We start from the raw sequence: 288,358 nt of genomic DNA, 5'->3' as shown, positions 1-288,358 counted from the left end.
TATCTGAATCTCCAAATTAAAAAAATAATAACTATGAGCTCCTGTTATTATTTAATTGACTTTTTATCCCAACACAGAAATACAATGTCCTCAAATATAATTTCCTTTTGCCTTGCTCTCAAGATATAGGGAAAAAATAGAGCCAATAAATGTCTTACCGAAATGAGAAATTAAAAACAAAATATTCCCGTCTCTAAATCTAAATCCCTTTTTTCTGGTATAATTTGAAAGCAACTAACGATGTTGAACTTTATGTAAGCCCTGAATTCTGGGGAAGTAGCAAAGGTTGTTAAGAAATCTACCCCTCCCTCCGCACACATAGAAGACACAGCTAGCAAAACAGACCACTCTGCTCTTGCATATCCCCAAATAAGCCCCCCACCTTTCTAAGTGGAGATTCTTTGTCCACTCTTCCTAATGACTCACTTGTTTACCTGCCTCTATAAAACCCCAGGTTTTCTCTCTCTTCTCTGGCATATTCCTCATGAATGAATGCTATCCTATTGCAATAGCCCGAATAAAAGCATCTCCTTAATTATTGAGGGACATTTGTCTTTCATAGAATCAATCAAGAACATACATTGAGTTTAGATCCTACTAACAGTGGATGTAGCCTGAGTCAGCTCCATTAGATGTGCTATTGCTGGTTCAACACTTTGAAAGTTGGATCCATCACTGGGAGGTTAATAAGTCCTCTCATGGGTTCCTTTTTCCCCTTCTAACTTTCCAGTGATCACTAGGCTCATAAGAATATCATAGAATCAGTTTCATAGACAAAAAAATGCAAAACATAGGCACATCCCCAGGCACTAGAATAGCTTATATCCCTAGTACCAACCACCTTAACAAAATCACTAAAAGGTATGTTTTCTGAATTTAATATGGATCATAATCTATACCCATAGGGTTTCAAAGTAGCTCTGGAGATCCAGGATTCCAGTCTAGAAAGAAACTAGAAAAGTTAATGATGCCAATAGTTTTTGATTGAGGTAGAGAAAAGAGAGACTGCTGTGGATCAACTGGGATTCAAGTTTGCACAACCTTCCTTAGTCATCCCTCCAGTGACTCTTTCCTGGAATCTTTTCTCATTCTGTATTTAATGATCAGTAACAGTTTTCCCATAAGACTTTTATTTTAGCTAAGTCTTTTTCAAGGCAATAAAAGTTATAATTACCTTTGTATTTTATTTGATTTTGAGAAACCACTTCCAAATTTCATATAGAATAGCTATAACCTCAGTGAAGTTTTATTATTTATCTATTAATTGATTTGGCTACCTGATCATACTTATTAAATTTAACATTAGGAATAGGAGACTACATTTCTTTTCACATTTTAGAGTTAAAGCTGGCTTTAAGTTAACCAAAACTGGCAGGTATGGAAGGGAGGGAAAACTTTGAGGCACTTCTCCAACAATGAGAAACAGATAAATACTGAAAATAAATAAATTCATCTTATTTTCTTTGCCCTTTGACTTTGCTATATAAATAATGCACGTGAAAAGTCTCTGGGGGAAGTTAAGACCTGGTTAAAACAAGAGGGAAATGATATGGTCTAAATGATTTCAAGAAAGATGACAGGGGCCGGCCCCATGGCCGAGTGGTTAAGTTCGTGTGCTCTGCTTCAGTGGCCCAGGGTTTTGCTGTTTGGATCCTGGGTGCGGACATGGCACCACTCATTAGGCAATGCTGAGGCAGAGTCCCACACGCCACAACTAGAAGGACCCACAAGTAAAATATACAACTCTATACTGGGGAGATTTGGGGAGAAAAGGCAGGAAAAAAAAGAAAGAAGGTTGGCAATACTTGTTAGCTCAGGTGCCAACGTTTTACAAAAAGAATACACATGGGCAAAAGAAATTCCTTTTAAACACTACAAGATAATAATTTTGGAATTTTTACTTTTTTCTTGAGTTTTGTTCAAGTCTGCATGAAGACAAGGATGGGAGAAGAAAGCATAAGCCAGAATGAGAAGTCTAATAAAGTCAAATAATATTACTGAAAAAAGATATAAAGAAAGATTAAGAATCAGGGTTCAGTGAATACAGAGAGGAGAAAATAGAGTTCAGGTGGAAAGCAGAGACCTCAATCTAGCTGACCAAGTAGGTCTGGAAGGTGCATGTTACTACTAGAAATACAGTAGCAAAAAATATGAGAATGCTTTTTTTTCAATTACGGAAAGACTCTTTATGTTTTGCTGTCTTTTATGGCACCTGCTGGTGAAGGGGAGGTCTTTTAGACATATAAGTGTCGAGTGTAGCAGAAAGACTTAAGAAGCCAAGGTGGAAATCCTAGTGGCAACATTATCATTGTCATCATCATCACAATATTGTCACTATTATCATTTATAAATTTATACTGTGGACACTGTTCTAAGTACTTCAACTCTTTCAAGTATTCATTTATGAAATTATTACATACTACTATCTTCATTTGATAGCTAAGGAAATAGATCCAGCAACTCATCACGGTTCATATACCTAATAAATGGCAGAACAGGATGAGTTAAGGTCTGAATTCAAAAGCTCAGCTCTTCAACTTTGCTGTACTACCCTCTCTTACTTGACATTTTTAGAAGTATGGTCAAGCAACACCTGTAGGCATGCATGTAAAACCTATCCCTCCATTGGGTCAAAATATCAAGGTAATGGTACTGTCTTCATGACCATGGCCCTTAAAACAGAGGTCCAGGGGGCTGGCCTGGTGGGACAGTGGTTAAGTTCACACATTCCACTTCAGCAGCCTGGGGTTTGCAGGTTCAGATCCCAGGTGTGGACCTATGCACCACTTGTCCAACCGTGCTGTGGCAAGCATCCCACATATAAAGTAGAGGAAGATGGGTGCAGATGCTAGCTCAGGGCCAGTCTTCCTCAGCAAAAAGAGGAAGATTGGGGGCAGATGTTAGCTCAGGGCTAATCTTCCTCAAAAAAAAGAAAAAAAAAAAGGTCCAACCTAAGGGCTCCCACCTGTAAAAGTCCACTAAAGAGCACTGGGCTTTGGAAGAAATTTCCTAATTCTGCCTCACACAAAGTATACTTTGATCTAAATTAATGCACAGACTAAAATGCCAAATTTTGTTTTCTGTTGCAGTTTGATCAAATGCAGATAATGATACTGTTGGGCTCTTGGTGATCAAAAATAATAATAGGACTTTCTAAGACTTTATGGTGTCTTCATTTTTGCATTTCTTTGATTAATAAAAATTGGAAGCAATCATGCCTTAATCCTTTCATTTTTATAGATGTGAAGCATCTATCCTCTGACCTAACCAAGCTTATAGAAGAAAATTTCATAAAATTTAATCTCTAGAGAAATAATCAAAAGACATCTTGTTTTTAACTGACTCATTCATCCATTTATTCTCTCCAAAAAAAATGTATTTAGTGCCATAATATTTAGATCGTGTTATGCACTGATCTAGTCTCTAACAATAAAGCAGTGAATAAGACAAAGTCTGTGCTTTCAAGGAGATGGTAATAAACACAAAACGCTATATAATATCAGGTAGGAATAAGCGTTACAAGAAAAAAATAAATCAGGACAAGTGATAAGAGAGGAACTGAGCTTGTGATTCAGATAGGATGGCGAGGGAAGGATTGTTTGAAGAGAGGGCCTTCCAACAGAGATCCAGGAAGATGACAATCAAGCCCTATAGATATGTTGAATGAGAATGTCTCAGACAGAGGGAGTATCACCTACAAAGTCAAAGTCACTGAGGCAGGAATATTCCTGGCTTTCCAGAATAAAAGTAAGAGGCAATTGAAAGAGGTGACTAATAAAAGAGACAAAGGGAGGGAGAGCACAGACATTCATATCCGGCCTGGTGTCATGATGAAAACCCACTAGAGGATCTCAGGCAGAGGAATGACATGACCAACTTTTCATTTGAAGGCAACACTATGTCTTCCGTGTTGAGCACCAAGTATGGAAGCAGGAAGGTCACTGTCAAGCTATTGCAGTAGCTCAACAGAGATCGTGATGGGTGGATAAACTGTGAAGATGAGAACTGTCATAGTGGTCAGAAGAGTGAAAATTTGCCCTGTATTTTAAAGCCATAACCTGTAGGACTTGCTGATGGATGGGATATGATGAATGAGAGAAGCAGTGAAGGGTAATGCCAGGAATTTTGACAGGAGCAACTGGAGGAATGGAGGTAAGTTTTACCAAGTTGCAAGAAACAGTGGAGGAGCTGATATTGAGAAGTTTGGAGACCACAAACTTACAACTGTTCTTTTGACATGTCTCAAGAGTAAAAAACTCCTCAGAGAGATGATGCATTAGTAATATTATCAAGCCATAAAACAAGGGGAGGGTAGAAATAGACGTAATAATAATATTAATTTGTTGTTAGTGCTATCTAGTCAATCCTGGCTCCTAGCAACACTGTGTACAGCAGAGCGGAACCCTGTCTTGTCTTTTTGCACCATCCTCTCACCTTCTGGAGCTATATCAGACAATGCTCTGCTGCTATTCACAGGGTTTTCATGGCCAATTTCATTTCAAAATTAATGGCCAGGTCCTTCTTCCTAGTCTGTAAGCTCCACTGAAATCTGTCCACCATGGGTGACCCTGTTGGCATTTGAAATACCAGTGGCATAGCTTTCAGCATCACAGCAACACACAGCTGCCACAGTATTACAAAAAACAGATGAGTGGTTTGGTTCCCTAACCAGCAAATGAACCTGGGCTGCAGCAGTGAGAGTGGCAAATCTTAATCCTGAGACCACCAAGGCTGGCTGTTAATAATAGTAATAGTAAGAAAATAGTGTTTGTTGACTACTTAAAATGAGTAAATTCCTACATTAACTTATTTATATGCATTACATCATGATAAATTAATGATCGACATCTACACAGGCCTTCCCTATTCGTTCAGAGGTTGCACATATATTATTACACTATTTGGCTTTCAACATAATTTGCTGAAATAGACACATATTATTATTATCCCTATTTTCCAAATAATCCAATGAGACTCAAGAGTTAAAGGGATTAATTCACTCCATGAAGATAACAAATAATGGCTCCTCCAATTTCTAAGTAGGCTTTTCTTCGCTCTACCATACCTCCCCACATACATGGGCTGTTGAATCTCCTTGTACTAAGGACATTTCTTATTTTATACCATGGCATAGATCCCCTGCTCCTAGAAGTTTTCACTGTTGTAATGACCACAAAAGACTCTTCACTATGGGCTCATTAGGTTGTTAGCCGTTCAAAGTTAAGGAGGTAATTTTCCACATTTCAAATGTTCCTCAGAGTATCTCACATTATGCTGGGAACATGAATGGTGCTGAAGAAATATTCATTACAAAGGAAAAACAGAAGGAGGAAAAACAGGATATTGGGGAATGTTACAATAAACAATCACATAAAAGAATAAGGGGATGATGTACTAAATGAGCACATTTGTATCTTTCACAGTTTTATATCTATACATGAATCAATAAAAAAATTCACATTGTTGGCAGCTCTTCTACAGCCTCAGCTACGCTGAATACAGTGTCCCCAGTTGTTTTGGTCACAAATTTTTAATTAGTTTTTATCTTTTGCTCTGCCATAGGATACTCTTTTAGAGACAAGCTATGGTATGTGGAACTGTTGTTACTTTCCTAGGCAATATAAGAATGAATTCATAGCGATGAGGGTGACAATGGAGCGCCAAAGAGGAGTAAATAGTGGCATAGAAGAAATGTCATCCAGTGTGAAAATGTGAAAAATGTCTCCCAGGAAAACATTAAAGACCAGTGAGTGTGCTTCATTTGAAACAAAAGAAAAAATAAATTTTGATTAACTAAGAAGAAAGACTATTTTTGTCAGAATACTGGAGAGTTCAGTAAATCAAAAGTTGAGAGGCCAGCCTGGTGGCGCAGCAGTTAAGTGCACTCATTCCACTTCGGTGGCCCAGGGATCGCCAGTTCAGATCCTGGGTGTGGGCAAGGCACCACTTGGCACGCGATGCTGTGGTAAGCGTCCCACATATAAAGTAGAGGAAGATGGGCATGGATGTTAGCTTAGGCCAGTCTTCCTCAGCTAAAAGAGGAGGATTGGCAACAGTTAGCTCAGGGCTAATCTTCCTCAAAAAAAAAAAAGTTGAGCTGGTAAACTGGGCTGATAATTCAGACAGGAACCAAGATAGTATAAGAAGCCATGAACATAGTCATGGGGAGACTTTGGTTATGGGAAAGATGTTTTGGGTGCTGCCACCATGAGACATCATTGTCTAATGGGTCTGCTGGAATCTCAACTCCAACACTACTTTCACCAATCCCAGTGGGCACTGCACTCTGGATAGTAAGACCAGGGTAAATTCTAAAGTTCCCAAGAGTAGCATCCAATTGAGCAAGCCTCAATCACCTGCCTTCTTCTGACCAAGACAGCCTTAACATTCCCCTCATCTGGGCTAAGCTTTAGACAGGTTTCTTCCTGACTACATGCCTCTGACATCCCTTTTCTTATTTCATTTGCTTTAGAAAACTTGCAACTGTAAAATCTTTCTCTGCCCTTTTGAGATGTAACTCTCAGCCTCTTGCCAGTGTTACAACTCAGGAATGTCTTTTTCAAGGACTTGAGAGCCATCCTTTTGAAATGTAATCATCAAAGAAGATAGCATCTCTATCTCCCAGTCTCTGAGGCAAGGTGGAAGTCTAATTTGGATGAAATGAGCACCAATTAGCAAACACAAATGTTCTAATTATGTTTGCTAATTGGCCCACCTCCCCTGTAAATATTCTCTAGTATTTTTCCACCAGCTCACCCCAGCATTTACAAACATTCCCACCTTTCATATCAAGGGACTTGAGTTCAATCTCTCTCTGCTATTTCAGTAGTCTTTAATAAAATCCTCCTTGTCTGTTTAAGTGGTCCATTGCAATTGTTCTTTCACGCACCCCAGCATCTGTGGGTCTGAGAGAGAACAAATATCTGATCTTTTACAATTTTCATGGATGCAGACAGAATCTCACCTCTCATCAAGACTCAGACTGCAAAACATTTCCCCAGACACAGAAGGAAGTATTCATATTGGATGGCCAAAAGCAGACAAGTGTTCAATATTCTCTACAACATAATGTCTACAGGAGGATTGTCCGTTCTTGTACACACTGAATACTAATACACTCATTAAAATGATCTTTAAGCCTGTTTCCCTGTTACATTGAATTCCTTGAGCCCTCGACTGGGTTCTGTGACAGTAAGCAGCTTCCAAACCTATCTTGGCTAGTCTGAGTTCATCTGTGTGGTTGGAAGAGGTAAGTGGTTCCCAACAGAATGACTAGCATTTGAGTGCTTATCAGCACTTCGAACTTTATTTTAATGAGCTGTTTTACAGCTTAGAACTTTTTAAAATGTTACTTCATCGAGCTTCAACATCAACCATGAAAGGAGGAAATCTGTCAATTACCACCACGTCACAGGTTGTAAATTGACTCCATGTCTACACTTGTAAGCAGCACTCTACAGAAGTAATTCAAAAGCCTACACTAAAATTAGATCATGGATCAAAATAGTGTGTAGATTTGAACCTGGGTCTGCCTAATTCCTCTCGAAGTTGACTCTATATAGTGGAAGCCATTTTAAAATGGAGTTGGAGCTGCCCTTCCAGAGAAACTGCCCTACTGTCTTGAACCTTGGACTGGGCCAAACCTTTGGACTGGGCTAAAACAGCAGTTGTTTTACAAGCAATGGTTTGAGAAATCAGCAGGAGAATGGACATCTTGATCACAAAGACTGATGACTGTGGATTTTCTGAAGATAGAATCAATAGTCAATCAACGTTTAGTGAAGACTAGCTCTGTGCCTCCAACTCTAGTTCAAATTATTTGTAATACAACCTCTCTTCTTTACCTTTAAAAGCCCCTGCCTTTTACTCCCTAGTGGGATACCATTTGGGTTTCTACCTCAATCTTGGTCTCCTGAATTACAATTCTAATTGCCCAAATAAAATCTGCTGTTTAAATTGTGGTGATTTTTCCTCAGTTGACACTCCAAAATCCTTACTTTTGCTGCAATAATAAAAATTCTATTGAAAACATTAACAATTAAATAGCAACCTATAAGGATTGCAGTGTGTTCCTTTCCTAGAGAGGTCTATTGGTCATCTTTCCTACTTTAAAGAAAATAGCACACATAATACTTCTGGCTGAACATTTTTGTTAGTTCTAATTCAGTTTAGAATATAACTCATGAAGAAAAGGCATTGAATGACAAAGATACTGCAAGCAATCTTTTCTCCAAGAAATACAGCTTTCCCTTGACCCCACTTCTCTGCTCTTTTTTGTTTGTTTTTCTTGAGGAAGATTAGCCCTGAGCTAACATCTGTGGCAATCTTCTTCTACTTTGTATGTGGGTCGCAACCAGAGCATGGCCAACAAGTCGTGTAGGTACACACCAGGGATCCAAACCCGCAAATACTGGCTGCCAAAGTGGAGCATGCCAAATTAACTACTATGCCACAGGGACGGCCCTGCTCTATTTTAGAGCTCAACTCTTCAAAATAGTTGTCTATACTCCATGTCTCCTCCTCTCTTGATCATACTTTTTTGAAACCACCCCAGTTAGGATTTGTTATTACTACTGTAATCAAAATTGTTCTTCACAATGCCATTTCTTGGTCATTTATTTGATCTATTGATGGAATTTATTAAACTTTCCTCTTTCTTGGTTCTTGTCTTACCTCCCCAGCTCCCTCTTCTTGAGTTCTTTTACTGGTTACTCCTGAATTTCCTGCATTCTGAATTAATTGGCGGTCTCATGGTTTAGCCTTTTAATATCTTCTAACATCTATTTACAGTACTGTAACACCATCGGAGAGCCATCCCTCCCAAGGTGTTTAAACATTGTCTAAATTCTGATAACCCTCACAAGTGTACTTGTCTTCCATGCCTCTGCTCTCAACTCTAGATTTATATATCCAATTTTCTACTCAACATCTCCATGTCAGGAGGCAGTTGCAGTTGGATATAATTAAAAGTAGGCATTATTTTTAAAAAGACGTAAAAATGTGTATCATGTGATGTCAAAATTTATGCATGAATTAACTCTTGCCTGCTCTGCCAATGATCATGCCTTCTCTCAATTAGAGTTGATCTCAGTCTGTCCTGTCTTACTGCTAAAGACCGTTAGGTCCACTATGCTTCCAAGAGGTTGTAAGTCAAAGCAGGATGTCTTTACATTAATCCACTTGTTATGAGCTTCCAAGTGATAAATTTATGGGGTTTTTTTCATGGTTTTGTTTAGGAGGACATCTGAAAAGTATTTCATAGTGTTAAAATAATGACCTGTGAAACACACCAGTGGGATGTAATTGTAATAAAAATTTTTCAGTATAGAAATGAACTCATCAGTTTAGGGAGTTGATGTTAAAACAGTTTTTGACTATATCTGAAGTAAATTTGATTTATCTACTTCACGTACTTTTCTTTCAGATTGCATAGCCAGGAAGCATTTGAAATAATCCCTAATATAATGATTGTCTTCCTTTTCTGGTCCCTCAAGAAATATCAATTGTCAATTCACATATTGGTTTAATTAGTGTTTTAACCTTTATTGAAAAGTATGTATGAAGAAACATGACTTTTAATATGCTGTATATGAATTTCAGTGTGCCTATTTCTACTTTTGTTATAATTTTAAAAATGTGCTTCATATGTGGAAATCTAACCCTGCCTTTAAAAGAAAGGGGCAGCACAGCTGAGGTGTGGGAAATTGTCTAGAAAACTATTAGGAAAATAGAAATAGTCAAAGATAACTATTTTCCATTATTAATTATTCAGTTCTGGTATAAGTTTATAGAATTTATTAGCTATCAAAACACCATGGAAAAGGATTATATAGCTTTGAGTTTATGAGTTAAAGGGATCTTACCCAATGGGTCATTTGACTCTCGTGGCTCTCAACTTGTCTAGAGTTAGGATTCTGGACTCTGATCTTTGACCAAGCTCTACCCCAAAATGCAGAACCTACTTGTTAATCAGGAAGGATTCCAGGACCTTCCATCCAAAGGACAGGAGATCTGGAATCAACATCATTTCCTGACAATCCTTCAGGGATCAGGTCTTTCAGATGTGAAGGCAGAACATTTTTCTTCCACGTTCCTATGACTAAGGCTCCACCTTTTACTTCATTTCTGATAAACGGACTTCTACTTTGTTCCCTTGTGTTTGAGCCCAGTCTCAACAAACTGTTTGCCAGCTCCGGCTGTCTCTTACTGGAGCTCCTCAATGCCCTTTCCAGTTCCTCTCTCTTTACCAAGAAATTGAGCGTTAAGCCTCAATTCGGGCAAAACTTAATAGATTTCCCAGATCCTAACTGCCTTTCTGCCTACCTAACTGGGTCCTGATCAATTTATCTAATTAAGAATACTGACCATTTTGACAATAACTGTGCCAAGGTTTTGTATAATTGAGCCAAACTGATCCTGTGCTCCAAGAATCTTTATGAAAGTGATTCAATATTGGATCAGAGTTCTTTAAAGAGGTTAACCGTGCTCACCTTGTGTGATAATAAGTGATTAGCAGAAAGTGCCATAGAGTAATTAATAGACTGTGAACATAGCATAGGAACCCAAACCTCGTTGTTGTGTTGGGTATTTCATAGCCCTCATGAGAGGTGTTATTTGGAGAATTTTTTTTCTATGCTTGTTTATTATTTATGTATTTTTTATGAGGAAGATTTGCCCTGAGCTAACATCCATTGCCAATCTTCCTCTTTCTTTTTTTTTTTTTCTGCTTGAGGAAGATTAGCCCTGAGTTAACATCTGTACCAATCTTCCTCTGTTTTGTATGTGGGAAGCCTCCACAGCATGGTTGATGAGTGAAGTAGGTCAGTGCCTGGGATCTGAACCCACAAACCCAGGCCACCAAAGTAGAACATGTGGAACTTTAACCACTCAGGCACAGGGGCCAGCCCTACTCTACATTTGTTTATTGAAGAGTGCCAGGCCATGATACAGCCGAATAATTTAAAATACCTTCACAGAAATTCTCAAATGTAATTTTCAGGTAACAACCCTCCTAGAACCCATAACATTTTTGCTTCACACAAACACACACACACACACAGTCATTTAAAAGCATTTGTGTTCAGTCTACAATAAAGAGCTAACTGAACTCCTATGGAGGTCATTTGTCCTAATATCTTGTCTTAAGAATCCACGGTGGAAATTCACTGTAAAAACCAAACTTTGCATAGGGGTGTGGCAATAATGGCTATACTGTCCCAAAAAGAAATGGGGCGTATTTTTTCTTTTGAGCAATTTTATCATTAAGAGTTTTATTTATAAATGAAAGAGATTGGAAGTCCTTTATTGGGGCTTTTTGCTATAAGACTGCCTTCATGGCATGATTATATTACCTAAGAGATGCCAAGGAGCTGTAATTGGTACTCACTGACCCAAAGATTTTTTAATAAGTATGTGTACAAACCTAATTTCCTGCACACAAGAAATCTCTGTCTCTTTCATTTTGAAACCTCTCCATGATCCACAAGTCACCCTATCCACTGTCATCTTTCGCTCCTCCCTTTCCCTCATTTGCCTCTTCTGATCAGGTTTTCTCCATGATGCCACTCAATGGATTGCATAGAGAATTCATTTCTGACACAAGGTGAAATCCTCTCCAAATAATTCTGGAAATTTATCAATATCTGACCTCCCAAGGTGGAAGGGAGGTACTGGGTTCTAGAAACACCTGGCCAGCTCTAATGGATATAATTCATGAGAAACAATCTGAGAGTAAAATAAGAAGAACTGAATTAATAGGTCGTTGTTACAGAGCTGAACACACGTAAGAGTAAATCAATAACCTGGAGATCAACTGGATTATAGAATATGAGGTGCCGGGAGCCGTCGGCCTACAAGTTAAGGCTCTGCCTTGTGACACGGTCCGGGAGAGAGATGAGGGGACACACGGCGACCCTCAAGGGAATCTACCAGGCTGCCCCTGCAACGAGTCTCCCTGGTACTTTTGACTTTCCTGCTTCTGCTCACTCTGCTTTGCACCTGGGGTTATTTCAGGGGAAGTCAGCTCGGCCCTGGGAATGAAAATAAAACAATACAACATTCTAGGGAAAGTTCTGGGGAAAAACATCTTCTAGGGAAAGAACATTCTGACCCGTCCTTTGGTCGGGTAAAGCGGTGGGAGTGGAGAGGGAACAAAGAAATCTGTAGCCCTCACAGATCTCTCTGGAAGGACGGTGGTTGCCACGGCCCATTGAGTCAGGAGGCCGCTGGGGGTAGCCTCCGTGAAGTAAAGAATTACAGAAGCTTGACTCCCCCCAGGCCTACACACAATCAATTGCTCTTAGGCAGAAGCTTGACTCCCCCTGGGCCTACACACAATCAATTGCTCTTAGGACTGTTGTCTACCTTGCAAAAACCCACTTACGCGAGCCAAAAATATGTACTGGGATTGTTTCATGAAATCACCCTTGCATACCCTGAGCCCTGTATAAATCATACATACACAAAATAAAGTTGGACTTGGACATCAAACTCCTTGTCTCACTGCCTCCTCCCTCGCCGACGCCGTCCATCCCTCAGGAGACCCTGTTCGCCTGGGGCTGGACCCCAGCAATGAGGAAACTGGAAAGTGAAGTCACCTTGGAGAATAAGTAAATGGGGAGCCAGTAAGATACACTAGAGTTGAGATCAAACTCAAAGAAGAGATGGAAAAAGCCACAAGTGAGAAGCAGGATTTTGACCATCTCTCCTCTTTACACACCATCTTGTAATGTTTCTATCATGCATGGAGCAAAGTCATGAGTAAAAACTCAAAACTCAGAATTTGCTAAGACCAAAAGCCATAACTTTCCAATCAAGTCATTTATCTTGTTAATCCAGAAGAATAATACCAAGATTTCTTCCCCACAATTTTAGGGAATATATCCAAATGTCTATAATTATGTAACTTCCCCCTTTAACACTCCTCCAAACTCTCAGAGTTCCAAGTTTAAGTAGTTAAAATAGGTATGAAGAGGTTAAACTGTGTATTAGCTGAGACTGCTAGGCAGCAGTAGAAGAAAAATGATTATTAAACTTTCAGAGAAATTCTCCTCCAAGGTAATGATTGACTAATTTCTAATCAGTGAATGTGACCTCAGTATCTCTTTTGTCTGCTCATCCTTGTTCTTGACCTCCAAATGTCAGCATGAGATTTCTCTCTTCCTGATTCAAACTAAGAGGTTTTAGTCTTCTTGACCTCCATTCAGGTTTCATACTGGTCTAATAATTGAACTCAGAGTTCTTTCATTTTACATATTAATCTTGAATTTTCCTCAAACTGTAATTAATCCTATGATAGTTCTTCAGTATAAAACTATAGATATGCCCAGTCAGAACAAACAGCATGAATGTCTTTAGTGACTTCAGACCAAAGCAATAGTTGTAAATATTTTAATAGCATAAAGTGCTTCACTTCTGACCAACGTGCCAGAGCTAATACAGAAAGCCTAGGGCATGGATGCCACGTCAATAGATATAAGTATAGATTACATAAAACTGCGTGCCTTTTCTATACTTCAATTTCCTACTATAACCAGTTACTTTATCATCTATGTGAGATGAGACAGAAAACACTGTAACCCAAATTTTATTTTTCATGTAGGAGATTTCTGCTGAAGAAATATTTGATAAGACAGTCGTGATTTAGGCAAAAAACTGTATTTTGCTCAAAAGTTTCATTCCCTCATTCAAAAATATTTTCATGGAAAGGAGCTTTGATGTTCAGACTTGGCCATTTTAATTATTTCTTAGTCTTTATCATAGGGCATTTGTATTAGAAGTTGGCGTTTACTGATTTTGAGATATTTCACTTTCCTACCATTTTACATCACTTTTAGAAATATGAGGGCCACTAGCAAACTCCTCTAACTTATCTGGGATATTTGGGACCATAAAGGCAATGGTGTGTTCGTTTAGGAGTCGTTCCATTGTAAAGTCTATTGCTAAGTTTCTGTCCTGCTTCTTTATTTGACCAGACTATCGTACCTTTTCCTTTTAGCCCCCTGAAAGAATTTCCCGTTGTAGGATTTTTCTATCAGTACCCATTGAAAGTGCCACATCTGCCTGGATTTAGATTTTCTGTTCCATAGGAGTGTTGAAAGCAATCTGAGGGCCAGCAAGTGCTGAAGTCCACTGTGTGTACTTATGAGTTCTTCATTTTCTATCCTGCCAAGTCTCTGTGTAGTTGTTTTGCATTCCCTTATTGTTCTCCTGGTATTTCTGGCTTTATTTCAGTTTGTTCCTCTGTGGATGTTTTTAAAAGAGTTAGACATTTAATTAAATGTTTTATATTTCATTGCACATGGGGTTTATCTCATTCTTTTAGCTATTCTCTCATACTTTAAGTTTTCTTTTAATGATGTATATTCCCAGAACTAGAACTAGATCAGCAACTTGAAAGGTTGTCTATTTTAGGAGAAGATTTTTTGTTTATTATTATGGTTTGTATTTTTACTTATTTCTAAGAATAAAGTACTATTTTAAACACTCTTTTTCTAAAATGCAAAGATTGAGCTGGTAGTTTGTGAGTCTTTTGCATTAGGTAACCCCACCTCTACCGAGATAAAATTAAAATAAGATTTTTGTTCATTTCATTCCATTCCTACTTGCTATTGAAAATCATCAACTCTCTAATACATTTTCCATAATGTTCTAGTCCTCTCAAGTGAATCACCTCAGGTTGATTTGTGAAGAGGTCCTTTTGGCTCCCATGTACCATCCAACACAAAGAGTCCAGAACGCTGCTGGACCTATCCTCTGATATTCCATAAATAACCTAATACTAGTTTAGATTCAGTTTAAATTTTCAAGTTGAGGTCATTTGGAAATAAAAAACAAGTGAAATAATCTGTGTACTTTTCCAAAGAGAGTGAGGTAATTTCAGATATATTTCCAGCATTATGTTTAACACTGCCTCTATTAGACTGGCTAGAAAATATCTTCATGGAGAGGCAATAAATTTCTGAAGGTCCTGTCTCCAAAAGATAAATATTTTATAAAATCACTTCCACTAAATTGACTGGGCAGATTCTCATTAGTATACCATCAATCTGTGTTGTGAGTGGTAGTTCGTGCTTTCATTTAATAGAGTTAAATATACATTCTACCCCCATTGACTTCTGAGCCAAAGTACAGGCCAGTCAAAATCACCAGGCCATTCAAAATAAGATCGTACTAGCAGATCCATCCTAAATTGGGCATAAAATTATTAAATTTTAGGAATATTAGATGCTGCTACAGCATCCTTTGGGAATGAGTGGACACCAAAACCAAAACATATATGTTGGTGGTTATTTTGTTTTTAGGATCTTGATTTTAAGCTCAATTTATTTCTCCACAGTATGTAAGACTTGATTTCCTACAGGAACAGATAATCATTAGGGTACCAAATAATATTCTTTAATAAGCACTTGGTCTTTGTGTTTCTAAATATAATATGTATAAATAAATGTTCACCCTTTCAAGAAAAATCCAAGATCCTTTTAAAAAGTTCAGTCTCATTTTTGAGTGTAAAAATTTCTTTGTTTCTTATGGAGAGTAAAATGAGGGGATCTTATTCTAATTGTGTGGTGGGCTTCACTTCCTTAAAATAGTCTGATATTGCACTGACAATGCAGAAATTTTGGTCATCTCTCTCCTTCAAACCTCTGTAAGTAAAAAAAAATAATAATTTCAAATTTATCCTGTAGGTTGGGCCTATAGTTGAAACTAAATATCCCATAAATACTGCTGTCCTCGTTTTATGGAAGTTTAAGCTGTACAGGAACAATGGTTATCTAGCCATCAATTTACAGACTCTTGAATTGAAAGGGATGGCCTACCTTCTTTTGATGTTTGATGAACCTGAGGTCCTGAAACAAGAAGGTCCTTTTGCTAGGACCTTGGCAGGGCAATATGGAGAAGTGAGTTTAAGTCCTGTCTCCATTAAATTCTGTTAGGTTTTGGTAGGCTATATTATATCCACTATCTTCAGTTTTTCTTCACTTACGAAACAATGACATATGAAGGAAAATTGAGCTAACATACATTAAATAGCCTCTCCTTTAGTGTTTTTGAATATAATTTAAACCTTAAAGAAGCAGCTCACTCTACAAAAAATCTTAAAACCTTATTGTTAATTTCCGTGTTTCAGGTGTGGACATTATGAAAATTGAGTGATGAATTATTTTCTCTCTAGATTTTCAGAACTAAACATCCAACTATATACTCAGCATCTCCACCACAATGTGAACCAAATCACAATGAAAGAAACTCAATCAGGATGTGAACCAAAAAGGACAGACAGATTTCCTTTTAGGGGACAATACAGCTCCCATCCATGTACCCAAATTTCAATAAAATATATTACTAGCTCTCAATTTCTCAAGCCAGAAACTATGACAACGTGCTATTGGCTTGACTTCTCAAACCTCTCGAAAGTTGATAGAATTTTCCTCTTCACAGCCGTTATCCTAGTCTACATCAATTGCATTTCTTACTTGAATTCTTCTCCTAACCACCAAGAGGTCTTCCTATTCCCAGTTTTGCCCATTTTAACCCATGCTATAAAATATAGCCTGTATGAGCTTTTAAAAATGTAAATCTGATTATTTCACTGGCCTGCTTGAAATGGTAAAATAGATCCACATTTCCCTTAGATAATATCCAAACTCCTTAATAGTCGCATATTGTTATGGACTTGAAGTTTGTGTCCCCCCTCCCCCAGATTCATATGTTGAAGCCCTAACCCACAATGTGATGGTATCAGGAGGTAGGGCCTTTGGGAGGGGATTAAGTTTAGATGAGGTGAAGAGGATGTAGCCTCCATGATTGTATTAGTGCCCTTAGAAAAGGAGGAAGAGACACCAAACCTTCCAATCACTGCCTTGTAGAACACAGAGAGAAGGCGGCAGTCTGCCAGCCAGAAAAGGACTCTCACCAGGAACCAAATGTGCCAGCACCATGATATCGGACTTGCTGGCCTCCAGAATTGTGAGAAATAAATGTCTGTTGTTTAAGCCACCTGGTGTCTGGTATATTGTTGTAACAGCCTGAGATGATTAAGACGATAAATGATGCTAAGAAGTGGAGATGCTGCTGTAACAAATATCTAAAAATGTGGGTGTGGCTTTAGAACCTGGTAATTGTAGATTGTGGAAGAGTGCTGTGTAAACATTCCCCCACCATAAGCCATGAATTTAGGCATGTCGAGGAGCACTACAACATCAAGCGGGAATGGTAGGTGAGAGTCAGACTCAAGCTAGTCCTGAAGGCACAAGTAAATTACACAATCAATGAATCACATTTCAGAGCACCTACCTCTGCTATACTGACTCTTCTCCTCAGCTTTCATCTGTGTCCTCATGGGGAGGTCCTTATGTCTAGCTGACTGAGGAAAGAATATTTTGGGCTCAGTTTTATAGATAAAACTGTGTGATATGCTGGAAGTCTGTACAACTGCAGCACAACAGCCTCAGTCTTGAGTGACCCAGGAGGACAACGGAGAGAGAAAATGTTCCCAAAGGACAGAACTTCACACAGAGTATCTGGTTGTTCATTTCTACCTGAAAAGAGAGATGACCAAAGGCACAGATGTACACTGATTTGTAGCTGGTAACTAAAGTTAGGCTGGATGCTCAGGAATTTGGAATGGACATCATTGAAAATTGATGACCAAAAGGTCTTTCATTGTCCACAGATTACTAACTAAACCTTGTGGATGGTCTTCCTATTTTCAGTTTTGCCCTATTCTTACCCATTCTCTAAAATACAGCAAGAAGGAGCTTTTAAAATGTGTATCTGATTATTTCACTGTTCTGCTTGAAATCCTAAAAGGGCTTCTTATTTTTCTTAAACTCCAAATTCTTTAACATAGCTTATATATTCTAACTACTTACCATCTGACTCCAGTTTATCTTTCCAGTCTTATATCTCATTATTCTCCATGGGAAAAAACTGTATCTTAGTCTCCATTTATGCATGATTATTCTTCCTGAAATCCCCTTTACATACAACATCTTTAAATCCTTTAAATACCAATTTAGCTATTATTTCTTCTGGGAAGATTTTTGACTCATATTCCTATCTTCAGATGGATATCCCTTTTATATATACTTATAGTAGACCATGTTTCTATATAAATCTTCCAGGGGTAGCTCAACTCTACACTCAGAACCATTCAAGTCTTATTCATGCTTCAGATTCTAGGTTCAATTCACCAGGCAATTAAGAAGGATGCAGATATTTGTTTCTACAGTCACTTCCTGTTTCTTCCTGCCTGGAATTAATTTCTTTCCAGGACAATTCAGAATAGCAATGATAATTTCTTTCAGTTGAGGCTACTACAAAGTAAGCCCATCATTTGGTTCTAACAAAGTAATCGCTAAATAGTTCAACATTGGCACATTTCACAAAATTAGGTGAATCATGGCTATCTACAGCCGCCTTGTTGCATATGTACAATCCCTTCATAAGTGCACGTGTGCATGTGAGTATACATTATGGATAGCATAAAATTTCAAGGCTGAATGAGATCTCAAAATACTTTCAGATCTATTCTTAAGTTTCAACAAAATGTCTTCCAAGTGGTTGGGCATTTATGCTTTACCGTCTCCAATCACTGAAAGCTCAACACCCCACTAAGACAATTCGTTCCAATGTTAGATATTTCTGACATAGAAGTATCAATTGTATATCAAGTCAAAATTTCTCTCCTTACGGTTTTAACCTAGTTCTACTCATTAGAGGCTATATTGCACAAGTTTAATTTCTCTTATAATAGTCCTTTCAGTATATAAAGGAAACATCATCGTTTTACTCTTTTAAATGCATGTCCTCATATTGCATATAAAAAGCAATATCTAGTTGCTTTGGAGAAAAAGGAAAAGGGAGAGGGAGAGAGAAAGAGAGATGAAACAAGAGAGTTGGATATTCATTTGAAAGAGAGTGTTAGAATATCTATGTGTGAAAAAAACAGTCTGGTGTAGTATTTGTTTTAGTCATCACAATTAAAAGACATTATGGCCTATACAATCAAGGTTACAAAAGTTTCTCTTGAGAAGATAGTTAAATAAATAGCTACATATAAACCTGGTACAAGAAACGGCCTTTCTTAGGAATAGGTAAAAGCAAGCTATTTTCATATGAACAAATCTCTTTACGTAAGTAATTTTTTGTCATTGTTTCTGGTTTTCTTCTATAATTTCCTTCACAAGCAATTGCTGTTAAACCTCCTTGACATGCAACACTAGTAAATTTTAGAAAAGTAAAATTCAACAGCTTTTGGAGAGTTCCACCTTTCGTTTTTGGAATTTGTTTGGGTGACTAAGGCAAGCAGATGCTTCTTTGTATCATATAAAGATGGAAGCAGATTCAGAGCTCAGTGCAAATGGCCCTGCATATTCATCATACTCCCCTGTTATAAATGGCAAAGGCAACAGCGATCATGTTGATTAGCTCTAGGCATCTGGTATTGAGGATCACTGTGAGGTTAAGAGAATGTTCTAGGTGTCCTTGCATCTAGAAAAATGAGAGATGGTGAAAACAGACGCAAACTGTCTTATGAACAAAAAAATCAGTAAATGTTCCTACCAGCATTCATATTCATCTTAATTTCCTTTCATATACATTCATCAGAGGCGACATAAATTAATACATTTACTATGAGGGAATTGATGGTTGTTAACATATTTTGGCAATATTATTATGAAACAATATTCCCCTGTTATAGGATCAGCCAACAGAACCTTGGCACAATTCATAAAGGATTGCTATGCTGTTGACTGCAATGTCAAATGGTGATGTAGAAAAAGCAAGCCATGGAATTAGTAATTAATCGTTATCAAAACATATATTTTTTGCATCAGAATCAGAGAGTGGGATTGTATAGATACCTCTCTATAACTTTCATATACTGTAACTGGCAAAGGAAGAAGGAACTGATGTCATTACGGCTGATTCTAAAAGACCTGGTGCAACATCAAGGAATCTGTCCAAAATTACTTAAATGAAGGAAGATTTCAGGGAAACCTGAACTTTTCTTTTATTTGAAAAAAAAAAACAGGAATTGTATATAAAAGGGACCAAAGCCACCATGGAATATGGACATACAAATGCGAGAGTTGAGTGAAGCAATATCTATATATCGTAGGTAAACGGGACCTTGCTCTCATTTATCCATTTTTTTAAATGAATACTGAGACGACAGCTAAATCAGTTTTGTGTGTTTTTACACTTGTTGTAAATAGAGCAAGCATAATCAGGTTGATTATGTACCCTAAGAAGAGAGTGAATACTCCTCATATCCCCACTACTTCAGACATTGTTTGTGATGCAGTCTTTTAAAGAGAAGAATATATATGTCTCCATTTTACCAAGAAATTATAAATTTATCTGTTTCTAATTTGATAATGAAAAACAGAGAAGATCCTTCTCCATTTATTAATCCAAATAAAGATAGCATAGACACATAGCATGGGTGAGACAGATCTGCAGGCCAAGGTCAGCCCTTTTCATAGATGCTGAGGCTAGACCATATCAGTGGTCCAGTAACTCTGTTTTCTTTCCAGCCATACTAAGTTTTGGTGACTCAACTAAACAAGCACCTAAGTCTGACCTCAACTCCAAACTCTGTTTTCATCCTCACGTTCTCAATATCCTAAAGATATTCATTCCCTTTAAATTACATAATAATGTGAAAAATTATGTTTTTGAGTATGTCAAGCACTGTACTTACATGATTTTATATAATTCTCACATCATCACTGTGAAATAGATATCATTAGTTCATTTTCCACAGGAAGAAACAGAAGTTCAGAGATAGTAAGTAACTTAATAAATATCCTACGAATTGTAAACAGCAGGGCCTGAATCCAAACATGGCACTGTATGACTCCAGGGTCCCCTGCTTTATCTACTAGAGATCAAAGACAGTAATGCAATTTACCTGTTTTGCTGAGCCCAAGGTATATATTTTATGTCATGAGTAAGCAAACGTTTTCTATAAAGAGATATGTTGTAAATATTCAGCTTTGTAGGACAGATGGTCTTTGTCACAACTACCAAAATTGCTGTTACAGCATGAAAGCAGCAATAAACAAATGACCTTGGCTATGTTCCCATAAAACTTTATTTACAGAAATAAGCAGTGGGCCATATTTGGCCCATGGGATATAGTTTCATGAAATTTGTCTCATACCATTTAGTGAAGTGTTCGGCTTGATAAATAATCAATCAAAAATTATTTCATTCAATAGAGTTTTCATCCAGAACATTATATAAGTTTTCATTCAGAACTTCATATAAGCATAACCAATGTCAGGGGTCAGCATGAAGGTCTCAGTGCCCTTTGTAGAATCAGTCATCAGACTTATGTCAGAAACTCACACTCTTGGCATGGATGGGGTCATAGGGCAGAGGCCATCCTCAGCACATCTGAGGGCATTCTGGGAATCTTTATCAACTTTTCTCTTTATTAGTATAGCTATGTTTTCTTATATATTATACTATGATCTCTTGAAATCAAACTTCTATATTTTAAAATCTCAAGATAGAATCATAAGTACTATGATAGTTTTGGGTCTGTGCTAAGAGAGCAACATGCGTAATACATATATGGCTTGATATTTACAAAATACAAGATGTGTGGCTACTAAACTAACATTTAACTAGATAAAAAATTCATTTGAGAATTTTTAGTGATGATTATTTTTGTCATATAAGAAAGGCATCTTCACTTGATGACACTGATTCAGGAGCTTTGCCTTCAGAGCTGAAACATTTTGTAGAAAAAAAGAGTTAGCAGCCAAAGCAAGTGTTCAACAAAGGGAGCTGACCTCAAGAAGACCAGAAGGCTCCTATTTCTCTTGAATGGCCTGGCTTTAGGTGCACCTCTGTCTTATCTTACCTAAGGTTGATACATGCCTTCATACTTATTATACTTTCAGATCTGCAGATATTACTAAGTTATGATTAATGTTAATAAAATAATTAAAGATATAATGATATAACATAACATAGAGATTATTTTATTGTATTGTAGTAGTTTTGTGAATTTATTCAGTATTGTTTTTCCAGAGTCATTAAGGTTCTGAATTGATTAAATTTTTTATGCATACTTTTCTGAATCTGGGGGTAAAATTACATGTGTTAAAGGTGAATTGATGGATTTATAAATGTAAGAATTCTTAGGGCACATTCCTTGTGATTGTGAACAGTGTGTGTGTGGTCATTCCACATAGAAAGTTTCCATCATGCTTCTCTTTCTTCTATCTCCTTATATTATTTTGTACTGATTTGTGACAAACTGAGTTATCTAATGAAACACGACATGTTTAATTAACTGTTTAATATTATTCTTCCATGATAGATTAGAAAATCCATGAAGGTAGGAACCATATTTTTCTTGCTTCCTGCTGTGTTCCCAGACACAATGTCTGAGACATAGTAGCCACTTAATAAATAAAGAATTGTTGACGTAATAAATCGAATGATGTTTTCTTTTATTTAGGGGAAATATAAAGAAAAAAATGTGCCCCCAACACTGTTTACACAAATAATCTTCAACGAGTAAGGTCTGTGAAGAGTTAATATCCCATTTCATTTTTCAGATTGATTTTTACATTTATTTTCTGGAGGATGCTGATAACCCACACTCACAGGCATGAACCAGCGAGAGAATGCTTTCGTCTAGACCCTGCACTACGTTAAAGTGGCGAATCAGTCTTCAGCTGCTGTCAGCATAGACGGTTGCGCTGAAACTGCTCAATTAAGCCTCTGATAGAGTATCAAGTAGATTGCCACTTTGGGCTACTGGATCGATAATAATAATTCCTTGTATTTGTATAGCAAGCACTTACACTTCCAAAAAGTACTCTCACATCAATTGTCTAATTTTATCCTTACAAGAACAGAGTCAGATATACGGGTCGGATCACCTTTTCTGTTTCACAAACGAGGACAGCTCAGGACCAGAGAAGTTAACTGGCATTGTTTGCAGAGATGGGGCAAAGTTTAAGACCTTAAGTCTCCTACATCTGAGTTAATTGCTCTGTTCATTGGAAACCCTGCCCAACGACACAACTACCTTTTGTGATGTACATGTGGCTATATTTAAGTTTAGCAGCAGAATCACAGTAAACCACTTATCTACCATTTCTAAGAAGACAGAAATGATGAGGACTAAGCCCAGTAATTTAATGATCTGCCACCAGATCAGAGACAGCATTGCAACGGAAACAATGTGCTACACTGCAAAGATCACAGACTTTGGAGCCAGGCAAATATGGATTCTACTCCCAGCACTGGAAGTATTAAACTTCATGGCCACATCTGAAAATAGGGCTATAATTTACGGTTTCTAAAGGTTTTGTTTTGAAGATTAAACATGATAATGCGTATGGAAGTGGGCAGTGTAGCATCAAATCCATTTTTATATACCTTATCTGACATTACCAGATACCTTCCCAATGTCCATTTGCCTCTTCTCTATCATCCATATCCACAACAAAAATCTGATTTGATAGTGGTGGCACTGTATTCACTAAAACTCTGTTTCCCACACTCCTGATAAATAGGGGGTGACTGACACGGTTTTGACCAATGAGAGGTGAAAGCAATTTGTTTTGTAGGATTTAAATGGATGTCAGTCATAGCAAGTGCCTTTTTTTTCTTTGCCCTTCCACCTCTTGCCTGACACCTGATCTGGAAGGTAGGACAGCTGTCTTGTGACCATAAGGAGGCACAACTCTGTGCTAAGGACAGTTGAACAGATGATAGAAGGATCCTGAGCTCCTGACTGCATCATGGAGCCACCATGTCACCCCTCAACGCCCTACACTCAAAGTGTCATTTCATGATAAAAAGTAAAGATCCTAATTGTTTAACTCACTGTTTGGGGGGATTTTTGCAACAGCCAAACAAAATTCCCATCTGATATATCTGATAGAACTAATTTCCTTTTATTCAGTTTCTTTAAAGGTTTTCATAATCCATCCAGAACAGCAACGCTAGATTAACATTTTTTAAATAAAAATAAATAAATAATATATTGAAGTGCTCTGGCTCAGCTACTATGCTAAGCAAGAACATGCCTTGCTAACAAAATTAGTCACTGGTGGAGCCTGAGTCCAAATTCAGGCAGGTGTATGAGACCCAGACTACAAGATCTTCCCCACGATTTAGGGTCCAGTATAACATGAGTTTGGGTTTTGTGATTTGCCAGCTGTGTAACATTCCCAGACAGATCTAAGTGCTCGATTGGGCATTACATAGTAATCGAGTCCTTACATCACTTCTATGAGATAGGGGCTACTGTTATTACGCATTACAGATGAGGAAAGCAAGGTGTAAAGAGATGAAGAAACGTCCCGGGAGCACACACCTGGTGAGGAGCAGAGCCACGCAGATTCAAATGCAGCTGGATTTGATTCCAAATCCATGTTCCCAATGACTGCACAATGCTGCCTGATTCCACAGCTAGAATGTCAATGTCCAATTTCTGCTAAGAGAAATTTGAGCACCAGAAACAGAAAACCTCTTCAAGACAGTCTAGAAGAGTTTCTGTGCAGAGAAGCCCCTTCTGATTGGGGATGAGCTCACCCACATCAGCTTTTCACTCGACTTAGCTGTGTTTTAGAGGGCCCCCCACTGACTAAATCCATGAAATATGATATGTTCGGCTGTTAAGTCACTGATAATATGACAGATTTCATGCAGCTTAAAGACTCAAACATATTCCTCAGCATATTCTGAGTACTCTTGGTGGCAGCCATCTACGTTTGTAGAAAAGTCCCAGTGTTAACCCTTCAAGCCCTAGGGATAGAGCAAAATCAGTCTCTACTATCTAGTATGACATTATCAAATTTATTTCGTTTTTAAAAAAATTCTCTCATGTGAAGCCAGACACTAGCATTTCTGTTTTCTTCCCCTTAGCATCTGGAATATCCATGATCTAGAATATATTTCTGTGGATTTAGAGCCTAAAATGTCACCACATGCTGTGGCTAATAATAACACATAATAATAACTGCTGTGAAAGTTCTTTAGCTGTCAGCTCTATTTTTATTTCATTTAAAAAATAATAATTTCAGTGCCCATTGCTGTGCCTCTGAGTGCATTTACAAATCGAAAACATAGTTTACATTTTTTTAAAAAAACCCAAAGAGCAACATCCGGCTCATTCAGATCTCAAGCCTCAGGCAAAAGAATTGCCTAGGCTGCTGGCAGCCTGGTGATTTTGAAGTGGTCAAGAAGTAAACTAGGGCAGAAATAGAGGTTAGATTCATAGTATCAAAGAAGTGGGCAACCTTCGGGTTTATCTGGTTCAACTTTCATCCGTTGTATTAATAGTTCCTCCTTCATGACCACACACAAAAATACATGAAATATACCCCCATGAAATGCTTGTCTACCCTGGTATTTCCCTCTACTGATGAGAAATTTATTCTGAGTCAGTCAATTCCATTTTAAGCGGCTGTAAGTCAATGGCAAGGTGTTGTTTGTTGTTTTGCTATTGTTGTTTGTTTTTATGTTAGGACTACATCGTACTCCCTGAAGCTTCTACTCTCTAGCTCTGTTTCTGAGCTCTGCAGCCAACAGACTCTTCCGCACAATCTTTCAGTTACTTAAAGATGGCAATCATTCCTTTGAGTCTCAAGACTTTTCTTTACTATGCCAAACATCCTATATATAAATTTTAAACAACTCTATAACATCTAGGATAGAACATACTTAGTTGACTTTACGAAAAAGGATCCATATTCAAAATTAGCCAGAATTCTAGATGTGATTTAAGGACATACAGCACCGAAATGAAAGGGACAGTCGTAGTCTGTGAAAAACCCTTCCATACAGAAGGATGTGAGGATTGGTCTGGACCTTCAACACCAGTCAGCAAGTAAACGCTCCCTCTTATCTGACAGTATGGTAAGTGTCCCTCTTTCAACCCTGTCCCTTCTCCTCACTTCTCATCACCTCCTTCTTTCTCACCTCCTCCTCGGAACTGCAATCAGTAGAGCTCTGCTATAGGACGGTGGCATCTGCCTTTTCCTATTTGGACTATACTCTTAACTCCTGATCTTCCTTCAAATAATAACTCACTCACTGCTTCCCCAACCTCCTAAGTCAAACTTCATGATAGAGTCTCAAAACACCATTGATCTCTGCATCTACAACTTGTAAAACACATCAGCCATTGTGACTTTGCATTTATTCAATAAGCATCTGGCTCTCCATTTAGATTCTAAACTCCACGGGGAAGACAGATTGGTGGTTGTTGCTTACGTATCCTCAGCACTGAGCTCAAATCTCAGCTCAGAGTGGACGATCAGTAAATGTTTGTTGAATAAAAGACTGAATGGATGACTGCAAGGAAAATGAGATAAGTAAAACTTTTAGAGAGAGAGAGAAAGTGAGTGGATTGGTAGCAACAGATTTAGTAGAATGAATAAGCTGAAACCTAACTGACTCTGTGTATTTGTGTGTTTGCAAGTGTCTACATAAATATGTACATAAATATATAAGCAATTCTGCCTGTTTATGAGTTAAGGGGAGTTCACAGAACGGGGATGAAGATGAGCAACAACAAGCAAGCTGAATCTCAGTACATAAGCCAGTATACGGGGTAGAGAAATTGATAAAATGTCTGAATTAGATAGTCTTGGATTCCTGGTCCCCTCCCTGGCTCACACAGTGAGGCCACCGTTCTTTTCCAAACCCTACAGAAAACTGGAGCTTTAACTCTCTGGAGAGTTAAGATTTAGACACATGAAGCAGTACTGAGAGTGATAGTAAGGGTGGAGGCAAGATGAAATGAGAAGGGGATAAAATGAATGTCTATGAAATTGTCAGCACCTTTCCTAGAGTATGGGCTGTCAGGCTTATGCCATGCAGTTTGGGAATTGCAATATTCCTGTGCTCAGGTCCTCAGAGAAGTAGAGGTTAAGATAGGATTGGATGTGTGGGAAATTTAATGAGAAAAGGACTACAGAGACTAGAGGGGCAGAAGGAGGAGGAAGCAGGGGAAACTGTACACCATATATTTACAAAAAAAGGGTAAAGAAGAGGTTTGGGGAGGAAGTCTTAGATCCCAGCATAGTTCTATGGAAGTTTTGTTCAGGCCAATGGGGAGTCCTTGAACCAAAGTGATCCCTTAAAAGAATGCTATATTGTACAGGAAGCAGCCGCATTAGTACACAAATGGGGACCAGCAGTGCTCAGTCACTGGCTAGGACAGCCTTGGAAAAAGTGGCCTCGACTCAGAGGTAATCCAGAGGGCAACAGCTGTGGCCATCCGTCAGTTATGTTCCCTGCAGCAGGAGATATGAGCAGTAAATTTTTGTAGACGCCATGATTCCTTTTTGTGAAAACTGAACAGCATCCTTAAAAGATATATTGATATGTGAGGCTCTTCACAGAGGACAGTAATGTTATTCATGGATACTTAAATATGTAAATAAAATCCAAAACACATGAATGGAATTGTTACATACAACTTGTAGCTCAATTTGTAATGTTTTACATCTGTAACAAAAAATAGATCTGGAAACAAATATGGCAAAATATTATCAACTGTTTAATCTCATTGCTGGGTATAATATAAGTATGTGGGAAGACATAGATGGAAATCCAAGACTAAAAATAAAATATAATGTGGTGATAGAAGTGAGAGGAAGAAGTTTCTAGATATAGGAAGAGTTAATATTATCTAAAAATTAAAGATTAAATACAGCAAATTCACATTTATTGTTGGTGGAAGTTGCTGTTACGATAGACTCTATGGGGAACAATCTGGAAAATTTGATGTATTGAAATTAAAAATATAGATATTCTTTGGCTCAGAAGTCCTTCTTCTAAGAATTTATTTTGTGGATATACTTGCAGAAGTACATAATCAAGTTTGCAGAAAGATATTTAATGGGGCACTTTTGTAGCAAAAAAAAAAAAAGGAAACAAACTAAATATGTAACCACAGGACATGTATTAAATAAATTATACTGTGAGATCATTACAGAGGATGAGATACTTCTATTGAAAATGGTACACAATAACACCCATAATATATATGTTAAATGAAAAAATCAAGGAACAGAATACATGGAATATGTTACTATTAGCAGAAAACATATATAGAAATCCTTTCAAATTATAGAGCCTGTCTGCAATAAATTGCAAAATAACATCTGTTAATAGGGGTTGCTCTATGAAGACAAATTAGGTTATGAAAGGACAAGGAATGAAGGGAGAATTATTTCACCCATTTATTCTTTTGACCTTTAAATTTTATGGTGTATGCAAGTATTATCTATTCCCAAAATAAACAATTTATTTTTAAAATGAGTAAAGCAGAGGCAGAGACAGAGGACTCCATACGGGAGATTGAAAAGGAACAGGCCCCAAGGACGGGGTAGAAACCATATGAAATGCAGCTGCAGAATCCAAAAGAATTTTGAGGAAGAAGATGTGAGACACAGTTTCAAAGAGGACAAGTAAGGTAAGACTTGAAGTGTTTCTTTTTATGTTTACAATCGCAGACAATGTCTAATAATGCAAAGAGATTTTAAAACAAATTATAGTATAAGAACAAAGTGGCAGAGCAGAAGCAGTAGCACCAGGATTAGTGTGGATTCATGTTCGTAAGGCAGGAACGTAACACGTTACCCGTTTCTCAGGGGTATGATGGGAAGGGAAGACTCCAGGATTTTTGCACTGAGTGTGTTCAGCTCAATTCCAAGCCGGAAAGGAATTAAATTTGATCTATACAAAAGAAGAAAAAGAAGAGGAGGAGGAGGAAAATTTGGGGTCCAGAATCGAATTAACTACTTGCTTAATTTACTGATACAAATAGTTCCTTCAAAAACCGTATGTTGAAGTCAAAACATATCTTTTGTTCCATCTCTTCATAGTGAACTTTGGGAACATCCATATATTTTCAATTTAAATATTATTTTTTATTTCCCTACTTTGAAATCAAGTTCTGAGTATCCTATGTCTTGTTCCCCCATTAGTGAGTTTTCCATACATGCATTTATCAAATCCCTGACATCTGGATAATTCAGTAATGGCTTGTGAAAAAAAATGTTGGTTTGGAGAAGAGTTATTTTAGATCATGGCTGAAAGAGCTATGCTTCAAATGCGTGAGTGCCTATGGAGCACGGAGAGGCGAGTAAGCTCTGAGTCTGCTCCTAAGCAAAGGAGAGAAATCGGTCGGTGATGCAGAGGATGTGAATATATGTTTTTTAATCTAAATTTATTCCTAAAGCATCCTCTCAGGGTAACACTAGTTATTAAATCTCTGGTTACATTTTGCAATTGAGCAAGACTTGAAGTGAATGAGCACAAGGATCAGGAATTATAATTCCTTTCATTCTGAAAATGCAATTGCCTCCAGTGTGCTACGCTCTTCACATTTGAACTGTAGCGGGAGAAACTACTGGGTGTGTGGCAAACTTTCAGCTTAATATTGTTTTATTAGTTTCTACTATTAATACATGTTTCTGTTCATAGCCATTTGCCAAAGTTTAAGTTATAGCTATAATAAATCTTTCATATCAAATATTTCATAAAATGCTTTTATCTTAAAGTCATCAAGAAGATGCCCAGTATGCCAAGGTCGGGGGTGAGGGGGGACATCAGACTGCATATGTGTGAGAAAACTGTATCTTCTACATTTTCTGTTCAGAAGCTTCTATCACAGCTATATTAAAGGTATCAAAATATTTAAAACATTTGTTGTAAATTCTTCACTATTCCCTCTCTGTTTGACTAACTCTAGAATACAAGCCACTGGAATCAAAATCCATGTCCTACATGTAAAGCAATGCTGTTTGAGGAAATGCAAGAAATATTTCAAAAAGAGAATATCTCTTAAAAATATCGTTTCTCATCATGGGGGCTCTTGCTCCCTATAAATTTTAGACAGTGGTTTTTACAGAAATTTAGGGCTTATTATATTAGAAGGTCTGACAACAAAACTTTTACTTCACCATATTCTGTCCTCTTGCTTGTTCCTCTACGGTCGCGTCCAGAGCTGGGTTACATTTTTTTATTTCTTCATCATTTTTCCACATGCCATTTTCCATTATCCTTTCAACCACTGACTAGAAAGAGAAAGCTGTTACTACCTTACTCTTTTTCTGAGCCACCTGGAAATACTAAAATCCTGTCATACACACCTTTCCTTTTTTGATGAAAGTATTCAACAGACTCTGTTATGATGACAGGATCCCTCAAAAGATTTGAGAGAAAAAAAGTTTGTGTGTCATTGGCTAAGTAGAGTGACCCCATAGTGTGCTTGCTACTGGAGAGAAAATAAATTGGGTGGCTCACTTCAAGTAGGTAATATCGAAGTTTCCCAGTTCCTTTCTCCATGCCCTAAAAGACGATTTGAAGGAAAAATGTTTCAATAAGCATCCCAAATTAAATCCATGATATCTTATATGTGTAGAAAGAGAGTAAATATGTGAATCTTTTCAAGGTGGTACTAGGAAGAAATTTGTTAAGAGCAATGAAGATAGAAATCTTGATTATTGTTTCCAATATTCGTCTTGGATAGGACACGTCAATAAAGCAGATGAGAAAATTTTTTGACTTTTTACAATTCACATATAATAAGTATTTTGAATGGTTACATAAATATTTATTAAATAAGTCCATAATATTTAACTATTGTTTACTTTTCTCACTGTTAAATTTGCTTTTCTCACAGCTCAGAAGTTTTCGTGAAATTCAATAGGATCTTAAGGGTATTATATTCCAATACGATGGCAGCTAACAGAAGAGGGGAGGAAAAATGACAAAAGCAAATAAAATTCTAGACAATCATCTGACATAATATTTAAATATAACTTCTGTACAAGCCAATAATTCAAACAATTTTCATTGAAAATAAGGAATGGTATTCTCAAATAATTCTTTGGCTTTTATCAGTATTAAAATTCAGTAAATATTTTTGAGATCCTATTGTGTTTTACCAAGAAACAGGAGTCAAATATTTCTACTCAGAGAAATGTGCATGCAAGTCATGGATAGCCAGTTTGAATTAAATAAAAAATGGTCTTTTCGGGGCTAGCCCAGTGGCATAACAGTTAAGTCTGCACATTCTGCTTCGGCAGCCATGGGTTTGGCTGGTTCAGATCCCTGGTGTGGACCTACGCATCACTTGTCAAGCCAAGCTGTGGCAGGCGTCCCACATATAAAGTAGAGGAAGATGGGCATGGATGTTAGCTCAGGGCCAGTCTTGCTCAGCAAAAAGAGGATTGGCAGCAGATGTTAGCTCAGGGCTAATCTTCCTCAAAAAAGAAATTTTTTCAAGAAAAAAATGGTCTTTTCTTTGGTTCACCATACATTCTAATCAAAAGAATTTTTCATTTATCTCCAGCATCTCAGTTTGCCATCCGTTATTCTGAATACATTTCTGCAAATGGTTTGCTGTTGAGGGTCATTAGGAGTTCATTTTTCCCCAAAGTTGGCTCCTTTTAGTTCCTGAGAACCTATCTCAAAAAAAGTTTTCTAAAATAAAGGACTCAAAATTCAGTTCACCTATTTCGCATCTTAGTCATTTGCTTGCAAAGTTTGGTCAGAGAAAGGTCCTCTGCCCCTCCGAATAGTGGGGAAATGTTATCTAAGTTAACTCTTAGTTTACATTTTATACAAGAGCACCATTGTAGACCACAGGCCGGTGAGCACAAAATGGTGAAACAACAGCAACGAGACACTGACCTGTATGAAACAAGAGATGCTTCCTAGATTTATAAAAGATTTGTCATGTCATCCATGTTTTCACACTAGAGAGGATCCACTTTCAGCCATATTTAACTCTGGCAAATAAACTCGTCATGAAAATTTATCCAAAATTTGGAAAAAGACAAAGAGATGATTGGGGATATTTTCAATACAGTGTTGGAAGCAGTCCACCTTTCCTGAGGAATATTTGATTTTCTAGGGTGTATACCTTTGTTTGACTGCAAATGTACCATTTACTAGGGTATTTTACAATTCTATAACATTAGAGATTAATTCTGAGAAAACTGATAACCGCACATATGATTCTTATCTAAGATCATTGCAAATAACCCTTGTCTAGGAGCATTGCAAATGATTCTTCAACAATAACAATTTAAATGATTTCTGGTCAGGAGGAAAAGTAAGGAAGAGATTACCATTTCTTGCCTAGTAAACATTAACCGTTAACCAGTAATGTATCTATTAGCAAATTTATTTCTGCATTTCTTTAACAAACTATAAAAATCCCAGTTCCTCACATTCTTCTTCCAACCAGGTTTAATATCTTACTGATTCCTTCATTATAGTTAAATAAAAACTTTGAAGTGTTCATTTTATATTGTTATGAGAGTCATGTTTTTAACTTTTAGAAATTATACTTTAGCACACTTTCTAACAAAAGTTTTCAACTAATAAAAAAGCCCTCCAGTGATGAAAGCAGGAACTAAGGGCTGATCACAGGAACATAGAATAAGCTGGCAGGTAAGTAGAAAATACTCGAATTAGAAAGCAAATCAAAAAGCTGCAGAATTAAACAGGCAAGAAGGGAATCCAGTGTCTTAGGGCAATAAGAGTCTTGGAGCTCCATGGCACCAAAATGGTGAGCAAGGCAGGCTTCTCATGGAGGACACTGATAATGAGCAGCAAGGTGGCTTACTGTCTACCTTCAAGTGATGTTCTGAAAATAGACATACAAAAGAAGAGGACGGAAGAGGAATGTGAAACGATTATTTGTAAGTAAATGTGCCGTATTTCCAGGAAATAGCATATTAAGTGTTTAAGAGCATAGGTTCCTGGTTTATAGAGAACTGGGTTCAAATCCTATTGTCTCATTTGCCAGATGTTTTACAAAATTTAAGCAAGTTACTTAAATCTCTGTGCCCGTGCTTTCTTGTTTCCAAACAGCGGATAATAACGGTACATCTCTCTTAGATTTGATACAAATACTAAATTTGAAAATCTACATAAAGTGCTTAGCACAGTGTCAGGCACATACTAAAGTAACTTGACAAATGTTAGCCCTTGTTTTTACTGACTTGAAAAGATATTGAAAGGTCATAGATAATCTACAGTGTATTGAAGACAAGAAGCCATCAAACTTCAAATATTAATATTGTGATCTTATTGTATGAAGAAGCCGGCAGATCCTGGGGATAGCTGGGCTATGCTGATGCTAAGATAGACATAGATGCTAGGTGCTAAATCTGCCCTGAACAACAGTATTTGACAAAGAGTAATTATGATCCAGACACAAGATGGCAATCCTACAATGCAATCCAGATTGGACAAGAGTAGTGTAAAACATATTAGAACAGATCCAGAAAAATCTAGCCAAGTCAAAAGGAAGTAAAATGTAAGAAAATCTGAAGTGAAGCATTCAGGTAGACTAAGGATATTTTTTTCTACCCATAAGAAATTGTAAGCTTATATCTAAATCTTTCTAAATATCAAAGTTTTAACCTATAATTGTTCTTATGGTCACTGCACAGAAAGAACATATATCATGCTATCATACCACTGTAAGTTCAATCATTTATTTCTAAATCTTGATATTCAAAAAATCATTCTGAATATAACCTGCTATCACAGTAGGCAGACGAGTGAAAAGAACCCATTACAGAAAGGTATAAGTACAATTGGAGGATTACAGAACAGGAGAAGTAGTAAAGATTGTAGAATATAAATTTCTGTGCTCACCATGCATTCCATCTTTCTATAAATCATAAAATGGCAATGTTGGAAACAACCCATTTATCCCTTTAGTCTCAGGCAAAATCTCAAGAACAGCAGAAGGAGATCAACTGTTCATTTCTGACAGAATGAGATTTAGGATAAAAGAAAAAGTAAAATCCTCTGAAGATTCTCCCTATTGGCCTGACAGCATTAGAATTTTCTCAGTCTATATTGTGCCAAAAATTCAGGTCCACAAAATATACGTGTTTGAGCACAATGCTCCAAAGAAGCAAAGCACATGACTCATTGACACTCGTAAATACTCTTTTCATAACTAATGGAAACACCAAGAATCTTAGCCTGGATCTTCTTTCCAATCTCTTGCTTATTTTGCTTCAGGTAGAGTAGAAGAAAACATGTTAATCTTGGAGCTACTTGGGCCTTAAACTGAGAAAAGGATTGCTATCCATTGTGCTCAATGCATGGAAGCTATAACAACCAAGGTTCTTGGGGGCCAAGTGGCAAGAGGGGATCTCCATGGAACAAAAGGTGAATTTCCATGGAATGATCTAAGGGATTTCTTTCCAAGGTCTTTCAGTATAGAAAAGAGGAATAGAAAACGTTGCCCTGTCCAACTTTCTCTTTCTCATCTTGAATTATTGCTAGGTTTCTTTGATATTTTAGATACATCATATTATATAGTGTTCTCTTCTTAAGTTATTTTAAATATTTTTATGTTAAAATGAGAATAAAATGATTACCAAGGTAGAGTGAAAAAAAAAGATATGTAAGATAGTAAAAAACTTATTTCACTCTTAACAGTAGAAACCCTCAAAACAAATAAGAAAAGTCATATTTTGTAATCCAAACTGAATAATTCATTTAGAAAACCAACAACTCTGATCTCAGGAAAATCCAAAGGAAGTATAGAAGAAAACAAAACCTTTAGAAAGAAAATTAATAACAATAAAATGAAACTGGAATGAGAAATTGCATTAAATTTGAAGACTTTTTTTAAAACAATTACCCACTTTATTTAGATGTGAGCCTTCCCTCCCACAACAGCAATTCTTGGAGAGGAAGGACTATAAGATTTTAATTAAAAATGTTCTTATTCTCAGAGTTGACTTTGAAGTAACTTTGAGGATAAATTTTTTAAAAGATAAATAAAGCCCTCATCCACAATTAGCCAGAAAAAGAGACACGATGTGCTTTCTTGCCACTTAACTACGTCATATTTTTGACTATCAGATCTGAAAGCAATACAGTTGAGTAAAAATATTTGAACATATTGTTCAGACACAGCCACTTTTGCCCACTATTTAAGCAGCAACATCCTCTGATGTTAGCGAGTAGATGAGGTTTTCTTTTGCTCTCTTAATGTATCTATTGAGTTTTCTTTACAGGGTAGGGAGAAAAAAAATCAAGGATTTAAGAGGCAGAGAGGGGACTAATATCCAGACAGCAGCTGCAGAAGATAATGGATGGACTAACTTTTTTCATTTTTAATCACATAGACTAGATAAATAATTTAAAAACTTTAAATATATAATGCTTTCAAAGAAGGGAAATGGACCAGGTTTCCAAAGATATTGACTTCCAAAGTGCTATATGGAGTGGCAAAGTATTAAATTTTTAAATATTCTGATCCTAATCTTTACATTACAGACTATCTGTGTATCGATTGGAGCAGTGTGTTTTCTTTCTTCTACCAAAGGCCATTTACAGTTATCACTAGCTGTCATTCTGGGAAATGCATTATTGCACCATCAGTATCTCCCCACATAATCAGAATCTCTCAGAGTTTGTTTTACGTTTTTTTTAAAATACATAAAGCTTGATATGTGGTCCCAATTTTCATAAAGTTTCCTGTGTATTTATTTTTCACTGGAGGTAATTAAGTATTATGATGGCTATTCAAGTCTGAATTTGAATATTAAAATTGGAAATCAGCTATTGCTAAAACTTCTTCAAGAGCACAATGCAAAATCTGTTAACTTTTCTAAGGACAGAGCAGTGGCTTTAAATCATTAGGTCAGCCCCAAAATGAAGAAAAGAGATGAGGAAATTCATAACAAGCTCTCGCTCTGTGGTGCTAATAGAAAGGGAAGATTTGCTATGAAAGCATTTATTGATTCGTATGATAAACACTACTTACATATATGCCTTCAAATACTCAGAAACTTCATTCTTTAAGAAGGGTTCCAATTAATGTATCTCCAACTATACGTAGTGTTGACGCCCACAGCAGTGTAAGCCCGCTCTGTCAGTAAGTACACCTACAAACAGGGAGGTCAGTGGATGAACTTCTCTTTTTTCCTTTTCATGAAACACAAGCACCACGGAAAATATCACAATAAGGCTGATTTATTGCATAATCATCTATTTAAAATAGCATTAATTCATCCTTGGCTAGTGCTAAAATAAGTAGCGTTTCAGTGAGAATCAACCCTTCAACATGCTACAAAGAAAACTGAATGAAAGGAAACAAAAGTGAGAAGAGCAACTTTTTAACTTACAGGCACATTGAAACACTTCCATAAACTACATTTGGGGCCAGTAAATCACAAAGATTCCATTGTTGAAACAATAAATTTGTTAATTTTTTCTTGTATTAAATCATACCATTATCAGTCAAGATTTTGCTCTTCCCTATTCCAGTCCTGACCAGCCTCCTCCTGCCATTAACTCTGTCTCTTATCTCAGCTCTCAGCTCTATCTTGAGAACTTCCAGGGGAGCCTTCTTTGTTCTTCTTGACTAGACAGTATGCAGTTCCTAGCTCCCTGTAACCCTTAATCATGATATTCACCACAATCTCAAGGCGGGGTTGACGTCTGTCATTCTTTATTATCGTCTGCCTCACTGGCTACACTGTAAGCTAAACAAAGGCCAGAAGATGTCTCCCCTACCTCTCCGGCCCCACCCTGCCTTGTCATTCAGTCTCCAGAGCTAAGGACAGTGTTTGATGGCAGTCACGCAAAACTTGTTGGATAAATGAAGAAATGAATGAATGAGTAAAGCAATGAAATTGTGAATCTCAAAAATAGATAATGAATAATTAAGTCTTTCCACAGGTCTTATAAAGATAGATTAACATAATAGCTCAAATGAAAGTGATCCTTCTTGGCCAAACTGTAGTTTTACAGATTGGGACACTGAGACCTAGAAAGATTACACATATGTCTAGTGACAAAGATTCTTTGCATGTTGCCCTATGCACTGATACCAGTTTATTACTTAAGAATTTAATATTTTACTATAAAAGGATGATTAATTCTTGTCATAAACACTACGTGCATAATGCCCTCAATTACTCAAAAGGGCTTCATTCTGTAAGAAGTGGTCCAATTAACACATCTCCCAAAGGCTTACAGCGTTGATGATAAAATGGGGTGTAAGCACATTCTGTCTTAAAGTGCACATACAGAATAGCAGTAAAGATACTTTTAATACTAATTTTTATCCAACGCAAATGAAGATATTCATTCCTTAAAGGCCTAAATGTCTGAAAGTTGTATGCTCTTTGAAATCTTCCTCCTATATGCTACTATGACACTGGAAGAGCAGAGAACCCTGCTGACAGATCTAAAAATTCCATATATTTTAATATGTGCTGCTACCTGACGTTGTGCCATCTTATACATTTTAAATAAATGTTTCATCTTCTCTTTCTGCTAGGAGGTGATTTCACCCTGCAGGGCACCGTTTTTAGAATTCAATAGCAAATACTACAGTAGGCCTAGAAGGGGCCTTGGGGGCTTGTCTTGATCTATTCTTGAATCTTCAAACAGGAGAATATCTTAACCATTACATAAACAAGTACTGGCCCATGTGCTGATGCCTTAATGAATTCAAGATAGGACGAATAAGAATTAAGCAGTAGACAAAAATTAAAGTTTAATCATCTCTAACTCTTTAGTTCTCTTCTTTCTGATTTTTCCGTGGATTCTGAGTGTGGCAGAACGCTACAGTGATAGGTTGAGCTGATTTAGAGGTGGAGAGAGCAATGTAAACAAACGCAAAATGTTGTGATAAGAGCTTGGCAGTTCAGCAAAGGCCCTTTGCCCAGGGAAGAGCAAAATGTTTGTAGCCTGCTATAGAAGCCACTGCCTACAAGAGTTCCAGTTTCCAAATTCAAAAAAAAGGAGAGAGAAATATATTCTCTCCCAAATACCAGCGATGTACAGACATTAGCTGCATGCTTAATCAGAATATCATCTCGCATTTTAAGGTCATTTCCCCATCTGGTCTTTATCTGAATTTTCTGAATATTTTAACTTCTATATTGATTTCTCTAATTTACATGATTTTATATCAAACTGTGACAACACATTTTAGGCTATATACTCGTTTTATTTAGCTTTTTCTTTTTTATGTGTTGCAATTCCCATTTATAAGAAAAATTACACAAATCTTATCTTTGTTATATCTTAACAGTATAGTTGAGCATTCTATAATTTTTCCATTGTTAAAGAAATAGTTTCTTAAAAATTTCTTTTGCGACTGATTCTTCAAGCAAATATGAATTCAGCTTCCTGCCTAGATATTTGAGTACAAACATGAGGAGTACAAAAGAATGCCCGTTATCATCCACATTAAAAACAAACAACAAAACAAAACCCGGGCCTGTCCTGGTTGCCAAGTGGTTAAAGTTCCACGTGCTCCACTTCTGCAGCTCAGGTTTGTGGGTTCAGATCCCAGGAGCAGACCGACTCCACTCATCAGCCATTCTGTGGAGGCATTCCACATACAAAGAAATAGAGGAAGACTGGCACAGATATTAGTTCAGGGCTAATCTTCCTCAAGCAAAAAAAAAAAAAAAAAGGAGGATTAGCAATGGATGTTAACTCAGGGTAATCTTCCTCAGCAAAAACAAACAAACAAAAAAAACCCAACTTCATATCCTTGTATCCAGGGTAAGTACGTGAGCTGGTGCATGATAGCTCCTTGGAAGACGAATTAAAATGAAACTAAAATAATAAATACATCATAAAATATGACCAGGGCTGGCCACATAATTTGTGAGTCACAGCACAAAATGAAAGCATGGAGCCTCTTATTCAGAGATTACAAATTTCAAGATGATAACAGCCAAATATTAAAACATGCATAGGACCCTTCTAAGTGTGGGGCATTGTGTGTGACTGCACAGGTTGCATCTCCTTGTAGCTGGCCCTAAATATAACTATCATTTTATATTAATTACCAGGGAAGATTTCCTTAATACATGTTCTTTTTGAAGTAGTGGGGTATTCAATGATTCTAAAGGAAGTTCTTCTCTTTGGTTAAAGTTGGCGTTTACCCGTGTGATATTTAAACTGTTCATATAATACTGGCTGCTTTAAGACAATATTTGATTACTAGAATGACCAATTGAAATAGGCATAAGTGGGCACACACACCCCCACAAAAATGCTTCGTAAATAATAAGTTTAAGATCCATCTCAGAGAAAGTAATAAAAATGCTAGAAAATTTGAGGCTTCATAGTGATGCAGGCTGAGTCGTTGAAAAGAAAAATTTCTTGGACTCAAGATCTGGTAGTACCACTCTTTGATTCAGAGAATAGCATGGGGACAGGAACCCTGGGCAGTGAAGAGCTGCGATGCGTTGAGGGTAGGGCTAAATGTATAAGGCATGGGCATGTGACTTATTTTTACTAGATAAAGGAAAGATGATGTAAAAAGTCATTAAAATGGTAGCAGTGCAGGTGGGGCCTGGTTATTGTGCTGTCATATAACTTTAGGTATGAATCAGGTCATATAGATCGGCATACAGGCTAGGACGCCTTGGGCTTCTCTCCCAGGGGCAGCCTTGATCCACATGACATAGTACTTAGAAATGTTTCACACAGATAGACTAAGAACATTCAAAGAATTAGTGGACAATATAATAGCCTAGATTAAATTTTTATCTGAGCCTAAATAATGAATTTCGTGAGAGCTGAGATGTTGATTTGAAAATGATTCGTAGTTAATTGTCAGTGGAAGTAAGGGGGAAAAATGTTTTTTTAAGTACAAATAAAAGTTAAGTTAGAAGCAACATGCCAATGTATACTTAGAAGTGACTTCTATTCTCTGTTCTTGCTGGAATACTTTGTGCTTTACACTTAAATGTGAAGTGTGATCACTAATAGGTTTGTTGCTTAAATAAACATAATAGCGGTGTGAAGATATTGAATGCTATAGCTCAGCTTTGTCTCCTATTTAATGGTGACATTAATGCACCTGAGGTTACTATGCCTCTTCAGTGAGGCACCACAAATCACAGCGTGGCAGAAGGGAACGAATTATTTCCAGAGTTAAAACTGTGTCCCAGACCTTTCCTGAAAACAGGATGTCAAGTACAGTCATAGAATCATCACAATGATAAAGCTCATCACGGGACTTAGAATAACAATGCATTTAAGGGTGAAGCGTCTTAGAGCCCCAGAAAGCCTGATTTTAAAGCTTGTTGCCATTCATCTAGGATTTTTAAAATCATTTTACATCACATTTTGGCTTTTGATCAGCAGCATTTCAGAATTAAACACAAGAGAAGGTGCGTATTTGCTTTAAGAGACTCCTCGTGTGTAGAACAGGCATAGAACGTGCTCAGGAGAAGGAGTGAATCGATATATTTAATCCATTTCTGGGAAAACTATGCTTGGAGGGGTGAGAAGAGGAAAGAATCTTACGAATTGTAACTGACTCCTCGAAATCGTTGAAACTGATCAGTAATAATTGTATCTAACGGAAGTAAAAAAATAGACCAGGGCTCCATCTTCAAAGCTGTAAACTTCTGTTAGTCAGAAGATCCATTTCTTAATTACCATCCTCTCTCAACTTACTTATCTGACCAAGAGACTGAAGTTAAATTTATCAATAAGTTTCACCCACTAAATTGGTTGCGTTGCCCAAGGTTACTGTACTTGGGAAGGAGCATTTTCATTTAGCAAACTAGTCCATGTAATAAAATAATATGACACGTTGTGTAAAAACCAGACTTTTGAGATGGAAATTGTTGGTGATCTTTCATTTAAGAACCATGAGAACCTTCAGTGAAGCTTCTTTTTGAACATAACTTCCTGAGATATTATTTTTTCTTTACAAGAGCAACCCTGTGTTGAGAGAGAATTTTCCATCAGACTCACATTTTTGCACATCTTGCAAATAAAGATCTTGATTGTCTTTGTTCCAGACTATCTTTTGAAGGATATTTGTATAACAGTGAATGGCCCTGGAAGACAGAAATAGTGTCTCCCTCCAGAAGAGAGGGCGGTTTTAATGACAGCCTTCAGAGCAAAGGGAAGGCACACTCACTTCCATTGTAAGAGTCTGTTTCCCTTCACACAAGGTCCCTGGCTATAACACAATCCATGCGTGTGCAAATATCACTCGGATCCCTTTGTCTCATCCTTTGGGAAATGAGGCTTAGAGACCCAGCACAAGACAATGTGCTGATACTTTCTCTACTGTTGTTATTGTGAGTCATAATGGCTTTTGTTTCTAACCCAAGAATCTTGTTGTTCCTGCCAGCTTCCATGAAATAGTGTGTGGTAGGCTAACTTGTTAGCATGCAAGTAGGGTGTATTTGTCTCTTGGGCTACCATAAAAAAAGAGTTGGTAGCTTAAATAACATAAATTTATTTTCTCACTGTTTTGGAGGCTAGAAGTCCAAGATGAAGGTGCCAGCAAGGTTAGTTTCTGGTGAAGCCTCTCTCCTCGGCTTGTAGATGGCCACCTTCTTGCTATGTCTTTACATGCCCTTTTCTCTGTCCGTGCATGCTTATGGTGTCTTCCTCTTCCTGTAAGGACACCAGCCCCCTGGATTGGGGGCCTTTCCCTTATGACTTCATTTAACCTTAATTACCTCCTTAAAGGCCCTATCTCCACACACAGTCACATTAGGGGATAGGTCTTCAACATATGAATCTGTGGGGGAGGAAGGAAACACAATTCAGTTCCTAACATAGGGTAAAACCTAGGATCCTTCACAATGCTTGACACCATCGGAGTGTTTCAAAACGTCCCAGTATTGTCTGATACTTCTTCTCCATTTTCATTAGGAGTTTTTTGTGTTTTATAGATAATTTGTATATTGACAGATTCTACCACACTAGGGATTGTTGCATCAAAACTACTAAGGAAAGTGGCAATTATAAATTACAAATCAAACAAATAATTAAAGGAAAATGATAAATTATTCCTAATTTTAAGAACAATTCAAGTTAATTTCATACTAACAAATGTTTATATTGGTGGTCAAACCAACAATATGTCATTATAATTACAGTCTATGATATGCCTTACATCTACTATAAAGAACTTAATAGTTACAATATTTCCAGTTTGAATTCTTAGGGTGGCCTTATAAGAATCATACAGGTGAAATGAGGGAATCATTGATATTGAGGCTGAGATTGTATGTTTCACAAGTTCATACAGGAAGTCAGTAGTAAGTTTATGAATTAAGACTCTATATACTGCCTGCTAGTTTAACAATTTATTCATTAAACCCCTCACTACTAGATATAATAATATCCTGCCAACATTAGATCAATTCTCCAATACAATTGTAATAGGAATACTTAAGACTTCAATGAGTAGTACAACATTTCAACAGCTACTGTCGTTGTTTGCTGACTAAAAGCTGCATCTCAGACCACGTTCTGCCTCCCTCAATATGCTCCGGCCACTTTATTCCTCTTCATCCAGCGTATTTGCATTCTAGGACCTTTGCATATGCTCTTCAATCTGCCTCAGATGCTTTTCTCCAGGCTGTTCAGCGGCTGGCTTCTGCTAGAGACTTTTCAAGCAAAATGTCATCTCCTCAGAAAAGGCTCATTTGACAATCAGCCCATCTAAAAGACACTTCTCTAAAGCAATGGAGCTTTACCATTTCACCTTAGATCTATCACTCATCATATCTTCATCGTTTCAATCTGTAATTGTCCTATTTGTGTATTTGCTGACTTATTTATTAACTCTCTTCTTAAGGCCAGGGAACTTCTGGTTTGTGCACTGCTAGGTAACCAGGACATAGAACAATTTTAGGCACATATTTGTTGAATTAATGAATGAAGGTTTTCATTAAATCCTAACAACAAGCTTCAAATAGATATTAATATTCTTTATTTTTAGATGAGGAAAATAAGGATCAAAGGAAGTTAAGTTCCTCAAGGTCCCGCTGACAGTAAATGCAGGGGCATTAGTTAAAAGCCATATCTGATTAAACTTTAGAGGCTGTAGAGTTAGCCCCACGCTTTCAAAATCTTCCCTCCTTCTATAAATCAGAACTCGGTTCCTTTTCTTGTTCTCCAGAAAGAATCCACTTTCATCTCACACCAGTATTGACAAATGTACTCAATCAAAGGAGAATGAGAGGAGAGACTTTTTCCTCATACATCCTGTAGCAAACTGACTAAAAATCCTCATTGGCATTTATCTCCAATCTTCTTCACTTAATGCAATTTCTTCCTCCTCCCCCTCCCCTGCCCTTTCCTCGTCCTCCTCCTCCTTCTTGTTACTATTTACAGTAATTCAGGCCTTTCCAACTTCTCTCTCCAAACTGATATAAACATCCCCTGTGGCAATCAGCAAAGAGCCCTCCTAGAATCAGGATGTCTGCTCCCAGTTCAAGTCCTTGTGAGGATTATAAAGGAAAGATGTGCTGTCATTACATCAGGTATGTCTTACTTTGGCACCTTAAAAATGAACCAAACCTTTTCACTGCAGCATTCCCATTCCAGAGAGTGTTATGACTAAAAGAACAAAAGAAGAAAGGAGCCCTACCTATAAATAGGCTTCCAATACAGAAGCCAAGACCAATACAAATTTGGTCAGGTAATGTCTTCTCAATCCAGGATAGCAATTCTAGATATATTGGAAGGTTTTATGCTGAATATGTCCTAGGATATGTATCTTTTTGGCTTTTAAATGGCACAATTAGGCTTGTAATGAAATATTTCAATATGGGTCCTGGGAGAAGTCACAGTAGCTGATGATCACACTGTAGATGATTCCAATAGGACTTTCTCTTGAATAGTGTAATATTTCACATATTTTGCCCTTTTTTTTTTACTATCCAAAGCAGAAAATGCCCATTGTGTGGCTGAAGGTATTTTGAATTAATAGTCATCTTGCCTCCACATATAAACACTACAAAATAAGATTCATTTTCGAGAAAATGAAACTTAATAAGAAAAAAAAGAAAACAGACCAACAAAATGGTACATATATTTATAACTGCACAACCAGGCTTATGGTATAATGCATTACAGTTTCACAAACAATCGATACAAATTATTGGATATAAAATTACTTTTTGATGACCACTGTGAAAATACAAGCTGTTCAAGTCATTCCTCACACTACTATTGATTTTACTCTACTTTTTCTATTGCATTTTTAAAGCACTTGATGTCAATTTTTAAGTCTCTAGTCTATAGTAAAATACTAAACAAATTCATATAGACTGAAATTTTCTAAGGGATATCGAGGAAAAAGTGATTCTGAGAAAACTTTTGCTTTGAATTTCTCATTCCAACAAGCATGTATTTTTTAAAAAATACAAAAATGTCTTCAAAGTCACACTTCTAAAATATGTTTGAAATTATCCCAGCATTTGAATACTTCCAGTAATTTTACTTTATCATTTTTTCTATAAATTTCTTACCATAGTGTAGCACCTACTGACCGATTGGTTCCCATGAAGATGACAACGTTATTGGCCAAACATGAAATCTTCACACAATCGTAGGGATAAATATAAATGAAGGATTTTATATATTTTAAACTCTTGTTTATCAATTAGTATTTGATATTAATTTAGGATATTCAGAATAAGATGTAGTTGCCTCTGTGACCAAGTATTGATAATGCTAATAACTTTCAAACAAGATGTTGTAGCTGGGATTCCCAGGGAACAGATTCTGAAACTGAGATCTGCATGTACCAATTTTATCAGGGAGTGCCCTTGACTCAAATGTCTGCGAAGTCTTGAGAGAAGTAGGATTGGACAAAGGGAAAATTTGGATTGCCATGTAGTTGCAACAGAAGCCTCAACTGATCCCAGTGGGAGTTCTGAACCTGGGAAGGCCCTTCAGACATGGTTCTGTGGGGACTGGAATGGCCACCCCAAGATATGTCTCTTTGGCATGAGGACTATTTGAGGCTGGTTTCTTTGCAGACAGGAAAGCAACTAAAAAGTAGAACTAAATCTCTATCTGTAAAGGTGCCTCCCTCTCAGTACCAGGAAGAAGAAAGGAGATGACCTTCTCTCTAGAAACTCTTAATCAATGCCAAAGGCAAGGACTTAAATCTGCATTTTATTGTGCTTGTCTGGTAACCTCCTGTAACTGACTTCCCTCCCCCTCCCAACGTTGGCATTCCTTTAAGGATTAAGCATCTTTCCTCAGGCAAGGAACTGATTGCTGTGCTCAGCTGTGACCACCCAGTTCAAGACAATAGACTTGCCTCCTGCTATGCCCACTGAGATAGCAGACCACTATCTGCTGTGTCCATCAAGCACTGTGCTGACAGGGTAATCTTGTGACTATTGTGGGAGGGACATTTCAATCATATGTGAAATATCCTGTTTGAGGGTATATAATCACTCTGTGCACCCCACTTCTTCGGTGCCCTTTCTTCCTTTGGGAAGAAAGGCCCCGGGCCATGGTCCTCATAAAGCTTTGTTTAATTTTCTCTTGCTATTCTGTCTCGTGTGAATTTAATTTCTTCTCCGGCCAGAACTCACATTTAGGTAGAGGAAAAGTCTTCCTTCCTACAGTTCAAACTAAAGAAAGCGGGATGGGGACTGCCTTTGTATCATAGCATCAGTCAGTCCTCAGCTGCAGGCCAACCTAGGGAAGAGAGACGGTATGAACTCAGGTAAGATGGCTTCTTTTGGCCAAACTCAATTTCCTAGAATGACAGGTGAAGGAATGAATGCCTCCATTCTGAAAGGGTGGCCTGGAGGCTGTACCACAGGAAACACTAGAAGGAGAACAGGGGTATATTTCTATCATAAGACCAGGCAGCCTAGAATTACATGCATATGAAATCGTGCCAACTTCCCAACCATTTACCTCTTGCCTCTCTCTTGATGCCCACTGCTCTAAAAATAACTTCTACTTAGCTCTCTCATTCTGCCCATTATTTATCCCTTCCCGAGTTCTGTTTCTATATGAACTTCTGTTTGTTTTTCCACTTGTTTCAGCCTTACAATTTGATTTCCACATATCCAGTAAAACTAAACCAAATGTCAGGCAGAACAGTGTTTTTTGAACTTTTTCCTTAGGTAAATGCTAAAAGAATTTTCAAAATCGCCATGGGCCCCTCACACATTTTTAAGTTGAGTTTTGTAATTTTTATCATCGATTTAAATATGTATAAAGAATATAATGTGCAGTGAATTTTAAATATTGAAAATTGTAAAAATATGTTCCATCATGATTTTAAAGATATTGCATGGCATCTAAATACCGTAGACCTTGATGCCTACTTCTTAAGAACTTAAAATTATACACTGTTCCTTTTACTCTTTGAACTCATTTGCCTATTCCACTTGCCCATGGGATCTTATCTTAGTATAAGAAAGTGTTATACTGTAAATTTTATTATTCACACTATAATACTTACCTGCCCCACAAATATATATAGAAACTGAAAATAAATGTTTTTAAGTTCCTGCCCTAAAAATTCCCTAGATGTTAAATTTCTTCTGATTTGAATGATTATCTTTATTAGTAGTGCACAGTTGATCAAAATGACATATTTTATTTATTTTGATTAATGCCTATGAAACAAAAAGTAAATTTTTATTGAAAATGCATTTTTAATGAGAGAGTGCTGGATTATTTTTCAATTTGTTCAATTACACGTGGATGAAAATTACTGATTGCTACAAGGAAGCATGGTTCAGGAACAACTGTATCCCTAATAGAGATGTAAGCCCTAAAAAATACTTCTCACGAAAATATGTTTCAAATGGAATGGTTTTTATTATACTACTATCAATGGAAATATTCAGAATAACTGGCCACATAATTTCGAACCAGTTCAAAGAGAATCACGATGTGAAAAAATATGGCTATCACTAGCCAGCCCTGATGGTCTAGTGGTTAAGATTCGGGGCTCTCGCTGCTGTGGCCCTGGTTTGTTTCACAGTCAGAGAAGCACACCACCTGTCTGTCTGTTGTCATACTGTAGCAGCTGTGATGCTGAAAGCTATGCCAGTATTTCAAATACCGGCAGGGTCACTCATGGTGGACAGGTTTCAGTAGAGTTTCCAGACTAAGACAGACTAGGAAGAAGGAGCTAGTCACCCACTTCCAAATAAATTGGCCACAAAAACTCTATGAATAGCAGTGGAGCACTGTCTTAAATAGCCAGAAGTGAGAGGATAGAGCAAAAGACCCGGCAGGTTCTACTCTGCTGTACACAGGGTAGCTAGGAGTCGGAATCGACCAGAGGGCTCTAAAACAAACGGCATCATAGACATAAAATATACGATGAATTATTTGCTTATTTAATATTTCTTCTTCTAAATTAGACAATTTATCTAGACTCATCTGGACATGAACACATTAAACTTACACATTTTTTTATGTTTCAGCTCATATAGTCCCCTCATGCCCCATCCCCTCTGGTTGACTACCTGAGTGGAGACCGAAGAATGGAAAATCTGAGGCTGTCCCCAGAAGGCGAGATCTATAAAGTATATCCTGTATCATTTCCCTTGCAGGCATGGTTCATGGCGAAATACAGGAAAATTCGGCCCACCCGTACAAGATATGGAAGCATCATGTCCATGAGGAATCAAGTATGGACTTGATTCTAAGCAGATGGAGTCCTGAATATTTCAGAATTTCTTCAACCACATTGATAATGTCTCCCTGGGGTAATGGCCTAATAAGAGGAGTAGGTAGCACATGATTGGAAGTAACGGGCAAAGAGCTGGAAACAGACAACAGCACTGACTAGTAACAGTTACTTACCTACAGTAAATTATTATAAGCCACAGGAGAACTATTATTTTACATTTACATCTTCTGCGTCAGTTGGTGAACCCCTTGAGGCCAGGGACTAATTCCTGGTATGGTCCCAGCATGAAGTAAACACTCTAAAATGTTTTCCGAAGTTATCTCTTTTTACATATGCTTTTCATACCTCTTGATGCATTTTAATGAGTTCCAATATCAGTGGATAGCATAGTTTTCCAGCCAGAGGTCCTTTTGCAGTTAAAAGCAAAGAAGAAAAAATTTCCAGGAAAAAGAACTTTCTTTTGTTTTTTCATACGTTTGTCCCAAAGTCTTTTGATAATAAAAGTCTACATCTTTATATTTCCTTTGCTACCCAGGAAATAATTACTTCCTCAGATGTCATTTTCACTTTGGCCCTTTTCTAAATTAAAAGCTAAATTTTCGATACTTTGCCTCAAGAAGTCTTTTCAAGTTTCTACATTTATTGGCCATTATTGGAAAATGCTCTCTTTCACAAGGATGTGAAGTGACATATCAGTCATGTAGTGAATGTCTATTCAAAGTAGTTTGGGAGTAAGAAGAAATATTAGGCATGGTTCTTGGCCTAGGGAATCCTGAAACGTTCTTGGATAATTAAGATACATATTTGAAAAATAATTAATAACGAAAAGAAGAGTAAGATACTGGGGAGATGAATTAGTGGAACATCTAGTCTATTGTGAGATGAGATGGCCATTCTGTTGTCCACAATCTTTCAGCTGCTTTCCAGTGTCCTTAGAATAAAGGTGCACATTTTCAGCCACACCTACTACACTCACTTTCCAACTTTGGTTTATTTCCCCAATATGATTCCTTACTGTTCTAATCCTAATATCATCAATTCCATTTGGCTCCTCAACATTGCCCTTAGGCTTTCAAAAATGTTTTCAGCTTCCATCTGCTTTCTTTCCTTCTTTCCTTCTTCCTCCCCTCCCTTCCTCATTCCCTCCTTTCCTTCTTTCTTTCTTATCCTTCTCTTTTGACATGACTATATTCAAGACACTCAAAGCTGTCTTAGATGCCTCTCCTCTCCTTCCTCAGTGCCCTGTATGTTTTTCTCTCATGGTTCTTAACATACACCGTGTAATGATCTCCCTGTATCCCATGTCAAATGCCAAGATCTCTGAAGCTACAGGCCGTCTAACCTGTTCACTATTATAAATCCAACAAGTACTGTACCTATTGGTAGATAATTCAAGCATAATAAATATTTACTGAAGACATTAAATAATGAAATTAAGAAAGGCTGCCTTCTAGAGGAGGCAAGCTGTACCTTTAAAGGGTATGTGGAAACTGAACTGAAAGAGAAAAAGGAGGAAAGAATTTCTGGGCTTCATTTCTTGAAAGATGACTCTAGGGTTATTGCTCTAGAAATACATCTTAATCCAACCACAATATTAGTAGAACAATAACAAGTTATGCTTCTCTGACAAATATAAATAATTGATCTTTGCTTACCAAATATAAAGATTACATATATATATCCCATTCGCCCTCCTCCATCCCAGTGGAAAACTTCCAAATGAGGGAAAGAAACTTGGCCTCTGAGAGTTAAAATTTAAAATAACACAATAAGAGATCAGAATAGTAATAAGCAAACCCAATATTAACTGAGTATTCTCTATGTTAAAACTCAACTTGTTTCAGACATTTACAGCACTTAATCTTGTGGTTAAAAAATAAAAATTCTAAATTTGCTACATCACTTGGGCTCTGTCTATAAAATGTAAATACGTCTGGTTGATTGAAGCGTCCAGATGTTTTAGTGTGATATACAAACATCCTTAGACTACCAAGTACTTCACAGTAATAATTGTACTTTAAATAGCTGATAGAATTATTTTATTGTTGACAGCTCTTGAACCTAATTTGGGTGGAATATTGTTCTTTTGAAATAAAACTATCTGCAGATCCATTTTTCTTGCAGAATACAATAAAATGCACTCACGCCTCCAGCTGCTTCTTATTGAAACTCTGTTTATAAGGTCTGCAGAGATAAAACTTTCATATCTACACTGGCTATGAGACTACCAGAATTCTTTTTTATCTCTGCCACTGACCAGTTGAGTGACCCTGAACAAATCACACTACAACTTTGGCCTCCGTTCTTTCATCTATAAAATTCCGACACTAACAAGCTGATCACCACAACCCATTTTCAGCTTTAATATTCCATGACATTATAATTTTAAATCTCACCTAAAAAAAGATATTGCAGCTATCTTGACTGAGCAAAATACTGACTTGTGCCATGGATTTTGACTTTCCCACAGACAAAGGAAGAGGCCACTGGCCTGTTTTGTCTTTTCTGGGCCTCTGTAACACAACATAACCTGTTCGAGTGCACTCGGACTTCGCCTGTCATCTTCAGTAGCTTCTTAAATTTGAGTAAGTTAAAGGTAAAGACGGAGTGGATCATTCATATCCTTTACTTCTTTCCTGCGTACCTTTTCTTACCATTTTAATTCCAGCATACATTATTTTCTTATAAGCCCAATTGATAAGCAAGAATGTGGTCATTCAGAGACACGTTGCTGAGCTCCCATGTTGGTAACAATAATGCAATAGGAATTGCCAGCATGTAGGAAGCAAAGATTATGTGTCAGATACTTTGTAATATAACAACCCTATGAAATATGAATTATCATCTCAATTTTTACTAAAGAACAATTCGTGTCCCAGAGGGACTTGTAAAAACTGTTAAGTAACAAGGTGAGTGTTAGAAATTATTTGGAGACCTTTAGTGTCGTGGCAACACTGTTTCTAAAGAAAACATAGAATCTAGGGTTAATGAACGAAGGCTTTTCAGTGTGAACTTCCTTAAACCTCATCTGGCTCGGTAGAGGAAGTCAGAAGAGTAGAATCTAGCAAGAGACAAAATCCTCCTATGAGCCAACCTCTTCTTTGTTACTATCCACCTACCTTTTGCTAGAGCTCTGCCTCTGTTATTGACACGGCATCTAGTATTTATGATTTAATACTTTTTCCCAGTTGGAACTGCAAGAAGAGGAGGAGGAGCAGGATCGGGGAGTCTGGGCATTGCAGCATTACTATCATTACAGTAGATATAAAATCCCACCTCGAATCACTAGCAGTCATTTCAATAATGTATTTTAATTTTGTAAAGCAAAATTTATTGATATATCCAAAAGTGTACCATCAGTTGCACTTCCTCATCACAGTTTTATTTTAGAACGAAGCCCATGTATAGTAAAGGTATGTGTGGGAGTCTGCACTTGGTAGGAATGTCAAAGAAGAGGAAACAAGGAACGGCTGGTTCTAGATTAGAACACTATCACCGAAACAAATGATAGCGGAGCACTAAGCAGTCCTCAGTTAAGCTCAGCAACCATTTTTTACCAGAACAGTATTTGTCAGACTTCCTAAGAAGGTGAAACATATCTATGTGATGGAAGTAAAACTTTATTTTCAGGAGATCACTCAATTGAAAGAAAACCAGGGGCGGGACACAGGCTGATATATTGAGCGCTCTCTATTTGAGTAGAAAGAAAAGAAAAAGGAAAAGTTTTATCACCCATTAGAGAGAGACTTGAGAGATATCCTTTATTTTTATAAGATTCCTTAATCAGAATTTACTTTTGTTTGAAGCGCCCTTTTCCCTTGGCATATTTCTCAAGATTTCCTATATTTTTTTGTCTGGTTTGAGGACAGGTACTGAATAGAGTCTGTGATATCTTCATAGATTGCTTTTTGACTAAACAAACACAGCTTAGAGTAGGCAGTCAAAAAAGTCAAACAAATCATTTGGCCACAGACCGAGTTTCTGTGGTAAGAACAACCGGTCCTTAACATGGAAGATTCCGGTGGTTCAGTCCATGAAACACAATTGACTAAGGCCATCTTGAGGTGATGGCTAAAGCAATCAGGGAAAGCCCGGATTTGCATAGCAGTTAAGATGAGCATTTCATTTTGACATGGCTGCCTTTATGCAACATTTTAAGAACAACATTTGGGCTCCACTATTTTGTTACCACATATACACTGGTGTGTCAAAAACAAATAATTGAACTTTCATCTTGTTTTCTTACCTAGTAATGTTCAAAACAGAGAAAAAGTGAGGGATGATGGAGGTATCAGGAATTTCTGATATTAAGGGATGCTGGAAAGTTAATAATTGAGTAAGAGTAAAAGTTGAGGTGAGGGTTAGATGAGACAGACATGAATGGACAAAGGTTGTCTGTTACGCATGTTACTATGTCATGAAAAATGATAATACAGGTGATTAAACACTTAATAATCTATAACTAACCTTATGGACTGTGTCAAACAAGTCCCAATAAAATACACCAATTAAGGTAAAGTAAGGAATGATCTTTGGAATCAAAAAGTATGTTTAGATATTATCACTACTAGTTTGAATGTGTGTGACTTTTCACAAGCTACTTAATCTCTCTGAGCTTCAGGATCCTTATCTGTAAAATATTATCTATCCTGGAAAGGGAGCTAATTCTGGGGACTAAACATGGTATTTGTAAAGTATATAGTATAATGACTGAAATCTAGTAAATTCCAAGCTAACTGTGTATATTTAATGAGGGATGTATAATAGCTTCCATAACATGATTATCTTGCATTACTAAGAAAAGGAAGGTGAAGCTAAGACAGGATCCCTTTTAAGATTACCCTACAACTTATGGGAATCAGGAAGGGAGAAATCTTTGGTTAGTTTGTTATAAAATGGCGTCATATTAATCAATTTGTTTGCTTAGCTTATATTGGAAATTCTAAAATGGAAAATTCACTTGGGGTCAGTCAAAGTTGTCAATTTAAGCCATGGAAGAATATATATGATGATGACGGTGGTGGTGGTAGTGGTAGCAATTATGATATTGATGATAATAGCACCTACCATTTATTAACTGCTTATCATCTCCCAGAGCCTTTCCTAAATGTGTTATGTGAATTATCTCATTAATCTTCACAAGAACCCTAAGAGTTAGATACTAAAATTATTCCTTATCTACATATGAGAAAAGCAAAGCACTGAGAAGTTTAGAACTTTTTCAAGGTCTTGTGGCCAAGAAGTGCTAGTGGGAATTTAAACCCATTAGTTTGGTAACAGAACTTGCATTCTTAAAAATGATACGCTGCCTCCAGGAATTATCCTAAAGTCACCTGCTCCATGTCTGTTTCTCTCATGTACATATTTACCCGTAAGCAAGTCCTGCTACTTTGAACTTCAATTTTCAATCTAAATCTAAGGTTACTGTCCTCTGCAAGGACTCCTGAAATTGCCTCTACTGATACCCTTATCTCTTCTCTTGTCATCTAAAAGATAAATGTAAGAAGGAGGATAATTAAATATGAAGGTCAGGCAGAGGAAGGGAAAGCTCCTTCCAAGAAAACTAGGGAGGGAAATTTCCCTGTAAACTTAGACATGAAATCAATTACAGTTATATTAGGGAATGATGGGGTTGAGAAAGCAGAATCAAATATAGCAAAGTATCCCTTTGAAAGCACTGCTTTCTTCAAATCTCTTCTCCATCTTTCTCACTCTACTACCTTACTCTACATGCTCTTCACTGATTCTTCCAACATAGGACCCAAGGGAAGAAGGCATTAGAGATTAAGAAGTATAGTGCTGCATGTCGGTACGGTTCTAGTCTGTTATTGAATCCTTCTGGATGTCAATAGACAATTGCTGTCTCTTCCTCTAGTGGAACATTTTTCTTCTTGAGCACTACTGAAGTTCCTTCAATGCAGAGCCCAATATCCTCCAAATGGCCAGTTATGACTCTTCCTTAGGCTCAAGATTTTAACAGTCCACTAGTCTTTGGAAAATCCTTTGCCCTTTAAGACAGTCATCTTCAGCAAAATTCATTTTAGGATGACGTCAGGTCAGATTCCTGTTGTGTGGTCCAAGTTTGGTGTAAGTGGAGCTTTCCCTTGATAAAGTCTCCGTAATGTGTGTTTAGTCCACCGAACAGGTGCCCTTTTTATTTTAACAGTTACCTGTTAAATACCAATGACTATGTCTTTCAAACTTGGAAGCAATTGAGAAGTTCTATAAATTATCTCCTTGAAGCCTTTCTAGCATAGTTTGGAGTGAGGTGGAAGCAATCTCTTCCACCCAAATCATTGTGAGAACACAAAATAACATAGCACAAAAACAAATTTCCTAAAGACTCTTCTCAACTGGCTTCTTCAGCCTCCTTTCTGTAAGGCTTTTAGTTATCCCTTTGTGTAACAGATTAACGCTAAGTTGCCAAAGGGCAGAAGCTGTGTATTTTGTACATTGTGGACAAAGTTTACAAGAACCAAACTATAAATAGGGAAGATGCAAAGGATGCAACCCAGATCACTTGCTATTTTATTTTACATGGATTTAGCTCTATCTATAAATGCTTATCTTAAGGCCTATTCCTAAAGCATTTTTTTTCTTTTCAGCCCTTATCATTTGGTCCATGTTTTTGACTTCTTCTAATCTTCACTGAATTTTCACATAAATCCTGTTTTGCCCTTGATTTCTTGACTTGGAAAAAAATACACTGGAAAGAAAATTGATTCAGAGTTCAAAAATTTGCTGATAGCATACTTTCTTTGGAACCATCACTTTACTTCTCTTAGTCTCAGGAACTCCATCTATTAAAGCCTACAATGCTGATATTCTCTCTACAGATTCCAGTTTTCTTTTTCTCTAACTCCATTTCAGTCATTTTTCCAAGTCAAAAGCAAATGAATATCACAGGCTACCAACACAATTATTCTTACATGTCCAAATTACAGTATTAAGAAGCTGAAAAGTGGGCAGAAAATGATAGCACTTTTAGATGATAGAAGATTTGTCTGTTTTCTCCAAAATGATGAAAAATTGACTCATTGCTATATAAACAATATAAGAGAGTAGATTTGGGAAAAAACAAAAAACAAAACAAAACATAAAACAGTCCATTTTAGCTACCTACATCATTACTATTTAACCTCTTGACTGAAACTTTTCCAAAGTATCAAAACACAATTTCTGTAAATGTCTGTTTCATTAACATTATATTGAAATGCAGCATTCATCATTTTATTCCAAGCTGAAACTTATTTACCATTGTGTAGATAAATGGTTTGCACAGAAAAATTGGGGATGTTAAATTTTACTTTAAATACATACCCTAAATAATTTGTTGGGGTTTTTTGGTGAATAAAGCAATATCCAATTGGGGTTGAGACTTCATTTTACATTTATCGACAACCATATATCTTTCTGAGACTTAATTAGCATTATTACTTATAGTCACAGATTACTGAGCCAAGGAAATAACTGAAAGTCATACCTTTGCATTTAGCTAGCTAGGGCATTTACTTTAATATAAGCCCACCTCCCTTTACTCCACTGTGTAAAGTACAAAGATCTATTTTTCTTGTTTTTGTTACGTGTTTCATTTCATACAGAGGTTTCATGTTTGCATCCTAATTTTCTAACCTTGAGTGCTGGGGTCTTCCATATATTTAATGAAGTCAGCTAATAAATCTCAGTTCTTCTCGAGTAAGCAATCCTACTGCAGACTCAGCTCTCTCTCCCTTGACTTTCCTGGAGCCCAAATAAGATTTGTGCTCTGACAGGGTGAGCATTTACTTTATCAGAAAGCATATTAGGGTGGGCATGTCTCAGCATAATGTGCACCAGAATCAGAGAGGATGACTAATTTGTTCTGCTATTAAGCGGATAATAAAATGATTTAGGCATGTAGATATGAAACAGCTAGCACTTTAGGAATTATATGTAGCATATTTCATCCTAAATCTGGCCAAGTCCAAAAACCTTTTACGTATTAAGTGACATTTACAGGAAAGGCAAGGCTTTGCCCAGAACTTAGAAATGTTTACCTAAGATGAGTTAAGAAGATAATAACTAAGAATTATTTAAAAGTGGTGTCAGTTATGTGCATTTGCAAATTCGTTTTATTCCAACCTAGCTTTAGTCAATTTCTTCCATGCTTAACTATTTTTAAAAATAGCACAATGACAGGCAAAACATGTAAACCAAAAAAATATAAGAATATTAGAATTTTATTCTAAGCTGTAACTTGCTGGTCAGCGAGGTAATTGTTAATGTGTATGCATGCATGTGAGTTTATATGTATACAGAAAACACCAATTATCCTTAAAAACCTGGCTTATGGTTATGAGACAGACGGTCTCTGCTAGGACTGTAAATTGGTATACTCTTTCTTGAAATAATTTGAAAATATATCAAAGTGTTAAAAATGTAAATGTTCTTGCTGGGGCTGGCCCCGTGGCCGAGTGGTTAAGTTCGCACGCTCCGCTGCAGGCGGCCCAGTGTTTTGTTGGTTCGAATCCTGGGCGCGGACATGGCACTGCTCATCAGACCACGCTGAGGCAGCGTCTCACATGCCGCAACTAGAAGGACCCACAACGAAGAATATACAACTATGTACCGGGGGGCTTTGGGGAGAAAAAGGAAAATATAAAATCTTTAAAAAAAAAAATGTAAATGTTCTTGGAAGCACCAATTCTTCTTTGAAAGTGCAAGTAAATGTCCTGAAAAGTCACCAGCAACCTTTAGGTTAAGATCTTTATCACAGAATAATTTATAAGTAGAGTAATTCTCGAAATATCCAAAATATTTAACAAAAGAGGAATGATTGCATTTTAATACATTCGTACAACATAATATCATGCTATAATTAAGAATTATATTTTCAAAAAGTTTTAATTGCATGGAGAGGAATACTTACTCTGTAATTTTAAATGAAAAAGTCAGATACAAATTTATATATAGATCAGTATGTATAAGATATATATGTCTTATAGGAGCAGTATGGAAACTTTTAAAAAATTGTTTATCTCCAGTTGAGAAATTTTTATTCTCTTTTTTTAAAGATTTTAGTATTGTATGTGTTATCATGAAAATGTGTCTTTTTTCTAATTATAAAAATAACATTAAAATAACCATTATATGAATTTTTTAGAGTGTACAATAAAACTTTACTGACATTTCATTAAATTAAAATATTTATTAAAGTTTTCAAGGACCTCTTTGAAAACTGTTCAATTACGCAGTTTTCTGTGAGAGCCACAACTCTAGAAAAATGATTTGAAAAATGTAGACAATTTTGCAGACCTACTGAAAATCTCCCTAACTTTAGATGCGTCTCATCCACCTGTGCTGTTTATAAGAAGTTTTATAAAGAGTTAACATTTAAGGTTTCAAGGACAAAATATTCAGACTTTTAAATTAAATTTTCCAGTGATTGATATTTTTTCTTTAGTTTTCATGTGGTTGTTCATCACTGTGAAGGTTGTTGTACTCTTTTTCTAGGAAATACAGTGCTTTCAAAGGAGGCTAAAGGGCCAAAATATATAAGAATCAAACTTCATTCCCAGACCTTGTGAATTATGATTTTTGAAAAAGTAAAATCATGCCTCTGGTTCAAATATAAAATGAACCACGTCAAAGATTTTCTTCAATCTACTAACTAATAAGAGAACGAATACGCTGCTAAGACTGGTTCAAATGAGAATTTGACTTACAAGGATTAACATGCTGTACTGGAAAAAATTCATTTTTCTTGCTATGGTCAGGAATCATTTGCATTGCCCTCAGTTTTCCACAATTTCCCCTGTACTTCTAAATGATTTAAAATAAATCAGACGATAAAAAGTTGTTCAAAGAATTAGATAATGTCCCTTAGTCTCCTTTGCTCGTATCCTAGTCCCTGACAATTTTTCCTGACAGCCTCAAGTATTATTTCTCATGAATTTAGGTGGAACATGAAAAATTTTCAGATAAGTAAAAATGTACTTCATACCAGAACCAAAATTTCTCTCTCCCACAGAAGTATTTGATCTTCGCCGTCCACAGATCATACACCTATGCTTCACCAGCCTGTGTCTCTAGCTTACCGTCTCCAACTTTCTTCCCTTTTTCTCTGTAATTAAAATGGTACACAGGAAAAATGTCTATTCAGATCCTTTGCCCATTTCTTAATCCGGTTGTTTGTTTTTCGCTCTTGAGTCACACCCGAGTTCTTTATATATTTTGGGTATTAACCCCTTATCGGATATATGGCTTGCAAATATCTTCTCCCAATTGTTAGGTTGTCTTTTTATTTTGTTGACAGTTTCCTTTGCTGTGCAGAAGCTTTTTAGTTTGATGTAGTCCCATTTGTTTATTTTTTTCTTTTGTTTCCCTTGCCTGGTGAGACATGGTATTCGAAAAGATACTGCTAAGACCTACGTGTGCCCATGTTTTCTTCTAGAAGTTTTATGGTTTCAGGTCTTATATTCAAGTCTTTAATCCACTTTGAGTTAATTTTTGTGTACGGTGTAAGATAATGGAGATGTAGTATATATATATATATACACACACACACAATGGACTAATACCCAGCCATAAAAAAGACGAAACCTTGCTTTTTGCAAAAACATGGATGAAACTTGAGGGTATTATGCTAGGTGAGATAAGTCAGACAGAGAAAGTCAAATACTGTATGACTTCATGCATGTGTGGAAGACAATAACAACAACAACAACAACAAACACATAGTTATAGACATTAGATTGGCGATTACTGGGGGGAGGTGGGGAGGGAAGGAGGGTGAAAGGAGTAAAAGGGCACATGTGTATGGAAAACAAAAAAGCAAACAAACAAAAACATTCGTTTCTTCTGGGGACCCTGGTTAATACAATATGAGTTGTAAAAACAAAAAAGAGTACATAGCACCTGATTTAAATAATTGTCTTAAGAGTATGGAGAAGTCTTCCATAATGAACTAGAATAAAAACATAGATTGTGGTTTTGAGCATGCCTGCTACAGTAGCTGGCATATAGCACATGCCAAATAAATATTTGGGGAATGACAAATGAAAGACTGAGAAATCCTCTTTGTACTAGGACACCTTCATCCCGTAGGGAATATAGTGTAGAGGATACTAAATTTCCTGGAAATTGAGAATAAAGCTCTTAATCTAAGTAGTGAGCAAATGGAGCAAAATGTTATTCCAAAATATTATTCAATTGTAGGGAAAGGTGCCACTAAGAAAACAGAAAACCTATTCTGAGGTGAAGAAGAACCAAAGACGAGTAATCCTATTTCAAGTTTGGGATTTTTAGCCAAGAATAATCCCTGTTATAGGACACATTCTCACTAAATTCCCCTACATCTTAGGCTCTGAAAAATTAGGAGTGATTTTCTCAAAAGAGAGATCATTGAAAAGAACATAATTTGGGAATCTGATGAAAGAATGGATTAAAAGTGTGTAATCAGAAGTAAGAATGTCTAGAATGGCAGAAAGTGTGGAAGAAATAATTCCTTTTCTTTGGAAGCAGAAAGACCTGTAGCCTTCAGTAAAGGAGATGGTGCCTTGCTTATGATCTTGTGGCTGTTGTGGAACAGAAGCAGGGTTAATTTGTGTGGCATCAAACAGGTAGCATTAATATAAAGGTAGTAGTAATATGAGTAACAGTAGAGTACCAGGAGTGAGAGAGAACAGCAGCAAAGCAAGGGATATTGATAACCAGAAACCATGGAAAAGTGGTGTCTTTCTCACTCCAAACATTCCAAACAGAAATGCGAACACAAAACTGGACACATGGAAGATGATGGTCCATAGGCTAGTCCATTTCTTCTTAAATGGTATGGGTCATAGTCAAATGTTGCTATGAGTAGGCCAAAATTTTGATTTTCCCAATACTTGGTAGTGTCTAGAGATGTAAGCTATATGCATCGTTTTAGATGCTCTCCCTGGTCTACTTGGTTGAAATGGCTGGGCCTGTGGATTTATGGTGACAAGACCAAAAATGCAAAGCAGACCAGTACAACTGGGCCACAAATGGTGTATGGGCAGTTACCTGAGGCCCATAAGTGCTTGGTGGTTGTTTCTATTGCCAAACCTACAACTAGCCATGATCCCAGGGTGGTGGAAGGAAATCAGAGACTGGAAATCTGAGAAACTGCTAATCAAAGTCTAGTCATGTTGGCAGTGCCTGAAAAACCATGTGTTGATTGTTGAGTGCTTTAAAGGCCAATGTATGGTCTCTGTATCCTTTTATGTTCATGGAGATATTTTGAATTTCCAGTGAATATAGGTTATACATTCTACCTACATCAATCCCCTAATATTGGTTTCTTTCGTCTTACTTTTAAAAAACATATTGTGGTAAAGAACTGTGAACCAGGATCATTTTTATTATCCACCAGATGTTGAGGCAAACCAATATGGGGCTAAAACACTTACTAATATGGCCAGCTTTATTCTCCCTCCAGCACACATATGTTGCTTCTTCATAGACTAAAATTGCTGCTAAATACTAAGACTTCTTAACATGATGGGAATTTCACAAATCCCCAATAAATTGAAAATCACCATGCTATCTTTTACTAGGAGCATGCATCAATTTCCCAAACATACACATACAAAGCATATCAAATCAATCCTTATACTTTTGATATTTTTAAATCAAATATTCAAAGAATCTCTTTAAACAGCCTTTTAAAATCCTTTGAATTTGTCACTAGGTAATCCCCAGTTCAGCAATTCTGTTCTAATCATTCTGCTTTCCTTAGAATCCCTCAGAAAATTCTTGGCAAAATTCCATTTATCATGACTTGTCTCATGCTTCCAGCCCTATATATTATGTCTCTCATTGTTAGTCTATGTCACTTCTTTCATGCTTTTAAAAATTTGAATTAATATATCTTAGAGGAAGCATGCCGTGGTCAATCCCATGCCACTCTGATCTATCTTCTGTTTTCTCAGTACTGCTCTATAAACATAAAGAATTTCCCATCATTCCTCTGTTTATAGATTATCTTATAACTGTTCCCTAAGTCACTTCACTTTAATAATAATTACAATAATTCTTCAATAATTATATATTTGGAGTTCTTAGAGAATTCTGAGGAAGAAAGAGAGGGAGCAGGAGACGAAGAAAGGGAAAAGAGGAAATAAAGAAAAACTCATTTGCTCTTTTTATATCTATACAAGCCAAAGCATCAGTGATAATATTTTTCTAAAACTCCCAAAACAGCACAGATGCCCTGAGAAGGCATGTTTGGCTACCATGAGTAATGCTGCAATGAACATTCACGTACCAGTTTTTGTGTGCATATATGTTTTCATTTCTTTTGGGTATATGCCTAGGAATGGAATTTCTGTGTCAGATGGTAACTCCAATGTTTAACTTTTTGAGGAACAGCTGGACTGTTTTCCAAAGTGGCTGCATCATTTTGCACACCCATCAGAAATGTATGAGGGCTCCAACGTGCACTCTTGCCAACACTTGGGGTTAATTATCTTTTTAATTGTAACTGCTTTGGTGTGTGAAGTTATATCCATTGTAGTTTTGATTTGCATTTTCCTGATAGCTATTGATTTGAGCCTCTTTTCATGGGCTTAGTGGACATTTGTATATCTTCTTTGGAGAATGTCTATTCAGAACATTTGTTCATTATACACTTGGGTTGTCTTTTTTTTATTGAACTTGAAGGGGAACAAAATTTGCCACCACAAAATGTGTTTCTTTAACACGAGGATTATTTTAGGCTGATTATTTTTAAGAAACAAAAGACTCAGAAATTTTTTCTTGTTAAGTCCCCCTTAACTGCCCAAAAGAATTCAGATTTTAAAAACCCATCCCAGGAAAGAACTATTGCTATAGATAACCCTACTATAATGTGAACTAAGTGGAGTAGACAGGGAGGAGCCTCATAAGGCCTATTTGATCAAAGTGCTCTCTGGGTCCCATTGTCTCTGGTTGACCCAACAGACATTTGTTTACCAAACATTAGCTCTTTTCATCTTCTTGTAAACTGCCTTCTTTCCCTGACCTCCACCACCGTATATGCAGAAAGCCATATATACCTCATTTTACCTGTTTGTGGAATTTTTCATGCTTATGTAAATTCCCCAAGCACACAAATTTTATTTTCTCCTTTAACCTGCCTTATGTCATTTCAATTATTCAACCAACCATGAGAACCAAGAGGGGAAGGGGGGAATTTCCTGCTCTCCCACAAACTAGAAGTGCTCTGGATGCATTCTGGATACAAGTCCGCTATCAGATATATGATTTGCAAATATTTTCTCCCATTCTGTGGGTTGTCTTTTCACTCTCTTTATGGTACTCTTTGAAGCACAAAGGTTTTTAAGTTTGATGAAGTACAATTTATCAATTTTTTCTTTGATTGCTTATGCTTTTGAGGTATCTAACAAGTCTTTGCCTAATTCAAGGTCAGTAATATTTACTGCTATATTTTCCTCTGAGAATTTTATATTTTTAGTTTATATAGGTTTATATGATTTGATAGTTTACATTAAGGTTTATGGTCCATTTTGAATTAATTTTAGCATATCATGTGAGGAAGGGATCTGACTTCATTGTTCGGCATGTGGATATGCAATTGCCCCTGTATCACTTGTCGAAAAACACTATTCTTTACCCATTGGATTGCCTTGACAACTTTGCCAAAAATCAATTGACTGAAAGACTCTGACAGGAAAATGGTTGAATAGGAAGCTTCAAAACTCCATACAGTGAACAAGCTAGCAAAAACTGTCAGACTTGAGTCAGCCCTGATAGCCTAGTGGTTAAAGTTTGACACACTCCACTTTGGTGACCTGGGTCTGGTTCCCGGGCATGGAGCCACACCACTCGTCTGTCAGTAGCCATGCTGTGGTGGTGGCTCACATAGAAGAACTAGAAGAACTTGTAGCTAGAGTATACAACTATGCACTGGAGCTTTGGGGAGGGGCAAAAAAAAAGAGGAAGATTGGCAACAGATGTTAATTCAGAGCAAATATTTTTTAAAAATTCTGTCAGACTCAATTTTTTTGGAACTCCAGAATCACATCCAATGCCTTGGACATGTGCACTGTCACCATACGATGACAATGGTTTCAGTAAATGTCTCTTTCACTATCTCTGTCCCTGATTTCTCTATCAAGCTATGCACCTCTGTTGGTATCACAGAGAGGTCTTAGCCTCCACTAACTGTTGGCTGATTGCTCTATTGTTTTTGACAATTCCCTGAGGCATAAATCGCTCCAACAATCTGATAGTATTAAATCGATGGTCCTATTAAAATTGTTTGAGGCCAGTCTTAGAGATTTGTTCTCATGCCAGGAGGGTTCCTCTTAGTCTTCTTTTTCCCTGGTTCTCTCTGGTAAACTTCTAGCTCAACTAAGGTTTCGCTTATTGCTCTCGTGGAGAAACTTTCCTCTTAATGGCTTACTACCAAAATCTCCATTGTTTTCAAGGAAGCCCTTAAGCTTGAATTTCCTCACACTCTGTTTCAAATAACGTCAGTTCCATTAGGAAAGCTTCACAGCTCTATGTTCTTAAGGCCATCTCTCCCCCTCTGTCAAAGCCTCTGCCACTGTTTCTGAGCCAGGCGCAGGAAGAGTGATCTGCTTCTCTTGGAGTGACACCCCTGCTTCATGAGCATGGCACTGGGTGGGAGTGTAGCCTTTAGTTCCCTTAGCTTAACTCTCTAAATGCGGAAACTCCTCCCTATAAACGAGCTTGGGAGTGGGTTATTGGGGCCCTAGTGTTTTTGACCAGTGGCACCTAGGGTACAGCTTTCACCCTACAAGTGGAAGCTGAGTGGAGGAAGAGAGCCCCAGACCTCTCAGCAGCTTTTGTCTGAAATAGACCTTCTGCAACTTGGAACTTGGGGGAGATAAGAAATGTTAACAGCCTACTTTTCATGGGGCTATAGCATAATCCTCAGCTTGAAATTGGGAAGTGAAGGAGCACCGTGTTCATCCACCCAGGGTGAGCTTCCATCATGCAAAGTTGGGCAGGAGAGGAATGGGGAGTGACTAGATAGAGAGTGGGTCTTGGATCAAAAGCCACATACTCTCATTGTTCTTATCAATATTTATTAAATTTTCTTAAATAAATCTTTCTTATTTACTGTACGACCTTTACACAATTTCCAGAGACTTTTAAATTGTTGCTGTTTTAATCATTTTCACCAGCATGGTTGTTTTGGGGAGAGGCTCCATGAAGCTGTTCAGGTTGCTGTTCAGGAGTTTGCATCTATACAAATATTTTGACCTAATTGGTTTGTAAGAAGTTAGATAGTGACTAATCAATCATGCCAATAAAGTCAGAATGTGGGAAATCAGGGTTGATGTGAAAAACTACACTTTCCCCACAGAATAGCAGCACCCTTGGAGTTCTCAGCTCTTCAACCCCTGCCTTTAACCCATTCATTCATTTGACTATTTGCTTTAAAATGTCATCTATGCAAAATAGCAGTGAGATTTGCATGCTAGATGTACATAGGAGGAATAGAAATGATCATTACTTTGGGAGAATTTACACTTTAATACAAGCGATAAGAATAAAAAAGAACAAAAGAGGAAGTAGCTCCAGATAAACAAACAAAACAGTAAGTGTGCAAGGAGAAGGAACATAGGATTGGTTGGAATCATTCTAGAAAACTTCCTGGACATGGAAGAATTGAAGGAATTTGAAAAGAGACTGAGCACTATGGTAATTATACAGTAAGGAGGATTTCAAAGGAGAATGATTGTACATTGTCAACAAAAAATGAAGGTTTGGGGCTGGCCTGGTGATGTAGTGGTCAAGTTTGTGCGCTCCTCTTCGGTAGCCTGGGATTCACAGGTTTGGATCCTGGGCACCGACCTAGCACTGCTTGTCAAGCCGTGCTGTGGCAGCATCCCATATAAAATAGAGGAAGATTGGCACAGATGTTAGCTCACTGACAATCTTCCTCAAGCAAAAAGAGGAAGATTGGCAATAGATGTTAGCTCAGGGCCAATCTTCCTCACAATGAAAAAAGAAAAGAAGGTTTTTTTTTTAGCAGCTCAATTGAGAAAAGATTTTATCAAGTTCAGTTATCTGACTCTAACATGCCTGAGAGCTTTAGACCAGGACTGAGGAAACCTGGCAGTTGAGTTTATGTATCCTAGTGGTTGCTGAGGAAGAAATGATGGCATGTCAAAAAGTAAATTAAGTAGTGCTGGTGGAAAATGTTGGATAAGTAAGCCATGAAATCTAGGCAGGTTAGGGAGTCAACTGAAGCCAAAACCAGAATCCCAAATTAGGAGAATGGGATGTGATTGTTAAGCAACAAGAAACCACAATAGAAATGCTACTTAGAATTAGAAGGAATGGAATAAGAAAGATTTTAGAGATGGAAATAGGAAAAACAACTTGAGTGCCTCCCAATAATTATTTTCATGTCCTATAAAGCAGGCATTATTCTACCTATTATAAAACAGTAATATAAAAGACAGACTATAATTTTTACATTCAAAGACTTTATTGTGTGTTTTGGGGATGGGAAAAACAATGAACACTGAATTTTAAATAATGACAAAGCCTAAGTTTTAACCATGGCTACAAGTTAAGTGATGATTAAAGTCATTCCAATGAATTTCTGCAAATTCTTTGGCTGAGAAATGAATGGTTGGGAAAACAGAGTCTTTGAGATCTTTCGAAGCTCTATTCTTTAACTTCTCAGAAGTCACGGGCTACCGGAGGCAACAAAATGGATGACGATATTATTACAGATAGAAAGTTATAAGAATGAAAGGAAGACACTGGGGTGCTGACAAGATGAATGGTTTGCACCAAGAACAGTAAAGGTAGGTTATAGGGAAGAAATAGAGATGCTAAAAGATGGTGACCGGAGAGAAGCCAGGGAGAATCACCTGATAGGATAAAGCACAGGATTCAGATTTAAAGAGATACAAATTCAGATCTTGCTTCCCTTACTACAATCTAGTTCTATAATTTTGTATGTGATAGTTATTTCTCTGAACTTAATTGGTGTTTGGACCTACCTTATAGAGGCTTTGTGAAAATTAAATAAAATAATGTAAATACATGTTAGTTACATTTCTGAGAGTTCTAACCTTAAGCAGAATTTTTTTTGTAATAATGAAAAGATTTGTAATAGTTTCTTCATAAAAAAATAATCAACTTCTTTAAGGAGAAGATTCAATGTATTCAATTTTACCCAGTTCATTCTATTGTCATTTTATTTGCCCAAATTAAAAAAAAAAAAAAAAAACACATATGATCTTATAACTAAAAATATCTGCTTGTTAAAAGTGCAGATTTCACATCCCCATCGACAAACATTCTGATTCAAGACATTCGGGGTTCAGTTCAGGAATTTATTTATTAATATCTGGGGTGATTCTGATGTAGGAAGCCTGAGGACCACATCTTGAGAAATACTGCTGTAGTGCTTTGATTTGCATACATAATTGCACATTGGATTCATGTAGAGAACTTTAAAAAGTACTGACATTTGGGTCCACATGTAGGGTTCTTAATTAAATAGACTGGAGCGTGCCTTAGGCATTGGAGTTCCAAAGTCTGCCCAGGTGATTCTAATGGGCAGCTATGGTTAAGACCCACTGATTACTTTAAAGGACGTTCCTCGAGTCTGTTAATTTTTTTCTTCAAAACTTGATAGGACAGCTTTTCAATGATATTTACCAGCATAGAGAACCTGGAATTAAAAAGTCCTCAAGTTTTTAGTATGTCATAGACTGTAAAGAATAGAATTCATCCTCACCCTTTAAATAAAAAGCTTGCTGAGGAAAGCAGCTTTGAATAGTTTTGATTCTTTTTCCTTCCTGTAATCTTGTCTCCTACGCGTGCAATTTACTATTTTCTCTCATCTATTCATTTTCTATAGTCTTATGTTGTATCCATGGCCTTCTTTACTGTCCCACATGTATTATTCGGCATTAATATTCATTAAGTTTAATCCCAAAAGACTCCACTGAACTTCCTCCTTTCTCCAAACCTTCCTATTCCATATAGTTTTTACAAGCCTATCGTGGTGGCGGTGGTAAGCTGCATGTTTTTAGATTATTTATTATTTAAGAAAACAAAACAAAATAAAAATAACTTTGTTTTTCCAAAATACACTTTCTCTTCAGAAATAACCCTCATTCCTCACTCCATTATAGTCAAATGAAATTCCTAAGAGACTGGCTTTGGAAAGCCACTATGAAAAATAGCTTCTGCGATAGTAATACCCAACCTCACACATAGTCAACCAACTGCATTATTCCCAGAGCTTTCCTCCCAGTGAGTTGAAGTCCCTTTGAAGTTAATAGTTCTACATTGGCAAACAAATATAATTACATAAAATGAGCTATCATTCTCTCCCTAGTCCTTAGTACCACTAGTCAACCAAGTGATTTCTTTTTGGATCCACCTTGTTATCTTCCAAGATTGTTGGCAATTCACAGAAGCTGACCAGCTGAGATGCAAGGCGTCGAGGCTGTCTCACAAAGGAAATGGTCCAGCCATGTGAATTTTCATGTTTGTGAGTTTAGTCATTATTACCATTGAACAATTAATTAAAATTAATCAAATCTCATATCCCCCAAACAAATAAATTATACAAACATACATGTACACATAAAATATGTCTTCTTAAAAAGAATGAGTGATCATTCTACTAACTAGCAAGTTTTAAAAGAAATGGCTCCAGCTTTCTCTAAGTTTTCACTAATATCGTTTCAACCGCTCTGAGGAAAGTAAATCAAATAGTTTTGAATCGATCTTCTAAATAACTGATGAATCCACTTTTTTGGCAAGTGGTTATATTTTTATGCATGAAGGCATATTATCAATTAAGAAGTTAATTTGCTTCTAAAAAACTCTAAGAATATCAGCTGAAATTTGAACTGTTTTCTGTAGGTAATTGAATGAATAAACAATTTTTAATTTTTTCTTTATCGTGCTTTTCTTTGTTTTCCAAATTGTCCACAACAGTCTGTATTTTTGTCAGAAAAATGTAAATGCTATTTTTTAAAGAAAACAAAACAATTTTACTCTCTAAAATATAAATTACCATTGGTAAAAATACTGGCAATAACAAAGAATCTTAAACCTAATCACTTGAACCTAATCACTAATTATATATATATATACACATAAAATTTTCATTTGGAATTTATTTTTATTGAATTGTCTTTCTAGAAATACAAGCATGCACCTCTATTTAAAGTTCTGAACATTTATAGATATAATGTATTTAAATTAACTCTAAGTTAAATTTCATTAATATCTACAAGGCCATTTCATTTATTTGAAATATAAATTTTAATTCACAATGAGTAAAGAGAATCAGTTATGAAGATAAATCTAACGAATAGATTAATGAAGTCATTTCTAGTCATTTTTAAAGCTATGAAATTTTGTTTTCTAAAATTTCATTTTGTATTTTATTTACAGATGCGAGACAAAATCTTTGTTTAACCAAACAGAGAGATGGATCAAAACAAAAATATACTAAAATTTTTTCTAACTCTAAAATGTCTGATTTTATCATTTATAAGTGTTCGAGATTGCAATGTTACGCCAACCCTTTCTTGGTGAATCTGCTACTTTTTTCCTGCGTGGTATTTGACTTTTGGGTGGTCATGGTCTATCGTGTGAAAACACTGACGTAGGCTTGTAGCTTATGATGCCAAACAGATCCAGATGGCTTCTTATTAAAATCTAGCTACTGGGAGAAATTCATATACATAAATTCAGTTTCATACATATTAAGGTAATCTGATCACAGAGTTTAATCTTGATTTCAAAGAAATTCATGGTTCTAACCCTTATAGTCTCTTGACTTCAGCATCCCGATACTTTTCTGAACAGTGACTTTTGGTGATCATACTGTTGGTCAGAATGCTTTAGCGAGTAAAGACACTCAGTTTAATCATTTACATTTGCTTTCTATTTTCTGTCTGCTCTATATTGTATTGCTCTAATTTATTTTAAACATACATATAACTAAAATTACTATTGACGTTTTAAAAGTGTTGTTTATCTGCCCACTAATGAATATAGTGATCTAACTTGCAACAGATTTATGAACTTATTTTAAGCAATTATTTGGTTATAAATTATACAAGATTGTCTTCTCATATGTGATTTTTAAATTACTGAATGGTTTATTGCCCATTCTTATAAATATGTATATAGATTCTTAGCCATGGAATCATAAAGTAAGGAAAAAGTTAAAATGAGGAAAACTTTTAGACATTAAATAAATCTTTTGAAGGATTCACATTAGACCTTCCGTATGGTGAAATAATATCAAAAGATTTAGTGGTTCATTTTCTTATGACATACAATATACATAGTCAATAAATCACTTGGAAATTGAATTCATATATATGTAAGACCAACATTTGCATGAATATTTTCAGCCAAGGTTCCCCCATTCATTTTCAAAATATCATGAAGGAATAAAAAATGGTCTGAGGTAGGTTTAGAGCATATATTTGCTACATAGAGTAAAGAAGTGGAAACGATTATGATGTATTAATGTTGAATATAAACAAATAATATTAACTTTAGTTACAGAATATAGAACCACGTTTACTTGAACAAATATAATCTTAATTAGGATACTGAAAATTATTAAAGAAAAAAATGAAAGTTGTTTTGTTATTGAATTCTTCTTAATTGTAAGGAACAAAGGAAATACAAATAAAATATGAAAATTAAAATGTTTGATCCTTCAAGATGCATTTTATTCCACATAAGAGAAAATCCAGCCTGGACTGTCTTAAACACAAGAAGAAATTCATTGACTTATGGAGCCAAAGAGTCAAAAAGCAGTCTCGCCTCAGAGGTGCCTTATTTTTGTGTTCCACATTGTCAGTAGCATCCACTGCATGACTTCGATCTGTGTCACCGTCAGCCTTAAGCTGATTAACTCCATGATGACGAGGTGGCAGCAGAAATTTCAAGGCTCACATCAGCACAGTACTAAGCACATTCAAAGCAAAAGTCCCAAGTTCATTCTGCTTTGAATTTAACAAGCCTGGATCAGTCTTTGCTCACAGGGATTGCACTCTGAATGACTTTTGTCTAGGTTAGGTCCTCCTTCCAGAACCAGTCACAGGGACAAGAATGATGGGCTATACTTTTACACAATACATTTAGACATTAGGACCAACCAAAATAATGGGAATTTCTGTTGTCATATAACAAAACCACAGGTGAAAGGTAATAACATGGATTTGTGTTTTTCTTATAGGTTGGCCACTCATTCTTCCAACACCGAATAGCTTAAGATTTGTTCATTATTCTTGAAATTCAAAAGTGTCACAGGTATAAGTTTAGATATGCATCTCTTTTCATCATTTTTTTTCTCGTCATTTTGATCTGACAAGTCTAAACCTTCTCAGTTTAGGAAATTGTACTTTATTATTTCACCCCCATCTGCTCTTTTGTCAGTTTACATATAGCTCTCTCCATCTCTTAATCTTTTTATTTATTGCAGTCATCTCTTTATCATCTCTTTTGAGTTCTGAGAGAATTTCTTGAGCAAATTTTTTCTTTTCAATCAATTATTCGGTATTCTGTGGTATCATAACAACTGTGTGGTAACTACTTCATTTAAAAAATTTAACAATCCTGTGTCAACTGAAAGTAATCTTTACAGGGTTCGTTATGTGTCCTTTATTTGCACTCAACGTCCTTTTAAATCTTATATAAACCATAAAATAATTATGCATGTGCACAAGGGTATGTGTGTAATTTTTTGATTCAATGAAATTGACTCTTGCTTTCTGTTGTACAGTTATATAAATTTTAAATCATAAAGATATCCATGTTGCCACCACTGAAGTCAACATCCGATACTGTTCCATCACCTCTAAAACCTTCCTCCTGCTATCCCCTTCTAGTCACGTCCTCCCCCAGTCCCTACTCCCAGTACTGCTCATCTGTTCACCATCACTACCATTTTGTCTTTTCTAGAATGGAATCATTATAGTATGTAAACTTTGGAGACGAGTTTTTATCACTCTGGAGAAAGATCTTGAGATCCACCCAAATTGTTGTTTATCAAAAGTTTGTCCTTTTTTATTGTATGGATGTACCACAGTTTATCCATTCATCTGCTGAAGGTAAATTCTTATTGGGAAATTTTGCATAGAGCTGCTACTGACATCCATGTATAAGTTTTAGTGTGATAAGCTTTCATCTCTTTTGGTTACATACGCAGGAGTGGGATAGCTGGGTCATTCGGTAGTTGTGAGAAACTCTGTAGCTGAAACACGTTGCTTTCCCACCAACAGAGAAGAGTTACATTTGCTCTATATTCTCATCAGCCCTTAGTACTGTATTTTTTATTTTAGCCATTCTAGAAGGTGTGTAGTGGTATCTCATTGTGGTTTTAATTTGCATTTGTTTAATGACTAATGATGTTACGTTTCCATGTACTTAACTTGCCATCCTTCTAGACTCTTTTGTGAAGTGTCTGTTCAAGTTTTTACCCCCTTTTTCTTTTGAGGAAGATTAGCCTTGAGCTAACATCTGCTGCTGATCCTCCACTTTTTTTCTTTTTTTTTTTTTTTTTGTGCTGAGGAAGACTGGCCCTGAGCTAACATCTGTGCCTCTCTTCCTCTACTTTATATGTGGGATGTCTGCCACAGCATGGCTTGCCAAGTGGTGCCAATTCCACACTGAAGATCCGAGCTGGAGAACCCGGGCCTCCGAAGAGGAATAAGCGAACTTAACCGCTGCATCACCCAGCCAGCCCCACCCAGTTTTAATTATGTATTTTCTTACTGTTGAGATTTGAGACTTGTTTATACATTCTGACATTCTAGCCCTTTGTTGAATTTTTGATTTGCAAATATGTTCTCCAAGTCTGTAGTTTGTCGTTTCACTCTCTTAATAGTGCCTCTCAGAGAGTGAAAGCTTTTAATTCTGATGATGTCCAATTACTTTTTTCAATTTATGGATTGTGCTTTTGGTGTCATGCCTAAAAGCTCTGCCTAGTACCAGATTTTCTCACATATTTCCTTCTAAATGTTTCATAGTTTTATGTTTTACATTTATATCTGTGATCCATTTTGAGTAAATTTTTGTATAAAGTAAGATGTTTCAGTTCAGATTCTTTTTTATCTTTTCCTTTCATTTTTATTTTACATATGGATGACCAATTGTTTCAACATCATCTCCTCCTTTATTAATTGCATTTCTTTCTCAACTTTGTCAAAGAGCAAATGGCCATACTTTGTGTGAATATACTTCTAGACTCTCTATTCTGTTCTATTGATCTGTGTGTCTATCTCTTTACTGAAACCACATCTTATTGCTTTATAGTAATTCTTAAAATTGAGCAGTGTGACTCCTCTAATTTTATTATTTTTTAAAATTGTTTTACCTATTCTCATTTCTTTGCCCTTCCATATGCTTTTTGAATCAGTTTTTGAATCTCTATTTGTAAAAGTCCTTTTGGGTTTTTTATTGATATTGCATTAAATCTATAGATCTATTTGGGGAGAATTAAAAATCTTTTTATGTTGAATCTTCCAGTCTGGGAAAACATCTTTCCACTTATGTAGGTCTTCTTTTATCTCTTTTATCAGCATGTTGCAGTCTTCCGCAAAGAGATTCTGAAATTTTATTAAATTTACACGTTATATTTGTTGGAGCTATTGTAAATGGTATCGTACTTTTAATTGGTTTTTCAGTTGCATGTTGCTATTATATAGAAATATAATTGTGTGCTGTCCCATATCTTGTAACTTTGCTAAACTCTTCATTGTTCTTAGAATTTTGTTTGGTTTTTGTTCTTAGATTCCTTGGGATTTTCTACACAGACTTTGTGTTGTCTGTGAATAGATACAGTTTTATTTCTTCCTTTCCAATATGTATGCCTTTAAAAGAAATCTTTGTCTTTCCTCATTGCTCTGGCTAAAATTTCCAGTAGGAGTGATGAGAATGGATATTCTTTTTTTTTTTTTTTTTTTGAGGAAGATTAGCCTTGAGCTAACTACTGACAGTCCTCCTCTTTGTTGCTGAGGAAGCCTGGCCCTGAGCTAACATACATGCCCATCTTCCTCTACTTTGTATGTGGGACGCCTACCACAGCATGGTGTGCCAAGCGGTGCCATGTCCGCACCCAGGATCTGAACCGGCGAACCCTGGGCTGCCGAGAAGCCAAACGTGCAAACTTAACCTCTGCGCCACCAGACCAGCCCCAAGAATGGATATTCTTGACCTATTTCCAACCTTAGGGGAAAACTTCATAGACATGTTATTAATAGTTCCCCTCTCCCCCAGTTTTCTGTAGTTTTATTTCTCTTGAAGGTGTTTAAAGGGTGATGATTGCTTTGACTTTTCGCATGAACCTCCTTTCCTTAGAAAATTGAATGAATTTACTTGCTTGTCATAATTAGAGAACAAGAGATCATGTGGGCCCAAGTTAAAAGCTTTTAGTACCAGACAAATGCTAGAAGGGAAAAGATATGGTTTCCTGGGGCAATTGTCTGCTGTTTACTGCTGTGGCAGACCAAAATTAGCAAAGATCAGTCCCAATTATCCAAGTCAATTAACATACATGAACATCAACTGTTTGATCCCAGTTATCAAAACAAGACAGCCACTGGAAAGATACCAGGAAGAACTATGCCAAATTTTATTGATACCTATTGATTATTAGGGTATATTGGAATGGATATAAAAAGCTACATCTGAGAGATATTTCTTTTGATGTCTGATCAGACACAGGAATTGAAAGAGAGTGAGGACTACGTCATTTTGTATGAATATTTAGATTGGATGTACACTGTTAATGATCCAGTGGATGTAAAATAGATTTTCTCCAATTAAGAATTTATATTTAGAAAGAAAAAACAAGTATAACTTCTACACACAGATGGAGAGACTTATTTTTCCTTTTCATTTAGTTACACACGAATTTTTTTTCTTTACAAGCTCAAGGAAGTAAGTGGGTTGAAAATTAGACACTAACTCAAGACTCCTACAAATCATATGCTCAGTGGTTTTAGAAAATCACTATATAATTCATAGTTGGACAAGACCATAGGGCAATTATTAGTTTGTGTTATTTTTCTTCAATGGTTAGCTCATCACTGATCAATTAAATTTTACAGAGCTCTCATTTTACAGAAATGAGAAAGATACACTCATGAGAAAATCATTATATTTCTCCTGAGCCATAGGTACATCATTTATATTTATGTTTTATATATTTGTTTATGTATTTATATCATACATATATATTTTAAAATATATATTTCTTGAAAGAAAAACAAACAATTACAATTGACTGCTATAACTGTGTTATATAAAGTTGATTATTATATTCGCTTTACTTTTGCATATATTTGATAATTTCCAAAATAAAAATATACTTATTTTCATGAAATCCCATGATTCTTACAAAATCTTTCCATAAATATCATGAGTAGACTTTTAAAAATTCTAATATGCTTGTGTAAGTGAAATAATAAAATGTTACCTATGAAATATTTAAGACCTCATAGAAACCAAACTTGAAATTAAGAAACTCACATGCAGCCTGAAAGATTTGGCTCAGAAATGGGACAGATGGAAAATCATCCACCAGAAGAATAAGATAAAATAAAGATTTGTATAAAAGAAAAAAAAAGTATTAAAATGGTGAACCAAAAAAAATTTTAAGTAATAGGAGCAATATTAAAGTCAGATGTTTTATTGTTCTCTGGTATTCACTTATCTTATAAAATTGCTTTGTATATGGGTAGTAGGGACTAAATTAATTGACCTAAAATGGCTAGATTCTATCTTTCATTCATAAAAAGAGGTAATTACTGAACAATCTATGGATGGCACTATTTGTTAAATTTCACTTTCAACCAACTGCTTTTTGGCATAATTCAGTGTAATGACCAATTTGTTTATAAGGGGATCTGACATACCAATTGGTGATCAACCTCCAAATACCCAATCTCATAGACAATATATATCACTGTCTATGCTTAGAGTCACTGTCTAATAATAATAACTAAAATGTATTGAATACTTCCTCTGAGCCAGGAACTCTCCTACATGATAGGGGCTGGAATTCCATTTAATCCTCACCACAAAACTATAATGTAAGTACTGTCATTACCCTTTATTACATAAATGAGGAAATCACGGTTTAGATATCTTGCCTTCCAAGTAGTTTCAGAAGCTTTCTTCTGTTTAAATATGGAAAACAAAGTATGGAAGACTGACAAAGGAATGTAATGATAGTTTAACACTTACTGGTAAAAACTATAACATTTTCTCACTCCTAAATTATAATGCAATCTTTGAAAGCATCACATAAAAACCAAAACCCTAAGGAACTTATTAAAAATTTAGCACTCTCTGCTCATGTGGGAGTATAGATTTCACTTTCTGAAGAGATTATTATAGATATGCCTTGAATAACATGCAAATATCACACAGAGTGGGTTGGATAACTCAGTTGGGTTTTCCTAAAACTTATTACCTCAAAATCTTAACTACATGAGTAAATGTATATCCACGCAAATGTACAACTCTAAAGGAACATCTCAGTGTGAGTTAGCAGAATAACGAAACTAAACAATTAACTGGATACAGAAAAACAAGCAGAGTGAGATGAGTATGTGATGGGGGAAACGTTAAGTATAAGAGAAGGGAGCATGGACAGCCCACAAGGCAGGAAGAGAACAGTGATCTGGGAGTACAAGATTTATCCGGAAAATGCTGAGGTCTGTTCATTCTACAGGAAGTAAATTCTTTCCATTTAAATTTATATTTTAAATGCAAGAATAGAAAATTTCTAATTCCTGTCTACTCCAAAACCTACCTGCATTCATGACCTACTTTGATCTAGGACATTCTATGTGCTAAGCTCCATCAAGCAGCCAAGAGCATACCATACCTGGTACACTTTTAACCACATTTTTTCCTGAAATTCTAATTCACGGACTAAATTCAAAGATAAAAATTAATGACCCAAATCAAAGGCCTAAGAACAGCAAAAATAACAATTTGCATTTATATAACTATCATCTTTTTTTATTAAAATGTTTTCATTTTCATGATTTCATTTCCAATGGTTACTCATTAGTTCAGAAATGATTACATAGGAATCACATAAACATTCCAAACAGAACCACACTAATGTGTAAGTTCCTTTGACATCTGGAAATGTGTATTTTAGCTCTGTATCTCCTTTTCTAGTACAGCGCCTGGCACCAGAACCACCTTGAGACCTCAGCAAGAGGGGACCTGACCCTGAGCCTGGAGCTTCTGAGGACTGACTCTGATTGTCCTCACCTCCCCACAGCTGCACTTCTCTCTCTCCATGAGGCAGAGTCCTCAAGGTCAAGAGGACTTGCTCACTCTCAGCCCACAGCCTCCGGCTGTTGATTGGGGTTTCCTGAACTCCAGATTTCCCTCACAAAAACGGCCCAGAAACCCCATCCGGGCCCGAGTGAGCCCTTCCCTGGGTCTTTCCAGAAAGACCTGCACAGCTGATGTAGGCATCCCTGGGTCCCAAGGGCATCCCAGGTGCCTCTCGACACGCATGAGAGAACCAGGGCGCAGCGAAAAGCAGCAAGGTGAGCTGCAGACCAGGGCTGGCTGCTGCCAAGTCCTAGTGGGGAATTAAAGGCGTCCAAAACTTGGAAGTTTGAAGTAGGCATTTCAGGACGTTCTGAGGGTATATATTGCGTGCCTCTTAGGCACACTCATGCTCATTTCATAAAGATATTAATATAATTAATTAAAATAAAGAACTAACTATTGGTCACTGTTTTAATCAGAATGGACAGTAAAAACAGCCCTCAAATCTCAGAAGCTTAACACAACGAAAGTTTCTTGTTCACATACTTTATCTGTGAATATTAAGAAATATAAATCAAGATAATTAACCAACTGTGTTTGCTTCCAATTTTGAAAAATAAATATAAACATAAGTATAATAAACTCATATATTTATTTCATAAACATTTTTGCATTTTAGCAAAATCACTAATATTCACATATAATCAAGATTTTCACATAATTTGATACATTTTTACCTAATTAGATAAAATTTTTGAGTAATTTCAATATTAATTTATTTCTTAGTTAATTTCAATTTAAAGAAAATTGAAGATAGCATGATAAATCATTTCCATAAAATATTAAAAATACTTTAATGTCATCAATGTAAAATCACTATTATATTACAGTTTTTACTGACCCTTGAAGAAATATCCAGTATGTGCAAAGAATATTTCTTAATTTTTCTCTCCCATTTTAATGCTGAAATATTATAAGGAAAATTGAAAATAGCAGTATATCGCTCAGTTTCTTTAAAAGGTCTTCTCAATTAAACTATGCCTGAAATCTACAATGGACAGAAATAGAATTATATTACAGAATTATTTTTAATATTTTTACCTGGATGTTCCTCTTAATTACAGAAACATATTTCTTCCTTGTTATAATTTCCTTAAATAAATTGAATGTCATATTTTATATTTCATATAAAATTTGTTTTAACAAGTTTCTCTAAAATTTATGTGTGTGAGCATTTAATCCTTTTAAAAGGTGAAATAAAACTTGATTTTTTTTACTGTAGTTGTAAGGTTTTACTAACAGCATTAATTATAAGCAACAATTCATACCAAATAAGTATGGATAGTGCAAACTAAAAATTAATTCCAGTTTTCTGTCAAAGAACATGATTTCCTTCTTTTTTGAGAATTTTCTGTATTTTTCTAGTGTATTTCATAAAGTCTAGTACAAATCTAATTGCTTTGACAGTATTCACTTGGAATTCCAGTAGTGCGCCCAAGAGTAGCTGAAAGGTCAAATCTGATATAAGTTTCATCAAGATATTTCATCTTCAGGAAGATCTGGGAATTACTGAATGTTATCTTTCACTTGTCCAAATTGCTAACAGCATAATTGAAACCATCATATCTCTCAGTAAAAGTTCAATTAATACTCTATATTAGGCATAAAACTCTTATGATTTTTTGGGCTAACTTCTGTCTTGCACACTTTTTTCTTCACCAAGCTTGTTACCTCCATTTTCATAGACTTGTCCTCAATAATGCTTCAAATCAATACTTAAAACTGAAAGTCTTTTCAGTGTCCACATTAGTCTAAACTTTTACTTTAAAAACAAGTGTAAAACCAGTGAAATACTCATTAATTTTGACTTCTTTGTTTCCTGTTTATTCAATTAAAAGGGTAATAAATATTTTAACATAATTTTTATCCCTGACATACTATATTTGAAAGACTTTTGTCTTTGATACTATTTAGTTGAAGTAGGAATTATTTACTCTTTATTTTATGAATAAATTCTTTTCACACCTTATTACCTATTAAGTTTATTTTGAATTTTTCCCTCCTGAAAAATGTTTCCCTTTTGATAGTGATTATTTCATTATTTCTATTTGCCTTACATGTCAAATTACTAAATCATATCTATTGCAGCCATATGTTTGAAATGCCTTGTTATTAGTACCATGAATGTAAAAAACATGTTTGGTGAAATATTGAGCACACAATATTGCTCTTTTAAGAAAGTCATGCCAAAGGCCTATATCATAATTTACTTCTTTAATTTATTGGATATTGTTTGATATTTTTTGTCTTTTTCTTTTCAGATCCTGTAATTAATGGCATGAGTCTTTTTTTTTTCTGTGCAAGTAAGGAATTAGTATTACACTTTACACGTTACCTCTATCCCTATAAACATGCAAACTGATAATATGAAGTTTTTAATATTGCAAAATGTTCCTTAACCCTCAAGAACAACTACTGCATATACTGTGCTAATTCATAAGTAGCTACAGAATCACAAAGAAATAAAAAATACAGAAAGAAGCAGGCAAATGGATACAGAGAAGTACTGGGACGCTTCATAATGAAGTCTTAAGGAAGGTGCACTTTGAAGTATTTTTCACCCAAGTAAACTTCAGCAGCGTAAACTGCAAACCAACGGGGTATTCGAGTGCAGCTGTCTCTTGTTTTGAGGACATGGAACAAACGAGGTGGAGCAGCATTTTCTTTCTTTTTTTTTTTTCTTAAAGATTTTATTTTTCACTTGTTCTCCCCAAAGTCCCCCGGTACATAGTTGTATATTCTTCGTTGTGGGTTCTTCTAGCTGTGGCATGTTGGACGCCGCCTCAGCGTGGCTTGATGAGCGGTGCCATGCCCGCGCCCAGGACTCGAACCAACGAAACACTGAGCCGCCTGCAGCGGAGCGCGCAAACTTAACCACTCGGCCACGGGGCCAGCCCCTGGAGCAGCATTTTCTTGGTGCCTGAGTTTCGCTATCTGCAATAGTAGAAAATTCAGGGTCATGGGTGGAGTTCTGTCATGCTGAGTGCAGGATGCTCAGGGACAAAGGTGCCCAGGCACTCTTTAATAAATTTGTTTTGCATTTCTAATACCTAGAAATGATTGACCCACGTATCATTTAGAATTGTGTTTTCAAATATTTGGAAGATATTCCAAAAATTTTCCCGTGATCTTTCTCCTACTGACTTCTACTTGAATGCCACTGTGGTCAAAGAGCAAACTTCATATGACTTGAATCCTTTGCAACTCATTTGTTCTTGTTTTACAGTCCAGAGTATATTCTATTTGGCAAATGTTCCAGGTACTCCTGACAAAATGTGTATTCTGTTACATTTGGCTGGAAGTGTTCTATGATTGTCAATTAGGCCAAGTTCATTGGTAGCGTTCTTCAAATGTTCTCTATTCTTACTGATTTTCTTTCTAATTGTTTTCTCAATTATCGAGAGCAAGTGTTAAATTTTTCAACAGAAATTGTGGATTTATCTACTTCTGCTTGAAATTTTATCTGTTTTTGATTCATGCACTGGAAGCTCTGTTATTAGGTTCATAAATGTTTATGATTATGTCCTATTGATGAATTAATAAACTTTTTGTCACTAATGAACAGCCTCCTTAATCCTTGGTAATATTCTTTGTTTTATAATGTACTTAGTACTCCACATTTCCTTAATGAGTATTAGCATTGTATATCCTTTTCCATCATTTTACTTTTAATCCATTCAAGTCTTTATTTAAAGAGTATTTCTTGTACACGGCATAGAGTTGTCATGCTTTTTATCCACTCTCACAAAATCTGAGAGTGTATTTACTTTTCAATGTACTTTATTTTCACATTTAATGTGATTATTAATATATTTTGGTTTATTTCTATTATCTCACTACATGTTTTATATTTGTTCCATTTATTTTTCCCCCTTTTCCTTATCTCTTCTTTTTGATTATTTTTATGATTCCATCGTATCTCCTTTGTTAGCTAATTAGCTATAACTCTTTGCTTTTTACAGCTTGCTGTTTGTTTTGTTAGTGGTTGTTGTTGCTGTACACTTTTTATTTATTGCTATCTTTACCTGGTATTGTGTCACTTCATGTATAATATAAGAAACTTAATGCACTTCCTTTTCTCCTCTCCTAACCTTTATGCTGTAATTGTCATTCATTATAGAGCAAATATATGTAATAAATCCACAATACGTTGTTATTATTTTATGTGTAGTTATCTCTTAAAGAGATTTAAATAAGAAAAAAATTGGCTTTTTCATGGCTTTACAATACAAAATAACACAAGGGAAAATAAATCTGGCCACCTACAGCTATAGCCTGTTTGATTGACCATGCTGTAAGGATATTAAGGAGACTCAGATAACTTCTCATTGTTAAAATATAGCTCTTAGCCTTTTGCTTCCTGAAATCAGAATTTCCTGCATAATACTTTAATAAAAATTCATATTTCCATTTGTTTCCAATTTTCAATAGCTTGATCCCAAATTTTAAGCTTTTATTTTCGAGTTGTCAAAAGGTTCACACCTCCAGATTTAATATTCAATTTTATCCAGTTGCTTTTCTAAAGTTGACAAGCGTGCAAACTGAAAAACAGAAGAATTCATTCATATGCTCTAGTTATAATTGTCTTAATGGGTTGGTTAATACAGTTTCTTCATTCATTTATGCTGCTGTTTCCTGCCAGATTCTCAATAACTCAAATAAATCATTAACACATCCAGATCAAGAATATAATATGGGTTAAATCACTTATTTTCCAAAAACTGTGGCAAAGATTTGTTGTCAGCCTTCCAGATATCCACTTCACCTTTTAAAAGGCTATAATACAATACGAATTTAAGCTCAAGAAAAGCGAAGTCTCAATTGAAGCTATAGTTACAGCTTTGAGGAGATCAAGAAAGCTTCAGATTTCATAAGAAAATACCTCTTAGACAATACAAAGATTTATTTAATGATCTAAATAAATTAAGATAGGCAAATTATCCCTGTAGTTAGAAGTCTAGCTTCTACTAGAAAATGTTGAAACTTTGAACCACATAAATTGCATATTATTAATTAATATAACATATTTCCTAAAGTAAGAAAAAAGACATAACAACAAAACCCAAAGACAAAGTGCTACAGCAAATGTGGCAAGTGAGAATTTAGTATCCTTAGGGGCAAGATAGATGGGCAGCCAACAGGGTACTGCTTATCTATACAATCAAAAGAAATCAAGGACAGACAGTCAAGAGAGGAAAGCAGCAATCCGAATACAAACACAATCTCTGACCAGTTTCTGGACCTGAGCCAGAAGCCACTGACTGAAGAAGAGGACAGTGCACAGAAGGAACGATGCTGCAACACCTCAGCAGCTGTATATGATAGAGACTCCCCGTTCCTTTCCCCAAAGGACACATGGCCGCTTACTTGGTAAAACATACTCTCAGTAAAAGGGAATATACAGGCATTTTGGGTGAGTGAGTGCATACCTTAATTCAAGAAAACTCAGGAGCAGGCCCCGTGGCCGAGTGGTTAAGTTTGTGCACTCTGCTTCCGTGACCCATGGTTTGCCGGTTCTGATCTTGGGTGTAGACTTAGCACCGCTCATCAAGCCATGCTGAGGCGGCGTCCCACATAGCAGAGCCAGAAGGACCTACAGCTAGAATATACAGCTATATACTGGGGGGCTTTGGGGAGAAGAAGAAGAAAAGAAAAAAGAAGATTGGCAACAGATGTTAGCTCAGGTGCCAATCTAAAAAAAAAAAAGAAAGAAAACTCAGGAAGACCATCCCAGTTCCTAATCACCCTGGGGAATCATCTGATAACTGCACCTTTCAACTGCTTTGCCGTTCAGCTCCCTCTGTCCAGATCTTCCCAATCTCTTACGGTTGCTTCTGTCGGCATTCTCCAAGAAACCTCCTATAGGCAAGTCTGCATCTCAGTCTGTTTCCCAAGGAACCCCACTTAAGACGGATGTTAAACTTGGGGATTATTTCAAAAAATTCACTAAAATACAAAATACCATTTGTGTTTATCAGATTGGCAAGGTTAAAAGATTAATGTGATCTAGTTAAGGACGTGAAAACAGCCATTCAGTAACTCATCAGGTGAGTTTAAATTGAAACTAAATTTCTAGGCAGCCATTTAGAAAAGTATATTTACTGCAAGTGTGTATGCATTGATTCCAGCAATACTTCTTTTAGGACTATGTATAGAAAATGATGAATAAGAGTGCCAATATCATATTTGCAAGTTTTTCATTTCAACTTTGTTCATAATAACAATAGATTAAAATGCTACAGGAAAAGAATTAACATCTTGTTACCTCCATACGCTTACATTACATAGCGAGAATTACACAGTAAATGATATGTGTACATATATTTAAATATTTATTCAAATAGCATAAACATCTGACATAATTGGTTATGTATATTTAGGTATATGATAAATCCAAATGTAACACAGAAAACCATCATATTTTATGCATATTATATTATCACTTATAGTATGATTTCAGGTTTATATATTCCTTACATTGTATGTGTTCCCTAATTTTTTAATGAAAATTAAGAATAAAGTTATTTTATTAAAAAAATGACAAATTTTGGGTATTTGGTTCTAGGTTTCTTGATATGCTTTTCTAGCCTTGATAGAGCAGATGAGAAAATCAAGGCATGTATAAATGCAGTATCCTTAGAGAGAACAATAAATTAAAATGTTGTTTCTACTCTGTCTTCATCCAGAATTTTATTTCCCGATTAAGTTTTATAAATTACAGGTAACATAAGAAACACAGAAAGAGGGGCTGGCCCAGTGGCATAGCAGTTAAGTTCGCACATTCTGCTTAGGCGGCCTGGGGTTTGCCAGTTTGGATCCCGGGTGTGGACTATGCATTGCTTGTCAAGCCATGCTGTGGCAGGCACCCCACATATAAAATAGAGGAAGGTGGGCACAGACGTTAGCTCAGGGCCAGTCTTCCTCAGCAAAAAAGAGGAGGATTGGCCGCAATGTTAGCTCAGGGCTAATCTTCCACACACACAAAAAAAATACAGAAAGAGACTCGTTTCTCTCTTTTCAGACTTTTTCTCTTGGTCTTCTCTTTTCTTCTCCTTTTAATTTTCTTTTTTTCTCCCTACAACTTCAATTTGGACTTTTGCTTATCATTATCAGATCAAAGCTTTTACACTGACAAACAGATAATTAGCACAGCACAGTGGCTGCCACATAAAAAATTCTAACACATATGAAATATGTGCATTAGTAGCAATCACTGGCATTGTTTAACCTGGTTGGTGGGAAATAGGGTGTTTTTTTTTTTTTGTCAGTGTTTGCATGTTACTGTCCCATAACTCTCTCTGAAATAGTGCAATACAGGGTTTGGTGTTCTCAGAATAATGCTCTCTGAAATCTTCCTGGCACTAACAGCATAAGTGCTTACTATAAAAGTTCCAGTCGCTGCCCACAGCAGTCCAGCAAGAAAACTGCTTATTGCGTATATCCTTTGTGTATGTTGCTTGCCATGAGAGACAGGAAGAAGAAAGAAAGGGAGTTTCAACTACATTAAATTATGGCAGATATTGATAGAGTGGAATACACATGCATAGTTGGGGTGATGAAGAAAACAAATGCCTCAGCAGTTTTAGAAGGAAATCCACCCTCAGTTAGACAAGAGAGAGAACAGGAGCTCCCAGAGGTTATGAAGCCCGAGAAGAGATGGATAGCTTGAAGAGAAAAGTGAAGTGACATAAAAAAATCAAAGAATATTTTACCCACAGAAAGGAAATCAATGAAAATGACGAACTGCCATTCAAAGGAAATAAACTGATTATTTCAGCTTCCCCAAGAAGGGAAATGCTGCCGGTAATCCATCAGGATGAGCAGGATGTTGGAAAGTGAGGGAGGAAGCCTAGATGTGGTCATCTAACTATCTTTCTTATTCTAGTCCAAAAAGAAAGTATTAGCTAGATGTTGGAAACATAATTTAAAGTGAATTTCTTTAGTACAATAAAGCTCATTGGCATGCATATATTTTCTAATTCTTTTCTATGTTTTTCTTTTATACTTTATAAATGAGATTTTCCAAAAATATTAAAGACACAATGTGTATGCAACGTTTAAAGAGTAATAATAAAATGAACTGCCCATGTACAAACCAAACAACTTAAGAAATAGGACTTTATCCAAATCTTAGGAGCTCACTGGGTTTCCCTCCCTGAGGATGATCCCCCTTTACCCCAGCAGAAGGACCACTCCCCGATCGCTGATGAAATCATGCATTTGATTTTCTTTATATCTGTCAGCTATAAATATATGCACAACATGTCATTCAATTTGTTCTCTTTTTAATGTGTTTATAAGCAGAATCAAACTGTATGTATTTTTTAACTTGCTATTTTCATTCCGCTTTCTTGTTCTGAGATTCATACATGTTTATTGTGTATAGTCTATTGTATGATGTATTACAATTTACCCATTCAGTTGATCGTTGAAAGGCGGTTGGGTTGTTTGCAATGTTGCTATTACAAATAAGGACACCTTCTAATACAGGGACCTACAGAATGTATATTTTCAAATTTATTACCTTGAAAAGTTTTTTAAAGAGATTTTTTATTAATTTTGTACCTCACAGCACTGTATAAGAGTTTCCTTTTCCTCCATCCTTGACAAAACTTAGTACTGTTCTATAGTCTAACTTTTGCCAATTACCTATTGTTTGCCATGCTTTCCGTTTACACTTGCCTGATGATCAATAAGGTTGAACACTTCATCATAAACTTATTCAATATTTCTATTTTCTTCTGTGGAATTCCTGTTCATGACTTTTGCTACTATTTTGCTGTGATGTTTCCCTTTTACTAACAGTTTTGAACAAGCCCTCCATATATTCAGGATACTGAAATTCGATAAGCCATAAGTTGCTATAACGTTTTTGAGACTGTAACTTACGTTTTTACTCTTTTTCTGATTTCCTTGTATGCACAGACATCATCAAACTTATCAAATGTTTTGTATATGGTTTGTATTTAGTGATCTTGTTTTAAAAGAAATTTTTAAAAGCACTTATACTATGAAATCAAAAGAATTTATTCTCCAGGGGGCCAGGCTGGTGGCACAGTGATTAAGTTTGCATGTTCCACTTTCGTGGCCCTGGGGTTCGCTGGTTTGGATCCTGGGTGTGGACATGGCACTACTTGTCCAGCCATGCTGTGGCAGGCGTCCCAGATATAAAATAGAGGAAGATGGGCATGGACATTAGCTCAGGGCCAATCTTCCTCAGCAAAAAAAGAGGAGGATTGGCAGCAGATGTTAGCTCAGGGCTAATCTTTCTCAAAAAATATATATATATATTTTCCAATATTAACTTCTAACTAGATTCTTTCTTGTCACATAAAATTTAAGTGGTGATGTTTACATAGCATTGCAAATGTAATTAATCCCATTGATTATACACTTAAAAATGGTTAAAGTGGTGAATTTTATGTTACTTATATTTTACCACAATAATACAAAAAAAGAAAATCCTATAAAGAGACTCAGTCATTGCTTGAGGAGATCCAGAATTCTTCATTCTGTTTCTAAGAGCCCAAATCTAATTTTCCAAACAAACAACAAAGAAAATTAACACCAATTTCTGAAGTGAGTAGGATTTTATGTATTTCCTATTTTTGGAGGCAGACTTTAATTTCAGGAAACTTCACTAATATGGGAATTAGAGAGAAAAATGTGGGTTTAAGTGAAGATGAATTTTCCCCTAAACTTCTCATAAAACGCCTCCAGATTGGGGAAGATCTCCCAATATCAAATTGTTCTGTAGGTATCACAGCTGCAAGCCCAGAGTACGTTTGCATTCTATGCCAGGGATACACACTTTTGACAAATTCATTGTCTGTCACTGTGAGGGTTGGAGAAGGGCACAGTGATGTTGGAGCGCCTAGCTTGGGCAGGATCCATCGCTGAATTCTTTTCCAAACCTGTTTAATTTAATCCTCATCACACCACTTTACAGATGAGGGACCTAAGGCTTGGAGGTTAAATAATTTATTCACTATCAATTTGCCAGTCTGTAATAGAGCAGAAATTTGAACTCAAGCTTGTCTTATTCCAAAACCTGTGCTGTTTCCGTTTTCCACCCTGATATCTCAGAAAGATCTGTAACAGCAAGAAGGGTGACTGGCAGTTGTTAAATGTGCCAAGTACTTCACTAACGTTACTGAATACTCACAACCACTCTACTAGGAAGCTGGTATTAGTCAAGTTAAAGAGATGCACAAACCAAGATTCTGTAAGTTAATTGTCCAAGTGTACATCAGTGCTAGGATTTTAATCATTCTTTGTCTGGCTTTAAATCCTATGCATACATTCCCCATATTCCTGCAAAGAAATTTGGTAAGATAATATGTTGAGATACAGTGGTCTCCCCTTAACTGTGGTTTTGGTTTCTGTGGTTTCAGTTACCTGTGGTCAACCCTGGTCTGAAAATATTAAATGGAAAATTCCAGAAATAATTCAAACGTTTAAATTGCACGTCATTTTGAGTAGCATGATGAAATCTCACACCGTCCTGTTCCATCCTGCCTGGGACACGGATAATCCATTCATCCAGAGGGTCCTCACTGTGTATGCTACCCGCTACCTGCTACTTCCCTGTCAGTCACTTTGGAGCGGTCTCAGTTATCAGATCCACTGTCCCGGTATTGCAGTCCCTGTATTCAAGTAACCCTCATCTTACTTAATCATGGCCCCAAAATATGAGAGTAGTCATGCTGGCTATTCGGATATGCCAAAGAGAAACCATAGAATGCTCCCTTTATGTGAAAAGGTGAAAGTTCTCAACTTAATAAGAAAGAAATCATATGCTAAGGTTGCTAAGATCTACGGTCACTGTTATTACAGTATGTTGTTATAGTTGTTCTATTCTATTATTAGTTATTGTTAATCTCTTACTGTCCAATTATGAATTAAACTTTATCACAGGTATGCATGTGTAGGAAAAAACATAGTATACATGGGGTTCAGTACTATCCACAGTTTGCAGCTTCAGGCATCGACTGGGGGTTTGAAATGTATCCCCTGACGATAAGGGGCGACTATTGTATTCATTTTTTCCTTCTTGTATGGCATTTGTCTCACCACAAGGTCTTTTTATAGTCAAACCCTTTTTCTTTCTCTTGCCTTAGGATGCCATTTCTTAAAGTGAGGACACTGGACATTAGCTCCACCTGGGACCTTGTTAGCAATGCAAATTCTCAATCCCTACCTAGGATCTACTGAATCAGAAACTCTCGAGGTAGAGCCGAGCCATCAGTGTTTCATCAGACTCTCAGGTGAGTCTGATACACCAATACATGCTAACAGCTTGTGACTCATTGACGTGGGGAAGGCTCATCGTGTGCTGGATCAAAGACAAGTTGCCTCTAAACAAACTGTTTTCCTGGCTTTTCATTTCCAGAAGTCTGGGCTCTTTCCTAGAATAGGAATATTCTCAACACTAAAAATTGCACGAAACTCTGAGGGTCCGCTTGCCATGGAAACCTCTGACTCTTCGCCTCAGAGAGCAGTGGAGAATCCTTTTGTGCTGCATGTTGACTATAACAATTCAGCTTTGCTTCCCAGGCTCCACAAAGATTACCAAACGTATCAGAGAAGGAAGTAGAGAAGCGACTAGACTTTAGACCCATCCAGGCTTGGCCAGTGATAACTAGCGTCCTGAGGGATCGCTCCAATGTAAAGATCATGATGTGGTAGGCAGAGGGTGGGAGAGACTCCTAAAGAGTGAGGTTCAATGAAATTGGAAGTTGTGGTAGGATTCAACTGGAATTAAATAAAGTAATATAGTGTGAAAAAAGTTTATATTTACTGTAAAATGAATTCTAAAATGTATGCTTTTAGGTATTTTTACTTTTTAGTGTCCTTAAAAGAAGAGAAAGAGACTGGAGCTCATTCTTTCCACCATATGAGGATACAGGAAGATATCTAGGCGCAAAGCAGGAAGAGCGCCCTCACCAGACACTGGACCTGCCAGTACCTTGATCTGGGACTTGCCAGCCTCCCAAACTCTGACAAAGAAGTGTTGTTTAAGCCACCCAGTCTACGGCATTCTTCTATTGCAGATCAAACTGAATAGGACAATTTTTAAATGTCCTCCGCATTTTTCCACTTACACTCAAATGCACTTTTGCGGTAATAAGAAGGAACCTAAAGCTTCCTCCTTTCTTTACTAAAAAAATTAGCTGGTACTCCTTCTTGAGTTATGAATATAGACAATAACGTCTACCGAAAATAAAGTGGAAGTTTAATCTTTTAGCCACATACGTAATAATTTATTTTAGGAGGCATAAAAAAGAAAAAAGTTCTTTCAGATTTGAAAAGCTTATAGATTGGTCGCTGCATTTTGAAAGAAGGCCCAACTACTCAGTATTATGCGAAGAAAATGTTTTAGATTTGAAAGTGTCTTGCATATGCAGAATTAAAGTACCTAGGCAGTCCACGGGGGTACTCTCTGTAGTGGGTTTGGGGTGCGTGGTTTACAGAATGGGTACCAAGTATGTGGAGTACCTCTGAGGTTCGCCCAATACAATAACTTTGGTAAATATCGGACTTGCTGTCCATTCAATTTAATTCCCCTAATAATAATAATAATAAGACCAATAATGATAATAATTGCTAAAAAGTTTTGAGCACTTTCTATGTGCCAGGCATCGTTTTAAATGCTGTAAATTTATTAGCATGCTTAATCTTCAAAACTAAATTATAGACTATTAGATAAAGCATATTCTTTCTCATCTAAATCAAACAGAAGTATTCCTGAAGAGTTTAAAAATGCACACAAATAATACTTAAGAATTATTGTTTCCACATTCCTGAATTAAATATTTCGTTATTTTCTCAGCCTATATGCATATATATTGAAAGCTAGGAAATAGCTTTCAGAATTTGAAAGTAGATATGAAAATAAATGTAGATATATATTTAGAAGGTTAGAAAATAGTACCAAACTACTTTGAGTATAGCTTAAATGGAAGTAAAAATATTCACATTTTTAGCCAAGACTAAAGTCAGGACAGAGCTGGCTAAAAACAAAAGATTCAGTGCCCTGAAGTTTCCAGTTCAAATATGGCCTTGTCCTTAGCAAGGACCCTAACCCACTGATCCTATGTACTCAGTGACTACAACTTATAGACATGGTCACCACATTTTCTAAAACCAAAGGTTGAAGCAATTGGTAGGATAGATAACTTTGTTTTCTGATTTGCCAGTTTCCTTATATTTAATGAATAATAGTAACTATAGAAAAATCCTTCACCAAGGAATCAACTTTACTTAAAAAGAGTAAAATCTCTTAAAATAGAAATTGTTCTGGAAGATAGAGGTGTATAGTCACTAAGATTATAAATCGTGTGAATGAAACACAATAATTTGGAATAAATTCTTGATTCTCACTAAATTTGCTGTAATTGTTAAAACTAACACCACAAAAGGAAATCTGGGAGGGAGACAGAGGTGGTGTTGTTTAACGGGTATAGAATTTCAGTTTTGCAACATGAAAAAGGTTCTGGAGATTGGTTGCACAACAAAGTGAATGTACTTTAACACTGCTGAATTACACCTAAAAATGGCTAAGACGGTAAGTTATATGTTATGTGTATTTCACCACAATTTTTTCGAAAGAAGCAAAAAAGAGGAAAAGAAAAGTTTACTTTTTTCCTGCACTGCTAGTAGGAGCCACCTTTTCCCAACTTGCTATAAAGGGAAAGTAAAAGAGGAGAGCAGAAGTGGAGAAACTAAATCAGTGTTTGTTGACTGACTATTCACAACTAGCCATGGAAGATCTATTCTCCTCTCATTTTTAGACAGAAATTTAAAGTCAATAACATTTGTCCAATCTAATGTAACTAGTAAGTGTTCGAATTTATACACAACCACAATTTGGGGAGGATCCAAGCTCTTTTTCTTATGCTAGAGTCCTTTTCAAAATACTACAAGCAATGCAATTCTATCAGACTAACCAAGGCTTATATTGAGTGGGTCCTCAAAAAGAAAATGATGAGTATCACCTAGCTGAGAATTCAAACAACATTGATCTTACTGACACTAATTATAAATCTCATACAGTTAAAATCTATCAAGAGCTTAGTTACATAAGCTTATATATAGATATAGAATATAATCCCATTATTCTCTAGGTTAGTGATTTAATTCAGTTTATCCTAATAAAAGTATATCCCACACCAAAGATATAGGAAATACATCATTGCAAATTCAAAGCCTCACTTTAGCGTTTGACAATAACTGAGATGATGGGGTTGAAAACAAAGCTGAGTCTTCTCAGGGAAGAGTGGTTTCATCTCAACTTAAGTATGTATAACATTGTGGATAGGAGCATAGATAGTTGTGATAACACTTGCAATGGAATAAAATGGGGATAAAAATATCAGGGAGGGATATATACATGTATTTGCTGTTACATGTTCCCTGAATAGCTGAGTCAAAGCCTGGCCAGAGAGAAGAATGACTGGAGTGATTGCTACTTTTCACGTTTTCCAAGGGGAGAACGGTGAACAATGGGGCAACTTTGCATTGAGGGAAAATTTCAGTGGAGAAGCCAGTCTTCATCCTGCCTCGGAATGGAGCAAAGGAGGTAGTCACGTGACTGATGAAATAAAGAGTTAACTTACTCATGGAACTCAAGACAGCTCTGATGCTCTGACAAAAATCCCTGAAAGTGTGACTCCCACTTGTACTTCGCCTGAATCATGGGCTGAGCTTTAAGAGCAGTAGTGTTCAGCGGGGTGACATCACTGTTTCTATAATATGCAACTCTAGTCACTAGTCACTGGTTACTAATAATGATGTCTGCAAATTATCTCATTATTACAAAATGATTAGACTCAAAGTTACTTGAATAATGCAAGTTCATAAACATCTTACTTGACCAGCAAGGGTGGATTTGCAGCTGGTGAGCCGAGGGGTATATGAGCATGATGCACCCATTAGAGAGAGTAACGCACATCAAACTTAAGGACAAATGTCCTCACACTTGATGTCTCTCTCAGGAAGAATGACCTAGAAGCTGTGATATCCCACATTTTCTCACATTCTTGTGGGAAAAAACTTGATAACAATGAAGTTTTACTTACAAGGAACTTTTTGGATTATAAATATATCTGCTCCCGCCAGGGGGTTACAGGTGGTTTATATTTGAAGTGCAATACACATATATATCTCAAAAGGAATCCTTAAAGCTGTAGATCAAAAACACTGTTCATGCACATACTTACATATGAATCTGATAAGACTGAAGTTAATCTAACAGTAGTTAAAATTACAAATCAAGACTAGTAGAAATAAGGTCACAATTTTAAATAAAATTGAGTATAAATTCACAAAATGGCCTTGAAATTTAACCTAGCCCTCAAATCCACAGTGGAAACATGTTCTGGAAAAGGAGAAAATCATATATTCAGGAATATGTGTATGGATGTGTGTGTGTGTGTATGTATTTATTTAGAAAACTTAGGAAAAACATAAATTTCTATATGTGGATTTATGTTGGCATATAGAATATCTCATTATTAATAAATTAGCAGCAAAAATGCAGTTATTTGTCTTAGATAAGGTTCCAGGGAGAAATATGACACACTCAAAATAGATGATGGAAGAAAGCGTGCTGATGGAGACTATTTAGCAAGATGTGGGGGGATAAAGAAAGTAAAGTATTATAAAGTGCCTTGGGGCTAGCAACAGCAGGATGCCACTGCCACTCCTGGACCTGAGAGGGCCAGGGAGGAGCAGATACCAGGATCCATCCTGACCTATAGATATAGGAGAAGGAACACCCAAGAGCAGTTGTAGATATTGGTGGGGAAAAAGAACAGAAACAATCAGTGGTGAACTGCAGCCTGGCAAGGAGGGAGCCAGGGGGAAACACATGTTACCTTCTCCAACCTCCCCTCTCTCCTACCTTTGACTGGCGCTTCCCACTGGTCAGCTGAAAGCCAGCGGGCAGTGGAGCCTTCTTGAAGCCGTCCATGGGGCACAGCTCCTCAGGCACAAAGCATGTTGGAGAGAGGCAGATTATGAATCTGGAGGGGCAAGAGGAGAATGCTCAGCCCAAATTTATATAGTGCTTTTAGAGTTTCAACACCATTCACGCAAACCCATTTAACTCAAACAGCCTTGAAAGGTAAAGAGAGAGAAACAAATTTGAAGTTTAAGGCGAAAAGAGATTTTCACAGTGAAGTATTGGGCTAACTATTTGTGTTCAAAACTGAATCTCAGCTTGAACTAAAAAGCCTGATTTATGGCCTATCAAACATACATTGTACATCTGCTTATCCATTAAAGAATGCACCTCTTAAGAATGCATACTTCTCCTCCTAAACCTAGTGCTAATGCCCTATTGGTAAAGCCTGGATTAGTCCCTTTCCTGACATCAAGGTCATGTTGACCTGCTAGTTTGCAACTGAATATCTCTTTGAAATTTTGATGAAAATGTATCCTGGGTGTGTTCAGTGTATGTTCTTTGTTCTAAAAAGATTTAAGACTGTACTGAAACTCATGCTTCTCCGGAACTTCTTCTAAGGTCTTCCTGGGTTATAATCCTCACTCTGGCTCACAATAAACTCACCCCGATTTGATTTATAGGTTGGTTATGGATTATTTGCATCGACAAAGGTTTTTAGAGTTTCTCAACACTGCCCATTTATATGTGTAATAGAGCCAGTAATAAAACTGTCTTCTAATTTCATACCTAGTACTTTTCAGGCTCTTGGAGAAATCTGAATGTAAAAAAATCTAAATAACTTAGAGAGATGCTTTGGAACTCTTTCTCTTCTTCCATGCTGAGTTTTGAAAATATTAATGTAGAACTGGAGTATGTAATGGAGATAGGAAGTTTAAACAAACCTTCACTAGTCATGTCCATTTTTTCAATAGCCTAGAAGAATTGCACAGATGTTGGAAGTTATGTGTCAACCTTTTAAGAAACCCATTAGCCAAGTACATGTTGGAGCACATGGTAAAGAATACAGCAAGATATAAGACCCAAGGATCCTTCCACAAGAAAATAATTGAAGCTGAACTGGAATGGTAAAACCCACATTTTGTTGTGTTAATGAGAAGTAATTGAAGAAATTTACAGAAGATCTCAAAACCAGAAAGCAAGCCCTTTGTGTACGCATATTGAAAATTCTGGCTATCCTCTTGTACAACCTTGTGCCCTTACAAGGTTTAGAAAGCTCTTTGGTTCGAAAGAAGTTACACTGTCTAAAGAAAGAGGCAAAATTAACAGATCAATCTGAATTAAAATAGGAGGCACTGTTAAATTAGGCTGTGCTGTATATGTTTGCAGAATAGCATTAGGAGGAAGAAATGGTAATCCCAGAAAGAGAGAATTCAAATAAAGCAAGCCCTCCCAAAAAGTTCTGTTTATTTTGATAGAGCATGGTGTGTGTGATGTATAATGTTTTGAGGTGTGCATTTGAGGCTCAAAGTGTGAGGAGTTTGAGGCACACTGACAAAGTTAGAGAGCTTGAATGATAAGCCAAGGCTAGTTCATAAATAATAGGGAATGAGAGTTACCCCCCTCTTCATATATTCTAGAACCGAATCCTAGGAGTAAATCTCTCTGGGGACAGTTCTGCAAGCATTTTGCAACCTTAGAAACACTGAGGAGCATATACATTGCATTAACTGAGGTAGAGAATTGCTTTTTTTTTTTAACTGTACAAGCTGCATGCCATAAAGGTGCTGTATCATTCATATGATTTGTAATAAATCTTTTGTATTCTTTCCTCACAATAATTTATCTGAAATAGAAGCCAATACCTTCCAGGTTACTAAGCCTAGCTATTGAATTAATTCATGAGCTGGACTGAAAAAATGGGCCATTCTTCACCACCAAGATCATGAATATTTTAATGTCTGAATAAAGTTAAAGCAACTCAACTTTGTGAAGATGCCACCAGGAGGAAAACATCTGCACTTATAAACCCAGAATTCCATTAATTCAATAACAAAAATATCTTTAGAACTAGTCCCCAAAATGGAGTTAGCCTTCCTTAGAGTGCAAGACCACAGGTATGTGAATAATCCCAGAGAAAACAATGACTTTTTGAAACTTTTGGCTCCTGCTAACCATAATGATCTAACACCACAAAAAGGAAATTGGAGAATAGTTGACATCGTTTTTCTCTGTTCTCCAACAACTGTCAGTTTATGTTTACCAAAATCAGAAAACATAAAGGAAAAGAAACATCTACAGAAGACTGATGATGAAGATGTATGCATAAAGGATGTGCGGTATTTTAATAAGTTATTGCTTTGCTCCATCAATGGAATAAATGGACAATCGTATCTAACCTAATCTGAGCCACCAGTACACCCTCCTCATTTCCCACAAATGGTATTTACAAATCCATAGCATCACCACCACCAGAAGCTCAGTGATCAAGGTAATCCTCCAACTCAGTGGTTCTCAACATGTGTTGCACATTAGAATTACCTGCGGGAGCTTGAATGAGAATTTCTGGGGATGGGAACTGACCATCAGCATTTTTTAAAGTTCCCTGCATGATTCTAATGGATTGAGGACTACTGCTATCCTATGCAAAGATGTCAAAATGTGAACATGAGTTTATTTGCAATACTTTTATGACTTGAAAATCATTGCCGATAACTAAGTTTCTTACCTTCTTTCATCACTAGTACAAAGAAGGCCCTTCTTACACTTACATCATAAGTACTTGGTGAGAATTCCTTAGTTAAAATAAACATTAAATGAAAATTTTACCGTGTTGACATATGTTAAAGTAAATCTCTTTTCCTGTGTGGTCATAAGTATACTAATTCTTATTGCTTGTTTACACATTTGTAGTATGGGGATGATTGTATCTACTTTCCAGGGTTATCATGAAATGAAATGAGTTAATATATCAGAAAGCACCTAGTAAAATGTTTGCATAAAATAGATGTTCATTACATAGTCAATATCAAGAAATAATTGTAAATTGTAATTATGAATGTTATTGTAATCATAATTACAATAAGTTAAGAGGCTTAATGTAGGCACTGTCCTGTATGCTGACATACAGCAAAACAAACTAAAATCCCTGCTCTTCATTAAATTTAGCTTTCAAGGAGATATTGATAATATAGTATGCAATACAGTCATTATCAATGGGGGTATGTTCTGAGAAATGTGTCAATTTCGCCCTTGTGAGAACATCATAGAATACGTACACAAACCTAAATGGTATAGCCAACTGCACACCTAGGCTACAGGGTACTAATCTTGTGGGACCACCATCATATATCCGTCCATCATTGACCAAAATGTTGTTGTGCGGCACATGCCTGTATAATGATAAAGGCCAAGGAGAAAAAGAAGCAAAGTGGTGTAGTGGAGAAGCATTCATGTTAAACAGGATAAGAAGAAGTCTTCACTGAGGCAATTGTATTTGAGTAGACTTGAGGGAGCTACCCACAGAGATATTGGGGAAGGCATTTTAGGGCAGGGCAACAGGAAGAACATGTCTGGGGTGTTTAGGTAGCAGCAAGGAGGCTATTGTGGCCGAATTAAGATCTAGTACAGGGGAAAGTAGCAGAAGATAAGATCAGAAAGGCAATGCGGATATAAGAGTGAGATAACCATATAAGGCCATATGGATGGTGATTCTGCCCCCTTTCTGGTACTCTATCAGGTAAATTTCTATTTTCTACTCCCCATGTTTCAGTGCAACCATTAAGAGAGTTCTGGACAAAGAATTGTGATCAAAATGTGTGATTCTTGTAGACCAGAGCATACAATTGCTTCAGCGTGCTGACAAGCATATTAGAGGTGATGCCTGCTCCATCAGTCTTTGTCCCTGGATGCTCATGACAGACAAAACTCACATCCTTCACAATGAAACCATAGCAGAAGGCAGCTATTGCAGAAATTAACTTTGGTTGTTCAAATCATTAAGACTCTGAGTTGTGGGGCCAGCCCCGGGTCCGAGTGGTTAAGTTCACGTGCTGTGCTTCGGCAGCCCAGGGTTTCACCGGTTCAGATCCTGGGCGCTGACATGGCACCACTCCTCAAGCTACGCTGAGGCAGTGTCCCACATGCCACAACTAGAAGGACCTACAACTAAAATATACAACTAGGTACTGGGGGGCTTTGGAGAGAAGAAAGAAAAATAAAATCTGAAAAATAATTAAAAAATAAAAAAAAGATTCTGAGTTGTTTGCAACTGCTAATAAAATATCCTGACTCATACATCGCTCATACTAAGGACTTTTGCTTTCATTCTAAGTAAAATGGGAAACTAATGGAGATTTTTAAGACAGGAGTGAAGTGATTTGACATATTTGAGATAAGATCACTCCATCTACGTTTTTGATAATAGGCTGCAAGCCTTGGGCAATGGTAAAACCTCTTGGTAAAAAGCCATACTATTGAGAATGTGCATGCTTGGGTGAGGTGGGGCGTCACAGACGTCTCTGTAATCCAAACAGAGGTGAAGTGAGTGAACCAAATAGCCTTAGTTCCCACAGTGTTTCCCTCAGTTTACTTTCTGTTCTCTCTTTGATCCCTAATCTTTAATTGGGACGCTTGCTTTTCAGTTTTTTTCCTATTGTTCAACTGCCTATGGTTTAATTCTTACACAAACATTAATCATAATTAAAAGTAAGTGATGGATTTTAAAATGCAATAACATATATTCAGGATCTACTATGTGATAGGTAATAAAGGTTTAACTAGATACAAATATTTTTTCTTGCCCTTGACGTTTCTCAATCTAGTTGCAGCCTCAAGACAAATACAATAAGACTGCATATAATAGTAAATGTACCAATGGTCTTTAAGAATATATGTGTTAGAATAGTTTTGAAAAGAGAGAAATCAGATAATGCGCGTTGACTCCATTTAGCAGGTACGATGTGGGCTTTGGGGAAAGAATGAGACAGACTTTCATGAGTGAAGAGTTGGGAAGGCATTTCAATCTTCAGTAAATGCATAAACATCACTAAAGAAGTGGTATCTTATGGCAATCATTTTCAGACAAAATATGTAGACCAATTCTGAAGGAATATAAGATTTACTGAAAAGACAACAAAAAAAGAAAGTAATTTGGAGACATAAGGAAGCAGCAAATTATAAAGGGCCTTGAATAACAGAAACAGAAAATACAAGACAGCCAAAGAGATTTTTTTTTAGACTTGTTATAGCTTCAACACGACCAAAGGGTATTTACAATACGCAACGACAAAAAGAGTGATTTAAAACATGATTGTGACAACATACCTGATTCAATGATAAATACAATTTTGTCCCTACTTAAAAAACAACACTAGTTTGACTATTTCATTATACACTATTTTATCTCAAATCTAAATCCAGGAATTATGGTTAATGCCCAAGGTAATAAAGGAAGATTAAATAAGTTATAATATATTTGCTAGCCAGGGAGAAAAAGTAAAGAAGAAATAATTGTATGGAGGGTTAACAAAAATAATTTACTTTTTAAAAAAAATCTCACAAATGATGTTTAAAGAACAATACATTATTCATTTTGCTAAAAATATTTCTGTGTGGAAAAGAACTTTTGAATATTTACTAATACACCACTGTCTTCAAACAAATGTCTAAAGTCTTAGAAGAAATCTTATCATTTCCATTGGCATAATGTTCGGTTATGAGTCCAGTCTTCCGTAAAGGTCAAAAGGATTTCTAGGGGAAAAAAGATAGATTTGATCTAGCAAACAATTATTCAAAGGAAAATTAAATTAGAGGATATTCTAGAAAGGAACAGCCATGACCTAGCAGTGCCCAAATGATGTGGATAAAAAGGGTTCATGTGTCCTTTGGGATCAGTTATATTGCCATTCTGAAATATAAAATACTATAATTGTGTTAGCATAGTCATCAATGACAGAAAATAAAGAACATTGTGTTTCTCAAGCAAGCATTCATATTTCAGCCTAATCAAAAATATTGTCTAAATTTTTAAATTATTTATGTTTGAGGGTGTCTCATTCTGATAAAAAAATGAAATGGATTTAATTTCTTTTAAGCATAAAAAACTAGTTACTAATAATAAAATTTCAAGACTCAAGACAAAGGGTTTAGCACCAAATAAAGCCTTTAAAGATGGGTGGTGATTTCAGTTTCACATGTAAGTTCTTTGATATATGACTGTTTTATAATAGAAAGCAGATAATGCTTCTCTGAGAATGCAAAATTTCTATTTTTGGATGTGAGCTCCAATTGGCAAACGTTATTTAGAAAAAAATTGGCATTGAATAACTGGGGAGAGAAATGAAAAGATACTATATGTACAAGCCTAGGTGTTTATTTATCATTGAGGGCATGACAGTAAAACTATCTAGTAGTAAGTAAGTTACTAGTAGTAGGTTGATTCTTTAAGGAAGGGTAAAGGAGATAGACAGGAATGGGAGATAAGGCAGAGAATACCAAACATGGTCCAGTGCCAATCACTGGAGGAAGAAGTCTGCTATTACACCAAGACCCCCAAGATAATCAGCTCAGATCTCTGGATGGCATAGAGGACACGTAAAAAGGCTCAAACAAAAACTGAGTACTTTTATTTATGAATGTTACTTGTCAATCCTGAGAGTTGGCACTTGGTCTATAATGTCAGAGTGGGTATAATCTTTGTACAGTTCATCCAACTCTACTATTTTCTACTTAAATAATGTATCCCCTCAGATTGGTGATTTTGCTTACTAAGGTAAATTCTTACCTAGCCAGCCTGTCTTCCTACATCGCTTACCATCTAGTGATCTTTCCTCATCTTTCTGGGCGAGCGCACCCAGTCTACAGCAACGAAGCCTCTTTAGGTACCATGGAGGAGTGAAGGCATACACTAATCCCCAGAGTATTTTCTATGGTGCACATTCTATTTAGGCCTTGTACAACTATAGTCAGTTTTCTCTTACCTCATGTATGTTCAAGGGATCATGTTCACATGTCCCTCCACCTTCTATGTCAGGTCATAGGATTTATATGAAGCACAAAATATTCAACACAATTTATCTTTTTAATGCATATCAGGATGTGTGTTTGCTTTGTTTTCTCCTGCTCTTCACTGGGTCAGATAAACTGGAGGCTGTATATGTCTATAAGTATATTGTCAGTTTTAAAACTCACGTTCCAGAATCAGTGAAGCAGCTTTTGAACCAGGCGTATGTCCTTATAAGTCAGAGGTGAGCAAACATTTTCTGTAAAGGGCCATACACTAAATATTTTAAGCTTTCCAGGTCACATAGGTCTTTGTCTCATAATATTCTTGGTTTCCCTTAAAAATACTTTAAAATATAACAAATATTCTTAGCGCACAGCCATTATGAAAGTAGATAGTGGGATGGATTTGGTCTATAAGCAGCAGCAGATGTGAGTTCCAATTGGTAAACATTATTTAGAAAAAAAATTGGCATTGAATAATGGAGAAAGAAGCTCACTTAACATAATTTTCTTTATCTATGAGACTATGTGAGAATTGAATAAGATATATAAAAAGCCTAGATCCCAGTAAGTGTTTGATAAGTGTTCACTATTATTGACGGCAATTTTATTATTAGGATGCCTAGAAATAACAGAGGCAGTTAGGAGAGAATAATCTATTTATTGCCATTTGAAGGGTTTGAATGCTGATAGGCACACTCATAACAGATATTCTGAGAAGGAATTAGAGACAGTATAAGAGCGTAGATTTTGCATTAAGTGAAATGCAAATCAAAACCACATAAGATACCAACCACTTCACAGCCACTAGGGTTGTTATAGCCAAAAACTTAATAACAAATGTTGACAATGAAAATGTGAGGAAATTAAATCCGAAGTAACCAGAAGAAAGAAAATGATAAAGATCAGAACAAAAAGTCAATGAAATAGATAAGAGAAAAATAATAAAGAAAAGAAGTTAAATAAAAAACTGGTTGTACGAGAATATTAAAAAAATCAATAAATCTCTAGCTAGAATAATTAGCAAATAAACAAGACATAAATTATAAACACTTCTGCTGAAAGAATAAACACCACTGGAGATTCTATAAATATTGAAAGGATAAAAAGAGATTATTATAAACAACTTCATGCCAATAATTTCAGCACCATAGATGAAATGAACAAAGGCACTAAAGTACTAAAACTACAAAGCTCACTCAAGAAGAAATAGATTAACTAAATAACCCTATTTCTACTTTAAAAATTTGAATTTGTACTTAAAAAACGTACAAAGAATGTTCCAGGTCTACATGGCTTCACTGGTGAATTCTAGCAAACATTTAAGAGAAAAAGAATACCAATTCTATACAAACTCTGTCTGAAAACTGAAGAGAATGGAATAATTCCCACCTCATTCTATAAGGCAAAACTTATCCTGATACCAAAAGCAGACAAAGGTATTACAAGTAAAGAAAATTATAGACCACTACCCATAAACAAAGTTACAAATATTCTAAATAAAATTTAGCAAACAGAAACCAGCAATATATAACTTGGAATTCATCACATTAAACTAAAGAAGAAAAATCATATAATTTTCTCAATAGATGAATTAAAAAACCTGTGGCATTATCTAACATCCATTATTGATGGAAAAAAAATTCAGGAAACAGGGAGTAGAAAGGAACTAAATTAACCTGATAAAGGACAACTGGGAAAAATACAGATCTAACATTGTGATTAGTGGAGAAAACTGAATTACTTTCTGTTTGAGATCAGTAACAAAACAAAGATGTCCCCTTTCCCCATTCCTATGCAATTCACACTAAACATCTTAGTCAGTGAAATAAGGTAAAAAAAGAAGGAATAAAAAGTTTTCAAACTGTAATGGAAAAATTAAAACTGTCTTTATTCACAGACAACATGGCTGTCTATGTAGAAAATCCAATGGAATTGTAAAAAATCCCCTAGAACTAATCAATAAATGTTACAAAGTCAAATGTATTTGTGATACTAGCAATGAACAATTAGAAGTGATATTTTTAAAAGTATCATTTATGATAGTATATAAATATAAATGTTTAGTAATAAATCTGTCAGATCTGAAAATTATAAAATATTGCTTAGAAAAATTTTAAAAGATCTAAATAAATGTAGTAATATCATGCCTTCATGGATTGGAAGACTTAGTACTATTTAGATGTCAATTCTCCCCTAACTGGTCTATAGCTTTAATACAAACGATAAAAATACCAGTAATTTTTTGTAGAAATTGACAAGCTTATTATAAAATTCATATGAAAATGCAAAAGATCTAAAACCAAAACAACTCTGAAAACAGAACTAAGTTAGAAGACAAAGAGATTGATTTCAAGATTTATTTTAAAGCTACAAAGCTCAAGATAATGCGGTTGGCGTCAAGACAGACAAATAAATCAATGGAACGTAATAGAGTCTAGAATAGACTCACATGTATATATGGTCAACTGATTTTTGCCCAAGTGTAAAGTACAGTGTTGAAGTGTCTCTCTTTTCAACAAATGCCATTGGAACAATTGGATATCTATCTTGTAAAATAACAGCTTTGACCTATAACTCAAAAAATACAGAAAAACTACCTCAAAATGATCACAGTTTTTAAAAAATTATAGAAGAAAACACAGGAGAAAATCTTTACGACCTTGAGTAGTTGAACATTTCTTAAATATGACTCCTAAACCATGCTCCTTTAAAAAATGATAAACTAGACCTCATAAAATTTAACAATTTCTGCTCTTTCAAGGACAATATCAAAAGAATGAAAAGATGAGACAGAGAGGGTGAAAATATTTGTAAGCCATATATCTGATAAAAGATTTATATCTAGAGTATCTAAAGACTTTTGAAACCTCAATAACAAGAAAACAAATAACTCAATCTTAAAAATTAGCCACACATTGATATTTTAGCCTAGGAACCTCAGATTAATTTTGGAGCTTTAGATTTGAAACTCATGTGAGTGCTGCAGCTACTTTTCATACTTGCCTTACAGCCTGTTATTAATTTTTCAAATATTTTTTCCCTACCACTCCCTTCTAAACCCTGTGCTAGGATAGATAAAAATTAGAGCCAAACAATAAAATTCTATGACATATTCATTTACTTTATTATATCTGTATATGTACTCAGATATATATGTTTTCCTAAGTTACTTATGTTTTCTCTTCCTAATATATTACATTTGGGCTCAACACACTGAAAGAAAAGACATTTATGTACTGTTATTTGAAATATTAAAATTAGAGGTTTATAATTCCTAAAGAATTTTTTAAGAGATAAATTTCAAGTGGAAAATTGATAGGTGGATTTTCTGGAGAACATCAAAGGAGTGATACCTAATAGAAGATGAATACTTTGTATAAAGTTATATATATTTTTTCTACATCTTACTGGGTATGTCCTTAGATATACAGGGGAAAATGATGAAAATAACTCAATTATACATTCTCCTGAAGAGTATAGATTATCTATTGAAGAAAACTGTGTATGTGTGTGTATACACACAATCCACTGCTTCTTTCGGGCTTCCTTTTTTCTTTTTCTTTAACAAAGAAAGTAATGGAAAGCAATTTTTGGAGCAAGGTATATCTAGGTTCATAGTCAAGACTTAATCATCCTTTCTAATAATGGGTAAGTTTCTTCATCTGTGAGTCTTCTTCAAATGTAGCATGGGAATATTAATCCCTAAGGTGTTCCTGAAAATTAAATTAGTGTATGCAAAGCATCTAACACATGCCTGATGCTCAATAAATGTTAATTATACCCCTACTTCCACTCCTAGATTTAATTCTATTGACACCTACATTAGATGTGTTGAATGCACAGTAATATTTATAAAAATAGAATCATTTCTAAAAATGTTCTTCTTATGCCTTGTTAATCAATTAACAACTATTAGTTGAGATACTAAGGACACTTAATACTCTGTGCATAGTGTTTGACTACTTGAGTACATATGTTAAAAACAGGCATTTGATCCACTTTCAAAGATTTTTACGCTAGAAGTGAAAAGAAAAGAGTGATTCCTATTCATTCAATTATTTGGAAAAATAGAAAATCAAATTGTTCAAAGTCATTAATAAAGATCTAAATTATTAACATATAATAAATAGGAACACTGCTAATTAAAATAATTTGTTTCTAGTCTACCCACAGACTCTTATGGATGTCTTCCCAACGAATATTTTAACTCTATCCTGGTTCAAGCAAGTTAATATAGATAGATATAGATATATAGATATAGTACAGCATGAAATAAAGTAATCAAGTTTTGAGTAGAAAGAAGTTTTGAAAGAAAGGAAGAGAAATCAGTGTTTCTGTGGTCTCAGGGCCATATCTGAGATGTAACAAGCCCTAAATAAATATAAAATATAAATAAAAAATTTTAACTATTAAGTAGATGTATGTAAAGATACACAGGAGACAAAGAAAGAAAGAGAGGGAGAGAGGGGTGGAGGATGGGCGGGGAGAAAGAAGGAAAGAAAGAAAAAATTCCTTGATATTACTCTTCATATGACATCACCCTATACCTCACATTGTATTTGCACTTCTTTTGTGTCATTATAAAAATTACTTAAAACTGGATAAAACTAGGTAACATTGTCATCCGTGTATCCGGAGTAAAGGACTCTGGAAGATGGTTATTTCTCCTTTTCCCTTCTGTTTACTACGAAGCATGGATTCGCACGCTACCCACTACAACCTACTTCCAGCTCACTCAGAAGCATTGTAAGCTAGTAACAGTTACTGACAGAATAGCAATTACAGCCCACACGATTCATTACCCCTTTTAACAGAGTTCTTTTGTTTTGTAGCATAAAGGAAAAAGAAACCATGAATTGATACCCAGTCCTGTATCGCTAAAGCTATAAATTCTGTAGAATTATGTACCGAACTACCATTTGGTGCGACTTCTTGAGGGCTCTGTTTATTTGTTTGTGGCTCTGTTTTGACTAGGGGAATAAGGAGTCTTCCAGAGAAACAGCTTGCCTGCTTCCCCTTAAAGCTCACTTTATTCTTTGAAACCACAGACTTATTTTTGTTTGGTCATGTTTTAAAAACCATGTCAAATCTGACTTTAAATTTGGAACTAAACATGAATTTTCAGGCCTTTTTTTTCTTTCTCCTTATTCTTGGTGAAATAAGAATGTTCTCTAAGAAAAATACAAATATAAGAGGCTTTCTCAATATCTAATTTTTAAAACATTTAAATAAATCAATATCATATGGATTTTCTTTCCCTTACAATATATGTTTTAAGAAATCCGTAGAAGAAAATGTCTTGCATTTTTACTTAAAATAGAATCTGTCAAGAAACGTCCTCAGCTGCTCAACACAGTGCATTTACTCCACCCTCCAGGAGTCCAACAGCTCTCCGCCCTGCTATAAATCATCTATTAAGGAGGGTTGACTATCTAGTCCAGATTAGGGAACTTGGCAGCTGTGAGAATAGGGAGCCTAGAACTGCCATTACTTTGTCTGAATAAAGTTTCCAAAATACTAGAGAGAAGACATTTGGGTAAAAATCAATGGTCCCCACACTATGTTTTGATGTGTTAAAGGGATGGACAAAATGCTTTCAGCCAGCATGCTTCTCTCAGGTGTTCATCATAGATGTAAGCATGATGCAAAGCTGGGGAGATGGCTTAGAATTGGCCTTTTGAGAACTGTTTCTAGATGGAGTGGCAATAAGGGATCTTCATAAAGTTCATCTACATCCTATTTTTTTTTTTTTTGATTGTATAGAAAATGGCAAAGTGGATTATGTTGACAGGGGATGGTAGGAATGATAAAAACTTCAAAAGTTGTCTACCTCTAGCCCTCCTAGCCGTGTTCTTCTATGCTTTATTATGGGCACTAAGTGAACCCTGACCTTATTTGAGATTTAAATCAGATAATTCACGAAAAACCTCTAGCACAAAGTCTGGCACACAGTAACCATTCATTGTCATTAAATGGTAGCTACTTATTATTGTTATTATTATTATTAATTTGTATTTGTTGATGCTTTTATTATTTCAGTTACAACATTGCTTTCTGGTGAAGTGAAATATGGAGAGGACACGTAATATTCCACTAAAAGTATCAACATAGAAGTATAATAGAATATTACATTAGGAGAAAGCAATCAACAGCATCTGGGGCAATTCTGTCATTTTATACCTAAGGCAGCTAAGAATCAGAGTGATACAGCATGTTGACTAACATCCTTCACACACAGTTCAAAACAGGGACACTCTGAAAGCAGGCTGGTGTGCACGTGTGCAGGCATTGCTCTTTTGCGCTCTTCCTAAGGCTGCAGGATGCTAGAAGTCTGAAAGCTTTACCTGCTCTCCAGAGAGAAAACACCTGGTTTTCTGAGCACTCTAGTTTGAGGGAGTGCCAACAATGTGTTTTCCTAAATGCTCCCACATGTATACATGGTAACAACACCAACAGCAACAACTCCACGGTTGTACCTTCCTTCTGAACTCTCCAAAGTGGCTGCACTTAAATTCTGAGACTATCGTCTGCTGCCATGGATTCATTTTCCAGGAGAGCAGACAGGAGAATCAGGGCAATTACAGTCTTGAATGGAATCGCAGAACTCCTGAAGTCCTTCAGATCCTCCTTCTGCCCTGCTTTTGTCCTGACTGTACCAGGTAGATAACTATATTTTCTGTGTCACAACAGCCTGAGGCAAAATACAAACATGAAAATAGAACTGTAAACTAGTATTTCTGACCCCAAATATCTTCTCTGTGGGAACTCCCAAATACTTCTGAGAAACTTTGTCTTTCTCATCTGTAGACTAGTCTTCTAAGATATTTCTTGAAATCATTTTCCTTCTCTCCTTCTCCAGTTGCTAACTCTTACTAGAAATTCCATTTCCACCGCTAGCACTCAGCAGAAGGTGGTGTTGCATCGGCTGCCCACCAGTGGTTCCTGAACTCATGTCCAGGAACACCAGTCTTACCTGAAGCTGACAGAGTCTCTTCTGAGGACAGGTCACCACAGCCAGGGAAGCAGGGGGCTAGTACCTTATGACTTCAAGATTCTTAGAGCAAACAGCTCCTTAGTTAAAACATGTGAAATTATCGATCACTGACCATTTATGTGACCTATTATGTATGGTTCAACCTAATTGCTTTACCGGCTTTTACACTGTAAAAATTTCACTCTAGACTTCAGAAATAAGTCCATGGAGGCTGGGGAGAATGCAACCTGAATGAAGACCTGAGCTCACAAATCACCTTCCCGCCCAACTCTGACCCATTGTCTAGCCTGTCCTCAGTCCCTTCCCATAGGAAGAATTCTTTCCCAGGATACTGCATGCTTCCTCATATGGGCCACCCCTATCCAATACCCCTTGACATACTTAAATACAAATTTAATTATAGTTTGAGAATAAAATTTGTCTTTTACTATGTATAGGCCCTCTGTGATGGGCTATTGCACATAATGACAGTCGTTGCGCCACTCTTGATGCAAAAGAGTCAGAATTCAGCCATAATAAATTATTCTCAACATTATCAATGCTAACATCATCAAAGGAATAGCAACATCCAAGAGAACTATTTAAATATGCCCCACATTCCACATATTTAAATCTGAGTTTCTCTTCTTACAGATGGAATTCCAACTCATGTCCCTCCACTGTCTGCCTCCTGTAAGGCCTTCTGCATCTTTTCTTCTTCCTCCCTGGTGTCACTGGCACCTCCCAATTTAGTAAACGAGTGAATTTAATTAATGAACTTCTCATTCTTCCTTCCAGATCATTAACAAAGGCATTAAATAAAAACAATCTTAACACCTATTCTTGCGTCTTCTCTCTGGCAACCACCTCCCAAATCTACACACCGCGGTACATTATCACCATTAATTTAAAATTCTTTAGCCAAAAGTAATCACAGCTGGGCCCATTGGTGCAAGTTTACTTAAGCAAACAGTAAACGCGTTAGTAAATTTCCATCATTTTGGTCTGTCATCCTACGAGAAAGTACGAAACTGGAGAAAATATGTCTCATACATAAGAACTAAATGTAAATTACAAATCAATCTTCTAATTAATAAAAACCTAAGAAAAATTGTGAGGAAAAGTCTGTCTTCTGGACACTTTTCCCTTGTTTGTCGAATCTTAGACCTGAACTCTACTTGTTTGTCCCTCTCCTCAATACCTTGGCACTGGTCTGCTCTCATATTTTCCCATTCAAAATTCAGTCCTGGGAAGAGATTTTCAAAACTTGTCTATTCATTCAACAAATTTTTCATGCCTATTGTGTGCCTGGCATTATTCTAAGCATTGGACATATAAAAGTGAACAAACGAGGGGCTGGCCGGTGGCACAGCGGTTAAGTGTGCACATTCTGCTTCTGGCTGCCCAGGGTTCACCGGTTCGCATCCCGGTTGCAGACATGGCACCATTTGGCACGCCATGCTGTGGTAGGCATCCCATATACAAAGCAGAGGAAGATGGCATGGATGTTAGCTCAGGGCCAGCCTTCCTCAGCAAAAAGAGGAGGATTGGCAGCAGTTAGCTCAGGGCTAATCTTCCTCAAAAAAAAAAAAAGTGAACAAAAGAATCAAAATGCCTATAGCAAAAGAACTCACATTCTAGAAATAAAATTAGCCAGTAAATAGATAAATACATATAGTATGTCAGATCATGGTAATGCTATGTAGAAAACTAAAGCAGATTAAGAAATTAATGGAGTGTCAGGTGAAGGAGGGGAAGTGTTATCAGATATTGCTGGTAAAAGGGTCTTCACAGATAAGGTGGCTTTTGAGCAGAGCACCAAAGGAAGCGAGGGACTAAGCCACATATTTGCTGGAGAAAGAGCATTTCAGGAAAGGAGAAAAGCAAGCACCAATGCCCTGAGTCAGAGCATAGCTGGGTTCGAGGAAGAGCAAGGAGATCAATGCCGCAGGAGAGCAGTGAATCAGCAGACATGTGGGAGGAGAGAAAGTCACAGAGTTTCACAGGAGGCCAGAACTTTCTAACCTGGTAAGGATTTAGAGTTTTACCCTACTGAGGTAGAAATCCATTCTGAGAGAAGGATTAATGTTATGTAAGTTGAATGTAAAAAGATTACTCTTCACCAGTGTTTCTAACTGTCAGGTACAGGAGAATCACATTAGACTCATGATAATATAAAGACTCTGATTCAGTTGGCCTGAGCCTGAAATTCTGCATTTCTTACAGGCTCCCCAGTCATACTGATATTGTTGGTCAGTGGACCTTACCCTGAGTAGCAAAGCTTTAGTCACAGGCTCTCAAGGGATGGTCCCCAGACCATCAACATTCACATCATCCAAAAGCTTGTCAGAAGTGCAAATTCTATGGCCCCACTTACTCAATGACTCCTGGAATCCATATTTTAACAAAGGCTTCAGATGATTCTGATTCATGGCAACTTAATGATATATTACAAATGCGCTATAGGGTCAAGAGTGGAAACAAGAACAGTTAGGAACTATTGGAATAGGATGAGACAATAGTAGCTTGAGCCAGGATGTGCTGGTGGATGTGATGAGAAGGGGCTGAATTGTGGCTATATTTTGAAGGGAGAGCCAATAGGATACGTGGAGGAGATGAGACTGAAAAAAATAAAAGGTGACCTGAGGCTGTTGTTTCAATAACTGGAAGAATGAAGTTGCAATTTACTGACTTAAAGGATGAAGAAGGAATGGAGCAGACACAGGAGAAAGTCAGGAATGTTGTTTGGACTTCTTAAGTTTGAGATACATAGCAGACATATTCAAGTTGAAATGATGAGTAGGTATTAGAAATATGACTCTAGAGGTCAGGGGAGAAGTATAGGCAAGAGATGAAATTGATAGCTGTATTTGAGAGTCAATGATATTTATATGGAAATGAACCAGATGGCCTAGGTAATCAACACAAACAGGAAAGAGAAAAGGCCCAAGTCCTATGAGCTCTGGATTCCAATTTTACAGGTCTGAGGAATATGGGGTAAGCAGCAAAGCAGCCTCAGAAGGAGCAACTTACCAAGTAGAAGGAGAAACCAGGAAAGATAAACGAGGATGGCAATGGCTAAATCAGGAGCTACCCCACTTTGAGAACAAAAGGTTTTTGACTAAGGCAATGTTTCTGAGATTGTGCATTTCAAATAGAGAGGTATGGGGTTCAGGCCAGTGAGCAGAGGTCCTGACTGGACTATCGCAAAGGTCACTCTATGTCTATAGCATGGAGTCATGGAGCACTATCCTTTGGTGTGATGATCTTTTAGATGTTATAATTAAACATGATGAAGAGGATGAGACCCAAATTTTTCTCCACTGTTCATAAATAGGATCATCCATTCAGAAGGACAGTCTCATGCTCTCTCCTTTCGATATACTAATTAAGACACATAATGCTGCGATATGCCAGGCCCAATGGGCTCATAATTAATATCTACATCTTACACAGATTCACCATATGTACTCTGCCCACTGTACATGTCCTTCACCGTGAGTCAACCATGTGTGCTCTCTGTAGTAGTAGACACTCAATAGATACATTTTTTAAAATGCTGAATTAATGAATTAAAAGGAAAGCCCCCTAAGCTTTCTATTTCTGTCCTTAGGAATATGTTTTTATAATATTAGCTATCTTTGATTTCATAAAATTATATATAATTTATATTTGAAAAATGCTTTAAAGTAATAAAGTGTTTTCGCATATATTGTCCCATTTAACCCTCAAACATCCCTGTGATCTAGGCCAGGCAGGTAACATTGTCACTACCTTATAGCTGAGAAAAATAAGTTTCAAGGTCAGACATGTAGTTAATGAAAAAACTAAGGCTAGAATCCAGGCTCTCTGGGGTCCTGGGCCAGGATGCTCCCCATCAGACTCACTGCTTCAAATACGCTCCACCACAAATCAGAAAACCAAGCCCAAGTCTGATTTTCTCCTAAAGCATCAACAGACGTGATTTTAAATCTGTTCTCATTTTACAACATAATTTCTTCACCAAATGAATGTGATGCCATTTACATTATTTGAAGCTACAAACAAATTTAAGAAGTAAAATACAACTATGTTTTTAGTATATGTGTACATGATCATAATTAATTATATCAGTATGGGGGAACAGTTCTAGCCAATTTGCCACCTCACAGGAATGTTGTAAAGATTAATTAGAATTAATTAGGTGAGTTATTTGGAGGTAAAAAGCATTATAAAAGTGCTAAGCATTGTTATCATTTCCCTTTAAGATGAGCCTTGAGTTAAAAAGTAATCACGGTCAGTAAAGGTCCGTAAACTATTCCTGAAAACAATTCACTCTACAGATATTTACATTTCTGATTTGTTCTTAAGGAAGATTGTAAGTAGTGATCTCTTTGGTTATGATAAACATGGCGAATGGAAACAAATTTGATAAGATAAAAAAAGGATTAGAGATGACAGCTTTATTTGGATGAAGGATATATTTGCATGCTCATTGTTTCATTATTCTTCTTCTCCACCTCCAATATGCAAGCATTTAATTCATATTATTATTCTCAGTACTAATTTTTTCATAATATACCAAAAATGTCATTTGATGAAATCTCTATCTGCCAGAGAACCAAAAAAATACATGTACCACATTAGGCAGCATTTAAAACGTTTAAGCATTTTTCCTGAATGTGGTTTTCTTAAAATAGCTTTCATTTTAAATGTCAAAACTTATCAAAAAACATTTAGCGTGACTGTAGATATTTCACCTAGAGATAAGGAAAGTTGCTTTTATATAACACATTTCTTAATGCATGTCGGTACCATTTAAGGCAACTCTATATAAATATTTCCACATATCTTCTTTCCTTTGGCTAAATTTGTTTTCAATTCTACTGCCTCACTTATCTGTGAGAATTCATTTTAAACATGTATATGAGGAAAAATAGATCAATGTTAGTGACCGTAAGATATTGACAATTGTAAATTTTGAGGTAAATTTTTATGAATATAAGGGCTCTAAGAGAATATTAAATCATTTCAAATATAAATTTTAAAAGTCTGATCTATACATAACTGATACGAAAGGCATAATGAATTTCATCGGGTATAGTAAATTAAACAAACTAGAATTGAGAACTTTCGTGGGCAAAGAAGAGTTGTGCATTTCTCTGATGTCAGAATCCTCTGTTTTGCCCACCAACTCATCAAGTTCTATGAGAAACTAATCAATGTGAGTTAATTTGTTTAATAGATTTTGAATAAATGGTCTGCTGACTGATACGTTCCTCCTCTGATTACTTCTAAAAGGCAAAGCAGAGCAGTTTTTGTGGAATATTAAATGTATTCTCTATTTTCCTTCTTTTAAAAAAAGCTTTAATAGGATATTTCTGGAAAAGGCAGCACCAGTGTTTCTTTATAGAGATCAAATCAGTTCCTAAGTTGAGGAAATTATCTGGCATTCCTTACACACACACACAGACACATGTGTGTGTGTATATGTATATATATAATATCTCAATTGACTCCTTACCTTTCACAGTGTTTAAAATCATTACCCACCATTGCTCAAATGGTTTTTCTAGAACAAAGCAAAGCTGAAAATCTTGCTTATGTGCATTAGTTCCAATTGCTATTACAAAAAAAATTAGGGAAATACAGTATGAAGGTTTGCATATAAAGGGCACTATATGGGATGTAATTAATTGTTAAGGAAAGAGAGAAATTATCTTCCCCTTTTTTTTTTTTAATCTTCCATGTATAGGAAGCAGGAGGCAGTGGAAAGACTACAGACTGTGGAATCATTTAACTCAATAATCAAAACTGAGCTCTGCCCCCTACTGATTTGACTTCGAATATTAACTATCAGAGCTTCAGGTTCTTGGTCTTTAAAGGACAATAATAAAACTCACCTTACAAAGTTGATTTGAAGATTAGATAACGTGTGCAAAGCTCCTACTAAAGTATGGCACTAAGTAGGCACTTCACATTCAGTAGCCAGTATGCTTCCTATTAGCCTCTTGGAATGGGAACTGGTATCAACTCAAGTTTCACTTAACCTGAAAGCACCCAAACCTTTCTCAAACACACCATTTATCAGTTGGCATCACTGATTATTGAATTAAATATAACTATCCTAGTTTCAGACAAAAGTGAATAGCTGAGTAGGAACAGGGAATTACCGTAAATGAACCAAGCAAATGCTTAACAGGAAATGCATTTACTATTTCCCATAATGTTGTCAGCCTGCTTCAAATAGATCACAGGATTATTTAAGCTCTGGATGAATCATTATTCAACACCTCTTTTCTTGATTTATGTATTTATAAACCTAATGCAGTATTTGTTGGCACGAGCCCATGGAGAAGTTTGAACATCTTCAGATGCTAACCTTCTTAAATTTGGCCTGTTTCTCTAGGGGACAACTGCAGTTTCAGCATCACAGATCCCTTGCCACATCTAATAGCTGAAATACTTAATATCTAGGTAATTTTATTTTTTTATTTACTTATCTCCTGTATTTTTCAAAAACTGGATTTATGGTAGCAAACTATAGTTTGCATTTTCAACATTTTGCTCCACTTAATGCATTTAGTAAAGTAAGCGGATCCCTACCAGTGAGAGACGAAGTCATCGACAGTCTCATCCATCTCCCAGGAGCTTCATACAATATAGTGATTCCAACATCTATATCTTTTGAGGCTTTTTTTTTTTCTTTTTTGGATGCTCCAAACCTATTTCTAACTTCTACTGGAAAAATCAAGATGGATGAATTCCAAGTATTTCCCAGCCAATTGTCCAAAAGTTAACTCTTTAACTTTACCCTAACAATTCTTCTTCCTGACCTCCCTTTGTCAAGTGACAGTACCATTGTTTAACCAATCACTCAAGCCAGACCTGGTATGTGCGACTATTTCCTCTTTATCTAATAGTCACTGAATCAGATCAATTCTACATCCTATCCTGAGTATCTATTGAGTCTATTCCATACTGTTGTCTTAATTTGGGCCCTCATTGTCTCTTACCAGATTATTTCAAGTTCCTCCAATCTAATCTGACTGTCTTTATTCTCATCACCCTTTCAAACTGGGTCCAGTATACCCCTCTCTATTGCAGCTTTGGGTATGTCCTTAGAACAGCGTCCCCCAATGTGAATTTTGAGTTCTGGTTCTAGATGTCACTAATAAGCATCACACAAAAGGCAAGTTTTGTGGTCAAATTTGGAGGGACCCTTGGTTAAGAAAAAGTGTTCTCTATTGTTAGGCTTACCATGACATTTAACAGGCCAATGTAAATTTTCTGATAATTTTTAATTAGAAGCCTGTGCATGGCAAGGTCGGGCTGGGGAAGCTGTATGTATATAACCTGGGGATGGCAGGACAACTTGCAAGATTAATGTTCAACAAAATATACTCTTGAAATTTTTGAAAAATGTAGCCTTAGATCATACTAATGACATATTTTGATGACTCTGATATGGTGTTTTTATTTTTTTCTTTCATCTCTTCCTCATAATATGTTGTTCCAAAATTTGCTTCTCTATCCTTCGGCTGAGAGTAAGCCTCATAAGGCTTACACAGGATTTTTCTTTTTTAAATTCTAAGAAATTACCTTCCTTAGAAGCAGATAGCTCGTCCAACAGAAAATTTAATTCAATCCCACCTAAATTATGGGGGCAAAAGTTAAAGTAAGTCTACTGGCATCCAAAAGAATTCACAAAAAATACTCTCTTAAAACACAACTATACTTAAAAGCGTATTTCTTTTACTGATCTTACTTGAAAAACTAAATGAGAAATGTAAAGCTTAAACAATTAAGAAGCACTGTCTACTGAAGATCAAGAAAAACGAAAATAAAAAATAGCACCCTACTGATACTAAAGTGTAAGTCAACATAAAAAGGGGAATTGAATCAATTTACAAGTATGCATCCATGTATAGCATGCTAGCAACTGATTGCAAGTATTAAGTGAGAAAGCCTAAAATGTAAATCGCTGAGATTTCCCCAGCTTTTCTTAAGTTTCCTGCTTACGTTATTGAAACATCAATTTAGTGAGCACTAAAAACGAAAGTCAATGAAGTCTGTGATCCATTTGCAACTCCACAAAGACCCCGAAGTAGTGGGAAAATGCCAGACTTCTACGGGCCAGAGAAATGTAAGTTTGAAAACCTGCTGTGCCATTCCCCAAATCAGGGGACCTCTTGGAGTTCAGTTTCCCTTAGTACTAAGGAGAAAGTAATTTTACCTGAGCTTAGACAAGGCAATGGATGAAAGTACCCCAACACACTCATTGGCACATAACAGAGGCTCAAAAAATGATCTTTCTCTCTCTCTGAATCTTCCAATATTTCTACCTTACTTATAAATTAATTAAAGAGAAGAGGGTATAAGATAGCAGAAAGTCTATCAACATACATCTCATAACTCTTTCTAAATTTCACACCACCCAAAATCAAATTAGTCTTTTGCTTGGTGTTGGACATTTTTTTTAAAGCCATTCTCAATTTTTTCATAAAAGCAATATCCAATGCACTCTAATTATTAGGGTGTATACAGGCTATGTGATTATATTTACATTTTGAATATAACAATCCTGCAAGTCTAATCTTGAAGAGGAAAAAAAACAATTATCTTTGACTATTACATTTATGCCATAATATTTATTACAAGGGAAACATTGTATTTGTCTGATTTTGCAAAAGAGAAGAACAATTTTTTTCTTTATTCTTAAAACCAATAGTACCAACGAGTATCAACTGGACTAAAGTCTGTTGTTATTTTTGCTGATCAAAGTAAAAAAAAAAATCTAGTTCCACATAATTAACATTTAACCTATTAACATTTGTGAAATATTAAACATTCAAACATATTAAACAATGAATTAAGGGGAAAGCAAAAGAGTTGGCTTAAAAACACAAAATAATGAAGTTTGTATTGGTTTGTGGAAAGAACGTGGATTTTAGGTCGAGAGAGCTGTCCCAATTTCCGGCTGTACCACATATTAGCTGGAGAGCTGAGCCAAACTCATCAGCCTTTCTGAGCTCCAGCTTTCTCAGTTATAAATTATAAATGATGAGCATCATTTCATGTTTTTTGTGTGTATGAGAATTAAATAAGATGATGCACAAAGTTCCTATCACACTGCCTGGTAGAAGAGAGCCACTTAATTACAAAAAAGAGAAAGAAAGAGAATATGAAGCATATCACTCAATATTTTAGGGAAAATATGTGAAAATAATTCTGTTTATACTTCATTGATTTTTCACATACTCTCCAAATCCATTTTAGTACTTAAAACTTTATTTTTGAAACACAGTATTTCAATTTTGTTATTCTAGTGTCCCAAACCCAAGACATTGCTGCCATTGATATACAAGAATAAGCATCTGACTCCCTGTCCTTAGAACATATTCAACAAGTGGCTTGTTTTTACCCAGCTGGTTAAGTTCTTTACTTGACCATTTTTGGCCAGAAATATGATCGACTCCTGGTTTGATGTTCCCTCTGTATTTGGAATCTACTCTGCCTTCAGGCTTGAGGGAGGTGAACTATATCACCTTACAGGTTGAATAACAGTAGGAGAGTACCTGGTACTCCCCAGTGCACCTACTGGCCAACGGTCCAGTTACATATTAGTGCCCACTGCAGGCATGGCTGGCACAGGTCCTACTAATCAACAGGGCTGCAGACAGTCTTTTCATGTTGTAAATATAGACTTTGTGACATGTTTTCTTTTTTTCTTTCATCTTTCTCCTCTTTCGTATTCCTCTTTCAAGGATAGGAACAACCTCTTAAATATGATTTAACGTTTGTTTGTGTAATACAGTAAACAACATGGCTGCCTTATATAAATGATTTTTAAGTTTTTACTTTATTCCTTAATTATTTTTAAATTCTAGCTCTTTTAGTATGAAAGTTACATTTGTATTGCATGGATAATAACCAATTTACATAGGCAAACATTTACCGTAGAAATCCTAAAATCATATAAACATCAGGAGAAATGGTTTCTTCCTGAAAACTCAACACTGCATCCATGCTCTGAGTACTTGAATTTGTAAGAATTCTTCTACAGGTGAAGCATCTCTTAATGTCCCACCACAGGATGAAGAAAAAAGACACACCTCCTCATGGAAAAGTCAGTGCCTTGGTCAGCTGAGGAGACAACTTCCCAAGATATAAAGTTGTGATTTTTTGGCTAAAAACTTGCTATTCTACATTATTAAGAAGTGTTTAAAATTGTGTTTCTTTTTCTTTGTCAAATGCCAGATAGAAAATATTTGATTAACATAGTTAAGAGTTAATTCAATAGAACTTGTCTTGAAACAATGGGAACGAAAATTTATGTGCTATTAAACTGCATGTTCTCAGCCTCTTTCTCTTGCTTCTTCTGGAAGAATGGAGAGAGCTGAGGTGCAAAAGGGAGCTGTAAATAGATCCATAAACTCATTTTCACTGTAAGTCAACTGGGCTTGCATCATTTACTAAATGCACTAGGGCCCCCTCAGGGTTTCCTCCAGTTTTCATTACATATTTCAGGATGATGTTTATACAAGAGAAAGGTGGCTCCTTTTAAATGAACAGAGACAACTTGGATTTCCCACTTCCTTAGGCAACTGCTCTCCCCTCCCTTATTATGGTGAGTTTTGTTCATTCCGAGAAGTTAGCTCTGTTTTGTAGAATCATCCGGCCTAGGTTAGCAATGTTTCGAAAAGTGTTCAATATGCTTCCACTGTTCTTTTCATGTCAGGCTGGTACAAATATTATAATCTGAAGTCTCTTAAAATGCTTTTTTCCTATTGTATGCAATAGGAGCGATTATAGTTTACTCACATGTACCAAATGGAAGACAAAATGCTCAGAAAATCAAAAGAATATTAAATAGCTGTCTAAGTTAGTTTTCCTCCATACATAAATATAATGATATATTAAGGATAGATTTTAGAAAGCTAATGTGTCTGCTCTAAATTTCCAATTCTAGATTCTAGAATTTCTAGAATCTGGAATTTCTAAAATCTAGAATTTCTGACTGTTTAATACACCACTTTATCTAATTATTTCTCCTTTCACATGGGACTGTAAAAGTTCATTTCCTCTGGAGCATACCTAAGGAAGAATAATAATTCCTTAGGAATGCCTTAGGAATCATTTCTTAGGAATAATGATTCTTTGACAAGAATCTTTTGATAAACTCTAGATATCCCCTAAATTTCAACATAATATTATTTGTCCACATTTTACATTGAAATTAATCATTGGTAATTGTAATAAGTTTTACTTCCACAAGTCAACTCAGGGTCACAATATGTTTAGATTTTAGAAATTACAATGCATTCCAATTTATTTAATCCATTAAATAGATTGTTCCATATAAACCCATTATGAGATTGTTCAAAACTTGGTTCTCAACTCTAGCCACAAACACATGGGTACTTTACAGTCAGCCCTTGTTAAACAAAAACACACGCAAGAGCCAAGATTGGTTTTCAGTTCACACGATTCTAAAGAAGAGGTCTTTCTGTTGATTTCTAGCCACATGGGGTAGAAGAGCAGTTTCAAACAAGCAGATGAATTAGGGATCCAGCAGGTGAGAGTTCTTCTCCTCCTCCCTGCTGGTTCCATAGATTGATGACAGATAAATAACCAAGTGTTACAATTTCCACTGGAATAGCAAGTCTCTTTGCTATCCATTTGAATTCATATTTGTTATAATAAAAGATATGGTTACCAGCACATGACAGTACTTTGTTCAAAGACACAGTCACCACATTGATTTCTCAACTCAAAAATCTTATCAGGAGAAAAGAGAGACACCCAACTGACTAACAGATTGCAGAAAGAAAAGGTCAAGAAATTTGCTAGGTTATAGAGTTTTTCAAGATTCTTTTCCTTATTAAAGCTTCATAATATTTTCCTTGTGCATCTGTTCCAGCAAAGAGGCATTCTGGGTTTTTTTTTTTATTTTCCAATTTTTTTTGTATAAAGCTTTCTTCATACAAACCAACGAATTCTCTTCTTGGATAGATATGAAAAGATTTTTTACCTGTTTTGTGGAGTCATTTGTGTTCTCAAGTAAGGGCTGGATATCTGAGACTTTTGAAGAAATTTCACTTACTAATCTCTCAAGGGTGAATGTACAAGCTTACCTTCTGTATTTTCTGTAGAACTGTAGCTGAAGCTAGAATTCTTCTCTCTTTTGCCCTCTAGTGCAGCCTGCCAATATAACATTGCTTATCCCTCATGCCTCCTTCAGAGAGTTTACCTATTTGATGCAACTACTGTGTCTTTGTTGAGGCTTATTATTTATACTCCACTCCACTAGCAGACAAGGGCCCGAAAGATAATGAAATGAGATGGGGAAAGAAGGGATACTGTACAGAGTACAGGCACTGAGAGTTCAGGGAGAAAAATGCTGATTGAAAGAAGGTTGTGCCATTCTTTGTTTCTAAGAATATTGCTGCCTACTTAGGAAAAAATGAAAAAGACACAAGTTAAGAAATGTCTGTATGAGTCCAGTCATAAGGATGAAGGGGACAGAAAAGCAACAGCTTGCCAAGAAACAGGATCTTACCTCTCCTTGTTGCTACATGTTCCACCACACTCACAGCAGACCAATTTCAACTGCAAAATTTTATTTCTTTTGCTCATGAGGATAAACAGCCATGCTGATATAATATATAAGTATTTTGGGCAGTGCTGATTTTTGAATAAAGGTAAATAAAAGAATGATTGTCACAGATTCTTCTGCATTTCTTTGATTTTTGCATCTGTTATCTCTGTCTTTTTGTATTTAAATTAAAGTCTATAATCTTCAGGGCATTGCCAAAGTATATGGATATTCAATGACAACATGAAGAGAGCTTTTATCAGCCTTAAAAGAAAAAGACCCTATTGTCAATTAAGATGGCATTAGGTCTTCGTCTCATCTGTGTCCTAACCTAAATCAAGCATTTGCAACACATTTGACTACATTCCAAATTGAATTTATATGAATAAAATACATGAGCTTATATAATAAATACAAACTCAAAACTAATGTTAGTAAAGAAAGTTGTGCTAAGCTACAGTAATTATGCTTTTAGCCATCCACTGCAGCATTGATTCTCCATAATCCCTCTCATTTCCTGAAAACAGCCAAGTCAAAAGGTGGTGCAAAACACAGACCACAGAATAACTAATTCAGGTCAATGGGAGCTTCAGTTCTTAACTACTTGGCTAATTTGATTAGGAGGTAATTATAATTCAGACACTATATGTCTTAAATAACTGGAAAATTTGAGCTATTTCTATTATGTTACATTGCGGGCAGAAGTCATTTCCTTTAGCCTGCAATCAAGGTAAACATAATGGAAAAGATATTGAGGCCATTTGGTATAGCTACCTCCTAGCTTAAATTCTTAGAATCTGAAGCAGTTAGTTTAAATTACAACTTTCATCTTTCAAGTGAGTGATTTGACTCTAAATCTGGGTCTCTCAATCTAAGCACTATTGAAAGCTCATGTCAAACAGTCCTTTGTTGTGGAGGACTTCCCTGTGTATTGTAGGATGTTTAGCAGCATCTCTGGACTCTACATACTAAATTCCAGTAGCACCCTCATCCAATTTGTGACTATCCAAAAATATTTCCAGATATTAACAAATGTCCGAGGTGGGTGGTGTGGCAAAAAAAAAACCCAAAAACCCTCCCCTGGTTGAGAACCACTGATCTAAACCAATATTTTCAGATATGTTAATAACAAGAAGTATAATAATAGTAATAAAAGAGGCAGTGTCTTAAATACGATAGGCAACTACTATACTAGGCACTCTGCTTTTATTATCTCTCATCCTCTCTACAATTCTATGTGAGGTTTTTATGCTATTTTATAGATAAGGAACCTACAGTATGTGAAACTGTTTCAATATTACATAGTAACCGGAAAAGCTAAGAATTGAATCAAAGTCGGATAGATTCCAAAGCCAGCATTTTTCCACTACCTACTTTTTAATAGTTGATGCTTATCAATCCCCTAGTACCAAACATTATAATGATCTCCCACTCTAAATGATGTCAGTACTTGGCTGGTACCGTCACTGTCATTTCAAAAAAAAACAAGGATCGAAGCAATTTCAAATGACTTAGCCAAAGTCATACATAAAGAGGAAGCATAACACTTCATCCTGATTATATCCAAACATATTAGCAGTTATCCAAAGATATGAGGTATAACATCAATCGAGAGAGAGAGTACTTGCTATTTAATGGATCCCATTCACTGTGCTAATAACCAAATCCAAAAGCTAATGTAGGACATACTTACACTGCAAATAAAATGATCAGTGTTAGAAGCTTAAAATAAAACATGATTGCAACATTTTTGTGTAAAAATGTTCCATCACCTCTACTGCATGACCCAGAATTTGTGATGTAAATAATTTACAATAATATAAGTGAGATATCACCTGGTGTGTGTGGACCAGAGATAAATTTAGGTTCAAAAATGAGCGGTGGAAGCCATAATGAGTTACAGAGGAGAAAGGTGGCTGCAACCAAGGAAAGACACATTTGATTTCTGACTCTTCTTTTCTTTAACACTGTCTCCTCCCCATCCCTAATAAATGACAATATTTGATTGATATTTGTACACAGGAAACATTTTAAGGGTCAGCTTTTATTTTTAGTTGTTGCGATCACATATAATACTTTATAGATAAGCAGCATATGCACACCTGTTCACTGTTTTTTATTATGTTTGTTACAAACAATTCAGAGAATAGAAATTCATCTTTATGTAGCAGTCATCTTGTCTTATGCATTGGCTCAAATACAGACTTATTTATATAATCATTATCTATTCATTCATTTATTTATATTTTCATCAAAAGTTTACTGAGCATCGACTGTGGGTTAGGAAACATGTTAAGCGATCAGGTTACAAAGAAAACTAAGACAAGATTCCCACCCACAAGGAGACTATTGTATTCATTTGAGGCTTTATATTTTTCAAATACTTTCACTGTATAACTGCTTTAGTCCTCCCAGCAACCAAAAGTAAGAAAGTCAGGAATGGGACGAGTTACTGTGCAGAGATATATGGTAATGAGTATCTTTTCTATCACGTTAGCCTCTATTTCCACTGTATATAGAAAACATCTTTATTTGACTATTGAACAAGAAATAAGAATCTACTCCTAGAAAATGCCTGATAGGCACAGGGACACAGATGAGACAAAGACCAAATGTCACTATAATTAATACTATGATTTTATTCTTTTTTCTAAGAGTGATAGAACCACCTTCATGTCGCCACTGAGTAACTATCCATCTGCATTGACCTGAAGGCTGCAGGCCATAAATACATGAGGATGAAGATGACAAACACGAAATCAAAGAAAAACATAAGACCCATTACTCACGTGGGCTTCAGAGTTTCTGCCTGCTGTATAAACAACACTTTTTCTTTAAAATACAGAGACAAAAGTGACATACATTTTAAACACACACACCTTTAATGCAAAGGAATTTATTGATGTTCATGCCTATATTGTCTATCATTCTAATCAACGACAGAACAAGTGGAAAAAGAGCAGAGTAACTATTTCTAAATGCCATGTTTCATTCATTTAAATATTAGAATTAGTTCATATTAAATAAGAGGCATGCTAATACATATATCATAGAATTTCTTGCTGAAAGGAATACTAGAGATTATGTAGTCTAATTCTTTTGAATAATTTTAACCAAGTGGATGTGTATTCAAAAGAATTGCTTAAAGTAAATCTTATATGAAACATGAAAATATACAACACACAATACCAAAATTGCTCTAAGGATACTGGCCCCCTGTTCTACATTCTCTCCCACTCCAACCCTCTGCCATCTACAGTGGGGATCTGCAGAACCCCTGGTCTTCAAGGGAGCACTGTTTGAATGTTACTGATTCTTGTCCAGATCTCTCACTTCATAGGGAAGACAATGATGCTCAGACAAGTGGTGGGACTTACCCAAGGTCATCATTAGCTACATACAGACCACGACTTAAATCAACTTCTCTTGAAGTTCATAGTAATAATAACAATGTTGACCTTATTTACTCTGTTGCAAACCCGCTATTGGGGGTTATACGTCTACAAGACAACCATTGGAATGCTTCATATCTCATCAGAAACCCAACGAGAATGGTCAGAAGCATAAGACTCTTCCCTCTTCCTTTATATCCAATTTCAAGTGTGTCCTAGGTCCAGAACTCACGTAAAACTTCTTGCTTCAAAGTGTAACTACTCACTAGTAAATCCAGGGATTGTGTTAATACCAGAAAGATCTCAGAAGATGGTTGCTTTCTCTTACTTTATATCATCCTTATGTAGGCTATGATTTGTCTTATTATTTTAGGTTGGTTTATCCCATTGACACAAACATTAAGGTCACTCTCACTAGTGAGGAGAAGTCACTGTGGAGGAATAGACATCTCTCTAGCTAAGGAGAGGACACACGCAAACAAGCAGGCAGCGGAGACACAACTTCAACATACATTCCGTGATTTTGATGTGTTTGTTTTAACCCTTTTCAAATATGACTTAAATTGTTTTTTGGTTGGTTGTTTGCTTTATTAATAGGCAAACCTCCCAAACTGAAAATACACGTGTAAGAAACGAATACGAAATTTAGGCTACTCATCAAAGCATTTTCTTAGAGAAAGAAAAAAGGATCCTCGCTTGGAGGTTACATTCTGATGTACTATAAAACTTTCACTTTACAAATTGGCAATAACACCAAATCAAGTTACAAAGTAAGTGAAAACTCAATCCTTTTTACTCCTACACTATATTGGGAGTTGTTCCCATTGGGCAAAAAAGAAGAAAGCCCATGCCGATGTGCGTGTGTATGCTAGTGCATATGGCCTCTGAAGCGCACGTGCTTTTCCATTTAATTAAAACGCTCCTCTACAGTTTTATTAATTTACATCAGCAGTTAGACATACATTTTCTTCCCCAACATTAATGTTAAGGAAAGTGTTTTAAAGCCCTCTAGAAGAATAATTTCCCAGTAAAGCCAGCATATCAATCCCTGAACATACTCTATACAAGCAGGGAAATATAGCTGGTTTAGATGCAGCACTAAACTAGGTAGAAAAACAACAGCCCAACTGTTCCTTTATACCCAAGAGGAAAACACTGCGTGAGAGAGGGGGAGAGAAAGAGAGGTAGAGGGAGAGAGGGGAAGAGGGAGAGGAGAAGAGAAGGGAGGGTAGAAGGGGGAGGGAGAGGAAAAAAGGCAATTAAGCTAATGCAAGTTGGGTGTCACAAGGTTATAGATATTTCAAGAGCTGAGCAATTTACCGTCTGGAAAAGGAGAAGAGCTCTTGCATAAAATGTCCCCCAGTTCAGATTTATTATGCTTTTAGTTGTGTTATATGTGATACAATTAGCAGGAGGTGCCAATAAGGCGTTCTCTCAAGGACGTGGTCATCCCGTGCCATCTGTTATTAATTGCATTGTCCTTTCCACATCCAGCTAGAGGGGAAAAAGTTCTCTGAGAAACACCTGCAAATTCTCACCGCGCAATGACTAGAATTTAAAAATACTTAAACAAAGGATAGGTCACATCTCTAAAAACTGCCCACTCTGAGTTGAAAAAGAAAGAGAAATACATAACGGATCCTGATGCAATAGAATTCTCAGTTACTCGGATTGTTTTCTGCCATTGTATTCTGCTACATTAATAGCTTTTCAGGCAACATAATATACTACATAAATGAAAATGAATAATCAGAACATTCTCCTAGAAATACAGCCATTCTCTATAGGGCTTAGTGAAGATTCAGATGTTTAAATAGATTTTTTATAAAACCAGGAAACAAAGATAAAAAAATTGACTGGGAGTTTTTTGTTTTGTCTTGTTTTGTTTTAGCTTTTGGCATTTGGGGTGATTCATATCAGTCTTATGAATCCAGTTCTGAAAATTAATATTCCTATAAATATGCAAATGCTTTCTCAATTTGGCACCTATTTTCATAGATATAATTTCAAAATATGAATCACTAAAGGATGCCGTTAAAATACAAATAGCTATTGAAACAATTTAAACTAATTTCAGAAACACTAACTTACTTTTAACCATCTGCGCTGCCTGTTCTTTTCTGATTCCACTCGACTTGAATCTTTGAAGCAGGCACCTGCTACAGCCAGTCTTGTTCTCTGTTCTCTTGTTTGAACAGGAATGAATCCTCCCGATGCTACAGGGTGCAGCTCTAAAGCCCTTCACAGGGATGTTTTAAAAGTACTTTATGACCACTAATTCAAAATATCTTTAACAATAGCATAGAAATTCTTTTGAGGAGCTGAGATGAGGAAGTATTTTGGAGAAAATGAATACTATTTAACTGATTCTTTTCTGGAAGAAAAACAAAAAGTATTATGTAGCATAACTACCTACAGTTCGCTTGACAGTAAAATTACCTACCTCATCTTACTGCCTAGTTGTACCAAATTCAACTAAATTCTATTTACTAAAACTTGGCGAGAGAAAACAAAATCTTCCTCAAAAGAGCATCATGAGTTATGGCTAATACAAGAAAATATAAAAACAGGGAAACATTTTCTTTACACAAGCTTTCAGATACTAAATTAGGAAAGTGCTCTATGCCTATAACATATTGTTATATAAAAATCTGTAGTAAAATTAACTTCATGTATCAAAAACTCAAATAGTAAAAGGTTATTCTGAAATTTGGTTAAAATTGGTTCATTTTATGGCAAAAAGGTAATTCCCTTGCACTAGCATCCCCAGAAACTGCTCACTTTTGTATACTAAGCATACTTCCCTGTTTGAGCATATAATCTTCTCTCATTTGTTGGTTTTTCTGAGATTTGCTTCACTTTTCCCTCAGTTTAAAAAATATCCATTTGCTGCCGTAATTCTCATCATTTATTTCACTTTTTTAATTTAAAAGCATGTGATTTGATGGTTATATTACTAAATTAATTCAAAGCTCTAGAAAACCATCCCCTGATGAATTAACAGATGTAAATGCTTCCATTCTCATGACCTCTATTTTAGATATATTTAATCCAGCTGCATGCCCAAACTGCTTTATATTCTTAGCCCTTCTTTCAGAAAAAGAGAACATCCATTCCTTATTATTAAAAAAGAATCTCAAAATAAAATATTGCATGAATAAATACATTGCTTCAGTCAGTAACTACATTAATCCTGTCTAAACAATGATTTTTATTGGCATGAATCCTGCAACTATCAATCAAAATATCAAACCACTGAATTCCCTTCCTTTCCTTTCTTTGCTTTCACGCTTGTATCCTGTTGCCATTTGGTACTACTTTTAGTTGACAGCAGAGTCAAGCAAGTGACTTTAGGGTCCCAGAAGTGAATTAGTATAGACTGAATATGAATCTCTCCTAGGGGATGATTCATATTAGAGCAATGATCTGATAAATTGTTCTCTTAAGAACCTAGCCTTTAGGTCCTTAGTCACCGAGGGACAAAATCTTTGAATGTCCAATGAATAGTTCATCTGAAAAAGATGTGTTTTAGTCAGCACAGCTTAATATGAGATAATAATATGCCATGACTGTCAAAAATGCTAATACAATCTTAAATAGTATTCACAAAGGTGGAGCAGACCCTTGACATATGCAAATTCAATATCCTTGCATTAGCAATTCATGTGTGACCACGGAGGTACATGATATGTATTAATTTAAATGGCAATAACAATACCTACATCATAATTGACAGTTAAATGAAATAATATATTTAAAGCCCCCACTCTGGACCAGAATTCTATTTAGTATACAGGAGCCTAATCAACCGCCCAAATTATACTTCTTAGAGGGTTGGATTTCTTTTTTTTAACTGTTGGTGAATTTTTAAGCTTTTAGCTATATCTTTCAAGAGTGCAAAGGTTTATATCATGGTGTGCAGAAAATATAGCAACAAAGTGGAGAGGTGAAAGCTCAATTTTTCCTGTCAGAAAAGACAAAAGTTTGAGATCTGGCCCTCTCAGTGACTAGATGCAAGTCTGTAGGCTAGTGATATAACCAGCCTGGATCTCAGTTCCTCAGCAGAAGAATTGACTGTAATAAAATCTGCCTTATGAAGGTTCTGGACAAAAGGAGAACTAAATCATCTACAGCCTTACTGCGGGGCCTAGCATATAAGTGATAAATTCTTGTTAGCTGGGATGATAGTAATGTAAGAGTAGTTATTAATAACCCCACTGGGCACTAGTCAGATCTTTCTGGAGTCTCTATTATGTTTTGGCCATGGTACATACAAGGAGACATTTACAAATCAGAATGATTGAATAATTAGATCTCAGGAAAACCAAGTCAACTGAGAACAAATGAACACTTTACCCAGACAGTAATCTATGTAAGGCAGTGATAATTTCTGCAATCCAACGTTTAGTGTTATTATATGATAGAAAGTATAGACCAACTCTGTGAAGTTCCAGAGGTTAAATGCTAGCACCAATGAGCAAAAGCTAGCTGCATTCTCATTTCATCTTAATTTAAGGAAAATATTTTTCAGGACAACAATATTAACCCATCTGCACAAATTAGAGGACTGCCATATTAGGTAAGAGGATGCACTAAATAACTTCTAATTCTAAATTTCTGTAATTTCCTTGTATCTTGTTCTCATGAAGATGCTGTTGACATTTTCTTCATTCATTCATTACTTTATTGAACATATCCTAAAACAGGCCCAAACCTAGGTGGGTATTATGTTAGATAATATTGCTACTTCCACTAACATTAAACAATATTTATTGTGCACTCACTATAAGTTATGTCCAGTTGTGTTACATGGATTACTTCATTAATTATCATAACATCGCTATGTCTATACCCATTTGAAAGATGTGGAATCTTAGGGAAAATAGTTTAAATAGCCCCTTGGTACTAGAAGCTAGAAGTTGGCAGTCTGGGATATTTTGTTGAAAGAAAAAATCCTTATCTAAAAGTTAACAATGATCTGGGCAGACCATAACAGAAAATACCATTTTTCCTAGTCCCAATCTATGTTTAAAATGGAATGCTCATAGCTAATTTCGATTTTCTCCTGATTTAGTTTTGTTTTTTGGACAGGAGATGTTTATTAAAGAAATATTTTTTGATGTCATCTGAAATCTTTACATAAAAAAACATCTTGTTAAAAAAAAGTAGTTTTTGAGAAAAATCTTCCAAGGGTGTGTTAAAGTTCCATTTTCCTGCCTTATTGCACAGAGTGTCTTGATCACATTGACACAACAGCTTTATGGACTTCATTACAAACATCAAACATTAACATAGCAAGACCCTCAAGATGCCTTTGAAAGATTTTCCTGAATTTTCAAGATTTTGATAATTTTTTACACAATTTTTCAGTTGAAGAAAAGTGGAAGTAAAAAGAAGAGATTTTAATTGAGCTTTTGTTCAATACACTGAAAGGTCCCAATATTCTTTGCTTTTCCAGTTGATCCATTTTCCGAATCTTTGTAGCTACTTCAATTTACTATTACCCTGTTTGTTGGAATAAGTAGGTTACAAAGTTTTCATTGCTTCCTTTGTATAAGCTGTGTGCACACTCTACTTTTTATTTCTTCTGCACCAACTTGAAGCCAACTGAAGCCCACTAGAGGAAGAAAAATAAGAGAAATAATCTCTTATGTCTAAAAAATGTCAAAGACTTTATAATATTTATTTTCTTTTTGGTTTACAGTTTTTGATTCAAAAATATTCCAGACAGTTTTGGAACAAATCTGTATATTTTTACCTTTCCCTCCCAAAACTAAAATGCCCTTTGATGTGCTTTTGCTATCAAGATTGAGGTTGACATCTGGGAAAGGATGATATAAGAATTAACCCCCAACTTTAAATCAGTGCACGTGTCTATGTGACATACAAAAAACAAATGGAACAAAAAGAAATTCCTGTGTCCCAAATGAAAAGATTGTTTAAGGACAAGGTAAGGACTAATACAGAAGAAAAAGAGATCAATCAGTCCATTAACATGGAAGTAGCGAGTGAAATAAAGTGCCACAGTGAACGTGCCACGGGGGAACAGAGGGGAAGACCTCTCTGTTAACACAGAATTGAGCAAGCAACTTGCCAGTGGAAATACACTGAGATGAACAGAAATGAAATAGATCATGTCCTATGCCTAACCTTAACCATACACAAAACCCTAATCATAATTCCTTACACAATAACCCCTCATTCTAACCCCGACAGAAATGCCAGCTTCCTGAATTGAAACACTGATTTCCCAAACAGATGTCAGACATTAGCCACTGGCCTTAGCTGCCATCAATATTAATCAGCTAATCTTAACATTAGCAAAACATATGCATCTTAAGGTTGAACTTGTGCTACTATTATGTGGAGAACAATTATTAGCAAACTCAAATAATTAGAATGATGCCAGCACATATATTGTCAATTATAATGATCTTTAAAAAAAACACAGATGTCTCTCCTTGTTCTATGCAGGACGTTATTGCCACTTAGAGTTTATATGCTTGAATTTCCCAAATACATGGTAACGACACGTGAAACATTTCTTTCCCAAAAATCAGTAAGAATAGACTTTTTCAAGCTATTAATTATCTTTTATTATCAAAAGGCTCTTAATTACTAATTTACTAATGGTTATTATTTATGTATAGAGATTTCTAAAAACTATAGCAAGACTATGTTGTGTGCATAAAATTTGCTGACCATCTCTGTTTTAGTTGGTTTTTTTCAATCCTCTTTTTAGTAGTTGGACAACTAATTACACATAAAAAATGTTCTGGAAACTTTTAAATAAAATGGTCTTATTTAAGAGAAATGAAGTTGTTTTGTGCCACAACAATAGAAAATTTTATTTTTCCTAATTTTGACATCAAAATGGCCCCAATTCTACTTTTCATCTGGTCTAGCAATGTCTGAGTCTACATAAGAGGGGTCTGTCAAACTGTCTAAATTTTGTGTTTTTCCTTCTTTTCAGAAACCAACCACAACATACATCTCCATGGACAATTGAGCGTTTACAAGCATTTTTGTGATTATTGCTGCTAAGGGCAATGATAAACATAGTAAATTATTTCCTCCCATAATGCAATATGAATCAGATTCTGTGCAATTCTCAGACACACCCCTTAGTAGCTGGACTAAAGAAACAGCCCTGGTTATTCAGAAGTTCAAATTGTAATGAAATCACAAACAATTTCATTCATTCACACAACAAATATGTACTAATGCCTACTATGTGCTATACACTGAGCTAGGCTGTGACAATACCTCATTTATCAGGCTAAACAAAGCTCCTGCCTTTGTAGGGTTTAGTCTGTACACAGAGCACAAGTTAAACACAAATGCAGCCTTGGTATCTACCATCCAGAATGTCAGTTCTACATACTTAAGGATTGTTCTTTATTAGGGATAATATAAGGAAAAGGCGGGTATAGGAGTGTGAGCAAAGCTTGTATCATGGAAAGCAAAAAGGAAGAAAAGGGCTAATAGCTCAGAATGGGAAAAAGGATAGATAATAAGATGGTGGTAAATTAATGTGTATTCATGAGATCTTTCCCAGGCACACAGGAATTTGCTCAAATCACAAGAAGGTTTTGAAATAAAATGAAGGTCAAGTTATAAGAGAAAGGACAGAGTGAGGAGGCTTTGGGGTTCTCTGCCACAGTGAAGTTTTGGGCCTCCCATGGTTTTCACTTATGCTAACAATGCAGCCTCAATTACCAGAGTGATAATTGAGAACTGGTTTTATCCATAAGCATTGCAAAAGTCATTAAGAATGTGGCCATAGTCACAGGATGGTAGCAATGCTAATTTTGGTCCTATGAATACATCAAAAGCTATGGGCTATCTATAGACTGTGTCCCCTACATCTGGGCACCTAAGTAGAATCTTGAGAAACAAAATAGACACATCATGGCCTTGGCACTGTTTTATTTTCTTTCCTTTATATAAGGAATTGAACTTTAAATTGGAGTACATAGATGCTAAGCGAAAGGGAAATTTGGGATTCCTCAGGCAATAAGAGTACATAGGCCTATGTAACACTGTACCAATTCATTACACAGACGCCAATAAAGTTTCTGCTCCTGAGGTATTTTCATTTGTAAACATATGTAATATTTATAATTGTTTTACTTTTACTCCCAAACTGATAACCTTCCCTGGAGGAAAATACTTAGGAAGGGTATAATTACTCTGAAGAATTTTTGCCTGCTCTTATAAATGCTTTGATGTATCAACATATACTAATAAGCACATACTTACAAAGGCAGATTCTATAAGTCACACCAGGTTATATGGACAATAGTCAAAAGGCCTAAATCAAATTAGAATTCAGAAGTTCTTTCAAAACAATAGAAAATAAAGTAATCTAACTTACCTTTTCTAAGTGCACGTTCATCATACCAATGTTCTCATAAAAGCGCCAGATTAAAAGATGCTAAGAAATTCTCATTTTTAGAGAGGGACAAGAGGAATACTCAGACCTGTTTCTGCTTTCTACATTCTCTCTCAAGGTATTTCACAACCACCTGAGTGTTTTTTTTGAGAATGAGAGTATACAGTTACCTGTCTATAGATTTGTTCGAATAAAAGATGTCTAACTATCTTCTAAGAATTGAGCTGACCAGATTTTACAGAGCCAGGGCATATGGAGGGTGATTTCTTTTCCTTTCGTTTTTTTAATTGAGTTCATGATAGTTTACCTCATTGTGAAATTTCAGTTGGACATTGTTTTCTTGTCTGTCACCACATAGGTGCACTCCTTCACCCCCTGTGCCCACCCCCAACCCCCTGACCCTGGTAACCACTGAACTGTTTTCTTTGTTCATTGTTTGTTTATAGTCCACATATGAGTGAAATCATATGGTGTTTGTCTTTGTCTGCTTATTTTGCTTAGCATAATACCCTCCAGGTCCATCCATGTTGTTGCAAATGGGATGATTTTGTCTTTTTTATGGCTGAGTAGTATTCAGTTTTGTGTATATATATATATATATATATATATATATACCATATCTTCTTTATCCAATCATCAGTCAATGAGCACTTGGATTGTTTCCATGTCTTGGCTATTGTGAATAGTGCTGCAGTGAACATAGGGTGCATATGTTACTTTGGATTGTTGATTTCAAGTTGTTTGGGTAGATACCCAGTAGTGGGATAGCTGGGTCATATGGTATTTCTATTTTGAGTTTTTTGAGGAATTGGAGGGTGATTTCTTAATTCACCATGATACATTTAAGAATCACAAATAGAAAAATACTCTTTTGACTTTCCATTTTTTCAAGATAGAGAGACAGAATCACTTCAAAATACTTACCAGTGACAAAGGAATATGAACTATATACCCTAGAAGTAGATAAAGAATTATTTCTTGGAAAGAGTTAAGTGAAAACAGCCTGCCAAATATGGTAAGTCAACTAAGAGTAAGGCTAATGGAAGTGAATTGTAAATGGCAGTTGTCTGTCTGTCCATGCCACCTAGCCAGATCAACAGAAAAGTCTGACCTGCTTCCCATCCTATGTCTGCATTTTCCATCTTTTGTACTGGAAACACATGACTCTGTTAAACAGATATCTAAATATTGCATAGGTATTTCTTTTTGAAGATTCCTTTGTTGATTTATTCAACACATGTTTAATGAATACTAATTATGTGCCTGGCACTGTGCTAGACAGGGGTGTGGAACTGTGAATAAGGTAGCCATCTTCTTTTCATGGAAGTTACAGCCTGTCTAACACGGTTAACAATCATACTTATGGTTAAACACGGCTCAATGCCTACATCAATTTACCTCATCTCTCTTCCCAGGTTCCACCAAAGTGATGTGAACTTGTTATAAACCCCAGGGTAGAAAATAAGAAAACAGAAAACAGCCCACAAATTATTTCCACTGCTGATGGAAGAAAGCATACGGAGAAGCAATAACTGGCTTAAAAGAATAGAAATGATAATATAAATGCGTATGGGGCAAGGGAAGCCGAGGGCTCTGCCTTCTCTTGGAGGAATTTGAGCGAGAGAGGCTTCAGACTCATGGTCATTGGCTCAGCTGATGGCAGACTTCAGGGCAGAGTTGAAAAACAGAGAGATGAACTAAACAGCTACATTTTGAACTGCAGCATGTTAGTGTGTCTTTCCCTCACCTCCTATTAGAATCCTGGCAGCCAGGCATAAGTCCCCATTGCTAATAACTGATCTAAACTCACCATCCAACCAACACATACCCGGGAAGTGAACTGGAAAATTATTTGGCAAGGAACTAAATGGCACATGGAAACAAACAAACAAAAAAACCAGAATCATACTGAAATTTGAGGGCCCCCAACAAAAAGGCTGACTCAACAACCTGTCATTCTACCAAATACATTTTTTAGGGAAACTCAAAATGTTTATTCATGAATTTTCATTCAGCTCCCTTTAACTTACAGTATATGTACTTTGACAACAACAGAAAATTGAACTATCAAATTTCAATTGTAAATACTGACATAACAGCTTAAATAGATTTCTTAATCACTATGTCTGTATGTATTCTCCCACGTTCCTACTGTCTCCATCCAGTCTGAGAGGCTGTCTCCCTCTCACGCTTCTCCCCTCAGCAGGCTCTTCAGCACAGAACAACCTCGCAAAGGTCAAGTCTTCTTGCCCAAGGTAAGTGGTCAGTATTCGAGTCTTCTTTAGAAAACGTTGTGCTGGGTCTCACAGGGCGGCCTTTGTGGATTTTAGAAGAACTGGAGGAGTCATCAACATCTCTTGGAAATCATGGACTCTGAGAAAAGTCACCGCATGATATCAACTTTGGATGTAGTTTCTGGAAGTTACCATCAAATGCCTCCTTTTGGGAATGAAATGAATGTGTAAGTGTGTCTGTTTTAGTCTTGTGGGACAGGGACATCTTTGGAACTGAGGTATTTGTCTATTTGTTTCAGGTAAAAAATGGAATGTGTAAATTAGTACAACCATTCTGAAAGCCAGTTTTCTTAATTTAAAAAGCCAGTTTAGCATCAACTACTTAAGTTGAATAAATACACACTTTCTGACCTACCAATTCTACTCCTCCAAATATACCCAAGAAAATGTGTCCACTTGTATACCAAGAGACATTACGAAAATGTTCACAGCAGCATTATCTGTGGTAGTTCCAAAAGATAAATAATCTAATGTCCATCGACATTAAAATAGATAAAGATATTATAGCACAATCATACAATGCAATAGCATTATAGTGAAAATGAATGAATTACCTTGACTCAAACACCATAGGGGAATATCAAAAATATTGTTGTGTGAAAGAAATCAGACAAGAGAATACATTCTTATAATTCCATTTATATATTCTTCAAAACTAGACAAAACTATAACAGTGTTCATAGGCATATGCTTTAGTGGTAAAACTACAAGAGAAAGCAAGTCACCTATTTTCCAAAGTCAGGAGGAAGATTACCTTTTAGGGAAGAATAGAGATGAGAAGGGGCACAATGGAGGCGTCTCAGCATTACAGATGCTCTATTTCTTGACATAGAGTTTATCTGGCTGTTCACTTAGGGATAATTCATTAACCTGTACTTTTGGGAGGAATTTGTCTGCAACTGTGTTACATTCCACAGCCAAAAAGGAGTTTTAAAATATGGTTCCATTTACTTTTTTTTCTTATGTTTCATATAAGGATTAAAAAGAGTTGAATAAAGATAAGATTTATTGATGATTCTTAATGCAAATGTCTAAAGAACTCTACTTGAATCAGACAAGCAAATGGAATATGACCTTTGGTTACTTCTGTGTGGTTATGCGAGGCTTACTCTCTGCCAATTTATTTTAGCCCATTGTGTAACTACCACCAGTGATTATTTCCAAATGCACAGGTGTACTCATTATGACTCCTCCGAAAGATAAAAATACCAAAATCCTCGCCTCCACGTAAGTCAGTCTATGCTACTTCTTCCTTGCTCATAAGATTTAACATACACAATTGTCGAAAACAGGTATTATTGGACCATACGATGTATCAAACAAGGAAGAAAAGAAGTCATTTGTTTCAAAAAAATACTGTCGTAATATTTAATACTGTTATGGACCACCATAACAATGGTGTTCATTTTGCATTGACTAGGCAGATACAAAATCTTTTTTCCTCATGGACAGTTAAGCAAATATGTAGTATATTACCTGTCTGGTGTGGTCATATTACTATTTTTATTTGTTTCTAATAAAAAAGGAAGAAATGCATGCACATGGATATTCTATTAAATATAAGGAAATTGCCATTTTATTTAGGGATATGCATATTAGTTATTTTATTTCTTAACAGTTATTTCTAAATTCCAGAGGGAAAATGTTTTCCAAACTTTTTTCAAATATATTGACTATAGAAATATTAATTATTTTTGAGTTATTTCTAGATTTCTCAAAGTATTTTAACCATGTTTTAAAAGATGTGATAAGTTTGCAACAAATGCTTTTATTAAAATATAAGAAGCCTCACAAATAAATGTAAACTTAGGAAAGTATATTTGTCATTGAAAAATATGAATTTATGGTATTTTAAAAGATTATTGGCTTATTGTTTAAGTCAACTAATATGAGGCTGACAATAATAACAGACTGAAATGCATCATTTGTGTACATAGAGAGAGGCTTATAAAAACCGAAAATTGTCCCCTTAGGATGAACACGCCTCTGACAGCATGAAATTTTAGGTCAACTTTTAGCTAGGCTATGAATAGGCAAACACTTGTACAAAAATATGAATACTTGGTGTTTGAATTAATATGTCGCTTCAGCAAGGAATGTATTCCTCATCACCACAGGCTTTGGTTACATCTATACATTAGTATAAAAAACAGCACATAACAAGGTGCTTTGTCATGCATATAACTTTGAGCCAGTAATGCAATTATTAAGCAATTAAACAATAGGCATTTATGGATGGTTATTAACTCTGTTTAAACACAATACTTGGGTAAATACATATGTATGTGTGTGTGTGTGGGTGGGTGGGTGGGTGGGTGGGTGTGTATACATATATATATATATATGTATATATATATATATATACGCAAACAATACCCACCCACCCACCCACCCACCCACACACATACTTGGTTAACTATATCTATAAACCATAAGCTAGAGATGGTAAGAAGTTTGCCTGATTAAGGTTAATATACCTAACTATTGATTGAATATCAATTGAATAAAAATGAACCTTTTTCTTATTGTTAGGAAGAAAAACTCCAATAAAGTGATGAATATTTTCTTGACTAGAATTATTATTCTTGATAATGAGCTGTGTTCTACGAAAATGAGGATTTAATATGTAACCAATTAGTAAAAAAATTAAGCCAATTACCAAACACAATTTTCAATGTTAAACATTAATTAAATTCTGTAGTATTTTTTAATAAATGTAATATGAAAAAGTGAATTAAAAGAAAAGGTCAATTTAACCCATTAATCAAAATAATGGTGTTTATCATTTTATATAGATATATTTTTATCAGAAGAGTGTTATACATGATAAATTACTCATGCGTTATTTTAAGGGCTAATTTACTGTTTGGAATTCTAATCATGTTTTATGCAACAGACAAATAGATGTTTTTTGTAGTTAATGTTCAGCTGACACACGACTAAATATCATATGGAATAATACGGTAGAAAGGAGATTATTGAAGACTAGTGCTGCATGAACACTAAATCAAAATTGTTCATTCAAGTTAGAGAAAAATACGATAGAGTTATAGAAATCAGGGTAAGAGCCAAAGATTATGTTTTCAGGATAATGTATATGAATGGAGCCACACACATATATATACATAATATGAATATACATACAAATTCACATATATGCACCCAGAAATTAGCCTATGAAAAGAGGTATAAGAAAACTATGAAAGGAATCAGTGGTTCTCAGTTCTAACCATTAGAAACAACTGGGGGTTTAAACAGTGTGGGCCTCTCCCCAATATTTCTGCTTTAATTGACCTCTAGGAGGGCCTGTGAATTGGTATGCTTTAGAAGCCCCATCTCACACTTTCTAATTCACAGGACAAAGATTGTGACTGATTCTGTGGGAGTCAGCTGCTCCTCTCGAATCCAATAAGCTGGAGCCTAGGGCAGCCTCGCTCAGCAGCAGCTGTGGGAGAAAGGGGATGGATGATGCAGACATGGGGATGGATGGTGCAGACATGAGGATGCTACATTACCATTAAAGCAGTCATTTTACCTGTGTGAGCAAAGCAAACACATAAAAGAAAACATAAAGAGAAACACAGACTTGATTAGAAATAGCACAAGTAAACTAGAAGAATGAACCTTTATACCATTCCTGCTTTTAAAGTGACTAGATGGGTGACCTCAAAGGAACCCCTACATGAACCTCAATGTCTTTATGTAGAAAATAGGGCTCAGGTGATTGCTAAAGTGATTGCCACCTGAGAATCCCATTGATTCTATAATCCCAGGGCAGAGAAAGCTGACAATGTTACCAAGCTGATGACTTTCGACAAGGAGGAAACTGAAGATTGGTCGGTATAAAAATGCAAGAGAAAGAGACTTCTATCAACTTGCTTTTCTACAACGTAATAACTGTGGCACAAAGGGAATGAAAGAACAATATTTTGCAGGAGAGAGGTTTTGATTTTGGGAACATACACATTTCTTTTTATAGTCCAATGATCTAACTCTTCCCCAGCAACCCTAGTGTTGTATGTCTGTTTGTCAATTTTAATTTACTTTCTAGTAGTGAGTTGACTTTCAGCAGATTTAAACCACTTTAGAAATTAGTAGCTTCTACAGGGAGATGAATGACAATTATGTTGTTCTCTCTGAAATGAAATTAATATGGAAAAATGACTCATTTCTGTAAAATATGGGAAAAATTAATTTATCAAAAACTGAATTGATTTAATACACAATGGGGATGTTATGGGGATATTCTCTTAGATGTTAATCAGCAGCATTCAAATGCCATGCAAGACTTTGCTAATTAGAAACTTTAAGGACAGGAATTAAAACATGATAACATCTACCCAGAGTTGGCATAAAGGAGCATTAGAAGTGGGTAGGAGTAGGTGGGGGATGGCTAGAAGCTTTAAACCAATTAAGATTGAATATCTAAATCTTATCAAAGTGCTAATGCTTTGGAATAGTAAATAAAGATTTATTCACTGAATAACAGATACATGCATTTACAAAAGAGTAATAGCTTGGCAACAATTTTTGGAATTTAAGAATTGGGTGATAGAGGTGAGAGAGAAGTTGCTAGTGTATTGCAAAGATCATGAGGGTAATTTCCTGAAGGTGATTATTGAATATAAGATAAATACAGAATTAATAGAAATTATTGAATGTTTCAATATGGAGGCAGATATGGGAATGAGTCAATTACGAGTGACAAAAGATTTCACTTTTTAATATTTCTGCTCTTTGAGAATTTGGATCAGGTTATTATTTTCCATTCTTTAAATATATATGAAGCATTAGCTCAGGTATTTATATTAAACACCCCTAGTTTATTCTGAAACCAGTTGTTCAGTCATTTTCTTTACCTTTTATTCTTTTTGCTGAACTTTCTGGTTTATCTATTTTTAGATGTCTGGACTCAAAACGTTTATATTTTAAAGAAACAAAAAATCAATTAAAATTTCCATCTGAATTTCATATATGTTTTTAATAATCAGATGTATTTGTAAATTAGGTAAACCTTTCTGCTACAGTTAGAGGTAAAACATAGATTTTGGTATTCAAATGTAATTAAGATTAAGAATGAAGACTGTTGATATAAATCTTACCAAAAGAATTAAAACATTATGCCAATAGTAGAAATTCTGAGGCACCTCCCTATGGAATATAAGCAAGAAAACAACTTTTAAATAGAACTGGATGAGCCGGGTTTTCTTTTCGAAAGTTAATTAATGGGGCAGAATTAGGAGCAAACCACTTGCTGAGCGATATACTCTTATAGCTCTTATTTCAAAAAATTGAGAGAAAATATATAATCAACTATTCTCATCTACTTACCAGCAGACCATAAATGCCTGTGGCTGGCATGTGGCTTATCGGGTAGGTGTTGTTTGTTTAAAGTTTGCCTGGTCAACAAGCTATGGTCAGGACAGGGCAAGACAGGTTAACCCAGTGAGGAACTAAGTACAGCAGGCAAATGACTTGCATGTGAAGGACGCTGGCTTTCCCTATCCTAAGGTCGTGAGCATACTATCCTATATTATCTTATAAAAGACAGATCTAAAAGCTTTGTGCTTGGTATCCGATTTCACTGTTTTCTTATGGAAATGTCGCTGTTCTAACAATTTCTTAAAAAGATCAACCTCTCCCCATTGTTCCGCAGTGCCCTCTTGGTAACAAAAAGTCCGCAAAAAGGGTTTTTTTTCTGGATTGTTATTTCTTTTAATCTATTTTCCAATTCTTGTGACAATACCAGTCTCTTAATTACAGTAATATTATTATAAGGCTTAATAGCTGATAGAAGGAGTCTTTCCTATCTATTCTGGAAGTGTCTGATATTTTGGGACCCTTTATTCCCACATAAATTTTGTAATTAACCTCTACCCCAGAAAAGGACTGTCAGGATTTGGGTTGGGAGAATGTAGACCTTTTCATTACTGAATCCTCCAATCCATGCACATGGACTTTCCTCCATTTATTTAGGCCTTCTTTACTTTCTCTCAACACTGTTTTCCATAGAGAGGTCTTACATGTTTCATTAAATTTGTTCCAATACATTTCACACTATTTATGCTATAAAAATGTATCCTTTTTATTTCATTTTCCAGATTCTTATTGTTCCTGTGTGGAAATACACTTGCTAAAACCACTTGTTAATTCTAATTGTTTAGATTCTTTGGGTTTTTCCATGTATCACGTGAACTGCAAATCATCACAGTTTTGTCGTTTCCTTCCCAATCTCTACATTTTATTTCTTTTTCTCATTCTAATATACTGTGTAGACTTCCAAAACAATGTTGACTAGGAGCGGAGATAGTGGACACTTGATCAAGTCTAAAAGGGAAAGTTTCTGGCATTTCCTCATTATCACGTTATTTGCTGAAGGTCTTTGAAGATACCCTTTAACAGATTAAGGAAATTTCCAGTTTACTAATTGTTTTACTTTATTGAATGCATGTTGCTTATTTTCTTTATTGCTTGTTTTACTTTTCTATTAATTTATGGCCTTTATTTTGTGCTCCATTGACTTTCTTTACATATAGTTTATTATTCTTCCTCTAATTTCTTAAAGATACTTAGCTAATAGATTTTTTCAGCCTTTTTTCCCCTTTAATGTATACATTTAAGTCTATAAAGGACCCTGTAAGCATGGCTTTTCCAGCATCATACAAGATTTGATTTGTAGTGTTTTTATCATCCTTTACTACAAAATATCTTTCAATTTCCATTGAGATTTGTTATTTGACACATGGGCCGTAAAGCTTTGGGTTTATAAGGCATAATTGTTTCAACAGTATTAGAGGGGGCGGCCCGGTGCTGCAGTGGTTAAGTATGCACATTCCGCTTCAGCGGCCCAGGGTTTGCCAGTTCGAATCCTGGGTGTGGACATGGCACCCATTGGCAAGCCATGCTGTGGTAGGCATCCCACATATAAAGTAGAGGAAGATGGGCACAGATGTAAGCTCAGGGCCAGGCTTCCTCAGCATAAAGAGGAGGTTTTGTGGCAGATGTTAGCTCAGGGCTGATCTTCCTCAAAAAGAAAGAAAGAAAAAAAAAAAAAGAGTACTAGAGAGCTTCCAACGTTATTTCTGCACATATGACTTTTGCCATAGTCCTTTTCTTCTCTTGAGACTCCAATTACAAAGATATGTGAGAACTTTATACTATATTCTTTATATGTCATATCTATTTTTATATTTTTCATCTTTTTTAACTTTTAGCTTCATTTTAGATAATTCACTTATTTTTATATCACCTGTACCTTCTGGTTGTTAAACTCAACTTCCAAACATTATTAATTATAATTTTTCAATGCTTCATATTTTTCATGTCCTTTTTCATAGTTTTTAGTGATTTGCCATAATTTTTTGGTCTTGATTTTTTTTATCTCTTGGAATATAGTATAGTATTTTAAAGTCTGTGTCCAATACATCCAATATATGCAGACCCTTTTTCTTTATTATTTTTGCTTGTTATTATTCAGGTTGTTTTGTCTACTTATCTGCCTTGTCATTTCTTGTTTTATCCCAGATATTGTGTTTGAAAAATTATTTGTTGAAATAATTTAAGGACTAAGATGATGCTATTTTCCTCCAGAGAGGACTAGATTTGCAGTTGCCAGGCTCCTGGGAAATGTAATAACCTGAGATCACCTTAGTTGAATTTCAAGCCCAGAAATCATCTGATGCTAGGCTTCAGACTGTGGGAGGGCTTAGCTACTGAGACTTACCTCTTGTGGCGAAGCTCTTTGGAATTCCATTTCAAAGCACAGGTAGTAGTGGGACCAAATCAGGCCCTAAATTCCAACTATGTGCCTACCCATTCATGAGGCTCTCAAAAGTACTTTTCAGACTCTCGGGCTGATGACCCCTTCCCAAAATCTGAACACATTACCAGGACCAATTCCAGGATCATCTCCCTGGCTTTCTTTCTTCTCCCAAATTTTAGCTGTGGACTTCTTCAACTCATTGTTAGCTCTCCGAGATCCTCAAACATATGTACTTTATATGTTTTTCAGACTTTCAAGCTATCCTCTGTGAGAGATATCTTCTGAATTCTTGAAAACAGAAGTTATTAAACCATTTTTAAAGATGTTCTAGGCTGAGGAAATTAAAGTTAGTCCTCTAGGCAGAGAGGAGCCACAGTATGGCTCAAAAAATATATGTTTTTTGAGAAATTTATATGAATGAATTGGTATAGAGAAAATGGTTTCAGAAAAAGGCTAGAGGCAGCACCTGTATGCCGTAATCATCAGCAATGATCTAGGTGGTGGGTGTAAAAGACAGGCCAGCAATCAACAACTTTAGAAGGAGACACTACAGATTTTGGAAATAGATGGAGTGAAAGAAACAAATTTTGACTTTTGGTGACCAGAAGAGTGGGAAATCAGGATAAAGAACTAACAGGTGTGTGAGGCATTGGCATTTTTATGTTTATTAAAAATAACTAAATATTAGTGTCTATAATACTAGTGTAATATTCTCTGTAGAGATGTCAGCAAGCAATCTGAAAAAAATCTAAAATTTAAAAGAGAATTTGGAGCTAGATTCTTAGATCTAGAAATTATTACTTTAGAGGTAGGAGTTCAAATCATGGAGATAGACAAGAATTTAGTTTTAGCCTCAGTTCTGCCTCTGCACAACCATAGAACAACTTATCCACAATAATGAAATCCATAAGAAAAGTGGACCAGATTATTCTAATTCCTACTGACTTCCCTATAAAGCAGAATTGAAAACTTTAATCTACAAATAATATGTTTTCTTTGCCACACCTGAGAAAATAAAACAATATTCCTATTGCACAGCTCATGAGTAATAGGAAACATTTCTATTCAAATCATCATTAATCCAGTATCGTGTTGTGAAACAATGCAGATTTGGCATCATGGATCATATCATACCTTATAACGTCTTTTCCATCTATATTTGGCTTTATATATTTGTATATATATATTTATATATGTATTTAATGACCGCATGTATTAAACAAGAGATTTCCCTCTCCTCTGCAGAGCTTTTGTCTCTGATAGAATGGCAGCTACTATTTCGACAAAACCACTCATATTTTTAAATGAGGTACATGAGTTTCCCAGTGGTTAAGAAACTTGTTCTATATCATTAATTGATGGAAATTTAAGCTCCTTGACCTATAAGTTGAAGTATTTTCTACAATATCAGCATAAGTGTGATGAGATTTGAACCATGTTTTAAAGCCCACAATGAGTTGACTATATAGAATGGATGGACTGTTCATCTCAACAGAGGAGATGACATGAGCAAAGGTGTGGATGCCTGCATGCCCACAGCATGCTCTGGGGATGGTCAGGGTCCAGGCCCATCAAATACTTGAGATGGAAGCTTGCAGGACTTCCTCATTGCTGGTTTAGACTGTGGGGTGAAATATATGGTAATAAAAGCCATGAAAATAAGTTTAGACTAAAGGGTAAGAGGAAAACAAGGACTTTAAGTGTCAGTTTCACCTCTTAAACTTAAATTTCAAATTCAGCCTTTACCTATATATTCAATAAAAGGCAAGAATGGGCAAAATCAATTATCATCTCTAATTTTCTGTTTTCATCTCGTAGAATTAGCAGCTTGGTGTTAATGATTCATAAATTCTCTTCCCCTCCTGACATTTGATAACAATTTATTGTTCTTTCTCAAAAGCTGATGACCAGTTAGATGCTCACCTATTTACCTCAGACCTCCAACTCTTACTTGGAAATGCACAATTACACTGGGTAAATAAACTTTCCCTAGCCTTCATCCTCATAGTTTCAGTCCTCCTCTCTGTTTCAGATAGACCTGCAACAGTTTGGAGGCTGTGTGTTTCCTTTCCTTTATCCTCTTTGCGTTTACTTTTGAGGATAAATCACAGTCTTTCCTGCCTTATGGCAGAGTGTCATTATAAAATATTTCATACCTGATGACCTTTGAGCATTTCTTATTCAAAGATTCATGAAAGCTTAGCATGAGGTACGTCTAATGATCCCTGTGTAAACACACTGAAAGCTCCCTCCTACAAAGGCACAGGCAGGTGGAAGACATATTTTCGACACTCTGTCTTCAATCTAAGCGTCACTGGCAGTGCCTGACAGGTCTCATTTGCTAAATAAAGTACAATGTGTCAATCTGAAATAAATGTAAATTATCACCTTTCTTCCTTGTTAATTAAGGTCTGATTAATGCAATGCAGGCAGTTGTTGAGAGTACAGTAAGAGAATGGCTTTTGTTGCAAAAACAAAACAAAAACCCTCAAATATAAATCATGGTCTGCCTCATCCATTGAACTTTGGGTTAGAAAGGTGACTTGGAATGATTTGTTCAGTTGGAACATGGACAGATGTTCACATCTCAGCCTCTTAATAAATGAATCCCAAGAAGTGGATAGCACAAGGCATTGATGCTGTACAGATAAGAGCAGTGGAATGACCTAGACTTATGACAAATCATGAAGGGCTAAATTCTAGGCACAGTTTTACAAAGAAATATCCAAGAAATCTAACTCAAGAACTATGCATATTATTTATGTTATTTAAGGAATATTTTGGTAAGCTCAAAGATGAATTTTCATATGGGTCTCCTTTTCCTAGAGAATTAAGAAATGATATATGGGTGAAGGTGAAACGATGACTGGATAGAAAGTGGTAAAGGCTAATTTAGGAATATCATTAAATGGGAAAACTTAATTCAATATAACCTAGAACTCCGTTTGGTTAATTGTGTAATATTAAAGCAGCTAACATTGCATACAGAATATGTTCTTTGAGTCATGGAATTTTTAGAAGTAAAAGGAATGTGGACATTATTTAGCAAAATTATTGAGATTACAAAAGATAAAGTTATTTTTATAAAGAACACAACTAGTCAATGGCACCGTCAGGTGTAGAATACATTCTTCCAGACTCACAAGTACAGTGTTCTTTCTAATTTATTCCTAATTTGCTGCCTCCCTCTTTCATAAATATTCTTCATATCTATTGATTTTCTAAAATAACACTTGAAAAACTGGAAATTTTCTAACTTTTCACTAAAATATGTTCACATGCGAATATATCAGACCATTTCCTTAAACAGGAGGTTTTAAATTCAATAGTTAATAGGTTCCTTTATTTGTTAATATTCTTTTCTTGGATAAAAATGTGACTTTTTTACACCAGAATACTATTATTTGTAATTTCACATTAACTAGATTTGGTTGCTAATTTTTTCTCCCTGTATTTCACGTAATTCCTAGAAGTTATGACCATATAATTATGATCATGAAAGTAGCAGAGCCAGGTTTTAAAATTCAGATCTGTTTGAATTTAAAGCTAATAAAACAAATGGCCTCACTTCAACTAGAATGGGTCACACTTTTGAACAATGAGAAGAGATTTATTCATTCATTCATTCAACAAATACGTCTCTAATACCAGAATGATGAAAGAGGTTCTGAAGTTCTAGAAAATAATCAGTTGCAATGTTAGACATTCTTTAAAGTGTAAATGTGATTACACTCCACAGTAATATCAAAGAGACCCTTACTACATTTCTTGTATGCTTTCCTTAAAGCAGTCAGAGGGAGTGAACACAAACAACAGTTGTCACAGGTTCCAAAGAGAGATATATATATGATCATGGTGACCCTATAATGAGTCTTTCATTGAATCTGGTTGCTTCTTGTTAAGGGCAAAGATATAAGATGGAAAAGACATCACAGGTTCAGAGTCTGTTAAACTTAGAAGCTGATTCTTTCTCTGTAATGGCACCAGACTCAATAAGTAAAAAAGTGCACAGTGCCTTTAAAATGTCTATTAATAATGATATTTGAAAGTGGTAGAAATTTCATCCAATGAGCCTGAGAAAACTTTAATTCAATTGGAATAACTACCAGAGAATATTTTGTATGACTCAGAGATGAACGGCAAAGAAATTCATCCTATGCCTACCCTTACCAATCGTTTGGAAATATAGCACAGTGCTCTAAAAAGAGTACAGACTACAAGGTTAGAGGCACTGATGAGGTACTGACTCAAAATCCACTTCTACCATTCATAAACTGGGTCCTCAAGAAAATTTCCTAGAAAGGAGGAAACTAGTCAAATATATGCCTGGAGCTTTGCATTTATAACAATGTTTAAAGGTCTAAAACACCTGTGAGGCTGGCAGTGTTATGCACATTTTAACAGTAAAACTACTAAGGTTCAAATGAAGCTTACTAAATCCAGTGGAGGGGGTTGGGAAGGAAGATACTAACAGTTTAGGGCCTGTCTCTCCTGGAGAAATTATTTACTATGATTGTCTTTGCAAAAGAGGAAAAACACTACATAACTCTTAAGATCATTATAGGACTAAATTTAAAGAATCCAAATGATAAATGTTAATATCCTTCTTCTTTTCCTCAATCCATTCTCAAACCCACTTACCTTGAAAATAGGTACATCCCAGTCACCGCTTCATGTGTCAAGTGAATAGTTGGTCTGTCCCTCAGGACAGAATGTGTGGACTGAAGAGGTAAAGAAGAAAGAATATCATGTTAGAAATTGTCAAGATATTAAAGTGATAGGGAGAAAAACAAAGAAATGTTTCATAGTAGCCAAGATTCTTAATATGATTGAAAAATCCTGTATTGAGGAGCTAAAGCACAGGGGTCTGAGACAGACTATCTCGGACAAAGGATGGCAAAAGTAGACTGGCTTTTATCTAATATGCTGGACTTCTTTTCAAATATGCGTTTCACATTTTAAACTTATAATTAGTAATAAATAACCAAAAGTGGTTTATTAAGCACCAGCTATGTAGAAAATGTTTTTTTAAAAGAGCAAGAGGACATGTCTATTTGCTAAAACGTTCATATTGGAAGCATGAAGCCAAAAGTAAGTCCAGGGGAATCTATAAGAAAACATTGAGTTTCAATTCTAGCTATGATGGAATAATTTATATTGGATGTGTACTCCCATCAATTGTAAAAATGAACACAATATATGAGACAACTCTTCAAGCATTGTACATCAAACAGAACAGAATGATGACCCTTGAGAGTGGAAAAAAAGCAAACGCTCACCCTACTTTTCTAACTGGAAGTACTTTCTCTGTCATAGAAGGGAGGTAGAGCCCAAGAAGAATCACAGGCTTGTTGAGCTAAAGAAGAAACTACTGAACCTGCTGGAAGTTGAGAGCAAAATATTGGAGAAAGGAAAGTTAGCAGGGGTGAGGAGCATGGAAAACTTCACAGGGGTTAATGGCATGTCATTTGCCAATGTCTGTGTTGCAAATGTGTAAGTCAAAAGTCTACAAAAACTAGCAGAGTAAAACTCTTTCAGAGGTGGAAACTGAACAAAGGTGTTGGAAGTCTCACGGTACTGGGAAATATTGGAATCCCAGCTCTGCAAGTGTAAAGAGACCCCTTTGAGCACCTTGTGCATCCAGCTGAGATCTCAGAAGGTCAGAACCCAGAAGTAAGGATCACGTCCTACAGTGTGGGATGCACTAGTACTAACGACAAAAGTGAAATATACTTGCTCTCGTAAAGAGTAAAGCCAAGCTGCCAGGATGAAAAAGAGCTCCCAGGATGTTAACTTCTTTGCAGAACAAAATTCAAAAACTTTTAAAGGAAGATGACATAATTCAGACTACCTGTAACACACCGTTAGCAATGGCCATTCTATAATAACCACTGCTCATGTGAAGCAACAGAGAAAAGGAACTCAAAATCAAAAAAGCAAGCAATCCATAAAAACAGACCCTAGAAAAGAACGTTGAAGCAGTTATTGTAAATCTTCTCAAGGGCTTACAAAAAATACTCGTTATGTGAAGCCTATATAATTGATTCTTTTTATATAGTTTTCTGCTTATATGTTTATTAGTACATGAAAGTTGAGAAAGTCATTGCCAGCAGGCCTGAATTAGAAAAGGCACAATGGTCAGTTTTTCAGGATGAAATAAAATAAAGTCCAGACAAAGAACGTGAATCAAGTAACCACTGCCAAGATTCCTCTCTCTCAAGTTAACTGATGTTATAACAAATAAAATCTGAGTCTATTGGCATCCGGCTACATATGGAATGAGCAGAAGAAAAGTCCTGTCTGCAGCCAGTGAGAAAAGAGAAATGAAAGAGATACTCAACGAGAAACAAAGATAAGAGACAGAACAAGATATCCCACAACATTGGAAAAAAGACAGCCTCACTGACAGAAAAGTGATGAACAGGGAATTCCAGTTCAATGACTTCAGCTAGCTGCTGTCTTTCTTAACTTATTAAAATATCTGTGAAGACCTAGCAAGAGGTGAATTTCACAAAACTGAAAACAATGCTGGTAGCATAAAGTTATCAAATGTCATTAACTATAAAACCAAAGGAACTAATTTTATTTTGGTCATTTTGTTCATGGCATCTCTCATTATCTAACACAATATCATTCATTTGTTCATTTTATTGCTGTCACCTCATTAGAATGAAAGCAAGATCTTTGTCAGACTTTTCTCTATAATAATGCCAGCACCTAGATCGTATCTAGCACATTGTAGATGGACAACAGATATTAATAGAATAAATCAAAAAAAGAGGAAAAAAACAGGTCTCTTACATGGAAGGTGCAGTAAACGTTCTGCATCCAACAGGTCAGTGGCTACAGAAAGAGGAAGTTTGGTCATTGACAAGGGGTTCAATTTCTTTCCTCTGACCTTGAGATATAGACAGGATAAGCCTGGTGGAGATCCACAGAAGACACTTGGCCATGGGTTAGATGTTTCAGGGAGTAATCAGAGATGGACATGCAGGTCTGCAATTGAGGTGATAGCTGTTGTCTACAAGGGGCCTCAGGTCAACTATTTTGTTCATTGTTATTTTATTTGCCCTTTTATTCTTAAAGAGAACTTTGGGAGACCCATATCCACCCAAGCCTAAGTTTTTTATCTTGTTTAATTAAAAGAGAAAACATTTTGAGCATACATTGATGTGAGAAAGTAGCTACCGAGTGATTCACTGAAGGAAATTTTCAACAACAAAGAAAAGGAGCAAGCACATAGACTCCTGGAATTACTCATCTTTTCAGTGAACTCTGGAGAAAACAGACTACAACAGAATCGCTGGTGCTGCCAATTTGACCTTATGCCAAAAGTGGCGAGATCCTGTTTTGAAGCAGCCTAGCACTTTCTTTAGTCTCAACCGAGATTGTTAACATTCACTTCAAGCGTAACTTCACTTCTTGACAAAGAGAGAATCAAACCTGAAAAAAGGTAAAGTTCCCAAATTTCCCAACAATGTGGAACAAGCAATAGTTCAGTCTCTCCCATCCCTCGCTTCCCACGTAATCACCTCCATTGCAAACCCTTCAATAAAAAGAAATCTATCCAATAAAACATTACATTTATTGACCTTGAGCTACTTTTTTGCTGTTGCTATTCGTTTGTTTTTAGTAAAGATATGATCAATTTCTCTGTGAAGAAAAACTGCCTCAAAAAAAAATTAGAAAAAAGAACTTGGAATGGAAACTTCATCTTGAATAAAGAATCTTATTTTGCAACCACTAGAATGTTTCTGGGCAATATATAGATTTTATTATTTAATGGTGAGTTTGTGCTTTTCATATAAACTCAACAAGAATGGGGAATAAAAGTAAATCTAAAGGTTCATTTTATTCCCCCTGCATTCACAATGGTGAAAGAGAAAGGAAAGTCAGATCCTGTGAATCCTCAGGTCAGAATGAATGGCTATTACCAACCATATCTGAGTCAACTTTAAAGAAAGTTTCACATATGGTAGCTTATTCAATCCTTACAGTAAGCATGTGAGGTAGTTGATCAGACATCATGTCAAAATGGTGGTGTGCATTGATGTATTTTATATAGGGGGAGATGACAGAGACCCAGGAGTCCTGAAACAGAGTTTGGTCCACAAGCAGATACCCCTACTGCTGCCACTGGGGGAACATAAAAGCATAGTAGAGAGAACAATAAAAGAACATGTTATTTCTAGCTGGACTTTGGCTCCACACTCCAGGATATTCCCTAGGATGACCTAACCTAGTCCTATGTAGGAAGGCATTTTGCCTAGACTAGATGCAGAGAAAGAACAAGCCAGAAGGAAAGCTTCTCCACAATCCTGGATCATAACTGACTTTATACTTCCCCAGGTCTTGGAGCTATATCAGGACCCCTTGCCTACATATTTAAAAGACATAAAAAATGCAGAGAGAATCAAAGATGGCTGGGCTTCTTTCCAAGAGGAACTGAGTACTTCTCTTGCTCATCTCTCCACCCTCTCAGAAGTAAAAAGATCAACAAAGAGGGCAATGACTCTGCCATTTCTAAGAAAGAGATACTTCTTACCTCCAGCGTCATAAAAAGCAGGATTAGAAAAGTGACACTCCCCTATGAGCTGAACTTTAACTCTTTCCATTAGCACAATGGTAAGTAAAATGATTTCAAACTTATTTTAGCCAAATATTTTGAATTGGTTTTAGTTTTACTACAAGCAACATGTTGCTGAAACACTGAAATTTAGAAAAGAACATTCATGAGTTCATTTATGAATTCATTGGGTTTTACACATGGCCAAGATCCATGAAAAGATGGAATCTGGGTGGTTTTGCAGTACCCTGATACCACACAAGCCCCATCATGGTCTGACTTTCCCACATCCACATTTTAACATTTTTCTCCAAATACATGGAATTTCTTGTAGCACTCCAAATGTTCATTATGCACTTCCAGCCATTGCATCAACCCTTTGCCTTCCCTCCCTTACTTCTTCTGCCTTTCCTAATCTCTATTCATCTTTCAAGCATCAAGAAACAGACTGTCACTTATTCAGAAAGTTTTTTGTGACATTCCACCTCCAATGTCCTTTTTCTTGTCTAGTATCACCATGTGTATGCTTCTATTATATAATAATAAACACCAATATCAAAAATAATGCAGGCTCACCTATTATATGCCAAGCACTGTGATACATACTTTATTGAATTATTTTATCTAATCTTTATAACATCTTTGTATCTTCGCAGATGTTAAATGATTGTCCAGGGCTATATAACTCCAAGTGACAGAATTTAGACTCCCAGTCCAGTTGTGCCAGACTCCAGAGCTGAGACAGCTAACTGCTATGCTACATTCCCATTTATCACTAGTTATTTAAATTTTCTGTTTATTTTTTGTCTCTCTCCACTAAATTGTAATCAACTTGAATGCATTAACTGTGTCTTTGATATTTGGATTCCCAACAACTTGTACATTAACTTGCCCAATAGGTGGTCATTAAAATGTATGAAATGAAGGAGTAGATGAATAAATAATACTCTATTTCTTGAGATACCTATTGCTTCAACTGTTCTCATACTGAGTGCTAGAGGGAATTGGTGTCAACAAAAGATAAGTAAGTTAGATAAAGGCAGCAAAATCCAGTATCAAGACTCATATGTAGAAGATCAGCATTAAGCATTTCCTTTGTGCCATCACTCTGTAGTCATTTGTTGGCACACTGAGACGCTCAAGCAGCCCAAACATTAGATTTAGGCTCACGCAGTCCTCACCCGATTCCTTCCCATCTTCCGTTCACAGCTATTTAAGGGAATGGTTGTTGAGGATCTAAAAACATATTATCAGACCTAGTGGCATGCAATGGACTCTACCAAACACTGGCTCCAAGCCACAATGTGACATAAAACAGGAGCTTACCCAGACCATTTCTGGAGTGGCAGCAGGAAAATATTTCTAGTAAAATACGAGTGTCCAGAATTTAGCATTATGGTACTTTGTGACCACCTTAAAGCTGATTAACCCAAGATTGGTAGGAAGTCAGATTACCTGGGTGGCCTTCGCATCACACAACCCTGAAATACAGCGAGTGATGCAAAGCAACCATAATCACATTCCAAGAAAAATGCAAGATATTTAATCACACTACAAAAATTGTACAAGAATCACTCAAATTAAAATTTGACGATTTTCTATGTAATTCTCAGAATTTCACAAAACATAGGCAGAATGGTTGCTGAGTAAATTTTTGGAAAATTCTCCTAAAGTTCCGAAGTAGAATTAAGTGGAATCACTCAAGAGAGTGCAAACATTTCCCCCACTCTCTGATCTTGGATAAGTTACTTCACTCATTTATGCACACAGTACTGACTGCTTATATTTACCTTTCTCCTTCACCAGAAAGTAAGCTCATTGAGGGCTTAGATTTTGTGGGGTTTTTTTTGTTCACTGCTGTTTCCTAGTGCTTAGAACAATGACTAGAACATAGCAGGCAGTCTGCAAATATAAGACAATACACTGTCTGTCTGTCAGGAAATGTGCAGGTATGAAACAGAAATAAATAACCCCCTAAAGGATAGGAGCTACTGAGGCCAAAAGGAGTGAAGGCCAGAGTCAGTGTTAAGATTTGGTCCAGAATCAGGACTTATCAATAGAGAAACTGGTAGAAGAAAGTAGGAACTTGTGGAGAATACAGGAATTGGAGTAGTCATATATTTCTGTGTAGGGAATCAGGGTAGTTGTATATATTTCTGGTGAATAGCATCTTCACATATGCGATGTTTGAATGTGACACAGCCTATGTGAAAGGATAAGCAGCTGACCAAATTGATAATATAAGACCAATATTTGAGTTCTTTCTTTTCAGTATGGACACACTGGTTACTTTACTTCTTTGGAATTGTCAATTCCTAATTGAAATTACAATATGTGGCCCATTTCCTAATAGAATCGATTTGAGGTTTTTTCACATTATCTTTAAAAACCTCAGGTTTCTTCATTCCACATCCCTCTAAATAATTCTATTTCTCTCCTCTCCTTTCAATTAAACTTTTGAAAGACTTATCTCTTTTTGTTTTTATTTATTTGTCTCCAAATTATTTTTCAATTCACTACACTCTGGCATCTGACCCTATAATTCCATAAAACAACCCTTGCTAAGATCATCCTTGACCTTACATGATGATCCCTGTGTAATTAAATTCAACAGCCATCTTTCAATTTTTGTCTCATATGACCTTACATTTGGTGACAGTAACCATTCTCTTCTTTTTCATGGGCATTTTTTTCCTTGATGTACACAAGACCACGTTTTTTGGTTTTCTCCCTCTCTGTCTGGCTAATTTTCCTCTGTCTCTTTAAAAGGCCCATCCTCTCCTACCTAGCCATTAAATGGTGGGGCTTCTCAAAACTAAGTCTTAGTTCCTTTTCTGTTTTCACTCCATATTTTCTTAGGGGGGCAATTTCATCCACTCCCCTTATTTCAATTACCACCTAAACTCTATTAACTCCTAAATTTATCTGCAGTCCAGACCTTTCCTCTAAACTCCAGACCCGTATATCTAAAAGCTTACTCAACATCTCTATTTGGATGTTTAAATAGACCTAAAATGCAATACATCCCAAATGACTCATAATAATAATAGCAACTTATTAAGCTCTTGCCCTGTGCCACATAATGCTTTCAGTAAGTTAGGTAATATTATCTTCATAATCCTCATTTCAAAAATGAGGAAAATAAGGCACAAAGAATACAAATAAATTGTCCAAGTCCACACAGCAAACAAGTCTCAGAGCCACGAGTTGAATCTGGGCCTCCTGGGCAGAGGTCAATTTCTTAACCACTGCACTGTACTGCTGCCAATCTCCCTGTCTGAGCCTGGTCTTCTCTCAGTAGTGTCCATCTCTGTGAATAGCCCTTTTCTGGTAGCCCAGATAGGGTACAATGGGAAACAACTTCATTCTCCCTCCACCTCATTGGACCCCCAGTTCAACTACACTCTATAAAGTTGTTCCCTTGCTCCTTTGGAAAATCTCCAATGTACCATTCCATATCTTATTTTCTCACTCAAGACAAAAAACAATCTAATTTTACTAGACAAAATACCAAGACCCATGTAATAGTTACGAAATCCAAAATCCATTCATCTACTGTCATGGCCTCCACTTCTCCTGCATCCCTGGCCCAATCTAACATTTTCTTTCGCCTTGACTTTTGTTTCACAGCTTACCATTTTCCCTCTGTACACTCTGGTAACATTAAAGGTTTTCTAAACTGAAGCTTGAGTGATCTTTTCAAACATAAATCTGATCAGATCAGCTGCTGCTTAAACTATTTCAATGGATACTCTGAGTCCAAAACCAAAATCTTTAACCTGTCCTATCGGGCTTTGTGTGGCTTGAACCTTCTCTCTTTCTGCAAGTTCATCACATTATTCTCTGCCTTGATTCAGTCAAACTTCTTTCAGTTCCTTGAATTAATTATACTCTTCTTGCTTCAGGGCCTTTGCATATACATCTTTCTCTGTCTGGAACATTCTCTCAAAATTCTTTACCTTAGTTAACTCCTGTTCATCTTTTAGATCTCAGCTCAAATTTATTTCTATCATGAGAAAACTCCCTCCAGCACCCTTTATAAGCCAGCTTCCTGTGCTCTCCTAAAACCAGGTTCTTGTCTCTAAGAGCCTTTATATCAGATTTAATCACTCTTTTCCTTGTGTAATTAGACTGTGACAGGCAGCTTTGTCTATTTCACTCAGTGATATATCCCCAGTACCTTGCTTAAAACCTGCTGTATTATAGAAAGTAAATGAATACGTTAGTCCACTGAGTAAACTAACTATGATAATATTCTTTTTAAGCTATAAAACCTATTATTATGATAATGTTCTATTCATAAAAAGTCTGTCCTTAAAATGATCCCGGTATTCAATATTTCAGCATTGTTTTAATTAGAAAGATAAAAAGACATTATATAGTTCCATAAATATATTTAAGAAAAATATGAGTATACAAACTATATTTTTCATGTTCATAAACTTTGTAAGGATGTACTGACTCTTTTAGGCCATAACATCTTAATGATCCCACACAGATCAGTCAATATCACTCTTCCATGACCTCAGACCACACCATCTGTCCCACCAACACATGGCCTGGACCATAGGGAAGACAGAGTGGTTTACTTTAAACAGATTAGCGTGAAATTAATTTCCATGACATGAAAAATCACTGGCTAGTGTTAAATCATATCACATTATATAGAATATTACAATATTGTTGCTTCAGTCTGTAGAGAGGCAATGAGATGACAGCATAGGACAGTGGAAAGAACACAGGCCCAAGGACCAGACAGATCTGAATTTAAATCTTGCCTCTGCCATGGACCAACTGTACAGCCATGAGAAAGCATCTTAGCATTCATAAACCTAACAGTCTATCTGCAAAAATGAAAATTATAAATACCTTCTTCACAGAATTGTAAAGATGATTAAATGAGATATATAAGACCAAATGTTATAGCTGAGTTTTCCAACAACCAAGAAATTATACATAGTAGATTTATTAATCCTGAAATACCCAATGATTAGATGTGAGCCTGGTTTTATCTCAACCCCTCAGTTTTTCCCGAGACTGGTAAGTTTCCAGTTACACCTACAGCAATAAACCTATTTAACAATTCCAAAGAGTTTTTGGTCATATTTTTGCCAGTGGTTTCTTTTTTTTTTTTTTTTTTAAGATTTTTTTATTTTTTCCTTTTTCTCCCCAAAGCCCCCCGGTACATAGTTGTGTATTCTTCGTTGTGGGTTCCTCTAGTTGTGGCATGTGGGACGCTGCCTCAGCGTGGTCTGACGAGCAGTGCCATGTCCGCGCCCAGGATTCGAACCGACGAAACACTGGGCCGCCTGCAGCGGAGCGCGCAAACTTAACCACTCAGCCACGGGGCCAGCCCCTGGTTTCTTTTTTTTTATAAGTAATCTTACATTTCTCTCTCTTTGCCATATGCTATCAATTGCTAACACAAACTACAAGTAGTTTATATACAGTATTTTCACCCAAAGAGTTTCAGGATACGCTATGTTTGTATTTGTTCAAGCAGTGGGGGACAGCCTCACTCATTTCGAATTCAAAATTTGAATAAATCAGGTGACTTCTATAAGGTCATTTTGTCTGAGGTAAATTTGTCCTCCTCATGTCCGAGGAGTTTTGCATCTTCAAATGAGAAAACTATTTGAAAACTACATTTCAATGCTTTAAATATATGGTAAAATACGTATCTAAGGCACTAGACAGGTCAGTTATTCATATGTCAACCTGACTTATTATGACTCTGCATAAAATCAGCAGGTTCAAAATAGTAATTATTTCCCAAAGAGGAGTTATCATCCAATTTAGAAAAAAACCACTTGTTCAATTCAGACGTATGTATAGATTTTCACCTGATGGAGTTAACTTTTTTTCTTCTTCCAGACTTGACTTCAAACCAGAAGCAAGACTCTTTTTCACATTGAATATTTACAAAGGGGCTCATATTTCTGTGTAACTGGTATTTATGATAACCCAAAAGCTAAAGGTAGTGCAAGGAGTAAGTATACACTTAAAATATGTGAGCAACTTGAAACTAAAAATAATCCTTTTCACATCCTAGGATCACCCCTCTGTTCCTTAGGAAAACATAGTATTCTATGCACAATTAATACTAAATAAATATTTCATGGAGAAGAAAGTGGGTGAGGAAGAGGAAGATGCTATAAATTAAATACTAGAATGATCTCTGCCATACTGAATTAGGCCAGAGTTGCTTAGCTTGTCCTCTGAGGCTACTTATTTCTCCTAAAAGCCTATAGCCAAGAAACATGATAAATATCTCATTTTAATGGCATCTGATTCTACAACTCAATTACCTCTTTATCAATACCTAGTGGAATAATGGAGTTGGATAGAGCTTTATGAAGTTTATTCTATGTATTTTGACAATCACTAACCATTTAGTCTTTGTCAAACCTCATTTAGGAAATTTAATTTTAAGATGAGGATATTTGGGTCTAGGACGAGCTATAGAAAGGGATTTAGATGTCAAAGCCATAGGCGTAATGGAGATTGAGTTAGAATAGTAGGGAGTTGAGGGGAGCCCTGCAGAACACTTTCAATCAAAGGGTCAAGAGAGAAACCGCATTCAGCAAAGGAAAATAAAAAGAGTTGGTCAGACAGGAAAGGAGGAGATGAGTAAAGAGAATTGAGAAAAAAGTGAATTACACTATTTAAGCGAAAGTTAGTGGCCTTCTCTACCAAATGGTACAGAGGGGAAAATGGTGTAGATTAAGAAGATTCTTATGATTTTGTAGTGAGGACATGATAAATACATCACTCCTCAATTTACATCTTACAAAGTACTGTTATATGCAGTGTTTAGTTTAATTCTCAAAACACAACACTGTAAGATCAGCATGATAGTATATTAGGACAATTTTTACAAATGGAAAAGACTAAGACTTAGAGAGACCCAGTGATTTGTGAAAGATCTTACAGCTACTAAATGAGAAAGCCAGGAAAAACATTTCATTTGTAATAACAATAACATTAACAACATTAAATGAAGTTTACACTTAAAATAAGTATCAAGCACTGTTGTTAGTTCCTTACCATCTCGTTTAGTCTTCACAATGACCTGACAAGATATGTTTTATTGCCCCCAGGTCACAGATGCAAAACTTTCGCCACTAAGAGTGAACTTACTCACACAAGGTCACACAGCTAGTGCTTTAAAGGCTATTTTGATAGGACAGCTCTGCTTTTCCAAATTCCCGTTTCTCTGAGTCATGTGTCCGATGCTGTGAAATAGAATTACTGGATTATTACATCTTAACAGAACTCCCTACTTATCCCACACATTAAAGATCATGAGAGTCTGGCCATGTGTTGGGATTTTCCTCTACCCTACCAACATTTTCCTAGTACCAACCCAGGTCGGAGAACAAGCTCCCAGATTCATGATAAGCACTGTCAGCAAATAGTGTTTATAACTCAACTTGGACATATGTTAGAATTAGTTCAACCACTCCAGTGGTTTTCCCCCTGTTTCGTATTCTCCATCATCTAAACAAAATTAAAAATACTTTCCCCTTTAGTTTTCATCTCTCTTGAATATATTTATCCTTTTGATGGGGCTGAGATTAAATATGCATCGAGATATTTGGTCAATGTGATCTAATTCAGCTAAGTATGGACATTGGAGTTGAAGCCAAACTTTTGCCCTCACAGGACACAAACTTTGACAAGTAATTTGTCATTTTGGAACTTCAATTTCTTTACTTAATAAATGGAGAATATATCAGACCTTTGTCCATGAGGTTGCCATGAAAATGAAATGGCACAGTACTTCTAAAAGTGTCAGACACATATCAGGACTTCATGAAATACTTAAGATCTAATTCTCTTTCTAATATTGTCAATAAATTCACAAGAAAAAAATTTTGTACAAAAACTAGCTTTAGAAAGTGGACTGATGTTTTTCTATTAATAATTTCTTTGTCATATCATAGTTTAAGTATAGCTTCTTTACTTCTGATTTTTAATAAATTAGTAAAAATATAATAGAAATTATTTGTTCATTGTTGATACTCACTAAATATTTTATTTTAGCCTCAGCAGAATCAAGTGACTCGACTTGATTGAAACAGAAGTTTTAATTTGACCAAACTGTTATTTTGGATTTTTCTTTGCTTTTAGTCTCAGCTCTTAAGCTCACTGACTAGCTGGCTAGTAACCAGTGTAGAATCACAGATATGGCATTGCAAATTCTACTGGAGTAGATCTGATCATTCGAATCAGTACTGAGGTCAATACCACATTTTGTTTAATTACTCAACCTTTTCCTCTGCAGGCAACACGTGTCTTCAACACTTAAACTGTCTTTTCCAAATTATCAACTCCCTGAGCCCACCAGATGTACCTTGAGAAGAAGAGTTACATATTCAAATTTGTCAATCCCTCTCTTAAGATTCCCAGTGCTCATATTACCTTTTTCTGAAACTTCAATTCGCATCTTAGAACATACTTTGAGTAATGCTAATTTAGAATGTTCTGCTTTCAGAAAATATTGCACATTGACCATGAAACTTTCATTATTTTGTGGAAATGTTATATTCTCACATAACTGAAAACTCCAGAAGTAGGACAGATTTCTAGTAAAGCTTGATCTAATAGTTCAAATTAGAGGCTCTCATGCTGTCTCGACACTACGGACTCTCCGCAGCTACCTCTCCAAAAAACAAAGAAAAGAAGAAAAAACAGCCTTCATTTGTAGCACTGTGATTTCTATGGTGTAAATACTCCCAACATGGCCTAAAATGTGATGTCACTGAATGCAGAGGGCTTTGTAAAATCAGCTCTCGGGAGGCTGTTGAGGGCCAGCTCCAACTCACCTCTGGCAGTTGCAGCTCAGTGTTCATAGTTTCACATCGTCAAGTCATGGGGGACAGTCAGAGTTTCTTCTGGTAGCTACTGAGGAAGGAGGAGAACATATCTTTCCCCTAAAACCCTCCACTAATATTTGCCAGTTATCTCATGAGCTCTGATCAGTTTACACATACCTTTCCTTGATGCAATTTCCAGGGACACGAAAAATACTAATTGTCTTAAGCTAGCCCAGGGCTCACTCTTTGATCTGCGGATCATGCCACCCAAATGTTGGTCCATTTGTATAGAGCAGAGGGAAATTCTCATTCAGAAACAAAGGGATTGCTAATTTTAAAAAAAGGGAAGGAAGAAGGATGGAAGAAAGGAAGGAAGGAACCAAAAGAATGCCACTAGAGTATAAAAAAACTACTTAGATTAAAATATCAGCACTATACTTGATTGTAAGCTCTATAAAGGCAGAGGCATTTCTGTCTCCACCCTCCTTTTGTTGATATTACTGATAAATGTTCAATAAACAGTTGCTGGGTGAAAGTTAAAACTCAAATACTTTTGACTAGATGAATGAGAAAAATCAAAATTTTTATACAAATAACTCAGCTACAGGCTTCTCATTATTAAAATTCTCCTTGGATCTTGATACATGGAGAGTATCAGCATCAATTGTTTTGTAAACAATCTTGCTACTTAGAGTAATTCACACCCCCAAAGGATCCACAGTCATTATATTAAATTCTAGCCTATGATGAGTTATGCTGAGCTGCTAGTATATTTTTCTCGGTTTTACTATGAGAATTGGCCCATTATTACGTAGCAAACAATGCTGATATCATAAAAGAACCCATTTTAGGATGTTAATAGGTATTTCACTCACTGCACAATCCAATTAATGGGGCATGCAGTAAGATGTAAGTAAGTACAGTGGTCGGCTATACATGATGTTGGGGGAAACAAAGATCAACCACTTCAAGATCCATCTGTGTTCATTCACAGGTACTGCTTCAATGTCAGCAGGTCATTATTGATTAATTTAAGGGCTTTTTCTATCTTTTGGGGGAGATTTTAAATAATTTAGAAGTAGCAAACAGACAAGCATCTTCTTTTTATTTCCTCTCCATATAGCATTTTTGCAAATGTTAAAACAGCTACTCAATTGTTTTCTCCCTAGGGTCCTTTGTATTTTGTGGACTATGAGGAGATTAATAGCAGACTACAATAATCTGTTGTCCTTTGTGGAAAAAACTATGCTGCTGTTTCTGGAAAGAAATAATTGGTACGTAGCTTATGGAGTCAACGTCTGAATTTAATGGAGCATAAAGGGGTGGTATTTCTCATGAAGGAAGCATATTATCCGTTTAAACAGCTTTCAGTCTTGCACATAAATTAGGCCTTCGACAAGCTTTGGAAAAAGAGAAACCACACAGTAATAAATTAACATGCTTGCATATTCCTAACAAAGAAACCATCTCTTTCGAAAAGAAGAGAAAGCTCCAGTGTCTCTACTACATTTGGAAATCTGAAATTAATTATTGACTTTTCCATATTGTTTGCAGCCACTTTGTTTGCCCATTTATTGTAAAATGTATATATGGTAATTGTTTTACGGGAGCTCATAAAACTCAGACTGCAAATGAGATAATGTATGACCAATTTATCGCGTATGCCCTTCAGACACAGAGCTAAACCTGGCATAAATGAAAAGTGGTCAATGCACACTTTGTCAAGGTCTTTTCTTACGGTACCAGGGGAAAAAAGATGACGTGGTAAAATTCTCAAACAGCTGCAATTGAAAAACATTTTATATTTTTCTCTAAAGTATTCCCTTTACCACTTAAAAAACCAATTTAGGGTGGCTTCTAAAATTCATCTTGGTGAGTATGTTTATGCTAAAAGTGACAATAATTTCTAGAATATGGATCTTGAAAAACTCTTTTACCATCTAGTGTATGTAATACCACAATTTCTATGAAAAAAAGTTGAACATGAATCAGTTCTTAAACTTGCAGTAAATTTAAGGAAAAATGAATATGAAACATACTTTTCAAATTATCACTCTCTCTGTATTATAGCAGCTGGGTCAGCTAAGAGGAACCCTGTTCGATTAAGCCCAAGCCCTTGGGCAAGACTGCCCAACACTGACAGAGGTGACCAGAAATGTCCTCTAGGAATGGAGATTCCATACTGTATTTAGTTGCTTATTCCAATAGTTAAAGTCAGTAACTCATTCCACCAAGATCTTCCTTCCTCCACTGAATTGAACTCTTCCTGCCTCACAGTTGACCTATTCAGCTTCCTCTGTGTCATGAGGTGGTAAATAGGTAGATAGTAAATTTTGTTGAGATCCTTTTTCAGAATGCCTTGCAAGATATAACAGTATTTGGTTAACTTCCCAATGAACTGATCGATAACCTAACACAGCTCTAGTGCTGAAAGGAGCTTGTATTTAAGCAGAAAATATTTGCTTAGCATACTAAAAAACATCAGGAGGAAATTCATATATTTCAAGACAAGATGATAAATAGAACTCTTCAAAAGAGAAAGATACAAATGTAGAATTTTATATCAAAGAAAAAGTGTATAACGCAAAGGATTACCAACAATAAGAATTAGCTGTTAAATGGTAGCGACCATGAAGTTCAAATTCATCTAAGTGCTTCTCCCTTGACTCTGTATGTTGAAGACAAATCTGTTCCTACAAGGACCAGAATTAGAACTGAATGTAGTGCCATATATTAGGCCAAAATGCCTTACCCAATGAGTGTCAATTTTTCAGAAATATGACAATTTGTTAGCCACAGGGGCAGTGTGCCCATCTTCCTCTACTTTATATGTGTGACGCCTGCCACAGCATGGCTTGACAAGCGGTGTGTAGGTCTGTACCCAGGATCCGAACCGGTGAACGCCGGGCTGCCAGAGCAGAATGTGTGAACTTAACCACTGCACCACCAGGCTGGCCCTCCTTTATTTTATTTATTTATTTTTTTTGGCTAAGAAAGGAAAAGAGAGAATTTAGTGGTTAAAGGAATATAGGTAAGGAATCAGTCAAAACGGGGTTAAAAATTCAAGCTCTACCACCTGGAAGCTCTGTGATCCAGTGCAAAATACCTAACTACTCAGTCTGTTCTCTCATCTCTACATGGGAATAATGGTACCGACCTCTTAGCATGAGAATTTTATAAGATCATGCATGCAAAGTATATAAAACACTATTTGACAGACTATGGGTTTAGTGATGTTACTTCTCGTTGTTGGCTATTGTATTCTCATAGTTGTTTTATTTTTATATTTTAATTTCCTTTGAAGGGAGGAAAGGAGTAACACTACATTTGTCTGGCATTTATTTAAGGTAAACTAGATTAACATCTGTGCCTTTTTATACATGATATTAAAGAAAATTGAGGCCACGAGGACTTGCAATAATCTATCTGAAGTGTTTAACACACGTCTGGCACATAGTAGGCAGAAAATTAGTGGTAGTTCTTTTCATTTCCCTCACAGTCTTCCACTCCATGACTCTCCCATATCTAGGGTCTAAATTCTACCACCAACCTTGTAGTATCCTAGGGTTTTCTGCTATCCAGGAGGTCACAGCCATACTAGCAATATATTAGAAAAGAGGTAACCGGTACTCTGAAAAGTCTGAAAAGCAGACTTAATTGCCTCAAATAAAAAAGATCATTCATATTGAAAGAGCCTTCAACTGAAGGAAAAACATATTTATTTGGCCCCATGTAGGTGGTCTGAGAGGCAGCATATGATGAATATGGTTATTTTCTTATATCTAACACTCTTCATCATCAGTACTTTCAAGATCTGCCCGCTAAATCCTAGTGTTACTGGATTCTCACTTATCGCCAGACATTCCTCCACTATTGTTTCTAGACTCCTTTCTCCAGACTCTCTATAAGAAGAATGATATAAAAAGGTTATATAACATGGTTGGAGAAATCATCCTCAGACAAAGGTAGCCTAAATTTCTGAGAAATTATCATTTATATCAAAATTATTATCAATGATATAAATTATGTATAGACATCCATTGCTAATTTTCAATAATACTGCTACCATCGGGGACTGGGAACCCAAGCAACTCAATATTCCAGGCTTTTCTTACCTCCTCCGTAGAAGCAGAGTTTTGATTAAGCAGTTTCTAAGGTCCTATGAGAACTCTTACCTGAGATCTACTCCAATGGTCAGGAGAAGTGTGGGAATTTACTAAGGACACAGGTAAGGGAGAGAGCTAAAGAAACACTTTCTGAGAAATCTCGGTGTACGGAATTCTATGTGAGCTCAAGACCTCTCTCTCTCAATGTTCTACTCTCAGAACTCAGGTATCTGCTCCCCAGCTGGCAGTTCTGTCTGTCTGGAATGAAGGATAAAAGTCAGGAAACAACTGAAGATCCTTAGGGAAATGAGATTGCCTAGAAGTGGGATGGAAACGGAGGGGAAGGTGGAGTCAGACTACCCAGGAAAAGGCTCTTATTCCTGGATTTTTGAAGGAAAGGGAACTAGGTGAACTAGTTGCCAGGACAACCTGCTGTTGTGGGAGGGTGGTTGGGGTAAGGAAATGGGAGACCTGTGGTTGCTCCTGCTCCTGCACCTGACCGTCTTCCATGGGGTCAAAGGCTGTTTAGAATGTGACCCCAAATTCATAGAGGATATTGGGTCCTTGCTGGCAAATCTGGTACCCTCAGAAGTCCCTGGCCGAACTCATCTGCTTGAACGGCAGATTAAGGAGATGATCCGTTTAAGCTTCAAGGTCTCCCACGGGGACAAGATGCTTCGGGTGTTGGGTGAGGGAAGCTTGAGTCCCTGAGAGTTTGGGGGCTAAAGGGAGAAGGGAGGCAGGGAAGAGAGGAACTGGGTGCACATTATTTCCTCCATAGATGTAATTGTTTTCCCACATGTACCTTTACCCTTTCTCTATAGCTGTTCAAAAGGTTGTCAAGTTGAGAACATGGCTGAAGAATGAACTTTATAAAGTGGGCAATGAAACGTGGAAAGGTGAGGTACTGTTTTGATGTTAAAAGATTGCATTGTGCAAGCAAGTCTGAGGAAAGTTTGCTGGGGAAAACAAGGCAAAACAATTAGGATTAAATTCTGAAGGGCAGGGCCACCCCTATTTTCTGATGTCCCTTCCACCCCCTCTTAGGTGGCTTTATCCTTCAAGGCAAGCTTCTTGATGTCCGCCAAAACCTGGAATCCAAACTGACAGAAATATTAAAGAACTTCTCTGAAGTTGGTAATAAAAGATGTCTATCTAACAACACTAAAATTATGTGAAAGGGATAGGAAATGAGGGGTGAGAGGAGGAATGTGGTTTCATATTTGAGTGATTTAGAAAGGATGGAGGGATGCCTGGAAGTTAATGGGTAACCAAATAAAGGTGACTTGGGTATAAATATGGCAAACTCTAAGTTGATTCTAAACTCATTAAAACTTTCTGATTCTCTTTTAGCTTGTTCTGAAGATTGTGGTGAGTACCGTACATGTGACACCTTAAGGTTTTAGTCCATATTTTCCCATCTCCTTTGCTCTATCTCTCCCATCTGTTACACTGATAACCCAACCCCTAGAGTTGTGGTTACAAGAGAGAATGTCAATGATGTCTGACAAACAAATCTAGTTTGTGAAATCTCAGACGCCCCACAGATTTTGGAGGTCCTCAGAGGCCTTCTAAAGTAGATAGTTTATAACCCATAGCACCAACATAAGCTGAGACATCCTTTTTTCCACTTTTTCCCCAGAGATTTGACTTAAATCACGGAAGGGTTTGACCCATCAAAAAACTTGATTGCTAGGGAAAGAAGGAATTCACATTAATGTAACCTTAAGAGTCCTGGAAATGCCTTAGACTTAGTCCATACTTGATGTCTGGGCTAAGGAAACTCCATGCCATGGCCCTCTTGAAATTCTTTCTTCTCTTTGTCAGTCGTGACTGAAGGTCCTATCCTGGATTGTTGGACCTGTCTTCGCCTCACCACCCGGTGCTTCAAAGGAGAGTACTGTGGAGGTAACAAAGATTGTGGTGTGGCATTTTGAGGGGCCAGGGATCAAGGTATTGAGCTGTTCATTGATTTGTTCAAAAAATATTTGTTGAACACCTTCTATGCAGGTCATGCTAATGTTACAAATAGGAGCTAAAATGTTGGGCAAAATTTGTACCAGTGTGAATTACTGGGCACTGCTTCAAGTGAGAGGCTGAAAAATGAAAAGTCTGGACTAAAGGTGGAGAAATAGGCTAGGGGCAGTAACGGTGAAAGTTTTGTAGGGCCTAGGGGTTTAAGAGTAATAAAGATCAGAATAAATAGAGACCAGTGATAGAAGTGGTGAACAGAGAAAATTGAGGTTAAAAAGAGTCTTCTATTATAGATAAAATTCTCAAATTACTATTTTTCTTTTTCAAAGCTCACTTTCTTTTTCCCCTTTCTCCTTCCAGAAGAGGACTCAAGGAAAGCTGAGAATCGAGAGATTTCACTATTTCTGATATTGCTAGCAGAAGCTGTAATATTGGGAAGTGCTTTGTTACTGTGAGTTTTCCTCCCTCCAAACAAACACTGGGTCAAGCATCCCTTTGGCAAAGAGATTGCCCAAGCTTCCCCCTCCTTCCAATGGAAATATGGTGAAAGAAGTCATTTCCAAATTTGGAATATAATACTGACAGGAATGAAATGGATGGAAATTTGATGGGATATAAGCTGGAGCATAGAAAACAGAGGAGGGACAATGAAGTATGAGGAAAATTTTAGAGAGGTATCCAGAAAAGGAAGAGAAAAAAACGATTTTATAATTATTTTCAAGTATTGGGCTACTAACATTGAAGTTGGGATTATCTTGTTTCTCTACTCTAGATTCCATTTTTGTGTCTTCCATCAGAGGAAAATGAAGGCAATACGAAGGTCATTAAAGAAATATTTGGAGAGGAAACTTGAAGAATTAATGGGGGTGATAGATGAAATGGAGGAGAAAGAAGATTTTGAAATCAGAAAATAAATACATAGACACAGACAGGAGGTATTTCATGATTCTCTTAAGTGTTGACTCAGAGTAGAAAACTGGGAATTAAGCTCTTTTGTGGTCACAATCACAGCATTTTAAAACTGAAATAGAACTTTCTGTAGTAAAGATCCTTATTGATATCCTGAGGCAATGGAAGGAATGAGAGGGCATTTGATTTACCAGGAGTTATACAGAAAGTAATGCTGGTATGTTGCAATGCACATAAAAGATGATACGCTATATGATAATAAAGAATGCATGGTTGACAACTCTTATTGACGGCTGTAATTAGAATAACTTTTATATTTCCAAGACTGCTTTTTATTTCTAGCTTTAATTTTGTTACTATTTCCATATTTATCATTAGGTTCAATGTGGACCATTTTTCTTTGATATTATTTAATATTTAGTCTTCATCATGTTATGACACACACACAAATTCCAGAATATTAGTCCTCAATAGTTGAGGTTTGTTCCAATCATTTTCCCCTAAATCTATGCTCGATGACTGAATTGGATGCTAATTTCTGCTTCCTTTAGTTGTTTCCATTCAACACTTTTTATGTATATAGTACCCTAATTAGTGCTTTACATCTACTAATTGAATTCTTACAATAATTTTGTGAGATTGTTATTATCTCCATATTAGGGATGAAGAAACAGGAAAATACCTAAACGAAGGTCATCGAGCTACTAATCTAGGCTATGACAAACTCCTCTGGGGGCTAACCTGTGCCTATCCAAACCATCTGATTGGAACTAACAGCTACAGACATATAGTTATGATAGATTGATTAGTGGAGAGATAAGAAATATGGGTTTATTATCTTAACATATTCTTGATTACAGGTAGTAGTGGCAAAGCCTGGAATAAAACGGAGGACTGTGTAACTCTAAAATACATGAACTTTCCACTCTATTTTGTGTCTCCCTTATTCTGGAAGCTTCTTCCAAAACACACTCACATACACACACCCCACAGTCTAGCAGCAGGGGAATAGTTTCAGGAGTTCTGCTTCAGTAGGTGGCGGAGGTGTTTGCAAATTTTTCACCTGCTGTAGCTCTTTCCGTGCTTGCACGTCATTGCTGCTATGTTAGTGAAACATTGAATGAATGGGAACGTGTTTGGGGGGTCCTGAACGCTGATCTCTCTCAGCTAAATTTGGACTTCATGTTAAAAATTCCCAGATAAGAGAGCTGTTGGCATCTACCATTTCCCAATGACAGAAGGCTCATTTCACCAAAGAATCTTGAGACATATTAATTTCATTTATGGTCTTAATTAAATTATTGTCTTTATATTGTTTTATTTTTTATTATAGATAATAAAATAAATGGGATAAATGGGTTTTGTGTGTTTTTGTGTTTGTTTGCTTGAAAGCAGGCTTTTAAATTCCTTGTCTTATGGGCTTGTTGTCCTCTCCCCAACTCCTCTCTTACTCCATTCTAATTACTCCATTCTAGAAAACCTAGGTTAACAAGTCAGGACACGCCTTTCATTATTTTATCCAAACATAAATAGCTATAAGTAAACAGATACAAATGCATACATACAAATATATTTACAAATGCAATTATTTTGCAATTAAAAAATTACGCACATTTTTATTCATGCTGAAGTTCACACTTAATACTTTGTGGAAATTATTTTAAGATAACTGGTATAAGTCTATTCACTCTTTTTGGTGGTTGTACACAACACCATGATGTGGTGGTAGCATAATAATTCCAACATATCTCTATTCGGGGTGTTCTCTTCATTTCCTTTTTTTGTCACTATTAATAATGCTGCAACAAACATCTGTGTAGACATATCCCTACTTATTGCTGCCTTCGTTTATAGGAGACAGTGTTACAGAATTGAGATATCTGAAGTGAAAGTTACATGTACTTTGAAATGTAATGAAGATGATAGAAAGGTTGTAATAATTTGCAAATATACCAGTAATAACCAATAGACCATGTTTGCCACATATCCACAGGCAATAGGTTGTACATATCTTTTAGGTTTTGCCAATCTAATAAACATGACAATTAATCTACTTTTATCTGTTAGTGTGTTGACATCTTTTCAAATGATTCACTGCCATTTGAATAGGCCCTACACTGAACTGTCTATTCACATACTCTGCTAATTTCAGTTTGAAATTTGTCTTGTCAATGCGCAAGAAGCCCTTCCATAACATAGACATTAACTCTGTCATCTCCCTTGCAGATATAAGTAGTATTTTCCCCAAACATATCCTTTATCCATTGAATGCTTAAGGTTTTATTTTTGCTTTTATCTACCCACTTATTTCCACTTCTAAGTCTTAAATATCTATATAACATAGATACTCATTGATTTTTGGATAATCATCCTATGTCCAGTCACTTAACAAATTCGTTTCTTAATTTTGTTTTTTAAATTAAAATCTCTTGCATTTTCTACGTATTCAATTGTATTACTATCCCAAACAAATGTTTTGTATGTATTTTTCTACTATTCATTCCAATTATTTTGCTTTCTTATCCTAGTGCATCGCAAGAACTTCTAAAACAGTGCTGAAAAATAAACGACAGGTATTATTTTAATAAGAATGAGAACTCACTCACTACATAACTTTGAATCTTAAAACAGCAACTATCAGGCAAATTTAACACATTACCTCTTAAGGAAATTGTAAATTATTATACTGGAATTATTCCATAACAATCTGAAACTGTATTTGAATACTGAGTATGGTGGCTTCTTTGGAGTTTAAAAAATCTTGTCCTCTAGAGAACTCTGATAGGCAGATGTTTTTAGATAATACTACTGCCTTGAAAAGGTCAAATCTCAAATTCCTTCATTAATTGCTTATAATATTTCAAAATAAGGTAGATGAATCCTCATCAGTAATACAGCTTATTTGTCCTCTTAGTCCCAGAAAATACAAAAGACAGTTCAGGATACAGAAAATGGAATCCCTTGGAAAATGAGGAATAAATACTCAAGAAAATATTAGAAGGAAGAAAAACTTGCTTTTTTATCCCTCAAACTTGCCTCAGCTGTTAAGGATCTCATTAATTGTCCTTGTGGCATGAGAGTTTATGTAACAGAGGTAGGAAAAGGATATAAGAACCAAAGTTGCAGAAGGAAAATTCATAAACAGTTATTAATATAATTCAATATTGAGCGCAAAATAAACAAGTTTTGTGTTTAAAAAAGGTGATTTAAGTATACATGTTAAAAAAGAGGAAAAAATAAATGAAAGATGGAAATGGATTTAGATAAAAGCAATACTTGCTAATAGTGTGTAGCGCACACACACGATAACTTCATACTTTGTTACAAAATATTTGAGTGTTGTTCTTAAGGGATGAAAATAATTCTATACAATATGCGCACTTTCAAAGAAAGAAAAGGAGGATAAATAAAGTTCCATTGATCCAACAGAAGAAATAAAAAAAGAAACAAAATACATGGCAAAAACACAGTAATAAAATTAAAAATATATAAATCAAATAAATGTATTAATCAGAATATCAAATATTAGCTTGAATATTCTAAAACATAATTATAAGCTACTTATAAGAGACAAATCTAAAACAACATGGATAAGGTAAATACAAAGTAAAAGAACTAAATATCAAGCAAAACCTGACCAAAAGAAAGCAGGTATTACATTATTGATACCAATTGTAGGAGAATTTAAGCCAAAGATCATTAACAAGAATAAGAAATATTATAGAATCATAAAAGCAATAAATACTCTAGAAATATGTAACAACAATACACTGTATGAGCCTAACAATATAACCTTGAAATAAAAAAAGGAAAAAAATATTGACACAATTTCCACAGTCATCATGGGAAAGTTTAACACCTGTCTCAGAATCTGATAAAGCTAAAAAAATGTTAATATAGTTACAGATTTGTAGAACACAATGAACAGTCTTAAACTATGAATATTTAGTTGTATTAACCCCGTACCAAACTAACATATAGATTTTCTTCTTTCTAACACAGATGGAGCATTTATAAAAATTGACAATGTGCTTGGCTTGGCAGACAGTGGCTAGTTTTCTCCTGACTAAATTCCCACTCCTTCTGGATACATGGCTAAACCACATTTCCCAGTCTCCTCTACGGTTAAGCGTGGCCACGTAACTGAATTCTGACCAATGGAGTGTGAGTGGAAGTGATGTATCTGTTTCTAGATCTGGCACATATAAACTTAAAGGGACAATCCAACCTCTTTCTTCCCTGTCTAATGGTGGGATGTCAATACTCAGGAATGTCTTAGAATACTGAAGACGTCTCTGATTGGCACATCTATTTTGTATTTCATAAAGCTTTCATTTGGAAGCTTATTTCATCAAGTTTCTGAGATTTTAGAATTAGCATTACATATTTACATAATTATCTAATACATAGACCAAAAAGAAAATTTCAACAAATGCCAAAGAATCAGTACTATGAAGAACAGTTTTCAGATCATGGGCAACAAAATTAAAACTTACAACAAAGGATAAAAAAAAATATTTCATTTATTTAGAAAGTCAAAAACAATATTTCTAAATAATTCATGAAATAAAAGTGAAACTTCGAAATATTTGGTTCTCTAATTCAGTGGCTGCGGTTCCCACTGTGAGGTCTGGCTACAAAGAGCAAACACAGAGCTCTTCAAGGATGAGCTGCAGGGACTCACCTTACGAATTTATTCCTTAAAGTATTAGCAAAAACTGTGTCTTCTGGACCCCTCAGACTGTGGGTTAAGGAAGTCCCTTTTGCTGGGGGTGGAGAGACCTCTTCCACTGACAAAGAAGACTCATCAGAACTTAGGGGCTCAATGTCCCCAGCTTCATCAGGGTCTTTCCACACATCCCCATCCCAACTTACAAGATCCCATTCTTTCCTAATTAATGCCCTCACCTTAAAAGTAGACACTCAGAAAACTCATCCTTACAATTCTGTTCCTCTAGAACTACTACCAAAATCTGTACTAGTCGGGGTTTTTCAGAGAAAAAGAACGGATAGGATATATAGAGAGATGTGTAAGAGAAGATTTATCATGAGAATTGGCTCATACTGTTATAGAGGCTGATATGCCACAATACGCAGTCTGTAAGCTGGAGACCCAGGAAAGCCAGTGATATAATTCCGTCAGAGTCTGGAGGTCTGAGAACCAGGGGAGCCACTAGTGTAAGTCCTGGGGTTCAAAAGTCCCAGAATCAGGAGCTCCCATGTTTGAGGGCAGGAGAAAATGGATGTCACAGCTCAAGAAGAGAAAGAGAATGTGCCTTTCTTCTGCCTTTTTGTTCCTTTGGGGCTCTCAATAGATTGGATGATGCCTACTCACACTGATGAGGGCAGATTTTCTGTATTAATCTGTTGATTCAAATGTTAATCTCTTCCAAAACACCATGTGACACACACCCAGAAATGTTTCCCAGCTATCTGGGCATCCCTTGGCCCAGTCAAGTTGACACATAAAAATAACCATTACAAAAAATTACCTGTCAAATCATTTGAAAAATGGCTAATATATGCATTTGAGGCTATAGCCTTTTATTCATGATATATCATAAAGAATTAAAAATATACAAAAATATTGAATAGGACATTCAAATTATGTACCTAGGAAAAACAAAGTACACTCAAAGAATGTACAAAGAGAGAAGACTAGATTGCATCATAAATTAATGTAATGGAAAGCAGAAAATACAGAGATAACATCAGATGCTGATAAAAAGTCTTCACACTGAACAAACTTTTTCAAAAAAGATATAGTAAAAAGGAATAAAAGGAGCAAAACTATAGATAGAAATTTTTTTATCTTAAGAGATTCTTTTAAACAACTATATGGCAAGGATATTTAAGGCTTGGACAAAATGGGTACTTTTTTAAAAAGTACAAATTACCAATATTGACATAGGAAGAGAAAAAGAACCCAAATTGCCAATGTTCTTTAAAGAAATGTAAAAATGGTATTAGCACTATTGAAAATAAATGCCATGCTTGAGGAAAAAACATTTTAAATGGTGTGAGCACAACTATGGAAAACAAATGTCAGGCTGAAGGAAAAGGCTAGAATGAAATATGTGTTGACTTTGATTTTACATGGATGGTGAAACTATGATTTCTTCTCAGCTGAAGTGCTTAGTGCTTGGTTGTATCCTTCTCTGAAGCAGAACACGCAGGAACACAAGTAAGTTTGATGGAAAGGGCCCAAGTTCAGTTTTGAAAACATTAAGTATCGATTCTGTTGGGGTATCAAAAACAGATCTCCATTCAGTGTTTGGATTTACATATATGAATATGCAAGAAGATCAAAGCTAATGAAACTTATTTCAAAGCACTTAAAATAAGTAGTGAACCTGAAAATATGACTGAGATCATCCAGGTAGAAGGTAGAGAAGTGATAAAGACCTAGGCCAGAATACTAAAGATCTCCAGTGACCGTAAAATTTAAAGAGAACTCTAAGTGGGCTAAGAGGAGCAGCCATCAATACTATATGTTATTAAATACCTATAATATTAAGATAACTAAAGATTCAACTTGTTCTATATAGTCTTACTGCTTTGAAAGCCTTATTTGAGATGCTGACTTTGCATTGAATTCCCATCAGCTTTGGCCTATGTGTTTCAAATTGTGATTCTTCTATCTGCACAATTTACTGCAATTGCTTTATAATAGAAATCCAGAGTCTGTTCTTTATCATTTCTAGAATCACCAGTATGATGATGGGCTGGATGTTTTGTGTTTTTTATATGTTTATAATACAAGAAAATGAAGATGATCAAATTAAACTCCGTGTTTGTCTACTAGGAAAGGTCTTGCGGTACTTCTGTTCTCAAATGTAAACATGATTCAGAATTAATTGCTTACAATCCTAACTTAAGCTTGAGCTAACTGTTAACATAAAAAAAACAAGGATATGTAAAAACATCTTTCCAACAAACAAGTGTTCAACCAAAAACTCATTTATAGCAATAGTGAAACAACACAACTCATTTTAACACTGGAACAATTATATTTTAAGAGTGAACACATACTCCAGTGTCCTGATGTCAACCCCACATACAGTTTAGTTCTAACATTTCCCTAGGATATACAAATCATTAAGGGAACATATTTCTCTGATGGTCTGAGATCTTGGCACAGATGGTGCAAATTTTTGAGACCCCATCATTCTTAGGGCTACTTTATTAAGAATCTGTATTTTCCAAGTATTTTTCAGGAAAAAGAGAAAAGAGGAAAGGTTTCACTTAGCTTTTACTGAATGAGAATTTAATAATTCATTTTATCTAGAGATAACATCAAAAGGTGTTGGCAATCAAATTAAAGTACTCAAAACATAAGTTATTAGAACATAAAAAATAAAAGCTAATTAACAGGATAAAACAGCTGGGTTAACACTGGATATCTCTTAATTTCCAATTATTAATAGTCTTTCTAGCTTTACTCCCTTATATTCTGACTCAAGGTAAGGTTATACCTTCTATCACCAGAGGCAAATGCTCTCTTTTGTGATTTATATTTCCCGAACTGCAGCCTTTTCTGGACTATTCCTTTAATGTTTATCTCCCATAATTCATCTCCCTCCTCATCCTCGACACTAGGTCTTTACTCTCAGTGTCTATCACTATAAATTAAAGCCTCTCTTCTTCATCCTGTATCCACTTCTAACTACCATCCCATCCCTCCATGACAAAATTCTTAAAAGATCATTCTTTATCTCATGACTTTCTTCATTTCTTTTCTCCTGTTAATTCACTGCAACCTGCATCCTGCTTCTCACCACCATATGGAAGTTGCTCTTAGGTTATCAGCAATATCTTAGTTGTTATATTCTAAGAGTTCTTTTTATTCCTCAAGTTACTTGTCAGTTCTAAGATTCGTCAGAGTGCCAATGGTTTCCTTCTTAAAGTACCCCTCTTCTAGCAGGCAAGTTTTGTTATTTTCAAGGTTTTCTTCCTATTTTTTAAACCATGTTTTAGTTGTTTTGGGGGGGCTCTTCTTCCTCTTCTGCCTATTTATTTAGATATTGAGCACCAGAAAATTCACTTCAAATCTTTTGTTACTTTATACCTGGTGGAATCTCATCCACTTATGTGATTTCAACTATAATCTTAGGCTTTTATTTACACCTTCTTCCCAAGTCCTGGACCTCTATTTCTGAACACACACTGGATATATATTCATCTTGACATAAAATATCCACTTTAAACTTGACAAGGCCTAACAACGAATTCAATACCTTAAACCATTTCTGATTGTATACAATTTAGCCTGATCCAGAGGGTCCTTCAATCCTCATGAAGAAAATATGTATTGAATATAGATTACAGACAAGGCAGTTTGTTAAGCATTTTCATAATTATCTTCTGACGAGTCCCACAAAATTATTTTAAGCTATTTTTTTTTTTGTATAGATGAGAAAACTGAAGCTCAGAGAGTTTAAGTAACTTCTTCCAAGTGTTTACTTGGTAAGTGGTGGAGCTAGGATTCAAACCCCAAATCTTAAGCCTTTCCACTAGCTAGTACTGGCTCCCTGGATACCATAAATTACCCAGAAGGTAGAAATCTCAACTTATTCTAGAATTCTCTCTTTCCTTCATTTATCCTAGCCAGTCACTCTTCAATTAGCATTGATTTTCACTCTTAAATATCTCTTAAATCTCCCTGGCTGCTGCCACACTTGAAGTCTTTCCCTCCTCTCGGAGAGCCTATTGCAACCACCCCCAATCAGTCTCCCTGAGTCCAGTCTCTCCAGGAGTCAAATCCATTCTTCCTTTTGCAATCAGAATGATCAGTCTAAAAACACGAATCTATTTCAAACTCCTAAGTAACATACTCCAGTGTCTCCTCTACTCCTAAAAGAGAAGTATAAACTCTTTCATACAAACATTTTACATGCCTTCATTTTTACCATCCCACTCTATAATCTCATCTTTGGCAAGTTGCCTTCCTAGGCTTTCTCTTCTGCTTATGGTTTGTCAAACGCACTGGGCTTTCTCTTACTCCTAGCCATTAATTGCTATACTCTTCCTTGTCTTGATTGCCCAGTAATCTTCCTCAGCCTTCACAGCTATTGTCCTTCAAAGCCCACATCTAAAGTCATCTCATCTCATAAAGGCTTTCCTGAGATGCTCAGACAGAATTACTCACCCACAACCTTCAGGATCCACTACAGCTCACATGCTTGTACAGAGCACTCTTCACAGAGGATTGTTATTATGAGTTTGCATGTCTCTTTCTTAGACAAGAACTCCTCAGGCACAGGGACTATACCATGTTTATCTTCCTTTTCCTAACATTAGCAACATATCACAAAACTTTGCATCAGCTGAAATGTCACTTACTCAAGGAAGATTTTCCTGAACTCCCATATTATGTTAGCATTTCCAACTACACTGAATCACTGCCCATTCTCTTTTTGACTTGTAGGAATTAAGGGATATTATATAACTATGAATTAATGTCTGATTCCAAGAGGTCAGAAATCATGTCTGCTCTTTGTTCATAGAGCTCATTGCAATATCTGGCACAAAAAAAGATAATTATTAGCTGGATGACAGGATGAATATGTAAAGAGAGCACTAACGAATACTGTCATTTGGAATGGAGTACGCCTTAGATATTCTTAATACTACCACATATACTTTGTCTGCCATATTGTCCACTGTAGCCTCGGTCCTCACCTTTAAAATTCCTTTCAACTTGATACCTAACATTGCCATGAAATAAGGGCTAACTTAACATTGTTTGTAGCTAACACATCCCACGGAATTTAGATCAGAACTAGAATCAGCACCAAGTTCCCAAATCAACTGCTCAGGTGCCTAGTGTGAAGCCTGGTTCAAAGGCACCCGTGGGAAGTTCTCAGCACCTCCAACCGTACCTCGGGGGAGCTTGGCTGACTTTGCCCACCAGCCTGCCTACTGCCAATTGGGACAAAAACCTGAAGAAAACCCAAACTTTCTAAGAGTTCTAAGGAGTTTTGGCATTGTTCTAAATCAGAAATCATCTCAGAGATCAGGAGACTGCAGCATATTCCTGAGTTACCGTGACTACGGGGATAAAGTGGGAGTTGGGTAAGGGGCAGTAAAGAAGAGATGTTGATATTTACGTATCCACTGGTCTTAAAAATCAATAAACACAGGAGGTTCTGGAACATTAAACTGAGCCTTTGCTTTTCCTAACTTCAAGATGCATGGTTTTATTTTTCAACTCACCTAAAGATAGGGTGAATAGCAAGACTAAGTAAAAGGAAAGTAGCTAGTGTAAAGCTAGAGAATGGAAATAAATATCTGGAGAATATACGAAGGACGCTTTGCACCCACTTGATCTCCAGGAGCTGCCTAACTGCAGGTCGTTGGGTTTGCATACCCAGATCTAGCACTGCTAAAACTGTCGAGTGATTTTGCACTTGCATGCACATCTTCCTCTTATAGAGGAAATGAATGCAAACGCCTTCCAATCACTGGGCAGTGTGGACAGGTAGGCATGCTTGTCTAGCCTCCACTTTGGACCCTTACAGGGTTTTCTGTGAGGCATTCCTCTTGAAACACTTCAAGCGTTTACCTAATGAGGCTTTGTCAATCTGCCTGATGAGGTGGCCCTTCATGATTTCTACCGAAAGTATGAATAAGCACAGGCTCTTCAGGATTCAGAATTCATGTTTTCTCTTTCATCTGCACTCTCTTTATCTTACTCGTAGTGTCAGAAAATGTTCAACAAGATTTTCTAGTGAATAAAACACTTCCTGGTTTTATCTATGGTACTTTGGAAATCTATCTGAATAATACTTTGAAACCAACGGGACATCATTTATTAAATTGTTGTTTCTAAAACTGATAACCTCAGTCTGGGCTATGAGAACAGTGCAAAGAGAGTTCAAAAAAAGGGGTGAAAAGTATTAAACACAGAGTTTGTGATGCAGTGCTTATTAAGACATACCAAACCCTGTCTAAAAACCAACTGTGTTTCCTTGAAAGAAAATGCAGGCAGAATTTACAGTCATTATCTCTGGGTGGTGTAGGTTACAAGTGGTTATTATTTTCTCCTTTTCGCTTGTTGGTGTCTCTGATTTTTCTACAGTGAGCTTGCATTTTACTTATGCAGGGAGAAAGGCCGTTTACCTTCAACATGAGGGCAATAGGACTTCCATAGCTAACATATTGTAATGCAATTTGTTCCAACTGTCCAATGGAGTAATTGAATCCAGTACTTAGTTTATGGAACAAATTTTACATAACAAAAGGTCCCAAGTTACTGCTTCATTAGATTTCGACACTTGGAAATGAAATTTGGTTTAACATTTTTTTCCTGTCCTATAATTCTGATATCTTTAGTTTTAAAGGTTTATTGTAGTAAAATCCTTTCAATGCCTCTATGTAACGCACTCAATACCATGTGGGAGGATAAAAGGAGATGGAAATGCAGAAACGCTTTTTAAAAATAAAACTGGTAATAATTAAAATTATTATTATTGAATCAACAACGTATTTGTTATTGATTCTAAGGTACGAAAAGCTGAAAAGTCATGTTTTTAATCCTGAGTCCTTAAGCCAGTTCAGGCATTACACACTACTCATCTGCCAATGCAGTCAGATCAGCTAAGGGCTCGCTTCTCTTTTACTTGCCACCTACTCTTACTATCTTGGCATCAGTTTGTCACTCTTGTTGCTCGATCCCATTTATGATCTCAGCATCTCAAGGATATTTCCATGTGTCTTCCTCTTTGTTTTAGACAGCACTGTCCAATAGAAATATAATGTAAGCTACATACATAATTTAAAAGTTTCTAGTAGCTACATTAAGAAAAAACTTAAAAACTGGTGAAATTAATTTGAATAACACACTTCAACCCAAATATCCAAACTAACATCACTTCGATGGGTAATCTATGTAAAATTATTAGTGAGCTATTTAATTAATTTATTTATTTAGGTATTAAGTCTTCGAAATCTGGCTTGTATTTAACACTTTCAGCACATCTCAAGGTGAAACTTTTTATTGGAAATATTTGATTTGCATTTTTATATTATAGACTGCATAGCCGAAAAAGTAAATCCAAAGTTGTTCCAAGCATGCTTAAAAGTTTTCCAATCACTGAATCCAGGGTCGGTTTTAAAATTTATCTTAATTAAAGTTAAACAGAATTAAAAATGCAGGTTTTAGTCACACTGGCTCCATGTGAAGTGCTCAGTAGCCGCATGTGGCACAGTGTCTGCCACATGGGCTCACAAGTTTAGAATCCACAAGCTGTTTCTGCTTCAAACTTTGAAAAGTTGGATTTTTTTTCCCAGGTCCTTGGGGATTAACCCTCAGATCTGACCCACACACTTTGGTGTGTGGCCCAACTGTCACTCTTACAGACAGCTTCCACAGGACACACAACCAGATAATAACCACCCCCAACAGACACACACACACACAGGAAAAACACTTCACGATGCATCCCCTTCTGATGGTGACTCCTGGTATATACGGCTCCCCGCTTCGGGGAACTAGTGCACTCTGAAGCTACACTGAGATAAGTCCTGGAAGAGGTAGAGTATTTTAAAAATATAAATGAAGGACTAATCTTAGAAAATGCAAATGAAAGCACTAATCGCTTACTTTGGGATATATATGAACTCTTTCAAGCAATAAAGATTGACTTACTATCAGTCCAAAGGCAGACTCTTGTAGTACCCCAAAGCAATAAACCCAGAGAGTCACCTGCTGTGTTGCTCTTGCTTATGACTGCATTTGGGGCTTTTTCTCCCCTTAATTGATCCAATTGTTGACAAATATATACCTTAAAAAAAGAAAAGACAAGGAGCAGATGGTTTATATGGCCTTTTTGTGGGAGGAGGAGTACAGATTTGTGTTGTCTTGTTTTTTCAGGAATGAATGAAGGGCTTAGCCAAGATTCTTGTATAATGGATTTGTATTGCGAAATTCCTCAGTGAAAAAATAAATTTTCCACAAACTTTCAGACTATCTTGGGGAAGAGTTTCCTTCATAATCACCATATCTATATTAATGTGGTCCAGGGATTACAGGCAGGACCCTCCCTTCAATAAGAAACATGTAACTAAAGGGATATTTGTGTTTTAGATTTTGCAATGTTATCTTTCCACACATATGTAATTCCCTATTTTTCTTGTGCCTTTTTCTAATGCATAATGTATTTTAAAGTATATAGTTTATGTGCATCCATTTACACATAACTTAGAACAGATAAGTTTTTGGTCAGAAGGTGAGCCATTTTAAAGTAGTTCTGTGGAGGTCAAGACTCTTTGTTCAGATTTCATTTCCTTCACCAGCAGTTTACTTCTGAGTCCTCTAGAACAGCACTGTCCAAAAGATACGTAATGCAAGCCATAAATGCAAATCATACATGTAATTTAAAATTTCCTAGTCTCCACATTCAAAAAAGTAAAAAAGGAAACAGGTGTAATTGGTACATTTTATTAAACCTTAAATATCCAAAGGGGATATTTTACCTTCTTTTTTTAAATTAAAGCATTGAAATCTGGTGTGTATTTTATACTTACAGCCCATATCAATTCAGACTAGCCACATTTCAAGTACTCAATAGCCACACATGACTAGTGGCTGTCATATTGGACAGTGCAGGCAAAGACAATAGTCACAGTGAAACTTTGGTGTAAGTTGTAGAATATATGTTACTTTGTCAAGCAAGTTGGAAACACAAGACCAGGTAAAAATTATGTTTAACAATCAGTTAAATGTTAAATTGCATATGAACTAAAACAAAAATAAAATCTTATCATTTTCTGTAAAAAGTATTGCCTGGCCTACAGAATGTAGCAATTTTTCTATTCTTTGTGCTATCAGCAAATTTTCAGGATAGCTTCACCAGATCCATACAGCACAGACAGTTAAATATTCTTGATCATGGTTTAAACTGGTTTTTGAAATTAGTTCACATAATTACCTGTCTGTGGAATATGGCATTGTTTTTTCTTTTTCGCAAAACATTTTTTTTAATCTAACATTTTCAGAGCTCCCTTAGAAAACGGAATGAAATATTAGAACGACACTCTTTGAGTGAAAAATGTTAATTTCTATCCCATCCTTTCTTCTATTCAAATGTATGATTTGTTTTTCTAGTGTTGAAAAATCTGCAGCATTAATCTCTGTGACTTAAAGAATAACCTTATTTTAAGCACAGTTCAGTAAGACACTGGATATGCTGCAGACATATTTACAGAAAGAATATATCTACAAGCTATTACATTGTCATACATTGGTGCACTTGTCTGCCTATGTGATATTTTCTCCATGTGCAATGGTGCATATCAAGTTAACAACCACAATTTATTATCTAATGTATTGTGTGATTAATGGGATAGCTCATATTTTAATCAGCCATAGATTTCTTCTCAATGAGGTCTACTTGCCTTAAGCACAATACAGTCATAGAGTCTTAACTTTTTACAATAGTTTTTCTTCTACTTCCTTTCTATTTATTTTTAACAAAAGAGATTTCATGTGAATGCTGTTAATAGATTTAATAAATCACTTTGTGATATTCCTATATTTTAAAAGATCTATTTCTTTAACCTTGTAAGAGTGCTTTGGATCCAGAGTTAGCAATAACTATTGTAAATACAATAACTATGGTTTATTGGTCACCTTCCATTAAGTCAGAAATCTTTCTTCTGCTTGATTTTTCCTACCTTATATTACAGTTACTTGTGAATAGCCATTGTATCCCCTGCTTGATTATGAGCTACTTAATAAAAATGATGATGTTACATTTGTTTTCCTATTTTATAAAAATGAGCAGAGTAACTTACATATAGTAGATGCTTCATAAAAATATGTGGACTCTATATATGAATCTCTATAAGGGTGTGACTACATTATTAGTCTAACAGATGAGTGAACCAGTCCAAACCAAACCATGGAGTCATAGTAGCTATAATAGCCATTATATATTATACTATAATAGGAATATTCAATGGTTACTCTGTTCTAGGCATTATATACATTAGCTGCAGCATTTTAATTATCTTATAATCTTTTAATTATCCTATAAGGATAATTAAATACTATGAAGTAGGCACCATGAATAACCCTGTTGTAAAAATGAGGAAAGTGAGGTTTTGAGAGAAAAAGGTACTTATTTCAGAGCAGAGAGATTGAGTCAGGGTTTGGACATACACGTGTCTGACAGCAAAACTCGAGTTCTGAACCTCTGGTTCTGGGGATCACAGAGGACAAGGCCTTTAAATAATGGAGTTCCTAATTCTGGAGATGATTCCACTGAATGATATGTATTAGATACATTAGGCAAATACAAAACAAATATAACATTCATAAGTATAAGAATGCCCAGACCAAACTACTGAAATCTTATCTTCAGCAGTAACTTTGCTACTGGTATCCGGTAACTTTGTCATTATTTTTTCCGAGTAGGCTTTATGTACTTATCATGAATCATCCTAATTCTCTTTGAGGTTTTGATTCATTTTTTTCCCCCCAGGTTCTGACATATTTGTGTTAGACTGAAAGAATTTCTGCTCTTCGAGAATGTCTACAAGTTTGTTGGTTTATAACTTTAGTCAAATTTGGAGTGGCTGCTATTGATTTTTAAACCTGACTAGACACCTGAATTTTCTCACTGACCAGAGGCTATTAAGAGTTTGATTAGAGTTACTTGCTTCATTTTTGTTCTAGGTTGAAAGATCATTTACTCTCAACCTAATACAACATCTGTTGAAACATGATCCTGAGGAAAACAACAAACAAATTAAAACAAGTGAAAATGTCCACACAAACAACTAAAAAGTAATTCTCCTATGCTTTCATTTTCACCTATTTCTCAAAGTTGTTTCCTTGAGAAATTGCAAAATTTCCTCCTTTTCCTACACTTGTATTTTTAGTTATATATACAACTAATATATTTTATGTACTTAATAATATATTAAAAATATATTTAGCATATAATAATATAAATCAATACAATATACTCACACTACAAAACTATGATAGGACATAGATTAAAAGTTAAGGAAGACAGCAAAGGCATTCCCTACATTTCCCAGTAATGTCTGGTCATCACGGCGCAAGTTTCATTGGTTTGTTCTAGGGGTCCTAAAAGGATGATTCTTTTAAATGCCTCCATCTGGACTAGAAGGAAAATTAGAACATCCGTTTTGAACATCCATCTCCTTTGTCCCTCTGCACGCCTTGCCAGTTCCAAATTGAGCAAAACACTTGAATTCTGGAATCAAAGTACTTTGGTCTCCTTTCCATAACACAGAAAGAGAACTGAATATGGAAACATACCGGCAGCTTTCTGGCTTGATCTGCTTCCACAAACTGAATGGACAAGTGGTTGTAACCAAATAAATATTTGCAAGTGAGCATAAAGTAGTTTGCTTGCCAAAGTCCAAATTTCTGTCAAATGGGGCTCTTATATCATTTATAACCCACACTCTTGAATAAGCCTCCAAAAAAGAAAGAAAGCAAGCAAGAAAGGAATATGTCTGATTTGTATTTCTAATTAGAAAACTCTGAAATCTCCCTTTAAGTAATGATGTCTTTAGTATGCCAGGAAACGAGAGCTGGAGGATCGAAGGTCCAGCGGAAAAGCAGTGTTTCCTGAGAACAATTATTTTACCAAAAATGCCATCTTCTCATTCTCTGAAGCCTTTGGGCCTGGCCTGCGAATTAGTCCAGCTGCATATCCCACTTATTTCCCAGCTAATGCAGAGTGATCTCAGTTTGACTGCATTGCTCAGCACTCGAGAAGCCCTAATTGTTTCCTGTACGTTCAGAGTTTCATACTTTAAAAACATTCTATTTATTTTTCTTTCTCACTGTTTATCTCTTTAATCAAACATCATCAGCACCTTCAGTGTTGAAGGATAAAGAGCTGTCGGGAGAAACGCATTCCATATGTATTCATTTCAGTAGTCTTCTGGGCAGTTTTTCTGCTCCACTGACTTTTATTATACTGCCACTTGGAATAGCCACCACTTTTATTAGACTGTCACTTGGAAGAGCACCACTATAGTGCTCTTGGCTAGGTATCTCACATGTATTGTCTTGAATCTCCACCAAAAATCTGTGCCATGGAATCTAGTCTGACTCCAACTGTACAACTGAGATCGAAGGCTCACACAGTTTAGTTAAATATCATGACGCTCATGAATGAAAGAGTTAAACTTAAGTTAATGTGCCTCTAAACATTAATAGGGGCCCATGTTTTACCCCCTTTATAATCAGAGACAGAAAAGGAATTGAATGTTCTAGTCTCGAGAGAATCTTCATTGTTTTAGACTGAGCCCCCTGCACTGGAGTGTTGGAATGTAATGCTATTTGAAACACATTCCAGCATCAATCTGCAACTGCTGACTTTAAAAGATATCTCAGAAACATAAAACCCACCCCCACGTAGAGTTCATGCTACCCCATCTCCCACACCAGACAATACAATGAACCACAAATGATGCGTTCCATTTCCTAAAGGTGAGATTAATTTGAGCAGAGACAAAAAGAAATTCTGAAGGGAAAAAATAATAACCACAACAACAAACCAAGCCACTTAATCTGAACTCAGAGGTTCCGGGTAGTTCAAACAACTAATAAAGAAAATGGGAAGAATACAATTTGCAGCAATTTTGCAAAAAAGGAAAAAACCTTACTTTACAAATAGCACTGGCTTCATATCTAGCCAAGCAAGCAGCAAGGCCCAGGCAGATAATAATGTGATTACTCTGGTAATGATATGCATTAGATACATTATGGGAAACAATAATGCTCCCTCCTGAATGCAGTCAATCCAGTTATTGATTTTTCTTAATGTTAAAAGTGCTACTCTAAAACTGAAAAGAGATATCCTTTATTTATTCTCTTTCCCTTTCAGTTTCCAAGTGCATAGATCCTTTGATGCAGAGTAGTATACCAAGATAATGGAGTAATGTATATCTAATCTGACACCTACTGGGCCAGGCTAATGTTTCAGATAAAAACTGTTAGGATACCGCTGCTTGTGGAAAAAGAAATGCAGGATAGGAAAAACATCCCAACACTCTTTTTATTTTTGTTTGGTTTTGTTTTCCAAAGCATCCTTGCAGACCAAGCATATTTTGCTTTCAAATCATAATGGTAACATATTGATTAGCCCACAGATTAGATCCAGCCAATGGGTTTACATTAAAATGTTCTCTCCAGAACATGTTTCATTATTTACGCTTTCAATACATCATCATTGTATAGAAAACAGGTACATACGTCCACAGATATAGTTCCTGCTTGTATCTTCTACAGCTACAATTTAAATCACTTTCCCCTATACACACACACACACACACACACACACACACACACCCCTATCCTATCTTGCGCTCATTCTACACTTTATGCCTCCTCTTAATTAACACTCAGTACCTGGAGCTGCATATTTCTAATGAACATCAGAGCAAGTATTTCAATAAATACAAGACAAGATGGCAAATCCTGACTTTCCTTTTCATTTCTCAGCATAGAGAATTTTTTTAAAGTCTCTATTAAATATTATTTCACACTGCCTTTGTCAAGTGAATAATTAAGTCAAATAATAGCCTGATGTCAAAGTTCCTTGTATGACTGATCTGTTCTATCAGGAAATTCAAACAATGCATTTGTATCAACCCTTTGCCTGATGCTGGATACTCATTTCCCTCATTCATCTCATGTCCCCACCACTTTTTTTTTCAACTCTAGAAGAGAATAAAAAGCATTTCTTCTTGTCATTTTCACTTGGCCAACTTCATTTAAACTGCCCCCAGAGGCTCTGAAACAGCATGTCCAAGGCAGCAGACCTAAGATCAGTAACACAGAAACTAAAAAGCATCTCCGTACCTTCCTCAGTTTAATCAATGGAAATCATATGGCATTTCTAATAAACCTTTCCAATACACTATTTAAGAGTGGAGAGTCAAAATTGAAAGGTAAATTCAATTTATCAATATACCTAAAATGAGATCTTCTCTGGGTCTCTTAAAATTAATTAATTATTAAGAATGAGAAAATTGCTTAATTTTTAAAGATCTCTCCACACGACAAACTTTTCATTTAGCATATTGCTTTCTTGGCCTAAAGCCATTTAAGTGAATAGAATAAAATATTTTGGACTGGTATAAAAAAACAAACAACAGGAATTAATTATTCAGTTTTTCTAAATTGCTCTAGGCCCAGTTAAAATCATTTCTTCCAAATTTTAATACGTAGATGTGAAATATAAAGCACTTAAAATGAGAAACAGTTCCTTTTTGCTCAGTTCACTAAGGCCACTATTTTCCCATTTCTACCCAATAAGTCCTTGCGGGAGACTAATTCAGATATCTTGTCATTTAAATGGTTTTCTATGGAGAATCATTTTTCATATTCTTTCTCCCACTTTACACTTGAAAATTCTCTTCAAAGGAGCTTTCTGTGACCTCTTCTTTGGTTAAAAGAATTTTGAGACCTCTTATTTGCGTACCTGAATTGGCCAAAATGGTTTGGGTATAGCATTCTCCATCTAGTTTCTTGAACATTCACCAAACCTTGTTCTACACACATTAGAAAGACTTTATGTTATTACAAGAGGCCTAAAAGTCACAATATTTATCAAAGTTGTCTGCACCCTGAATATATTATCTGTCCTACTCATACATATCCTAATAATTTAAAATTATGCAGAACTGTACAAACAAGAAATTAATTTCAAAGCACTATCAAAATAACAGCGGGAATTGGTCCTAATTTCTCCTTTGCTGAAAAAAAAAAAATAGTGCACCTGAAAAAATTTCTATTACAAAAGGTCTGAAATATTTAGGGAATTAGCGCTCTCAAGTTGTAACAAATCTGTATAAAAAGAGGAAACCATAAACCTTTCAGCAGATCGTGCCAAAGGTAATATATCGAAATGAAATACCTTTGTTTTACTTATCCCTTGTCCATGCTTTAAGTTATCATAAAAATGGAGAAACTAACATAACCACATATTACTTCCATCTAGCAAACTATAAGATGGTTTTATTGAAAATAGCTATTCATTAATTCCTTTGCTAGTTTGATGATTATAAATATAGTAGCTTGTATTAAAAAGACTTTTATATCTTTAATATGTATTTCACACACTTTCGTTGTATTGGATTTTACAAGACTTACAAACTCTTTTAGCCTTGTTTCTTAGTCTGTAAAATGGGACTATTAATATCAATTTATCAGGTTGATATGGGGCTTAGATAATTTATGCAAAGTACTCAGGGCAATGCATGTCCAGTAGTAGGTGCTTGTAAATAACAATTTCATCCTCTTCCATTAAACTTCACAACTACTGAGTGAAAATAAAATTGCTATTGGCCCTTACTTAAAGTGAGAAAAATAAAATACAAAAATAACTGGCAGATTCTCCATGTTAATATAGCGAGGCAGGACTGGAACCCAGGTTTTCTGCTCCTAGCCAAATTTATTCCACTCATTTACATCCGTATACTACAACTTCTGAGCATGCAGCAATAAACAAAAGAGACAACCTTCCTGTTGTCATGAGCTTGTGTTTTAATGGGAAGAAAACAAACAATATGTTATGTGATAGTAAAGCAAAATAAAGCAGGCTAAAGGTATAAAAGTTGATGTGGTTGAGAAGGGTGGGTCATTTTACATTGGATCATGGGAGTAAGCCTCTGATGAAGTCATATTTGAGCAGAGACCTGAGGGAAGTAAGAGAGTGAGGCACGTCGGGATCTGGAAGATCATTCCAAGGATGACCGGTGTGTTCTAGGGGCAGCAAGGCAGCCAGTGGGTCTAGAGCAGGGTGAGGTAGGAAGACGAGATCGGAAGAGTCTGAGGAGAGCGCAGATACTTTAGTGCCCTGTAGTCCTTTGTCCTTACCACACTGCTGTCCTCTCCAGTGAATCAATGCAGTTTTTACTTTGTGGTACAGACATTCTTCGAGTACTCCTCTTCTCTTCCACCTACCATTATTTAGTAGGCTGTGTCAACGTTCCGATAATAATGATATAAAATTTGAAGTTTATAATGCTTTTCCAAATATACTGCTTGTCAGTCATCACAGTGAAGGTGCTGTCAACCATATTTCACAGATGAGAAAAAGGAGACGATGAAGCACTGGCTGGTTTTTCCAGAATCGTAATGCCAGAAGGCAATATGCTTAATTTTGAAACTCCAATCCCACTGTACCATGTCGCCTCTGCCCCACCATTCTACTTCTCAACAGGCTCTTCGAATAAAAGCTGCATTTAGAGTCTTCTGTGACAGTAGGAAGGCTTGGTTCAGAGAGATTCCATATCTCAAAATCACCAAATGCAGTTAAATGTTATGTGTGTGAAATATTATGTATCCTAGATGCTGACATGAACAGGACTTGCTTAGAGAAGAAAAATAAACTCTTTACTAGATCGAGGTTTGCAATAGAAAACACTCAAGTTTGATGTCTTAATAAAAATCTACCTCAATATGAGGATTGGATGTGGTTCTTTTTCAAGTTTACTTTAGGGAATATGATTCCTAATTCTGTATACGCACATATACAATGGATAAATAAATTTCATTAAAAAATAAAACCTCCATCTAATTTTTACATATCAAGTTGGTTTAAAATCAAACATCTTTAAAAGTACATTTTATAAAACATCTCCAGCAACCTTCACCACACAGTACTATCACATCTTTCTGATTTACTGTTAATAGACGTGAATCATGTAGCAGCAAGGCAAACAAATATAATTTGTTCCTCCACTCTAACATCTAAAGGTAGAAAAGTTGGGTGAGCTACATAAATTAACAGGAACTTCCACAAATATTTTGTCCATAGCCAGAAAATATTCAAAATATTCCTATAACAGGAATAATCTACATGCTGGCAAGCCATCACACCTAATTAAATTTGTAAGGGTCACATCAGAGGTAAAGAATATTATCCACACGGGTAATGCAATAGGAATATTAATTCACCCAAAGGGATCTCAGTTGCCCTTTAAGCTTCACCCTTCCTTATAGAAATTCTTATTGTCAGAATAAAAATATCAAGCTAAGCAGATCCACTAACTCATAGCCTTGTTTAAGCCCCATTTGAATGTCTCATAAAATCATTCATTACTATGGGCAATGAGTATTTATATTGAGGCTTCATCCATCTGTTCTCATTCAAATAAAAGAGGATATTGTTTGTATACAGGAAAAAACTGTATATATCCCAAGGAAATGTGTGTTTGCCATTTGCTTACCACAGTAATACCCAGAGTACAATAATTTTAGTGTGCTTCATACCTACAGGGCATGAGCTACTGGTTTAAATATTACAATTAGCAACTGTAAAAAACCTTATCAAAATTCACCACCGTCCTCTGGTAACTCCTTCAAGCAGGTTGCCCTTTTATGATACCTTCTTCCCATCAACTGCTACTACAGACAAGCTGGTTCTTGATATATAAAGCTCAGGTTCTCCCATGGACTAAGACTGATAGCGATTTTTTAAAGATTAAGCTCAGGTATATCTTAAAACTGTCAACATTTGCCAGTAGATGATTACTGTGCTAGAATTCTTCTGCATTGCTTGATTTCTTAAGCAGAAAGTCAATGAAAAACAGCACAGAACTTTGGAAATGAGTAGACCTCAGTGAAAATCCTGAATCTTACTAATTGTGTGAACTCATGTAGGTTGCTCCAAATGAATTGGTTTAATATAATCCTAAATCATTAAAACCTAAGTCAAATCAGTGGGTTGGTTGAAAGTTACTACATCTTCCAGCTTTCTTGTAGTTAAGAAAATTTGGTTAAGTTTGGTTCCTTATCTTCAACCTGCATCATTCATAACACTGACTTTCATTCCATATGATCCATAAAAAAATTTTCCTAAGTCCAAGATAATTTCACTCAATAAATATAAATTGAGAATCAGTTTTATATAAGACAGTGCTACATGCTGAAGAATGGAGAAAAATTAAGAAAACATTTCCTGCTAAAAGATAAGTAACTCTACTTTGAAATTGCTGTGTACTGACCCTACTATTTCACATCAGTAATATCAAAGGGTTATGTATATAGACAAATGCTTATCAAAATTCATCACCCAAGCTCCTCCATACTGATTTCAAAGCAGTGCTTCAATAATGAAACAATAAAAAGTATAATCAACTTGTTTTGGGGAAATGAAGAATACTTCAACACAAAAGAATTCTAGCCTCTACCATTTTACTACTCTGGACTTCAATTCACCCATTTAGAAAATGATAAGTTTGTAGTATCCAATTTTTCTTACTTGTTTATCTATAAATATAATTACTTTCCCCAAATTTCAAATATTTCTCTAATTAAAAATGTAAATATTTTTAGCTCTTGGCTAGTTAAATGTCAGAGTATCTCAACCAAATATGCTGACTGGTTGTGATGTTTCCTAAAAATATTTGTTTTTATAAGTAATCATATAGCTACTTTCATTATAAAATGAATGGCAATTCATTAAAAACATAAGGAAAGCAATTAAAACTAGAAACAAGGGCAATATAAGTTTTTTCCAGAAAAATTTTCAAGTTAAATATGTTGAACCATTTCCTCTCCACGTATGTTAGGAAACAAGTGTGCATGCTCATACACACACACTTTTTTTTTCTAAATGGTTATAATCATAACTACTTTATACAAAAGGTTTCTTAAAATTTGCTTTGTGATTATCTCACGTTGGGAGCTGGAATGGAAAATGTTTGCTGGAAATTTTCTGGGTCAGAATATGTGCAAAATAAAAAAAAATATTGAAACATTTTAAATGTAAATAAATCAGTTTATGGGAATTTGATTTGCATTGCCATTCAGATAAAAGATTTACTAGAATTTCTCTTTCATTTTCATTTCTTAAAAAGACAATACAAAATCCTACTACAAAGTTTAGGGTAAACCTGGCCAAGATGGACCTCTATTTAAAGCTACATTCTTCCCCAACTGCTAAATGTACCAAACACACATACATATATGCCTCAGAACTGTGAGAATGTGAGTGTGTGAGTGTGTGAGTGTGTGTGTGTGTGTGGAGTGTGGTGTTTGGCTAGTGGATCATATAACGAAAAGATAAAACTGCCAGGAAAAAAGTCTTTACTCATAAGCTTTGAGTAAAAAGAGTGACTATTTCATTATACTGGCGATTGTCATTTCAAAGCCCTGTCTCTAGTTTCTTCAGGCTCTGCTTGCTCTGTGATATAACTAGATGGAGATCATTCTACTGTGACCAGGTTACATCTCAATACAGAACCCTCATTTTTCATGTCTCCTGCTTAAAAACAAACAGCGAGTTCCAGAGAAAGACATGTGGTTAGCTGATATGAACCCAGCCTAGAACAGTGGCATTTTTGGAAATGAAATGAACAATTCTCAAAGAGTTCACATCTTAAATTTTTATCTGCAAAGAGCTTTCTAAAATCTTGCTCTTTGAGATATGAACTAGTTTTTATCTCCCAAGGCAGATCAGCACTAAGCTTTGTGATGCTGGTTTCATGGAAATTTGGGGGGCAAAGAATTATTTTCTTTTGAATTTCTCACCTAATAGCTAAATTTCTTGTCTCTCACATGAATATTTGTGCTTAAGATTTTTGTATTCAACAAGTAAAATTTCAGCAGCGATTCATAATTTGAGCTAATAGTTCACACGTAATCAAAACTACGAAAAATAATGACACATAGAAAGTGGTTAAATTGTAACTTTATTTTTGCTTCCCACTTTCCATTTAAAATTTATCCAGTGGGGAAAGCAATTTTCTTTACATTTTGGTAATAGATAATTCTACAATAATTTTAAGTTACAAAGCCTTGTTTTGCTTCACTAATTAAGTGTGACCCATTCAAGTTATCGACACTTCAATCATTTTTACCAGAGCTCAGGCCTATAGTTGGCAGCCTCCTTACCATCGAAAGAGGGTGTAGTTGACTCCTACTGGGCTCAGCTTTTCCATCTTTTCCTCAAATGCACTGCTGCTTTTTAAATCTCACTAAGGTCAGAGTGTCGGGGAGGAGAAGTCAGGACAAGAAGTCCAGTTGAAGCTCCAAACCTTTCAAGGTGGATAGATGGTGTGCTCTTAACCCCCACTATTGGGAGAAATCTTCACTCCAGACCCATGGAAACCATCCTCATGTATATAACTTGACAATTTCTCTAAGTTGGTCTCACACTTACTTACTTGAGTAACTGACAATTTTGCTGTTTTGGTGCCTGAATTGAAACTTTAATTTTATCTTGTTACAGTCACACATGCAAAATATATCTGACTTATAGGATATGACACAATATCTGACACGTAACGTGTGCTTACTTAATGATAGTTGCCATTACTATTATCACCACCATCAATATAATACTTATCACCTAGAGAGAAGTGTATCCTACTCACCATGTCTTAACTGCTCACTTATTCATGAATATTTTCAGCAGCTTTATCTGATATAGCCAAGAACTGGAAACAATCCAAATGTCCTTTAGCAGGTAACTGGATGAACAAATTATGGCATATTCCTACAATGCAATACTACTTAGCAATGAGAAAGAATGAACTAGTGATACACACAACACACATAAATCTTAATAAATCAAAATACTCATGATGACTGATAGAGGCCATATTCAAAAAACAGTCCACAGTGTATGAGCCCATTTATATCAAATTCTAGAAAATTAAAATTAATCTGTGGTGATAGAAAACAGATCAGTAGTTGCTCTGAGAGGTGGGCGATGGCAAATAAGAAAGGGTGGGATGTATTACAAAAGTCGCGGGGAAACTTCCAAGTCTGATGAATGTGGTACTGGTTTTATTGGCGTATACCTTTGGAAAACATAAAATTGTCCACTTTAAATATGTTTAGTTTATTGCATGTTAATTATACCTCAATAAAGCTGTTTTTAAAAAACTTAAACAACAAAGTAGTGGGGCACCCACTAAAACGTACCAAAATACTCTTGTGCTTTCATTAAAGCCTTCTCAGGCAGGTTTATCATCATAGTCACAATATTTATGTGGCTCTTGGTCTGTGTCTCCATTGATCCAGACAGTCAAGATTCATATCTTGTAAAAGATCTGGTTTATTTCTTATTCAGTTTATTTCTATTCATATTTATATATTTTATTAATTTGAATATTTTTCTAAATATATTTTCTGATTTATATAATGTATGTAAATATCACTGACACATTTTTAAATTTGCTACTTTGTTGGAAATTTACATAATAGCTTTTCAGTTGACTCTCTTGGTTTTCAGGGTAATCTATTCAGGATTTTTACCTTCTAATATAATTTAATCAGTATTTTCATTAAAACTTGGAAAGGAATATATCCGTCATCACTGTACTGCCAAACTTTGGCCAAAAGCCCTTTGCTGTGTTTTTTAACAATACAGTTATACTTCTACAGATAAGCCATTAGAAGAAAACAATTTGCCCATATGATAAATATCTATACTGTTCTATACTATTTTTAAGACCAAGTGTTTTACTTTCCTATACGTATCTCTCTGTTAGATAGAAATTATAATGTAAAGATGTCCATTGCATAAAAGCTGTGAAATTTGCAATGCTGTTTTTAGGAACGATGCATTTTTTTAAAAGAAATTTTAAGTAGTTCTTCTGTTTTTCATTTAGTTTTTAAATTAGAGTCTACTGTGTCAAACAAAAAGTTTAGATAGACTTCTTTTAATAGAGTTTATGTTTTAGAGTCTTAGGGCACAGCAAAACTGAGCGAAAGGTACAGAGATTTCTCATATGCCCAATGCCCAATACATGCATAGCCTCCGCCATTATCATCATCCCCGACCAGAGAAGAACATCTGCTAACAACTGTTGAACCTACATTGACATCATTACCATCCAAAGTCCATGGTTTACCTTAGGGTTCACTCTCGGCATTGTTCACTCTATGGGTTCGGACAATTGTATAATGACATGTACCTACCATTATAACATCATAAAGAGTAGTTTCACTGCCCTAAAAATCTGCTTTGCTTGCCTATTTATCCCTCTCCCCTGACTCCAACCTCTGGCATCACTTATCTTTTGAACTGTCTCCATAGTTTTGCCTTAACAGTTATGAAATTGTTAAGGAAGAATAAATTATACTTATTTGGGTAGTATCAAAATTTTCAAAGCACTTTCACATATATTGTCCAATATTCTCCACAGACTATCTCTGTTTTAAGAGTCAAAGGTAACAAAACCTAAACCACAGAGCTACTAAAATGATGAACCTACAATTCTGAATTTCATGGTTTTTCATTAATCTCTGGAAGTATAAGTGGTGCAATAGTTAAGTGCATGCCCTGGAGTTGGACTACCTAAATCTTAAATCCACCCCTGGATATGTCACTTTAAGCAAGTTTTCTTACCTCACCAACTCATGTTTTTATCATCTTTAAAATAGGCACAATAATAGTATCTCCCCCATTGGACCATCATGAAGATGAAATGAGATAACGCACACAAAGCTCTTCCATAAACCTGGAACATAGCATGTGCCCAGTAATTATTAGGTGTTTTCCTATCATATTTTAAATGTATGGACAGTAATAATTATTTTGTAAATTCAGAGTCAAAGATGAGTGGAATGCAATGATAACAGCATTCAACAGCTACCCAACTATGATTAAGGTCTCTTTTCCTGGTGATCTTCGTTAGCAAGCACGTGATTTTAAAATGGAATCATTTGAGCATATAATAAATTTACTACAGGATAAAGATTAATAGGTAGTATGAAATAGATTTTATTTTGTGTTGCACAAGCTTGCTATTTTTTGGGATAAGTTACTCAGCATTCCACTGATACCAGAACACATTATTTGAATAGCAAGATTCCAGCATTTCAATGAGAACTTAATGAGAACTTAAATGAGAACTTAAAAAATAAAAGCTGAAAGATACTATAGTGTATTAAGAGAGGTGCTATCATTGTAGCCCCTAAAAGCCTGTGTAACCTATGAGGCAATTATAACATACAGATCCACTCCCCACCAAAACACACCCACAAATGAAAGGGCAGAAAAATACAATTATGTGCTTGATGTTTCAAATTAAATAACTTAGATAATCCTTCAGAATGCCACATTTGGAGGAAGGCTGGCCAGCTCAGCCCCCATTACCTCATTAGTAAAATAAGGATATTACCTGCACTGAGGGTTTTATGTCAGGTGTATGGCTTATACTAAATACCCCTAGACTCCTTCCTAACCATTCTGAAGGCTCTGGCTCCATGCCTCCTGCTCACCAAATAAAAGCAACTGTTGCAACACTATCTAGCATATTCCTGACCAAAGATCAAATTCCTACAAAATTTGTAATCATTTATGCAGGAGATTATGTATTTCTTGTAGAGGTGGATAAAGAAAGCAATCGTATGTTTTAATTGTAGGGAAATCAGACAAAAACTCTTGGGAAAAATGTGCATAATATTAATCTGGTAACTCTACATCTTGGCATAGAATTCAAAACAATTGACGCCATGACATGCCAGACCTTGCTGAAATAGATGGTGGGCCAGTCAGAAGACCCGGGTAGAGAGCCACTGTGATTCAGAGTGAGAGAGAAACCTCTGTTCCATCTTATTCTTTCAGGCATAATACTTCCTAACAGGAAAATCATCTTTATTCAGAAGTTATCCTCTCAAGGAGGCCCTCTCTGACATCTACGTAAAATTCGACTTCTCTTCTCTCCCTGATATACTTTCATCCTTACCATTATCAATTTTACTTATTTAGGTTATTATCTCTCTGCTCCTACTAAACTGTGAACTCTAATGAAGGCATGAGTTCCATGCCTTGTTAAATATTGTTTTCCTACCACCTACAACAATGCCTGACAAGTGGAAGCTCCTTAATATTTGTTGGATTAACGAGGAATCATTATACTGAAAGTGAACCTGAGAGAGCTGAGGGAGGAGCAATGAGGCTAGACTTGTGCTCACTCACAGCTTTCTGTGTCTGGCTGCTGAATAAAAAAGAAAAATAAAATTCTGGCACTTTTGGCAAAGCTGATCTCTGGGATACTACTTTCAAGAGAAACATGATTTGCTCCTAGACTGAAAACCATGCATTTCACCAAGTCTTAATCCTAACTGCAGCCTCTTTCCTTTGGGCAGATCTCAAACTCATGGCAGGAGCTGCCCAACTGACCTACTTCTGAGTGTTGCCCATAGAATGGACTGTTGGAAGTTCCACACTGGTTTAATACCAGGTCAGCTTTCCATTAATATCATTTTGTAATTCTTTGTAAAAATATACATAAGCCTTAAAATATTAAGGCTTTTAATATTTAATGCCACTAAGCTCCGGGACTGGCAATGGCTAACCATAGGCCTTGGAGTTGGGATTCCATTTTCTCTTCACTAATCTCTGGAAATGGTATTTTAACGCTGTGGCTTTCTATAGATTGGCTTTAGACTGCTTCAGTCTTCATTCCAGATCTGGCATTTACTAGCCTTGTAACTTTAGGCAAGTTACTTAATATTTCCAAGCCTTAGTTCTCTCCCTCCTAAAGCAGGCATGATAACAATGTCTCCCTCTTAGAATCACCATTAGTGTAAAATGAGGTAATACACGTGAGCCTCTTAGCATAATGATTGGCAATTGTGTGTGCTCCATAAATATTAGATATTGTTGATGTCGAATTTTAAATGTATGAAAGGTAATAATTTATTTTTTCTTCAGACTGGGTAAGCAAGAGGAGCACAGTGATAAATGTGTTCATTAACTGCCCAATTCTGATTTCTGGCAGTTTTCTGATAATCTTTGTCACCAAGCTTGCAATTTAAAAATGGAATAATTTGAACTAATATTAAGTTGACGATAAGTCAGAGGTGTCTTAGGATAGTGTAAAGCTTATTTTTTAGTGCCTTTTCTTGAAATTTCTGCATACAAGTGAAATTATTTTCTTTGTCCTTCCCTCTCACACCCAAGTGTTAAGACAGTAGGTGGGCAAGCCAGAGAGTCATCAGGGAATAACGGGGTTGGTCAGAGGAAACTTCTCTGAGGAAGAGCATGCCATGGTGAATTCTATAAAGAATGGTAGTTACATCCACCTTGGTGGAGAGGGGAAGAGGAATCATAGGGAATGGACAAAGAAGCAGAAGTTAAAATCTCTCAAGGATCCCAAAAGCAGTACTGTTCCTGAGCTCCATGGGGTTGTAGCAAAATCCTTCCTGCCTTTCCTCAACTATGTTGAATTATTATACTATGAATTATTCTGAAGCTCAGTCTTCCCAATTGTTGACTTCGTCTGACATGACAACGAACTGGGGATAGATTCCCATGTTCAAGGCTCCATCTCTCAAATTCATGCCATATTGATAGATGATAGAAAAATGTCACCTTATGTCACTTTGTAAAAGGGCATTCTACTCTTTAAAAAGGAATAGAGGTTACCTATTTCAATATTCCTCAATGTCTAATCCTCCACATAAGCCAATGGCAAACATTTATCATCAAACCCTTCACCTCTAATGCCAACTGAGTTCTCATCCCCACGTATAAAATAGCAGCCCTATCTCCCACAACTCCTTATTTCCACGACCCTGCTTTGTACTTCTTCATGGCACTTACTGCCACCAGACATATTATGTAATAATTTGGTTGTACTTATTTTCTATCTTCCCACAACAAAAGGTAGGCTTCATAAGAGCATGACTTTATCTATTTTGTTCACTGTCCTTCTCTCACTCCCTAGAGATACACCTGGTACACAGTAGGCATTGAACAGACATAGGGACATGAACAATTTCTTTAAATAGGAGAAAATGATTCCAATATTTGTCTCCATAAGGAAATAATCCTTATGCTGTCTAAATGTTTTATCTCAAGCTAGATAGTTCTACCAAAGAATCACCGTAGTATAAAGTAGAATAAAGCCAAGAGTAATGAAACTATTTAGGAAAGGGTTTTAAATAGTCAAAAATTCTAAACTAGAATGCGTGGGTCCCTACCAGGGCCAGAACTCAAATCACCCATAGATAGAATTTAAAATTTTAAAAGAAAAGATTGAAAAAAATCTAATCATTTTGTTAGCTTTCTTACAAGAACTGGAATATCCAGATATTTAGAAACATCTGGAGAGTTTATTGAGTCTCTCAATTTTACCAGAATAAATGAGATCATGCAGAAATGATGACAATTATTGTCACTACCCTACAATAGGACAGCTATTATAGCAATATATTTTGCATTTTGAAAAATGCATTTTTCTAAAATTGGTTATAGTAGTAAATCACCAAGAAGAAGAAAACCTACATTTTTTTCCTAGCTTTTTACTTTCCCGCCAAACAGTAAGGAGAAAAAAGAGGCCCATTTGTCTTGTGAAAGGCCCTGGATTTGCAGAAGGAACAGTTATTAGCGAGATCAATCCCAACTTGCTTTCCACAGAAGTCTCCCACTCTACACTTGAATCTGTTCTTTGTCACTGCAGTGGGATTTAACATGTGCAGCTCCATTAGCATTAATGGTTGCTGTGCGCACATCAATCCCCTGGCTGTCAGTGACAGAGCAGACCCAACAGAAGATACTTGTTGAACAGCTGAGAGGATCATGCCAAAGTTGTCCTCTACAGCATGACTGATATCCTTTCATTTTCCCCTTTTGTGTTCAGAAAGTCAATGGCTATAATAGAGTCTTATGGCAACAGTCATTGAGCAGTGGGATCTGAGCCCATCTGATCTCTCCAAGACACGTCTCCAGGAACATTTGGGAGCGCTCTGTTAGTACTTTTACAAACAATATGTTCCCAAATCATGTGAGTGTTTGGCTACACGGAGCTTAATAATGAGCTATTACAAAGGAGTCTCTAAGACCCAGACTTGTCTTTGACATCATCTTTGTTTTTATAAATATTAAATATTTCTATTGCAGATTTTGCCTCAGTTCCTTTATTCAAAGAAACAAATAAAAAATGCCACCTGCCACTCAGGAGACCTACATTGTATGGAGATGCTATGGAAAAGAACTAAATCCTATTTTCCAGTAGCTACTAACAATAGTAAGGAATAAAAACATGGACTGAAAATTATGTTCCTAACATCAATCTTTTTAGGCTAAACTTCCAATAAAACATGAGCATGAACCATACAAAAGAGACCAACTCCAAGAGATATATACCACCAAAGGAAACAAGGATATGTCTAATCTCCACCTTGTCCAAGAAAACCAGACTGTAACATTGCCTACATTAGAAATCTGGCATACAAAACTAATTCACTAAATAAACATTCAGTATGCAAATTTTGAGCATATGTATACATAGTATTCATTTTGTAGCACACATTGAAATATGCTTCAAGTACTTATCTTGAACTATGTATTCAACAAGAGAAGGTACGCGGCAGTATTCAAAGATTATAACCTAGGTTAGAATTCCTGGCACTGTTATTTAAAAGCTTTATAACCTTGGAAAATTACCTAACTTCTCTGAATCAGCTTTCTCACTAATAAAATAAGGATAACAGTATTATCCAAACTTCAAGTTTCAATGTCTGTCAGAGAGGACACTCCATACATGAGAGGCTTTAGCATTCATTATTTAGTCTTCATCAAAGACATTTTAAATAAAATTTAAGTATTTTAGAGACAATGGTATATAAACAAATGACGTGTTTGTACATATAAATCTATATACATGAAGCACAAAGATATATGTATGTGTATGCACATGTATAAGTACATACATAAAGCATGTAGCACGAGAAACCCATTTTTAAAATGTTTTAAGGTCCCCTTACATTTATAGAACCTGGAATATTAAATAAAATATGAGGAAATCATAAATATATAAGTAAAAACCTCAAACTATGACTCTTTCAAAAACTAAACAGTCAAAATAGTGAAAATTTTAAAAATTAAACACCTTTTACAGTAACTTGAAATAACGTTGTTCATTTTATGACTAAGAAAAATAACTTGGAGTCATTAAATATATTTTTTAGCCACACTTATTTCTATTTGTCCTAGGAGACTTCAAATTTGCCCTCTAGCAGCAAGTTTCAGGGGTGGAAGTTTCTACTAAAACACCAGGCCAGATAATTTCTCACTTTGTAAATCAGCCATTGAACTCTTCATAATTCTTTGCCTTAAACCTATTTTCTCTTCTCAACTCCCATCCTGGTAACCATTTCATTCAAAATCAGTGTGCTCCCAGAACCAAATTCCCAGAGAGAAATCTCATGAAAGCCATGGATCCCCAATGTGGCTTGAACTCTGAGTACCAAAGTGCAAAATATACTGGTGCGTTTAAGCCCCATGATTGAAGCCTACAATCCGGACTATGGTACTGGCCACCCTTCTGTAATTAACTCAGTGTTGGGTGATTTCCTGTGTTTGTCTTTCAACAGAAGGGGATATAATGCAATAGCTTGAAAAATGAAAGACCTTCTCATTTACACATGAAAAACCATCTTATGTAGTAGCTCCACGGGGCTGTCTGCAGAGCTCCGTGTATACATTGCATTTAAGGGCTTAGATCTCTTTGCACCTGCTGTGTCACTACAGACCCCCACTAGTTTGAAGCCTGTTAGGGCAGGAGACTTTTCAGGCTGTCTACAGGATGCCAATACAGCTGGTCAACTCAATTCATTTGAGGAGAAAAAAAAAATCAGCCACTCCAGTAATGGAAAATTCATCAAGCCACCATTTCTTTGGTGCTGTGTAGACAAATAAACAGGTTACCTTCATTTTCCATTTTGCCACCTGTTCTGTGGGGCTGTATAGACCCAGCTCAAGGCTCATCATTTGTTTTAATCACACTAAATGCAGGACTGAATCAAGTTTCCAATCTGAAAGCTGCCATCTGCTCAACTCCAGAGAAGAGATTTAGAAGATGCTACCAGTTGCAGCCCCACAGAGGCCTGAGGCAGCTTTTCCCAATGAAAAATGCAGTACTCGCTGCTGTTTCTGTAAGACTGCCCTTAAGAGACAAAGCATTCTGTGTATTACTATATAAAGAGATTTATGCCACTGACCAGTTGTTTATAAGGAGGATGTAGTGTTCCTGAGCCGATAAAAGGACAGTAACCATTACCCAGTTAATAGAGTTATTAGCTAGAGCCAAATTGGTTCAATAATCTGAAAGCAACAGGGAGTAGCCCAGAAATTCTTTGACCACCCACACACTGTGAAGGACTTTAAAGGTAGCACATAAATGGTCTACAGAAAAAGCAGAGAACGTTAATAATACAACACACAGCATAGTTACATTTCACGCATCGCTCATCTATGAGCCACCTGGAGTATTTATCCCTCTTGGAAGATTTCTTCTCAGCAGCCTTGTTACTGGTGTCAACTTCTGGGAGTAGGGAGCTTATCCCTGGATGTTAAGACTTAACAAAAGTGTGATATTATTCAGTATGAAGGATAAATATGTATTATTACTCATGTTTCATAAATTACTTGCCTTATATAGAGGTATTTAACATTTGTGTCATCAAAGTAGATATTTTACTATATATCTAAAATTTATATTAATCATATTTTCTACAAGAACCTATGTTCAAGACCTAACCACTTGTCTTCAGTAAATCAGATCTAATAAGAGTCCCTAAATGTGTTATCACTTATCATTATATAAAGAGGAAAGAAACCATCAATAAATATCATTTATTTAAAAAGTCACTTAGCGTTAAACTTACAGTTTGATTTGATGACTAATAATATAGTCCCATACTCATGGCAATGGGCCAAAATAGGAATTTCCATGAAAGCAGTATATTCCAAAGGGTAGAAGGCTAAATTAGAAAGACTTTCAAGGTCAGTAAATGACCAAATTCTCTTCACATTTACAAGATTCAAAGTGCCATCACACTGCAGAATTTCCACCTCAGAAGACTACAATTGGCTAAAGTTGTGAGTTGCCTGAAATTAGCTTTCAAACTATAGTCTCCTTTATTTTGTTTTCAAGATAAGATGCTGTGTTAAGACAAAAATTTGTTTTCACCCTTAATTTGAAGCAACCTAGACTTGGTTGGGATGGGGGAGACGTTGTCCGGCTGGATTTTAAGTGGATACTCTAACGACCAAGTCCCTGCTTTCAATGAGCATGCATCCTTCAAACGTGGGGTGCAGGCAGGGGACAGGAAATGACATTACAGCACTAGCGTTTTGTGATATTCTAAAACAAATGATTACTTAACAAAATGAATGAGTGCTTTATGCAATGAAAACATTGTAACAATTTGGTAGGTACAAAGATCTGGTTAAATACCAAATAGAGATGAAGTCTTTAGTAGGAAAGAACTAAAGGACTATGACCAAACACATGAATCAAGATCCTCTGTTGGACTTTGAACTCCAATTATAATGCTGATAGAAATTGTCAGTGCAAGAATGAATGGAGGGAGCAAAAGTGGGTGAGATTAATAATTGTCAGCTTATTTATTCTTTAATTTTGCTAGTTACCTATCAGTCATCCCTCCCCACTCCTTTAATAGAACTGTAAAAACTCTCCACAAGACTATATTCTACCAACATAAGTTCCTTGGGAAATCTGTCAATTCTATCGTGTCTCAGGAGTTCTCCTTCCCAATGCCCTCTGTCTGGCATTCTGGACTGATTCCTATGTGAGCTGTATACTTCTCTTGCTGGGATTTTCTCTCTCATGTATGCACTATAACTCCTGTTTTCTCAGTCTAATCTGTTGTTCTTGCTTACTCCCCAACTGTGTTATCCATAGAAGTTTTCTAAGAAACAATAAATAGGAAGTAAATTTTTGTAATCATCTATGTCTGGAAACATCTTTATTCTATCCTCAGATTCATGGAAAGCTTGGCTTCACATAGAATTATTCATGGAAAATGTTTTATTCCAAATTTTAAAGAATCAGCTTCCAGTATTGCCTTTCAGAAGTCCTATGATCTATCATGCATAACCCATTTTTCTAAGACATCTAGAGCCTTCTCTTTATTTTTGAGATTTCGACATGTTATGTTGCCTTGAAGTAAGTCTTTTCTCAACCATTTTGCTGAGTGCTTCATGGGTCCTTTCATTCTAGGAACTCATATCCCCCACCTTCCTGACAAAGTTGTCTCTTAGTTCCTTGATATTTACCATCGTCTGATTCTTTGCTCATTTTTCTCTTTCTGAAACTCCAATTAGTTGGGTGTTGAACTTCATCCCTTTGTTGTTTTGTTTTACTGTCTATATTACACCAATTTTTTCTTTTAACACTTCAATTTTTTTAAATATTATATTTTTAATTTCAAAGAACTCTTCCTCATTCCATTTGCTTCTTTGATTAATATCTGTTTTTGTTTGATCAGTATAACATTTTCTCTTATCTCTCTGAGAATATGAGTTACAGTTTTATGATGTGCTTTTCCATTCACTGCATGGACTCTGTTTTCACTAAGTTTTTGTCTCTTTCTCTCATGTTGATATTTTTACCCAAATTTCTGGTGGGCCTCGACTGTTCACTCATAGAGTGAGAAATTTAAAAACTAATCTAGAACTCTGTATATGGGCTGGACTCATGAATTCATGGGCTGCCCTATAAATTAACAGGGTTTCAAGCAAGATTTTTATAAGGAGATCCTCAAATGTTTGATTCTGGAAATGAGAATGCTTCCATTATAGGAATTAGACAAGTAAAGAGATGGACATTCTCATCATCAGATACACAAACATTGGCTTAAGCTCCCTATTTTCAAGAAGGAAAATCATCTCACCTCTACTCGGACTGAGATCCTTGATTCAAATTCCCTTTCAAGCCAGTTTCTCTGGAAAATAGACTTAATTCCTCCTTCAGAGATGGGAAAGAAGTAACTTCCTGGCTGTTAGAGTTGGAAAAAGCATCTGATGACTTTGCTTCTTTTACAAAAATAAACCAGTGCTCTTGATTTTGTCTCCCCCAAATTTTGCCATTTGCAGAACCTGATGCCTCTAAGCCCTTAGAATCTGAGGGACTTTCCAAGGTGTAGTGGGGACAAAGTGACCTTCTCCTCTCTGATGTCCTTCTCTATAGGTACCTAGGGCTCCACGTCTGCTCTGCCAGATCGTTCATTACACATCCATCTGCTTTGCACCCGAAGTTTGATGTTATCTCTCAGGTGTTGTCATCTTCGCTCCTGTTTGTCCCTGTAGATTTTTACCCCTCTTAGTCCTTTCCGTTATCTGAGTTGGGTTTCAGGAGGCAGTGCAGGCTTTCAAGGCACCAAATTTAACCAGACTTCAACTCTGTTTGTTCAACTGTGAAATAAAGAAAGATGATGTCTGCAGACTTTCAGATGCCAAAGTATAAATCTCGGAGGTTAGAGAACCTTATATGGAGGGAAAGCTTGAGTAGCAGTTATAGATGGGAACAGACAGAGGGAGAAAATCTACAGAAATGATCACTGTTGTCCTACCTCTGAGAAAGGAGCAGCCAAAGTCAAAGAAGTTTGACCTCCAGGAACGTAAGCTACTCACACAGAGGCAGAGTGCCAGCACGGAGAAAGCAAGGGGAAAGATTCAAGAAAAGCCAGGAAGACAACTCTGAATGCATTAGCATTTACAGTGTTCTCTCTAGCCCAGGTTCAAGGGCAAGGGAAGATCCAGGAGCAGAGGCAACATATGATCTGACTAAAGAAAATAATAGAAATGAAGAGGTCAGGAGCAGAAATGGTTTGCAGAAACAGTTGTGGCAGGGTACTGGGACTCTGGAAAAAACATAGAAACAAACAAACTAAAGGAGACATCAATAAGGATCAGGAACAATCAATTCTAACTATGTTAAAGCCCAAAGGTTACAGAGGTAGCCATTCAACTTTTAAGAGAACGTCAAAGGATATTTTTTATTGCAGAATATAAACAGCTAGTGAGAAGCAGATTTGACAATACTCCAAGGGTCTGCATTTGGAAGAGTTCTATGTGCTCATTTTAATTATATTTTTTTCTTATTTTACGTTACACAGCATGCCCAATTTTGAAAACTCTAGCTGGAAGCATAAAACATTTTATGTAGTCCGTTTCTTTGGTAACACACATGTAATAATTAACAAAGCTGTGTGGAGAGGCAGAATTATGTTATAAAAGACAGATATTGCTGCAGATTTTGGACCATTTTGTTTGCTAATTCATTTATTTTATCTTACAATGGATATTTCTGAGTGGCTACTATGTGCTAGGCACTAGGGACTAAAACAGTAATGGAGAAAATTCAAAAGAACTCACCATCATTTTGATAGGAGGAGAAAAAAACACTAAAATAAGATATTCTATGAAATGACTAGTTATTTTCAAGTAAATATACAACTTAGAATATAACCTTTCTTGTATTTAAAAATCGGGTATTGCTATAAAACTCCTTATAGCACAGCTATAGTAAATACTTTAAAAGGAGGTATTTTGCAGGAACCCTTTGCAAATATTTTTAAATGCATACAGTGAGCACTTTTGCATTTGAAAAGAGCCATAATTTTAGCAGCTCTGCCATAGACACAAGTTGATACAATAGCAAACTGAAAGAGACATACCTGGAGAAAACCAAATTCAAGAGACGAAACTGTGTGTGTCAGATCAAAAAGCTCTGGGCTTCAAAAATGAAATATTTGTCAATTACAAACAGATAGAATGACTCACTATAATTAGAACTTTATCTCTGATACAACAAAGGTGATCAGCATCTAGCTTAGTGAATGCCTGGATCAAATATTTGTTGGGTGAATGAATTAATTAAATACCAATGCAGCAGAAATTTGTGTGGACTACTGTGGGATAAAGAAGCATATCAAGGGGCTGGCCCCGTGGCCGAGTGGTTAAGTTCGCGCGCTCCGCTGCAGGCGGCCCAGTGTTTCGTTAGTTCGAATCCTGGGCGCGGACATGGCACTGCTCATAAGACCACGCTGAGGCAGCGTCCCACATGCCACAACTAGAAGAAACCACAACGAAGAATACACAACTATGTACCGGGAGGCTTTGGGGAGAAAAAGAAAAAAATAACATCTTTAAAAAAAAAAAAAGAAGCATATCAAGGAATCATGCAAATACAGAAACATAAGACTACAGGGGTTATCATAGCCAGTTTTCTCTAAATTGCTACTGTAACCTGGTGACAAACATTAAATCCACATTATTTGTTGTTGCTGCGTAGGTACTTATGCTTAACTAATTATATAAATCATTATTTGTTCTATGGTGTGAGTTCCCCTCTTTTTAGTAAATTTTCTTGTCATCTTCATAAATGTCCAAGTTAAAAATATTCTTTCAGCTAACTTGAACAAGGGTCATCTAAATGGGTAGGCCTGCAGACATTTGCAGTCAGGGTCAGGTAGCCTAGAAATTATGATTCAGTTTAACTGTGATGGAGCCTAGAAATTTGCCCTTCACAAGAAAGGAAGTCTGAGGACTAACTATGAAAAACAGCGCCTTACAGCAGGGGCAATCCATTTCAGTGACCCTCCTTTTAAACTTACGAACTCCCCCCAAATTTTGATACAGAAATACTGGCTCAGCCAAAATACAAATAAAATGGTTTTAAGAATGAATTTCCTTTCAAGTCTTCTTTGTACTAACATAGAGGTACAATTGGTAGATAAAGCAAATACTAGTCAGTAGGATCAAATTGCTGATTGAGGAATCAGAGCTGTATTTAATCTTAACCATGCAAAAGGAGTTTGCTTTAGCATCACTCTTCCATCTATCATTGTGATGTCATTCCCATCCATTTGCACAATGAAGAATGAAGCACCCCTGGTGAGAAGGCATGGAAAGAAGTGCGAGGTGGTACCCCAGGCATTATATTTGACACCATTTTGTCTCTGTGGGCTTGAGTTCTAGTTTTGGCCTTCTGAGCAATGTAGCCTCATTTTTCTTCCCCGTAAATTAGGTACAGTGTGAATTAAATGAGTAAGTATATAAAATATTTAGCAGAGTGCTAACACCAGGTTAGCTAAAGATACTTCACCATCTAGCAAGTAGAACTAGTAGTTGTAATAACAAGGTTTCTTATCTTTTATAAACTATATGGCAATTAATTTGTGAGAAAGGAAAATGAGCCCCATCTATAAACTTCGATTAATAAAAAGGCAACAAATAGCATAGAAAGTAAAGGAAAATGGGCCTTCCTGAAATCAAAATATTAAAGAGAAAAATGAATGTTAAAGGCAGAAAAAAGAACTGGACTTAGTGACGAAGATTTAGCACTCTTTTGCTAAGAGAGAAAAACAACGTTGAAGTAGCCAAACAGTGTCAAGAATTCTTTCAGTCTCACTTCTGAAATACCAGAGTGCAGACCAATTTTTTAAAAATGTACCAGTTTACCAAAACAACCTAAACTATCTCATTCCCATAGAACGACTGCTCACTTCATCCCTGCAAACCTTAAATCAGGCTTCATTCATTCATTGATTTTTTTTCCTGAAATATTGAACACCTACAATTTCTAAGCACTCTGCTGTTAACTGGGGATACAATGAAGAAACACATCTCTGCCTTCATGGAAGTCTAATTCTAGCAAGTTATTAAACAAATGATTATCAAAATATGCAAATTATAGCAAGTAGGAACATAAGTACCTAGGATGGTGAGACAGGAAACTAATGGGTGGGGGTGGGGAAGAGCAAGGGACTATAGAGGATGATCAAAGAAGTCTCCCCCAAGAAAATACATTTAAGCTGAGAACTCAATAAGGAGAACCTACCGCAGACATTAAGAACAGGAAGAACAGAGCACTGCAGGCCAAGACCTTCAAGCAGGAAAGGGCAAGGACAAAAGAAACAACAAAGGAGAACCATAATGATTGGAGCATAAGGAGAGAAGGAAAGCAGTTATGAGATGTGGTTGGCGAGGCAAGCTAGAGCGAGAATACATGGGGCCATAGAGGTCGTATTAAACAATTTGGATTTTGTTCTAAAAGTGAAGGGAAGCCATTAAGCAATATTGACATGTATGTGTCTCGTGTAGCAGTAGTGGTTATGATCTGATTAACCTTTTGGCATAAAATTACTCTAACTGCTATATCGTGATTAACAGGAGGAACACAAAAGAGGAAGCAGTAAGACCTGTTAGAAGCTACACGAATTAGCTCAGAAATGAAGTGGTTGTTTAAACCAAAGTAGAGGAGTAGAGATCAATATAAGTAGACAGAATTCAAGATATATACTAAAGATACAATCAACAAAATTTGCTGTTAAATTGTAGTAGAGGGGATAGAAAAAAGTAAATCAAGGATTCTTCCTACAATGTTGGTTTGGTTAATTGGGTAAATTATAGTGATATTTACTGACATGGAAAAGACTGAGAGGAATAATTTTGGGAGGATAGGTATCAAATACTCTATTTTAGACCCATAGAATTTTAAGTGTTGTTAATGGAGATATCAGATTAGAAGTAAGATATACAAGTCTGGATCTCATGGGAAAGCTCTGGACTAGAGGTATACAATTGAGGTTCATCATTGTGTAGATAGTATTTAAAGCCATGTGAAGGGATGAATTCTCCATGTGAATGAGAATAGAGAGGAAGGAGGAAGCAAGACTGATGCCCAGGACAAGCCATCTTTAGAGGATATACAGAGGAGGAATTGCCACCGAAGAAGCAGGAGAAGGAGTGGTCAGTGCAGGCAAAATCCAAGAAGACAGTGGCATTCGCTTTGTGACTAAGAACCTTCTCTGAGACTTTCCATAGCTTTGTCTATATGACCGGGACTTTCAAGTTTGTTATTCCCATTCCTACAATTCCAAATATAGAGTTACTCTGTTTGGGTGGAGAAGTATGAATTTTAGTTGATTTTTAAGACTGCACTAGAAAAAGGTACTTAAATATAAGGACTCTCTTTTACTATAGCTGTACTTGGAGTCTACTTAAATTCTCTTACGTCCAGTTCTTCATCTATAAAATGAAGGGGAAAAAATTAGATGGTTGTGAGGATTAAAATAGATAATATAGGAAAAACAAAACAGTGTTTGGAATATGATAAGCATTGATTAAATCAACAATATTGTTATTTGAATTTGTATTATTTCTCAAACCTCTCTACTATGCTACTGATGAAACTTGACCACTATGACAGAAAAAAACACTAATCTGATGACAAGATAAAATAATCTACTGAAATAAAGGACCAGGAAGTACAAATGAGAGAAGTATACACAGTTTACACAAAAGACTATGGAGGTGCACTTATGTACAGCCCATGAGTAAACTTATTAAAATGTTTTCAAAACAAAAGAAACAAGAGGAGGAAGAGGACAGGGAAAAAAAATACATCTGTTTTACAGGAAAAATAGGACTGTGTCTTTAAAAAATTATATAGAAAAACTTTTCTCTGATTTGTTCTGTGAAAAAAAAGAATGTAAATAAGTAAGAATTTTAAAAATCCATAAAAGTTCTACCTTTAAAACTTGAGATAAAACAATTTTTGAAAGGTGTGGTATAAGTAGCTATATAATTATAGAGAGAATAAAGAATGATGGCACTCAAAGAATGTGATTATTACTGGCACAAATGAATTTGTCACAGAATTTCAGGTGTTTAAGGAAGACATTGGCAACAGTTATCAATGTAATTCTATATATATAAAAAAAGATGACTCAATGACACGCGGTCTATTGATTATTGTGTTTAAGAAAGAGCAGGGCAGGACTTCAGAAATTGAAAGCTCTTAACATTATTGAATTCAGACCATAAAATATTTGTGGGGATTTTATTGCAAAGACAAACGGTTACACCCACTAGAATGATATGTGGGATCCAAGCTGTGCAATAAAAGGAAAATGGCTGACTGCCTAGTCTCTTCTATAGATTTGGTTGCTGTTATTATGTGCCCTCAAGTTGGCTCTGACTCCTGGTGACACCATGAATGAGTGATGTCCACAGTGTCACGTCCTCAACAGCCCTACTCAGCTCCCATAGACTCATGCCTATGGCTTCTTTTATGGAGTCAATTCATCTATTTGGTCTTCCTCTTTTCCTACTGCCTTCCACTCTTTCCAGCATTAAGGTCTTTTCCAAAGAGTCCTGCCTTCTCCTGATGTGCCCAAAGTAGGACAGCCTCAGTTTTATCATTTTTGCTTCCAGTGATCGTTCGGACTTAATTTGCTCTAGGACCCGCTTGATTGTCTTTCTGGCAGTGTAGGGTATCCATAGAGCTTTCTTCCAACATCATATTTCAAGTGAATCAGTTTTTTTCCTGTCTTTCTTCTTTACTGCCCGTCTTTCACACCGTACATAGTAATTGGGAATACAAGGGTACAGATAATCTGGGCCTTAGTGTCTCACGACACTTCCTTACACTTGATGATCTTTCCTAATTCTTTCATTGTTGCCTTTCCAAGTCTCAGTCTTCTCTTGATTTCTTGCCTGCAGTCTCCATTTATACTGATGACTGAACCAAGGTAAACAAATTTTTTAAAAATTTCACTGTCTTCATTGTCTACATTACAGTTGTGTAGTTCTTCTGTAGTCCTAAGTTTTGAATTAGAGTTAGTGGAACACACTAAAAAGGGTAAGATGGTTTATTACCTAGTAACTCTACATTAGGTAAACACTTTTGACCAGAGACAACATCTTATATGTTCAGTGACAATGCACAACATACAAGGGTAGCCATACAAATGTATGAGATATAGGAGATAAAATATAGCAATGTGATTAGTAATCCAATAAAAATGTGTAGAATTGACAGGAAATAAATATCAGTATGCCTGTGGCAGATGCAGATGCATCGTTGTAGGCTTCCACTGTACACATTGGCAATACATGCAGATACATAACTTTTTACATGGCATTATCCTTAAATGATTATGGAATGCCATTGATAAAGACATCTAAATATTGAAATCCATGATGGATATTTATTTCTCACTATTATCTCTGATATAGAAAGTGGAAACTTTCTATTATATAAATTGCTTATCTAAAGGTGTGTTCTTAACCACTAGTTACATTTTTTAAATTCCCGGATGATTACTAGTCTAGAGAACAAGGGTCATTCCTCGCCGACAGCGTCAGTCACAATGTTTTCCTACAGTAACAAAGACCCTGGAAATTACAGATCTCTGGATTCCAGTCAGAGGCCCTGTAAGAGAGAGACGTGCCTCACAGGTCACGTCTAATTCAGAACTTTACCGGTTGAATTAAGGAGCACCAGATCTATATTCCAGCATAGGACACAGGGACACATCAGCAGGCTCCAGGTTTCTACAGCACACCTGAATCCAGAGAAGAAAATTTGGGCAAGAATAAAGCCTCTCAGCTCAACTCACTTCAAATGCAAACAATCAGAATCCATTTAACTAACGCTTATTGAACATGTAGTACACATCATGTGTTTTGGTTGAGACACAATGACCAACAAGGCAGTTGGTGTCCATAGTTTAGTTCTAGTCTGTGAAGAAAATGGAGACACAATGATGAACCCTCAATACAATGTGAAATTTCCCATGATATAGGTAATCATCAAGTGTTTTGAGTCCACAGAGGAAGACCTATAACCCAGTTTTGAGGGTCAGAGAAGGTTTTTCTTGTGTAAAAAATGCCTAGGCTGGAAGCAAAAGGTTGAGGAGTGAAGCAGACAAAACAACTGAAGCAGCGAGACGAGTATTCTAGGCAGAGAGAGTCGCATGTGCAAAGATCTGGAAGGGAGAAAGAGTGAGGCATATAAAGAGAACTGGCGTTGGTGCAGTATAGCTTGAGCACAGCCTCAGAGGGGAGCTGTAGTAACCATGAGAAGCCATGAAAGATCTCTGTATTCAAGTGAGAAATAATGGTTGATTTTGTATATATCATATATATTTAGAAAATATTGTATATTATATATATATACACACATATCTATATATATCCTGAAAATAAATCACCCTTTGCCCTCTGTCTCCAAATATCTATCGCTTTACAATATTTCAAAGTTGTGTGTAGACTCAGAGTACAATGATTAAGAGAGAAGCATGATATCAGATAACTCAGACCTACAGACAAAATAGTTTTCAGTGAAATTTATCAAGTCATGCCTAAGACTGTTCCCTGAAGTAAACTACTTTAAAATCCTTTTTGGATACATATATCTTACTACCAACTATTAAGTATCATATCTGTTTTCTAGTCTATAGTTTATGATTTATGAAATTTAATTTAATAAGTTTATTGGCCATATTATTTGGTCAGTTGTGGTGTAGAAGAGGAAGAATACCTAAAAATATGAGGAAGTTTGAACTGTTGTTGCCCTTCTTCAACAAAGTGTAGGAAATTGCTGGAATTAGAGCCATAGGTGAAAGGTTCAAAAGAGAGACGCAAAGAGCACACCAGGAAGATTCAAAGAAGGGGTATGTTCCACGGAACCAAGAAAAAATTCATGAAAGAGGGAACACTAGAAATGAACTAAAGGAAGGACAAATTTTGACAGTTTTAGAAAGGATGGAACTCATACCGTTCATGCTTTGTGTTTTATTTTATTTTTCTGTTTGTTTTTATGTCAGAGATTCTTAAAGTTGTTAGTGTATTAATACGTACCGTGAAGCGCCTTGGTGGAGTTACAGCCTGATTTGATCATGAAACCATAGATGCTTTCTCTCTCTCTGAATATTTTATGAGGCTAGTATCTGGTAAATTTACTTTAGAACTTTGCTTCTCAAAGTATGATCTGTAGCCCAAGAGCATTTGCATCATGGGTACTTGTTAGAAATTCAGAATCAAAAGCCTAACCCAAGACATACTAAATTATTAAGCTTTCAAAAGCACTGGTCTAGAGAAGGAGTCAGCAAATTTCTTCTGTAGAGAGCCACATAGTAAATATTTGTGGTTTTAGGGGCCACACATTCTCTGTCACAACTACTCAACTCTGCCATTTTAGTGTGAAAGCAGCCATAGACAATATGTAAATAAATGGAATTGGCTACGTTCCATTAAAATTTTATTAATAGAAATAGGTAGCAGCACAGATTTGGCCCTATGTAGGTTGGCCCTAGCCAACCCAGGGTTTGGAGCATAGGGTATGTCTAAATGAAAAATAAGGGCCACAAATGAGAACTCCATGAGGAATCTATTAAAGAAGCCATAGAAAGCAGCTTTTAAAGGAATTTGATCAATATCTGATCTAATGGTGCTGCAGTTAGGAGGGAAAGATACTAGAAATGGGGTGCCAGCTTGAAAGTCATTTTGGTCATTTGTCCTGTAAGTACTGTGGGCCTGAATAAAGTGATGGCAGTGACAGTGCAAAGGCAAAAATAAAAAAGAAATCCCATAGGTCTAAGAATCTGATTGAACGTAGAGTTAAGTCAAAGTTATTGGATGCCGGGCATCAAAGTTCTCTTTTAGCACATGGAAAAATAGGAGTACCATTACCAAGGACTGGATTATCAGAAGAAAATGCAGGTACAGGAGGGGAAAAAATATTTTATATGTGGCGTATAATTTGCTGATATTATGTCTAAGAAAAGACGTCTTGGAGGCAGTTTGATAGCTGGGTCAAAGGACATATGTCAAATGGAGCTGGAAATTATCCATGCAAAAAAGAAAATGCCAACTGAACCAAATAAGATCTACAAAAGAATTGGGGGAGGGAGAGCAAGGGAAACCTAAAGAAAGAATCTTGGGAAAGACCTACATTAGGAAGGAGATGACAGAGAAAGAAGAAAAGTAGAAGTAGTTCAGGAGTACACAAGCCCACAGAGAAGCTACATTAGAGAAGAAAGGAAAATGAATATAGCAGATAATTTGAGGTCCTAAGGTTCTCACATAAACTTAAAATACTGATAATATAAGGTTTTCCACATATATTGCTGCAGGAGTAAATATTCTGACACTACATCCCAAGGTCAACCAAAGCAGGGGTTAGACAGTATGGATTTATATTTCTGGAAAAATCAAAGCCATCACTTTCATTTGCTTACAATGCATTGTGACTATATCTTTTTTACAACAAACCCTTACCATTAAATATCCTTCTATTTTCCTTGCATCTTATCATCACAGTTCAGAATATTCAAAGAGGAAAAGTTGAGCCAGGACCAGAGAGAGTGTGACAGATCATGGCAGGAACATCCTAGATCAACTTAAGTACAAGTTGCAAACATTGCTGAATAAACCTCTATGAATCCCTTCCAGTCTCTAAGACCAACAGGTTTACAACCTGCAACAGGTTCTTGGAATTAAAAAGAATTGGAAGAAAGATGATCTTTGCTGTATTTTCTATTTTGATTTTATATTTAAAATGTGCCTTTTAATCAAGTGAGCCACAGTCAACAATCAATAAATGATGGCAAATTCTTTTTTACTAAATACTTTCTATCTTCTCTTAGCAACAGATGGATTGTACATATCAACTAGTAAGCTGTCGCTAATCAATACTAAGTTACTAAGGTTAGATAGAGCACGAGATTTACTGCTGAATGCACATTGCCTTTATCCATGCAGATGTAACATCACTCTCTAATTGGAAATTGTATCCTAGTTTTACTATGGAAATAGTAAAAGGAATAATAGCAATAATAGCTAATGTTAATTAAGAGCTTCTTGTGTGGCAGGAGCTCTTAGAAGAGCTCTATATGTGTTAACTCATTTAAATTGTATTAGTTTTGCAGATAGCAGTTCTTATCTGGAAGCTGCCTTAAAGATTGTCGAATCCCTGACTGCCTTGACATTCCTTCTCCATGCTACATGGGCACTGCTGAGCGGACTGAGCCCATGCAGTCTGAGATCACAGGCATCTCTCAATAGGTTCTGGCAAGCAATGCAAATGTTCTGCTGCATGTCTGTTAATCAATTAAAGCCCACGGAGCACACATGAAATTGGCCAGATAGGCTTAATAAGTAATCACTTCACTTCCCCAGTCTGGCTTGTTTCAGGGGTAACATCTGCACCTTGCAGGGGTATGGAAAGATGCCCAGAAATAGCCAAGTGAATGATAGCAAATGCACAGAATTCGGTTTTATTCTTACCTGTGCTCAGTTAACTGTGTTACTGAGTGCTGATAAGCTTTAGAAATCTCTACAATGGAGCGTTACCCTGAGAGGTAGAGTTGGGATTAACAAATAGACCCAACGCTGTTTGTGGATGGAATTTTAGAACTATCAGCTAAGCACCCGTCACTACTCTAAAATCATTTAAAAGATTTATTCTGTTTGTGTTTTATGTTTGTAACTAGTCCCTATCCCACCCCTTCTTTGTGTTCCTTTTTCTTGCTAAGATCAGAGAGCGGGCTTTATTGCCTCTGTTCCTCAACCAGATAGCGCACACACCACAGACACTTGTTTCCTTTGCTTCTTTATGCACATACATCAAAACCTGTAGTTGACAGAAACAGACTTTTGAAAAACATCACTGATCCAAAAATAAAATGCAGGTGATTTCTGCCCCATCTGACCCCTTACATCTGTGATCTATCATTTCCCAGGTGTCAGTTACTGACTAAAGAAATAGAAATAACATTTAAATGATGCCTTTCAGACTTAATTAATTCATAGTGGAAAGTAAAAAATGTACAGTTAAAAGATCAGTTTCAATTTATATAGAACTTTGCTTTTCAACCATGTTAAAGATATAAAAACAAAAACAAATGGCCTATGTATAATAAATGCAGTTTTGATCCTTCTAGGCACTAAACTGTCAGAGAAATTCAATTCTCTCCATAAACCATGACGCAGTATGTACTACCTATAATTTCTGGTTTTCTTTAAAGATTAAAAGAAGAGAAACCAACATTAAAAGGCTGGGTGCTACACTAGGGGTATTTTGCTCACATAAACCTTAGAAGGTTGGCATTATAATCCTTATTTTACAAATGAGGAGAGTGAGTTTCAAAGAAGTGAAGTACCTTGCTCAAAACCATGAAGTTGGAAATGGCATAGACAGAATTTGAACTTAAATCTTCCTGCTTCATCTTTCCCCTTTGCCATTCTTCTTGTAGGAAATAACTCTCCATGCTGTATTTGAATATGGAAAGAAAAGATGGAAGAGTGGCGGAGAGTTAGACAGAAACGGCGAGAAGAGAGGGTCATAAAAAGGGAAATTGTGTCCTTGAACAAACAATATATTCATTTTCCATTTTCTGCACTATTTAAATACAAACTAATCTCACTGGTTTCATGGGCAAAATTTAGTTTGGATGATTACAAAAATGTTTCTGTGGGGACTGAGTGGGACAGCTGCTTTCATTCTAAACTGTTTTCTACTATTTCTACTTGGTAGCAGATATTAGAGAAAAGTTAAGTATATGGCAGTCACTGACTTCAAATTAAGTGGTAATGAATGCAGATTTCCATGAAGATTCCACGAGTTAGTAATTACAGTTTTATTGCAATTCGAAATGGTGAAATAAACTCAGTCTCCACTGTCCCATACATGTAATTGATGAGTTAATTTGTCTTCAGCACTCTTGCTGTTCTAATATTTCTCCATCAATGCCACGAAAATTAATACGATGCAAAATGTATAAAATTATACCCACTAAAAATTACCATTGTACAGTACCGGAGAGGCATATTTATTTCATCTGTGGATGGTACGGGGTCACCATCTTTTTTTCCCCCTTTCCCAGTGACATTTTCAGATTTGACATTCTGTGACATTTTCAGTTTAATATTGCTAATACCCTGGCTGCAGAATTAAAAGTACACCCCGAGGAAGGATTGAATGCAGATGCATCAGGAGAGGATAACTATCCCCCCCTCTAAAAAATGTTTATATGTAAACAATATACACATTAAGAAACACTGAACAACTCTATTTATCCTTGAATTTTTTTTCTGGGGGTAGGGAGAGGTAGGTGGTCAATTCTCCATTCCCAGGGGTTGACTCTTCACTAGAATCTTGATGTGCAATGAACCAATGTGAGACTCTACCTGCGTGTTACCCAGGGACTATATGATAAATGTCTAAAGCAGAGATTGAATGAAAGGTGCTCGACATACAGCAGGTGAGGTATCTTCCCCTAAAGACAGCTGAAGAAATATGTCCACAATCATGATTCAGGAGCCACAAGAGTCCCTACATTATATATCCCTAACTGATGAATAAGCCACAATGTTAATTGAATGTTATGCTCACTGACATTTATATCGGGTTCTGTCTGATGAACGAAAGGTTAGATTCATTTTTTTAAAGTGTAGTTGATAAGCTCTGTCTGACTGTCCCTTGGCAATACCTGCAGACTTCTATTGCATTGCAAGGATGCCACTCATCTCCTCCCTGGTCCCGTCACTGCTTACTTCCCTTCATCCATAAGCAGTGCAATTTTTCACTGCGAAGGGAAATACCCTTACAAGATTCAACCATTACTATTGAGTAAAAGAAATATGGGCAATATCTGAGCTATGGTATTTGGCTCTATTTATCATTTTTCAATGCCAAACAAGATATCCACCTACAACTGATCCAATCTTTCTTTTCCCCACTACCACTAGCCCACGATCTGTTTGAAGAACTCAGCCCCTCCCCAACCTATAAACATGGACATTTATATGAGTAATATCTTAACATGAGATGGAGACAAAGGACCTGGGGTGAATCCAGGGGACAACTGGATCTACCAGACCAACTGACAAAATGAGACAGCTTTAGGGGTTTCTTTTCAGTTTTTTTTTTTTAAGCTTTATTGAGGTATCATTGACAAATAAAAGCATATATATGCAAAGTGTACAACGTGATGATTTGATATAATATATATAAAGTAAAATGATTACCACAATCAAGCTAATTAACACATCCATTACCTCACATAGTTACCTTTGTGTGTGTGTGTGTGGTGAGAACATTTAAGATTTACTCTTTTAGCAAATTTCATGTATACAATACAGTATTATTAACTATGGTCACCATACTGTACATTAGATCCTCAGAACTTAATTATAACTGAAAGTTCATGCCCTTTGACCACCTTTGGAAATAAGAAGTTGTACCTCAATCAACTTTGATGTTAGTTCTAGCTGACCCTGGTTTGCCTGAGCACCCTGCATTAGGGTCCTCAAATTACACCTTAGTGCAGACACAAGGTCATCTCAGGCAAAGTCTACATATGTCAAGTGCTAAGTACCATCTCACAGAACTTCTGAGAGGCACACAATACCACAAAGAGGCTGTGGTCCTGGAGGGACTTGAGCCCATGGTGGAATCATTCTGTTGAAATTTCAGATTATACGAGTCGTATAAAGAAAGTAGTGACCTTTTGGTATCTTATTTGCTGTGCCCTATTGGTCATAACATTGCAACCAAAGATTTATGGAGAAGGGCTATAAGGATGCAGATGAGAATGTGCAGCTACTTGTCACTGTTGGTAAGCTTGAGCTTAGCATTACGAATGTTTCTTCACAAATAATATCAGGCGTGACGCGCTCACTGTTATTTTCCTTTGCTGTATGGTTTTGGGTTGCTGTTGTTTTTAATGGTTAAGCTATGTATTTTGCAGAGAATAGTTTTGAAAAGTTCCTACTTCCTGTCTGATTTTATTAAGCATCCAAATGTAAATGATAGCTGGAAATTTTTCCCCCTCAGTATCAGTCTTAGGTCTCCCTTACTTTTTATGTGTGGTTAATATAATCTAACAGCACATATACTTCCATCCATTTTCATTATTTGGCAGTTATTTTTGTTTTACACCTATTTAAGATGTACTCAATGTTAAGCTGCATAGAAAATACATTCCTCAATATAGACTTTTTATAAGAAAGTAATTTTGAGGGTTCCTTTTTTCCTAAGTGCAAGAGACAATTGGAAGATTTATATGTAAGAGTTAGGAGTGACCATCTTAGGGCACAATATCCTTCTCTTGTTTTCCCACATTGTAACACAGAGGTGGTTGCCATGAAGATTTATCCCAATTTACAGTGTAGTCATCTACAGTTATAGCATGCCCGTGGGCTTATATGAGGCAAATGCATACTTATTTAAACATAAGTACAATATGATCATTGATGTAGTAGATATTAGAATTAACAGTTACATAATCTAGGGAAGGATGTTTATCAAATTGGTAAACTGGTGGTTTCTTCATAACCTGCTCAAAAAAATGTGTTTTTTTTTGTTTGCAGTACAGAAGAAAGTTACAAAGATAATAACATTTGTTGAAACGGATTAGGTAAGTAGACATAACACCTAGATAGACAGAGGTGGGGTAGGTAAATGAAGGGAATATTTATTGAGTGTCTTGTATATAGCAATGTACTGTATGTGGCCCTCTAACATAGCTTATATGCTGGAATGACATGTTTGTTTATTTGTTTTTCCTTAAGCACCTTGATATGCTGAAGACAGTGAGGTATTTGTAGAAGACAAATACATAGGATCTTTGTAAACCTAAGAGAAATATTTGTAGCTTTTAATAATATATGTAAATGGACACACAGATAGGTGTTTCATAAACATACTCTACATATGATACGGCCATGTCTTAAACACTAAAATTAATTAAGTTGGCATGGACATGTGGATTTCCAGTATCTCTACTTTCAAGCTTTTCCTCTCTCTTCTTTTATATTCTCTGGCCCTAGCTGGGCATTTTATATGCTTAAAAAGGGTTTATTATTATGAAGCACTAGGGAATAATAATGTGCAAAATATGATTCTTCAACTTAAGAAATTTTAATCTAGATAGAATATCCAAAATAAAACAACAGTGTACAGAAAGTTAACACAGAGGCACAAACCCAGGGCTAAGGACAGGATGATTCAGAAGAGAGATGGTATATAATCTCTCTTGAGTGATGAGTAAGATTTCTGTAGGTAAAAGGGAAGTCAAGGGAAAAGGAAAACCACGAGCACAAAGAAAGTTCAATGTCTATAGTTTGATAAGATAAGTAATTGCTTTGTAAGCTGCTTCCCAATCTTTTTGAGTACAGATATCACATAAATCAAAACAAAGGGAGAAAATGTAAATGATGACTACAAAGCGAATTTGGCCATGGATTTAGGAAACACAGTAATATCAAGGTTTTCTCTAGGCAAGAACAAAAACTTATGAAGCAGGTGACAGCAGAGCACAAATAGAAAGAAATTAGTAAAAGCAGTGGGTAGGTGGTAAAAGGAAGAAGACAGAACATATACAGAATATGGTGCACATCAGAATAATTTTCGTATCTTTACATTCTCTCTTCTCTTCCCATGCTTCGGAAATAACTTAATTCCAAATTTTATTCTATCAGCAAAATCTATAATTAAAAATATACATCCCAAGGAAGATAAATATAGACCAATAAATTATGGAAATAACAGAAATTAGGGGATAACTACAACTTAGGAATAAAAAGAAATTGATAAAAGACTAAAAATCTGCACTAGGGTACATTGGTTTAAGAAGAAATAACGAAAATCAGAAAATATTTTTAAATTAATATTTTTTTGCATTCTACATATTAAAACGTAAGAAGTAAATAAGATATTTTTAGAAAGAATTTTATGTTAAATGCATATTTTAAAAAAGACTAAAAATCAGTTATTTAAACATCCATCTCAAAAAATTAGAAAAGGAACAGCAAATTAAACCCAAAGATGGCAAATGGAAGAAATTGATTAAGAAAAGAACAAGAATTAATGAACTAGAAAGAATACATACAATAGAAAGGATCAATAAAGCCAAACAGCGGTTTGTTTGAAAAAACTAAATGATAAACCGGGATGAAACTAATAAAGAAAATGGAAAGAAAACACAAATATGAAAGACAAGAATAAACAAGGGGAGATTATAGACCCCACAGATATTCAGATAATCATAATAAGGTGTTATTATCCTAAAAATTGAAAAATTTAGATGAAATGGACAAAGTCTGAGCAAAGCACAACTTAGTAAAACAGATACAAGATAAAACAGAAAAGCTGAGCAGTTCTATATTTTAAAAACATATTAATCCAAAATTAAGAATCACGCCATAAAACAAAACAAAGTCTCAGCCTAAATGGCTTCCCCAGCACATTATACCAAATATTTAAGGAAAAAATCATGTCAGTCTTTCACAAACACTTCCAGAGAATAGGAAAAGAAGGTAAGTTGCCCAAACAATTTTATGAGAGCAGCATGATTTTGATAACAAAATAAAATTAGAAGGAAAAATTTATAAGCAAGTGTCATAAACATAAATGCAAGAATGTTAAACAAAACATTAGGAATGCAAGCCAATAATATATAAATAAGCTAAAATGTCGTGACTAATCTGTATTAATTCCAGGAATGCAAAATGGATTAATTTTTAAAGATCAATCAGTATAATTCACCACATAAACAGAACAAAGGGAAAAGTAGCATATTATCACCACAATAGATGCTGAAAAGACCTTTGATAAAATTCAACATCAATTTTTAATTTAAAAAAGATGATGCTTAGTGGCAAACGTGAAGAAATTGGAATCCTACTGTATTGTTTGTGGGAATGTAAAATGGTGCAGCCACTATGGGAACTAGTATAGCTGTTTCTCAAAAAATTAAAAATAGAATTACCATAGGATCTGGAAATCTCACTTCTAGGTATATATGCAAAAGAATGAAAGTAGGGACAAAAGTATTTGTACTCCCGTATTCATAGCAGCATTATTCACTATAGCCAAAAGGTGGAAGCAATCCAAGTGTCTATCGATGAATGAATGTATGAACAAAATGTGCTATATACCTACAATAGAATATTATCCAGCTTTAAAGAGGAAGAAAATTTTAACATATGCTACAACACAGATGAAGCTTGAGGACATGATGCTAAGTGAAATAAACAAGACAGAAAAGGACAACGGCTGTATGATTCCACTTCCATGAGGTGCCTAGGGTAGTCAAATTCATAGAGACAGAGAGTAGAAAGATGGTTGCTAGGGGTTTGGGGGAAACAGGGAGTGGGAATTTACTGTTTAATGGGTACAGAGTTTCAGTTTTAAAAGATGAAAAGAGCTCTGGAGGTGGATGGTGGTGATGGTTCTACAATAGTGTGAATGTATTAAACTGTATACTTAAAATAGTTCATAGTAAATTTTATGTTATGTATATTTTGACAAAATTTTTTTTAATGAATGAAAGAAGTGCTTAGCAAACTAAGAATGGAAAGAATGGAACTTTTTCTTTATTGCAGTAACATGACATTATGACATATAAATTTCAGGTGTACATCATTATATTTCAATTTCTGCATATATTACATCGTGTTCACCACCCAAAGACTAATTATAATCTACCACCACATACATGTCCCTAATCACCCCTTCCGCCCTCCTCCCTCCCCCTTCTCCCCTCTGGTAAACACCAATCCAATCTCTGTTTCTATGTGTTTTTTGTTGTTGTTGTTTTTATCTTCTACTTATGAGTGAGATCATACAGTATTTGACTTGCTCCCTGACTTATTACACATAGCATAATACCCTCAAAGTCCATCCACGTTGTCACAAATGGCAGAATTTCATTGTTTCTTATGGTTGACTGGTATTCCATTGCGTATATGTACCATATCTTCTTTATCCATTTGTCCCTTGATGGGCACCTAGGGTGCTTCCAAGTCTTAGCTATTGTGAATAATGCTGTGATGAACACAGGGATACAGGTAACTATATGCATTCATGTCCATGTTCTTGGATAAATGCCCAGCAGTGGAATAGCGGGATTGTATGGTAGTTCTATCTTTAATTTTTTGAGGAATCCCCATACTGTTTTCCACAGTGGCCATACCAGATTGCACTCCCACCAGCAGTGTATGAGGGTTCCCTTCTCTCCACATCCAACACCTGTTTCCTGTCTGGTTCATTATAGCCATTCTGAAGGGAGTGAAGTGATATCTCATTGTAGTTTTGATTTGCATTTCCCTGTTAATGATATTGAATATCTTTGCATATGCTTGTTGGCCATCTGTATATCTTCTTTGGAGAAATGTCTGTTCAGATCTTTTGCCCATTTTTTAATTGGACTGTTAGTTTTTTTGTTGTTGAGCTGTATGAGTTCTTTGTATATTTTGGATATTAATCCCTTATCAGATATATGGTTTGCAAATATCTTCTCCCAATTGTTAGGTTGTCTTTTCACTTTGTTGATGGTTTCCTTTGCTGTGCAGAGGCTTTTTAGTTTGACGTAGTCCCATTTGTTTATTTTTTCTATTGTTTCCCTTGCCCGGTCAGACACAGTACTTGAAAATATGCTGCTAACACTGATGTCAAAGAGCATGCTGCCTATATTTTCTTCTAGAAGTTTGGTTTCAGGTCTTACATTCAAGTCTTTAATTCACTTTGAGTTAATTTTTGTGTATGGTGTAAGATAATGGTCTACTTTCATTCTTTTGCATGTGACTGTCCAGTTTTTCCAACACCATTTATCGAAGAGACTCTCCTTTCTCCACTGTATGTTCTTGGCTCCCTTGTTGAAAATTTGCTGTCCACAGATGTGTAAGTCTATTTCTGGGCCTCGATTCTGTTCCATTGATCTGTGTGTCTGTTTTGAGGCCAGTATCATACTGTTCTGATTACCACAGCTTTGTAGTATATCTTGAAATCAAGGAGTGTGATCCCTCTGGCTTTGCTCTTTTATCTCAGGATTCCTTTGGTTATTCAGGGTCTTTTGTTATCCCATATAAATTTTAGGTTTCCTGGGTCTATTTCTGTGAAAAATGTTATTGGAACTTTGACAATGATTGCATTGAATCTGTAGATTGTGTTAGGAAGTATGGACATTGTAACTATGTTAATTCTTCCAATCCAAAGGAGCAGGGAACATCTTTCCATATTTTGTGTCTTCAATTTCTTTCAACAATGTTTTACAGTTTTCAGTGCACAGGTCTTTCACCTCTTTGCTTAAGTTTACTGCTAAGTATTTTGTTCTTTTTTTTTTTTTTTTTTGCAATTGTAAATGGGATTGCATTCTTAATTTCTCTTTCTGTTACTTTGTTGTTAGTGTATAGAAACACAACTGATTTTTTTGTTGCTTTTGTATCCTGCACATTTACCATATTCATTTATTATTTCTAAAAGTCTTTTGGTGGATTATTTAGGGTTTCCTATATATAAAATCATGTCATCTGCAAAGAGTACAGTTTCACTTCTTCCTTTCCAATTTGAATCCCTTTTATTTCCTTTTCTTGCCTGATTACTCTGGCTAGGACTTTCAATACTATGTTAAATAAGAGTGGTGAAAGTGGGCATCCTTGCCTGGTTCCTGTTCTTAGAGGGATAACTTTCAGTTTTTCTCCGTTGAGAATGATATTAGCTATGGGCTTGTCATATACGGCCTTATTATGTCGAGGTACTTTCCTTCAATCCCCATTATTCAGAGATTTTATCATAAACGGATGCTGTATCCTGTTGAATGCTTTCTCTGCATCTTTTGAGATGATCATCTGATTTTTATTCTTCATTTCGTTAATGTGATGTATCATGTTGATTGATTTGCAGATGTTGAGCCATGCCGGCATCCCTGGAATAAATCCCACTTGATCATAGAGTATGATCTTTTTAATGTATTGCTGTATTTGATTTGCTAGTATTTTGTTGAAGATTCTGCATCAGTGTTCATCAGTGATATTGGCCTGTAATTTTATTTTTTTGTGTTATCTTTGTCTGGTTTTAGTATCAAGATAATGTTGGCTTTGTAGAATGAGTTGGGAATATTTCCTCCTCTTATATTTTTGGAAGAGTTTGAGAAGGATAGGTATTAAGTCTTCTTTGAATGTTTGGTAGAATTCACCAGGGAAACCGTCTGGTCCTGGACTTTTATTTTTTGGGAGGTTTTTGATTGCAGTTTCGATGTCCTTACTGGTGACTGTTCTATTCAAATTGTCTATTTCTTCTTGTTTCAGTTTTGGAAGGGTTTATGGTCCTAAGATTTTATCCATTTCTTCTAGATTATAGAATTTGTTGGGGTGTAGCTTTTCGTACTATTCTCTTATAATCTTTTGTATTTCTGAGGTGTCCATTGTAATTTCTTCTCTTTCATTTCTGATTTTATTTATTTGAGTCTTCTCTCTCTTTTCTTGGTGATTCTAGCTAAACATTTATCAATTTTGTTTATCTTTTCAAAGAGCCAGATCTTTGTTTCATTAATAGTTTCTGTTGTTTATTTAGTCTCTTTCATTTATTTCTGTTCTGCTTTTTATTATTTCCTTCCTTCTACTGATTTGGGGCTTTGTCTGTTCTTCTTTTTCCAGTTCCTTTAGGTGCACTGTTAGATTGTTTATTTGAGATTTTCTTGTTTGTTGAGGCAGGCCTGTATTGCTATAACCTTCCCTCTTAGAACCACTTTTGCTGTATGCCATAAATTTTGGCACATCGTATTTTCATTTTCATTTGTCTCCAGGAATTTTTTTTATTTCTTCGTTGACCCAATCATTGTTCAGTAGCATTTTGTTTAATCTCCACATTTTTGTGGCTTTTCTGATTTTCTTCCTGTAGTTGGTTTCTTGTTTCATACCATTGTGTTCAGAAAACATGCTTGGTATTATTTCAATCTTCTTAAATTTATTGAGATTTGTTTTGTGGCCTAATATGTGATCAGTCCTGGAGAATGTTCCATGGGCTTTTGAAAAGAATGTGTATTCTGTGGGTTTTGGATGGAATGTTCTATATATATATCTACTAAGTCCATCTGGCCTAAACATTAAGGCCAATGTTTCCTTATTGATCTTCTATTTGGATGATCTATCCATTGGTGTAAGTGGAGTGTTCAAGTCCCCTACTATTATTGTGTTATTGTCTATTTCTCCTGTTATGTCTGCTAATAATTGCTTTATATATTTGGGTGCTCCTATGTTGGGTGCATAGATAGTTACATGTATTATATCCGCTTGGTGGATTGTTCCCTTTATCATTATGTACTGCCCTTCTTTGTCTCTTGTTACAGTTTTTGTTCTGAAGTCTATTTTGTCTGATATAAGTATTGCTACCCCCACTTTCTTTTTTTTTCCATTTGCATGGAGTATCTTTTTCCATCCCTTCACTTTCAGTTTGTGAGTGTCTTTAGGTCTGAAGTGTGTCTACCGTATACAGCATATATATGGGTCATGTATTTTTATCCAATTGGCCACCCTATGCCTTTTGATTGGAGCATTTAGTCCATTGCCATTTAAAGTAGCTATTGATAAGTATGTAGTTATTGCTGTTTTGTTACTTTTTTCCTGGGCGTTTTAGTAGTTCTTTCCTGTTCCGTTCTTCTTCTCTTGCTCTCTTCCTTTGTGGTGTGATGGCTTTCTTTAGTATTATGTTTGGGCTCCTTTCTCTTAATTATTTGTGTATTTATGACAGGTTCTTGTTTGTGATTACCATGAGATTTATATATAAAAACCTATGTATATAGAAATCTATATTGAGTTGATGGTCTCTTTAGTTTGATCTCTTTCTAAAAGCTCTACTCTTTTACCTCCCTCCTCCATTTTATGTTTTTGATATTATGTATAACCTCTTTGAGTGTGTGTGTATCTATTACGCTCTTATCATTGAAATAGATAATTTTAGTACATTCATCTTCTGACCTTCATATTCTCTTTATCGGCGGTTTGTCTGCTACCTTTACTTTATATTTGCCTTTACCAGTGATTTTATGTCTTTTTTTAAAAAAATATTTTTCTTATTCCTATTTGTGGTCTTCACTTTCCCACTTAAGTAAGTTCCTTTAGAATTTCCTGTAAAACTGGTTTCTCAGTGATAAACTCCTTTAATTTTTGCTTGTCTGGGAAACTCTCTCACTTTCCATGAATGATATGATTACTGAATAATAACTTTGCTGGGTAAAGTATTCTTGGCTGTAGGTTTTTTCCTTTCAGGAGTTTAAATACATCATGCCACTCCCTTATAGCCTGTAGGGTTTCTGCTGAGAAGTCAACTGATAGCCTTATGGGGTTTCCTTGGTATGTAATTTGTTGCCTTTCTATTGCAGCTTTTAGGATTCTCTGTGTCTTTAATTCTTGACATTTTAATTATAATGTGTCTTGGGGTGGACCTCTTTGGGTTTATTTTGCTTGGTGCTCTCTGTGCTTCCCGTATCTGGGTGTCTGTTTCTTTCCTTAGGTTAGGAAAGTTTTCAGCTATTATTTTTTCAAATAGATGTTGCCCCACAGGTCCCTTAGACTGTTCTCATTCTTTTCAATTCTTTTTTATTTTATTTGTTCAGCTTTGGTGATTCCCTCTAGTCTTTTGTCCACATCACAGATCCGTTTTTCTGTATCATCTACTCCGCTATTGAGTCCCTGTAGTGAATTTTCCATTTCCAGTATGTATTCTTCATTTATGAGTGGTTCTCTTTTATATTTTCCAATTCTTTGCTGATGTTCTCACTGAGTTCATCCATTCTTCTCCCAAGATCAGTGAGCATCCTTATGACTTTTTGTTTGAACTCTTTGTCAGGTAGATTTTTTATTTCTGTTTCATCTAGTTCTTTTTCTGGGGTTTTGTCCTGTTCTCTTGCTTGGAATGTATTCCTTTGCCTACTCATTTTGCTTATTTCTCTGCACTTAGATCTACGCATTGGGTGGGTCAGCTATGTCTCCTGATCTTGGAATGGTGGGCTTCTGTAAGAGATGGCTTATGAGGCCAGCAGTGTGATTCCCTCTCATCACCAGTTCCAAATGTTCCAGGAGTGACCCCTGTGTGGGCTATGTGTGTCCTTATGTTGTGGTAGGGTTGCTTTTGATATAGGTTCCCAGGGAGACTAGGCTGTCCCCATGGCCAGCTGGTTGTAATTCTCAGCTGCATGTGGCTGCTATGGACCCTTCAGTCACTTTATCAGGTTTGGGGTGCCCCAGCACAGTTGGCTGCAAGGTCTAATAGCAGATTCCTGTTGCAGTTTTTCTATTAAGTGAGTAGGCCCCCAGCAAGGCTGATTGCTAGGCTCAGCAGCTTACAAGTGTTGTAGGTCTCAGGCTTGCATGGTTGTTGTCAGCTCTCTCAGGATTGCAGGTGAAAGGGGCTGGCCGCAGGCACAGGAGCACCCAATTGTTTTAGGCTTTAGAAGGTTGGGCTTATCCCTCATGTGGCTGTTTGAGAAGCACAAGTCTTCTGAAGCTGAGAAGCTCCACAGCCCATGAGTCCACACATATTATCAACACATTCCTGGCCCATGTGTACATCCTGACCTGAAGTGGACCCAGTCACCCCAATGGAGAGGCCCCCACACACTCCATTAATTCCCCACACACTCCACCTGCTTCTCACACATGCCCTGGCCTGCAGAGGTGGACCCACTCACAGAGGATCCAGGCACAGTGACCTCATGGGCCCACCAGTTGCCTGAAGGCTTGCTGTTGGGTGGGGCCATTCCCTAGGTGGGGCTGCATGCTCTGGGTGAGCTGGATTAAATTTGTGCTCTAGTGGGTGGGACAGACTCTGGGCTAACAGGCCAGGGGAAGAACTCCAATGGCATCTCCTGGCATCTCTGTCAGCATGCCTGTACAATCTCACAATAATGGCTGCCACCAACATCTCAGTCCCTGGAGAGGTCTCACCTCTCACCGAGATGTGCCCAGAGTCTATCAGGTGAGTCTCTTTTCAAGACAGGACTGTACACCTTTCTTTTTTTTTTAATTTTTATTTTTTTAGGACGTACATCATATTTCAAATTCTGTATACATTACATCATGTTCATCCCTCGACCACTAATTATAGCGCATCCCCTCACATGTGACCCTAATCACCCCTTTTGTCCTTCCCCCTCCCCCCTTCCCCAATGGTAACCACCAGTCCAATCTCCAATGTCATGTGGTTTTTTGTCATTTTTATCTTCTACTTATGAGTGAGATCATATGGTATTTGACTTTCTCCCTCTGACTTATTTCACTCGGCATAATACCCTCAAGGTCCAGCCATGTTGTCACAAATGGCTGGATTTCGTCATTTCTTATGGCTGAGTAGTAGTCTATCGTGTATAAATACCATATCTTCTTTATCCATTCATCCCTTGATGGGCACCTAGGTTGCTTCCAAGTCTTGGCTATTGTGTATAATGCCACAATGCACATGGGGGTGCAAGTATCTTTATGCCTTTGTGTTTTCAAGTTCTTTGGATAAATACCCAGCCGTGGAATAGCTGGATCATATGGTAGATCTATCCTTAATTTTCTGAGGATACTCCAAACTGCTTTTCATAGTGGCTGCACCAGTTTGCACTGCCACGAGCAGTGAACAAGGGTTCCCTTCTCTCCACATCCTCTCCAACATTTGTTGTTTTCTGTCTTGTTAATTATAGCCATTCTGACTGGAGTGAGGTGATAACTCATTGTAGTTTTGATTTGCATTTCCCTGATAGCTAATGATGTTGAGCATCTTTTCATATGCCTGTTGGCCATCTGTATATCTTCTTTGGAGAAATCTCTGTTCGGATCCTTTGCCCATTTTCTAATTGGATTGTTGGTTTTTTTGTTGTTGAGCTGTATGAGTTCTTTGTATATTTTGGATATTAACCCCTTATCTGATATGTGGTTTGCAAATATCTTCTCCCAATTGTTAGGTTGTCTTTTCGTTTTGTTGATGGTTTCCTTTGCTGTGCAGAAACTTTTTAGTTTGATGTAGTCTCATTTGTTCACTTTTTCTTTTGTTTCCCTTGCCCAGTCAGACAAGAGACTTGATAATATGTTGCTCAGACAAATGTCATAGAACGTACTGTCTATGTTTTCTTCTAGAAGTTTCATGGTTTCGGGTCTTACATTCAAGTCTTTAATCCATTTTGAGTTAATTTTTGTGCATGGTGTAAGGGAATGGTCTACTTTCATTCTGTTGCATGTGGCTGTCCAGTTTTCCCAACAACATTTATTGAAGAGACTCTCCTTTCTCCATCGTATGCTCTTGGCTCCCTTGTCGAATATTAGCTGTCCATAAACGTGTGGGCTTACTTCTGGGCTCTCAGTTTTGTTCCATTGATCTGTGTGTCTGTTTTTGTGCGAGTACCATGCTGTTTTGGTTACTATGGCTGTGTAGTATAATTTGAAATCGGGGAGTGTGATACCTCCAGCTGTGTTCTTTTTTCTCAGGAATCCTTTGGCTATTCAGGGTCTTTTGTTGTTCCATATAAATTTTAGGATTCTGTGTTCTATTTCTGTAAAAAATGTTGTTGGAACTTTGATAGGGATTGCATTGAATCTATAGATTGCTTTAGGAAGTATGGACATTTTAACAATGTTAATTCTTCCAATCCAAGTTGTGCACCTTTCTTTCTGGTGATTTAAGCTTGCATTCCTGAAATGCATAAATTTGCACATGGGCCCTTCAAGAGCCACCTTTTTTCTGCTTATGTCTGATAGCTTTTCTAGGGGTATTCCCCATTGTAGTTAATAGCCAGCAAAGCCAAATATTATGAGACTCATCTCAGTTGTGCTGAGTTGGAAGCATGCTTACAGTAGTAATGATCCCCTGCTCAGGTCGACCACTCATCCAGGGAAGGCTGAGTACCTTAGGATTGCTCCCGGCTGGCCAGGAAGCACCGCAGCTCACAAAGCTGGCTTTTTTTTCTCTCCAGAAAGGAATTTCTGCCTCTTCCGCCTCAGTCAGGATTATCCCTTGTTGCAGGGACTCTTGTTATCCAGTTTTCTGTTCTCTCTCAGGGGTAACTGTTCCAAGAATAGTTGCCAATTGGTTGTGTCCATGGGAGGAGGTGAGTGCAGAGTCTGCCTACACCACCATCTTGACACCTACAACAAGAATTTACCCTAATTTGATAAAGGGCATCAAAAAAACCTACAAAAATATTATATTTAATAGTGAAGTGCTGAAAGCTTCACAAAGAAAAACAAATTAAAAGAATTATTTGTCTTGGAAAGGAAAAAATTAAACTCTCAGGGCCAGCTCAGTGGCATAGTGGTTAAGTTCGCACACTCCACTTTGTGGCCCAGGGTTTGCAGGTTCAAATCCTGAGTGCACATCTATGCACCACTCATCAAGCTATGCTGTGCTGGCATCCCACATATAAAATAGAGGAAAATTGGCACAGATGTTAGCTCAGAGACTATCTTCCTCAAGCAAAATGAGGGAGATTGACAACAGATGTTAACTCAAGGCAAATCTTCCTCACCAAAAATAAATTAATAATAAGTAAAATTCTGACTGTTCACATAAAACTTTTTATTTAAGAAAAACACGTAGATTCTACAACTAAATTTCTAGCATAAATTACCAAGTTCACAAAAGTTGCATGATATACTGCCAATATATAAAAACTGGTTGCATTTCTGTGTATCAACATCAAGTATTAAGAAATAAAACATAAAAATATGTCATTTATAATAGCATAAAAAGTCAACTACGAATTATCTATTAAAACATATATGATACCTCTGTACCGAGAATTATGAAACAGTATTGAACATAAGACCTAATAAATAGAATGGTGAATTATATTTATCTATGCAAGATTCATACTGTAAATACATAAATTCTGCTGCTAATCTATAGATTCAATCCCAATTAATATCTCAATACAGTGTGTGTTTATATATTGGCAAGTGGATTCCAAAACGTATTTGGATATACCAATACCCAGAATAGCCAAGATAATCTTTAAGAAGTTTGATGCACTTACCATACAGGATGTTGCAACTTATTTTAAAGCAACAGTAATTAAGAAACTGTGATATTTCATAAAAATTATACAAATAGAAAAACAGAGTAGAGAGCCAAGAAACGAATTCATGAAAATATGGCTATCCACTGCTGATGAGAGTGAAAATTGGTACAACCACTTTGGAAAATGGATTGGTCTCATCTAATAAAGCTGAAGATGTGCAGACTCTATCACCCAGCAGTTACACACCTGGTTATATGCCCAACAGAAAAGTGTACAATTGTGCACTACAGGACATAAACAAGAATGCTCGTTGCTGCATTGTTTGTAAGAGTCCAAAACAGGAAACGTTCCAAATGTTAATCAACAGCGTAAATAATTTTTTAAACATACTATAAGAACACAAAGGACTATTACACATCAATGACAACAAGCAGCTGTATACGACATCAGAGACAATCTTACAAATACAACCTACAGCAAAATAAGCTAGACATAAAAGAATACATAATGTATGATTCCATTTAAGTTCAAAAAACAGGTAAAACTAAACTCTAGTGTTTAGCAATGCATACTTAGGTGATGAAATTATAAACAAAAGAAAGCAATTAAATTAGTGAGGGGGAGACGAGCTAATAATCGGGAAGAGTTGTAAGTGGCCTGCTGCTATCTTGGCAGTGTTCTATCACTTAACATTGTTGGTATAAAGGGTGATGGCTTTGTGACAAACAGGAAGCTATACGTTTGTTTAATTTTGCTATATTTCACAATAAAACGGCTACAAATAAATCATAGAAAAATATGGGTTATTCAAGTCAAATGAATGTCAAAAGAATGCCTAAAAAGTGTCTAAATAATATAGGGGAATGTTAGCTTCTTTTACTAAAACTCTTTGTTATGTTTTATTACTGGTTCTCCTGGCTATTAGAGAGGCTGAGAGACACTAGCAGAAATTTATTGATACCTGAAAAACACTAACGTCCTAAAATGCCATCAATTTTGCTCCAGGAATGGAGTTAGATTTCACAGTAAATGACTGGGAAGGAAGATTTAAATGTTTTCTGCTGCTCCTCATGCTGCTGCCTCCTTTCAATTTCTTAATTGTGAACAAACATTCCTATTTCAAGGTCCAAACAGGTGATGTTTGAAATCTCCCGACTCCTCTTGACAATGATATTACTTTCATCCCCAAAGTCACTTAAGGTGGGACACCCCTGTTCTTGGTCTGCAGAGGAGTTCACAGCGCTGAGAGGTGCACCGTGTAGGAAACTTAGCTTACAGATAAGCATGTAAGTCTTTACATTCCACACACAATTGACAGGGATGAGACAAGCCATGAAAAGCAAAAAAGTAGTCAAAAATATGGAGTGTTGTGCTACCACTCAACATATCCACTTTATCACACACCTCTCCTGACACTGTGAAAAAAGTTTGGATTGGAAAGCAGATATTCTGCCCCACTCTCCCTCCGCAGGCCTCACTCCTTCTGATCCTGCTTGCACGAGTCGTGCTCTGTTCGGTACATGTCCAAGACTTAGCATTACTCATTCATCACATCACAGGTTTGCTCAAATAGATAGGCAGATATCATTGTGCTGCTCCCAAAATGAAGACAGGCCAAACATTACATACACAAACCAAGTGGCTGCCTCCAACACAGAAAGATTCTTTGATGCTGTGCTGAGCCATGAAGAGAAATGGGGATGGAAAAAACACAACTTTCAGTCAATTAGGATAAATTAATAAAAACAAAAGAAACGTGTTTGTGTATGCAGATGCAGTGTATTATGATGTGTTACAGTATGGTGTAGGAGGAAGCACAAAAACAGAAGTTGATCACAGGCCACCAATCACGTGGAAGTCAGCAGGCAACAGAATAGTAGATAATAGAAATCATTTTAGACAAAGTGGAATGATGTGTGACTTAAATTTACAAACCCCCAGGTCTACACTGTATTCTGAAACAATAAGAGGATAAAGTCAAGTTAAGAATGCCTTCATTTGTTTAACAACCAGAAATATGTTCCTTTCTTCAGGGCAGCCCTGTGGAGGGTTTAGCTGGTCTGCCGTACAGAGCAGACAGAGGGCTGCTCACCAACAGCATCTGCTGGGGACTTGAGAAAGCTGTTCTCTCTTAATAGACACCATTTTCCAATTTTAGTTCTTCTGGTGTGTAAACTCTTAAAGAAATGATGCATTGCACGGAAATTCATCCACAGCTGAGAGTGCAAATAAGGGAAGAAAAACAAAATCATAAAAGACATTAAAAGGTACATTTCAGAAAGCAAGTTTACTCAGTTTCTTAGGCAATGAAGCATTCATGTTTTCAATTTTAACGGAGAGGCAGAAAATATAAAAACAAAGTGATTCCCAGGGAAAAGATACATTTAACATGGCTGAGAAAAGTTAGTTATTTTTACACTTTTCCCCTTAAGAAAAAGGGAAATTGTGTAGCTGTGGATTTCAGCTGTCTCCTGAGACAGTAGGCCTTTGTGCAGTTTGTGTGTAAGAGGCAAATGCTTGCTAAACTATTTGGGAAAGTAAGTACGCATACCATGATGCAGCAGGAAGTATGTATTCTGTCGTATTTACCAGCCCATAGCTGAGAGCACCTTGTTGACCTGCAGCCTTCCATTGTCGTGTACTGGCCCATAATGGTGAACGACATCTTGAGAAACCAGTGGCCATGATTCAAAACTAATTCTCTGACAATGAGAATGTGTTGCTGAAAATGCATACCTTTTTAATGTTTACATATATTTAGATGTCTGATGTGTAATTATGCATGATGGTCTCGAGAACACTCATCTAAGCAAGTCCTATTTTTTGCCATAGGAAGGAGGTTGATGAAATTTCCAGACATTAAAGCATTTTCTCTGCACCTACTAACTGATGCATAATGATTTGAAATTCATTGATCTCAGCAAAGCTTAAACATAAAATGAAGAATGGTGAAATATCTCCTTCAATCGTTGCTTGCAATCTTTCAAGTACGTAGGTGACCTTCTTCTTTTTTTCAACTAAAAGCACTTTAAACACACACACATTTATGGCATAAAGTACTAACTAGGAGTCATTGATTTTCAAATTGGTTTTACTTATATTAGACCTGAATATCTAGAAATATATGCTGAGGCAAACATTCATTTTATGTGGCTTTTGCAAAAATTATATTTACTAGATGAATAAAGTCTCCCATTACAAGAAAGTATATTGGCTTTATTTACATGAATAATTAGCAATATCTGACTTAAAGTACTTTGTTGGGTCTGCTTTATTTCCCTTGATTTGTGCACTTAGGTCAACTGAGTTAATGTGGTCCTTTGTTACACACGAAAGCATCGTGTATTCAAGAAGTAATAATAACTATTAACAAATGACAGCTGATGTTTCCTGAAAGCTTATTTTGTGGTAAATAGTGTGTTAGGAGTTTAATAGGCATTATCTCAACAAGTCTGAAATCAATAAGTATATTATTTCCCCCACTTAGGAAGTTTAATTTTCCAAGGTCAGCATGGGCAGTAGTAAAGACGGGATTTGAACCTAGACTACTTTGATTCTAGAGCTAGTGTTCTGAAATTACACTTTCTATCGACAACTAAGTAAGGAGAATAGAGCTCTTATCAGGGCAAAAACTTGCCCACATCATAAGAAGGGGCTGAAGTGGGGTTGAGTGGACTCAGTGGTCAATGTGACTAAAGCCAGCTTCATGCCAGTTAGACAACTGAAGTTCACTGAGGGCACCCTTTTCTCTGGGAAGAGGAGGCCAGCGACATTTCTAGCGACAGTGTATATCTGTCTGAAATGATCGACTATTTATTTGCCAAAAAAACCCAAAACAGAATTTTTATTGTTCCAGCAACTAGAGCAAATGCCAAAGATGAGAGACTACTCAGGGATCTGGTGAGTGATCCCAAAAATGTCTAGCCTTGGCACAGATTATGAACACTTGGAGCATCAACGGTATTCTAATTTCTCACTTGACGCTTGTGTAAAATCTCAACAAAACCCAATCCAAATTAACAGAGTGATTTGGTTCCCCTCCCACTCTAAAGAAGACAATGGCAGGGAATCAAATGGATACTAGAGATATATTTTTGGCTCAACGCTCCATACATTCTGCACTTACAGTCTTTTCCAAATAAAAACTTCAAACATTCACAGTGATGCTATATTATTTCTGTATTTTATACTGAAAGGCAAATAAAATAACTTATCTTAGAAAAAAACTACCAAGCCAATTACAAGGACTATACAAATTGTTTTTTCTTGTGGCAGTTATTGTTATTAACCACCTTTGTATAAACAGCATAAACACCTTTGTATAAACAGCATATTAACCACCTTTGTATAAACACCTTTCCCACAAATTATGATTATTTTCAATTTTTTATTGAATTAAAAATACATATAGAAAACTGTACAATTCATAGGTCACAGCTCAATGAATAATCACAAAAGGAACATATCCATGTAGCTAACACAAAAGTCAAGAAACAGTGCACCACCAACACTCCAGAGCTACCGCCAAGGCAACCATTATTTTGACCAAGTTACAGATTGCTTTTGCTTATTTTAAAAATTTTATATAATGGACTCATATAATGTGTATTTCTTGGCTGTGTCTATTTCCTTTGGCTTAATATTGTGGAATAACTTAATGTGGTGTTGCATGCTGTTCATGCACTTTAATTGCCATATGTTATTTCACTGCCATGAACATGCCAAAATCTCCTGATCCATTCTGGTGTTGATTGATAATTTTAATGGTTTCTTATTTGGGGATTTTACAAATAATGCTGATATAAATGCTACTGTAGATGTCTTCAATACATGTGCACACTCATTTAAGGAGTGTATACAAGGAAAAATTGTTGGACAATAGGTTGTTTTTCCAACTTTGGTAAATAATGCCAAACAGTTTTCCAAAATTCTCGTACCAATTCACAATCCCATCAGCAATTCGCGAAAGCTCCAGTCCTTTCATGTTCTTACTTCACATCATCAGGAGTTGAAATTGTATACTATTTTATTTTTTAATAAGTATAAATTTAAAAAAAATTAGAATTAGCATTTTAATGTATTAGTTTATGGAGGCAATCACTATGGTAAAGAAATAAACCCTGGTGCTTAGAAGCACAGATTTGAGGGTCCAATACTGTTTCACCCTGGCCCTGCTGCTTCCCATCTTTGTGATGGTCAACACATGTCTTTGCCTTTCTAAGCCTCAATCTCCTCACCTGAAAATATGGGAGTAATACTTAAGAGTTATTATGGATTAAAATAGTCAAGCTTGGCATAGTATCAGGAAAATAAAAATCATTCTAAAAGCATTCTGATATTGCTACCTAAAAGCTTTCTGAGAATAGCTGAAACCACCAAGCACCCATAATGTTGCCTTTTGCCACCATATGCTCTGTGATTTAAAAACAAAATTGGAATTCAAAGTCTTTTCGCCTTCCTCTACTCATGATTTGTAAAATCAGAGCCATATAGAACCTAAATGGACCTCAAGTTCCCTGGCCCATTTCCTTGTCTTTGAGTAGACAAATACCTGTATCACTTAAGATAGACAGGTTTTGATTTCGCTTACAGCATTATCTATAAACACGCCCTTTTTCTCCACTAAATAATAACTCTCTTGTTCATATCTCTCCCCTACTCAACATAGAGACTTTAAAATAATCTTCCATATAAGAAGAAATCCAAAATTGAATTGCATTCATTTGTTCATTTCACAAAGCCCCAAGACCCAAAATACACCCACTATATCACACACATTATTTTGAAGCACAACGTAAATATAGAATTCTCTATAAATGCCAATGAGAAGTATGGTGGTAACAATAGCAATCAAAATAACATTCAAGAACCACTAGACTGCTGAGTCTTTTTCAAACCTCTCAGTTTTCCAAACTTCTTTATTTTCCTAAAAACTTGGAAATTGTGTTTTGCCTAAGATAAGCCAACATATTTGGGTCTGTTTCATAATTCTGCGCACATGAATTCTAAGCAGCTCAAAACTGGCAGAACACATCCTTCTGTGTCTGATGCATCACTCCTGTTCAATGAATGAAGATCCAAACAATCAATGGAGAAGAGTGTGCTTTGCATAAAAGCGGAATGGGGAAGAAATCAACATAAAGAATTCCTTTTCTTCAGTTTTATTCTTACCCATCTATTTATGACAAATGCTTCTTATGTAACTATTACATTATTTATGCTTGCAACAAGTATTTTAGTGAGCATCTACTCTCTCCAAGGTACTGAGGCAATTAAGTACCACAAGTTTGGATCCAATGAAGTCCATGCTGTCAAAAGAACCTTCACATTCTAGTGGGTAGATAAGGCATGTGTTTAAGTAAATCTAAGATGAGGTATATATTTTACAGAGGAAAATCACAGATAAGATGCTATGACGAATCACAGGGATCATCTTTCACTGAGGGGACAAGGAAAGATTATTTGGAGGAGAAAACATTCAATCTAGGTCAAGAAATAGAGAAAAGCTTTTATATCCACACTACATTCTTTCACTAACACTGCAGATGACTCTAACCTCGCTCATCCAAGTAAATAAGTCAGTATTTTGTTTTTCCAGCAACAATCACGGGTGATGCTGATTTGTGTGGGATTTTAATTTGACCCTGATGCCCACTTTTAAAGGAAATGTGTGTTTCACTTAATAACTAGGCCTGTGTTTGGTGACTCTAGTCACGCACGGAAAATGCGCAAATGAATGTTTGGAACAAGACTATACTTGTGGAAAAATTACTTACTTAGCAATTAATGAACCTATTTTCATTGATGCCTGAGGCACTTGAAAAAATGATTGGAATAAATTGAGGCAATTTATTTAGAAAATACAAAATTGTTCACATGGATAGTATTTGTTACCTACTACCTTTTGCAATGAGACTCTCAATATACTTCAGAATATAGTGGAGGACACAATATTTATAGAATGAAAACATTACTAAAAAAACTCAGTAAAAATTATTTTAAAAAATTTGACCTGATACTAGAAGCTGTGATGTGACATGTATGACAAAGAAGAGTCCTGGATGTGCTGATGTAATGAAGAACCACCTGGGAAGAAATGGGAGAATTTGTAGGAAGACATTTTTTACAAGACAACCTGAAATGTGTAATAATATACAGCGAAGAAGATGAATAATATATAATCATAATATTCTTAAACATAGTTGAGAAATATCCATGGATATTGACAGGATGGGTGAAAGATTAAGATTAAGATAATGGGACTGAGTCTATTGCTTTGCAAATTCCCTAATAACTTTTTGCATACATTTCAAAAATAAAAGTAGTTTTAAGAGAATCCTTCCTATTATCTAATCTAAAATATAATACGTATTTTTTCCTTTTAAGGAAAGGATAGTTTTCCCAGAAGTTTTCATGAGGTAGTTAAATTACACAATCCAGTTCCAGGCGATAGCAGCCAGGAACAGATGTTATACAATGTTTCTCAGGAATAAGTCACAGCTTTTCACGTTGTTGTTTTTGTAATAGTTTTGGTAATCAAAAAACAACTTTTGACATTCAAAGTTGAGGCTGAAGTATCCTTGCAGAACTCGAGGTATTGATAAAACTTCACTGACTGCAATAGCACAAGGGGAAAGAGACCACTCTCAGATATTAGTCAAACATTTGACAGAATATGCATCAAAAAAGTATTCGTCTCTTTAAAATCATACAACTAATTTCCAGTACTGCATGGATCTAGGCTCTAAGCAATCTGACCAGGAATAACTAAAGCTCTAAATAGAGAGTAGACAAAATCTCTTCAATTTGAAATACTACAAAGAGATTACCCAGAGTTCTCTTGGCTCTGATTCAAGAAACTGATTGTTTCAACATGGATTACCAAAAAACATGGATAAGTGTGAAACACTGAAGGGGATCAATAAACAAACCCCAAAACTAGAATATTAAAAGCAGAGAATTAAGATAAGAATATTGAACTAACAATAGCCAGACACATTTCTGTTTGTCACTTCTAGATAAGAGTTTTACCAATTCCTAGGACGTGCTGGTGAAATAATATCAGTATCACATTGTTAACATATTTACATATGAATTTTAATTAATTTAATATGCACATATACAAGTATAAAGATACATCCAAGACACCATTGTTTACAAAGGTAATATCTTATGTCCACTATCAAGACTCTCAAACACTAACTCACTGCAACTCTATTAGGGGAAACGGGATTCATGGGTCTCCGGTTTATTTGCAGCAAAATCCTAAGGATAAGTAAAGGATTTTCCTCCTATACAGGCAAATACCTTTGCAAGTTCTTGGTCCCATTTGGTTGATGTTGAAATATTTAAACCTGTATTTTGTGACTTAGTTACACATTCCTGCGTATGAACAGGTGGTTCTGAAGCTCTAAGATTCCTAGAAATTTGTCCTTTCTTCTAGACACAATTATGAATCTAACATATTGTTCTCATTTATGCAAGAGTATTTAGTTATATTTTACTGTAATATTTTAGGAGTTATAGTACACCGTGATATTTACAGATTTGTGTATTTACAAATGTTTAAAGGACACAGTGCTCAAGAATGTCAAGAATGATGGGAGTCGCATGAGGGAGTCATACGAGAGTTGTACAAAAAGCAAAGTTATATTTGTAGTCAAGATTCTAGTGCCTAGACCTGGCTGGCTAGGTGACCAGCAACCTTTATAGGGATGTGGTTAAACCATGCTCATTTTTAAAACATTGCTCCTTAGATTTTACTCAGATCTAAAACAGTCTGGAATATTTTGAACCCAAACACTTAGCAGCCAAACAAAGGAACACATGTCAGTTCCATCCCTACTATTCTTTGTGCCTAAAAATCTGGCACAGATAATTTCTCCTGTGCTGTGAACTCAGAACTCTCTGCAAGAATAACCTGCTTCCGGAAAATAATCAGATAATGCAGTGATACTGCAGTTGAAGGCCTGCCTGTCCATTTACTATCACAAATTTGAATTTTTAGATGCAGAAACAAATGATAACAGTGGAGGCACCAGGCTAAGAAACGTTGACTCTCCAACAGCTGCAGAATTTGATGGTCCATTTGAATTTTCCCTGCAAGGTTTCCATCCAAGCTTTTCATTGTGAGGAAGCTGAGCAAAAGCTACATCCAGACTTTGCCACAACTATGCCAAAAATGTAAAATCATTCAGCAGTTAAGTTCTATTCAATTTAAAAGGATTAGTTTTAGAATGTGGGTGATATTTACTATAAGTGCTGGCTAGTACTCCTTGCTTTTTCTTCTATAACTCTTCTTTCTTTACCCACTTGATCTGTTATGAAAAAAAGAATGCTCAGATGTGTGTGTGTTCTCCTGTATGAAGGACTGCTCATATACTACTCAGTGGTCACAGAAGTGGGTCCTGGCAGGGCTACTCAGAGGCATAGTTTATTTGGACCAGTTCCCCTCCACTAACCGTGATGGAAACCATAGTTGGCAAACAATGGGTTTCCAACAATCTGGCTGGTGTGGAAATTGTTCATAAGCAATCAGTGTATTCCAATTTGGTAATGTGCCTACTGAGGCTCCACAGTTATACTCTGTTAGGTAATATCTAGTGTCATGCAACACAGGTCCCTGAAAAATGAAAGACCCATTTCCAATTCAAAAAAACTGCCTATTGACTTCTAGTTACAAAGGCATACTCAGACACACTCAATATTTTTGCTTTATTTTTCTTTCCTGCTATTGCTAGAGCATCTTTTTTCTAAAATATTCTTTTCTTTTCAGTAGCATTTGGTCCTGAAGGTATTATCAAGGAATTCCCTCCAAGCGTACATCTTAGCTGTCAACATCATCCAGAAGACTTGACATGTAGGTACATGTGAACAGCTGAAATAGGAAGCATCTGGTTTACTGCTCAGATTCTTTCTCATAACGCCTAAACAAACTAGAACTCCAATAGATAGTTCAAATAAGCAACCATCACAATAGACAGTTTTAACTAACTAGTTTCCACATATATCCAGTAAGATGAAAAGAGAGGAAAAAACATAAGACAATAGTAATTTTATTTCAATATTTAGCCTATCATACTTCAAAATTACAAATTGAAATCATGTCTGAATTCATTTGACGAGGTTCAGAAAATTAACGTGTAACCACTCATATCTGAAAAGCTCAAGTCTATTGTCCACATGCAGTCTGTTTCCTTCAGTTAGACTTACAAAAAGTACATGTGTGATGAAATTGATTTTTTCGTACTAAACATACAGTTTTATCATGTTCAATATAAAGAAAATCATGGCTATATTTACCCAAGATATTAACCAAATCAATGTTAAATTATAAAAATTCTATATTAATCTATTATCTAGATTACTTAACATTTTACAAAATATGATAAAGATTTCTAATTGTTTATGAACATATCCTTCCAAGAAAGTCTTTAATATTCATTAGGAAAGCCTCAATTTTTCTGCTAGGATTTCCAATTAAATAATCTATGGTATGAAAGAAAGTGTCTTGTAAGTAGAATACTAGCTTCAGAAGCATATTAATCCATCTTACCAAGGTAAAGTATGTATCTATGGAGAATCAAAACATCTATTTTCTTTCATCTGAAAAGACTGAGGACAATTCTAGTTTCAGTTTCAGTTTAAAGTCAAATCCCAATGTTAGTTTACTTTATCAAAAAAAATATTAAGACAGAGCTAAGTAATTTCCCAATCCTAAGAGCATTGCAGTGACAGGTAATAATTACCTTAACTATTTAACTACTTAACTAAAAGCCATCTTCAGGAGCAGTGGAGTTTCTCAGCTGACCAGGCGGGAGCCATCCTAAGGTATGCAGCCCTCTTTGGAAGAGTGAGGTCTGGTGCGGGGGCCAATACTGCTATAAGCATCCTTCAGACTCAGCCCACCTGAGACGAGGATCTTACTGTCTGGCTTTGCTGGCTATTAACTGCAGTGAGGATACCCCAAGAAAAGCTATTGGTAGAAAGCTAAAAAAACCCAGGCCTTAAAGGGCTCACACACAAACTCACCCATCTCAGCAACCTAAAATCACCAGAGAGAAGTCTGACAGTGCTTTGTTGAAAAGAGACTCACCTGGTGGGCTCTGGGTACATCTCAGTGAGAGGAGAGACCTCTGTGGAGACTGAGACATGAGTGGTAGCCATTGTTGTGTAGTGGTCCAGGAGTGCTGACACAGACCCCAGCAGACACCATTGGAGTTCTTCCCCTGATCTGTTAGCCCAGGGGTCTGTCACACCCACTAGAGTGCAGATTTAATCCAGTTCAGCCAGGACAGGCAGCCTGCCCTAGGGACCAGCCCTGCCCAAGAGCAAGCCCTCAGGTTACTTGCCAGCCTGCATTGACTGGGTGCCTTGATCCTCTACAGGCAGGTGAGTGTGTCTGCCTCTGTGGGGCAGGGCCTGTGTGAGGACCAGGTGAACTGTGAGGGGCATTGGTGGAGAAGTGGGGGCCTCTGCAGTGGGACAATGGGGTATGCTCCAGGGGGTTGGGAAGTGTGCATGGACCAGGACTGTGTTGACGGTATGTGTGTTCCTGTGGTGGGTGAGGCTTATCAGTGACAGAAGACCTGTGCTTCACAAATAGCCATAAAAAGGATCAGCCCCACCTTCCAAAACTTGAATCAATTGAGTGCTCCTGTGCCCAGGGCCAGCACCACTCAGTTGCACTCCTAAGAGAACTGACAACAGCCTTGTAGGCCTGAGGCCTATAGCAACTGTAAGCCCCTGAGCCTAGCAACCAGCTACACTGAGTACCTACCCAATTAGCAACAAAACTGCAACAGGAGTGTGCTATTAGACCTTGTAGCCAATGGTCTGAGGCTCCCCAAAGTGGATTTACAAACAGCTGGTCAGGGAAGGACAGACTCGACTCCATGGGTACCTGTATTATGAGCAACCATGCCATAGCAGAACAACACAAGTAGCCCACAAAGGGGTCACTCCTGGATCATTTGGACTGGTGACGAGAGGGAAGCACACTGCTGGGCCTCAAAAGGCATCTCTTACATAAGGCCACTTCTCCAAGATCAGGAGACTTGGCCAACTCACCTAATACATAGACATAAGCACAGAGAAAGAGGGATAATGAGGAGACAAAGGAATACATTCCAAGCAAGGGAACAGGAGAAAACTCCAGAGAAAGGACTAAATGAAACAGAAATAAGTGACCTACCCAACAAAGAGTTCAAACAAAATATCATAAGGATGCTCACAGATATTGGGAGAAGACTGGATGAACACAGTGAGCTCATCAACAAAGAACTGCAAAATATAAAAAAGAACCAATTAGAAATGAAGAATACAATACTGGAATTGAAAAATGCACTAGAGGGATTCAATAGCAGAGTAGAGGATACAGGAGAATGGATCAGCAAGCTAGATGAAAGACTAGAGGAAAGAAGAACAAACAAATCCCAAAATCAGCAGAAGGAAGGAAATAATAAAAATCAGAGCATAAATAAACAAAATAGAGACTAAAAACACAATAGAACCAAATTAATGAAACCAAGAGCTGGTTCTTTGAAAAGATAAACAAAATCGACAAACCCTTACCTAGACTCACTAAGAAAAAAAGAGAGAAGCCTCAAATAAATAAAATCAGAAATGAAAGAGGAGAAATTACAACAGACCCTTTGGAAATACAAAAGATAATGAGAGAATACTATGAAAAGCTATACGCCAACAAATTGGATAATCTAGAAGAAATGGATAAATTCCTAGGAACATATAACCTTCCAAAACTGGACCAAGAAGAAGTAGAGAATTTGAATAGACCAATTACTAGCAAGGAGATTGAAACAGCAATCAAAAACCTCCCAAAAAATAAAAGTCCAGGACCAGATGGCTTCCCTGGTGAATTCTACCAAACTTTCAAAGAAGACTTAATACTTGTTTCTCAAAACCTTCCAAAAAATTGAAGAGGAGGGGAGGTTTCCTAACTCATTCTACGAAGCCAACATTATCCTGGTGCCAAAACCAGACAAGGACAACACAAAAAAAGAAGATTACAGGCCAATATCACTGATGAACATCGATGCAAAAATCCTCAACAAACTACTAGCAAATCGAATACAACAATACTTTAAAAAGATCATACATCATCAAGTGGGTTTCATTCCAGGGATGCAGGGATGGTTCAACATCTGCAAATATATCAATGTGATATACCATATTAACAACATGAAGAATAAAAATCACATGACCATCTCAATAGATGCAGAGAAAGCATTTGACATCATACAGCATCCATTTATGATAAAAACTCTAAATAAAATGGGTATCGAAGGAAAATACCTCAACATAATAAAGGCCATATATGAGAAACCCACAGCAAACATCATTCTCAATGGAGAAAAACTGAAAGCTATCTCTCTAAGAACAGGAACCAGACAAGGATGCCCACTGTCACCACTCTTATTTAACATAGTATTGGAAGTCCTAGCGAGAGCAATCAGGCAAGAAAAAGAAATAAAAGTGGTCCATACTGGAAAAGAAGAAGTGAAATTGTCACTATTTGCAGATGACATGATTTTATATACAGAAAACCCTAAGGAATTCAGTAAAAAACTTTTACAAATAATAAATGAATACAGTCAAGTTGCAGGATACAAAATCAACATACAAACATTGGTTGCATTTCTATAACTAACAATAAAGTAGCAGAAAGATAAATTAAGAATACAATCCCATTTAAAATTGCAACAAAAAGAATAAAATACCTAGGAATAAACTTAACCAAAGAGGTGAAAGATCTGTACACTGAAAACTATAAAACATTGTTGAAAGAAATCAAAGAAGACATAATGAAATGGAAAGATATCCCATGCTCTTGGATTGGAAGAATTAACTTAATTAAAATGGCCATGCTTCCTAAAGCAATCTATAGATTCAATGCAATATCCCTATCAAAGTTCCAACAAAATTTTTCACAGAAATAGAACAAAGAATCCTCAAATTTATATGGAACAACAAAAGACCCCAAATAGCCAAAGGATTCCTGAGAAAAAGAACGAAGCTGGAGGTATCACACTCCCCGATTTCAAATTATACTACAAAGCCATAGTAACCAAAACAGCATGTACTGGCACAAAAACAGACACACAGATCAATGGAACAGAATCAAGAGCCAAGAAATAAAGTCACACATTTATGGACAGCTAATATTCAACAAGGGAGCCAAGAGCATACAATGGAGAAAGGAGAGTCTCTTCAATAAATGGTGTTTGGAAAAGTCGACAGCCACATGCCAAAGAATGAAAGTAGACCATTACCTTACACAATACACAAAAATCAACTCAAAATGGATTAAAGACTTGAATGTAAGACATGAAACCATGAAACTTCTAGAAGAAAACATAGGCAGTACGCTCTTTAACATCGGTCTTAGCAGCATATTTTCAAGTACCATGTCTGACTGGGCAAGGGAAACAAAAGAAAAAGTGAATAAATGAGACTACGTCAAACTAAAAAGCTTCTGCACAGCAAAGGAAACCATCAACAAAACGAAAAGACAACCTAACAATTGAGAGAAGATATTTGCAAACCGTATATTGGATAAGGGGTTAACATACAAAATATACAAAGAACTCATACAGCTCAACAACAAAAAAAACAACAATCCAATTAAAAAATGGGCAAAAGATCTGAACACTGATTTCTCCAAAGAAGATATATGGATGGCCAACAGGCATATGAAAAGACGCTCAACATCATTAGCTATCAGGGAAATGCAAATCAAAACTACAATGAGTTATCACCTCACTCTGGTCAGAACGGCTGTAATTAACAAGATATGAAACAACAAGCGTTGGAGACGATGTGGAGAGAAGGGAACCCTCATACACTGCTCTTGGGAGTGCAAACTGGTGCAGCCACTATGGAAAGCAGTATGGAGTATCCTCAGAAAATTAAGAATACATCTACCATCTGATCCAGCTATTCCACTGGTGGGTATTTATCCAAACAACTTGAAAACACAAATGCATAAAGGTACATGCACCCCTATGTTCATTGTAGCATATTCATAATAGCCAAGACTTGGAAGCAACCTAGGTGACCATCAAGGGACGAATGGATAAAGAAGATGTGTTATATGTACATAATAGAATACTACTCAGCCATAAGAAATGATGAAATCCAGACATTTGTGACAACATGGATGGACCTTGAGGGTATTATGCTCAGTGAAACACCTCAGAGGGAGAAAGTCAAATACCATATGATCTCACTCATAATTAGAAGATAAAAACAACAACAAACAAGCACATAGCAACAGAGATTGGATTGGTGGTTATCATAGCAGAAGTGGGGAGGAAGGATGGCAAAAGGGGTGATTGGGCTCACATGTGAGGTGATGAAGTATAATTAGCTTTTGGGTGCTGAACATGATAAAATCAACACAAAATTCGAAATACATTACGATGGACATCTGAAAGCTATATAATGTTATAATCCAATGTTACTCCAATAAAATAAACTAATTTTAAAAAGTCTTTATAAACTAATAATAAATTTATGTGATCCTAAAAAAAAGAGAGACAATGTCAGAGTCTTTATTGGTAGTCTATAAAGTAAGAGAAACACACACATAAATCACGTAAACTAGGGGGAAAAAGTCCTCTTTCGGCTTTAGCTCTGCCTACAATGGCAAAAACTGAAATAGTCTTCCATAAGAATTCTTACCCACAGCAGCACACTAATGATGATATTTGAATCAGAATTCAAACTTCTTATTTTGAGTCAAAAGCTCTAAGCTGAAATTTTGTTTTATTTTTGTTTTGTTTAGTTTTGTTTTGAGGAAGATTAGCCCTGAGCTAACATCTGCTGCCAATCTTCCTCTTTTTGCCAAGGAAGCCTGGCCCTGAGCTAACATCATGCCCATCTTCCTCTACTTTATATGTGGGATGCCTACCACAGTATGGCATGCCAAGCAGTGCCATGTTTGCACCCGGGATCCGAAGCGGTGAACCCTGGGCCACCGAGAAGCGGAACGTGCAAACTTAACCACTGTGCCACCAAGCCGGCCCCTCTAAGCTGAAATTGTAAAGCACCCTTAAGTTGGTACCATACCCACGTGCCTGTCAGAAGTAAACATTTCTTTGCACAAGGAAAATAATTTTAAACACAAGCCTCAAAAGCCCCCACAGATACAGTTCCAAACAATGTAATTCATTTTCTGTCTTGTGAATCACTAAACAAATCCTCTACAAGGAAGAATTAGCAGAAACAATATATTGCAAATTTAGACCCAAGAAGATAATAAATATTGAAAATATCACATACAGAATATAAAAAAAAATTTAGGACATAAAAGAAGTTATTTAAATTATTATGAAGAAATAAATGTCTATAAAAGTGGACCAGGCAGACCAGAGAAAAACAAATAGCAGTGAAAAATGTAACAACTGAAAATAAAATCCCAATCTATGAGTTAAAATGAAGATTCGACACAACCAAGAAGAGAATTAGTGACCTGAAAGTTAGATCTGAAGAAGTCACCCAGAATGGAGACTGTAATTCATAGACAAAAAGATGGAAAATATGAAAGAAAGCTTAGAATACAGAGGAAGGAGGGCCAACATACATCTAACTGGAGTTCCAAAAAAAAAAAAAAAGAATATTTAAATATGTAATAGCTGAGAATTTTCTAGAACTGCTGCAAGATACTAATCCTCTGATTCAGGGAAACCAGCAAATTTCAATCGGCACAATTTACAAACAAAACCTAAACATCTCACAGTTAAACTATTTAAAAGTAAACACAAAAATGAAAATAAAAGTAGCCAGAAGAAGAAAAATAAAAGACTGCCCACTACTACCTACTACAAAGGAATGACAGTTTGGTGCTGGCTTTTCAGCTGCAAAAATGAAATGACAGTGAGATAACATCTTCAAAATATTGGGGGAAAATTTTATATCCAGTGACACAGTTTTCCAATACAAAGGTCTAAGTAACAATTTCTAAAGATAAGCAAAAACTAAATAATTTCAAGATTCTACCTAAGAAATAGGTAGAACAATTTGCTCTGTCAGACATCAAAACTTACAAATAAGCCAGATAATTTTAAGAGTATGGTACTAGCACATGTGGACAGACACTTAGACAAATGGGACAGAAACAACACCACAGAAAGTCTTGGTTCTTATATATAAGTCTTGAATTTATCTGAAATTCATTTACTTTATGGTATGAGGTAAGGATCAAATTTCAAATTTTTCCCATATGAATTACAAGTAACTCCAGCACAATTGGTTGCATACTGAGTATGCAATTGTGCTGGAGTTATTTATAATATGCAAGACTTTAAAATATTAAAAATACAATGGAGAAAGCTATCATTTACCCTGGAGTAGAGATGTAGGCCTTATAGAAGATAGAAAAATCATTAAGCATAAAAGAAAAGATTTAAAATATTCAAAAACATTTAATTAAGAACTTCTATTTCTCAAAAGACTCCATAAATAGACCAAAGACAAGCCACAGAAAGAAAGAAAAAAAAAAGAATTTCCAACTTATATAACGGAAAAGGACTACTATTGCCTAAAAATATATTAAAGGTCATTATATTAAGAATTCCTTCAATTCAATAAAACACAGAAAATCCAATAGTAAAGTGAGCAGAAGTTATTTCTCAGAAGAGGAAACATAAAGGATCTATCAGCGTATGGAAAAATATTCCACCTATTTAGGAACGGAGGAAATTCCAAAGGAAACAAAATGTAACTCATCACTATTTTACTCTGGAAGAGAAAAGAAAAATAAAAGTCGTGTACTCTCTCTTGGAGAGGTTGTAGGGCAAGAGGAATTCTTATACATTGTTGATGAATATGCTAATTGGTTCAACCACAGTTTGGCATTATCTAGTAGTAATGGATATATTCTTAGAGAAATTTTTATACATATGTGTTCAGAAATATGTGCAAAAACATTCAAAGCAGCATTGGTCATAATAGCAAAATCTGGAAACAACCTAAATATTCTACCACATATAGCATGGTATATTAATACAACGGAATACTGTGAAATGAATGCACTGCAGCTACAGGAATCTGTATGGTTAAATCTCAAACACATTATGTTGAATGAAAGAAGGAAATTACAGAAAAATATGAGCATTATGATACTATTTATGTAAAATTTTAAAAACAGAAAAATTAAACATATTGCTTAAGGATAGATGTATATGTGGTTAATTTACAAAGAAAAACAATAAATCATTATTATAAATTTGAAGTTACTGCTTCTACTAGGGAAGTGGGAGAACATGATTAGAAAGCTCACAAGGGATATCAAATTTCCCATATTGTTTTCTATCCTAAGCTGGGTAGAAGGGATGCAGATGTTTATTTTACCATTATATATTAAACTGTATATGTATTATATATAATTTACACATGTATATTAGTACTTTAAAATAATTTTAAAAGACTGTAATTATTTGTTTTGAGTTGCCCATGTCTTTTCCATTCCTTCCAATTTGGGGATTGCAAATCATGATGCAGCATCAAAAAACAGATAAATTTTATATTACTTCTCAAATATATTGGCATTAAGCATTTCCAGTTAAAATCAAGGGCCAATAATTTATAAAGCATTTAAAATACATACTGCTTGAAATTTGCTGCACAATGAGCTATACTGCATTATTAATGATGAAGTATGCCTTAGACATAGAATTCTGCATTTTTAGTTCTAAAACTTTGTCAATTACATATAGTAATGCACTGTATACTTTTCTAATACAAAAGCTCTACATAGCAGAACATATTGTCATGCTGAAATTAAATATGAGGAAGATTTCTTTGTAGAAATTCTTTCAGAATCACACATATCTTAAGGCACATATAATAAAACTAGCAACCCTGAATTCTTTTCCCATGATCTAGACTTTTTGATCTAGACTTTTTGTTTTCCTTGACTATAATCCTGGAAGAATTGCAGTCTTTCCTTTCCTGGGTCCTCATGGCCTACAGAACTATTTTAACTAAGATGATTTTAATGATAATAGAGGATCCATCGCCACCAATCAGGCTTTAGATATCCATGTCTCCATTCATAGAAATTATTAATGAAGCAACATTTGTGTGTGTGTGTGTGCACATGCATGCGTGCCTGTGTCTATGTGTGTGAATGTACTTTATATTAAACTATAAGGATCTAGATCAGGGCTTGACTTTTTCCGTAAAGAGCCAGATAGCAAATATTTTAGGGTCTGGCGCCATGGAGTCCCTTTCATGACTACTCAACTCCGCTGTTGTAGCACAAAAGCAACCACAGACAACAGTGAATGAACAAGCATGGCTGTCTTCTAATAAAACTTTATCTACATGAACAGGCAATGGACCAGATTTGACCCGTAGGCCACATTTTGCCCACACTCTAATCTAAATAATTATCTAAACTTCTTACTTTGTTGAAAATATAAATATGTTACATATGAATTCTGCATTGATTGGCTGCTAAATAACATCAATTAAACTTTCTTGGGCTAGTTGAGCCCCTCATTCACTCTCCTATGAAGGAACTGGCCTCTTAATCCCTCAAACGCAGCCGCTTCTTTCCTGATTCCTGGTTGTCTCTCACAGACACTAAGTGTTCTCTCTAATGGAATATCCTTCCCCTAACTTTGTACTTAATTGATTCTGGATACTCATTCTGAAGGTTCTGATTTGGATGTCATTTAGTTAAAGAGGGCATCCTAGCATTACTCAATCTTTTGTGTATATACATCAGTTGTTTATTGTCTAATATCTTTTTGTCCCCTACTAGACTGTAAGCTCCATGAGGGCAGGTGCCATACTTATTTTCTTAACTACCGTGTGCCCAGTGCTTAAGATAATGCTTGGGAAAAATTAGAAAGTAAATATTTAGGGGATAAAAAAGTAAACTGCTTTCAGAATGATTGGTTCTAAAACTATATCATCAGTTTTTCATTTAAAATCTCTCACTATCTTGAATTTCTTACACAATAACTCAAATTCCTTAGTATGGTGAAGAGGACCAGTCTCTGATAATCCTTCTAGCCTCATTTGCTGCAACAATACCATCTCCTCATTTCCCAGCTTTTACCCCACACTCTACTCAGTGTGCAATTGCTTACAGAGCCCCGAACCTTAAAAGTTCTGCAATGCAGAAACTTACTTATCTGCTTTTTGCCCATCTACAAAGTGAGATTATCTCTCCACTTCCTCCAATTCCCCAAATTTCACTCCTATCCCCCTGACAAAAACTTACAAAAATTCTCTGTCAAAACTCAACTCCAAGAAGAGTTCTTTCACGTAGCTGACCCACTCCCCCAGCTCCTCTGTTTCCCACTCTCTTCTTTGGAATCACTTCTGAAAGCATCATGGGCTCTTCTTTACTGCTCTCACATATTTGCTTTTGTGTTAATTCAGACAATACTCTAAGTTCTTCAGGGGACTCAGACCTTGATTCACTCACCCGTGCAGCCCCAGCACAAACATGGTGTCTGTCACACATATAAAAGAAAATTATCTCCAAACTTTCTCAAGAAGAAGTCAGCATTCCTGTTCAAATGCTTGAGCAATTTTATCATAAACTTTAAGGCAATTATACAACTTGTTCTGGGAGACTAGTTATCCACCTGCCCAGTTTATTATTAGCCAAAAGTCTAATCATCTTTGACCAAATATATCCTTATTTTTGTATTTAGCTTAAAAATCACTATGTATTCATCCTTTCTATTTTCTTAGAAAACAATTCTATCCAGAATGAATCTTTGCATTGGCCCACCAGAGGCCCTTACTCCTGCAGCAAGATTGCAATGATGTAATTTTAACATGTACTCATAACTAAATTTTTGGAAGAGTTCCTTAGTAGGAAATCATGGTAGGATCTCAATAAATATTTCTTGAACAAATGAATAACATCCTTCTCATAAGCAGAACTATTCTGAGTTAGCATATGTTTTCCCTCACAAATACCTAGGAAACATGTAAAAAAATAGAAAATGTTTCTAAACCTGCAGAGCCATGTCCTGCATACTCTCTCGGGAGGATGAGAGGCTCCTCCTCATAAGACATCAAAGCGTTAAGTTAAAAATGAGCCATGCTCAATGGCAGAAAATATTGCACACATGCTTATGGACAAAACTGGATCTTCAACTTAAATTCAAAAAGCATACCAACTCCAATTCCTCTATTAACTTCCTCACCTTGTGAAATTATTCTTATCAATATTTTAATTTCACTGAGTCTGAATGAGAGAGAAATGTGGCTGCTTAAGCAGATGGCTGTCACAGACTGCATACCACAATTAAGAATTGGTATACAAGTGGAAGAAGCCTGATATACTATAAACAGTTCCTGAATTCCAATGCCACCTGAGCTTAGCCTTAAAGAATACACAAGACCTGTTGGGGAAATAATAAGTCAGGCATTTCCGATGGTCACCTGAAAACCTTGCCTAAGAAATTAAGATGAGGATTCCAGTTAAGGGAAATGTTTGCTTTCTTTGATTTCAAGTGTTACCCATCTGTGCTGCCTGTGCTGTCATTGGCTGTGTAACAGTGTAGGGGCCCCCAAGGGTTGCCAAATGTTCCAGCATATGCAGTGACTGGTATATCCAAGGAAGGGCATTCCACTGACACAGCATGGGCTCAAATCAATACAGATAAGGTGCCCATTGGATACCCCTGAGCTAAACCGTAATCTAAGTGAAGTTCTTTTTCCACATCACCTGAGTCCCTATTCTTCACTCTTAGCCTTCCTTTAAAGGTTAAAACCTCTGCCAAGATACCCTGTCTCCCTCTTCAATTAACATGCTTACAGGACAAGATCTGAACTGAGACCTTAGCAGAAATCTCAGCCACTGTGTCATCTCCAACAGAGGTCTTTGTTTTTAAGCCTTTTCTCTAGTGTCGAATGAAAGAAGAGAAAATTCCTCCAGGAACATATGGTAGGACTATTTAAGGAACAGTAGAAGAAAATGTTCTGATATCCCTGAAATCATATTATTCTGTCTAAACTGGTCAGAATAAATTCTAAATTTTATTCTAGAATTTATTCTATTTGAAATTGAAGTTAAAAAGGCTCTGAGAGGGGCCAAGTGATTAAGTTTGCATGCTCCACTTTGGCAGCCAAGGGTTCCATCAGTTCGGATCCTGGGCATGGACCTGGCATCGCTCATCAAACCATGCTGAGGTGGCATCCCACAAAGCACAACCAGAAGGACCCACAACTAGAATATACAACTAGGTACTGGGGGATTTGGGGGCGGAGAAGAAGGAGGAAAAAAAAAAGAAGATTGGCAATAGTTGTTAGTTCAGGTGCCAATCTTTACCAAAAAAAGTAAAAAGGCTCTCAGAGACTCCATTTTTCTTTAGGATGAGGTTCATGAATAAACTACTTGAAATTGTTGTATTACATAATGAAAAAAGTGTTTATTTTGGCTGCAAAAGAACTGGAAGTCTTTGAATATGCAATTTTCCCTTTCTGGGGTCCCAGTTTCCTCATCTATGAAATGGGAAGAAAATTATCCATCTTAATCACTTCATAGGATTGTGTGGTAATGCTCACACACAGCCAATTCATGGGAGTGGATTTTGAAATGGATAAATTACTAAGTAGGTGTGAGATGTAATTACCATAATGTCTCTTTTAAGGAAGAAATGAAAATTCAAGTTTGAAATTAAGTGGTCATGCCTCTGCTCTCACCCCTATCTCTCCGTAATGTGTGGTTTTCTGAAAAACCCAACTGAAGACCTTTCTTCTTATTTTCTGGTGAGATCTATGCTTTTCGGGGGAAGGTGCACTTTTTCTTGCTGTGACCTAATGCCATTACACTCAGTTCAGAACATAACATGCCATTAGGAACATCTCAAGAAAGTGAGAGGTGGTAGCAGTCTTTGGCCCTTAACAAAACGCTCGTCTCTGTGTCACAGAGGTGTCGATAAAAGGTTCTTCTTTCTGGCTGTACCATTTTTAACCCTGTTAAGGATCTAAGAAGTGAAGTGGGTTTAGGTGACAGAAACAGAGATAGAAAAAAAGTGGCAAAGGAAGAACATTCTCTAGAAATAGAAAAGAAAAGAGATCTTGAGATTATAGGTTCAATGAATTGATAACCTTCAGACACGGGCTGGCTGTACAGGCTCGGGATTCTCTGCTGAACATTACAATGGGGTCCAATGCCAAAATTTAGAATTCCTGAAAGAAAATTATAACTTATAGAATTAGGGGACCTGGCAGAAAGGACTCTTATAGGGCATTCTATTTATTCCTCTGCCTAAATAGAACAGTTTGGTATTTAATTTCCAAAAACTTTAATAAGTGTATATGGGGAGGGGGGTAGTTTGGGAGGGATAATGTTACTCTGTTATGAAACATGAGTCCTACAGACCAGGTAATCATTTGCTAAAGGCTCTCTCTGCAGGAGATGCTATTCACAAAACTGCCTGGGCTCTCTTATCCAAATATTCGCTCTGATAGACAGCATTATCACTGTTATTTAGCATATATATTGCTCTTCACAATCATATATTGCCTAATCTTAGCAACACATCCCCAGTGAGCATTATCATCTCTATCTGCAGATGAAAAGAATACAACACACAAAGGTTAAGTGACTTACGCATCATGAAACAACCATTCAGGACTGAAGCAGAAACTGAGCTGAGAACTGGGCTACAAAGCAACAGGCACCCCATCTACTAAATTGGAAACAGAAGGCTCACGTCCCGAGCGTATGAGGAGGGGCTCAAGTTCACTTTTTTTAATGCCTTGTCTCAAAGGGAGAATTAAATCATTAAATCTTGGCTTATCCTTTCTGCTTTTTCAAGATATCTCTTTTTATCTCAGCCTGAGGAGGAGCAGAGCAGTAATGCTTTCAAATCTGCCACAAAGAGTCACCTGCAGGTTTAAATCAGACCTGTTTCTAAAGGCAAAGTTTTTCTCCATTCCCTGCAAAACCCATCACTCATGCCCTTCCTGCAAGGCGCAGCATTCCCCTCTCAGCCCTTACTCCACTGAGTTGTAACTGAATCATACCAACCATACGATATTTCTTCAGAACTCAAACACCCCTGTGTATGAGAATTTCCATGAACATACTTGTGTGTGTATGTGTGTGCATGTGTGTACTTGTTATCTATTCCTTGGGGGAGGGGAATAAGAAGAGTCCTTTGCTCTTACTTAACTCTCCCGTAAGACTATACAATTAGAAAAGGCAGGAGTTATACTTCTAATTCAGGTTAAATTCTTTTTTAAAAGGCACACTATGAATACACAAATAAATAAAATTTTCCGATTTCTATTCAAGCTATTCTCATGACTTTGTTTAGTGTCTCCCTCTCAATAGTCCTTAGAGAATGTTACGGACTAAGAGATTTCAAACTCAGTAACTAAGGCCATCATATGTGACAGTTTTGAACTGGCCTGATACGTTTTAGCAAATACAAATTTCTAGCTGTTTACTTTGGAAAAGTGATTCTCTGGAATTGTGAGTTTAAAGGAAATTCAGAGGTCATCTAGTCTATCTGACTTGATTAAGGCAATATTTGGATGAATTTTATTACCTTTACTTTATCGCTGGGCTGGCATAAATTTTAATCGCACAACAGATAGCCTCCAATCTCCTTAATAATCTCTGCAATAGGAAATAGTTCTTTAGTATGTCTAGACAGTGTATAGGTCAATATCTTTCACAATATGCATTTGTGGTTTATATTTTTAAAAGTCAACCAACAGTTGCTGTGATATATTACATTATCTTTCTTAATGGTTTCCACAAATATATGGCTTTCTGATTTTCCATCAAACCACCCCAGTGATGCTGGTGTACTTTTGGCAGAAAGCCTTATTCCAAATCGCAGGCTCCATATACATGCTTTTAAGTGGTCCCATTAGATGGGTAAGCATTATTTCTCAGGAGAAATGGCTGTTTCAATATCTGTTCATCTCTGGGTTTCGGGTAACAGGAATATAATGCTACATTAGGAAAGGAGGCATTGCTTTTTTTTTTTTTTTAAATCAAGAAAGAGGCTCTTGAATTTTCAATAGCAATTGCACAGTACTACCCCTCTGATAACATCAAGGAAACAATTTTAGTCTGTATCTATTGATGGATTCAAGAATCAAGAAAAGAGTAAATAAACATTTTAGGACCTGCCGTTAATATAACAAAGCCACAATGTATACATCAGGGGGATAAAACCTCTAGCATGAAACACAAGTAATCCTGTATCTTTCTGCCTCAGTCTATCATGTTTAACAGCTAATTCACCTGATTTCAACATTTCATTGATGAGCCATGAAGGTGGTTTCATGAAAGGCTCTTTTTCCTTGGGAAAAGAGCATACATACACAAATGGAGATTGGCCAGCAGACAGAAACGATCTGTTACATCTTACTGGCAATGCTTTCCCTACTCCTTAATTTCATGAAGGTCAGAAATACTACTTTAAACAGGGGCCTATTAAAATTCTGAAGGATGGAGCCTACTCATCTCAAATACCTAGGTGGTGGGTGAGAGAGGGAAAGGAAGAAAAAACAATCCCACCACTTTGTACAAGGTTAGATTAGGCCCCGTGTACACATAGCTATTTAAGGGGAGGATCAAGCCCTCAAGATTTTAATTTCAGTGAAGTCATACAGAGCTAATGGAGCCACTGGTGATCAATAGCTCCCACTCTCCTGCAAGAAGGAGAGATTTACTGAGCTCTCTGCACTGATCCTGCATCAAGTACAGCCAGCAATGCTGATCACTGTGCCCTCCTATTCCCGCAGCGTGCAAATGATTGACTCCGTTGCTAGTAGCAGTTCAGCTTTCATAGCAAGCATAGAGTTCTCTGATAAGCTCTTGATACATCCATTGGAATAATATCTTTATGACATTTAGGCTTAGAGATAAGAGAACCAATAGATCACCTCTCTCCATCCAAGTTCAGACCCAATTCAGGAAAAGATACAGGAGTTGGGATGACAGCAATCAAAATAGCAGCTTTACTGCTGGTAACCTAAACCTGTCCGCTCTCTGTCCCTTCTCTAGCCCCTCGAGCCCTACTCTATGATAAGATCTGGTCCACAGCACACTTACCCAGCTCGTTGCCTTACACTCAAAAGCAAAATGTGGAACAATGGCTGTTAGATCCCCACTTTACCAATCGGATAAAGAACTTTTCTCTGAGTAAGAGGGCAAAGAAAAACCAAAGTGTTTCTCCAATGCTACATTTCCTAATAGTGGAAGTTCTCGCATAGAATGGGGTTCTCACAAATACTGAAATCAAATCTGTATGTTTGGTCTTATGGGACACGTTTGAGAATTATTCATTTATTAAGTAATAACTACAATCACTTGTAAGCACTAGAGAGAACAGCAAGGCTCATTCCTGGCTAGTTCATTCAATGATGAGTACTTCTGCTGGTAGCATACACAACTGCTGTTTTATCCATTGCTTCCAAAATCAAGAATTCCCTACTGTCCTTTACAGAGATAAGCATTTCACACTGGCAGGCATTCAAGCAGTGGTTAGCAAGCGTTATACACAGTTCACAAGTAACCTGGGTAGTTTGCTGCTCTTTGCACATGAAGAAGTCAGCCTGGGTGTTTGCCGCTCAAATTAAATCAGATAACAGTTTTCAAGAGTGAAGCTGGAATTTGACAGTCCCTGACTTAAAAGACTACTGCAACTAATGTTCACTGAGCTGCCAGAGGAGGGTAATGGAAGTGTCAGTCAGCAACCAGATGCTTCCAGATCCAAATATATTTGCTTTCTCTGTTTTTCTCCCCTATACCCTTTCTCACTGCTTCTGAAGTCATGCACCATACTATGTAATCAACTGAGTCATATTTTCTAAATAACTTTTATTTACTAGCAAATTTCATTCCAGCTTTTGTGCATCTAGAATGCTTACTTAACTCAAACTTACTAGTGAACTTACTAAAACTGGTGTCCCTAATTTTCTCAGAATCATGGATCTCTGAAGCAAGTCAAATAAACTGGTTTCTTGGATTGCATTCAAAATTACCACTTTGGTTTTCTTTTTCTTCTTTACATTTATCAAATTTGCAAGTTCAAATTGACACTTTAAAAGATTTTTAAAAAATTAGTCATCTTGTGCTGTTGCCCAAAATTAAAAACATTAGATCAGTGTGCTACCTACTCCTGAAATTAAAGCTTCAGATCATGAGTAAGTTTGCTAAACAAAGGACTCACCACATCATAGAGGTGACTGCCAACAAAGACCATGTAATCAGGTATATGAAGTCTTTTTTTATCATTTAAATTACAGATAAATACATGAAATATAGAATGAATTTGTTAGCAAAGGAGAAGATAAACAACAGGCTTAATTCCCAATACTCTAAGAAAGTAGAAAGAGAGTTTCCATAAAAACTCTTATTATTTAATGACTGATTGTGTTGTGTATTAGACACTGAAGTAGGTATTATAATCCCTATTTTGTAAATTAAGAAACTGAAATCCGAAGAGGTCACACAACCCGTCATAATGGCAAGTAACTGGTAAGCCAAGATTTAACTCCACATTCTTTGATTTCAAAGCTCATGGTATACTGACCACATACAAGGCTGGCCATTACCAAGCTGTTGTGCGGCTCATTAAGTCAGATTCTTTCTGTGTTTAAATTACTTCAAAGGAGAATAAGTAAGACACTCTTAGAAGTAGCATAAACTTTGAGAATTAAAACATTTTTAAATATAAAGCTATGTATACTGAAATATATAGTTATATATACCTAAGAAAATAATTTTCAAAAGAAAATTCTTTTTTGAAAAAGATGTATTAATAGCTGGAATGAAATTTGCTAGCAAGTAGAAGTTGTTTCGAAAATCTGACTTAGTTGATTACATAGTATTGAGTGTATGCCTTCAGAAGCAGTGAGAAAGGTTATAGGGAAGAAAAATAGAGCAAATACATTTAGATCTGGAAGCCATCTGGTTGCCGACTGACACTTTCCATTAGTTCCATTAGTTTTCAATGAAGGTCAAGGAGAAAATACTCTACAGATGGAAACTACCATTTATTGAAGACATACTATGTGCCGGGAGCTTAATGTCCATTATCTTATTTAATCCCATGCAACTTTATACTACAATGCATTATAATCCTTACTTAACAACAACAAAAAAACCCCAGAGACTCAGAATGATTAAATTACTTGACTAAAGTAACAGATTAAGGGGGGAAAAAAAGGATTCAAATCCAGTTTGTTGACTCCAACGTCTAAGCTTTCTTCACTCCAACATGCCAACTCTTAATAATCATCAAATGATATATCCACAACCATACATGTGCTTACTATACAACAACATCACTGGTTTAAAGTTTAAAAAAAAATTTGTGGCCGACAGCCAACTTAAAGATTGCTTACAAATAAGTATCTTCTGAAATATAATAGGTAAGACTTTTTACTAAATGCTAATTGTAATGATACGAATGGTATACAAAACTATAATACAATGTCTTTGCCATTTCCAAGAAAAGAAAAGAAATAAGACAGATAACAACTCCATCTTATTTCAAAAATGTAAATAACTGCCAAGGCAATATAGTAAGACTAGACAGTATATGATTAATTATTAATAAGTGGCATAGACCTGCATGACCCAAAGTATGTACCCATACGTGCTGTGGCAATGAAAATTATGCTAGGTGGCACAAAAGTAAACAAAGTTTTAATTTAAACTATGATTTTACCTCATGCTTAGTTTTCTAATTATGGCCAGTGATGTTAGGTTTCCTTTTATAAAAGTATTTCTTTCCTTTTAAAAGAAATTTCTCCTTGATTAATCATTTTGGAATACTGCTTAACAGTGTTTACTAAACTTGAACATAGGTATGAACATCTTATGACCTAGCAATTCTATTCCTGGGTATATATCCAACAGAAATATATACACATGTACAGCGAAAGATAAACATGAGAATATATTCATTGCAGCATTATTTACAATAGTCCCAAGCTAGAAATTAACCAAATGGCTATCAACAGTTGAATAGATAAATAAATCCTGATATATTCAGACAATGAGATAAAATCAGTAATGGAAATGGCTATACAAAACAGGGATGGATCTCACAAAAATTGAGAGAAAGAAGCCAGACAATACCCCATAAAATGTAAAGTCCTAGGAAATAGTAAGCACTCAATTCATGTCAGTTGGGTTTTTTGAGTATTGTTTGTAGTACTGCCATTAATTTTATTCAGTCTCTCTGCACTCATGCACAAACTTTTACTTTACTTAGAAGCAGTATGATATTGTCCTCTTGGGACACTTCACTACACCCCCCCCCCAAGGAGAGATGCTGCTATGTTGATGACTAATGGCTTTATATCAGACATTCCACATTGAATGGAATGACTTAGTTAAGTTAGAACGTATTTCACTATGGCGTTTTCAAAAGATCCCATTCAGCTGGTAAGACAGCAGAAAAGTTTCTCCCTTTCTCTATTGTGTCCTCTTCTACATTCCTTACATCGGAGAAGTAAAATCCAAGGTACAAATGAAAATCACCAAAGATAAAACAGTTAATCCAAAGTAAGTGGAAAGAAGATAACTATAAAGAGCATAAAACTAACAAAAAGAGAGAGAATTAACAAAGCCAAACATTGGTTCTTTGGAAAGATTAAGATCAAACAACTCATAGGAAGGAAGGTCAAGAAAAGAAGAAACACAAGTGATCAAATCAGAAATGTTGGAGGAGATATCATTACAAAACCTACAGATACTTAAAAGAATAATAAGACAATATTATCAACAAACTTATGCAATAATTCAAAACATAGATGAAATCACCAAGTCCCTTAAAAATCACAGCTTACCAAAATTTGTAAAGGAAATTGAAAAATCTGTTTAGCTCTTTAATTCCATTACAGGAATTAAATTCATCATCAAAAATCTCTTACAAAGGAAACACCAGACATACATGGTTTCACTGATGAAATCAATCACTTAAGAAAGTCATAATACAAATTCTATACAAATCCAGAAAATTAAACAGGAAGAAATACTCCCAGACTAATTTTATAAAACCAGAGAAAGCTGACATAAAAACCTGACACATATTATGAGAAAAGAAAATTACAGACCAATACCCTTCATGCGTATCAACTCACTGATACCTAACAAACAGTAAATAAAATTCAGCAACGTATAAAAAGTATGATAAATTATCACCAAGTGACATTTATCCTAAGAATGCAAGATTGCTTTACTATTCAAAACACTCAATCAGTATAATTCACCACAGCAACAGAATAAAGTAGAAACCCTTACGATCATTTCAGTGCATATAAAAGCATTGACAAAATCCAACTCCTATTCATAATAAAACTCTCAGCAAACTAGGAATAGAGGAAAATTTCCACAATCTGAAAAAGAATATCTATGAAAAATAGTAAAAGATTGTACACTTTCCACCTAAGATTGGGAACAAGGTAAAAATGTACACTCTTACCACTTGTATTTAATATTATAGAAGTGTTGCTATTTAGTGCATTAAACAGGGAAAATAAATAAAAGGCATAAAGCTTGGAAAGGAAAAAATAAAACTACTATTGTGCACATAAGACATAATAGTTTACATAAAAAATCCTAAAGAATATCCAAAACAATTATGAAAATTAAATGAATTTATGAAGCTTACAGGATACAAGGTCAGTACACAAAAACCAACTGTACTTCTATACAACAGTAGCAAACAAATGGAAAATACTCTTTAATGCTTTATTTATAATATTGTTAAAAACATAGAATACTCAAAACTAAGTTTAAAATTACACAAATAAAAGATGTCAACAGAGAAAACTGCACAACATTATGGAAAGCAATTAAAGGCAAATAAATGAAGAGATATATCACAGTTTAGATGAGAAGGCTCCATATTATAAATATGTCAATATCCCCCAAATTTATCCACAGATACATCACAATCTAAATCAACAGGCTTTTTCGGCAAATGGTCAAGTTGGTTCTAAATTGCACAAGGAGAAGCAAGAACCTGGACTAGTCCAAATAAACTTGTTCAAAAACAAGAATGCTGAAAGATTCACTGCCTGATTATAAGATTCACTATAAAGTTATAGTAATCAAGATAACATGTTATTGATGTAAAAATGGACATACAGATGAAATAGAGAGTTCAGGAAAAAATAGAACTTATTTTCAACAAATGTTCTGAGCCTATTAAAAGGGAAAAAAGTCTTTTTAATGGTATTGGAATACATACAAGAAAAATGAACCTTGACTCCTACCTCAGCTCACATGTAAATATTAATTCAAGATGGATCACAGAGCTATACACAAAAGGTAAAACTAAATCTCCTAAAAGAAAACAGAAGATGATTGTTGCAACTTTGCAATAGGCAGAGATTTCTTGAGAAGATATTTTTAAAAACCTAATAAACGTGACAGATAAAATTATAAATTGGACTCTCCCAAAATTAAAAATTTCTGGTAATCAAAGATTCCATTAAGAAAATGTAAAGGCAAGTCACAGATTGGAGGAGAAATTTTGTTACAAACATATCTGACAACAGATTTGAATCCAGGATATCTCAATCCCTATAAGTCAAAACACATAATCCAATTAAAAAAAAAAGAGAGAGAGAACTTGGATTAAGATTTGAACAGACTGTTACCAAAAGATTGGGCAATAAGCTCATTAAAAGGCATTCAACGTCATTTTCAGAGGAAAAGCCAATTGAAACCACAATATGATATTATTTTATACCCAGGAGAATAGCTATAATCAAAAAGACAAATTAGACCAAAACTTGGCAAAGATGTGTAGCAACTAGAACTTTCTGATATTGCTAATGAGGTTTGAAAATGGTTCAACTACTTTGAAGAATTGTTCGGTAGTTTCTTATAAAGTTAAACATATAGCTAACTTATGACCAAGAAATTTCTTCCCTAAATATTTACCCAAGAAAAGCCAAAACATATGTCCTTAAAAAGATTTATATAAGAATTTTCTTAGCAACTTTATTCATAATAGCCCCGAACTTTAAACAACTCAAATGTCCATCAACAGTGGAATGGAAAGGCAAATTATAGCACAGTCATACAACAGAGTAGTACTCTACAAAAGAAGAAAGCTCTACTGATATAAGCAACAACATAGATGAATCTCAAAAACATATTGAGCAAAAGAAGCCAGACACAAGAGTATCATTCCATTTATATGAAGATTCAAGAATAGTCAAAACTAACCTATGGTGATAGGAATCAGAACAGCGGCTGTCTATGATGGAGAATGAAGGGAATGGGGCACAAGCAAACTTTCTGAGGTGATGGAAAAGTGTTATATCTTGATTGGAGTTGTGGTTATAGGAATGTATATATTTATCTCACTCTGAATTGTACACTTAATATCTGTGCATTTCCTCTCAACAAATTTTTAATTTAATGAGAAAAATGTTACATGCTTCTGATACTCTACTCAACAAACTGAAAACTGATACAAAGACTGAAAAGTCATTTGGCAATCTATACTGACACTGAATGCATTCATATACGTAGATGTGGCAATTCCACTCCCAAGGGTACAACCTACAGAAATGAGTCAAAATGTTCGCCAAATACATGTACAAAATTTTTCACAACATTATTCATAATATCTCAAACTAGAAGCAATCTCCATGTCCATAAATGATAGAATAGATATAAATAAATTGTGACATATTTATATAATGGTATTCTAAACATCAACGAGAATAAATAAACTATTGTGGATAGATCTCACAATGTTGCGTAAAAGAAAACGAAGAAGAGTAGAAGTTGTATGATTCCATTTCAAAAACAGACAAAATCAATGTCTAGGAATCAAGACAGTAGTTACCTTTGGAGGAAATCAGTGACTAGGAAGGCCATAAGAGTGCTTCTTGAAGCTAATATTCCATTTCTTCAATGGGTTCTGGTTGCATAGATATGTTTACTTGTGAAAATTCATTGAGCTGCACACTGACGCTTCACACACTTCATGTATGCTACACTTCAAGAAAAAGTTTATTAAAAATAATCTGTGGGACACCAGAGAAATACATTCTATGCTTTGGTCGTGAGATATCATTCAAAACTGTCACGAAACAAGGCAGCATGAATTGACCCGCCTAGTGGTGAGTAAAAGTGATAGAAGAGAGGTGTGATTTTTAAAATCTTGTTTGCCATGTACTTTGGAAATAAGTTTATTTTCATTTGAGCATCTGGCTATTTCAGGTGCCCCTGGGGCAAGACCAAAATTTATAGTTCTGTGGTTATATAGGCCACTTGTTTATATAGAGAATTTTATGGCTTAGTTCCCCAGGCTTATGTCAGTATTGCTGTTGGAGTTTTCTCTGTTAATTATCCTCCAGGACTTCAGTGTGCACACAGATGTCAATTCAGATGGGCCAGCATGTATCTTTCTGGAAGCAATGGACTCTGAGTTTTAACCAGATGGTTGAGGCAAGTTCCCTTAAGGCCAAGCTCATTCTAAACTTTGTCTATGGATTTAATTTGTGAAGAGGATTCCATTTTCAATGTCCAATCTGATTTATCCAGCCATTAGCTCCTTAAATTCCTTTCTTATAACATTTCTTTTTAATTTCATGATAAATGCCTAGCTCTAAGAATGAATATATTTTTTTAGAAATTTACTGTGTACCAAGCACTGTCCTAAATCTTTTATATGTAATTCATGCATGTAATCATTACAACTAATCTATGTAATAGGAACTATTAAAATTATTGTCGCTTAAAATAAAGAAAATGAAGCACAGAGAGTTTAAAAAATTGGCCAAGGTGACATGGAAAATAGAAGATTTAATGCCAGGTAGGTGGGTTCCAGCGTCTATGCTCTTAACCATTATGTTAAATTGTTCTCAAGCCAAGGGGTAAGCATTTGTAAATGTGCAGAAAATGTGCTCAGTTCCTGTCTTTCATTGCTGCCAATCTGTACTCCATCTTGTCAATTTACTTATATACGCATAAATATCAGATTCCTTATAGTGTGGCTAACAATAGTACCTAAATAATAGCACAGCTTAAAGATTACATGAGATAATGCATGTAAAATCACTTCACACAGATCTGTTATACATTAAAAAATAAATATTAATCAGTATTATTATTATTCCCATTTTCGGTATTAAATTACTGTTACTGGGAACTAAAACCTCTGCATTATTTACAAAGGAGGCAGCTAGAAAGAAATATGAGTTTGGAGCCCCAGCAAAATTTCCTGAGGCGTTAAACATCACAAACACTGTGGCTGAGCTTCTCATTTTAAAGTTCACCCACTGCCAGATCATCGGCTGCCAACAGAACCTCTGGAGTCTTTCGTTCTGTGCATCCAAGTCCTCCAACCTTGAACATCTCACACCACCATTATGACAACATGTTAACAAACAAAATGGAAAATCTCACGGACCTTTTTCCAGAAGTCACATGTTTTTTTTTTTTTATTTTACTTTTGTCCTTTGGATTATTTTTCAACTTCAGCAGAAATTAAAACCAAAGAACTATTTTTTGTCACAACTTAAATTTCATCTTCTGCAGAAAGATAATTAACATACAAATTTATGCTTAAACATGATGTTCTGAAATTTCTTTCCTATAAACTTTTACTTCGTTGAAAAATAAACTCAATATGCTACATTTTCTTTGGATTAAAAGTGGGTGACAGTGTGGACTCACTTTTACCAGGTGTAAATGATGTGCTCTGGGAAAATTCTCAGCCAGCTTCACAGAGAATACAAACAGGACTGTTAGTAACTCCAGTGTTGTGCTAGACAGAACATGCAATTGACTTTGCAGGCTCAAGAGCCCACTGGATTGATACATAGGCACCAGCTGTGGAAGAGCAATGGCAGTGGTATGGATGGCTAACATTTTTCTCTTGTCTTTCCCTTGTTATTTTAACATTCACTGAAATGGGTAATAAGGCAAATAAATATATTTTCTTTTAAATTCCTTCTTCAAATAGTTTCCATGAGTAGTGTCAAAAATGGTATCCCTTACTCCTCCTACAAGACTGGAGATCATAAAAGCACCTCACTGTTGTGCTGTTGTGATTATTATTAACACCAGCTGTTGGGCATATACAATACTCCAGAAACTGTGTTCTAAGGTCTACTTTATACACCTTTCTAATGTATCTTCACAATAAACCTTCATAGGTTATTGCCATTAAACATATGAAGTAACTAATACTCAAAAAGATGTGTGGCTGTCTCAGACTTCACAGCAGTAACTGGAAAAGGTGGGATATGGACCTAGAAGTGCCGATTTTAAAAAGAATGTGTGCTCTTCCTAGCGACAGTCCTAAGTTCCTTGAAACTAAAGTTTAGGTCAGTATCAATGATGCTGTTTGCATTAGAATAAGGAACACCTAATTTTGACCAATATGGTAAGAAATAGATTGCTGTTTTTTCTCTCCTGCTCCATTTGTCATTGTCCTTTGCTCAAGGTGCCATTAGTGCAATCCTCTTTCTTCTCACTTACGGCCCCCAGAGAGGGTTACCAATGAGGGCTGAAGGCAGTACTAGGCACAGCCATAAAGTGGGGAATCCCCTCCCCTTATCCCATAGCCTGCGTCTCATAGAGCTCTTCCTGAAAACCTAGCCTCTCGAGGTGATATCTCTAACTGCTCTTCCATACAGCCTCAAAAAAGACAAAAATGCCCCAAGTGCAGAGACCGACCTCATCACGTCCCTTCAATTGCCCTTAAGTCCTCACCCTTCTCAGGTGCTGTCCCTCAGCCCTTCATAACAAAAGACATCTTACAGATCAGTTAGCACAGTTAGTCTCTTTATGATCCAACCACACAAGTCTGGCTGTGTTTTAGGCTCATCAAGAACCACCTTCATTCCATTTGTGTTCCCAAAACTTAACATGGTGCCTGGTGCATTCCAGACTCTCAAAAAAAGAAAAAAAAATCAGTTAACTGAGTTTCAAACTGTTGCTCTGAATGCAAAATGAAACCATAAGTGAGAGTTACCCCTGGGGAACAATATGTGAGTGTGAAAGATAAGGGGAAGGTGCAGAAAGGATGATTGTACTTTTGGATTACATAAGTAAGTTTAACTACGATGCCCTTCAACAAGACTGGGAATTCAGGAAAACGATCATGTGCGTAAGAGGTGAATGGTAGGGAAGTGAGTTCCTATTTCAAAATGCTGATTTTGAGATGCCTGTGGACATTTGGAGTTGGGAGAACATCCAACATAATTTGGAGTCTAGAATGCAAACCACATCTGGAGAAGTAAATTGGGATTCATTATCCCTCAGATACTATTGAAAGCCAGAGAAGGAGATAACATGGCCCCAAGGAGGGGAAGAACAGAAAAGTGAAGAGTAGCAAAAGTAAAACTAAAATCTAGATTTCTCATCTCCTGTTACAGTGTGCTTTCCACCAAGTCTTTCAAAGGGAACCTTACTCCAAGACTAAGGTAAAGAAAATATAAGTATTAAATCATTAATGAAGCTTGGACATCAGCAAGTAGCATCATCAACAACAAATCAGTATATTAGAATTACCTGAACAGCTTCTAAACATTTCAGTACATGGGTCAATATCGTGGATAATCACCAATTAGAAACATTGCTTCTAGAATGCCAATTCCTTCAAGGAATGTCTGCCATCCATGCTACGCATTATGATGGGATATTTTGCAGAAATGTTATACACCTTTATACACCTTTCTAATGTATCTTCACAATAAACTTTATACACCTTTCTAATGTATCTTCTAATGTGCTTCCCCTTCCTGCCATGTATTCCACTGAATTATAAGCCAACTGATTATCCTTCTTGCTTTCTTTTTTTTCATAATAGTCACCACCATCTGACATACTATTTATTGTACTGAATACCTTTTGTTTTGCCTCTCCCCATTTGAATAAGATCATTAGAGAAGGGAATGTTTTCTACTCTTTTTACTGCGTAGAACATCTTAGGTGCTCATCAAATATTTGTTGTAAGAAAAAAAAGAATAAAAGGGAAAATGATAAAAATTGCTTTCTACTCTTGGGTGGCAAGTAGTACTGAAATGCTGTGTAAGATTTAGCAAAATCAGTTTGCCCTGTCTCACTCAACTAGAGTGTTAGCAAGGAGATAAACTTGTAGAAGCAGTTAAACCACATCTTATTAACATTGAAACATACAATCAAAAGTCATTCTGTTACACAGTTTCTTTATTCTATAGAGAAGATACCCAAATATAGATAAAGAGAATTAGCTTGCTTGTAATTAGACTTCTGGGACACTAAAGGATAACTGTTTCAGTTTCAACATCCTATACTGAATGCATTAAATATACTGTATTACACTGACAAAATGAAAAAAGTGGCATTAGCATGCACTGAATCAGTTCATGTTTGTTAAGAATTTCCCTGTTCAACGGTGGTACAAGCTGTTTACATAACATTTCTGCAAAATATCCCATCATAATGCATAGCATGGATGGCAGACATTCCTTGAAGGAATTGGCATTCTAGAAGCAATGTTTCTAATTGGTGATTATCCACGATATTGACCCATGTACTGAAATGTTTAGAAGCTGTTCGGGTAATTCTAATATACTGATTTGTTGTTGATGATGCTGTCTTTTAGCTCCATATGCTTTTCTTTGAAAGGGGCTGGGTGTGAGGACGATCAGACTGTATTCTCTGATATCTCATCACTCCCCAGGGTCCATTCACTAATCTTCTCTCCAGCCTCAGAGCTCCAGGACCATACTTCCAGAAGCTTCAGGCATATAGCTGATGACACTTCCACATAAAGAACCATTCTGAGACTACCCACAAAGAGCTCAGAACACTGGATTCCTCTCAGCTGGCTGAGACAGTATTGATGTCAGTAAAGCTACATTTCTACCACCTCCACAGTTACCAGCCCTGCCCAAGCCTTCTTGGTCCACTGTGCTCTCCATCCTTCTGTTTTTCTGCCTGCAGTCTTTTCTCCAAACGTGGAGAAGCCAAACTTCTTACTATGTTCTATAAGGCTCTGTGTGATCAGTCTGAATCTCTCTCCCCCACCTAAGTCTACTACAACAGGGTACTTAGAGAACCTCTTGCCTCCTACTGTTGCTCAAATTTGGAAAAACTCATTCTTGCTTCAGACACTTCTACATTTGCTGTTCCTTCTCCCTTAAATAAACAAGATTCTTACTCCCTATTATCCAAAAGACCATGTTCCATAAATTATCCTTTCCATAGATTAATTAATTCCATAAATTATCCATCACTACTGCTTTGCCTTTTATGCCCCACCTCTGAATCATCCAATCTCAGGGGACATGGCCTTTCACCTGTTGCTTTGTAGGAAGGAAGAGAGAGGGAGTATAGAAAGGAGGGAGGGAAGAAAGGAAAGAAGAGAGGACAAAAGGAAAGAGTCATTCCCTTTTTGAGATTAAAAAGATAATTAAATATTGTGTATTAATGTATTGTTGTTAGTACTGTCAAGTTGACTTTGACTCCATGCAAGAGGAACCCGGTATTTGAAATACCGGTAGCAGAGCTTTCAGCATCAAAACAACACGCAGTGGCCACAGCATGACAACTGACAGAGAGGTGGTGTGGTTCCCTGACTGGGAAACAAACTTGAGCCAAGGCAGTGATAGGGCCAAATGTTAACCACTAGACCATTAAGACTGGCTGTATTAATGCATACATTAGGATATTAAGGTCCAAGTCTCTTATACGTCTTCTAACATACATCGCTCCTTGTCCTTCATCTTCTCAATATAGTTATAGGGCAATGCTTTTACTTTGAAATCAGTATTTGGTAGGTATGCACATTAATATAACTATGTGAATAAAACTTATTTCTGAGCTACAAAGTACACTAGGATTATATTTATTTTCTTACAAAATTCCTCTTTACTTTTCTTGGATATAATAATTGTCTTGTTTTCTCTTTTCTTAGTTGTCTATGTATTTATCTCCACTTTATCCTCAAACTCTCAAACAGAACACTAAGACTCATTTCCACCTGCTCAAATACCTTGAGAATTTTTTCCCCCTTTTGAAACATCTACCCTTGAGTCTCCCCACATCCAGTTGAGATTTTCTTTCTAGAGTTTCCACCAGCCACTATTCTGGGAGTCTCCCTCAGTGTCATGTTATAAATTCCTTTCCCTTATCTCCTTTGTTGGACTCCTGTTTCTTGTATCAGCTTCCCGTGAATTTACATTAAAATTCTAGATTTTTAAAGATGCTGCTTCATTATCTTCCAGCCTCCAATTTTACCATCTGTCCAGTGCCACTGTGACTTTAATCCCTGATATGAAACCTGATTTTGTTTGTATGATTGCTATACCAGCTTTTCTCTAGAATCTTTTAGGATCTTCTCTTTATCTCTAAGAACTCACAAACAAATTTGAATCTTCGCTGTGCTAAGCATTTGGCTGGCCCTTATAATTCTAGAAACACATGCCCTTCAGTTCTAGGAAATGTTCTTCTAATTTTTTTTTAAATTTTACTCATGTATGTATTTGTTTTATGATTTAATGTAATCTTTATCATTAGTTTGATTTACATTTGATTCTAAGCCAAATCCTTATGTACACAATGCCGGAAAACGAATTCCTACTCCGTCCATGGCTTGCCCTGCTGAGAAGAAACAATATGCTCCAACATGCAAGAACATCACGGTTTGCTTCCTTTCCTTTTTTATTCCCAAAAGCTTGAGGTGTCTGCCAGTTGGTACCATAAGTACAACAAGCCATGCTTTGAGTGGAAGGACAGCAAATGGATGTGAAGTCCTGTAGTCTGAGTCCTTCCTTATGGCCTCCCTTCAAGGTCTTCTTGGCCTGACCTCAGCCACTGGCTGCCAAGGGCTCAGGGAAAGCAGAGGCAGCTTCACTTGGGGCCCCATGTAGCTGGTACCCCGACAGTGCCACTCCTCCTGGCACCAGAGGGCACTGCCATCTGGGGGTCCCTTCCACATTTTTTTTTAAAGTAGAGATTTTATCTTATGTTAGTTAAACATATTATCAGCCTAATCTGTTGGTCTTATTTCTGCTATTGACTTTTATTCTATCTGCTTTGTTTTATTTTTCCTTCCTGTTTTGTGACCTACAGTGATCTGGACATGATAAATCATGTTTTCATCCTACTATTGATTAGATTTATCAGCTATATACCTAAAATTATATTTCTCAGTCTAAAATAAAACATAGCCACTATTAATTGAGCACTTACTCTTTGCTATTCACTTATCAGACATCAACTCATTCATTCATCACATAATCCTGTGAGGTCGGTATCACTGGTATAATTTTATGCGGAAGAAACCGAAGTTTCCAGTTAGTTTGAAGTACTTGCTCTCAAATTATCCAAGAACTGAAATTCAAATCCTTATTGGTCTGATTCCAAGACTATGTTCTTAAACAATATGCTGTACAGGAAAATTACTAATTTTTATGTACTCATTTATTCTCAGAAAACTCACAAAACCTTTCTTTTGCACTAACTGTTCAGTTGCCTTACATTCCCAGGTAACAATCAAATGATCTTCTAATAACAGTAATTTTATCTTGATTTACCTAATATTTACTCATACTTTTCCTGTTTTACTGATTTAAGTACAATATTAAATAATAATTGTAATAGCAGGAACCTTTGTCATAAACTTGACTTAGTGGGGGTTTCTTTAGTGTTTCATTGTTAAGTATCTTTTGGCTGATGGTTTGACAAAGAGATGATTTATCATACTGAGTAAATATCCTTCTATTCTTCTTAAGAGGTTTTCTTTTTAATGAGACGGATATTGAATTTTATTAAATGTCCTTTTGAAGCCTTTCAAGAAAATGATAAAAATTTCTCCTTTTACATTTTAATTTTATTAAAGCTTAATAGATTGATAGATATAAGACTATTATTTCATTCTTAACACATTCAAAGATCAGTATGCTGTTAAGTGTTACCTGCAAGTGTATTATTTGGTAGTTTACCCTTTTGTCAATGCATCAAATGAATCTGTAGTTCTTACTTTTCATTTCTCTTGCTAGGTTTTTGGATTATGATCATGGTAGTTACTTAAAATTGATTTTAAAGCTTTACATGTTTTTTTACTCTTCTGTGAAACAGTTCAGATAAAGCAAGGTGTTGTCCGTTACCTTAAAATTTGAGATAACTTAATCTTCAAGTTCTTTAGGTATCTAGGTTAAAAAAAAAATGTGATAGTCACCCACGCAGGAAAAATATTATCAACAAAGGAATGATGTGGACCTAGAGCTTGTATGGAGATATTTCTTTGATAATATCTTAAATTTATATTTACTTCATTATTCTGATAAGGCTTCCACATTCATCTTGACACATTTGGTTATTTGTATCTCCTAGCAAATTATAGCCTATTACAGCAAGACTTCCAAATTGAGTGCTTTTGGACCTAGCTGATGTATTTTTTTAAATCAGTCCTGTCTCTGGAGTAATAGTCTTATTATCTAATTTTGCACAAATAGTTTGTCAATATTCTTGTAATATTTAGGACAAGTTTCACCTATTTTTTAAGAGCCCAAGCTTAGATTTAGTTATAATTTCTATTGTTTTTTCTGTTTTTGCTTTTTGTACTATTCTTATACTATTTACTCCCTCCATCATGTTGGTTAACGATGTAAATTATTTTTTTCTTAAAATAGTAATACACTATTGAAAGTTACAAATTGGTGTCTGATATGAATCTTTTAGATTTAAAACTATCATCTTTATATAAGATGATCAATTTTATGTTTTTGCTTTGAATCTCACTGTTGATATTACTATATCCTTATTTTGCCTTGTATTTAACCAATATTTTGCCCATTCTTTTATTCTTAAGCTATCTCGGTCAACTGGGTTTAGTTTTCTCTCTCCCAGACAATATGCAATTTGATCCAATCTGAAGGTCTATTTTCAGTTGGAGAATATATTCATATTCTTTGTCAAAATACATAAATTTATTTTTCTTTCATCATATTTGTTAATTCCTGTATTTCGTTTTCTATGTTTCAGTTTAGATTCCCCCAAAGTACCACTGAATCAAGTTTATTTGGGAGGTGCTCACAGGAGGTGCAAGGACCGAGGAAGTGAAACTGGGAACAGTTTTTTTTTTTTTTTTTTTTAATGCAGCAAGAGTCACATGAATGCAGGTAGTACCAGTGTGAGCAACCGAGGCTTAATTGCACTGAAAATCCTCTATGGAACATGTCGAATGGATCTCAGGATGGTTCTCTGACAGACAGAGCAGTTGGGGATTTAGTCCACTGATTCTCAGCCCTCACTGGATGGGGGCTCTCTCTGAGGGTGTGAAATTGCTGGCACCCTTGAGATGCTTTATAAGCAGGCTGAGAAAGTTCCTGCAGTTCCAGAGAAAACCCTTGGGCAAAGGTTGAGAAAAGTGTGGGGACTGTCCACTGCAGATGTGGTGACCTGCGCTGTGGGCCAAGAGGATATGGGGCACTAACAGTATCTGCTGCACAGGGTTAGGGAGGGTGCCCTTCATTTTACTCTAATAATATAGAATGTACACATATTATCTTTCATTCTACAAATATCTACCACAGATATTTTTAAATACTTGATTGCATACATTTCCAATTGTCATCACCAAGAAAACATCCTCTTTAGATTTACCAGGATATACTCAAAATACAAAGGGAACATATTTGAACTCTGTCTACCTTGCTCTTTATTGCTACACCTCCCAAATTTGCAAGGAGGAGAGAATATAACCTAGAAGTTTAAACCACTTTCTATTAGTATTATTTTATTTTACATAACTTCTCTTCCATAATTATTTGTAATATGTGTACCATGTTAAATAACCATAATTGTAACAATTCAACCTAATTCATTATTCTTTACTTGCAGTTAGTTTCTCAGTTGGTAACAATGTACCTACAAACACTTGTAAAAAAGTGGCTTATATGTTTTATAAATGTCCTTATAGGCTTTTACATTAAATAACACTTTGTTTATATATTTTTGTTGCTGTTCACAGCACTACTCTTTTAATTCTTTTTATTGCTTGTTATTTCTCACATTTCAAAATTGTTATTAGAACAAATGTGCAACTCTGATTTCTCTTCCTTGGTTTATTTTTTGTTCTTCCCAAATGACTATCAGGATTGCTTTAAAAAAAAACAAACAAAACAGAAATCTACACATTTCAGCCAAGTAGGTCAACGTGTAAGTACCTTTTTTACAAATCAATACCGCCTGCCATAGGATGAGCTGCTTTCAAATTCAGCATCAGGGTATTTTATGGTTTTTAGTTTGTTTTAATCTCAGAAAAGTTTTCTTTTAGTATATCTTTCTAAGCTATTTGTATTTTTGTTTTGTTTTTCTTTAGACTTCATGTCTGATGGGAACTGCTAGTTGTTTCTCTTTGCTGGCTTTGTTGTTGTTATTTTCTGAGGAAGATTGGCCCTGACTTAACATCTGTTGCCAATCTCCCTTTTTTTTTTTTATCTCCCCAAAGCCCTAGTACATAGTTGTATATCCTAGTTGTAAGTCATTCTAGTTCTTCTGTGTGGGATGCCACCACAGCATGGCTTGATGAGTGGTGCATAGGTCTGCACCCAGGATCCCAACCGGCGAACCCTGGGCCACCAAAGCAGAGCTCATGAACTTAACCACTCGACCACGGGGCCAGCCCCTCTATATTTTTTATTTTGACTTGTTCTTCAGAATAAAATAATTACTCATATTTTAGATGTTTATTATCTGTCTCTTTCTCAGTCTCTCCTCTGCTTATTTCATCTCTTTATTCATTTCCTTATGCATTCAGGATGCTTCATATGCATTCAGGGTGCATATGAATGCTTCTTATGCTTTTTCCACATGTAACTTGTCTGATTTTCTGCTCTTTATTGTTTCTATTTCAGTTGTTCATTCTGCTATTATAGTTTTTTCCATCTTTTCCTTAACTCCATCAGCTCATCTTTTTCTTTTATTTATTCATTTTTTTGGTCTGAGTCTGAGTTATTTCACAGAGTCCATATTCCTTTGAATTATCTAAGAGCACAACATGAATTTCTTTAAAAATTTCACCCTAGCACTTTTTCCCTCAAATGTACTGTCTTCCTTTACCTCAAATGTTACATTTGTCCTCTTTTATATAAATGATTCCTTTAGTGTTTGTTGTTTTATTTTGTTTACACATAATTGAAGAGAAGGCAAATTTAGACCAGTGGTTACTCACAAAGATGTCTGATCATCTTAGGGTTTGCTTGGAAGCTATTTAAAGCTCATTTCGGATTTCGGGATGAAAACTGGCTTCCTGTAAATTTGCATGTTCCCTTTTGTGATCTAATTGCCTGCCTAATCTAAAGCCATTATTGTCATGTTGTCATTGGCAAATCTCCTGTGAGGGGCCGCTCACTTTTAAATTATTTTTATTTGGTCTATTCTGCATTTTTCACATGGTGCGACTGTCCTTCTTTCTGGGACTGGTGTCTTCCACCCCTGGAAATACCCTGCAATCATTCTGTTTAAAACGCTCATTCTTGCTTTTGTTTATCTTAAGTAACCCGATTCTGAATTCAATTGATCTATATTAGTAGAGAATTTCTAAAACATTTCTCTCCTATTCCACAGCCTGTGTTGAACTATACTCTTAATAAAACAGACTAGGAAAATATTAACTTTCTTCAGTTTCTTTCTTCATCATCTTTGTTAAATTCTTGTAATCCCATACTACTTTCTCTGGAAAAGGTTTGTAAGGAATTCCCATTGCCTTCCTTCAACATTGTCCTATCCTTCATGTTTCTGGCACATGCATGGCATCCTCCCATATTGCCATCAAAAATGCTGAATTTTCCTTCTGTTTTTATATTCTTTTGTTCATTTGATGGTGATTTGGAAAAGAGTGAAGATTTATATACTGATGCTCAAGTTGCTTTTCATCCATGATTCCTGTCTACTCCATATTTTAGATGTCACCACGCAGATGTCTCCGTAAGTCCCCATCTGCTTCTCATAAACAGTCATTTTCAGGCATTTGCTTTTTTTCCTCTCTGTCTTCAGGAAAATGTTCTCTTTCCCTTTTGTTACCATATGGGTTTTTTTTTTCCTTTTTTAGGCTCTGTCCCCACCCTTTTGAATGGGCAAAATCTATATCAGTCTAAGGTTTGATGACAACAGTGTGGGTGAAGTGTTATTTGTCCACTTTGCTCTCCACATGGGAGACATTCTCACAGCTTCCCCATCTCATTTCTCATCTGAACACCAGGCTGCTCTGCATAGTATCTAGTGAAATTTTTGATACCTAACAAACAAACATTCATCAACTCTAGGTTCACAGGACTAAAACTGGATCCTTTCTTGCTCAAAATAGCACTTTCTCTGACTAAGCTAGAGGGTAAAATGCAGTTGGTCCATCTCTCAGCAGTATAAAACAGGAAGAGCTTTCCTGGAATACATAATCCCAGCCCTCTTCTGTCCCATCCCTGTTTCTGTAGCTTTTTCATATGTGACTTAGCACCTAAGTGTGCAATAGGCTTTCACCTATTCCCTTCTCTGTCATTTTTGTTCTGGAAGGTTAGTCTCCGAATGGATACAGAAAGAGATGAGCTGCTGATGACAATGGACTAGAAATTTTGGTTCTAACCAAAGTTGGTTTCCACTGAAACAAAAGTTTCCCTAGTTTATTAGGTTATGGTTCCTCTGCATCTTGGGGTTTTTCAGATGTAAGAACACAGTGAAGAAATAGCACAGTTCCTCTGTTTTCATTTTAAACAGATCATTGGATTTACTTTAAACTGCTACTACCATTTTTTGCTTATTTATATACTTTAATGAGATAATTTTACCAATCATATCTAGTCTCCTCTATGCAACACAGAAGTGTTCCACTTATTCTTTATGTTGCTATTATTTCACATTTTCCCTATTTAGCCATTATTTCAGTCACCTGAAAATTTAATTAAGTAACTAACTACCACATATCCCCAGGATGCTATGTCCTGGACATATTAGGACAACTAAGATATTTTCATTGCCTTTAAGAGACTTAGTCTAGTGGGAAGAAAGAACCTGTATATAAATAAGCTGCATACTCTCGTATGGATGCTGTCATATAATTAATTCATTATGCTAGATTTTCAAAGGAAAAAGTGATCGCTTCTTCCAAGTAGGATTCAGGAAAGAGAGGCAACACTTGAGCTAAGTTTAAAAAGAGAAGTAAGTCCTATAGAAAAGGACACACTGGGGGCAACTGTGCAGTCAAAGAGGATATGTCAGGTAGTAAGAACAATGTCTGGCATGAAACAGCCTGGCATACGGCAGCAACTGAGAGCAACTCGGCATGGCTGAGTTATACAATGTGAGAAACACCCAGCTATTGTTAAAACTAGAAAAGAATGGCCCATTAAAACATGAAACTGTAAGAACAGTCCAATATAAAATTATTACAGTCTGTGTCTAGTACTATTAGTGTCTTTTTTACACTTCTCCTCCAGACATTGGTCTGATGTAATAGTTTCTACCTCCATTTCTTATAATTATTATCATTTGGAAAATATTTGCCATATAAACCATACTTAAGAAACATTCTAAGTATTCCCATTTGTCACTTTGGTTTGAATAACTAAAATTCACTCTTTTACATTCCTCTTCTCTTAGCATCCAAAAATCTAGAAATACTAAAATGGCTAACTAGTTTTACTCTGGGTAAAATAAGTCACAGATATTTAACTCAAATATGCAGCTATATATTTTCTAGATCTAAAATAGCACATATCACAATTTTTCCCTGCATTGAGAGACAAATATTATTCATTGACTGAAGTGGCAAAGCACAAATGTATGGCATGTGGCATACAGTTGAGAAAATTAAGAGTGTTTACGCTGGGAGGAGGTCATAACTTAGTGGGCATAACCAGAACCTAGATGGTTTATTCCATTACAGGAATGTCAACCAAGAGAATGGCAAGAGAGAGTATTATACATCAAAAGTATTTACAGTGCTAGAGAGATATAATTTGACAATGAAGAGTGGAATGGTAAAGTACTTCAGCCTAAAAATGCAAGGAATAAAAACTTAAGAATAAAACTAAAATGGCTATCTGCAACAGGCCATTAGTATGAAAAGTGAGTGACAATGAAAAACTGTAAGTCAACCCTTCGTACACTGTAAATTGCACTCTCTCATATTCAAAGGGGATTTCCAACTCTCCTATATTTTTCTGGGGTGAGGATAAATAACAGTGACAAACAAGCAAGATCAAAGCATTCTTAAATTATGTAGAAGACAACTTTATGACTCATAAAGCAAAAGATCCTGAAAAAAAAGACTATATTATCTCTCTTACATACCAGGAAAATAATATTCGGGCTCGTATCCATAGGCTGCTGTAATTGAGGGTGGCTTTAACAAAAATTTCATGGCACACTTCTGTTGAGAGCCTACTATGAGTCAGGCACCATCATAAGCACTTGGCATGTATCAATGACCAAAACAATGAAGACTGCCCAAACTGAACTTAACGCGTAGCTGGGATTGGCAGAAGACAAACAAGTATTTAATAACTAAGTAAATTATATCTTGCATTAGCAATGATAAATGCTACATAAAAAGAAAAAGTAGAGGGGCCTGACCTGGTGGCATAGTGGTTTACTTCGCACACTCCGCTTTGGTAGCCTGGGGTTCATGGGTTCAGGCCCCAGGCGTGGACCTATTCACCATTCATGAGCCATGCTGTGGGAGCATCCCACATACAAAATAGAGGAAGACTGGCACAGATGTTAGCTCAGGGACCAACTTCCTCAGGCAAAAAGAGGTAGATTGGCAACAGATGTTAGCTCAGGGACAATCTTCCTCACCAAAAAGAAAAAAGAAAAAGTAGAGTAGTTAATGGAGGGGCAGTTAGAGTGTCAAAGTGGAGGCAGGGGTAGGTTACAGTATTATGTAGGCTTTTCAGAGTATGTTTCAATAAGAAAACTGGACTTGAGTAAATATTTGAAGGAGGTGAGGGAGTTAACTGAGGATATTGCTGGCGGTGTGAATAGAAGTGGAATCAAAGCCCATGAGATGACATGATTGAGGAACAGCAGATTGAGAAACAGAAAGAATGATTTACCTTATGTTTTCAAAGGATCAGATGGCTCTTGTGTTTATAAGAAACTAAGGTAGACGAATTTAGAAGCAAGGAGAATTGTCAGAGGCTATCACAGTAACCTTAGGTGAATAGACGATGGCTCAGCCAGAGAGTAGCTATGGAGTCTGTTTGGATTCCAAGATATATTTTGAAGGTTCAGTCAACATGATTTGCTGGCAATTTGGGATGTGAGAGAAAGAGATTAGTTAGGTGACTACAGTTTGTGGACAGAATGACAGGAAGGACGGAGCTGTCACCACATGAAATGAAGAAGGCTGTAGATAGAGCTAAAGTTGGGGAAAGGAGGTTACAAATAGGGGTCTGGGATATGCTGACGATTTTGAGAGGATTTTTAGATATCCTAGTGGAGATGCTGAATATGCAGTTAGATATAATAGTCTGGATTTTGAGATATTCTGGGCTGATATATAAATTTGGGCATATCACTAAGTAGAAAGTAATGAGACAAGGTTAAATCACTAAAGGAGACCAGGGATTGAACCCTGAAATACTCACATATTAAGAGGGTATAGAGAAGAGAAGAAAGCAGCAAAGGAGACTGAGGGGTAGCAACAAGTAAGATAAGAGAAAAATCAAAAATAGTGCGGCATCCTAGAAGACAAGTGAAGAAAGTGTGCCAAGGAGGACAATGCTGCTGATAGTTCAAGGAACACAGGGACTGAAAATGGACCATCTGATTGAGAAATGTGGATATCATTTTTTTTTTCACCTTGACTCAGTTATTTCTGTTGAGCCATAAAGACGAAAGTTTGATAAGAGTGAGTTAAGAAAGAATAGAAGATTTGGAGAAAGCAAGTATAGCCAACTCTTTCAAGGAATTTTGATCCAAAGAAAAGCAATGAAATGTGGTGGTGGCTGACAGAATGGGGTTTTCTCCACTTTGATAGGAGAGCAAAATAATTATATGCTGCATCAGTCAAGATTCAACCAGGGAAGCAAAATCACTAACAGTATTATAGAATAAGTGAATTTAGGAATAAGACTTTTGTGACAGTAAATTTTATGTGTCAACTTGACTGAGCTAAGGGATATCCAGATAGCTGGTAAAGCATTATTTCTGGGTTTGTCTGTGAGAATGTTTCCGGAAGAGATTGGCATTTGAATCATTAGACTAAGTAAAGAACATTGTCTTCACCAATGCAAGTGGGCATCATCCAATCTGTTGTGGGTCTAAATAGAATAAAAAGGAAGAGGAAGAGTGAATTTGCTCTCTCTGCTTGAGCTGGGACATCCATCTTCTGCTCTCAGATATCAGTTGCTCCTAGTTCTCAGACCTTCAAACTCAGACTGAATTACCACTGACTTTCCTGGGTCTCCAGCTTGAAGATGGCAGATCATGAGATGACTTCTCAGCCTCCATAATCATGTGAGCCAATTCCTATAATTTATTTACATATATATCTGTCTGTGTGTGTGAGTGTGTGTGCGCACATGTGCATGTGTCAGGGTTCTCCAGAGAAACAGAACCAACACTATAGGATATATATATTATATATGTATGTATATATTATATGTAGCTGAGGAAGTCGGTGTCCAAAAGCCAAAAGGCAGAGTTGAAGGTCAGATAAAAGTAATTAAATTCCTAACTAGCCTTCCTTGAGGCACTGAGGTGACTGAGTAAGCAAACCTTGAGAGGAAAACTGGAAAGCCAGGCATGACCAGGTACCAGAATGGGATCATAATGAAGGGCTAATGGAGAAGACGATGAAATCTACAGTTTCTGAATCTGTTGTTGGGCCTGGAGTTACTGTTGGTCAAGTAGGGCTGATAGCCAGGAAGAAGTGCCAAGAAGGAGAGAGGAAGGAAAGCTGGGATCTGCCAGAACCTCTGTATCTGTTTCACACCACAAGGGAGAGCAAAGAAAATCTAGAACCTACTGGTACCTATGCACCTATCGCACAACACATTGATTTCCAATGACCCTAAGAGAATAACGTCTGCTGCTCCACTTCAACCCTCCAAATCTCATGCAAATTTCTCTTTTGGCTAGCTCCACCTACAACCATACAAAGAAGTTCCTGGGAAACTTCATTACAGCTTAGCGAAATTGATCCAGTGCAAAACTACACATATGCTGATCCAGTAGAGAGGGGAAAAAATGACGTCGTAGGCAACAGAGCAGTAGATCTATAGCAGCGTCCTTGAGTTAGGCGAGAGGGCATCATAGGCAGTACACAAGTGGAGGAATTACATTTAGAACAGAGCAAAGGTGTTTGGGTTTATGAAAACATATTTCCAGGAAATGGTAATCATCTCCACTGAATGCACTGATAACAAGTATTAAAATCAAACATTAAAATTATCAAGTTAGAAAAATTTTGGTATATTTTAGGAGATAATTACCACTTAGCTGAATGCAAATCTTCATAGGAGAAGGTCAGCCACTAATAGCAAGAAATGTTGTGTTTGTTAGTATAACTCAATAATTTTATGGTGTATGAAATGAAAATGAAGGTACGGATGAAAAAAATAACAGATTTGTTTATTTCTAAAGATTAAACAACCTCACACATGGCCCTGATTTCAATTGCCACTTAGAGTCTCATGAATTCAATTTGTTCTCTTTTTTTTCTCTACTGTAGATCACTCTTCTGGTCAGTATATCTGATTGCCTATTTGACAACTCCACCCCTAAATTCTCAAAGTCAACTCTGATTCAACCTGGCCAAAACTTAATCCATGGTTTTCTGTATACCTTACTCTCTCCAATTCTGGTCCTTCTCTAATTGTAATAACCACTCTTTCAAGCCAGAAATATACTAGCACTCCTACATTTATCTCTCTGGCTCTTACTCAATCCCCTATTAAATGGCCTCACCCGGTTCCTTTTATCTCTTACACATCTTTAGAATCTGTTCACCTACCTCAATTTACATCACCCTGTCATCCTACTCCAAGCAACCAAACACTTTCTCCTGGATCATTAAAATAGCTTTGCTGCAGATCCCCTCTATCCTACTTCTTCACTCTCACCTTAGTCCATTCTCTTCACTGTGCCTAATAAATTTGTTTGGTAGTTTCTCTGTTTTATGATTGCATCATGCTCTTGTTGATAAATGACATTCTTTAATGGATTTTTGACTGCTCTCAAAATAATTGCCACACTCTTTACTAAGAACTACCAGTCTGTGTGTGATCCAGCTTGTCTGCCTCCCCAAACAGGAACGGTGGGAGAAGAGTGAGGTTGCTGAATTTTTAACTATTTAGTAAAAGACATAACCAAGTTGTAAGGATATATTTTTTTATGTCAACAGAAAGGGAAAAACATGATCTTTTAAAATATATATGTGAAATGATCAATTTGATGATTAAGAATTTTTCTTCACAGAATTCAAAACTAGTAGATTCCAGAGACTACGAAGATTTTATCAAATGCTTTGAAAAAAGAGAAAAAGACTGGAAAAACATTAAACAAAGGTTTACAAAGTTAATAGGTTTGTCGGAGGATATCTCAGATCTTAGAACATGCTAATCTTTGTGATAAATGTCAAAGAAACACATAAAGTATGTAGCACTTGGCAAACTCTCTTAGCCTTGAGCTTTTTCTTACCAGAGTGCATCATAAAACAACTGCTCTATGGCACACTTTTCGGAATGCTGCTCTAAGCATTTAAGAGGAAATGCAGGTCTGAAGAAGTTAATGTTGAAGTAGTCAAGAGTATATCAAACAGAGCCTGAATTGCTCTACGGGTGTTAAGGGGAGGAATCCCATATGAATTACGTAGTGAAGGAAAGTTTGTTGGACAGGAACAGGGTAGGAGAAAGGGGAGTGGAACCAGATTACAGGGAGGAGTTGAATATGTACAATATCATTGTCCCAGTCACGGAAGGAGGAAAGAGTTGAAGGAGATCACCAAGTACCCCCTAAGTACTTAGTACTTATGAAAAGAAAATGAAGAGTTTTGTTTTCTATTTAAGCTTACACTTGGTTTATGACTCACCCATTTATATAAATTCTAGCCCTTCTGAAGATTATTTTATAACTAGGCTGACTAAACCCAGATTATCTCAAACTAACTGAAACACCAGCATACATTTTTTTTTTAAGAGGAATAGCAATGCAATACATTTTTAAAGAAAACAAGCATTGCAAACAGGAAATTACAATATAGTTAAAAATAGAAAAATAAAAAAGGAACCTGGGCTTTTGAGGACCTTGTTTTGATATATTTGAAAGGAAAAGATAAGAGGAACAAAACCACTTTTTACTTAAGCAGTATATTACCAGAATATTGTTGAAAAACAGTTTGAGAACTTTCTGGTCTCAAGTCTATATATCTGGGACAACAAAAATATACATACAACACTTCTAAAGAGAAGTATGGGCCTTGTAAAATTCCAGTGGTCCTTCTAAAGAAACAAGTTGGATGGCCTTCTAGAGCATTCTCTAATCATTTCCTTAACTTTTTCAATAAGAATGTAAAGGCATATTGTATAATTATGAAAAAAAAAGGAACTTAACCAGGAAAAAGATAAGTCAAAGAAAATCTTCTTCACAACATAGTGGCCAACTTTGAGATTCAGATCTAAACACAAAGAAGAAAAACGTGCCCCATGTTATTATTTCTCATGGATTTATGCAGAAAAAAAATGTAGGCACTGCTTTCTGTACTATTATTCTTAAATTATCCCATGAATCATAAATTACACCTTAGATCAATGTTCAACTTCCATCTTCACTGAATGTAGAAAGTTACTACTTTGCTGATCATTTACATTAGAATATGAGAAAGAGATAAGGAAGTCCCTCCCCCAATCAGGACACAAAAACAAAGGTACACGGATGCTTTATATTATTTAAGCATACTCTTTATGTGTATACAAAATCAAATTTCACAACATATTTCATCCATGTAATTCGCAACAGGACAGAATGTGAAGTTAGTATAGGGACTTCCATAAGATCAAACAAAGTTCCTTGAAGAAAAGACAGATCTTTGGATAAAAATTCCAAGAATGGCAACTGTGTTTAGTTCACTATGCCTCTCCGTCCCCCAACTAGGGTGGTCCTACCACAAACACATTATTTTTTAACTTACCAAATAGCATGAACTCTGCTGCACTTGACATTAATGAAAGCACATCTATATGTTTTAAAATTATTTTTATGAGAGAAAAATAGGAGACAGATTTTGTTTATTTGAATGACTTTCTCTGTGAGCAAACTCTAAATATTCCAAGATAATTGATGATAGAAGGAACCACAAATAGTAAAACTCACATAGAGAGAGCATAGTCCAGACTGTATCCCACTAGTTTTCACTAATCACATTTCCCCTGAAACCTTTCATCAGGGCTACTATCAAGTACAAAATGACCAACCTGAGTTTCACCTTCGTTGCCTTCTCAACGTACTTTTTTTCCTCCAGTCACTGTAATAAGCAGTGAAATGGTGCAAAGGTAGACATCAAGAAGTAAGAAGGGAAGAGGTAATGGCCTGTATAACCTGAAAACTCTAGAATCAGTTCTTGGGTAATTGAGTGTTGGTTGGTCTTGGCAAAAAGAGAGCTACTGGCTATAATTCACTCAGATGTAAAAGAAACTCTCCTTCCAATATGAAAGCATAATGAAGAACTGAGTGCAAAATACATTGCCAATTTATGATTATAGCATTCAGTGATCCATCCAAGGACTAATGCTGTCCAGTCATGAATATGAGAGAAGGGCATATAATGGGCACAAAGAACTGTTCTAAAGGCAGGTCCACAGGAGACAAGCAATTACTACCCAATTTATGGATTGGCACCAAAAACACTTTTGCCTTTTTTCTTTTTTTAATAAATTATGAATCAATTCAAGAGAGTATCTCCTATCAAGAAACCATTGTGCTTTGGGGTACAAAGACGTACTTCTGCCCTTGAAACTTTAAAATATAGTGGGGGATATGACCATCACTTAAATAACTTCAACATTGTGGAAGCTCAGAAAAGTGAGCAATTAATTCAGAAAAACCCTTACTATATACTTGCCAGGTTTGCTTGAAGGTTCAAATAGCATAACATAGGTTAAAGTCTTCGTGTAAAGCAAGACAAGACCATGAAGAAAAAATTATCAATACATTCATTTTACAACAATTTTAGTGGGGAACCTTCTATGTGCCACACATTCTGCTAGATACGAGGAAACAAAGGAACAAGATATCACCCCTGATGTCAAAGCAGTTATTGTGTAAAAGAAAATGAAACAGGTAGATATACACACCACCATACAAATAAAAAGATTACAAATCCTAAAGAATGCCTGTTTGTTTTATTTAGTTGAACTTTCTATATAAATTGATAAATCTATAATTCTCTCTTCTGTATATTGATAGAGGCATAAACTTATAATAATTCATAAATTGTATAAGCTAAGTGACCTGTGCTGCAGATTCCCAGGAATTTCTCTGTTGATGCCCAGAAACTTAGTGTGCAGTATGCGAGGAAGATTATTTGGCCAATGGTAGCCAAACGTAGCTGCAAATCAGAGCTATTTGGAGGACTTTAAAAAATTACAGATCCCTGACCCCTGCCACAGTCACCCTGTGAACCACATTGCAAACCAGTGGCCTAGACCATAGGGAACATCTAAATTTCAGCAAGAGCAAAGAGTCACCACTGAAAGAGGGACTGGTTAATGGGTTAGGGAGGGTCAGGAACCACAGGAAAGAAAGGATATCATCGCACATCATCACCTAAATTCTCTCATTCAACTCTCTCCCTACTGCTTCTAGTCCATTTTATGCATTTCTTACATATGCCTTCTCTTCTGTGGGAGCCATACTTCATCTCGGATTAATGGGATAAGATAGCAGTCCAGGTTAACAGTTCCATGTAAGAAATCTCCCTTGGGGAAAACACTGACTACAGGAATTCATTGGAAAAAAATAAGCATAAGAGATTATTCTATACCTTTCTGTAACTTCACTCAGAAAATAATGGACTTAATAAGCATGAACAAATGAGATTGATCGATTGATTGATTGGTTGCTTAAGGGGAAAAAAACCAGCAATGGGATCCTTGAATTCCAGATTTTAAAACATTCAATAATTCAACATTTTTGAGTATCTCTCTGTGCTGAATTAAATATTATTGAGCATTACAAAAATAGGAAAAGAGACATCTCAGTGCTAGTATGATTATATTCATCTCTCTATTTGATTTAATATTTGATTTAATTTTCATTCTTTCAAATAAGTAATGGATAAGTATTGATCATGTGCCACGTTTTATGCAGGGAACAAAATATTGGACAATGAAGGCTTAGTCTTGCACTTGTGGATAATACATTCCAGTAACGGAGAAAGACAAGGATGGGAACTACAACATAGTGTGACGGAAGTAGAGTATGCTCTGGAGGGTCATTGCAAGAACACATAAAGCCACCTTCAAGATGACGGCAGGTCAGCGAAAGAACTTCTGGAATTTTGACATCTAAATTGAGACTTGAAGTACATATAGCAGCTATCCAGTTGATAAATAAACAGCAAATGCTCTAGTGAAAGTGCACATGAAGTTTTGGAGGCAAGGTAATAAGATAGATTCAGGCAACTGCCAAATAGTTCATAGCAAAGTACATTGTGGAAGGTGGAGAGAGATGCAACCTAGAAGGGCCAGATTTAAAGTTGTGAAATCATGTTAAGAAATTGGATTATATCTTAATAAGGAGCACCAAGAAGGTTGTCACCATGAAGAGAGTAAATCAGGTTTGTCTTTCAGGAAGTTCACTCAGCCTTCCAGGTTGAGAGTAGGTTGGAGAGAATCGAGACTAGCGCTATGGAATACAACCAGTTAGGAGGCTAATCAAGTAAACCAGGTGAGTGATGACGGAAGGTATGACTTAAAGCAATGAGTAGAATGATGGAAAAGTGGCTGAAACTGAGCAATGTTAAAGAGATAGCACACAATGTACTGGGTGATATTTTGGATGTGAGTGTGGTGGCTTAAATAAAAGCATAAGACGAGGAATAAGTCAGAGAAAACATTTTGGACACATTGACTTTTCAGTGACCCAGCAGACACCCAAAACAAATATCAAATAAGCAGTGGGATGTGTGGATCTAGACTAAGGTTCAGGAAAGAGAACCAGCTAGAGATATAGTTTTGCAAAACATTAACCCACAAAGAGTAACTGAAGCCATGGGAGTGAACAATATTGTCCAGTTTTAGTTTTTAAAGGATGTAACATAGAAACAAGCCAACAAAGTAAGAGGATCCTCAAAAGTAATAAGGAGAAGCAGCCAGAGATAGAAGAAAATTCAAGAATGTGGTATAGGGGACGCCAAGGAAAGTTTATCAAGAAGGATGGAGTGTTCAGTTGTGCCATATACTGCTGACTGTTCGAAAGAAAAGGCTGAGGAATCTCCATTCATCTAGCCTAACATGCTCTCTTTTCTGAGATCTTGGAACGCACACCTAGGCCTCCTCTAGCGAGAAAATTTTTGTCGTTTATTTTTTTAACAAGGTTTGTTCTTCTTTGTTTGTTTGTCTTTTCTGTGAGGAAGATTGTCCCTGAACTAACACCTGTGGCAATCTTCCTCTATTTTCTTTGTGGGACGCCACCACAGCATGGCTTGATGAGCCGTGTGTAGGTCCACATCTGAGATCCAAACCTGCAAATGCTGGGCTGCCAAAGCAGAGCACACAAACTTAATCACTCTGCCACCAGACTGGCCACTCAAGTAGGTTTTTCATATGCTTCCTCTTCCATAGTAGAGACTTTACTTTCCACCAATATGAAATCGGGTTTTTAGTAGTGCCTATCCCATATCCAAATTAAAAGGAGTAATCATGGCCATAGGCACTAAGTAACTATTTCTCAAAAAAAAATAATGTGCTTTTGTCATCAGTTAGACACACCAAATCATGCTGAAATCGTGACATGAATTTATAACACTAGATTATAGCCTCTATGAAGGCATAAAATGAGTTTAGTTTCTCCACCATTATAATGCACATAATGCATTAAACATTATGATTGGCACAAATTAGATGCTCAAAATATATTTTTGAATGAATGAATAAACGAATGAATGAAGCACCAGAGGCAAGAGCTAGAATTGTCTGATATTTCCATTGTATAGTCTGTAAAACGGAGATGGGTTCTGGGGAAAGAATCAATTGAAATGCAAAAATAAATATTAACCGATCTTCTGAGAAAAACTGAAAGTTTCACATTAATTAGCAAAAATAAAAATCCTCTTTCCAACCCTTAGACGCATTCATGCATATATTATCCAAAAGTATTTAGCTGACTAAACTCTTTTAAGGATTACTAGAAAATACAAGAGAGCCAAAAATAACTGAACAAGTGAGTAACGTGACAACCAACAAAATCAACACAGACAAGGGCAAAACAGTGCAACATGGAAGCAACAATTTAAATGACTCATTCATGATAATATGTTGTGAATTAATGGGAGGTCCTCAGTAAATCACTTTTAGTCACTTTCTTTAAAGTACTGGTTACTAACCACCACAGTGAATGTCATCTATTCGCTCTCCTCTTCTCTGATACAAAATATTAAGAGCAAATAACTTCATTGCTGTGATTGCAACCATCAAACTTCCATAGTTTCTTGTTTCTTTTATAGCATATTCAACTGTGTTCTGCATACATGCATATTCTGAGTGGACAGAACTACTGCTCCAGGCTAAAACAGGGAGTGAAACTTGGAAGTAAAAGACATGCCCCACACCAACCACCCAGGTCCTCCAACCCAAAACATCCTTACAGAAGCACTGGCAAGCATGTTGGAGGGGTGTGTAGGATAAAAATAAAATGAAGCCAAAGGTGAGCTGGTAGCTAGAGATGGAAATGTTACACCCCTTTCTGCAGCAAGCAACAAAGTAGTCAACCGGAATAGTTTAAACGGTAAGTGAAATTATTTTCCTCAACACAAATCCAAAGGCAGGTAGTTCAGGAACTGGTTCAGTGGCCCAGTGAGCCAGGCTTTTTATTTTCCTGCTCTGCCATCCCACTGGATTATTGCCTTCATCCCTTTGCCTTGTCTACTCACATTGCAAGATGGCTGCCACAATTTCAGAGATCTCACATAGATAAAACAGAGCTTAAGAGAATTTTCTCTCTCTCTCTCTCTTCTTCTCCTTTTCTGGGAGATAAATATTTCCCAAAAGCCCTCCAAAAGACTTTTTCTCAAATTTCATTATCCAGCGAAGGTCACATATCCATGCCCTAGGTGCACGAACCCAGAACTTGGCAGAACTCAAGTTCTGCCAACAAGGACAGAGGGAGCTGAGAAGTGGCGGCAGACAGTGTCAGTCTCCTCTTTTGGACAGATTGCTCACAGCTAACACAGTTGGCTTTTTCTTTCCTCAATCTCATTTCTGCCACTCAACTTTTCTAAGCTGACCTCATTGCCTTTTATATAAGCCTAAATAAAGGTAGTATTTTGTCTTATATTGAGTTTGTATGTGAATAATATTTCAATTTCCCTGCGTAAAGCATTTTTCCCCTTAAATTTTAGGGTTTGTAATTGATTACATTTACAAATAACATATGAAAGTAAGACGGTTTAATTGCCCAAGGAAGAGAGTTGGAGAAAACCCATTCTTGTAGCTACAAAACTGATTTCTTCTGTTGGCTAAGTGAAACATGAAAATTTTCAGTGATTTTAACATTTTATTTACAAAGTATTAATTTTTTGGTAACAAAGCAAAATCTTAATGTGTTTGGAGTATAGAAAATGAAAAGTCCTATCCAGAGTCATGCGATTTTAAATTAACGACACTAGCATTGTTCTATCCACTACAAACTGAGAACTCCCTAATGTCTATTCTTAAAAAGGATACAGTCTAGGGGCTGGCCCCGTGGCCGAGTGGTTAAGTTCGCGCGCTCCGCTGCAGGCGGCCCAGTGTTTCGTTGGTTTGAATCCTGGGCGTGGACATGGCGCTGCTCATCAGACCACGCTGAGGCAGCGTCCCACATGCCACAACTAGAAGAACCCACAACGAAGAATATACAACTATGTACCGGGGGGCTTTGGGGAGAAAAAGGAAATAATAAAATCTTTAAAAAAAAAAAAAGGATACAGTCTAAAAAGCAGAGAGGTTTTGTAACACAAAGAATAGGATGTTGAAAGTGCTCTTAAATAAAATAATTTTTAAATCTGGAACTGGCTACTAGTGCAAACCCTTTGTTTCATAGATGAGAAAATGGAGACTCTGGGATATGAAGCGATTTGCCCAGGATCACTCAGTAACTAAGGGACAGAGCTGAGATTTTAAGAAGTTGTCTAACTGAAATTCTTACATTTTTTCTGCTTCAGAATTGCCCTTTACACTAACATTTAGGTAAATTCTCAATTTCAACCGAAAAACTAAAATGCTCACCGACTAAGGCAATCTGGTTAACTGAAAGTGAAGCAGAATATACTTTTTATTTCAGTTTTGACTACCAAATCTTTCTAAAATATATTTGTTTCCTTCTTTGCATTATTGAAAAGGTTAGACTGAATATCACTTAATGTA

The 288,358-nt window shown here is 36.1% G+C and overlaps 1 protein-coding gene and 1 long non-coding RNA gene across 5 annotated transcripts; one reads left to right on the top strand and one right to left on the bottom strand.

The window, feature by feature from the left end:
* Positions 1-65,764: 65,764 nt before the first annotated feature.
* LOC139078557 (uncharacterized) lies at positions 65,765-161,773 on the bottom strand. The gene is made up of 4 exons (XR_011531571.1): positions 161,659-161,773; positions 123,739-124,021; positions 91,698-91,818; positions 65,765-66,119 (listed from the first exon to the last, which is right to left on the bottom strand). It is a non-coding gene; the product is annotated as an uncharacterized lncRNA (long non-coding RNA).
* Positions 161,774-161,806: 33 nt separating this feature from the next.
* Positions 161,807-169,058, top strand: IZUMO3 (IZUMO family member 3). Of its 4 annotated transcripts, XR_011531570.1 has the most exons (9): positions 161,807-162,277; positions 162,414-162,488; positions 162,637-162,726; positions 162,943-162,960; positions 163,417-163,497; positions 163,924-164,014; positions 164,336-164,498; positions 167,001-167,045; positions 168,475-169,058. XR_011531570.1 is itself a non-coding variant. In XM_070590123.1 (8 exons), the coding sequence occupies exons 1-7, from the start codon at positions 162,052-162,054 to the stop codon at positions 164,475-164,477; spliced, it is 723 nt and encodes a 240-aa protein (XP_070446224.1). In that variant the 5' UTR covers positions 161,807-162,051; the 3' UTR covers positions 164,478-164,498; positions 167,001-167,196. The 4 variants fall into 4 exon arrangements, 3 of the variants coding, with proteins under 3 accessions (XP_070446224.1, XP_008514506.1, XP_008514507.1); XM_070590123.1 differs by lacking the exon at positions 168,475-169,058 and having other exon boundaries at positions 167,001-167,196; XM_008516284.2 differs by lacking the exons at positions 167,001-167,045; positions 168,475-169,058 and having other exon boundaries at positions 164,336-165,831.
* Positions 169,059-288,358: the final 119,300 nt, after the last annotated feature.

Source organism: Equus przewalskii, chromosome 22 (assembly GCF_037783145.1).
Source record: "Equus przewalskii isolate Varuska chromosome 22, EquPr2, whole genome shotgun sequence".
Taxonomy (NCBI): domain Eukaryota; kingdom Metazoa; phylum Chordata; class Mammalia; order Perissodactyla; family Equidae; genus Equus; species Equus przewalskii.
This window is presented reverse-complemented; position numbering and strand designations above follow the sequence as displayed.

Excerpts from the sequence above, each read along its gene's own strand:
- IZUMO3 (XM_070590123.1), top strand. The coding sequence starts at position 162,052 with ATGGGAGACCTGTGGTTGCTCCTGCTCCTGCACCTGACCGTCTTCCAT. Across the intron at positions 163,498-163,923 it reads CAAAGGAGAGTACTGTGGAG|AAGAGGACTCAAGGAAAGCT; the intron begins GTAACAAAGATT and ends TTCTCCTTCCAG. Across the intron at positions 164,015-164,335 it reads TTGGGAAGTGCTTTGTTACT|ATTCCATTTTTGTGTCTTCC; the intron begins GTGAGTTTTCCT and ends TCTCTACTCTAG.